This window comes from Thalassophryne amazonica, chromosome 7 (assembly GCF_902500255.1).
Source record: "Thalassophryne amazonica chromosome 7, fThaAma1.1, whole genome shotgun sequence".
NCBI lineage: Eukaryota > Metazoa > Chordata > Actinopteri > Batrachoidiformes > Batrachoididae > Thalassophryne > Thalassophryne amazonica.
This window is the reverse complement of record NC_047109.1, coordinates 10,220,582-10,508,939: the sequence shown is the minus strand read 5'-3', so window position 1 is coordinate 10,508,939 and position 288,358 is coordinate 10,220,582. Positions and strand designations below refer to the sequence as shown.

General features: G+C 42.3%; 2 protein-coding genes across 2 annotated transcripts; one reads left to right on the top strand and one right to left on the bottom strand.

Moving 5' to 3' along the window:
- Positions 1–18,606: 18,606 nt before the first annotated feature.
- Positions 18,607–19,950, bottom strand: LOC117513223 (potassium voltage-gated channel subfamily S member 2-like). Its single transcript, XM_034173513.1, has one exon. The coding sequence runs from the start codon at positions 19,948–19,950 to the stop codon at positions 18,607–18,609; it is 1,344 nt and encodes a 447-aa protein (XP_034029404.1).
- A 97,736-nt stretch (positions 19,951–117,686) lies between these two features.
- Positions 117,687–287,948, top strand: LOC117513620 (NIPA-like protein 2). The gene is made up of 11 exons (XM_034173842.1): positions 117,687–117,886; positions 193,909–193,977; positions 213,778–213,946; positions 260,763–260,822; positions 261,130–261,251; positions 269,450–269,546; positions 269,816–269,951; positions 285,001–285,089; positions 286,888–286,951; positions 287,194–287,291; positions 287,487–287,948. Exons 1-11 carry the CDS (start codon positions 117,818–117,820, stop codon positions 287,591–287,593), a joined length of 1,080 nt encoding a protein of 359 aa, XP_034029733.1. The 5' UTR covers positions 117,687–117,817; the 3' UTR covers positions 287,594–287,948.
- Positions 287,949–288,358: the final 410 nt, after the last annotated feature.

Genomic DNA, 288,358 nt, shown 5'->3' with positions numbered 1-288,358 from the left:
AGATATTTAGGTGTACCTTAGTATACACTAGTAGAGTTCCACCTTAGATTTGGAATGTATAATAGAAGATATACCTTACTGAATTTTCATGCAACAGCATACAATGTCTGTCATCATTTAATACAAAAAGAAAAACACCAATTGTTTCACTGGATTTTTAAACATGTTTGAATTGTTGCGATGTGGACTCAACTTATTCATGTTACTCCAAACATGCTGCAATTTCATGGACATTTTTCTGCAAATGAGCCATAACACAGATTTATATTGTTGGGAAAGTGTAAGACACGGACCCACACAGGGGGCGTAAATGAACGTACAATAGAGATGCCAAGAAATACAATTTAATATTGCAAATGTGCACTACAGGTCAAATACTGCTTTAGTCTGTCAATCAAAAGTTCAATAAGAAGGTGACGTGTGGGCAGGCCCGAGGATAGGAGACCCCTTATCCAGAGAAGAGCCAGGACCCACAAGGTTCCACCGCCAACGGAGACCTGCAACACCCCGGAGCCGCCAAATCCCAAGGTGGCCACTGCTCCCAGCTGTCAGATCTGGTACTGCTGGCAGGAACAGACACATGTTAGAGGTGGGTGTGTGTGTACACCCAGTAACAGTCACCAAACAGTTCAGTTCCTCTCCTGAGGGAAACCTCCACCACTCCCAGAAAACAGGAACGCTGAAAACGTGCAGTACCAACAGTATACTTAAAGATAAGAGAAGTGAGGAGTGGAAACGCCAACTCCCTCCAACTTCCACAAACCCAGCTCCAAGCTGTGAGTATACCAAAGGTTACGACTGCAAAAATCAGAAGCAATAAATGTGCAAATGGCACAAAGCGGCTGAGTAGGTTACCTGACGGGTAAGCTGATAACTCGGCAGGGTTCTGATGATTCTCCCAGGCTTTTATGGTGATGATGTGATGATGGCTGATGACTGACGGCTGTCAGCTCAGGTGCTCCTGGTGCTCCTGCGAGGCGACTGCGCCCTCTGGTGCCTGAAGCCCGACATCAGGCAGGGCACCCTCTGGTGTTGGGCCAGCAGTACCAACTCTTCGGGCGGCCCACACAACACATATCTTGTCATCGTGTCGTGCATGAGTGCCTGTCCAACTCTACTTTGTTATTTACAATATGATTTTTTTTTTTCTCAATGCATCATCTGAACTGAGAAACGCATGTGATCTGCGGGCCATGCACACTGCAGAATGGTGCAGTGAAAACAAAATCCTACTGTACAATGACTGCTTCCACAGGTTATGAGGCACCTGTGGACTTCCATGGACTTCTATGATGAAGTCCTTATTTTGCTGTTATGACCTTTATCATTTCTGCTGTCCATAGCTGCACACAAACATAATGAAATATCCCAGGTGTGACAAATCATGTGGTAAAAAGGAATACACACAGAATGTGCCTCTTTACCTGACTGAGATGTGTCCACTCATTATTCACACTGGACACTCTTCCTCTGTATCCGCATGTGAGTCACTCAGGGGCTGTGGTGCCTGCAGTTCAATCAACAGTCCTGCTGCAAACAAAACAAAGCATCCGTTAGCTTGTGATGGCTGAGAGCGAGAGAGCATCTCTGTATGAAGCAGAGGAGATAAAAGAGGATTTGATCAAACACGGGGTGAGAACCTTCACCTTCATTATTCCAAAAAGGAGTTTTTGAATTTGCAGCGTCTGCTCGTTTAATATCAGGATTACAAACATGTTCTCCTTCAGAGGCCTTCGGGTGAGGGCAGCGGTTGTTACTGTTAGAGTCCCTTGATTGAAGAGAGTAATGTCAGCTGAGAACATGATGCCATTTTGCATCAAGTTAGCAGCTATTACACCAATTCTCAAAAAACCTGGTCTTGACTCCGACAACCTGGCAAACCTCCGGCCCATATCCAACCTTCCTTTTCTGTCCAAAATCCTTGAGCGTGTCATAGTCTCACAACTTCAAACACATCTACTCTCAAATAGCTTATTTGAACCATTCCAATCCGGTTTCCGTCAAAAACACAGTACAGAAACTCACAGCATGCCTATCTCAGCTTTCAATGCTTACCAGCCCAGTGAGTATAATTGTGGAGAGCTGGGCATGTCCCAACTTGTCCCCTGGCACTCCGAAACGGAGGTGTTCCTTTGTCACGCTCGATCAGCGAATCGGTCCTGACGCGCGAAGCCTCCACGCAGCTTTCCATGACAAAATCTCTTGTTAAAAGTGAAATCTGCTGGAAAATGGCTGATGTCCAGCTCTTGTGATAACCAGAGAAATTGCTCACGATGGTCCCAGCTCCACACAGTGATCCGTTTAGAAATGATGTGGTGTTTTCTGCCTCTCGATGGCGGCTCGGAGTGCGGCGCGCCGTGCGCCATTGTGGGGCGCCCTTAAAGCTGTAGTAACACTCCTTATTCTCTGTGAAGCCCGTAAAATTTTCACCGAAAGCCAGATAAATTTTTCGAATGGTTTCCAGCTGCTTGTCTCTAACAGTTTCTGAAAAAATTCTGATGGAAAAAAAGCCCAAATCATTCCGCCATTTCCTGACAATGAAAATCCCGATGAGGGGGCTGGACCACTCCTCCCACAAGGCGTGCTCACAGGTGAATGACGCAACCGACAGGCGTGGAAAAACTCACGCATGCGCAAGAAGGTTCAAGCTTGGCTGACGTAAAAACATATGAATCAAATCCATATAGTTTTTGAAAAAAATTAAAAGGTCCGTTACTTTTCTCACAGACCTCGTAAAAACTATTAAAATATGATGGCAGAGGAAGAAGTGTAGGCAGAAACGTGTCAAATCACAGCTTTTTGTGTTTGATTTAACAGCTGCACGTCAGGCTGCAGCTCTGAGTCTGAGCATGATGTCAATCAGTTGGGCTTTTAATCACAGAAATGACTCCGGTCTCACTTTCCTCAAATCAGTGAGTGTCAGAGCTGCACTTTAATTTGTACCTCTGTTACTTTGCACACACAGACTGCTCAGGGTTTTAAATGGAAATACATTGCGATCGGACGGGGACATTTTATCCATTGTGAGTGAAAATCCGTTGTACAAAATCTGTTATATACAGTGTTTATTACATGGAAAACAATACAAAAACATTGAGACTTTTTTGTCCGGTGATAGATAATAGATAACATTTGGTCCCAGTCCAAATAGAGTTAAATATACTCTATCACAGTGCTAAATCATAGGGTAAAATCAACTCTATCATGCTGTGAATGACTCTTATTGGAGTTGAAAAATGTGATTTGACACTCTATTTTGGAGTGAAATCAGCTGTACCGTCTTGGACTCCTACCCCCAGCCCTAACTTTAACCATAATCTAATCCTACTCCTTCCCTCCACCCTAACCATAACCACCCCCGACCCCCCGCTTCATTCTTAATTTTGGGCAGCCATCACGGAATGACTTAGAATGAATTTGTGCTGCTGTGACGAAAATGAGGCGCTTTTTGTCAATATCACGAACCAATAGATTCATGCATATTTCGTGCTGCTGAATTATGACTTGCCGTGAGACCAGGTTGCAAACAGAGACGGTGGTGGAAGACATCAAACGTACTACACTTCTCTCTCATGGTAACGGCAACATGACACTTAACTAAACTGACTAAACCAACTGAACTACAAAAACACAATAAATCAATAACACAAACAACACTGTTAAACTAACATGAACCAGTAACAGTAACACCCCTAACTCCCATCGTGCATTGCAGTCCATTGTTCACTGTTAGTCGCTAATATCGCTAATTTCTCCAACACTATTTGTCCTATCAACCTTCTGTTTTCGCAGGGTTCATCTTTGACCCAAAATACATAAGCTGTCCCCGGTTTCTCCATGATCAAAGCCATACATATGCATGCATGCACGCACATGGCTATTATAATATAGGATATTTCAGGTGAACAACAGACGACCTTATGGGGATATGCCACAGCAAAAAAGTATGTTTGTAAATTGCATTCTATATCACTTGATTAAAAAACATAAGTGTATGAATCGGGATCTGACGTGACTGACACTGATGATGTGCATTATTGGAACAGGAAGCTGAAGCTTCAATTTGTGGTCTGAAATATAAGGTGAGGTTGACATTTGTTTGTAATAGATGGTTTTATACACTTCCTCCACTCTTAAGGCCCCTTCACCCATAACATGATTGAAGCCATGCAGTGCACGAAGGAGGAATTCCATGCCACTAATGAAAAATCGGAGCCACCTCAAATGCCTCATACAGATGTCGCCACAACCATTCGCACACATCAGCGGCCAAAACAGTGAGTGCCCATTTGGCCGCCCTTTCGGCAGGTGTCAGACAAATTCCAGGTGTCACACGTGAACATCCGACACCTCTTGCTGGACACTTAGAAAAGGCGGGGCTATCCACACTCCCCGCACGATAGTAGAGAGCACCTGACCATATTCGAGCTTATAAAGCTTATCATAAACCTATTGCTACATGTTTTATTAAGTAACTGTTCAATTGGTGACATTTCCAAAGTGAATGTACACGCAGTGTGATTCTGAATGAAACTTCTAACTTGCAGGAACCTAAAAAAATTGTGTTCGAGGTAGGTTATATTTTAATCTTAACTGATCAGACAACATCATTCTGTCACCTTCAAATAGATGTTTCAAGGTTTTGATACATACGTTCTCCCACAAAGAAAACCCATTATCGATCAACCCTGGAGGAATTCGTATTGGAGTAATTGGCAAAAGCACATTACTTCTCTTTTCACATTTTTAAATCATATCCCAAGCCTTTAAAGTCGATTTAACAATCAAATTACCATCTGAAACCTCTGAATCTTTCTGATTCAGAATGAAAGGGAGACTAGCCAATGCTAAAGGCTTACCCAGATTAAATGCTTCAGTATATAGCCAGACAGAGTCCGGGTCATTCCGTATCCAGTCTACCAGATACCACAACTGAAAAGCTATCTGATAAAATTTAATATTAGGGACTGCCATCCCTCCCTGATGTAATGGTAATTGCAATTTTACAAATTTAAGTCGCGGTCTCTTATGATTTCAGAAAAATGTTCGTAACCAATTATTTACAGTCTTAATAGTATTATTACTTAGTAGGATTAGAATCATTTGAAATTTGTAAAGTAATCTAGGAAAAATATTAATATTAAATGAACCTAATAGTAATATTAGGTTAGGAGAAGGGGTTAGGGTTAGAATTGTAAAATTTTAAAAACTGCATCACGGAATTCTCATTTCGTGACGGGAGCATGAAAAAAATGGGTGAGACTGGGCTGTCCCAACCATGCTGTTAGTCAGGATGAATGAGTCATGCATTGATCCAGGCCACCTGACCACAATGTTAATTAGATGCATTTGCACTTCATATATGGCTTGAAAATTGCTGGAATGAAATTGTTCCCTATTAACAAAAGCAAATTTGATTACATTAGGGAAACTGGCTCTCACTGCAAATTGCGCTTTAATATTGGAATGTGATGTACCTGGATGACATTCGGATGATTGCATCCTACACAGCTGGCACGGCTCGGCTCAAGGTTGACTGGCACACTCCTGACCGATCAGCCAGCTGCCGCTGTAATGCCCCTGTTGCCAGAAATCGCAGCATGGTCAGCACCTGTGTGGATGCAGACAACCCCTGGCTCCGCACTGAGTTGCAGTCTAGGGTTGGCTGCAGTTCTGCACACAACTCCAGTAACAGTGGACTTGGTAAACGAAATTGGGTTATGAGCCAGTTATCGTCATTTGCAAGTAAATCCTCACGTTCTCTGAATACACGCTCACGTCAGATTTCACCATTTGCAAGGTCCTCTAACAACGCTAACACAGACATTGTTAATGCCACTGAAAACACATGGTTGTGTTAATTGGTCATAAGTATGTCTCTGATGTGAGTTTCCTCCGCAGGGTGGCTGGGCGCTCCCTTAGAGATAGGGTGAGGAGCTCTGTCATGCGGGAGGAGCTCGGAGTCGAGCCACTGCTCCTCCACATCGAAAGGAGCCAGCTGAAGTGGCTCGGGCATCTTTTCCGGATGCCCCCTGGACGCCTCGCTGGAGAGGTGTTCCGGGCACGTCCCATTGGGAGGAGGCCCCGGAGAAGACCCAGATCACGCTGGAGGGACTACGTCTCTCAGCTGGCTTGGGAACGCCTCGGGGTTCCCCCGGAGGAGCTTGGGAGGTGTGTGTGGATCGGGAGGTCTGGGTGGCTTTGCTTGAGCTGCTGCCCCCATGACCCGACCTAGGATAAGTGGAAGAAAATGGATGGATGGATGGATGGATGGAATAGATACGGATTATGTCTGGCCGAGGCATGGGGCTGGGAGTCCTGGTCACCCCTGTTAGTCCTCTCCAGTGAAGATGAACCCTAGACACCCACACCAGGGCAGCCGTCTGACGACTTGAGTGTTTAGAGACCATATTTTAGCAGTATTTAGCTTTGTTTTTCCGGTAGTATGCTATTATACTGTTTTGTGCCTTTTTCCTCCTTGGTTTCCATCTCTCTAACCTTCCGGAGGTTTTTGCTCACGTTAACGCAAAAGATGGCAGGTAGTTACATTTCTGTTGTGCTTATTTTTGATTAAGACCATAAATAAAGGTGGCATTTGTCATTGGTATGTTACGTCTGTTATGGAACGATTGTCATGCAACCTTTCAAAAGCTGCACAGTGCACAAAAAGCTGCAGGGAGTCATTGGTGTGTGTCATGTATGGGGCCATTATTGTAGCAAAAGTATTTGCAAATGTGTACTTTGATCTGTGTGTGTAAACAGATCCACAAATGCATATAGCAATCTGTGTGTGCGCATTTTGATATGTGTGTGTAAACAGATCCACAAATGCATATAGCAATCTGTGTGTGCGCATTTTGATATGTGTGTGTAAACAGATCCACAAATGCATATAGCAATCTGTGTGTGCGCATTTTGATCTGTGTGTGTTTGTAAACAGATCCACAAATGCATATAGCAATCTGTGTGTGCGTATTTTGATCTGTGTGTGTAAACGTGTGTGCGCATTTTGATCTGTGTGTGTAAACAAATCCACAAATATGTATAGCAATCTGTGTGTGCGTATTTTGATCTGTGTGTGTGTGTGTGTGTGTGTGTGTGTGTGTGTGTGTGTGTGTGTGTGTGTGTGTGTGTGTGTGTGTGTGTGTGTGTGTGTGTGTGTGTGTGTGTGTAAACACATCCACAAATGCGTAAAAAAATCTGTGCGTGTGTATCCGTGTGTCTGTGAAAATTGGGCCACTCGATTGGATGTGTTCTTACACGTGACTTTTGCTACAGTTCTGCTGCGTTAGACCTGTAAATGCATGCCTTGATTTGTGTGTGTGTGGAGACTTGTCTGTGTGCCTCCACCAGAGGGCGCAAGCACCAATGACATCAGTCATCGCTGTCGTTTTAAGCCGGGCTGGTCCCTAGAAGAATTAAAAAATACACATTTGCAAATACTTTTCCTACAATAATGGCCCTTTAAATGTCCAAAAGACAAATGTCGGGCTGGAAAAGACGAGACAATTTTCTAAGTCAACGATGCAACAGTGTGTCGTTTATGCTGGACACACAGCATAAAAAACACACTGCTTTGTTTCCGCCCCTGAGCCTATCCACCAATCACAGACGGGGACTCACACAGTTTAATTTGCATGCTCTATCTATAAGTGAACGGTTATCGGAGCCAAAATCTCATTTGTTGCATTAAATGCAGATTGCATTAAATCTGCAAATACTTTTGCTACAATAATGGCCCCATAGCCATGCGTCAATTAAATATCATTGATTGATTGAGTTTATTTTGTAAAGACAGACAGACAGACAGATTAACACTGACTGTACATATATGCAATCTGCATTTAACGAAACAAATTAGGTTTTGGTTCCATTACCACTGGTTTACAGCCAAAATGCTTCTGAAATAAAGATGGTCAAGCTTTACTCATTTTGGGCCACGGAGAATGAAAATGTTGTTTGAAATTATTGACTGGCTGTAGTTTTAAGAAATGCTATGACTGTGCTACTAAGGATTAATGTAAAGCCTTGTACATCTTGGAAACAGTAGCCATTTAGCCATTGTCATTGTCATATTTGAATTCACCACGCCAAAATCCATAATAAATAGCACATTTTATTTCTGAAGCAGACAACTTCTAAATATTTGTATACCAGGGTAACCACGTATTTATAGATAATGGCCCCATAGTTATGCCCTTAAATGGAATGTCCACACCACATCAATAAGAAAACAGACTATTTCAAGGACAGGATGTGATGAGCTAAGCTATTTTCCTCAAAACGTCAGAGAAAAGTTTTCTTTCTCTGAGCATGTGTCCGAGTTTGAAGACAAGAAATCTTAAAAGAGACTTTAGTGGACTCTACTAAGTCAGGAGTTTGGAATTTGCTGCAGCAGGGTGAAGAGTGCTAAATAACTCTGTATTCATCAGTGGTGGGCACAGTTCCGCTAATCCACTAACCACTAATTACCGAAGATATCGGATTAGCTTTTCAGATAACTTTGAAAACCATTATAAGACTAATTATCTTCCGATAAGATTTGGTCCAATAATTTTTAAATCACAAAAGTATTTTTGTAGACGTGGTAAATAAAGCTGAATAGTTGCAAACGTATGAAATCTAAAATCAGTTGAGTGCCTACCTGTTAAATGTTTTGTAGTAGGTACGCAGTTCTATCGTCCGTAAACAGAGGAGGGTTCTTTAAAAAAACACTATATCCTCTGCAGGCAAAAGAGAACTGGTCATAGAAAAGAAAAAAAAAGTTTCTTTCTTTTGACTCCATACTGACGCTGGCAATATCACCCAAGTCATCCAGAGGCATGCAGTTTTAACTTATGGTTAAAATTATAACTAAACTATTTTTGGACAAGTTATTTAAATTAACGTCATGTCTGAAGTTTTATAAAGTAAAAATATCAGATATATGTTTTAGTTTTAAAGTAATGCCCTAATTTTGAAGGTTTTAGTGTGGACATGCTGTGCCCAGCAGTGCATTATGGGTACCCTCAGTACATTCACGACAGAAGAAATGCATTTGAGACGCTCTGATCAGGCTCCATATGGATAACAGCATTAAACTCTTTGTATATTGTGCCTAAAACTCTCGTGAATATATTCTCTGGGTTTAAAGGCATTATTATTGTGTTTGTTTTATGTAAAAATGGCAGAAGAAGCTCAGGTTGCTTCTCCATTATTTTCAATTGGGATCACTGCAATCGATTCCTGTTTGCTCTTTAGAATCCTGCTTATGCCAAACACTGTCTGTCGTCTTTGTTCCAGAATAATATATATAGGATGTCTGAAATTCAGTTTGCGTTTATTAAATTCCATGCATTTTAACCCTCTGGGGCCGACGCCGTCGTATACGACAGCTAAGACCAAGCTTTACTAAATTATAAATAACTTTTTAATGATATGAGATAGAGACTTACTCTTTTTTGTTGAAAAGTTAACTCTGTGGACTTTCGAGACAGCCATCGGCCATCTTTGTACTCCTCATAGAAGCTGGCATGATGATGTGCGCAATGTGAGTGTCCAATCGGAATTGGTTCACTGTCACATGGTTTTCCAAAATCCAATCGGAGGGCAGATTTACCTCACGTGAAAAGCCAGAAATCGTTTTCAGTAGCGATATGTTACTAGTTGGCCCGTTTGAATAGATAAATAACCCCCTGGGTGTTCCATTGAGTACATACTATTAGTACATACTCAGTGTGCCCTGCGCCATTATGCACAGCGAAGGTGAAAGCAGACTTTGCAGACGGAGAGCCTCTGATGACAGATGATTGATCTCATGTGCTCAAACAAAGAGTGTGTAACTATCAGGATTGCTCCACCAGTTTGCAGGTGAATGTTACTGGATAACTCTGTTGCTTTCTCTGCGTAAAGTGTTGTGTGGGCCGCTGAAGAGGAGGTACTGCTGGCCCACCACCACCAGAGGGCGCCCTGCCTGGAGTGCGGGCTCCAGGCACCAGAGGGCGCTGCCGCCGACGAAGGCTGCCAGGGTGACAGCTGTCACCCATTACTGGACACAGCTGACTGCACTCAGGACGGAGGTATATCAGCAGGACAGCGTCTCCACCTCAGTGCCGAGATATCGCCTTGAGATTAAGGTAACCTTCTCTGCAAGCTCATATTGAAGACTCTGATAAACCTTGGTAAACCTTTTCAGGACAGCTGACTACAGAAAGCTACTTGCTTGGATAAGTACTCACCTTTCCTGCTTCATTGTAACAAGAGGTGGAGGCGGCTTCTCCCCTCTCTGTCTACTGGGTGCTGTCGCACCCATACCTGTGTGTTTGTGCTCTTTCCCGCCAGCAGTACCGGATCCGACGAGCGGAGACAGTGGCCACCTGGGAATTCGGGACTTGGCGGTTCCAGTACTTCTGGGGTTCGGTGGCAGAGGAAATCTGGGTGGTTCCGGTTCGACTAGGACGGACGCCTCCTACCTTCGAGCCTGCCCACACGACACCAGCAGATTTCGGCTTCAAACTCCAAATTATTAATTGTTGTATTGGTTGTGCTCTTTTCACAACAGTAAAACTTGTTATTCACCTTTCTCCATTGTCCGTTCATTGCGCCCCCTGTTGTGGGTCCGTGTACCTACACTTTCACAACAGTAAAGCACTGTTTACCATATCAAAATAACAAAAACCATGGACCATTTTGTATATATTGTTCAAAATGTGCATTTGTGTTTATTGTTTGAACCTTTTTGTTGTACAGTTTTTCACACAAGACCTCAAATTACCTTTATAAAGTGTCAAAACAGTTGTTTATTATAGATTGCTGTGTGTTTTGAATAAATGTGTGTGGAAAATTATTTTTCGCTTTATTTTTTCCTTGCCTATTTTTGTAAACCTTTATTACACTTATAAAACACAACAAAAACATATATATTCTGAAAGCACAGGTTGTCCTGAAAAAAAGAGACATAAAACTTGATCGTGGGATGCAGGGAGAGCCGTTAACAGCAATAATAAAACATTTATGCCAGGCGAGTGAACTGTCCAAAAAAATGCCCTCGGACCCCAGAGAGTTAAATGTAGCAGGCAAGGATTATCTGGAATTTTGTTTTGGCAGGTTTTTACAGTCTCTACTGCCATCTACTGGCCAGTAGTGTTCATGGTAGTATTTGCCCTAAGTACTGAGCATCTGGGCACCAATTGATGGCAGTGTTCTATTTATTTTGACAGGTTATATCAGAAGGTTATCTAATTACAACTTGGCTTTTTTTTTTTTTTTTTTTTTTTTTTTGCAAATGCCTTTTTTTTACAAATAAAAAAATGGCATATTTTACAAAAGCACATTTATATGTAAACACCAACACACACCTCACATTAACGTGTTGGTTTTTACATAGAATGAATGAGTTAACCAATCACTGTTAGCGGAGGCACATTTTACCCATAATCCCTTTGGCATCTGTCTGTGTTTGTTACAAAACTTCAGAATTAGTGCATTATTTAACATTAAAAGATATATGTTATATTTTAACTTTGTACAAATCACAGAAGTGACATTAATGGAGTTATTCTATCTGTATTAATTTTATTTATAAACCAAACCATAAGTCAGCACTGCTTTATTTTCCAAGACCACCGCCTCACAGTGACATTGTTATTGGGTTGAGAGTTGAGCTTTGTGGTTGCATGTTATGTAGTAAACTGAAGCTTCCAGCAGTGGGCAGGGTGCGCAAAGACAGACGTGCTGACTCATTGTTTGTGTCTGTGATTGCCTTTGATGCTACCAGCAGCAATTGTAGTGCTAAAACTCAAAATGAGCTTGATAGTAGTTGCATGTGTACTGGACACAATACTAGAAGTTATCGGTTAGCTGTAGCTTCTGAGAAATTTTTGGGTGGTTTATTGGTTTAGCTTTATGAAAGATAACTTTTCAGTTAGCTGATTATCTGTTATCAAAGCTAACTTTTTGGTTAGCTGTGCCCACCACTGATAAGAGATAACCAGATGATAGGACAAACCAAGACTAAATAATTAACAGAAAACAAAGCATGATACAACTGCCTAAATGAGATCATAACCGAGAAGAACAAAATAAACAATTTTATTTTATTTAATAGACACATACACTTCCAAAAACACTTTCAAGTGTGGGAAGGCCTTAAAGGGACATAAACTTCGCTATCCTCTTCAAATACAGCACTGCATAAATTCCCCCAACAGAAAGTAAATACGTACAACAAAATAACCATAAAAGTCCACAAACAGAAGTTTAAAAAAATATAACACAAAGTTACAAGTCTACCTCTGAAGTAATTCAGTATCAAGCAGCAGGAACATGGTATTGATGGAGATCACAGTGATTCTAGTGTATGAAAACAGTTTACCACAGAAAATTCTGAAAACATTTTAAGATCTAAAGCCTTATACATGAATGATTTAAATTAGTTTATTTGCAAATGCAAATTATTCATGTTCTTTCACATGTAAAATTTCATTAAAAGTGGTTACTTATATAAATTTTAAATATAAGTATATTAAAAAGTGCCAAATACCAGTAAAGTGTATTACAATATGTGTTGAATGCAACAGCTGTATTTCTCATCTGTAACAAGAAAGTTGCTTTACTCAGTTAAAACACAGTCTCATGTACAATTACAAAAAAACACTCACTGAACCCTCATTACTACCACTTACAAAAGTATGCAAAAGTTTGGGCACCCCTGATAATTTTCATGATTTTCCTTTATAAATCATTGGTTGTTTGGATCAGTAATTTCAGTTAAATATACTGTATCATATAGCAGACAAACACAGTGATATTTGAGAAGTGAAATGAAGCTTCTAGTATTTACAGAAAGTGTGCAATAATTTTTTAAACAAAATTAGGCAGGTGCATAAATTTAGGCACCCTTGTCATTGTATTGATTTGAATACATTTAGCACTGGGTATTTAAGATGGCCATTTGCAAATGTTTCCCCTCGTTGCATCTCTTCTAATGAGTGGCAACATGAGAGCCTCTAAACAACTCTTAAATGACCTGAAAACAAAGATTGTTCAACATCATGCTTTAGAGGAAGGGTACAAAAAGCTATCTCAGAGATTTCAGCTTACAGTTTCCGCTGTGAGGAACATAGTAAGGAAATGGAAGACAGTAGGCACAGCACTAGTTAAGGCCCGAAGTGGCAGGCCAAGAAAAATCTCAGGTAAGCTGAAGCAAAGGATGGTGAGAACAGTCATATTCAACACACAGACCTAAAACATGATCTTGCTGCAGATAGTGTCTGTGTGCATCATTCAACTATACAGTGCACTTTGCACAAAGAGATGCTGTATGATGCTGTAATGCAGAGGAAGCCTTTTCTGTGTACATGCCACAAACGGAGTCACTTGAGGTATGCTAAAGCACATCTGGACAAGCCAGCCTCATTTTGGAATAAGGTGCTGTGGACTGATGAAACTAAAATTGAGTTATCTGGACATAACAAGGGGCGGTATGCATGTCTGAAAAAGAACACATTCCAAGAAAAATGCTTGCTACCTACAGTAAAATTTGGAGGTGGTTCCATCATGCTGTGTGGCCAGTGCAGGTACTGGGAATCTTGTTGAAGTTGAGGGTCACATGGATTCCAGTCAATATCAGCAGATTCTTCAGAACCATGTTCATGAATCAGTGACAAAGTTGAAGTTGTGCCAGGGCTGGATCCTTCAACAAGACAACAACCCTAAACACTGCTCAAAATCTACTAAGGCATTCAACGTTCTGGAATGGCCATCTCAGTCTCCACACCTGAATATTATTGAAAATCTGTGGCGTGATTTTAAGCAGGCTGTCCATGCTCAGAAACCAACAAACCTGAGATGTTTTGTAAAGATGAATGGTCCAAAATACCTTCAACCAGAATCCAGACTCTCATTGGAAGCTATAAGAAGCATTTAGAGGCTGTTATTTCTGCAAAAGGAGGATCTACAAAAATATTGATGTATTTTTTCTGTTGGGGTGCCCAAATTTCTGCACCTGCTTATTTTTGTTTAAAGAATTATTCCACACTTTCTGTAAATGCTATAAACTTCATTTCACTTCTCAAATATCAAATCAAAATCAAATCAAATTTATTTATATAGCGCCAAATCACAACAAACATCCGCCCCAAGGCGCTTTATATTGTAAGGCAAAAGCCATACAATAATTACAGAAAAACCCCAACGGTCAAAACAACCCCCTATGAGCAAGCACTTGGAGATAGTGGGAAGGAAAACTCCCTTTTAACAGGAAGAAACCTCCAGCAGAACCAGGCTTAGGGAGGGGCAGTCTTCTGCTGGGACTGGTTGGGGCTGAGGGAGAGAATCAGGAAAAAGACATGCTGTGGAAGAGAGCAGAGATCAATCACCAATGATTAAAAGCAGAGTGGTGCATACAGAGCAAAAAGAGGTGAATAAAAAGAAACACTGGGTGCATCATGGGAACCCCCCAGCAGTCTAAGTCTATAGCAGCATAACTAAGGGATGGTTCAGGGTCACCTGATCCAACCCTAACTATAAGCTTTTTCAAAAAAGAAAGTTTTAAGCGTAATCTTAAAAGTAGAGAGGGTGTCTGTCTCCCTAATCCGAATTGGGAGCTGGTTCCACAGGAGAGGAGCCTGAAAGCTGAAGGCTCTGCCTCCCATTCTACTCTTACAAACCCTAGGAACTACAAGTAAGCCTGCAGTCTGAGAGCGAAACACTTTATTGGGGTGATATGGTACTATGAGGTCCCTAAGATAAGATGGGACCTGATTATTCAAAACCTTATAAGTAAGAAGAAGAATTTTAAATTCTATTCTAGAATTAACAGGAAGCCAATGAAGAGAGGCCAATATGGGTGAGATATGCTCTCTCCTTCTAGTCCACGTAAGTGCTCTAGCTGCAGCATTTTGAATTAACTGAAGGCTTTTCAGGGAACTTTTAGGACAACCTGATAATAATGAATTACAATAGTCCAGCCTAGAAGAAATAAATGCATGAATTAGCTTTTCAGCATCACTCTGAGACAAGACCTTTCTAATTTTAGAGATATTGCGCAAATGCAAAAAAGCAGTCCTACATATTTAGTTAATATGCGCATTGAAGGACATATCCTGATCAAAAATGACTCCAAGATTTCTCACAGTATTACTGGAGGTCAGGGTAATGCCATCCAGAGTAAGGATCTGGTTAGACACCATGTTTCTAAGATTTGTGGGGCCAAGTACAATAACTTCAGTTTGATCTGAAGTTAAAAGCAGGAAATTAGAGGTCATCCATGTCTTTATGTCTGAAAGACATTCCTGCAGTTTAACTAATTGTGTGTGTCCTCTGGCTTCATGGATAGATAAAGCTGGGTATCATCTGCGTAACAATGAAAATTTAAGCAATGCTTTCTAATAATACTGCCTAAGGGAAGCATGTATAAAGTGAATAAAATCGGTCCTAGCACAGAACCTTGTGGAACTCCATAATTAACCTTAGTCTGTGAAGAAGACTCCCCATTTACATGAACAAATTGTAATCTATTAGATAAATATGATTCAAACCACCGCAGCGCAGTGCCTTTAATACCTATGGCATGCTCTAATCTCTGTAATAAAATTTTATGGTCAACAGTATCAAAAGCTGCACTGAGGTCTAACAGGACGAGCACAGAGATGAGTCCACTGTCTGAGGCCATAAGAAGATCATTTGTAACCTTCATTAATGCTGTTTCTGTACTATGATGAATTCTGAAACCTGACTGAAACTCTTCAAATAGACCATTCCTCTGCAGATGATCAGTTAGCTGTTTTATCAGTGTTTGTCTGCTATATGATATATTTAACTGAAATTGCTGATCAAAACAACCAATGAATGGAAAATCATGAAAACTATCAGGGGTGCCCAAACATTTGCATACAACTGTAAGTACCCATGAGAAGAAGCTCTTAATCCCCCATTGCTGCAGTGGAGCTGACAAGGACCCCAACGGAGCAGACTATGGTTCTAGTGTCAGTTTATAATTTGTGAATGTGAACATTTGATAAAATGTGCATAAAAAATCAAAAATCTGGCTCATAAATCCAAAGGTTATTAGAGTTTAAACTGAACTGCAGTGAACCTCAAAATGAGATTATCACATGAAAGAGCACTGCACATGTGATGCTTGCTCTCAGAATGCTGTTGGACTATCACTTTCTTTGTGTTTGTGAAATTACAGAAAGTTTATGATAGGGTGCTAAGAAAGGACTTCTGGTGTTTTGTGAGGAAGTCAAAAGTGGCAGAGAATTTTGTGAGGGTGGTTCAAGTCATGTATAACTCAGCCACATGGGGTGTGCAACCAGTCCATTCTGAGTGTTGGTCCCAAGCCCAGATAAATGAGCAGGGTTGCATGAGGAAGGGCATCCGGTGTAAAACATGCCAAAAAAATTGAAGATGCAGAATACAAATTGAATTTCCATACGAGATCAGTCGAGGCAATGACTGCCTCCGGTGCCATGCCCAACACGGTGCCAGCGGAAATTGAGCTACTGCTGTGCAAAGAAGAAGAAGACGAAGAAAATGTGTCCAGAGACAGCTGGGGACGAGGAAAACTAGAAGGGTGGAAGTGAGAGTAGGGACTTTGAATGTTGGCAGTATGACTGGTAAACAGATAGAGCTGGCTGATATCAAATCAATTCAAATCAAATCAATTTTATTTATATAACGTCAAATCACAACAAACAGTTGCCCCAAGGCGCTTTATATTGTAAGGCAAGGCCATACAATAATTACGGAAAAATCCCAACGGTCAAAACGACACCCTGTGAGCAAGCACATGGCAACAGTGGGAAGGAAAAACTCCCTTTTAACAGGAAGAAACCTCCAGCAGCAACCTTCTGCTGAGACTGGTTGGGGCTGAGGGAACCAGGAAAAAGACATGCTGTGGAGGGGAGCAGAGATCAATCACTAATGATTAAATGCAGAGTGGTGCATACAGAGCAAAAAGAGAAAGAAACACTCAGTGCATCATGGGAACCCCCCAGCAGTCTAAGTCTATAGCAGCACAACTAAGGGATGGTTCAGGGTCACCTGATCCAGCCCTAATGATATGATGGAGAGGAGAAACATAGACATATTGTGTGTGCAAGAGACCAAGTGGAAGAAAAGTAAGAGCAGAAGCATAGGCAGTGGGTTCAAGTTGTTGTATCATGGTGAGGATAGGAAGAGAAATGGTGTTGGGGTAATTTTAAAGGAAGAATATGTTAAGAGTGTGTTGGAAGTTAAGCGAGTGTCTGACAGGGTGATGAGTGTGAAGTTGGAAATTGAAGGGGTGATGAGCAGTATCATCAGTGCATATGCCCTGCAGGTAGGTTACGAGATGAAGGAGAAAGAAGATTTCTGAAGTGAGTTAGATGAGGTTTTGAAGAGTGTGCCCAAGCATGAAAGAGGGGTGATAGGAGCGGACTTCAGTGGGCATGTTGGCGAAGGGAACAGAGGTGACGAGGAAGTAATAGGTAGACATAGTATCACTGATAGGAATGTGGAAGAGCAGATGGTGATTTTGCAAAAAGGATGGAAGGGGCTGTGGTGAACATGTATTTTAAGAAACAGGAGGAGCACAGGGTGACATATAAGAGTGGAGGAAGGTGCACACAGAAGGACTACATTCTGTGTAGGAGAAGCAAGCTAAAAGAAATTGGAGACTGTAAGGTGGTGACAGGAGAGAGTATAGCTAGGCAGCACAGGATGGTGGTCTGTAGGATGACTTTAGAGGTAAAGGAAAAGAAGAGAGTGAGTGAGAGCTCAACAAAGGATCAGATGGTGGAAGCTGAAGGAGGAAGACTGTTGTGTGAAGTTTAGTGAGCAGGTGAGAGAGGAACTGGATGGAAGTGAAGCAAATCTGGACAACTGGAAAAGTACTGCAGATGTGGTGAGGAAGACACCTAGGAAGGTACTGGACGGTGGAAGGAAGACAAGGAGACTTGGTGGGGGAATGAAGATGTCCAGTAAAGCATAAGGAGAAAGAGTTTGGCAAAAAAATAATTGGGATAGTCATAGAGATGAAGAAAGTAAACAGGAGTACAAGGAGATGCAGTGTAAGGTGAAAAAAGAAGTGGGAAAAACTAAGGAAAACGCATTTAGCAAGCTGTAAAAGAAGTTGAACAGTAAGGAAGGAGAAAAGGATTTGTACCAATTGGCCAGACAAAGGGACAGACTGGAAAGGATGTGCAGCAATTTATGGTGGTAAATGATGCAGATGGTAATGTACTGACAAGCAGGGAGAGTGTGTTGTGTACGTGGAGGGAATATTTTGAGGAGCTAATGAATGAAGAAAATGAGAGAGATGGATGATGTGGAGAGAGTAAATCAGGAAGTGAAAGAGATTCGTAAGGATGAAGTGAGGGCAGCTATGAAGAGGATGAAGAGTGGAAAGGCAGTTGATCCAGATGACATTCCAGTGGAGGCAGCCAAAGAGGAGGTTTATGGATGTGGTGAGGGAGGACATGCAGGTGGTTGGTGTGATAGAGGAAGTTACAGAGGACAGGGTGAGATGGAAACGACTGATCTCCTGTGGTGACCCCTAACGGGAGCAGCTAATAGAAGAAGGTAGGACCACAACTGAGATCCTTTTGTTAGACGGTGTTCACAGGGTGAACCCTGGCTCATGTCTCACAAGTGCTGCATAAGGGTTTTTACTTTGTATGTGTAATAAATTCTCATACTAACTGCCGGCAGCTGACTTATCCCATCATCAAACTCACAGCTCCTCATTGCCCGTTCTAGCTGTTTTTGCTGTTTGTAGAAGAAATAAAATTTATTGAAAATGAGCGTAATCGGAATCACAACTACTAAGATCCCAGCCAGGATGCATGCTGATGCAGTCAGCCTTCCCGGTATGGATATCGGCACCACGTCTCCGTACCCAACAGTAGTCATGCTGACAGTAGTCCACCACCAGCATGCTGGGATGGTGGAGAGATCTTCACTTTCCTCTTGCTCCACAGTGTAAACTATGATGGAGAAAAATGAAATGCCAACAGCCAGGTAGAGGAGCAGCAGGCCCACTTCTCTGTAGCTGTTTCTTAGGGTGGCCCCCAGGGCCCGCAACCCCGTGGAGTGACGGGCAAGCTTCAGGACACGGAAAATCCTCATCAGCCTCAGAACCTGTGCAACATGTCCCAGGTTGGCCAGCCGTGGCCTACTCTCCACCACCAGATTTACCAGGAGTGTCAAATAAAAGGGAAGTATGGACACCAGGTCTATCACATTCAATGGGTGGAAGAAAAAGTGCACTAGATCCGGTGCCACTGCTAATCTGGCAACTAGCTCCAAAGTGAACCAACCGATGCCAAAGTGTTCCACGGTCTCAAAACGAGGGTCCTCCATGGGTTGACCCTCACTGTCCAACAGGCTGAACTCACTCATGCTGTTCATGCACATGGCAGAGATGGAGCCAATCACCACGAGCACAGAGAGGAGGCTGATGACGCGGCTGGTGATGGAGTATCCAGGGTTATCCAGCATCAACCAGATCCTCCTCCGTGCACTTCCACACGGCTGCTTGTCAAACTTTGTGCCTTCTGTGTAAAACTCCAACAACTCCTTAAAAGATGAAGTGGTGGTTCCTTTATCACTGTGGTCATCCCACTCCTCCTGACCCTGGTCCATTTTCTTGCAGTGGTAGGCACTGCTGCAGCAGGAGTTGATGAAGAACTCATTGATGCCCCAGTACTCGATCTCCTGGCTGAAGGAGAAGACGCACAGCTCAGCCATGACATGCAGTCGCCCCGTCTTGTAGAAATTCAGCACATAGGGGAAAAGCAAAGGGTTTCTGTCAAAGTAAAACTCTTTCTCTGTGTCGTCATAGTCGTCACACAGCTCCAGGATGGACTCTTTGGACTGACAGTGGAGGAGACGCGCCAGTCTTGTCTCTGGAAACCGGGAGAGAGTGTTGGAGTGGAGCCTGTTTTTGAAGCCCCCCACATTGATCCGGATGGCGCTGCTGTCGTCCATGTGTGACCCAATGCAACCTGTCATATCTACAGACATGAAGCGCATTAGAGAGCAAGAGCTTTCATATTAGATTGGACAAAGACACTTTTTAATCTCATTCAATAGATCTTCTCTTTCTATTCGATGATTAAACCAGCACTCACTCATTACAACCACATCATAAATTACAGACTAAAGCACAAGTTGAATTATTACTGAAAGAAGAACACACGCACACTTTAAGAACTTACTTTAAAGCACAGCCAGATGACTTATCCAAAAATACGATGTGTTGATCTCCTCCACTAACAGCACACTGCAGTCTGTAGGCACGTTGTGGCACAGATCCACTGGTCCCCGGGGGCCTAGACAGATGTGGCTCAATCAGCAGTGGTGGAAGATGAACAATTTTCTCAGCAGGGTCGCATAATATCCAGTAACACATTCAAGTATGGCTCAGTGCAAACTGCAAAGCAAAGTTCAAGGTATGGAGCTGCAACTTATAAGCACTTTTTCTGTAATACTCTGCATCTGGGAAGAATTCACAGCGCTTCACTTTGTCCACATTTTGTTACACATGACAAAAGAGGACAGCCTGATTCCAAAATGGATGAAATGCATTTTTTTTCCCTCAAAATTCTACACACAATACCCCATAATGACAATGTGAAACAGTTCTGATATTTTTGTAAATTTGTTTTAAAAATTAAAAAATGAAGAAATCACATGAAATCACACCATTTACCAAGAAGTTCAAAATTGAGCTCAGGTGCATCCTGTTTCCCCTGATCATGCTTGAGATGTTTCTACAGCTTACCTGGAGTAAATTCAGTTGACTGGACATGAGCTGAAAAGGCACACACCTATCTACATATAAGGTCCCACAGTTGACAGTGTATGTCAGAGCACAAACCAAGCATGAAGTCAAACGAATTGTCTGTAGACCTCCAAGACAGGATTGTCTCGAGGCACAAATCAGGGCAATTTTTCACCATGCATTTGCACATATGGAGTCAGAAAATGTATAATGCAGGGAAATTGTTAGTTCTACATTAAGGATTTTATTGTATTGTAATGTTATTGTTATTGTATTTTTAATGATTTTCAAAGGTGGTGCAGCTCATGCTGTGACAGCCTCACCCAACACTGCTGCTATGGCTGGCAGTTACAGAGACCATGGTGGTGAATGCTCATGATGGAGGGCAAATAGCCATTGGCCCACTGTCTCAGTGGGGTTTCAGGACCTATCTGATGTTGGACTGGGGTTTTTTGTGCTATATTATATAATTATAATATGTAATATGTGATAGATAATTGGCAAAGCTTCTGGAGAAAACCTGGTCTTGTTAGGAGAGATGGCATCCATCCCACTTTGGATGGAGCAGCTCTCATTTCTAGAAATCTGGCCAATTTTCTTAAATCTTCCAAACCGTGACTATCCAGGGTTGGGACCAGGAAGCAGAGTTGTAGTCTTACACACCTCTCTGCAGCTTCTCTCCCCCTGCCATCCCCTCATTACCCCATCCCCGTAGAGACAGTGCCTGCTCCCAGACCACCAATAACCAGCAAAAATCTATTTAAGCATAAAAATTCAAAAAGAAAAAATAATATAGCACCTTCAACTGCACCACAGACTAAAACAGTTAAATGTGGTCTATTAAACATTAGGTCTCTCTCTTCTAAGTCCCTGTTAGTAAATGATATAATAATTGATCAACATATTGATTTATTCTGCCTTACAGAAACCTGGTTACAGCAGGATGAATATGTTAGTTTAAATGAGTCAACACCCACGAGTCACACTAACTGCCAGAATGCTCGTAGCACGGGCCGAGGCGGAGGATTAGCAGCAATCTTCCATTCTAGCTTATTAATTAATCAAAAACCCAGACAGAGCTTTAATTCATTTGAAAGCTTGACTCTTAGTCTTGTCCATCCAAATTGGAAATCCCAAAAACCAGTTTTATTTGTTATTATCTATCGTCCACCTGGTCGTTACTGTGAGTTTCTCTGTGAATTTTCAGACCTTTTGTCTGACTTAGTGCTTAGCTCAGATAAGATAATTATAGTGGGCGATTTTAACATCCACACAGATGCTGAGAATGACAGCCTCAACACTGCATTTAATCTATTATTAGACTCAATTGGCTTTGCTCAAAATGTAAATGAGTCCACCCACCACATGATCTTGAGGCAAAAATCTCGGGAAGGGTACAAAACATTTCTGCTGCTTTGTAGGTCTCAGTGAGCACAGTGGCCTCCATCATCTGCACATGGAAGAATCCTGGATCCACCATAATTCTTCCTAGAGCTGGCCGCCTATCTAGACTGAGCAATCAGGAGAGAAGAGCCTAAGCCACGGAGCTAACCAAAACCCCGATGGTCACTCTGTCAGAGTTCAAGCATTCCTCTGTGGAGAGAGGAGAACCTTCCAGAAGGACAACCATTTCAGCAGCAATTGACCAATCAGGTAGAGTGGTAGTGGTAGAGTGGTCAGACGGAAGCCACTCCTAGTAAAAGGTACATGGCAGCCCACCTGGAGTTTGTCAAAGGCACCTGAAGGACTCACAAACCATGAGAAACAAAATGTCTAGACTAGTCAGGATTGAGGGAAAGATGAATGCGACAATGTACAGAGACATCCTGGATGAAAACCTGCTTCAGAGCACTCTGGACCTCAGACTGGGGTGACAGTTCATCTTTCAGCAGGACAGTGATCCTAAACACACAGCCAAGATATCAAAGGAGTGACTTTAGGACAACTCTGTGAATGCAGGCCCGGCGCCAGAAAAACAATATTAAGGGGGCGATGAGTTTATCACAGGGGGCGGGGTCGCCCCCCCAAAAAAGTGCGCACTGGAGGGGACGTGCCTCTGAGTGTGCGTAATGAATTGGGTGCGCTCCTAGAAAGCTCGTGTATTTAGGCTACACCGTTGTAAGAGACTGACTGAGTAAGAGTAAAGACTGATGACAGTATTTTTTTAACTATTATTTGAACGTATAGACCCTCGGTCAAGTGATCTCCTGCATATCAAAAAACCAAACCAACAACTGATCTGAGAAACGACACGAGACAGTAGATTAACCCCACATACAGCCCTCCATCACAATCGCAAACACATTGCAATTGGGCATGACAGTCACACAACGGGTCAAAGATAATCCTTTCATGTAGATATACAGTGGTCCCTCGTTTATTGCGGGAGTTATGTTCTAAAAATAGCCCGCAATAGGCGAAATCCGCGAAGTAGACAGCGCTATTTTTTACAATTATTATAGACATTTTAAGGCTGTAAAACCCCTCACTACACACTTTATACACTTTTCTCAAACAGGCATTAACATTTTCTCACTTTTATCTCATGTGTAAACACTCTCAAAGTTCAAACCTTAGTAGAAAAATAAGTCCAACCTGTTTTCAGGCCCAAACATTTGTTTGAGAAATAAAAATAGAATGTTTTCCTATAAATAATTATGATGGCTTTTAGAACTAACAAATTTAATTTTAATGATCAACCTACGAGGTTGGACACATAAGAAATTATTAATAGTGACTGACCAGTATTTCACAGTTCCTCTGATCGCGCCTCTGAGTCTTCGTCGTGGCGCCACTCCACTGTTGCGCCTTTTTCCACTGAGTCACACCTCGGTACAGGTGTCTTTTTCCGAGTGAAGAACACAGTTATGGGTAGTTGTTGGCGCTCTTTTTTCTTCTGGGCGAGAAGATTCTTATAAACAGACACGCAGAACACAATGTGCATACTCTCCCTTCGCGGTGCCGCAACAGGTGTCCCGTCATCTCGACAGAACACCGGCCTACTTGATGAGGACGCAGAGCACAATGCACTGTAAAAAAAAATAAAAAAGCATGCAAAATTGGACTAAAAAAATCCGCGAAACTGCGAGGCGCTATATTTTCAAGTATTTCTTTTTCTTTCTTTTTTATTTTTATTTTTGATAACTCTCACATCCGAGGGGGCGAGGTTGATGATGTGAGGAGGCGTCGCCCCCTCGTGGCGCCGGGTCCGTGTGAATGTCCTTGAGTGGCCCAGCCAGAGCGCAGACCTGAATCTGATTTAACATCTCTGGAGAGATCTGAAAATGTCTGCGCACCGACGCTCCCCACCCAACAAATTGACAAGTTGGCATACAACTGAAGACTAAAAAGCCCAAAGACAACTTCTGGTTATGTAGCTTTGTTAATATCAAGTTGTCATATTCAAGACAACCCAAAAATTATCAACTTGTCATTAGAAAAACCAAATGACACTTAATGATACCAGTCATAAACATTTATGACATTGACATAATGTTTATGACAAGTTCATGACTGTCATAAAACTGGGAAAAACCTGGTCTTGTTAGGAGAGACAGCATCCATCCCACTTTGGATGGAGCAGCTCTCATTTCTAGAAATCTGGCCAATTTTCTTAAATCCTCCAAACCGTGACTATCCAGGGTTGGGACCAGGAAGCAGAGTTGTAGTCTTACACACCTCTCTGCAGCTTCTCTCCCCCTGCCATCCCCTCATTACCCCATCCCCGTAGAGACGGTGCCTGCTCCCAGACCACCAATAACCAGCAAAAATCTATTTAAGCATAAAAATTCAAAAAGAAAAAATAATATAGCACCTTCAACTGCACCACAGACTAAAACAGTTAAATGTGGTCTATTAAACATTAGATCACTCTCTTCTAAGTCCCTGTTAGTAAATGATATAATAAATGATCAACATATTGATTTATTCTGCCTTACAGAAACCTGGTTACAGCAGGATGAATATGTTAGTTTAAATGAGTCAACACCCACGAGTCACACTAACTGCCAGAACGCTCGTAGCACGGGCCGAGGCGGACTCGATTGGCTTTGCTCAAAATGTAAATGAGTCCACCCACCACTTTAATCATACCTTAGATCTTGTTCTGACTTATGGTATGGAAATTGAAGACTTAACAGTATTCCCTGAAAACCCCCTTCTGTCTGATCATTTCTTAATAACATTTACATGTACTCTGATGGACTGCCCAGCAGTGGGGAATAAGTTTCATTACAGTAGAAGTCTTTCAGAAAGCGCTGTAACTAGGTTTAAGGATATGATTCCTTCTTTATGTTCTCCAATGCCATATACCAACACAGGGCAGAGTAGCTTCCTAAACTCTGTGAGTGAGATAGATTATCTCGTCAATAGTTTTATATCCTCATTGAGGACAACTTTGGATGCTGTAGCTCCTCTGAAAAAGAGAGCCTTAAATCAGAAGTGCCTGACTCCGTGGTATAACTCACAAACTCGCAGCTTAAGCAGATAACCCGTAAGTTGGAGAGGAAATGGCGTCTCACTAATTTAGAAGATCTTCACTTAGCCTGGAAAAAGAGTCTGTTGCTCTATAAAAAAAAAGCCCTCCGTAAAGCTAGGACATCTTACTACTCATCACTAATTGAAGAAAATAAGAATAGCCCCAGGTTTCTTTTCAGGACTGTAGCCAGGCTGACAAAGAGTCAGAGCTCTATTGAGCCGAGTATTCCTTTAACTTTAACTAGTAATGACTTCATGACTTTCTTTGCTAATAAAATTTTAACTATTAGAGAAAAAATTACTCATAACCATCCCAAAGACATATCGTTCTCTTTGGCTGCTTTCAGTGATGCCGGTATTTGGTTAGACTCTTTCTCTCCGATTGTTCTGTCTGAGTTATTTTCATTAGTTACTTCCTCCAAACCATCAACATGTCTATTAGACCCCATTCCTACCAGGTTGCTCAAGGAAGCCCTACCATTAATTAATGCTTCGATCTTAAATATGATCAATCTGTCTTTATTAGTTGGCTATGTACCACAGGCTTTTAAGGTGGCAGTAATTAAACCATTACTTAAAAAGCCATCACTTGAGCCAGCTATCTTAGCTAATTATAGGCCAATCTCCAACCTTCCTTTTCTCTCAAAAATTCTTGAAAGAGTAGTTGTAAAACAGCTAACTGATCATCTGCAGAGGAATGGTCTATTTGAAGAGTTTCAGTCAAGGTTTAGAATTCATCATAGTACAGAAACAGCATTAGTGAAGGTTACAAATGATCTTCTTATGGCCTCAGACAGTGGACTCATCTCTGTGCTTGTTCTGTTAGACCTCAGTGCTGCTTTTGATACTGTTGACCATAAAATTTTATTACAGAGATTAGAGCATGCCATAGGTATTAAAGGCACTGCGCTGCGGTGGTTTGAATCATATTTGTCTAATAGATTACAATTTGTTCATGTAAATGGGGAATCTTCTTCACAGACTAAGGTTAATTATGGAGTTCCACAAGGTTCTGTGCTAGGACCAATTTTATTCACTTTATACATGCTTCCCTTAGGCCGCACAAATCTTAGAAACATGGTGTCTAACCAGATCCTTACTCTGGATGGCATTACCCTGACCTCTAGTAATACTGTGAGAAATCTTGGAGTCATTTTTGATCAGGATATGTCATTCAATGCGCATATTAAACAAATATGTAGGACTGCTTTTTTGCATTTGCGCAATATCTCTAAAATTAGAAAGGTCTTGTATCAGAGTGATGCTGAAAAACTAATTCATGCATTTATTTCCTCTAGGCTGGACTATTGTAATTCATTATCAGGTTGTCCTAAAAGTTCCCTGAAAAGCCTTCAGTTAATTCAAAATGCTGCAGCTAGAGTACTGACAGGGACTAGAAGGAGAGAGCATATCTCACCCATATTGGCCTCTCTTCATTGGCTTCCTGTTAATTCCAGAATAGAATTTAAAATTCTTCTTCTTACTTATAAGGTTTTGAATAATCAGGTCCCATCTTATCTTAAGGACCTCATAGTACCATATCACCCCAATAGAGCGCTTCGCTCTCAGACTGCAGGCTTACTTGTAGTTCCTAGGGTTTGTAAGAGTAGAATGGGAGGCAGAGCCTTCAGCTTTCAGGCTCCTCTCCTCTGGAACCAGCTCCCAATTCGGATCAGGGAGACAGACACCCTCTCTACTTTTAAGATTAGGCTTAAAACTTTCCTTTTTGCTAAAGCTTATAGTTAGGGCTGGATCAGGCGACCCTGAACCATCCCTTAGTTAAGCTGCTATAGACTTAGACTGCTGGGGGGTTCCCATGATGCACTGAGTGGTTCTTTCTCTTTTTGCTCTGTATGCACCACTCTGCATTTAATCATTAGTGATTGATCTCTGCTCCCCTCCACAGCATGTCTTTTTCCTGATTCTCTGCCCTCAGCCCCAACCAGTCCCAGCAGAAGACTGCCCCTCCCTGAGCCTGGTTCTGCTGGAGGTTTCTTCCTGTTAAAAGGGAGTTTTCCTTCCCACTGTCGCCAAGTGCTTGCTCACAGGGGGTCGTTTTGACCGTTGGGGTTTTTCCGTAATTATTGTATGGCTTTGCCTTACAATATAAAGTGCCTTGGGGCAACTGTTTGTTGTGATTTGGCTCTATATTAATAAAATTGATTTGATTTGATTTGTCATGTAACACATATGACAGTGTCATGTCACTATTATGATAATATTTTCAAGTAAAGTGTTACCTTTAATTTTTCAGGTCCACTTCGTGTAGCCCTCAGCTATGTCTGAGAGCAATAACTTGGCGTAGAGCCGCTTAACTCGGCATAGGTAGTACGCAGCAATACGCAACCCTACGTTGGGTGTAAACGGGGTATAGGTGAATTGGAAACTTTATAATTGCGCAGGTCTCCCTTGCAAAAGAGATCTCAAGCTCAATCTTAACCTTGTTCTTAACCTGTTTAAATAAAGGTTAAATTAAAATTACATCATTTTAAAGGTTGTTGCTGATTGGTGACTATATTATCTTCAATCAAATATTGTCAAATAAATAAAAATCTCTTGTGACTGTTCAGTTTGTTGTTTAATCCCAACTGCAGGGATTAATATGTGGGAAGGCGAATTCTTGTCTCTACCACTTGAATATCTTCTTGTTTTCGTTCATGCAGCGGTGACATCATCCGTGGCCTTGTGTGTTGAGCATAAACCCTCAGTTAAAGCTGAAGCTGAGCAGAATAGCCTTGTTTATTTATTTATTTATTTATTTATTTATCTAAGTGTTGAAGGTTTTTTCTGTGTATAATGAAACTGCGAGCAGCTGCAGGAACAACTCTATTTTATAGATTCCTCCTGACTGTATTCTTATTAGTTTACCTCCCAGTGACACGGCTCCAATTTTTCACCATGCATTTGCACATATGGAGTCAGAAAATGTATAATGCGGGGAAATTGTTAGTGTTGTGTGGGCCGCCAGAAGAGGAGGTACTGCTGGCTCACCGCCAGAGGGCGCCCTGCCTGAAGTGCGGGCTTCAGGCACGAGAGGGCACTGCCACCTCCCAAGAGCGGCCGGGTTGACAGCTGTCACTCATCAGCTATGACAGCTGTCACCAATCCTCTGCACTTCACCCCGGATAAAAGCAGGATGACACCTCCACCACGTCGCCGAGATATCGTTCTTCTAAGGAGGTAACACTCTCAGCCTGAGCATTCCTACATTGAGTCCAGTAGCTACATTGTTGCAGCTGTCTTTCCGAAGGACCGGCATATGCTGCGACTGCTTCGCTCTGCTTTCCGCCAGATAAGTAATCAGACAGGAGCTGCACAAGCGTGTGATTAGAGGTGGAGGTGGAATTACCACCATCCTTGTTACTGGGTGTACACACACCCACACTTGACTGTTTTTGCTCTTCGCCAGCAGTACCAGATCCGACACGCGGAGACGGTGGCCACCTGGGGAACTCGGGACCTGGCGGCTCCAGCATCCTTCTGGTTCGGTGGCGGAGGAAATCGTGTGGTTCCGGTTCTTCTCTAGACGGACGTCTCCTATCGTCGAGCCTGCCCACACGACACATTTATCCATTGACTTTGTATTTATTCTATAATCTGCTGTGTGTGGTTGTGGTATTCACAACAGTAAAGTGTTCAAATTTAACTTCTTCTATTGTCCGTTCATTTGCGCCCCCTGTTGTGGGTCCGTGTCACTACACTTTCACAACAGTTAGTTCTACATTAAGGATTTTATTGTATTGTAATATGTAATATGTAATAATGTAATTGTATTGCTCATTTTGCTGATGGAGGACAAATAGCCATTGGCCCACTGTCTCAGTGGGGTTTCAGGACCTATCTGATGTTGGACTGGGGGTTTTTGTGCTATATTGCATGCTCACAGGGCCTCTTTGCTCAAATTCCTTCATTCCCTCTGCTGTCAGGTTGCTGAATGTGAACAGTAGTAATTAGGTTTGTGGTTCCTTGCATCATATGTGGCAACCAGTGAGTGTGAAACTTTATATGTTAATGTACGAGGTCTGTTAGAAAAGTATCCGACCTTTTTATTTTTTCAAAAACCATATGGATTTGAATCACGTGTGATTGCATCAGCCAAGCTTGAACCTTCGTGCGCATGCATGAGTTTTTTCACACCTGTCGGTTGCGTCATTCGCCTGTGAGCATGCTTTGTGTGAGCAGTGGTCCACCCCTCTCGTAGGATTTTTATTGCGAATAAATGTCTGAACGATTTTGAGATTTGCTGCATCAATTTTTTCCAGAAACTGTGAGAGACCTCCAGGTGGACACCATTTGGAAAATTCAAATGGCTTTGAGGGACAATTTTATGGGGATTACACAGATTAAGGAGTGCTCCAGCCGGTTTAAAGACCGCCCACAGCTGCTGAGAGCGCGCAGTGCTCCGAGCGCCGATCGACAGGCTGACACCCCGCTGAAACAACCAGATCATTTCCAACGTGAAGGCTTTGTTGATCCGGGATGTCGTCTGACTTACACAAAAATGGCAGGAGATGTGGACATCAGTACTTTTTCGGCACATTCCACTGTTACAGGAGTTTTTTTTTCATGTCTTTCCATGACAAAAACTCCTGTAACAGTGGAATGTGGCGTTCATTTCCAAACTGGACGCTGTTGGATACTTTTCTAACAGACCTCGTATGTATTTTTATTTCGATTATTTTGGACGTCAAACTGAATTGCCCATTTTGAGATAACTAAAGTTGTCTAAATCTGAAGAGAGCGATATATACAACCCCTGGCAATAATTATGGAATCACCGGCCTCGGAGGATGTTCATTCAGGTGTTTAATTTTGTAGAAAAAAGCAGATCACAGACATGACACAAAACTAAAGTCCTTTCAAATGGCAACTTTCTGGCTTTAAGAAACACTATAAGAAATCAGGAAAAAAAATTGTGGCAGTCAGTAACGGTTACTTTTTTAGACCAAGCAGAGGGAAAAAATATGGACTCACTCAATTCTGAAGAATAAATTATGGAATCACCCTGTAAATTTTCATCCCCAAAACTAACACCTGCATCAAATCAGATCTGCTCGTTAGTCTGCATCTAAAAAGGAGTGATCACACCTTGGAGAGCTATTGCACCAAGTGGACTGACATGAGTCATGGCTCCAATACGAGAGATGTCAATTGAAACAAAGGAGAGGATGATCAAACTCTTAAATGAGAGTAAATCATCACGCAATGTTGCAAAAGATGTTGGTTGTTCACAGTCAGCTGTGTCTAAACTCTGGACCAAATACAAACAACATGGGAAGGTTGTTAAAGGCAAACATACTGGTAGACCAAGGAAGACATCAAAGCGTCAAGACAGAAAACTTAAAGCAATATGTCTCAAAAATTGAAAATGCACAACAAAACAAATGAGGAACGAATGGGAGGAAACTGGAGTCAACGTCTGTGACCGAACTGTAAGAAACCGCCTAAAGGAAATGGGATTTACATACAGAAAAGCTAAACGAAAGCCATCATTAACACCTAAACAGAAAAAACAAGGTTACAATGGGCTAAGGAAAAGCAATCATGGACTGTGGATGACTGGATGAAAATCATATTCAGTGATGAATCTCAAATCTGCATTGGGCAAGGTGATGATGCTGGAACTTTTGTTTGGTGCCGTTCCAGTGAGATTTATAAAGATGACTGCCTGAAGAGAACATGTAAATTTCCACAGTCATTGATGATATGGGGCTGCATGTCAGGTAAAGGCACTGGGGAGATGGCTGTCATTACATCATCAATAAATGCACAAGTTTATGTTGATATTTTGGACACTTTTCTTATCCCATCAATTGAAAGGATGTTTGGGGATGATGAAATCATTTTTCAAGATGATAATGCATCTTGCCATAGAGCAAAAACTGTGAAAACATTCCTTGCAAAAAGACACATAGGGTCAGTGTCATGGCCTGCAAATAGTCCGGATCTTAATCCAATTGAAAATCTTTGGTGGAAGTTGAAGAAAATGGTCCATGACAAGGCTCCAACCTGCAAAGCTGATCTGGCAACAGCAATCAGAGAAAGTTGGAGCCAGATTGATGAACAGTACTGTTTGTCACTCATTAAGTCCATGCCTCAGAGACTGCAAGCTGTTATAAAAGCCAGAGGTGGTGCAACAAAATACTAGTGATGTGTTGGAGCGTTGTTTTGTTTTTCATGATTCCATAATTTTTTCCTCAGAATTGAGTGATTCCATATTTTTTCCCTCTGCTTGGTCTAAAAAAGTAACCGTTACTGACTGCCACAATTTTTTTCCTGATTTCTTATAGTGTTTCTTAAAGCCAGAAAGTTGCCATTTGAAATGACTTTAGTTTTGTGTCATGTCTGTGATCTGCTATTTTTCTACAACATTAAACAACTGAATGAACATCCTCCGAGGCTGGTGATTCCATAATTTTTGCCAGGGGTTGTAGAAAGACAAGGAGGTCATGGGTGGGGGGCGAGGAGGGGAAGGGGTGTCAGGGGGTGATGGGGATGGCAACAGGCATGGGAGGAAATCACTCTTCTCCCAGTTCTTCTGAGCCTGTTAGACTATTAATTACGGTGCATTCAGAAAGTATTCACAGCGCTTCACATTTTCCACATTTTGTTATGGTACTGCCTGATCCCAAAATGGGTGAAATTCATGTTTTCCCCTTAAAATTCTACACACAATACCCCATAATGACAATGTGAAAAAAAAATTGTTCTTTTTTTTTTAGGTTTTTGCAAATTTATTTAAAAAAAATAACAATAATAAAAAAGAAAACAACTAAGAAATCACGTGTACATAAGTATTCACAGCTTTTGCCATGGAGCTCAGAATTGAGGTCAGGTGCATCCTGTAACCACTGATCATCCTTGAGATGTTTCTACACCTTAACTGCAGTCTACCTAGGGTTAATTCAGTTGACTGGACATGATTTTGAAAGGCACACACCTGTCTGCATATAAGGTCCCACAGTTGACAGTGCATGTCAGAGTACAAACCAAGCATGAAGTCAAAGGAATTGTCTGTAGACCTCTGAGACAGGATTATCTTGAGGCAAAAATCTCGGGAAGGGTGTAGGAACATTTCTGCTGCATTGAAGGTCTCAGTGAGGACAGTGGCCTCCATCATCTGTAAATGGAAGAAGTCCTCGAGCTGCCCACACATCTAAACTCAGCGATCGGGGGAAGAAGGGCCTTAGTCAGGGAGGTGACCAAGAACCCGATGGTCACTCTGTCAGAGCTCCAGCATTCCTCTGTGGAGAGACGAGAGCCTTCCAGAAGGACAACTGTCTCTGCAACAATCCACCAATCATGTCTGTATGATAGAGTGGCCAGATGGAAGCCATTCCTTAGTTAAAGGCACATGGCAGCCCACCTGGGGTTTGCCAAAAGGCATCTGAAGGACTCTCAGATCATGAGAACAAAATTCTCTGGTCTGATGAGACAAAGACTGAACTCTTTGGCTGAATGCCAAGTGTCATGTTTGTAGGAAACCAAGCATCATCCCTGCAGTGAAGCATGGTGGTGGCAGCATCATGCTGTGGGGATGATATTCAGTGGCAGGCATTGGGAGACTAGTCAGGATTGAAGAAAGATGACATCCTGTATGAAAACCTGCTCCAGAGCACTCTTTACCTCAGACTGGGGCAATGGTTCATCTTTCAGCAGGAAAATAACCCTAAGCATACAGCGAAGATATCAAAGGAGTGGCTTCAGGACAACTCTGTGAATGTCCTTGAGTGATCCAGCCAGAGCCCAGACCTGATTCTGAATGAACATCTCTGGAGAGATCTGAAAATAGCTGTGCACAGACGCTCCCCATCCAACCTGATGGAGCTTGAGAGGTGATGCAAAGAGGAATGGACAAAACTGCCCAAAGATAGGTGCACCAAGCTTGTGGCATCATATCCAAGAAGACTTGAGGCTTTAATTGCTGCCAAAGTGAATCAACAAAGTATTGAGCAAAGGGTGCGAATACTTATATACTTGAGATTTCTTAGTTTTTATTTTTAATAAATTGGGAAAAATCTCAAAAAACATTTTTCATGTTGTCATTATGGGGTGTTGTGAGTAGAATTTTGAGGGGAAAAATTAATTTACTCCATTCTGGAATAAGGCTGTAACAAAATGTGGAAAAAGAGAAGCACTGTGAATACTTTCCAGATGCACCTTATTTTCCAAAAGAGGACATACAAGTTACATAGTCACAGTTGCAGACAAAAATTTTACATAGACCTTTGTTAAAAAATAAGCCAATATCTCCAACTACGCACATTTCAGTGTGTTTTGTCAGGGCCTGATGGTTTATCTGGTCAGTTACAGGGTTTTTGGTTTGTTTTTATTCTTACCTTGCTTTTGTATTATTTTTCTGTGCTTGTAGGATTTTGGTGTTGGGGTCTGTCTGTGGTGCTCTCTCTCTCTCTCTCTCTCTCTCTCTCTCTCTCTCTCTCTCTCTCTCTCTCTCTCTCTCTCTCTCTGGCTACACCCCACTTCTGGATCTTACTATGCACACCTGTCTGTAATCTGCTGATTGCCACCTGGGGCTTTATTAGCTCACAGGTTGTGTTGAAGGTTTGCCAGTTTGTTGCGCCTTGTGCCATCATTCCAGCTCCTGTTCTTGTATTTTCCAGTTTTGCCTGCTGCTGTGTGTTCTTGACCTCCTACCTGTATCTACCGACTCCGACGAGCCTGATGATCCTGGTACTTCTGCTGTGTTTATTGGACTGCTTCTCTGTGTACCGACCATTGCTTGCCCCCTCATTAAAGCCTGTTTGCAACCAGAGCTTTGATTTTGAGCCTTGCATTTGTCTCCAACCTCACCTGCCTGTCAGTTTTTATCTCAGATTAACATATAAAGTTATTTAAAATTATTTTACCTTTAATTCATCATGTCAGTTGATCCGCACGTTAGCAGTTTTCACACACCACAGTGAAAGCATCTGAACATAGATGACGCCACATTAAAAAAAATAAAAATGTATTTCAACTGTAAAGAATACTTTTATCCATTTGGATTTTAACTTAAATGGAAAAAAAACAAGCTGGCATATTTATCAAGTAAAATATACATGTAATAAGTAAGAATGAGACGTGTCTAGCTGTGTGAATTATGAGAGGTTGGCAGGAAACAGACTCAAATACAAAACAACAGACAGGTGATGAAATTTAAACTGATTCTTTTATTGGAAATTAATCAGCATAGAGTGTGACTCCAAGGCAACATATAACAAAGTGCAGACAGCATCCAGGAACAGATAATATCATGATTCTCCAGGAGGTCCTCATAAAGAAGGAAATTAGCTGCAGGTGCACAGAGACACAGGTGAGATTAATTTAGCTGAGTGATACGGAGGAAAGCCAGAGGAAAAAAGAATGAAAGCTCATGACAACAAATAAATAAACCACTTTGAAAGGCATTACCCAGGAAAATCATGTACAAATAAAGTTATTATTAGTTATTTAATTTTTTAATAAATTTAATACAGATTCAGTACAAATTCAATACAAAATTTAAGTTTGACAAATGTGTTACATTGTTTGTTAGTTTATTTTATAACTGTGTAATCCAAATGATTTGTAATTTAACATGAAGGAATATTATGCCTTTATTTTATTTTTTTATTATTATTATTATTATTTTTATTTTATTTTTTTTGAGTGCAGAATTTGTGGATAACTTTTAAAAGCTTTTCATTTTGTTTGTTTTTAATTGGCATAATTAAGAGTTAATGGTGTATGTTTGGAAGTACCTATAAATCAAACAGGCACAGGAGGAATTTAAACAATTAAGCTGAGGGATGCAGAGAAATATTTTGTATAGCCACACACCATTTTCTTCCTGAAGAGCTGTCTGTGAAAGATTCAAGGTACTGCATGCAACTGTACGGTATATTATACTAAAAATATAAGAAACTCAGTGGCTTGGTGGTTAGCACTGATATCTCACAGCAAGAACGTTGTGGGATCACTTCCCATCCTTTCTGTGTCTGTGTGGGTTTCTTCCCACAATCAAAAACATGCATATTTAGGGTCTGTTCCTTCTCTGCCGCCAACCAAGGCAGCGTCTCTACATCTGGAGTTGGTCCATGGGCGCCGGACTGTGGCTGTCCACTGCTCCGAGTGGTTGCATTGTGTAGAACTGTAATTAGGACAAATTTCATTGTATGTATACTGACAATAAAGGCTATTTGTTATTGTTATACAGATTTTACATCATTGAGGAGGGAGACCCAACTTAACACCCAGGAATTAATTAAATTTTGTTGCAAAGGTCCAACAGAACATCAGGATCATGATTAAGGAACTGGCCAAGAAGTTGGAGGCATTTGATGACATCATCAGATGGCATCATTCACCTGTGCGTCAGCCGTGAACGGTGGCGTTGTATCCATTTTCAAAGCTGCAGCTTTGATAATTAATGTAGCGCCATCACTTCATTCTGCAAAAGCCTGAAGACCATCAGCTCCTCCTGAGGCCACTCAACTGATCTTTTGTCGTTCACTTGTTTCTAAATCTCAGCCAACTGCAGACTTTAACTGCATTTGACAAATCTATTTGGCAGCACTTGAAGCAATTTTGTACCAACTAAACTGGATCGAAATTCGAACAACCTAGGCTGCAGGCGGATGGTAATGGTTTACCTCTGAATCACATCTGCCAATAAAAAGCTTGGACTGCCCTGCAGTCTGTGCATTAATATTTCATCACATTTTATCCCAAACACTGGAGTTCAGCATAAGAATGTGAGAACATGATGATACAGATTCAATATCAACAGGTGTGTCCAAGTTCATTCTGTGCGTTTATACATTAAATGATCTCTGTGTACAACAACTATGATATTACAGCTCATCATTTACAGATCTGTGTGTCTACACCCTCATAAATTGGAAGCTTCGAGAAGCTTAAGTCTTTAAAACCCACAGCTCCTCCCCGCTGACTATGATATTGTGAATATATTATTTACTTGTTAATTCTTTGCTCTTGTGGGGTTTTGTGGTGGGATTTCTGCTGTGATTACAATCTTATTAATCATCAGTTGTGAGACATATTATTCATTTATTCAACATATTTCTTCTTTCAGGGGAGGATTGTCTTCTCATGTTTGGCGACACCGCTTGTTTGGCTGGGAGCTTATGCAGGACTGAAGGTGCTTCTACTCTCATGGAGATGTTGTGTCATTGTCCTGACAAGTATTGTGGCCTACAAACCCACAACTTACCCACTTGAGACAATGGCTACCTCTGGATCATGTGGATTTACACAAGAAAAGTGATCTTTCTGCATCCAGAACTGCTAGAACATGGCCTGAAGGTGCCCTTCAGCAGCTGCAGGAAAAACTCATCGAACGGAGATGTTTTGGAACATCAGGAGTGAGAGCAGTGGACAACAGCTGTCCTGGGCTACATCGTGCACGGCACAGACACTGTCAGTGTGGACAAGAGAATTTGAGCCTATCCTAAAAAAAAAAGCCCTGGATGACCAGAGAGGTGCAGTACTTGTTCCAGGACAGGAGTATCCCCTTCAGGTCTGGAGATGGGGCGCAATACAGTGCTGCCAGCAATGACACAAGGCAGGTGTGGTAACGGGTCCAGCATACTAACAACTACAGATCCAGCAACCTCCTGGTGGTGATGCCTCTCTGGCATAGGAACTGAACAGCTTCTTTGCTCACTTTGAGGTGAAGTCAACATTGTCAGTCACACCAGATCCACCGGCCCCCAGCAGCTGCATCTTCATGGTGATGGATCATGAGATGAGGTGCACGCTGAGGGCTGTGAACCCAAGGAAAGCTGCAGGACCTGATGGTGTAGAAAGGGCTGGACTCTTTACCAAGATGTTTAACCAGTCCCTTTCTCAGTCCACCATCCTACCCTGCCTGAAGTCCTCCAGGATTGTACCTCTCCCAAAGAAGTCCACCATGAGCCATCTGAACGACTACCATCCAGTGGCATTTACAGCAGTCAGCACGAAGGGCTTTGAAAACCGGTCCACACACACACATCATTTCAAGTCTCCCAGCTGGATTTGACAATACCGGTTTGCCTGCAGAGCAAACAGTTCAACAGAAGCTTTCCACACTGCTCTAACCCACCTGGAGTGGCAGGGCAGCTATGCAAGGCTACGTTTTGTGTATCTTAGCTCTGCTTTTAACATCATCCTCGCTCACAGACTGGTGTCCAAACTGTCAGACCTGGAACTGTCTCAGTCCATCTGCTCATGGGTCAAGGATTGCTCCAAGCAGCCCTTGGAGCAACCCTTGGAAGTCCGATTGCTCCAAGAGGGTGAAAGTCAGGCACGATATCTCCTCAGTCGTCAGCCTCAGCACTGGAGCCCCCGGGGCCTCCTGCGCTACACCCTGCACACTCATGACTGCACACCCGCTCACTCCAGCAACAGCATCATCAAGTTTGCTGATGACATCACTGTGGTGGGACGGATGGTTTTGCACACCAGGGTGAGGTGGAATGACTGTGTGGTGCACAGAAAATGACATGCTGCTGAACACACAACCATGTGTTGTTGTTGTTTTGTTTTGTTTTTCTGAGTCTTTTTCCAGTGTCGCAGACCGAACAGCCCGCCCCCCCTAAAAATTGGTCCACCCTGCGCATGTGTCATTTCTGAGCATCTGCAGTGATTCACTGATTATCACCTCATTTCTGCTTCAAATTGGACTCTAGTCATCATCTGTCTTAGCGATATCTGAAGCTTTTGTACAACAATCATTTCCACATAAATTCAGCATTATTTCATAATAAAACATGGGGGAGCGACCAGAGCGCTGACGTGCTGCTGCTGCTCCTATATGTCATTTCAGAGTGTCAGCAGCAATTCACCGATTATTGCCTGGTTTCTGTTTTAAACTGACTTTAGAATGATTTAAGAGGTTTTACTTTGTCATCTGATGGTTAATAATCACATTATTCCCTTTGATCACTTTGGGTGTAGAGAGTCACACTTACCCCTCGCTCACACTCTGTTACCGTTGCAGGGTACGGATGCAGGACCCGCAGAGAATCCAAGTCATTAAAAAGATACAAACCTCTCTCAGTGGCCACGGAGCTCTGCGGCTGCGGTTACCAAAACCCTGCAGCGCTAAGAAGTCTATTCTTGCAGGCTCCCGGAGCGCTCCACATCAAAACAGCAAGCAGGTCTCTGGACCTGTTGCCTTTTCAGCACAGGATTTCTTGGATTATTTTGAGAAGAAAATAGAAGATATTAGTCTGAGCATATCTCAGTCAGCCATTAAAACCTGCTATGGAGGTAGGCACTACCATTGAGGTGTTACCTAGATTGACAGAATTTAATAGTATTTCATTGGGTGTGCTTCCAAAATGTTTTAAATCAGCACTGATTAAACCATTACTTAAGAAATCTAATCTTGACCCTAGTGTATTGAAAAATTACAGGCTGATATCAAATCTATCGTTCTGTTCCAAAATTTTAGAAAAGGTGGTTTCACGGCAGCTGATAGACCACCTTACTGAGAATGATCTTTTTGAGCCGCTGCAGTCTGCTTTTAGGAAATATCACTCCACAGACACAGCGCTCACTAAAGTTGTAAATGATCTTCGGCGAGCAATGGACTCAGACACCACTACGGTTTGGGTGTTGTTAGATCTCAGTGCTGCGTTTGATACCGTGGATCATCATATTTTGCTCAATAGGTTGGAGAATTTTTTGGAGATTACTGGAAGTGCCCTTGCCTGGTTAACGTCATATCTGTCCAGTCTTTCTCAATGTGTCCTGTTGTGAAAGTGTAGGAACACGGACCCACAACAGGGGGCGCAAATGAACGGACAATGGAGGAAGTCAAATGACAACACTTTACTGTTGTGAATAAGCACAACAAACACAACAGATTACAACAATAGACAAAGAAGTCAATTCACAAAATGTGTCACGTGGGCAGGCTCAAAGATAAGAGACGTCTGTCCAAAGCAGAACCGGAACCACACGATTTCCTCCGCCACCGAACCCTGGGAATACTGGAGCCGCCAAGTCGAACTCCCAGGTGGCCACTGCCTCCGCGTGTCGGATCTGGTACTGCTGGTGAGGAACAAAAACAGTTAAATGTGGGTGCGTTTGCACCCAGCAACCCGTATGGCGGGAAAACCACCTCCACCTCTCGTCGGAAGAATGTCTGCTATTTAACGCACAAAAGTAACAAAGTGTTAATGTCCAAAAAGACAACACAGTCGGCTGAGTACGGTACCTCCTAGGTAGAGCGATATCTCGGCAAAGAGGTGGAGATGTCGTCCTGCTGATATACCACTGCTGATCAGATGATTGGTGACAGCTGTCGTAGGCGATAAGTGACAGCTGTCACCCCGGCTGCTCCTGTGAGGCGGCAGCGCCCTCTGGTGCCTGGAGCCCACACTCCAGACAAGGCGCCCTCTGGTGGTGGTGGGCCAGCAGTACCTCCTCTTCAGCGGCCCACACAACAGGACCCCCCCCCCCCTCAACGGGCGCCTCCTGCCCGGGTGGCGGCGGTAGAAATCGGCCAGGAGGGCCGGGTCCAGGATGAAGCTCCTCTTCACCCAGGAACGTTCTTCGGGTCCGTACCCCTCCCAGTCCACCAAATACTGGAAGCCCCGGCCCATCCTATGGACATCCAAGAGCCGGCGCACAGTCCAAGCCGGCTCGCCATCGATGATCCGGGCAGGAGGCGGCACCGGACCCGGAGCACAGAGGGGTGAGGTGTGATGCGGCTTTATACGGGACACATGGAAAACAGGATGGATCCGCAGTGAGGCCGGAAGCTGAAGCCTCACTGCGGCTGGACTGATGACCTTAAGGATTCTGAAGGGACCGATGTAACGGTCCTGTAGTTTGGGGGAGTCCACTTTCAGGGGAATGTCCTTTGTGGACAACCACACCTCCTGCCCTGGCCGATACGGAGGGGCCGGGGTCTGCCGACGGTCTGCATGGGGTTTTGCCCTCGTCCAGGCCTTTAGCAAAGCAGAACGGGCGGCGCGCCACACCCGACGGCACTTCCGCAGGTGGGCCTGGACCGAGGGCACACCGACCTCTCCCTCAACCACCGGAAACCCTAGACACACCTCAAAAGGGGAGAGGCCGGTGGCTGAAGACACCTGGCTGTTATGGGCATACTCAATCCAGGCCAAATGGGTACTCCAGGCCGCTGGGTGCGCGGCAGTCACGCAGCGCAGGGCCTGTTCCACCTCCTGATTGACCCGTTCTGCTTGCCCGTTGGTCTGAGGATGATACCCGGACGAGAGACTCACTGTGGCCCCCAGTTCCCGGCAGAAGCTCCTCCAGACTTGCGAGGAGAACTGGGGACCACGATCGGAGACGATGTCTGTTGGAATCCCATGCAGCCGGACGACGTGGTGGACCAGGAGGTCCGCTGTCTCCTGGGGAGTCGGGAGCTTCAGGAGGGCCACGAAGTGGGCCGCCTTGGAGAATCGGTCCACTATCGTGAGGATGGTGGTGTTGCCCTGGGACGGCGGGAGGCCCGTGACAAAATCCAGGCCGATGTGGGACCAGGGGTGATGAGGCATAGGCAGCGGCTGGAGCAGTCCCGATGCCCTGCGGTGGTCAGCCTTGCCCCTGGCGCAGGTGGTGCAGGCCTGGATATAATCCCGGACGTCGGCCTCCAGGGACACCCACCAGAAGTGCTGCCGGACAACTGCCACGGTCCTACGCACCCCTGGATGACAGGAGAACTTGGAGCCGTGACAGAAGTCCAGGACTGCAGCCCTGGCCTCTGGTGGGACATAAAGTTTGTTCTTCGGCCCAGTTCCGGGATCCGGGCTCCGTGCCAGGGCCTCCCGGACGGTTTTCTCTACGTCCCAGGTGAGGGTGGCCACGATAGAGGACTCCGGGATGATAGGTTCCGGTGGATCCGACAACTCCGTTTTGACTTTGTCTTCATGCACCCGGGACAAGGCATCCGATCTCTGGTTTTTGGTCCCGGGACGGTAGGTGATCCGGAAGTCAAAACGGCCGAAGAACAGTGACCAGCGGGCTTGCCTGGGGTTCAGCCGCTTGGCGGTCCTGATATACTCCAGGTTCCGGTGGTCAGTGAAAACCGTGAATGGCACGGACGTTCCCTCCAACAGATGTCTCCACTCTTCAAGAGCCTCTTTCACCGCAAGGAGTTCTCGATTGCCGACGTCATAGTTCCGTTCGGCCGGGGTCAACCTGCGGGAAAAATAGGCACACGGGTGAAGGACCTTATCGGCCTTTCCGCTCTGGGATAGCACAGCTCCTATCCCTGAGTCCAAGGCGTCCACTTCAACCACAAACTGGCGACTAGGATCGGGCTGCACCAGAACAGGTGCAGACGAGAAGCGCCGTTTCAACTCCTTGAACGCGGCATCGCACCGATCCGACCAGGTGAAGGGGACTTTTGGAGAGGTCAGGGCTGTCAGGGGGCTACCTACCTGACTGTAGCCCTTAATGAACCTCCTGTAGAAATTTGCAAAGCTGAGGAACTGTTGCAGCTTCCTACGGCTGGTGGGTTGGGGCCAGTCTCTCACCGCCGCAACCTTGGCCGGATCAGGAGCGACGGAGTTGGGGGAGATGATAAACCCCAGGAAGGACAAAGAGGTGCGGTGAAACTCACACTTCTCGCCCTTCACAAACAGCCGGTTCTCCAACAACCGCTGCAGGACATGACGTACATGCCGGACATGAGTCTCAGGATCCGGAGAAAAGATGAGTATATCGTCTAGATATACGAAGACGAATCGGTGCAGGAAATCAATCAATCAATCAATTTTTTTTTTATATAGCGCCAAATCACAACAAACAGTTGCCCCAAGGCGCTTTATATTGTAAGGCAAGGCCATACAATAATGATGTAAAACCCCAACGGTCAAAACGACCCCCTGTGAGCAAGCACTTGGCTACAGTGGGAAGGAAAAACTCCCTTTTAAATGTGAAATCCCGCAAGACATCATTAACTAATGCTTGGAACGTCGCGGGGGCGTTTGTGAGGCCGAATGGCATGACCAGGTACTCAAAGTGACCTAAGGGGGTGTTAAATGCCGTCTTCCACTCATCTCCCTTCCGGATCCGAACCAGGTGATACGCATTTCTAAGATCTAGCTTAGTGAATATCTGGGCTCCATGCAGGGGCGTGAACACTGAATCCAACAAGGGCAACGGGTATCGATTACGAACCGTGATTTCGTTCAGCCCCCTATAATCAATGCATGGACGAAGTCCGCCATCTTTTTTACCCACAAAAAAGAAACCTGCACCCATCGGGGAGGTGGAATTCCGGATCAACCCGGCGGCTAAAGAGTCCCGGATGTAGGTCTCCATTGATTCGCGCTCAGGTCGTGAGAGGTTGTACAGCCTGGTGGACGGGAACTCAACGCCTGGAACCAAATCAATGGCACAATCGTACGGACGGTGGGGGGGGAGGGTGAGCGCCAGATCCTTACTGAACACATCCACAAGGTCATGGTACTCATGGACAAGGCGCCCACTGGTGGTGGTGGGCCAGCAGTACCTCCTCTTCAGCGGCCCACACAACAGTGTTTTGTATAATGGCACTACCTCTGACCTTGCTGACATGAGATTTGGGGTTCCACAGGGATCTGTTTTAGGCCCCTTGCTTTTCTCCCTGTATGTGGCACCCCTTGGGCGTATAATGCAGAGTTTTGGGATTGCCTTTCATTGTTATGCTGATGATACTCAGTTGTACATGCCGATAACTGCGGGAAATCTCACTCCCATAAAATCCCTGGAGGACTGTCTTCTATCAGTGAGAAGTTGGATGTCTAGTAACTTCCTACTTTTAAGCTTTGATAAGACTGAAATGATGGTTCGTGGTCCAGCGAGACATCGGCATCAGTTTGACCAGCTGGAGCTCAGCCTGGGTTCCTGTGTCATACATCATACGGACAAAATAAGGAACCTTGGGGTAATTTTTGATCCCACGTTGTCTTTTGACCTCTACATCAGGGATGTTACTAGGACTGCTTTTTTCCATCTGAGAAATATAGCGAGGATCCGCCCCATCCTGTCCATGGCTGATGCTGAGACCCTGATTCATGCTTTTATTTCTTCTAGACTAGATCAATCAATCAATCAATTTTTTATATAGCGCCAAATCACAACAAACAGTTGCCCCAAGGCGCTTTATATTGTAAGGCAAGGCCATACAATAATTATGTAAAACCCCAATGGTCAAAACGACCCCCTGTGAGCAAGCACTTGGCTACAGTGGGAAGGAAAAACTCCCTTTTAACAGGAAGAAACCTCCAGCAGAACCAGGCTCAGGGAGGGGCAGTCTTCTGCTGGGACTGGTTGGGGCTGAGGGAGAGAACCAGGAAAAAGACATGCTGTGGAGGGGAGCAGAGATCGATCACTAATGATTAAATGCAGAGTGGTGCATACAGAGCAAAAAGAGAAAGAAACAGTGCATCATGGGAACCCCCCAGCAGTCTACGTCTATAGCAGCATAACTAAGGGATGGTTCAGGGTCACCTGATCCAGCCCTAACTATAAGCTTTAGCAAAAAGGAAAGTTTTAAGCCTAATCTTAAAAGTAGAGAGGGTGTCTGTCTCCCTGATCTGAATTGGGAGCTGGTTTCACAGGAGAGGAGCCTGAAAGCTGAAGGCTCTGCCTGCCATTCTACTCTTACAAACCCTAGGAACTACAAGTAAGCCTGCAGTCTGAGAGCGAAGCGCTCTATTGGGGTGATATGGTACTACGAGGTCCCTAAGATAAGATGGGACCTGATTATTCAAAACCTTATAAGTAAGAAGAAGAATTTTAAATTCTATTCTAGAATTAACAGGAAGCCAATGAAGAGAGGCCAATATGGGTGAGATATGCTCTCTCCTTCTAGTCCCCGTCAGTACTCTAGCTGCAGCATTTTGAATTAACTGAAGGCTTTTTAGGGAACTTTTAGGACAACCTGATAATAATGAATTACAATAGTCCAGCCTAGAGGAAATAAATGCATGAATTAGTTTTTCAGCATCACTCTGAGACAAGACCTTTCTGATTTTAGAGATATTGCGTAAATGCAAAAAAGCAGTCCTACATATTTGTTTAATATGCGCTTTGAATGACATATCCTGATCAAAAATGACTCCAAGATTTCTCACAGTATTACTAGAGGTCAGGGAAATGCCATCCAGAGTAACGATCTGGTTAGACACCATGTTTCTAAGATTTGTGGGGCCAAGTACAATAACTTCAGTTTTATCTGAGTTTAAAAGCAGGAAATTAGAGGTCATCCATGTCTTTATGTCTGTAAGACAATCCTGCAGTTTAGCTAATTGGTGTGTGTCCTCTGGCTTCATGGATAGATAAAGCTGGGTATCATCTGCATAACAATGAAAATTTAAGCAATGCTGTCTAATAATACTGCCTAAGGGAAGCATGTATAAAGTAAATAAAATTGGTCCTAGCACAGAACTTTGTGGAACGCCATAATTAACTTTAGTCTGTGAAGAAGATTCCCCATTTACATGAACAAATTGTAATCTATTAGACAAATATGATTCAAACCACCGCAGCGCAGTGCCTTTAATACCTATGGCATGCTCTAATCTCTGTAATAAAATTTTATGGTCAACAGTATCAAAAGCAGCACTGAGGTCTAACAGAACAAGCACAGAGATGAGTCCACTGTCCGAGGCCATAAGAAGATCAATTGTAACCTTCACTAATGCTGTTTCTGTACTATGATGAATTCTGTAATGTTCTATTTTCAGGGTTACCACAGTCCAGCATTAGGGGTCTTCAGCTGGTTCAGAACGCTGCTGCCAGACTTCTGACACATAGCAGAAGGTCTGAACATATCACACCCATTTTGGCATCTTTGCACTGGCTCCCTGTCTCTGTGGGAGCAGATTTTAAGGTTTTGTTATTGACTTATAAGGTTGTTCATGGACTGGCGCCATCTTATCTGGCTGATCTGGTGGAATTCTACGTGCCGGCCCGGGCATTGCGGTCGCAGGATGCGTGACTTCTCTGTGTTCCCAGGGTGAAGAAGTCAGCAGGTCAAAGAGCCTTTTTGTATCGTGCATTCACCCTGTGGAACAGTCTTCCGGCGACCGTGAGGCAGTCTGAGTCTGTGGACATTTTTAAGTCAAGACTCAAAACCTATTTTTATTCTCTTTCTTATGGATAGTTTTTATTTTTATTTGTTTTATTCTTTTACTTCTGTTTTTATGTAACCATTTATTGAATTTTTTATTCATTTTTAATTATTTATTCAATTTTATGTTGACTTGTTTTATGTAAGGCGCCTTGAGACGGCTTTTGCTGTGATTTGGCGCATTATAAGCTAATTAAATTAAATTAAATTAAATTAATTGTAATGTCCATCCTTTGCTTTGTGCTCCAAGACTCCACAAAGTTTAATGAAAATTTGATTCATAGTGTTATGACTCATCCTGCTGATAAAGTGTCCCTGAACACATTAAAATCTTGGCAGACACTTTAAATAAAAGCTTTGTTGGCAGCAGTGTGTTTCGGCGCTGCACTTGGTGGATGGATATGTGATTTCACCTAGTGATAATAATGATCTTACTCTGGACTTTTTCTTACTCTGCAGGCTCCAAACGTTCCGAACACTACACCAACATCCGTGGCTCTGATTACACCGGTGTGGGCGGAGACACTTGATGTTTGTAATATCAAAAGATATCAGGAGTACCACAGGGCACCACTTTAACTTCTGTACAGATCATACACATTGTGCTTTGTACAGACGAACCTTTAATTCTTTCTTCTCCTACAGAGTTGTGTTGAATGTGCTGCTGTGTGTATTACTCCTCAACAAGTCTCAGATCTGCTTTTTACTGAAACCAGTTATTTGATTTCAGTGGTGCAGCACCTCCTCATTTCATCACATCAAATGGAAAGTGTTCAGCTACTCAGGCATCAGTAATATTTTCACTGTAGTTGCAAAAAAGTAATATCTCTGCATTTCTATTAACCTTGAAATACTGGGCCAGTTTTTGGCGTATTCATGGAATTTTGTTGGGCACATATATGGGGTTGTCCGTGAGCAGGTGTGTGTGTGTGTGTGTGTGTGTGTGTGTGTGTGTGTGTGTGTGTGTGTGTGTGTGTGTGTGTGTGTGTGTGTGTGTGTGTGTGTGTGTGTGTGTGTGTGTGTGTGTGTGTGTATACAGTGAGGAATAAATAAGTATTTGAACACCCTGTGATTTTGCAAGTTCTCCCACTTAGAAATCATGGAGGGGTCTGAAATTTTTATCTTAGGTGCACATCCACTGTGAGAGACATAATCTAAAAAAAAAAAACAGAAATTACAATGTATGATTTTTTTAATAATTTATTTGTATGTTACTGCTGCAAATCCCCTGCCAACCAGCAAGAATTCTGGCTCACACAGACCTGTTAATTTTTCTTTAAGAAGCCCTCTTATTCTGCACTCTTTACCTGTATTAATTGCACCTGTTTGAACTTGTTACCTGTATAAAAGACACCTGTTCACACACTCAATCAATCACACTCCAACCTGTCCACCATAGCCAAGACCAAAGAGCTGTCTAAGGACACCAGGGACAAAACTGTAGACCTGCACAGGCACGCAGCTTGGTAGAAGACAACAATTGTTATGATTCCAATCCAATCCACTTTATTTATATAGCACATTTAAACAACAGAACAGTTTCCAAAGTGCTGCACATAAAAATGATTATACAACTATACAAAATAATAAACCCACTCAGATACTAATAAATAAATAAACATAAAAACAATAAATAAATAAAACACTAGACCAAAGACAACAGAGGACCATACAACTCATGCACAGCTAAAAGCCAGAGAATAAAAGTGGGTCTTCAGACGAGACTTAAAACACTCCATTGTGGGGGCTGTTCGAACGTGGAGAGGCAGAGCGTTCCAGAGTCTGGGCCCAGCCACAGAGAAGGCCCTGTCCCCCCTGGTCTTAAGTCTCGTCCTAGGCACCACAAGCTGGAACTGGCCCTCAGACCTCAGAGCACGTGCTGGGGAGTAAATTTGGAGGAGGTCTACAATATATTGTGGGGCCAGTCCATTTGATTTTTTATTTGATTTTTATTTTATTTGATTGATTATTTATTAGAAAGTGGAAGAAACACAAGATGACTGTCAATCTCCCTCGGTCTGGGATTCCATGCAAGATCTCACTTTGTGAGGTAAGGATGATTCTGAGAAAGCTCAGAACTACACAGGAGGACCTGGTCAATGACCTGAAGAGAGCTGGGACCACAGTCACAAAGATTACATTAGTAACACATGATGCTGTCATTGTTGAAAATCCTGCAGGGCAGCAAGGTCCCCCTGCTCAAGCCAGCACATGTCCAGGCCCGTTTGAAGTTCACCAGTGACCATCTGGATGATCCAGAGGAGGCATGGGAGAAGGTCATGTGGTCAGATGAGACCAAAATAGAGCTTTTTGGAATCAACTCCACTTAACATGTTTAGAGGATGAGAACAACCCCAAGAAAACCATCCCAACCGTGAAGCATGGGGGTGGAAACATCATACTCTGGGGGTGCTCTTCTGCAAAGGGGACAGGACGACTGCATCGTATTGAAGGGAGGATGGATGGGGTCATGTATTGCGAGATTTTGGCAAACAACCTCCTTTCCTTAGTAAGAGCATTGAAGATGGGTCATGGCTAGGTCTTCCAGCATGACAATGACCCCAAACACACAGCCAGGGCAACTAAGGAGGGGCTCCGTAAGAAGCATTTCAAGGTCCTGGAGTGGTCTGGCCAGTCTCCAGACCTGAACTCAATAGAATATCTTTGGAGGGAGCTAAAACTCCAAACCTGAAAGATTTGGAGAAGATCTGTATGGAGGAATGGACCAAAATCCCTGCTGCAGTGTGTGAAAACCTGGTGAAAAACTACAGGAAAACATTTGACCTCTGTAATTGCAAACAAAGGCTCCTGTACCAAATATTAACACTGATTTTCACAGGTGTTCAAATACTTATTTGCAGCAGTAACATACAAATAAATTATTAAAAAATCATACATTGTGATTTACGGATTTTTTTTTTTTAGATTATGTCTCTCACAGTGGACATGCACCTAAGATGAAAATTTCAGACCCCTCCATTTCTAAGTGGGAGAACTTGCAAAATCGCAGGGTGTTCAAATACTTATTTTCCTCTCTGTATATGCACACACACGGGTGTATGTGTGTACATGCATATGTACAAGTAATGTGTGTATTTTAACTTATTATCTGTCTTAATCTGGTTTTTAGCTGTTTTATTATGTTGTTTTAATTGTATGTTATATCATGAGAAATGTGTAATATGCTGAAGAATTTTCCATAGGCATGCAAGCGGTGTATTGTTTGTTGTTGTATTTATTGATTTTTGAGACAGAAATGTTTGCAGAGCACTTGAAGTCCAAGACAAATTTCCCCTTTCATATTGTATATGCTGGAATTCACAATCTCATTTTCTGCAGACTTTTCTGAGAACCCAGTGTAAATTTTTACCAGAAAATAAGACAGCTTTACTGTTCTGTCTCTGAGGTACAGGCTGTCCCCAACATAATCTGTGGCTCATGTTTATCTGATTTATAAAACATCACACAGTATCCCACAATTCCTCATTTCATACAAACAGTATATTTAGAATAAAAACTGAGACTGAATAATTTGGTGCCAATAATTTCAGCTAACTCTGGATGCTGTTGTATGGTTGGGGGGCCTGGCTGCCTTTTTGTTTCTGTCTTTTGTATTTCCTTCCAGGTGGCTTGCATTTGGGACTGAGTGGCTGTGTTGCTGAGGTTATCAGGACCTCACCCTGATCACCTGCGGCTCGTCAGGACTCACAGCTGTGGTGCATCTATATGGATTGGAACATGGTGGCATTTAAGACTGGAGTATACAGTGTGTATTTGCCAGAGACTCGACCTTGTGACCAGACGGGTGAGATCGTCGTCTCGGGAGCCATCTCATCATCAGTGGATGCAGAGAACGTCCAGGGTTTGATGCACGGTCTGTGAAAGAGGAGGGGGTGAGGTCTCACGCTCGTCAGCACACTTCCTGAGGTACGTTAGATTTTGTGACTAACGTTTATACAGTCAGTAAATGTGGTGTCCCTCACACCTTATTATATTGAGCTGTACGTTAGTCATGTATCGGCTTCCACTGCAGTGGAATTTTGTGAACTGGATGTTCCATGCCTGCAGGTTGGGAAGCTGATTAGTAATTAAGCCAGGAAGTGTTTGCTGTTTATGTACACCTTTGAGTGGTCTCTCTGTGTGTAAAGCGTGGACTCACATAATGGTTCCTTCTTTCACAGACTCGGTTTGTTGCGGCCACCTGGGGGGTGTCGGCGGGGTCCTTGGGTCCGAACGGCTTCTGGCTCCGGACCGTTAGCGCTGCTGGGAGCGCACCGTATCACCACGCCAGACCGCACACTCTTTTGTTGTTTTGTATCACATCACTGTTATGTATTAAATTCAGTTAGCCTTTGTACCGTGCTCTGCTTATTTCATACTGGGTCCTTCAAACGCTGGTCGGTTCTCCGAGCTGCGTCCGACACATAACAGATGCTGCGGGACACGACCCCTGAACATTCACTGGTCACCACTTACACCACCCAAAACGTCTTGCAATCATTTTTTGTATTTAAAGTTTGCATCCCACATAAACACAACTATTTGTTTCATCTCAGGAGTGTTGACAGGTTCTAGTTATTCCTGATAAAATTCTGAAATGTGTGGTTATTTTAACCCCATCGCTTACACTAAAAAATGTGAATACATTACAAATGGATCCTCATCAGATATTAAGGCCACTTAAAAAAATGAATGTGACCCACACAAGCAGTAAGTGGGTAGAGAGAAAAAAACTAAAAACACACTTGGCAAAAAACAAAGAAAAATATTTGAGTAATGCTGCATTCCATCTCAAAAGTCGCAACTGGGAGTGATGTCACAGTCGAGATAAATGTGTTTTATTTTTCATAACATGAGTTAAAATGACCTAGATGCCTCCAATATTTTGGAGCGCTACAAAATCAGTTCAGTCCACATTTATGGAAGAGAACAGATGGTGCAGAAGTTACATTAGTGTTTTACTTTTCTGCCAGGTTTGTAGTTCAGTGTAGATAGTCACTGATGTTTGCAACTTATACCAGGTTAACCAATATTTCACGAGTTGATAAGCACATTATGTGGCATTTCATGCATAAAAATACCAACCCAGTTTCACGGCAGTTCGAAAAGTACCTTAATATGTTTGTGATGGGGGACGAAAATGGGGCGCTTTTCTTAACGGGGCACGAATTCATTTTGTGACAGGGGCACAAAATGTGGGGAGCCGGGGGGGGGGGTTCTGAAGGAATTATTGTTAGGGTTTGGGAGGGTAGACACTGATGTTATGGTTATAGTTAGGAGAAGGGGAGGATTATAAAGAGCAAACTAAAAAAAACTGTCATGAAAATCAGGCACTTTTCATGATGGGGCATAAAAAAATACATAAGACTAGGCTGAAAAATACTGCAATATGTCGACAGACAGCAGTAAGACAGTACCATGTATACATTTTTCTTCAATTGGACACAGAAAAGACAGAAGTGCTTAAAAAACTGTTAAAAATGACCATTTTGACTACAGTTGCTGGAGGCAGCTCTGTTGAATTGTGCTCTCAGCATTACTTCATCCAGTAATGTGAATAATGTCTAGCAATGGTGAGTAATTCCACTCCTAACACTTTTTTTAATGGGGGTATTTATGTTTTTGAGAACTCTGCTGTACACAAGTGCTTCCTGCATTTTTGTATCCTAGTGCATAGCTCTAATAAATTAAATGTAGCACACCTATTTGTTCAGAAATAGTTGCTTTGAATTGTTTGTGCATATTATGCACTGAATACGAAACTGTTTTCAAATGCAAAATGAATCTGGCTCTGAGATGCCTCCAGTAGAAAATGCGACCATTAGGTAGTGAACGACAACTAATCCACGGCTCCACGTCTGCTCTGTGGAGCTGTGGATTGTGAAGCTGATGATGATGATGATGATGACTTAAGTCTTCTGTTCACAACAAACATGACATAGACAATCCCCCCAAAAAATATTTCAGATACTTTGAGAGGTGGTCTTGAGACTCAAGGATCCACTGCTGTCTGCCAGACAGGAAAGTCACTTATGGGGTAAAATATGATCAAAGGGGGATACATCTGTTGCACCTCTGTGGCATAATAATAATGCAATAAACAAAAGAGTGGCAGTCATAAGACTGTGCTTCAATAGTTGCAAAGGGACTGTCGCACATTTTGCAGCAGACATGTCTGGGAGTTGTCTTCTTTCCAAGACAGGCAAAAAGACCTACAACAGGCATGCAAATTTCCTGGAAAAAGGAAGGAATTCTTCTAAATTGCTGCAACATATGCAACTGTGCACTAGTGATGGTGCCACCATCATGCATATGTTGTGCGACAGTCCCTTTGCAACTATTGAAGCACAGTCTTATGACTGCCACTCTTTTGTTTATTGCATTATTTATTTATTTAGGCCCCGTAAGTTGGAGAGGAAATGGCGTCTCACTAATTTAGAAGATCTTCACTTAGCTGGAAAAAGAGTTTGTTGCTCTATAAAAAATCCCTCCATAAAGCTAGGACATCTTTCTACTCATCACTAATTGAAGAAAATAAGAACAACCCCAGGTTTCTTTTCAGCACTGTAGCCAGGCTGACAAAGAGTCAGAGCTCTATTGAGCTGAGTATTCCATTAACTTTAACTAGTAATGACTTCATGACTTTCTTTCTTTGAGAGGGTAGTTGTAAAACAGCTAACTGATCACCTGCAGAGGAATGGTCTATTTGAAGAGTTTCAGTCAGGTTTTAGAATTCATCATAGTACAGAAACAGCATTAGTGAAGGTTACAAATGATCTGCTTATGGCTTCGGACAGTGGACTTATCTCTGTGCTTGTTCTGTTGGACCTCAGTGCTGCTTTTGATACTGTTGACCATAAAATTTTATTACAGAGATTAGAGCATGTCATAGGTATTAAAGGCACTGCGCTGCGGTGGTTTGAATCATATTTGTCTAATAGATTACAGTTTGTTCATGTAAATGGGGAATCTTCTTCACAGACTAAAGTTAATTATGGAGTTCCACAAGGTTCTGTGCTAGGACCAATTTTATTCACTTTATACATGCTTCCCTTAGGCAGTATTATTAGACGGTATTGCTTAAATTTTCATTGTTACGCAGATGATACCCAGCTTTATCTATCCATGAAGCCAGAGGATACACACCAATTAGCTAAACTGCAGGATTGTCTTACAGACATAAAGACATGGATGACCTCTAATTTCCTGCTTTTAAACTCAGATAAAACTGAAGTTATTGTACTTGGCCCCACAAATCTTAGAAGCATGGTGTCTAACCAGATCGTTACTCTGGATGGCATTTCCCTGATCTCTAGTAATACTGTGAGAAATCTTGGAGTCATTTTTGATCAGGATATGTCATTCAAAGCGCATATTAAACAAATATGTAGGACTGCCTTTTTGCATTTACGCAATATCTCTAAAATCAGAAAGGTCTTGTCTCAGAGTGATGCTGAAAAACTAATTCATGCACTTATTTCCTCTAGGCTGGACTATTGTAATTCATTATTATCAGGTTGTCCTAAAGTTCCCTAAAAAGCCTTCAGTTGGTTCAGAATGCTGCAGCTAGAGTACTGACGGGGACTAGCAGCAGAGAGCATATCTCACCCATGTTGGCCTCTCTTCATTGGCTTCCTGTTAATTCTAGAATAGAATTTAAAATTCTTCTTCTTACTTATAAGGTTTTGAATAATCAGGTCCTATCTTATCTTAGGGACCTCGTAGTACCATATTACCCCATTAGAGCGCTTCGCTCTCAGACTGCGGGCTTACTTGTAGTTCCTAGGGTTTGTAAGAGTAGAATGGGAGGCAGAGCCTTCAGCTTTCAGGCTCCTCTCCTGTGGAACCAGCTCCCAATTCAGATCAGGGAGACAGATACCTCTCTACTTTTAAGATTAGGCTTAAAACTTTCCTTTTCGCTAAGGCTTATAGTTAGGGCTGGATCGGGTGACCCTGGACCATCCCTTGGTTATGCTGCTTTAGACGTAGACTGTGGGGGGGTTCCCATGATGCACTGTTTCTTTCTCTTTTTGCTCCGTATGCATCACTCTGCATTTAATCATTAGTGATCGATCTCTGCCCCCCTTCACGGCATGTCTTTTTCCTGGTTCTTTCCCTCAGCCCCAACCAGTCTCAGCAGAAGACTGCCCCTCCCTGAGCCTGGTTCTGCTGGAGGTTTCTTCCTGTTAAAAGGGAGTTTTTCCTTCCCACTGTGGCCAAGTGCTTGCTCATAGGGGGTCGTTTTGACCATTGGGGTTTTTTCATAATTATTGTATGGCCTTGCCTTACAATATGGAGCGCCTTGCGGCAACTGTTTGTTGTGATTTGGCGCTATATAAGAAAAAGTTGATTGATTGATTGAAAATCTTCACAATGCCCTGTGATTCTGTCATCAGCAGTCTCTTCTCTGTGTGTTGCCCCTAAGCGAGGTACTTCAAGCTAGAGTTGGTAGTCCTGGAGAGCTAGCAAGAGAATTAGGAAGATTGCAGTCTCTCGGTTCCACCCCCTCCGCGAGTGGTTACGTCAGCAGATCGCATCAGAGCGCAGCTCGTCTGAAGGATTATAACAAGAAGTTAAATCTGTTATAAACATACTTTAACAGCTGCACACAAGAAGAAAAGAACACACAACTGTTTTACCAAGCCATGACAATGTAAACATGACAAATAATTACCTTTTTAGACTGCTCAAAATGCTTTCTGCAGCTTGTTAGGCACGTGCACGTGTGCAAACGACTGAAGCTGGAGCGGTCCTGTGTGATTCAGGAAGTGATTACAGCCATTTTCAACGGCCAATTTGCAGAGAAAATGATTAATCCGACATGGCACAATCCGGTGAAGTGGTAGTTTCGGCTGTATTTCCTCTGCCATTGTACCGAAGTGAACCTCTTCGGTGAAACAAGATGAGTGTGCACGCGCGGAGGAGGGAGGGACAGAGGGGGGCTTGAGCCTAGTGACATGAGCAGGAGAACTAGACATGAAGGCATCTGATTGTTGTTTTTTTTTTTTGAGAGAGAGAGAGAGAGAGAGAGAGAGAGCGGACCGCGGCGCTTATACTGGTTGGAGTTTTATCAGTCCTACAGCTGGAACAGACATCTGATTTTTTTTTCCTTTTTCTGAATACGTAATGTATTGATGACTGTTAGGATAGATGGACCATTTCACTCAATATAACAAAAAGTGTTTCTGAACAGAGTTACCTACCCTAGCTTTAATGTCCAATTTGCTCCTGGAGTGCAGTTGAGTTTCTTGCACAGCAACACCCTGACCTCTGTGTGTGTGTGTGTGTGTGTGTGTGTGTGTGTGTGTGTGTGTGTGTGTGTGTGTGTGTGTGTGTGTGTGTGTGTGTGTGTGTGTGTGTGTGTGTGTGTGTGTGTGTGTGTGTGTGTGTGTGGTGGGGGGGTGCATATGTAGATGGATTGATCTTTGTTATTGCAGCTTATTCAACAAAACTGTTGGAGTAATCAAGTTTGCAGTGGCATGTGCGACAAAAAATCAGGAACGCATAATGCCACCTATGTTACTACGCACCTTTGCGTACTTGACCAATCATCTCATCTAACCTTCTGCCAGCATGAAAGGAGCACACAAATGTGGCGTAATCTGTTGCTAATAAACAAGCTAGCCAAGAAGTCACCCAGTTACCAGATGGCGAGACAAGCTGAATGAAGATCAGCGGCAAGTTTGGTTTAATATTTTTCTCCTCACCTTCCATAAAGCTAAACATGTACGTCCCATGTCTTCCTATTCTGAGGATGTTCCTTTACTGAAGCGGCTGGGAGTAAATGTCGGTGGTGTGTATCTTTCACGTGAAGGCAGCACACGGATCAGGCAGCGCGTCACTCACACCATCAGTGGGGAGTTACGAGCCAAGCTGCAGTCTGTTGAATTTTGGGAGCTGCTTTTTGGTGGATCTGAGGACATCACAAAAACTTAGCAGTTTAAATTGTGTCTGTGTCCAGCAACTGAGAGTTTACCTCTGACTTTGTTGGACTGATTGAACTGGGTGCTGACTGAACCACACAGGCCATAAGAGACGAACTTGTGAGACTTTTCCAGAACTTGGATGACTGGACAACAAACTCAGTCACTGTGTGCACAGACGGGGCTGCTGTCAACGTTGGTATGTACAACTGTATTGTACCAAAACTCCAGCAACTTGCTGCAGTTGGAGACTTCCTTGTGCACATCTGTGCACTGCACACACACTGGAGAAATGTGCAAAATCAGTTGATCAACGTTCCTTGCTGTGAGATATTTAATCACTCTGTGGTCAAGCTGCTGCAGTTTTATTTACAACTGGCAGCACCGCGCTCATAGAGCACAAACCTGCGCCAACTGTTGGGAAAGTGTAGTGACACGGACTCACAACAGGGGTCGTAAATGATCGGACAATGAAAGAGCACAACAAAAACACAGAGGATTACAGAATTTGAGCAAACAGTCAATCCACAAAGGTGACGTGTGGGCAGGCTCGAGGATAGAAGACATCTGCCCTGAGAAGAACCGGAACCACACGATTTCCTCCGCCACTGAACCTGGAGAATACTGGAGCCGCCAAGTTCCGAGTCCCCAGGTGGCCACCGTCTCCGAGTGTCGGATCTGGTACTGCTGGTGAGGAGCAAAACAGTCAGATGTGGGTGCGTGCACACCCAGTAACAACAATGGTGGGAATTCCACCTCCACCTCTAACACACACTTGTGCAGCTCCTGTCTAACCACTTATCTGGTTGGGGTGTGAAGCGAAGCCGTCGCTGATCACACCAAACGCCAATCTCTCAGATAAGGAACACCACAGGAAAGCGGCTGCAAAAAGAGTTCAGACTAAGACACAGTTTAGTGTTACGGCTGAGAATATTACCTTCACAGGTAGATGATTTCTCGGCAACGAGGTGGAGATGACGTCCGGTTTTTATGGAGTGGAATGATGAAGTGTAGATGGATGACAGCTGTCATGAGATAATGAGTGACAGCTGTCACCCCCGGCTGTGTCCGTGGCGGCAGCGCCCTCTCGTGCCTGAAGCCCGCACTTCAGGGAGGGCGCCCTCTGGTGGTGGGCCAGCAGTACCTCCTCTTCTGGCAGCCCACACAACACCAACACTAGTTTCCAATTCCACAAATTTACCTTAGAAAAATTTTTCAAGGTCAAAGTCCTGTTCAAAGAGGCTTTTCATAAGCTAAATTATTAATTAGTAATCAAATGGCTTTGTCAGGTTTTTTTCATCTTTTTTGGTTTCTGAATTCTTTTTCAGATAAATTTCACAGAACATTGGTTATGGCCCCTTCACACATAACACAAATGAGGCCGAAACCGTCTGAAAATGGCTGAATTGGTGAACCCCAAAAAAATCCAGCCGCTGTCGGGACAGACGGTCGGACAGCCATGTATGGATGCTGTATGATCCCACAGCGGTTTCGTGTGCGCTTGTGTGAGAGGTGTGATACCACATCATGCTCACACAGCAGCAGAAGCAATTAAATGTTGTACAAATGTACATAGAAGAAAATGTGTAAGGACCAAATGATGAGAGAGAACAGAACAATATAAGAACAATGAGTGTACTGTTTAAATGTAAGACAACCATGTTACTGGTAATGATGTTTAATTGATGCTTGATGACTTACGTTCTGTGTTGGAATTGAGGAAAGAAATGGATTCCATTTTGTCTGTTAAAATATTTAATTCCTGTTATAAAGAATTGACAATACAAGAATTATCATCCTTCTGTTTCTTTTTGTTCATGAACCATGGCCATAGACATAAACAAGGACTTAATGAACTGACATGAATGAATTGACGTGCTCACATCATGCAACCATGCGCGTCCAGCTGTCTCTGCCCAATCGGTGTGCGGCAGATGACAGTACAACTTCATCTTGAAGCTGTTCAATTGGGGTTCCTGCATGAGTGCCACGCGAATGTGGGGTGCATGTGCTGTGGCCAAATGGTTTTGCCGACTGCTGATTGAGGCACTTTTGATTGAGATATAATGCAAAATGTACACCCAATTGGCTTTTCAATATTAAATTCAGATGTCCACAAAATCCACATTCCAGATCAGATCTAGATCAAATTTCGTGAAGGCGATAGTGAGTGCCAGTCTGAACCTCACTTTCAGGCTCGGACTGATAATCTGTGATTTTGGGCATTTGCTCGGAGGGCCGCTGCACGTTTAGACGTGCGTGGGCCGGCCTTCCCATATTTATGGAGGTTATGGAAATATACCGTGTTCTCGAACCGCGCGCTGCTGTCAACACTAGGAAAGTCCGTGATCAGTGAAGCTACAGCATTTAATCGGCGCAGCTGCAGAGCCACTTCCTGAATTTGTGTCAAAATAAAAGTTCTGTAGTGTTTCATACACGGCGCAGTCTTATTCTAGGTTTCAGTTTTGTTTCCGTTTGATCACACAACGGAGACTTACATCGAGCACAATGATTGACATGACCAACAGCCAATGACAATGGAGAAGCATACAGGGTGGCCATCAGATTGCAGGAAGAGCAGGCGGCCGCTCCCCGCCCCTGTGAATGGATTGAGTCCTCGGCGCCTGGACTTCTCTCCGCTCTTCTACTGATACAAGGTTGGAATCGTTTCTTTTATCTTAATTAACTGTGCTTTACTTTTGTTCATCTTTAAATGCAACAGCTACGGACTTCAGCTCCTTAATTTGCTGCTGTGTGAATCCTAGCAGTGGTTACACATTACCTCTCTCTCTCTCTCTCTCTCTCTCTCTCTCTCTCTCATTCACTCACTCACTCACTCACTTACTCACTCACTCACACAGACACTTTGGAGACACAAAATCTTTTTCCGCTTGTGTGCATTTGCTTCCGTTTTGTCAGACCCAGCGCCAGAAAAAAAAAATATTAAGGGGTGATGAGTTTATCACAGGGGGCGGGGTCGCCCCCCCCCCCCCAAAAAAAATAGTGGCCACGGAGGAGACGTGCGCTCCTGGAAAGCTCGTGTATTTACGCTGCACCGTTGTAAGAGAACTGACCAGAGTGAAGAGATGACAATATTTTTTAAATTATTATTTGAACGTATAGAAGCTCGATCAAGTGATCTCCTGCATACCACAGAGCCGGTGTTCTGTCAAGATGAGGTGCGCCAACTTTCGACACTCTGAGCTGTGATGTACCTTCGTGTGTGTCCAGTAGGACGACACGTCGGGCCCAAAACACGGAAGACTCGTGGCAGAAACCACTGATCTGTACAAAATGGATCGGACCAATCCGATTGGTGCAGAAACCACTGATCTGTACAAAATGGATCGGACCAATCCGATTGGTGCAGAAACCACTGATCTGTACAAAACACTTAATGTGTGACAGGGCTGCTCATTTATGGAGCAGTTTTCTGAAGAAAAATCATTGGAAATGGTTTTTTGTTGTTGTTGTTGTTGTTGTTTGTTACCTCAAAATTTCTGATTACAGTTAACAAAAAAGATTTTGAACACTTGTAATTAAAATAGCTAAATAAATCAAATGGTTCTTTAGAAACCTTTCATCTGTAAATTAAACCACCTGTTATTTCATATTATATAATTTCCTGTTTAACATAAGGAACCTCAGACATTTATTTTTAGACAAAATAACATGGATGTTGTGTGGGCCGCCAGAAGAGGAGGTACTGCTGGCCCACCACCAGAGGGCGCCCTGCCTGAAGTGCGGGCTTCAGGCACGAGAGGGCGCTGCCGCCCACGGACACAGCCAGGAGTGACAAGCTGTTACTCATTATGTCCTGACAGCTGTCACTCATTCTTCATCATCCCACTCCATAAAACCCAGACATCATCTCCACCTCATCGCCGAGATATCGTACTTCAATGGAGGTAATATCCTCAGCCATTTGTGGTAACTAATAATCTGTCTATTGTGAGTGTTTGCAGGAGTACCGGTCCTTAGTTTGTGGGGGCTGAGTGAGTGCAGGACGGCACTCTTTTCCCCTGAGGAATCACTGCGGTACTCATTCAGCATATTGAGTGAGAGGTGGAGGTGGCATTCCCACAGTTATTGTTACTGGTGTACACACCCACACTTGACTGTCTTTGTTCTTCGCCAGCAGTACCAGATCCGACAGTCGGGGACGGTGATCACCTGGGAATTCGGGACTTGGCGGCTCCAGTATTCACCAGGTTCGGTGGCGGCGGAAATCGTGTGGTTCCGGCTCTTCTCAGGACAGACGTCTTCTATCCTCGAGCCTGCCCACACGTCACCTTTGTGGATTGACTGTAATCATATTCTGAGATTGTCTGTGTATTCGTTGCGCACCTTCACAACATTAAATTGTTATTTTTTGGCTCATCTATTGACCATTCATTTGCACCCCCTGTTGTGGGTCCGTGTCACTACACTTTCACAACAGGATATCTCGGCCATCGTCATGGATCCCGAGGGGCGTCATCCATCTGTTGGACAGCCAATGGAAGAGCAGGGTGCACAGGCGTCTGCAGGAGGCGTGCTCGGTGAGTTGCAGCAAATCCTCACCGCCTTTACCGCTCGGCTGGATTTGATGTCCGAGCAAAACATCATCCTTAATCGCAGGATGGAGGCTCTCACCGCACAGGTGGAAGCGCGCGATCAGAGCGCTGCTGCGGCTCCTCCTCCTGCCGACCCGGTGCCTGGTATTAACATTCCACTGGTCGTTCAACAAACCCCCCCTCCATCCCCTGAAGCATACTAAGTCCCCCTGAGCCGTACGGGGGTTGTGTGGAGACGTGCGCGGACTTTCTGATGCAGTGTTCGCTCGTCTTTGCACAACAACCAGTGATGTACGCGTCTGACGCCAGCAAGGTGGCTTATGTTATTGCTTTGCTTCGGGGTAAGGCACGCGCCTGGGCTACGGCGCTCTGGGAACAGAACTCACGGTTGTTATCAGCATACACTGGGTTTGTGGGGGAGTTCAGAACAGTGTTTGATCACCCTAACAGAGGAGAGACCGCTTCAACAATGCTGCTGTCAATGCGACAGGGGCGCCGGTGCGCAGCCGAATATGCAGTCGACTTCCGCATCGCGGCTGCGAGGTCCGGCTGGATAACGTTGCGCTCCGCGCCGCCTCATAAACGGACTGTCATTGGTCCTGAAGGAGCATCTGGTAGCTAAGGAGGAACCGCGGGATTTAGATGGGCTTATCGATCTCGTTATATGGTTAGACAATCGGTTGGAGGAACGCCGTCGGGAGCGAGGCGAAGGACGTGGCCGGATACGCGTCGTCCCTCTCCGAAAATTTAAGCAATGCTGTCTAATATACTGCCTAAGGGAAGCATGTATAAAGTAAATAAAATTGGTCCTAGCACAGAACTTTGTGGAACGCCATAATTAACTTTAGTCTGTGAAGAAGATTCCCCTTTACATGAACAAATTGTAATCTATTAGACAAATATGATTCAAACCACCGCAGCGCAGTGCCTTTATACCTATGGCATGCTCTAATCTCTGTAATAAAATTTTATGGTCAACAGTATCAAAAGCAGCACTGAGGTCTAACAGAACAAGCACAGAGATGAGTCCACTGTCCGAGGCCATAAGAAGATCAATTGTAACCTTCACTAATGCTGTTCTGTACTATGATGAATTCTGTAATGTTCTATTTTCAGGGTTACCACAGTCCAGCATTAGGGGTCTTCAGCTGGTTCAGAACGCTGCTGCCAGACTTCTGACACATAGCAGAAGGTCTGAACATATCACACCATTTTGGCATCTTGCACTGGCTCCCTGTCTCGTGGGAGCAGATTTTAAGGTTTTGTTATTGACTTATAAGGTTGTTCATGGACTGGCGCCATTTATCTGGCTGATCTGGTGGAATTCTACGTGCCGGCCCGGGCATTGCGGTCGCAGGATGCGTGATTCTCTGTGTTCCCAGGGTGAAGAAGTCAGCAGGTCAAAGAGCCTTTTTGTATCGTGCATTCACCCTGTGGAACAGTCTTCCGGCGACCGTGAGGCAGTCTGAGTCTGTGGACATTTTAAGTCAAGACTCAAAACCTATTTTTATTCTCTTTCTTATGGATAGTTTTTTTTTATTGTTTTATTCTTTTACTTCTTTTATGTAACCATTTATTGAATTTTTTATTCATTTTAATTATTTATTCAATTTATGTTGACTTGTTTTATGTAAGGCGCCCTTGAGACGGCTTTTGCTGTGATTTGGCGCATTATAAGCTAATTAAATTAAATTAAATTAAATTAATTGTAATGTCCATCCTTTGCTTTGTGCTCCAAGACTCCACAAAGTTTAATGAAAATTTGATTCATAGTGTTATGACTCATCTGCTGATAAAGTGTCCCTGAACACATTAAAATCTTGGCAGACACTTTAAATAAAAGCTTGTTGGCAGCAGTGTGTTTTCGGCGCTGCACTGGTGGATGGATATGTGATTTCACCTAGTGATAATAATGATCTTACTCTGGACTTTTTCTTACTCTGCAGGCTCCAAACGTTCCGAACACTACACCAACATCCGTGGCTCTGATTACACCGGTGTGGGCGGAGACACTTGATGTTTGTAATATCAAAAGATATCAGGAGTACCACAGGGCACCACTTTAACTTCTGTACAGATCATACACATTGTGCTTTGTACAGACGAACCTTTATTCTTTCTTCTCCTACAGAGTTGTGTTGAATGTGCTGCTGTGTGTATTACTCCTCAACAAGTCTCAGATCTGCTTTTTACTGAAACCAGTTATTGATTTCAGTGGTGCAGCACCTCCTCATTTCATCACATCAAATGGAAAGTGTTCAGCTACTCAGGCATCAGTAATATTTTCACTGTAGTTGCAAAAAAGTAATATCTCTGCATTCTATTAACCTTGAAATACTGGGCCAGTTTTTGGCGTATTCATGGAATTTTGTTGGGCACATATATGGGGTTGTCCGTGAGCAGGTGTGTGTGTGTGTGTGTGTGTGGTGTGTGTGTGTGTGTGTGTGTGTGTGTGTGGTGTGTGTGTGTGTGTGTGTGTGTGGGTGTGTGTGTGTGTGTGTGTGTGTGTGTGTGTGTGTATATAGTGAGGAAATAAATAAGTATGTGAACACCCTGTGTTTTTGCAAGTTCTCCCACTTAGAAATCATGGAGGGGTCTGAAATTTTTATCTTAGGTGCACATCCACTGTGAGAGACATAATCTAAAAAAAAAAAACAGAAATTACAATGTATGATTTTTTTAATAATTTATTTGTATGTTACTGCTGCAAATCCCCTGCCAACCAGCAAGAATTCTGGCTCACACAGACCTGTTAATTTTTCTTTAAGAAGCCCTCTTATTCTGCACTCTTTACCTGTATTAATTGCACCTGTTTGAACTTGTTACCTGTATAAAAGACACCTGTTCACACACTCAATCAATCACACTCCAACCTGTCCACCATAGCCAAGACCAAAGAGCTGTCTAAGGACACCAGGGACAAAACTGTAGACCTGCACAGGCACGCAGCTTGGTAGAAGACAACAATTGTTATGATTCCAATCCAATCCACTTTATTTATATAGCACATTTAAACAACAGAACAGTTTCCAAAGTGCTGCACATAAAAATGATTATACAACTATACAAAATAATAAACCCACTCAGATACTAATAATAAATAAACATAAAACAATAAATAAATAAAACACTAGACCAAAGACAACAGAGGACCATACACTCATGCACAGCTAAAAGCCAGAGAATAAAAGTGGGTCTTCAGACGAGACTTAAAAACACTCCATTGTGGGGGCTGTTCGAACGTGGAGAGGCAGAGCGTTCCAGAGTCTGGGCCCAGCCACAGAGAAGGCCCTGTCCCCCCTGGTCTTAAGTCTCGTCCTAGGCACCACAAGCTGGAACTGGCCCTCAGACCTCAGAGCACGTGCTGGGGAGTAAATTTGGAGGAGGTCTACAATATATTGTGGGGCCAGTCCATTTGATTTTTATTTGATTTTTATTTTATTTGATTGATTATTTATTAGAAAGTGGAAGAAACACAAGATGACTGTCAATCTCCCTCGGTCTGGGATTCCATGCAAGATCTCACTTTGTGAGGTAAGGATGATTCTGAGAAAGCTCAGAACTACACAGGAGGACCTGGTCAATGACCTGAAGAGAGCTGGGACCACAGTCACAAAGATTACATTAGTAACACATGATGCTGTCATTGTTGAAAATCCTGCAGGGCAGCAAGGTCCCCCTGCTCAAGCCAGCACATGTCCAGGCCCGTTTGAAGTTCACCAGTGACCATCTGGATGATCCAGAGGAGGCATGGGAGAAGGTCATGTGGTCAGATGAGACCAAATAGAGCTTTTTGGAATCAACTCACTTAACATGTTTAGAGGATGAGAACAACCCCAAGAAAACCATCCCAACCGTGAAGCATGGGGGTGGAAACATCATACTCTGGGGGTGCTCTTCTGCAAAGGGGACAGGACGACTGCATCGTATTGAAGGGAGGATGGATGGGGTCATGTATTGCGAGATTTTGGCAAACAACCTCCTTTCCTTAGTAAGAGCATTGAAGATGGGTCATGGCTAGGTCTTCCAGCATGACAATGACCCCAAACACACAGCCAGGGGCAACTAAGGAGGGGCTCCGTAAGAAGCATTTCAAGGTCCTGGAGTGGTCTGGCCAGTCTCCAGACCTGAACTCAATAGAATATCTTTGGAGGGAGCTAAAACTCCAAACCTGAAAGATTTGGAGAAGATCTGTATGGAGGAATGGACCAAAATCCCTGCTGCAGTGTGTGAAAACCTGGTGAAAAACTACAGGAAAACATTTGACCTCTGTAATTGCAAACAAAGGCTCCTGTACCAAATATTAACACTGATTTTCACAGGTGTTCAAATACTTATTTGCAGCAGTAACATACAAATAAATTATTAAAAAATCATACATTGTGATTTACGGATTTTTTTTTTTTAGATTATGTCTCTCACAGTGGACATGCACCTAAGATGAAAATTTCAGACCCCTCCATTTCTAAGTGGGAGAACTTGCAAAATCGCAGGGTGTTCAAATACTTATTTTCCTCTCTGTATATGCACACACACGGGTGTATGTGTGTACATGCATATGTACAAGTAATGTGTGTATTTTAACTTATTATCTGTCTTAATCTGGTTTTTAGCTGTTTTATTATGTTGTTTTAATTGTATGTTATATCATGAGAAATGTGTAATATGCTGAAGAATTTTCCATAGGCATGCAAGCGGTGTATTGTTTGTTGTTGTATTTATTGATTTTTGAGACAGAAATGTTTGCAGAGCACTTGAAGTCCAAGACAAATTTCCCCTTTCATATTGTATATGCTGGAATTCACAATCTCATTTTCTGCAGACTTTTCTGAGAACCCAGTGTAATTTTTACCAGAAAATAAGACAGCTTTACTGTTCTGTCTCTGAGGTACAGGCTGTCCCCAACATAATCTGTGGCTCATGTTTATCTGATTTATAAAACATCACACAGTATCCCACAATTCCTCATTTCATACAAACAGTATATTTAGAATAAAAACTGAGACTGAATAATTTGGTGCCAATAATTTCAGCTAACTCTGGATGCTGTTGTATGGTTGGGGGGCCTGGCTGCCTTTTTGTTTCTGTCTTTTGTATTTCCTTCCAGGTGGCTTGCATTTGGGACTGAGTGGCTGTGTTGCTGAGGTTATCAGGACCTCACCCTGATCACCTGCGGCTCGTCAGGACTCACAGCTGTGGTGCATCTATATGGATTGGAACATGGTGGCATTTAAGACTGGAGTATACAGTGTGTATTTGCCAGAGACTCGACCTTGTGACCAGACGGGTGAGATCGTCGTCTCGGGAGCCATCTCATCATCAGTGGATGCAGAGAACGTCCAGGGTTTGATGCACGGTCTGTGAAAGAGGAGGGGGTGAGGTCTCACGCTCGTCAGCACACTTCCTGAGGTACGTTAGATTTTGTGACTAACGTTTATACAGTCAGTAAATGTGGTGTCCCTCACACCTTATTATATTGAGCTGTACGTTAGTCATGTATCGGCTTCCACTGCAGTGGAATTTTGTGAACTGGATGTTCCATGCCTGCAGGTTGGGAAGCTGATTAGTAATTAAGCCAGGAAGTGTTTGCTGTTTATGTACACCTTTGAGTGGTCTCTCTGTGTGTAAAGCGTGGACTCACATAATGGTTCCTTCTTTCACAGACTCGGTTTGTTGCGGCCACCTGGGGGGTGTCGGCGGGGTCCTTGGGTCCGAACGGCTTCTGGCTCCGGACCGTTAGCGCTGCTGGGAGCGCACCGTATCACCACGCCAGACCGCACACTCTTTTGTTGTTTTGTATCACATCACTGTTATGTATTAAATTCAGTTAGCCTTTGTACCGTGCTCTGCTTATTTCATACTGGGTCCTTCAAACGCTGGTCGGTTCTCCGAGCTGCGTCCGACACATAACAGATGCTGCGGGACACGACCCCTGAACATTCACTGGTCACCACTTACACCACCCAAAACGTCTTGCAATCATTTTTGTATTTAAAGTTTGCATCCCACATAAACACAACTATTTGTTTCATCTCAGGAGTGTTGACAGGTTCTAGTTATTCCTGATAAAATTCTGAAATGTGTGGTTATTTTAACCCCATCGCTTACACTAAAAAATGTGAATACATTACAAATGGATCCTCATCAGATATTAAGGCCACTTAAAAAAATGAATGTGACCCACACAAGCAGTAAGTGGGTAGAGAGAAAAAAACTAAAAACACACTTGGCAAAAAACAAAGAAAAATATTTGAGTAATGCTGCATTCCATCTCAAAAGTCGCAACTGGGAGTGATGTCACAGTCGAGATAAATGTGTTTTATTTTTCATAACATGAGTTAAAATGACCTAGATGCCTCCAATATTTTGGAGCGCTACAAAATCAGTTCAGTCCACATTTATGGAAGAGAACAGATGGTGCAGAAGTTACATTAGTGTTTTTACTTTTCTGCCAGGTTTGTAGTTCAGTGTAGATAGTCACTGATGTTTGCAACTTATACCAGGTTAACCAATATTTCACGAGTTGATAAGCACATTATGTGGCATTTCATGCATAAAAATACCAACCCAGTTTCACGGCAGTTCGAAAAGTACCTTAATATGTTTGTGATGGGGGACGAAAATGGGGCGCTTTTCTTAACGGGGCACGAATTCATTTTGTGACAGGGGCACAAAATGTGGGGAGCCGGGGGGGGGGGTTCTGAAGGAATTATTGTTAGGGTTTGGGAGGGTAGACACTGATGTTATGGTTATAGTTAGGAGAAGGGGAGGATTATAAGAGCAAACTAAAAAAAACTGTCATGAAAATCAGGCACTTTTCATGATGGGGCATAAAAAAATACATAAGACTAGGCTGAAAAATACTGCAATATGTCGACAGACAGCAGTAAGACAGTACCATGTATACATTTTTCTTCAATTGGACACAGAAAAGACAGAAGTGCTTAAAAAACTGTTAAAAATGACCATTTTGACTACAGTTGCTGGAGGCAGCTCTGTTGAATTGTGCTCTCAGCATTACTTCATCCAGTAATGTGAATAATGTCTAGCAATGGTGAGTAATTCCACTCCTAACACTTTTTTTAATGGGGGTATTTATGTTTTGAGAACTCTGCTGTACACAAGTGCTTCCTGCATTTTGTATCCTAGTGCATAGCTCTAATAAATTAAATGTAGCACACCTATTTGTTCAGAAATAGTTGCTTTGAATTGTTTGTGCATATTATGCACTGAATACGAAACTGTTTTCAAATGCAAAATGAATCTGGCTCTGAGATGCCTCCAGTAGAAAATGCGACCATTAGGTAGTGAACGACAACTAATCCACGGCTCCACGTCTGCTCTGTGGAGCTGTGGATTGTGAAGCTGATGATGATGATGATGATGACTTAAGTCTTCTGTTCACAACAAACATGACATAGACAATCCCCCCAAAAAATATTTCAGATACTTTGAGAGGTGGTCTTGAGACTCAAGGATCCACTGCTGTCTGCCAGACAGGAAAGTCACTTATGGGGTAAAATATGATCAAAGGGGGATACATCTGTTGCACCTCTGTGGCATAATAATAATGCAATAAACAAAAGAGTGGCAGTCATAGACTGTGCTTCAATAGTTGCAAAGGGACTGTCGCACATTTTGCAGCAGACATGTCTGGGAGTTGTCTTCTTTCCAAGACAGGCAAAAAGACCTACAACAGGCATGCAAATTTCCTGGAAAAAGGAAGGAATTCTTCTAAATTGCTGCAACATATGCAACTGTGCACTAGTGATGGTGCCACCATCATGCATATGTTGTGCGACAGTCCCTTTGCAACTATTGAAGCACAGTCTTATGACTGCCACTCTTTTGTTTATTGCATTATTTATTTATTTAGGCCCCGTAAGTTGGAGAGGAAATGGCGTCTCACTAATTTAGAAGATCTTCACTTAGCCTGGAAAAAGAGTTTGTTGCTCTATAAAAAATCCCTCCATAAAGCTAGGACATCTTTCTACTCATCACTAATTGAAGAAAATAAGAACAACCCCAGGTTTCTTTTCAGCACTGTAGCCAGGCTGACAAAGAGTCAGAGCTCTATTGAGCTGAGTATTCCATTAACTTTAACTAGTAATGACTTCATGACTTTCTTTCTTTGAGAGGGTAGTTGTAAAACAGCTAACTGATCACCTGCAGAGGAATGGTCTATTTGAAGAGTTTCAGTCAGGTTTTAGAATTCATCATAGTACAGAAACAGCATTAGTGAAGGTTACAAATGATCTGCTTATGGCTTCGGACAATGGACTTATCTCTGTGCTTGTTCTGTTGGACCTCAGTGCTGCTTTTGATACTGTTGACCATAAAATTTTATTACAGAGATTAGAGCATGTCATAGGTATTAAAGGCACTGCGCTGCGGTGGTTTGAATCATATTTGTCTAATAGATTACAGTTTGTTCATGTAAATGGGGAATCTTCTTCACAGACTAAAGTTAATTATGGAGTTCCACAAGGTTCTGTGCTAGGACCAATTTTATTCACTTTATACATGCTTCCCTTAGGCAGTATTATTAGACGGTATTGCTTAAATTTTCATTGTTACGCAGATGATACCCAGCTTTATCTATCCATGAAGCCAGAGGATACACACCAATTAGCTAAACTGCAGGATTGTCTTACAGACATAAAGACATGGATGACCTCTAATTTCCTGCTTTTAAACTCAGATAAACTGAAGTTATTGTACTTGGCCCCACAAATCTTAGAAGCATGGTGTCTAACCAGATCGTTACTCTGGATGGCATTTCCCTGATCTCTAGTAATACTGTGAGAAATCTTGGAGTCATTTTTGATCAGGATATGTCATTCAAAGCGCATATTAAACAAATATGTAGGACTGCCTTTTTGCATTTACGCAATATCTCTAAAATCAGAAAGGTCTTGTCTCAGAGTGATGCTGAAAAACTAATTCATGCACTTATTTCCTCTAGGCTGGACTATTGTAATTCATTATTATCAGGTTGTCCTAAAAGTTCCCTAAAAAGCCTTCAGTTGGTTCAGAATGCTGCAGCTAGAGTACTGACGGGGACTAGCAGCAGAGAGCATATCTCACCCATGTTGGCCTCTCTTCATTGGCTTCCTGTTAATTCTAGAATAGAATTTAAAATTCTTCTTCTTACTTATAAGGTTTTGAATAATCAGGTCCTATCTTATCTTAGGGACCTCGTAGTACCATATTACCCCATTAGAGCGCTTCGCTCTCAGACTGCGGGCTTACTTGTAGTTCCTAGGGTTTGTAAGAGTAGAATGGGAGGCAGAGCCTTCAGCTTTCAGGCTCCTCTCCTGTGGAACCAGCTCCCAATTCAGATCAGGGAGACAGATACCCTCTCTACTTTTAAGATTAGGCTTAAAACTTTCCTTTTCGCTAAGGCTTATAGTTAGGGCTGGATCGGGTGACCCTGGACCATCCCTTGGTTATGCTGCTTTAGACGTAGACTGTGGGGGGGTTCCCATGATGCACTGTTTCTTTCTCTTTTTGCTCCGTATGCATCACTCTGCATTTAATCATTAGTGATCGATCTCTGCCCCCCTTCACGGCATGTCTTTTTCCTGGTTCTTTCCCTCAGCCCCAACCAGTCTCAGCAGAAGACTGCCCCTCCCTGAGCCTGGTTCTGCTGGAGGTTTCTTCCTGTTAAAAGGGAGTTTTTCCTTCCCACTGTGGCCAAGTGCTTGCTCATAGGGGGTCGTTTTGACCATTGGGGTTTTTTCATAATTATTGTATGGCCTTGCCTTACAATATGGAGCGCCTTGCGGCAACTGTTTGTTGTGATTTGGCGCTATATAAGAAAAAAGTTGATTGATTGATTGAAAATCTTCACAATGCCCTGTGATTCTGTCATCAGCAGTCTCTTCTCTGTGTGTTGCCCCTAAGCGAGGTACTTCAAGCTAGAGTTGGTAGTCCTGGAGAGCTAGCAAGAGAATTAGGAAGATTGCAGTCTCTCGGTTCCACCCCCTCCGCGAGTGGTTACGTCAGCAGATCGCATCAGAGCGCAGCTCGTCTGAAGGATTATAACAAGAAGTTAAATCTGTTATAAACATACTTTAACAGCTGCACACAAGAAGAAAAGAACACACAACTGTTTTACCAAGCCATGACAATGTAAACATGACAAATAATTACCTTTTTAGACTGCTCAAAATGCTTTCTGCAGCTTGTTAGGCACGTGCACGTGTGCAAACGACTGAAGCTGGAGCGGTCCTGTGTGATTCAGGAAGTGATTACAGCCATTTTCAACGGCCAATTTGCAGAGAAAATGATTAATCCGACATGGCACAATCCGGTGGAAGTGGTAGTTTCGGCTGTATTTCCTCTGCCATTGTACCGAAGTGAACCTCTTCGGTGAAACAAGATGAGTGTGCACGCGCGGAGGAGGGAGGGACAGAGGGGGGCTTGAGCCTAGTGACATGAGCAGGAGAACTAGACATGAAGGCATCTGATTGTTGTTTTTTTTTTTTTGAGAGAGAGAGAGAGAGAGAGAGAGAGAGCGGACCGCGGCGCTTATACTGGTTGGAGTTTTATCAGTCCTACAGCTGGAACAGACATCTGATTTTTTTTTTTCCTTTTTCTGAATACGTAATGTATTGATGACTGTTAGGATAGATGGACCATTTCACTCAATATAACAAAAAGTGTTTCTGAACAGAGTTACCTACCCTAGCTTTAATGTCCAATTTGCTCCTGGAGTGCAGTTGAGTTTCTTGCACAGCAACACCCTGACCTCTGTGTGTGTGTGTGTGTGTGTGTGTGTGTGTGTGTGTGTGTGTGTGTGTGTGTGTGTGTGTGTGTGTGTGTGTGTGTGTGTGTGTGTGTGTGTGTGTGTGTGTGTGTGTGTGTGTGTGTGTGGTGGGGGGGTGCATATGTAGATGGATTGATCTTTGTTATTGCAGCTTATTCAACAAAACTGTTGGAGTAATCAAGTTTGCAGTGGCATGTGCGACAAAAAATCAGGAACGCATAATGCCACCTATGTTACTACGCACCTTTGCGTACTTGACCAATCATCTCATCTAACCTTCTGCCAGCATGAAAGGAGCACACAAATGTGGCGTAATCTGTTGCTAATAAACAAGCTAGCCAAGAAGTCACCCAGTTACCAGATGGCGAGACAAGCTGAATGAAGATCAGCGGCAAGTTTGGTTTAATATTTTTCTCCTCACCTTCCATAAAGCTAAACATGTACGTCCCATGTCTTCCTATTCTGAGGATGTTCCTTTACTGAAGCGGCTGGGAGTAAATGTCGGTGGTGTGTATCTTTCACGTGAAGGCAGCACACGGATCAGGCAGCGCGTCACTCACACCATCAGTGGGGAGTTACGAGCCAAGCTGCAGTCTGTTGAATTTTGGGAGCTGCTTTTTGGTGGATCTGAGGACATCACAAAAACTTAGCAGTTTAAATTGTGTCTGTGTCCAGCAACTGAGAGTTTACCTCTGACTTTGTTGGACTGATTGAACTGGGTGCTGACTGAACCACACAGGCCATAAGAGACGAACTTGTGAGACTTTTCCAGAACTTGGATGACTGGACAACAAACTCAGTCACTGTGTGCACAGACGGGGCTGCTGTCAACGTTGGTATGTACAACTGTATTGTACCAAAACTCCAGCAACTTGCTGCAGTTGGAGACTTCCTTGTGCACATCTGTGCACTGCACACACACTGGAGAAATGTGCAAAATCAGTTGATCAACGTTCCTTGCTGTGAGATATTTAATCACTCTGTGGTCAAGCTGCTGCAGTTTTATTTACAACTGGAGCACCGCGCTCATAGAGCACAAACCTGCGCCAACTGTTGGGAAAGTGTAGTGACACGGACTCACAACAGGGGTCGTAAATGATCGGACAATGAAAGAGCACAACAAAAACACAGAGGATTACAGAATTTGAGCAAACAGTCAATCCACAAAGGTGACGTGTGGGCAGGCTCGAGGATAGAAGACATCTGCCCTGAGAAGAACCGGAACCACACGATTTCCTCCGCCACTGAACCTGGAGAATACTGGAGCCGCCAAGTTCCGAGTCCCCAGGTGGCCACCGTCTCCGAGTGTCGGATCTGGTACTGCTGGTGAGGAGCAAAAACAGTCAGATGTGGGTGCGTGCACACCCAGTAACAACAATGGTGGGAATTCCACCTCCACCTCTAACACACACTTGTGCAGCTCCTGTCTAACCACTTATCTGGTTGGGGTGTGAAGCGAAGCCGTCGCTGATCACACCAAACGCCAATCTCTCAGATAAGGAACACCACAGGAAAGCGGCTGCAAAAAGAGTTCAGACTAAGACACAGTTTAGTGTTACGGCTGAGAATATTACCTTCACAGGTAGATGATTTCTCGGCAACGAGGTGGAGATGACGTCCGGTTTTTATGGAGTGGAATGATGAAGTGTAGATGGATGACAGCTGTCATGAGATAATGAGTGACAGCTGTCACCCCCGGCTGTGTCCGTGGCGGCAGCGCCCTCTCGTGCCTGAAGCCCGCACTTCAGGGAGGGCGCCCTCTGGTGGTGGGCCAGCAGTACCTCCTCTTCTGGCAGCCCACACAACACCAACACTAGTTTCCAATTCCACAAAATTTTACCTTAGAAAAATTTTTCAAGGTCAAAGTCCTGTTCAAAGAGGCTTTTCATAAGCTAAATTATTAATTAGTAATCAAATGGCTTTGTCAGGTTTTTTTCATCTTTTTTGGTTTCTGAATTCTTTTTCAGATAAATTTCACAGAACATTGGTTATGGCCCCTTCACACATAACACAAATGAGGCCGAAACCGTCTGAAAATGGCTGAATTGGTGAACCCCAAAAAAATCCAGCCGCTGTCGGGACAGACGGTCGGACAGCCATGTATGGATGCTGTATGATCCCACAGCGGTTTCGTGTGCGCTTGTGTGAGAGGTGTGATACCACATCATGCTCACACAGCAGCAGAAGCAATTAAATGTTGTACAAATGTACATAGAAGAAAATGTGTAAGGACCAAATGATGAGAGAGAACAGAACAATATAAGAACAATGAGTGTACTGTTTAAATGTAAGACAACCATGTTACTGGTAATGATGTTTAATTGATGCTTGATGACTTTACGTTCTGTGTTGGAATTGAGGAAAGAAATGGATTCCATTTTGTCTGTTAAAATATTTAATTCCTGTTATAAAGAATTTACAATACAAGAATTATCATCCTTCTGTTTCTTTTTGTTCATGAACCATGGCCATAGACATAAACAAGGACTTAATGAACTGACATGAATGAATTGACGTGCTCACATCATGCAACCATGCGCGTCCAGCTGTCTCTGCCCAATCGGTGTGCGGCAGATGACAGTACAACTTCATCTTGAAGCTGTTCAATTGGGGTTCCTGCATGAGTGCCACGCGAATGTGGGGTGCATGTGCTGTGGCCAAATGGTTTTGCCGACTGCTGATTGAGGCACTTTTGATTGAGATATAATGCAAAATGTACACCCAATTGGCTTTTCAATATTAAATTCAGATGTCCACAAAATCCACATTCCAGATCAGATCTAGATCAAATTTCGTGAAGGCGATAGTGAGTGCCAGTCTGAACCTCACTTTCAGGCTCGGACTGATAATCTGTGATTTTGGGCATTTGCTCGGAGGGCCGCTGCACGTTTAGACGTGCGTGGGCCGGCCTTCCCATATTTATGGAGGTTATGGAAATATACCGTGTTCTCGAACCGCGCGCTGCTGTCAACACTAGGAAAGTCCGTGATCAGTGAAGCTACAGCATTTAATCGGCGCAGCTGCAGAGCCACTTCCTGAATTTGTGTCAAAATAAAAGTTCTGTAGTGTTTCATACACGGCGCAGTCTTATTCTAGGTTTCAGTTTTGTTTCCGTTTGATCACACAACGGAGACTTACATCGAGCACAATGATTGACATGACCAACAGCCAATGACAATGGAGAAGCATACAGGGTGGCCAATCAGATTGCAGGAAGAGCAGGCGGCCGCTCCCGCCCCTGTGAATGGATTGAGTCCTCGGCGCCTGGACTTCTCTCCGCTCTTCTACTGATACAAGGTTGGAATCGTTTCTTTTATCTTAATTAACTGTGCTTTACTTTTGTTCATCTTTAAATGCAACAGCTACGGACTTCAGCTCCTTAATTTGCTGCTGTGTGAATCCTAGCAGTGGTTACACATTACCTCTCTCTCTCTCTCTCTCTCTCTCTCTCTCTCTCTCATTCACTCACTCACTCACTCACTTACTCACTCACTCACACAGACACTTTGGAGACACAAAATCTTTTTCCGCTTGTGTGCATTTGCTTCCGTTTTGTCAGACCCAGCGCCAGAAAAAAAAAATATTAAGGGGGTGATGAGTTTATCACAGGGGGCGGGGTCGCCCCCCCCCCAAAAAAAAATAGTGCGCACCGGAGGAGACGTGCGCTCCTGGAAAGCTCGTGTATTTACGCTGCACCGTTGTAAGAGAACTGACCAAGAGTGAAGAGATGACAATATTTTTTTAAATTATTATTTGAACGTATAGAAGCTCGATCAAGTGATCTCCTGCATACCACAGAGCCGGTGTTCTGTCAAGATGAGGTGCGCCAACTTTCGACACTCTGAGCTGTGATGTACCTTCGTGTTGTCCAGTAGGAACGACACGTCGGGCCAAAACACGGAAGACTCGTGGCAGAAACCACTGATCTGTACAAAATGGATCGGACCAATCCGATTGGTGCAGAAACCACTGATCTGTACAAAATGGATCGGACCAATCCGATTGGTGCAGAAACCACTGATCTGTACAAAACATTAATGTGTGACAGGACTGCTCATTTATGGAGCAGTTTTCTGAAGAAAAATCATTGGAAATGGTTTTTTGTTGTTGTTGTTGTTGTTGTTTGTTACCTCAAAATTTCTGATTACAGTTAAAAAAAAAGATTTGAACACTTGTAATTAAAATAGCTAAATAAATCAAATGGTTCTTTAGAAACCTTTCATCTGTAAATTAAAACCACCTGTTATTTCATATTATATAATTTCCTGTTTAACATAAGGAACCTCAGACATTTATTTTTAGACAAAATAACATGGATGTTGTGTGGGCCGCCAGAAGAGGAGGTACTGCTGGCCCACCACCAGAGGGCGCCCTGCCTGAAGTGCGGGCTTCAGGCACGAGAGGGCGCTGCCGCCACGGACACAGCCAGGAGTGACAGCTGTTACTCATTATGTCCTGACAGCTGTCACTCATTCTTCATCATCCCACTCCATAAAACCCAGACATCATCTCCACCTCATCGCCGAGATATCGTACTTCAATGGAGGTAATATCCTCAGCCATTTGTGGTAACTAATAATCTGTCTATTGTGAGTGTTTGCAGGAGTACCGGTCCTTAGTTTGTGGGGGCTGAGTGAGTGCAGGACGGCACTCTTTTCCCCTGAGGAATCACTGCGGTACTCATCAGCATATTGAGTGAGAGGTGGAGGTGGCATTCCCACCGTTATTGTTACTGGGTGTACACACACCCACACTTGACTGTCTTTGTTCTTCGCCAGCAGTACCAGATCCGACAGTCGGGGACGGTGATCACCTGGGAATTCGGGACTTGGCGGCTCCAGTATTCACCAGGTTCGGTGGCGGCGGAAATCGTGTGGTTCCGGCTCTTCTCAGGACAGACGTCTTCTATCCTCGAGCCTGCCCACACGTCACCTTTGTGGATTGACTGTAATCATATTCTGAGATTGTCTGTGTATTCGTTGCGCACCTTCACAACATTAAATTGTTATTTTTTGGCTCATCTATTGACCATTCATTTGCACCCCCTGTTGTGGGTCCGTGTCACTACACTTTCACAACAGGATATCTCGGCCATCGTCATGGATCCCGAGGGGCGTCATCCATCTGTTGGACAGCCAATGGAAGAGCAGGGTGCACAGGCGTCTGCAGGAGGCGTGCTCGGTGAGTTGCAGCAAATCCTCACCGCCTTTACCGCTCGGCTGGATTTGATGTCCGAGCAAAACATCATCCTTAATCGCAGGATGGAGGCTCTCACCGCACAGGTGGAAGCGCGCGATCAGAGCGCTGCTGCGGCTCCTCCTCCTGCCGACCCGGTGCCTGGTATTAACATTCCACTGGTCGTTCAACAAACCCCCCCTCCATCCCCTGAAGCATACATAAGTCCCCCTGAGCCGTACGGGGGTTGTGTGGAGACGTGCGCGGACTTTCTGATGCAGTGTTCGCTCGTCTTTGCACAACAACCAGTGATGTACGCGTCTGACGCCAGCAAGGTGGCTTATGTTATTGCTTTGCTTCGGGGTAAGGCACGCGCCTGGGCTACGGCGCTCTGGGAACAGAACTCACGGTTGTTATCAGCATACACTGGGTTTGTGGGGGAGTTCAGAACAGTGTTTGATCACCCTAACAGAGGAGAGACCGCTTCAACAATGCTGCTGTCAATGCGACAGGGGCGCCGGTGCGCAGCCGAATATGCAGTCGACTTCCGCATCGCGGCTGCGAGGTCCGGCTGGAATAACGTTGCGCTCCGCGCCGCCTTCATAAACGGACTGTCATTGGTCCTGAAGGAGCATCTGGTAGCTAAGGAGGAACCGCGGGATTTAGATGGGCTTATCGATCTCGTTATATGGTTAGACAATCGGTTGGAGGAACGCCGTCGGGAGCGAGGCGAAGGACGTGGCCGGATACGCGTCGTCCCTCTCCCTTCCGGGTTCGAAAAGGGGCCGCCCTCCCCACGCTCCACAGCCGCAGCGCTCCGTGGGGCAACAGCTCCCCCTGTTGACGTTGTTAGGGAAACGCACAGGGCCAAATTGAGGAGGCTGGTCCGCGGGGAGTGTTTTCTCTGCAGCTCAAAGGAGCACATACAGAAAAACTGCCCCAAACGGCCACAACAACAACCGCCCTCAGAGACTGGGCTAAGGGGGGGTCAAAACATTCACGTGGGACACACACAGATTGCCACACGACTCCCAGTTACAATCCTGAGCGGGGATTTAACCCTTCAAGCCCCAGCACTGGTGTCTAACATGGTGTCTAACCAGATCCTTACTCTGGATGGCATTACCCTGACCTCTAGTAATACTGTGAGAAATCTTGGAGTCATTTTTGATCAGGATATGTCATTCAAAGCGCATATTAAACAAATATGTAGGACTGCTTTTTTGCATTTACGCAATATCTCTAAAATCAGAAAGGTCTTGTCTCAGAGTGATGCTGAAAAACTAATTCATGCATTTATTTCCTCTAGGCTGGACTATTGTAATTCATTATTATCAGGTTGTCCTAAAAGTTCCCTAAAAAGCCTTCAGTTAATTCAAAATGCTGCAGCTAGAGTACTGACGGGGACTAGAAGGAGAGAGCATATCTCACCCATATTGGCCTCTATTCATTGGCTTCCTGTTAATTCTAGAATAGAATTTAAAATTCTTCTTCTTACTTATAAGGTTTTGAATAATCAGGTCCCATCTTATCTTAGGGACCTCGTAGTACCATATCACCCCAATAGAGCGCTTCGCTCTCAGACTGCAGGCTTACTTGTAGTTCCTAGGGTTTGTAAGAGTAGAATGGGAGGCAGAGCCTTCAGCTTTCAGGCTCCTCTCCTGTGGAACCAGCTCCCAATTCAGATCAGGGAGACAGACACCCTCTCTACTTTTAAGATTAGGCTTAAAACTTTCCTTTTTGCTAAGCTTATAGTTAGGGCTGGATCAGGTGACCCTAAACCATCCCTTAGTTATGCTGCTATAGACGTAGACTGCTGGGGGGTTCCCATGATGCACTGTTTCTTTCTCTTTTTGCTCTGTATGCACCACTCTGCATTTAATCATTAGTGATCGATCTCTGCTCCCCTCCACAGCATGTCTTTTTCCTGGTTCTCTCCCTCAGCCCCAACCAGTCCCAGCAGAAGACTGCCCCTCCCTGAGCCTGGTTCTGCTGGAGGTTTCTTCCTGTTATAAGGGAGTTTTTCCTTCCCACTGTAGCCAAGTGCTTGCTCACAGAGGGTCGTTTTGACCGTTGGGGTTTTACATAATTATTGTATGGCCTTGCCTTACAATATAAAGTGCCTTGGGGCAACTGTTTGTTGTGATTTGGCGCTATATAAAAAAATAGATAAGATAAGACATGGGGTCAGAAGGGAATTTGCTAGACAGCAGATGGGCAAGGGAGGTAGGGCTCCCTCTGTTGGCGCTTCCTTCGCCATTGCAGGTGCGGGCACTAGATGGCACCCTCCTCCCTTTAATCACACACAAGACACAACCAGTAACTCTGGTGGTGTCTGGAAACCATCGGGAGGAGATTGAGTTTTTTGTAACTCCTTCTACCTCCCACGTGATTTTGGGCTTCCCATGGATGTTGAAGCACAATCCCCGGATTGATTGGCCGTCTGGGGTGGTGGTTCAGTGGAGCGAAACCTGCCATCGGGTGTGTTTAGGATCCTCGGTTCCTCCCGGTTTACAGGCTAAGGAGGAGGTCAAAGTCCCTCCCAGTGCCGGTTGAGTACCACGATCTTGCTGACGTCTTCAGCAAGGATCTGGCACTCACCCTTCCCCCGCACCGTCCGTACGATTGTGCCATTGATTTGGTTCCAGGCGTTGAGTTCCCGTCCAGCAGGCTGTACAACCTCTCACGACCTGAGCGCGAATCAATGGAGACCTACATCCAGGACTCATTAGCTGCCGGGCTGATCCGGAACTCCACCTCCCCGATGGGGGCAGGTTTCTTTTTTGTGGGCAAGAAAGATGGCGGACTCCGTCCATGCATTGATTACAGGGGGCTGAATGAGATTACGGTTCGCAACCGATACCCGTTTCCATTGTTGGATTCCGTGTTCACCCCCCTGCATGGAGCCAAAATCTTTACTAAGCTGGATCTTAGAAATGCGTATCACCTGGTTCGGATCCGGAAGGGAGACGAATGGAAGACGGCATTTAATACCCCGTTAGGTCACTTTGAGTACCTGGTCATGCCATTCGGCCTCACCAACGCCCCCGCGACGTTCCAAGCCTTGGTTAACGATGTCTTGCGGGACTTCTTGCACCGATTCATCTTCGTATATCTGGACGATATTCTCATCTTTTCTCCGGATCCTGAGACCCATGTCCAGCATGTACGTCAGGTCCTGCAGCGGTTGTTAGAGAACCGACTGTTTGTGAAGGGCGAGAAGTGCGAGTTTCACCGCACGTCTTTGTCCTTCCTGGGGTTTATCATCTCCTCTAACTCCGTCGCCCCTGATCTGGCCAAGGTTGCAGCGGTGAGAGATTGGCCCCAACCAACAAGCCGTAGGAAGCTGCAACAGTTCCTCGGCTTCGCAAATTTCTATAGGAGGTTCATTAAGGGCTACAGTCAGGTAGTTAGCCCCCTGACAGCCCTGACCTCTCCAAAAGTCCCCTTCACCTGGTCGGATCGTGCGAAGCCGCATTCAAGGAGTTGAAACGACGGTTCTCTACTGCGCCAGTTTTGGTGCAGCCCGACCCTAGCCGCCAGTTCGTGGTTGAAGTGGACGCCTCTGACTCAGGGATAGGAGCCATGCTATCCCAGAGCGGAGAGACTGATAAGGTTCTTCACCCGTGTGCCTACTTTTCACGCAGGATGACCCCGGCTGAACGGAACTATGACGTCGGCAATCGAGAACTCCTTGCGGTGAAAGAGGCTCTTGAGGAGTGGAGACACTGTTGGAGGGAGCGTCTGTGCCGTTGACGGTTTTCACTGACCATCGGAACCTGGAGTATATCAGGACCGCCAAGCGGCTGAACCCCAGGCAAGCCCGCTGGTCACTGTTCTTCGGGCCTTTTGACTTCCGGATCACCTATCGCCCCGGGACCAAGAACCAGAGGTCGGATGCCTTGTCCCGGGTACACGAAGAGGAGGTCAAAACTGCACTGTCGGATCCACCGGAGCCCATCCTGCCTGAGTCCACTATCATGGCCACCCTCACCTGGGACGTGGAGAAGATCATCCGGGAGGCCCTGGCACGAAGCCCGGACCCGGGAACTGGACCAAAAGACAAGCTATACATCCCACCAGAGGCCAGGGCTGCAGTCTTGGACTTCTGTCACGGTTCCAAGCTCTCCTGTCATCCAGGGGTGCGAAGGACCGTGGCAGTTGTCTGGCAGCGCTTCTGGTGGGCGTCTATGGAGGCCGACATCCGGGAGTACATCCAGGCCTGTACCACCTGTGCCAGGGGCAAGGCTGACCACAGGAAGTCCCAAGGTCAGCTCCAACCGCTTCCTGTGCTTCATCGCCCCTGGTCTCACATCGGCCTAGATTTTGTCACGGGTCTCCCACCGTCCCAGGGCAACACCACCATCCTCACGATAGTGGACCGATTCTCCAAGGCGGCCCACTTCGTGGCCCTCCCGAAGCTCCCTACGGCCCAGGAGACAGCGGACCTCCTGGTCCACCACGTCGTCCGTCTGCATGGGATACCCACTGACATAGTCTCGGATCATGGTCCCCAGTTTTCCTCTCACGTCTGGAGGAGTTTCTGCAGGGAACTGGGGGCCACCGTGAGCCTCTCGTCCGGGTACCATCCACAGACGAACGGACAGGCAGAGCGGGCCACCCAGGAGCTGGAACAGACCCTCCGCTGTGTAACATCCGCGCACCCGACGGCCTGGAGTAACCATCTGGCCTGGATCGAGTATGCGCATAACAGCCAGGTGTCTTCTGCCACCGGCCTCTCCCCATTTGAGGTGTGTTTGGGGTACCAGCCCCCATTATTCCCGTGGTGGAGGGAGAGGTCGGTGTGCCCTCGGTCCGGGCCCACCTTCGGAGGTGCCGTCGGGTGTGGCGCACCGCCCGTTCTGCCTTGTTGAAGGCCCGGACGAGGGCCAAGACCCATGCAGACCGCCGGCGGTCCCCGGCCCCTGCATACCAGCCCGGGCAGGAGGTGTGGTTGTCGACGAAGGACATCCCACTACAAGTACAGTCACCGAAACTGATGGACAAGTTCATCGGCCCATTTCGCATCCTCAAGGTCCTCAGCCCTGCCGCAGTGAAGCTCCAGCTCCCAGCTTCACTGCGGATCCACCCGGTGTTCCACGTCTCCAAACTCAAACCGTACCACACCTCACCCCTCTGTGCTCCCGGTCCGGCGCCGCCTCCTGCCCGGATCATTAACGGGGAGCCGGCTTGGACAGTGCGCCGGCTCCTGGATGTCCGTCGAATGGGCCGGGGGTTCCAATATCTGGTGGACTGGGAGGGGTATGGACCCGAAGAACGCTCCTGGGTGAAGAGGAGCTTCATCCTGGATCCGGTCCTCCTGGCCGATTTCTACCGCCGACACCCCGATAAACCTGGTCGGGCGCCAGGAGGCGCCTGTTGAGGGGGGGGTCCTGTTGTGTGGGCCGCCAGAAGAGGAGGTACTGCTGGCCCACCACCAGAGGGCGCCCTGCCTGAAGTGCGGGCTTCAGGCACGAGAGGGCGCTGCCGCCACGGACACAGCCGGGAGTGACAGCTGTTACTCATTATGTCCTGACAGCTGTCACTCATTCTTCATCATCCCAATCCATAAAACCCAGACGTCATCTCCACCTCATTGCCGAGATATCGTACTTCAATGGAGGTAATATCCTCAGCCATTTGTGGTAACTAATAATCTGTCTATTGTGAGTTTTTGCAGGAGTACCGGTCCTTAGTTTGTGGGGGCTGAGTGAGTGCAGGACGGCACTCTTTTCCTCTGAGGAATCACTGCAGTACTCATCAGCATATTGAGTGAGAGGTGGAGGTGGCATTCCCACCGTTGTTGTACACACACCCACACTTGACTGTCTTTGTTCTTCGCCAGCAGTACCAGATCCGACAGTCGGGGACGGTGATCACCTGGGAATTCGGGACTTGGCGGCTCCAGTATTCACCAGGTTCGGTGGCGGCGGAAATCGTGTGGTTCCGGCTCTTCTCAGGACAGACGTCTTCTATCCTCGAGCCTGCCCACACGTCACCTTTGTGGATTGACTGTAATCATATTCTGAGATTGTCTGTGTATTCGTTGTGCACCTTCACAACATTAAATTGTTATTTTTGGCTCATCTATTGACCGTTCATTTGCACCCCCTGTTGTGGGTCTGTGTCACTACACTTTCACAACAATGGAAACTTGTATATTTTTTAAGTTTGGTAGATTATTTATATCTCATTTCAACCAGAAAATCAAACACTAAATAAATACAAATGTTTATTATAAATGCAAAAGGAAATAATTTAACAGTGACTGCAGTGTGATTGTAAAGTAGGATTTCTGTGACATAAACCTCATGATGAATTTTCTTATGGTCATTTCAACTTGTAATTTTGCCAAAATATGTAATTGCCTTTAATGTTGTTATCAGGACAGAGTCATTTCTAAAATATGAATTTGAGCACAATAAGTGGAGAGCTTCTACTTGTGCAAATGTCTTTTGACTTTGATTCGTGGACATTTTTAATGATCCGTTCATTTATTGTTAAAATATAAAATGAAACAGCTTTTTTAAAAATAATAAAATAGTTGCTGTTCAAAGAGCCTTTTATTTTTACACTAGTTGTTGTGGTGAGGTTGTTAACCCTCTGGGGCCGACGCCGTCGTATACGATGGCTGAGACCAAGCGTTATTAAATTATAAATAACTTTTTAATAATATGAGATAGAAACATACTTTTTTTTTTTTGCTGAGACGTTAACTTCGCGGACTTTCAAGCCACCGTCCACCATCTTTGTACTCCCGATAGAAGCTGTGTGATGATGTGAGCAATGTGAGTGTCCAATCAGAATTGGTTCACCATCACATGGTTTTCCAAAATCCAATCATAGGACAGATTCACCTCATGTGACACACCAGAGATTGTTTTTAGGAGTGATGTGTTACTAGTTGGCCCGTTTGAATAGCCCCCTGGCTGCTTCAATGCACCCTGTGCCATTACGGACAGTGAAAGTGAAAGTGAGCAGACGGAGAGCCTCTCATACAATCTCACATGCTCAAACAGTGTGTGAGTATCAGGATTGCTTGACTAGTTTTCCTGTGAATGTTACTGGTTAAGCCTGTGGCAAGCTCTCTCACTCCGGCGTAAAGCACTGTTTACCATATCAATGGAACAAGGGGGGAGGGGCCGCTTCTCAAACTGAATGGGCCTCGAAGTGTGAATGTTGCTTTCAGAGAAGGAGAGAACAAAAACACAGTCAACTTCATAGTAGAAGTTTGTGATGTGACCTTTGTGTAATAGCAGAAAGAAATTGCTTTGAGATGAAGACAAACAAAACGCATAGACCATTTTGTATATATAGTTCAAAATGTGCATTTTTGTTTATTGTTTGAACCTTTTTGTTGTACAGTCTTTCACACAAGAGCCCAAATTAGCTTTGTAAAGTGTCAAAACAGTTGTTTCTTATAGTTTGCTGTGTGTTTTGAATAAATGTGTGTGGAAAATTATTTCCGTTTTACTTTTTCCTTTCTTATTACTGATTGTAAACCTTTATTACACTTATAAAACACAACTATAGCATATATATTTTGAAAGTACAGGTTGTCCTGAAAAAAAAGAGATAAAACTTGATTGTGGGATGCAGGGAGAGCTGTTAACAGCAATAATAATACATTTATGCCAGGTGACTGAACTGTCCAAAACATGCCCTCGGACCCCAGAGGGTTAAAGCTTGTTAAAATCATGTACAGGTGGCGTCTAAATTAAGACATGACATAATGAGTGAATGATCGTAACCAGTGTTGGGGATCAAAATTACTGGTGGGCAGCTTGTTGCCACCAAGTGGTGCATTTATTATATATATATATGACTGCACACAAACACCTTGATCTCTAGTTCACAGATGCTGGTTTTCTTGGGTCTCCTGGCAGTTAGTCCAGTGAGGAACACAAGCAACAAAATGCTGTTTTGTTACCATATATGGTGAAATGAGAGTGTTTGTGAATGCAAATGATGATGAACGCGCCGCAGCATGGTGGTTCAGAATGTGGAATTTATTACCAGCTGATATTGATAAGTACAGATTTTTTGTACTTCCACACATACTAAGTTTGTTCATATGACAACATTAAGAACCTTTTCTATGCACAGGCTGATACATCTGGATCCTAGTCTACATGGAGAAACATGTACAGCTCCTGGTGTTCTGAAGCGGTTCAGCAACACCTCGTGGCCAATGGGACTGTCCCCACTCAAAATAAATTCTTGGCTCCACCTCTGCCGGCAAGTGTTCTTTCCAGAGTAAAGCTTATGGTTTTGACACTGTGGTTCAGATCTTGTCCTTGGCAGCCTGTTACCCGCCTCTTTTCTCCAAATTTCTTTGACACGGTTATCTGACAGGGTGGTTGCCATCTGGTTGCCATCACAGATAAGTTAGTATCTTTTATTTCAGTGACATATTACAAAATTACAGCTAATTTCATTGTTGGTAAAGTATTTGGGGGGGGGGGGTGTCTGTGATGGGTTTTGTGAGTTTCTTTTGTGAAATCTTACATGACGTTAAAGACGAAGTGCGTGTTTAGGGTTCACAGTTCTTACTGTGTTCAGTGGAAAGTGGGGAACGTAGACAGGTAATTAAGGTACACAAAATGAAGAAAGGTCAAAGTAAAACAGGCAGAACATATTTACCAGGAGATCATTAGTCAGGTAACGTGGGGAACAACAACAACAACAACAACAAGAATAATGTGGAGTTCAAAACTAAAATGCCAAAAAGTGACCTATGACAGTCACAACTTTGAAATTCTATTTAATCACCGTTTAGAGGAGTCGCTTGTCCCCAGATTGTACAGATTCATCCTGCTCTCTTGTGTTATATTTATATACTGCTTGTTTTTGAATAAACCTCTGTTGCTCCTTTAATAAAACTGTGTTGGCAGTTGGACTGAGTCCCCGTGTGTCTGACTGCTGCCTGTTTGTGAACAGGCCTGTTGACAGCCATTATACTGTGTGTTATTTCTGTAGACAATAAACCATTTTTTTAAACCCTGCCTTCTGTTGTGGTTCTCTGCTTTGGGGTCCTCAGCCAAAACCATTACATTACCTAGGAGAAATACCGGGTGAGCACAAAAACTCTCCTTGATTTCAAGTAGCTAAAATATCAGAACTTATTGGAATATGTTCATAAATATGATGACCACAGATACATTAATGCAAAACTTTCTTTTCTCACCGGCAGAATTTCTGTGCACCCCTGGATCACTCCTGGATATGCTGCAGAGAGTCTGGACAGTCTGCAACAGTCACTAATGACATACAGATTGACCAAAATCACACACACAAACCAAGGCTACTCTTCAGTACAAATATTCACAGACCTACACATGTAGCCTATGGCCTCAGGAGAAAAATGCTAAAAGCAGGCAGAGAGAAAATCTTTTCCTCCCATTGATGTCTTCATAACAGCACAATGCACATGTTGTGCTTAAAAGCAAAAGCATCAATGATTTGGTTGCTGTCCAGAGTCTGTGTTCTCTGAGGGTTAATTGCCAGGAGTCACTGGTTTGTCTGTGCCTACTGCTGTTCCTCAGGTAGTTCTTTGGGCCACACAGACTTCACTTCTTTCCAATTCCACTCATGGATATTTGGGCACCATTTCAACAACTTGAAACTACACTCACTGCAGTACGACGTCATCATTGATGCTGGAAAAACTGGTCCATGCCTTTCTCTCCTCTAGGCTTGACTACTGTAACTCCCTGCTCTTTGGGATCTCTGGAAAAAACCTTCAAAGGCTTCAATACATTTGAAACAGTGCAGCTAGAATTCTGATGAGGGTACATAAACAGGAGCACATTACACTTATACTCCATAACCTTCACTGGCTCCCCATCACCTACAGAATCCATTTTAAGATTGCTCTCATCACTCACCAATGCATCCATGGCAATGCCCCCTGCTCACCTCAAACACCTCCTCACTCCTCACACATCCTCCTGTTCCCTCCATTCATACAACACTAATCTTCTCCGTCCCCCTCGCACCAAGTTACACACCCTGGGAGACAGGGCCTTCTCTTCAGCTGCCCCTCATATTTGGAACTCCCTCCCTGGCCATCAGAGGGCTCCACAAACTGTGGAAGCTTTTAAAAAAGCCTCAAGACATACCTGTTTAAACAGGCTTATCACAGGTCTCAATAATTTGAACCTGTTGCATCTTAGTCTTTTTATTCTATTTTATTATTTTATTTTGGATTTATTATATTCTGGTGACTGTTTTTATCTTAAGATTTTATTTTTTTATCTCTTATTTATCCTTGGTTTTATTTTTTCCCTGTAGCACTTTAAGATTTTTTTATTTATCATGACATTGTTGAACATGATGTCATTGAACGTCACATTACACTCATTTTGTGTAAAATAATCAGTTCTGTTGATGAATGTTTATTTTCTGAGTGGAATATTTATCTAATCTCAGAAGTTTGAAAATGCCAGAAGTGTCTTACTGTGGAAAACTGAAAGGATGATGTCATCGCCCTGCCTCTGTAACCTGTTGTTCACAGTGTAATTTAACAGTCTAATTTAGTTTTTTTTTCTTCTTCTTCTTCTTGGTGGTGGGACAAAGTGGTGGTGTCCTCCAACTGGAAAAACTCACCCAGGGCAGACAGACACTGAGGGGCTTCTTAAAAACTCTTCAAAAAAAACAAACAAAAAAAAAAACCTTAAAAAAAACAGCTAACTTCCATCATAACGAATTAACGCATTTCCAGATGTCATCTTCCAAAACAAGGGTGCCATGTTCCTTTCTCTCAAAAATTCTTGAAAGAGTAGTTGTAAAACAGCTAACTGATCATCTGCAGAGGAATGGTCTATTTGAAGAGTTTCAGTCAGGTTTTAGAATTCATCATAGTACAGAAACAGCATTAGTGAAGGTTACAAATGATCTTCTTATGGCCTCAGACAGTGGACTCATCTCTGTGCTTGTTCTGTTAGACCTCAGTGCTGCTTTTGATACTGTTGACCATAAAATTTTATTACAGAGATTAGAGCATGCCATAGGTATTAAAGGCACTGGCATATGGTTTGAATCATATTTATCTAATAGATAAATATGATTCTTCACAGACTAAGGTTAATTATGGAATTCCACAAGGTTCTGTGCTAGGACCAATTTTATTCACTTTATACATGTTTCCCTTAGGCAGTATAATTAGAAAGCACCGCTTAAATTTTCATTGTTACGCAGATGATACCCAGCTTTATCTATCCATGAAGCCAGAGGACACATACTAATTAGTTAAACTGCAGGATTGTCTTACAGACATAAAGACATGGATGACCTCTAATTTCCTGCTTTTAAATTCAGATAAAACTGAAGTTATTGTACTTGGCCCCACAAATCTTAGAAACATGGTGTCTAACCAGAGCCTTACTCTGGATGGCATTACCCTGACCTCTAGTAATACTGTGAGAAATCTTGGAGTCATTTTTGATCAGGATATGTCCTTCAAATGCACATATTAAGCAAATATGTAGGACTGCTTTTTTTGCATTTGCGCAATATCTCTAAAATTAGTAAGGTCTTGTCTCAGAGTGATGCTGAAAAACTAATTCATGCATTTATCTCCTCTAGGCTGGACTATTGTAATTCATTATTATCAGGTTGTCCTAAAAGTTCCCTGAAAAGCCTTCAGTTAATTCAAAATGCTGCAGCTAGAGTACTGACAGGGACTAGAAGGAGAGAGCATATTTCACCCATATTGGCCTCTCTTCATTGGCTTCCTGTTAATTCTAGAATAGAATTTAAAATTCTTCTTCTTACTTATAAGGTTTTGAATAATCAGGTCCCATCTTATCTTAGGGACCTCATAGTACCATATCACCCCAATAGAGCGCTTCGCTCCTCAGACTGCAGGCTTACTTGTAGTGCCTAGGGTTTGTAAAGTAGAATGGGAGGCAGAGCCTTCAGCTTTCAGGCTCCTCTCCTGTGGAACCAGGCTCCCATTTTAGGATCAGGGGAGACAGACAACCCTCTGTACTTTTAAGATTAGGCTTAAAAACGTTCCTTTTTTGCTAAAGCTTAGATGTTAGGGCTGGATCAGGTGACCCTGAACCATCCCTTAGTTATGCTGCTATAGACTTAGGACTGCTGGGGGGTTCCCATGATGCCTGTTTCTTTCTCTTTTTGCTCTGTATGCACCACTCTGCATTTAATCATTAGTGAGTGATCTCTGCTCCCCTCCACAGCATGTCTTTTTCCTGGTTCTGCCTCCCTCAGCCTCAACCAGTCCCAGCAAAAGACTGCCCCTCCCTGAGCCTGGTTCGGCTGGAGGTTTCTTCCTGTTAAAAGGGAGTTTTTCCTTCCCCTGTACGCCAAGTGCTTGCTCACAGGGGGTCGTTTTGACCGTTGGGATTTTCTGTAAATTATTGTATGGCTTTTGCCTTACAATAGAAAGCGCCTTGGGACAACTGTTTGTTGTGATTTGGCACTATATAATAAAATTGATTTGATTTTGATTTGATGTGGAGAGGTTTTCATCTGTGATGAAGAATCCTCGCAACAGGTCAGATTAAAAAGACTTTATTTAATCCGTGAGCTGGGCTTCTAAACTTTTAGCTTTTGGTTGTTAGCCCCACGTCTTCTTCTCCCATTTTTTGTAGAAGCAGATTACAGCGCCACATACAGGCCTGGCATAGGTACTACAGCTTTTTCATGGAGTTCACTGGATCTGGGGAGAAGGGAGACATTTCTTGAATGAAACACTTTTGAAAATGACAAAGAAAAAGATTGTATAGCAGAAGTTTAGTTTCAGTGTAAACAAGGCCTTAAAAACATGGGATGGAATTAAATTTAAATAATAAATGGGGAATTATTTCTTGGGGGGTGCTATGACAAATCAAAGGGGGAGCTCTAGCACCCCCTAGCGCCACCTTGGTGCTGCCCATGTTTGGAATATTCTTACACACTGTGGCTACAGTTGCATGATCTCAGAGTTTCATGTGGTATCAGATGGTATCACAGACACTCGATGTACCTGTTACAATCCTCAATGTAATAATCTAGCTCGGTCCAGACTCTCTGCAGCATATCCGCTGTGATCCAGGGGTGCACAGAGATTCTATAGGTGAGAAACGAGCATTTTTGAGTTAATGTATCTGCAGTCACCACAGATAAACATATTCCAGTACGATATATAGTTCTTGAAATCAAGGAGTGTTTTGTGCTCATCCTGTATAGCTGACTCATTTTTACTTCCACCAAGGACGTTATGTTTTCAGTCGCGTTTGTTTGTTTGTCTGTCTGTTTGTCAGCAGGATAACTCAAAAAGCTTTGAACAGATTTTGATGAAATTTTGTGGAGTGGTTGGAAATGACAAGAGGAACAAGTGATTAAATTTAGTGGTGATCCGGATCACGATCCGGATCCAGGAATTTTTTAAAGGATTCTTCACCATTGCGGGATAGGGGGAATTGTGACATTCTAGTTTCTAACTCCACAAAAACAAGGCAGAAAGGCTTGAAAAAAAATTAGGGTGTAACATAGTCAAATGTTCTATCAAACAACAAAGTTTGGTGATGATCGGATCCGGATTCCGGATCTGGTGATCCAGAATATGCAATAATATAGGGAAAATAGAAAATGTGTCAGTGTGAGGTGACAATGAAGTTAGAAGATGCACAACTAACACCAAACTGTAGCTGAATCTGTACTGATTCAGTAAGGTGTCATTAGATTTGATGTAGCTTCAAATGTTATGGAGCTAGATCCAGAAGAAAACCGCCATTACCGAAAAATCATTTTTATACAATACCTTTTGAACTAATCAAATCAAATCAATTTTATTTATATAGCGCCAAATCACAACAAACAGTTGCCCCAAGGCTCTTTATATTGTAAGGCAAAGCCATACAATAATTACGGAAAAACCCCAACGGTCAAAACGACCCCCTGTGAGCAAGCACTTGGCGACAGTGGGAAGGAAAAACTCCCTTTTAACAGGAAGAAACCTCCAGCAGAACCAGGCTCAGGGAGGGGCAGTCTTCTGCTGGGACTGTTGGGGCTGAGGGGAGAGAACCAGGAAAAAAGACATGCTGTGGAGGGGAGCAGAGATCAAGCTCTGCCTCCCATTCTACTCTTACAAACCGTAGGAACTACAGTAAGCCTGCAGTCTGAGAGCGAAGCGCTCTATTGGGCTGATATGGTACTATGAGGTCCCCAAGATAAGATGGGACCTGATTATTCAAAACCTTATCAGGAAGAAGAATTTTAAATTCTATTCTATAATTACAGGAAGCCAATGAAGAGAGGCCAATATGGGTGAGATATGCTCTCTCCTTCTAGTCCCCGTCAGTACTCTAGCTGCAGCATTTTGAATTAGCTGAAGGCTTTTCAGGGAACTTTTAGGACAACCTGATAATATGAATTAGACAATAGTCCAGCCTAGAGGAAATAATGCATGAATTAGTTTTCACCATCAATCATCAAATGAAACAAAAATGTATTTTATTTAACACTCATACAACTTAGGGGGTGGTGGCCAGTGGTTAGTGCACTTTGTTTCAATGCTGAAGGTTCCTGGTTCAAACCCCATCCCTGCCACGTTTCTCCATGTAATGTGGAGTTGCGTCAGGAAGGGCATCCGGTGTAAAATTTGTGCCAATTCAACATGCGACACCAAGTGCAAACAAGAGAGCAGCTGAAGGGGACTTAGACTTGAAGGGGACTTCATAACAGCTGACAAAGCAGATCTGCGAGTTTTGTCTGACGTGTTCGGCGGATGTCCAGCAAAACCTTTGTATTGTTAGATATATTTCTGTGTTCAGTTATGATTTTATTTACTAGTTTTCTGTACTTGTTTTGGCATTAAGGTAGTTACTTCATTTAGGGTTATACTTTTAGGTTCATTCTTATTCTCATTTTCCTTTGTTCTCTCTTGGTATGTGCATGTAGAACTGGATTTAACCGGTTTGTACCACTTACGATAAAGAGAGTTAGGTTACACTCATAAATCATATGTCTCCCGTTATTGTGCGGGCCTCGGGCAGGGGGATGGACCTCCCTTGAATGCCCACAGGGGGCCAAAGAGAAGGATTTGTGAAATAAGGTCCACTCTGTTAGGCATACTGTATGTAATCCTGTATAAAAACTGCTTGTATCCATTGTTCTGGGTTCTGTAAGAGTGGATCTTGTTGGGAAAGTGTCGGTACACGGACCCACAACAGGGGGCGCAAAGGAACGGACAATGGAATAGGTCAAATAACAACACTTTACTGTTGTGAATGTGCACAACAAATACACAGATACAACAATAGATCAAATCAATTCACAAAGGTGTCATGTGGGCAGGCTCGAAGATAGGAGACACCTGTCCAAAGCAGAACCGGAACCACACGATTTCCTCCGCCACCAGACCCCGGGAATACTGGAGCCGCCAAGTCCCGAACTCCCAGGTGGCCACTGCCTCCGCGTGTCGGACCTGGTACTGCTGGCGAGGAACAAAAACACAATTAAAGGTGGGCGCATTTGCCACCCAGTAATCCGCACGGCAGCAAAAGCTACCTCCACCTCTCGTTGGAAAAAAGGTCTGTTATCACTCACAAAAATCACAAAAGGTTACTGTCAAGCAGTCAGCTGAGAATATTACCTTCCAGGTAGAACGATATCTCGGCAAAGAGGTGGAGACGTCGTCCTGCTGATGTACCCCTGCTGATTGGTAACAGCTGTTGCAGGAGATGCGTGACAGCTGTCACCCTAGCTGCTCCTGTGAGGCGGCTGCGCCCTCTGGTGCCTGGAGCCCGCACTCCAGGCAGGGCGCCCTCTGGTGGTGGGCCAGCAGTACCTCCTCTTCTGGCGGCCCACACAACAGATCTTGTCTGTAAGAGAAGTTCTTGCAAGGTCCAGGCCTGATTATTTTTGCTGTGACTTTGATTAAATTTAAAAGTGCAGAATAGTTCGAGTTTGTACTTTGTGAGGGGCAGTATTACAGATAGAACTGGGGGAAGAAATAACAGTATGATCTGTCCCAGTTCTTATCCAGAGTTGTTCGAGGTGGGATCCCGGCTGTCCTATTTATTAGCTGTGTCTGTGGATGTTTCCATTTACATTTTTGATACTTTCAGTTGATACTTTCAGTTTGAGTTCGAGAGGTGCCGGGGAAGACTGATGAGTCATGAGGTTTGCGGACAGCAATGTTTGGTGTTGCTGATATTTCTGCAGGTAAATGAAGGCCCATATCTTTAGGGTCCTGGTGCTGCCTGTCTTGCTGTGTGTTGAGATTTGGATGCTAATCAGTGACCTAAGGTGATGGCTGGATGTTTTTGGTACTAGGTGTTTTGAAGGATCCTTGGGTACTGCTTGAATGAAATAACATTTTGGCCATGTGGCTTGTTTCTCTGTGCATGATCCAGCACGTAGGTGCCTGAGTGCTGAGTACCCCAGTAGCTGGAGAAGGCCAAGGGGACACCCATTTCACTTGTTGTGGCAGATAGATGATTATTTTAATCATAATATATCTGCTTTCCTCATCTTTTACTTCTTTTATACATTCAAATTTGATATTATTAAGATATCAAGATTGTGATTAAGATTGTGACTCCCCTTTTACTACTTCCTTTAACCCCCTGGGGCCGAAGCCGTTGTATACGATAGCTAAGACCAAGTTTTACTAAATTATAAATATCTTTTTAATGAGATAGAAACTTACTTTTTTGGTGAAAAGTTAACTCCGCGGACTTTGGAGCCAGCCATCAGCCATCTTTGTACTCCTCATAGAAGCTGGCATGATGACGTGCGCAATGTGTGTGTCCAATCGGAATTGGTTCACCGTCACAATAGTTTTCCAAAATCCAATCATAGGGCAGATTTACCTCACATGAAAAGCCAAAGATCGTTTTCAGGAGTGATATGTTACTAGTTGGCCCGTTTGAATAGCCCCCTGGGTGCTCCAGTGAGTCAATCAATCAATCAATCAATCAATCAATCAGTTTTTTTATATAGCGCCAAATCACAACAAACAGTTGCCCCAAGGCGCTTTATATTGTAAGGCAAGGCCATACAATAATTATGTAAACCCCAACGGTCAAAACGACCCCCTGTGAGCAAGCACTTGGCTACAGTGGGAAGGAAAAACTCCCTTTTAACAGGAAGAAACCTCCAGCAGAACCAGGCTCAGGGAGGGGCAGTCTTCTGCTGGGACTGGTTGGGCTGAGGGAGAGAACCAGGAAAAAGACATGCTGTGGAGGGGAGCAGAGATCGATCACTAATGATTAAATGCAGAGTGGTGCATACAGAGCAAAAAGAGAAAGAAACAGTGCATCATGGGAACCCCCCAGCAGTCTACGTCTATAGCAGCATAACTAAGGATGGTTCAGGGTCACCTGATCCAGCCCTAACTATAAGCTTTAGCAAAAAGGAAAGTTTTAAGCCTAATCTTAAAAGTAGAGAGGGTGTCTGTCTCCCTGATCTGAATTGGGAGCTGGTTCCACAGGAGAGGAGCCTGAAAGCTGAAGGCTCTGCCTCCCATTCTACTCTTACAAACCCTAGGAACTACAAGTAAGCCTGCAGTCTGAGAGCGAAGCGCTCTATTGGGGTGATATGGTACTACGAGGTCCCTAAGATAAGATGGGACCTGATTATTCAAAACCTTATAAGTAAGAAGAAGAATTTTAAATTCTATTCTAGAATTAACAGGAAGCCAATGAAGAGAGGCCAATATGGGTGAGATATGCTCTCTCCTTCTAGTCCCCGTCAGTACTCTAGCTGCAGCATTTTGAATTAACTGAAGGCTTTTTAGTGAACTTTTAGGACAACCTGAAAATAATGAATTACAATAGTCCAGCCTAGAGGAAATAAATGCATGAATTAGTTTTTCAGCATCACTCTGAGACAAGACCTTTCTGATTTTAGAGATATTGCGTAAATGCAAAAAAGCAGTCTTACATATTTGTTTAATATGCGCTTTAAATGACATATCCTGATCAAAAATGACTCCAAGATTTCTCACAGTATTACTAGAGGTCAGGGTAATGCCATCCACAGTAAGGATCTGGTTAGACACCATGTTTCTAAGATTTGTGGGGCCAAGTACAATAACTTCAGTTTTATCTGAGTTTAAAAGCAGGAAATTAGAGGTCATCCATGTCTTTATGTCTGTAAGACAATCCTGCAGTTTAGCTAATTGGTGTGTGTCCTCTGGCTTCATGGATAGATAAAGCTGGGTATCATCTGCGTAACAATGAAAATTTAAGCAATACCGTCTAATAATACTGCCTAAGGGAAGCATGTATAAAGTGAATAAAATTGGTCCTAGCACAGAACCTTGTGGAACTCCATAATTAACTTTAGTCTGTGAAGAAGATTCCCCATTTACATGAACAAATTGTAATCTATTAGACAAATATGATTCAAACCACCGCAGCGCAGTGCCTTTAATACCTATGGCATGCTCTAATCTCTGTAATAAAATTTATGGTCAACAGTATCAAAAGCAGCACTGAGGTCTAACAGAACAAGCACAGAGATGAGTCCACTGTCCGAGGCCATAAGAAGATCATTTGTACCCTTCACTATGCTGTTTCTGTACTATGATGAATTCTAAAACCTGACTGAAACTCTTCAAATAGACCATTCCTCGGCAGATGATCAGTTAGCTGTTTTACAACTACCCTTTCAAGAATTTTTGAGAGAAAAGGAAGGTTGGAGATTGGCCTATAATTAGCTAAGATAGCTGGGTCAAGTGATGGCTTTTTAAGTAATGGTTTAATTACTGCCACCTTAAAAGCCTGTGGTACATAGCCAACTAACAAAGATAGATTGATCATATTAAGATCGAGGCATTAAATAATGGTAGGGCTTCCTTGAGCAGCCTGGTAGGAATGGGGTCTAATAAACATGTTGATGGTTTGGATGACGTAACTAATGAAAATAACTCAGACAGAACAATCGGAGAGAAAGAGTCTAACCAAATACCGGCATCACTGAAAGCAGCCAAAGATAACGATACGTCTTTGGGATGGTTATGAGTAATTTTTTCTCTAATAGTTAAAATTTTGTTAGCAAAGAAAGTCATGAAGTCATTACTAGTTAAAGTTAATGGAATACTCAGCTCAATAGAGCTCTGACTCTTTGTCAGCCTGGCTACAGTGCTGAAAAGAAACCTGGGGTTGTTCTTATTTTCTTCAATTAGTGATGAGTAGAAAGATGTCCTAGCTTTACAGAGGGCTTTTTTTATAGAGCAACAGACTCTTTTTCCAGGCTAAGTGAAGATCTTCTAAATTAGTGAGACGCCATTTCCTCTCCAACTTACGGGTTATCTGCTTTAAGCTACGAGTTTGTGAGTTATACCACGGAGTCAGGCACTTCTGATTTAAAGCTCTCTTTTTAGAGGAGCTACAGCATCCAAAGTTGTCTTCAAAGAGGATGTAAAACTATTGACGAGATACTCTATCTCACTTACAGAGTTAGGTAGCTACTCTGCACTGTGTTGAGTATATGGCATTAGAGAACATAAAGAAGGAATCATATCCTTAAACCTAGTTACAGCGCTTTCTGAAAGACTTCTAGTGTATGAACTTATTCCCCACTGCTGGGTAGTCCATCAGAGTAAATGTAAATGTTATTAAGAAATGATCAGACAGAAGGGAGTTTTCAGGGAATACTGTTAAGGTCTTCTATTCCATGACATAAGTCAGAACAAGATCTAAGATAGATTAAAGTGGTGGGTGGACTCATTTACTTTTTGAGCAAAGCCAATAGAGTCTAATAATAGATTAAATGCAGTGTTGAGGCTGTCATTCTCAGCATCTGTGTGGATGTTAAAATCGCCCACTATAATTATCTTATCTGAGCTTAAGCACTAAGTCAGAACAAAAGGTCTGAAAAGTCACAGAGAAACTCACAGTAACGACCAGGTGGACGATAGATAATAACAAATAAAACTGGTTTTTGGGACTTCCAATTTGGATGGACAAGACTAAGAGTCAAGCTTTCAAATGAATTAAAGCTCTGTCTGGGTTTTGATTAATTAATAAGCTGGAATGGAAGATTGCTGCTAATCCTCCGCCCCGGCCCGTGCTACGAGCATTCTGACAGTTAGTGTGACTCGGGGGTGTTGACTCATTTAAACTAACATATTCATCCTGCTGTAACCAGGTTTCTGTAAGGCAGAATAATCAATATGTTGATCAATTATTATATCATTTACCAACAGGGACTTAGAAGAGAGAGACCTAATGTTTAATAGACCACATTTAACTGTTTTAGTCTGTGGGCAGTTGAAGGTGCTATATTATTTTTTCTTTTTGAATTTTTATGCTTAAATAGATTTTTACTGGTTATTGGTGGTCTGGGAGCAGGCACCGTCTCTACGGGGATGGGGTAATGAGGGGATGGCAGGGGGAGAGAAGCTGCAGAGAGGTGTGTAAGACTACAACTCTGCTTCCTGGTCCCAACCCTGGATAGTCACGGTTTGGAGGATTTAAGAAAATTGGCCAGATTTCTAGAAATGAGAGCTGCTCCATCCAAAGTGGGATGGATGCCATCTCTCCTAACAAGACCAGGTTTTCCCCAGAAGCTTTGCCAATTATCTATGAAGCCCACCTCATTTTTTGGACACCACTCAGACAGCCAGCAATTCAAGGAGAACATGCGGCTAAACATGTCACTCCCGGTCTGATTGGGGAGGGGCCCAGAGAAAAGACATTGTTTTTGCAAAGTTACACACCGATTTAATGTTAATTTTAGTGACCTCCGATTGGCGTAACCGGGTGTCATTACTGCCGACGTGAATTACAATCTTACCAAATTTACGCTTAGCCTTAGCCAGCAGTTTCAAATTTCCTTCAATGTCGCCTGCTCTGGCCCCCGGAAGACAATTGACTATGGTTGCTGGTGTCGCTAACTTCACATTTCGCAAAACAGAGTCGCCAATAACCAGAGTTTGATCCTCGGCGGGTGTGTCATCGAGTGGGGAAAAACGGTTAGAGATGTGAACGGGTTGGCGGTGTACACGGGGCTTCTGTTTAGGGCTACGCTTCCTCCTCACAGTCACCCAGTCAGCCTGCTTTCCCGGCTGCTCGGGATCTGCCAGGGGGTAACTAACGGCGGCTAAGCTACCTTGGTCCGCACCGACTACAGGGGCCTGGCTAGCTGTAGAATTTTCCACGGTGCGGAGCCGAGTCTCCAATTTGCCCAGCCTGGCCTCCAAAGCTACGAATAAGCTACACTTATTACAAGTACCGTTACTGCTAAAGGAGGCCGAGGAATAACTAAACATTTCACACCCAGAGCAGAAAAGTGCGGGAGAGACAGGAGAAGCCGCCATGCTAAATCGGCTAAGAGCTAGTAGCTACGCTAAGCTAGCGGATTCCTAAAAACACGCAAAGTGAATAATGTGTAAATAATTTAGAGGTGATTCAGCAGAAGGAGTGCTTTAGTTAAGGCACGTAAAGATTACACTGGGAAACAAATCGTAATCTAGATAACTAGATCAATCTAACTGCGCAGATTAAACAGCTAACAGATACAGAAAAACACCGCTGTGCTCCGGAACAGGAAGTGATACAATACCGCAGTGAGAGCCAACCACCAGTGAGTGCATACTATTAGTACATACTCAGTGTGCCCTGCGCCATTATGCACAGCGATCAGTGAAAACAGGAGCACACAGAGAGCCTCTGATGACAATCTCACGTGCTTAAACAAAGAGTGTGTAACTATCAGGAATGCTCCACTAGTTTTCATGTGAATGTTACTGGATAACTCTGTTGCTTTCTCTGCGTAAAGCACTGTTTTCCATATCAATGGACAACAAAACGCATAGACCATTTTGTATATATTGTTCAAAGTGTGCATTTGTGTTTATTGTTTGAACCTTTTTGTTGTACAGACTTTCACACAAGACCTCAAATTACCTTTATAAAGTGTCAATACAGTTGTTTATTATATTTTGTTGTGTGTTTTGAATAAATGTGTGTGGAAAATTATTTTTCGCTTTATTTTTTCCTTGCCTATTTTTGATTGTAAACCTTTATTACACTTATACCCAAGAAAAACATATATCTTCTGAAAGCACAGGTTGTCCTGAAAAAAAGAGATGTAAAACTTGATTGTGGGATGCAGGGGAGCTGTTAACAGCAATAATAAAACATTTATGCCAGGCAAGTGAACTGTCCAGGGTTAAATGAACTAAAAAAATGTATTTTTATAGCCCATAGTTTTTCATTTTTCATGTTCTTTGTCTATGAGTTGTCTTTCTTGCAAGTAGATTACTTCAGATTTTTCTTTTTTAAACTTACTGAGAGCCTTTTTTCTTTTTATTGGATTATTCAACCCATTTATGTTAAGTGATATTATATTCAAAGGATTAAGTTGCATCTTTAACAAAAATTCTTATTTGTCACATTGCGACGAAGAACACATTTAACAATAAGAACGATAACCTGAAAAGAACAGCTGTGAACCTGTATCCGGTAAATCCGAAGACCTTTAACTGGTCCCAGTGTCCTGTTGGTGGTGGAGGGGTAAAGCCTCCCGGAGAAGGAGGGCCTCTCAGTAGTGGTGGAGATGGACTCACGAATGAATCTCCCCTTCATTCTACACTAGTCCAACAGTTTTCGATTGTCTCGCCAAAATTGTGCTTTAAAGACGACAATTTAGCTAGGGAGGTAGGTTGTAGCTAGTCCAACATATCTATGACACGTTGAAACTGAGTCTTCGTGTGTCGCAAGGTCTTCTCACTGTGTTTTATCCTACATGGGTCAAAATCCTGGGTCTCCATGAGGCAAACTTTCAGCATATTGGTGACATAAGATGGAATCCATTTTAGTACATCAGAAGACACTATAGCGAAGAAAGATGAAGAACAACCTTCATGACTAAAATCTCCATTTAAAAAAAAAAACCCAAAGGGACTGCAGCTTTACGAGAAATCAGAGATTACAGAGCCTCACCTACACTCATCAGTTTCCTGCTTCTTCACAGAAATGACTGTGTCAAGCTGAAGCTTTTTATCATCACAGCACAGAAGCACACACACCCACTGAATGACAGCGACAGCATCCCCCTGCAGATTAAGAAATACGAGACAGGTTCTTCCTCTTTTTGCATTTCAAGATTCGTCAAATCACAGACCGCTCTCTGTCTCAGAGTTACTCAAGTAAAATAACTGATTTATTCAGCAGAAAAATACAAAAACATCTGCTTTCATTATAACATATGCCACCCTCTGATGTCGGGGCTTTCACATCAGATCATTGTGTGATGTTGGGAACAAATGTTAATCTGGACCAAAAGCTGGATCAATGAGATTTAACAAATAATTATTATCATTATTATAATTCATGTCTTTGTCCCTCAGATGGACTGCATGGAGAGCAGATGCTGTCCTCCTGATGAGATGGCCTCATTTACATTGGGATGTGTTTGGTTCCTCCCCTCATCATCTTGCTGATATTTAATTCACAGAACACCTAATCCACTGTAATCTATGGTCCTACAAAGCAAAGATGTTGGGTACCTCTGTCCTAAAGCATCAAGAAGATCTGATGGGGATAAAGGATAAAATTTAAAATTGTGACTGTCTTCTTCTGTCAGTTTGCAGATGTAATAATGGCTAATCAGCAAATGTATGTGCTTTGAAAGTGCACCTTCTAGTTTTGTGCATGTATATTACATACAGGTCATACTTATTATTAGTCACTGAGACAATCTCCCTGTTTTGAACAGATAATGTACATTCTGTTTTATTTTACCTCAAGCTGTACTGCTTGAGAAAAACAACTTATTTCTGCAGTAAAGACAAAATGTCACAAAGTCTGTGTGATTATGAATAAGTAAAGAAACCAGGGGGACAAAGCTTCCCAGCTATCTTAATGAAAGAACAACTTACAGTGCATCCCAAAAGTATTCACAGCACTGCACTTTTTCCACATTTTATGTTACAGCCTTATTACAAAACTGAGTACATTCATTTTCCCCCCAAGAAATCTACTCACAACACCCCATAATGACAACATGATTTTTTTTTTATGAAAAAACTAATACCCCCATCACACAGAGGCAGAATCACACAGAATGGCGTCAGAATGATGAATCGGCGCACATCCGAAAAGTGTTGGATTTCAGTTCCTAAACACTCTGACAGCCATCTGTGGAAGTCCACACAGTTGGTCAAAATCAGCCAGTGGCCCCAAGTGTGATACACATGTTCCAAACCCTCTGGGCACCGTCAAGATAGGACACCTATCTGACAGCAGTCCATGTGCAATCTGAGGACCATCTGACCGCAATTACATATTCCGATGGTAGCAAAACAGGATCCGAAATGATTTGAGCACATACAAGGGAACCTTGTGATGGATCTGGCATGGCAAAGCCTGCCGGTATGACCTGTACGTGCCATGTATAATAATGGCAGCCTGTGGTTAAAATCCTCTCACCCAAAATAAAAAATAAGTCCCATGTCACAATCCAACCATCGCAGTGTCCAGAGCTGTGTTGTGCTGCTGAAGTGAGCAAAAAAGAAAAAATAAATCAAAGTTCCCTGCAAAGGTTCCTTCTGATGCATGGAACAGCATGGCACACTACCAGCAAACGCACGCGTACATTCACCCCCCACGCGCATTTAGTAGCTCATGTAGCGTTATGCATACGCATACACACACACACACACACACACACACACACACACACACACACACACACACACACACACACACACACACACACACACACACACACACACACACACACAGACACATGGCTGAGTGATAACTGCAGCCCCACATGTATGCAGAGCACACATGCGCGCGAGGAACACAGTGCTGCCTCCTGTGGTTGCCATCCAGACATTTGGATATCGGCAGTCTTCAGCCACTTTTATGGCTGTCTGACAGCAGTTTGTGTCATCTACCTGTTGTCTACATGCGCTTTGGATGCCATGGTGCAAGTGATGTACATTGTATTTTTCACGTAATTGTTATCTGTGTGTGCCTTTTGTGAAGCACTTTTTGACTTCCCTTGTCTGTGAAAGGTGCTATATAAATAAACATTACTTACTTACTTTCTTACTTACCCTAATATAGCATCTAATGACAGACATTTTGCACGTGAGGGCGTGTTTATTCAAATTTACAGTTGTGGATGTTTTGTATAAGTGTTATATTGGAGCCTGCAGTGTTTTGATGTCAATTGCAATTTCAGGGACACTTCTAAAATATTAAAAAATAATAATAAAATAAGAAAAACTGGCTGTTTGTGCAACATTTTGACCGTTTTTTTGGGGGGGGGGTGCTCGGAGGGGGTCTCACCGGGGAGTAATTCAGTGTAGAACCACCACTGTCAATGAAGTTTCGTTGTTTATTACAATGACAATAAAGTCTCTCTTATCTCACACCTTATCTTTGGGCAGTTTTGTCCATTCCTCTTTGCAGCTCCTCTCAAGCTCCATCAGGTTGGATGGGGAGCATCGGTGCACAGACATTTTCAGATCTCTCCAGAGATGTTCAATCAGTTTCAGGTCTGGGCTCTGGTTGGGCCACTCACGGACATTCACCGAGTTGTCCTGAAGCCACTCCTTTGATATCTTGCCTGTGTGTTTAGGGTCATTGTCCTGCTGAAAGATGAACCGTTGCCCCAGTTTGAGGTCCAGAGCACTCTGGAGCAGGTTTTCATCCAGGATGTCTCTGTACATTACTGCATTCATCTTTCCCTCAATCCTGACTAGTCTCCCAGTTCCTGCTGCTGAAAAACATCCCCACAGCATGATGATGTCACCACCATGCTTCACTGTAGGGATGGTGCCTGGTTTCCTCCAAACATGACGCCTGGCATTCACACCAAAGAACTCAATCTTTGTCTTATCAGACCAGAGAATTTTGTTTCTCCTGCTCTGAGAGTCCTTCAGGTGTCTTTTGGCAAACTCCAGGTGGGCTGCCGTGTGCCTTTTACTAAGGGGTGGCTTCTGTCTGGCCCATCACTTTGAGCAGATGAAATCACCTGGTGGAGTCAGTGACTGCAAAGAAAACCTGCACCCTCTTGGCCCTTTCTGGAACAAGTTGCCCACCCCTTGTTTGGCCTCTACCATACAGGCCTGATTGGTGGATTGCTGCAGAGATGGTTGTTCTTCTGGAAGGGTCTCCTCTCTCCACAGAGGAATGCTGGGGCTCCCCCGATCCCCCCAAATCTCCCCTGATTGCTCAGTTTAGATGGGCGGCCAGCTCTAGGAAGAGTCCTGCTAGATCTGAACTTCTTCCATTTATGGATGATGGAGGCCACTGTGCTCATTGGAACCTTCAAAGCAGCAGAAAAGTTGCTGTACCCTTCCCCAGATTTGTGCCTCGAGACAATCTTATTTTGGAGGTCTACAGTCAATTCCTTTGACTTCATGTTTGGTTTGTGCTCTGACATGCACTGTCAACTGTGGGACTTTATACGTAAACAGGCGTGAGTCTTTCCAAATCATGTCCAGTCAAACATCTCAAGGATGATCAGTGGAAACTGGATGCACCTGAGTTAAATTTTGAGCTTAATGGCAAAAGCTGTGGATGCTTATATACACATGATGTCTTAGTTTTTATGTTGAATAAATTTGCAAAAATCTCAAAACTTTTTCATATTGTCATTATGGGGTGTTGTTTTGAGGAAAAAACTGAATTTGATCCATGTTGGAAACATAAAAAACTGTGGAAAATGTGAAGTGCTGTGATGACACACTCTATCTGTTGTCAGATACTTTCTGTTTTAAACAGTTTTCTCTAATTGCCAAAACTGTGACCAGCTTCATAACAAGAAAACTTCAGCCGCTCCTTTGTTTTGCACTTGGTCCAATCGACGATTCAAGCTTCTCTACTATGGAAACCACCTGGACAACTGAGAGCCTTCACAGAAACCAAACACCTTGTGGAAAAATGTCTTCCTGCAAACATAAATCTGCCAGTAATAAAAGAAAGGACAGAAAATGAAGAGAAGAGAAGAGAAGAGAAGAGAAGAGAAGAGAAGAGAAGAGAAGAGAAGAGAGCAAAGCTGACTAAATTAGACAGTTTTGGATTTTCCAGCATGGCCAACAGCCCACCGACGAGTCCGGGCCCGGGCCGCTCCTCTTGTTTCTGGCGTTGCCGGTGTCAGCGGCGTCAGCTGAGAGATCGTTTTCCAATTTAAAAATGATCAAGACATACCTGAGGAGCTCCATGGGACAAGAGCCAGAGAGCCTGGGAGTTGGACACTGGGGATGTTATAAAGGATTTTGCCCAGACAAGGCTCACAAGACGCCCTCCCACTGAGCCAAATATTTTTCAGGGCTGGGCTGTTAAATCGAGATTCTCGACCTCTTACAAAATTCTAATACAATAACCCAAGTCATTTATTTGATTGTAAAATCCAACACACTGTTGGTAGCACAATGTGCGGCACGGTAGTTTAGTGGTTAGTGCTGTTGCCTCACAGCAAGAACGTCGTGGGATCCCTTCCCGCCCTTTCTATGTGGCGTTAGCATGTTCTCCCTGTGTCTGTGTGGGTTTGCTCCAGGCACTCCGATGCTTGTTTAGGGTCTTATTTAGGGTCTGCTCCTTTCTCTGCCCCTGACCAGTGCAGCGTCTATGCATCTGGAGTTGGTCCCCGGGCGCTGGACTGTGGCTGCCCGCTGGTCCTAGTGGTTGGATTGTGTCTAACTGTAATGGTTAAATACAGAAAACCCATTCCATTGTACCGTATATACAATAACAATAAAGGCTCTATTTTATTCTATTCTAAAAATCTATATCGACCTCCATAGTGTGGGTGGGTGTGTGCATGCATCGAGCCCGTCAATATATCTTGCACTGGGGCACATGCTGACAGTAGGAGTTTGTGGTACGGGCAAACTGGGCAGCCATCCGGGATGACATTTTTTGATGACACATGGGGCGGGGGACAGAACAAGCACTCAAAAAAAAAAAAAAGGTCATCTGCACCACAAAGCAGTTATCATATCACTGTGTGCGGAATTGCCAAATTAGCGCCCCTGCCTGCTGAGGTGCACAGAACAGAAGTAGTGTGTGAGAGGTTCAGCAGTTGTCTCCTGCGTTGTCCCAGGGCTCAGGCGCTCTGCTCCGATTTTGCTCCAGACAGAGCATCCTGGGGTCTGTACTATGAAGCGGGGTTAACTTACTCAGATGTAACCCAGGGTCAACCTCTTAAACCAGGGTTGACAAAACCTGGTTTTCTCAAGTGGTGTTAATCGGTACTACGACGCTGAATAAGATGTTGATTTGTTGAACCTGTGTTAACCTAAGTGGAGTTTGTGCGCGTTCACATAAAAGGGGCGGGTTGCAGCACACGTCACCATTTTTCAATGATGGCGTGGTCACCTTACTTTACCGAAGAAGAATGCACAATTATTATGCGGAGCTATGAGGAATTTAAATTAACGTTAAGGGGGAAATCAATCAATCAATCAATCAATTTTTTTTATATAGCGCCAAATCACAACAAACAGTTGCCCCAAGGCGCTTTATATTGTAAGGCAAGGCCATACAATAATTATGTAAAACCCCAATGGTCAAAACGACCCCCTGTGAGCAAGCACTTGGCTACAGTGGGAAGGAAAAACTCCCTTTTAACAGGAAGAAACCTCCAGCAGAACCAGGCTCAGGGAGGGGCAGACCTCTGCTGGGACTGGTTGGGGCTGAGGGAGAGAACCAGGAAAAAGACATGCTGTGGAGGGGAGCAGAGATTGATCACTAATGATTAAATGCAGAGTGGTGCATACAGAGCAAAAAGAGAAAGAAACAGTGCATCATGGGAACCCCCAGGCAGTCTACATCTATAGCAGCATAACTAAGGGATGGTTCAGGGTCACCTGATCCAGCCCTAACTATAAGCTTTAGCAAAAAGGAAAGTTTTAAGCCTAATCTTAAAAGTAGAGAGGGTGTCTGTCTCCCTGATCTGAATTGGGAGCTGGTTCCACAGGAGAGGAGCCTGAAAGCTGAAGGCTCTGCCTCCCATTCTACTCTTACAAACCCTAGGAACTACAAGTAAGCCTGCAGTCTGAGAGCGAAGAGCTCTATTGGGGTGATATGGTACTACGAGGTCCCTAAGATAAGATGGGACCTGATTATTCAAAACCTTATAAGTAAGAAGAAGAATTTTAAATTCTATTCTAGAATTAACAGGAAGCCAATGAAGAGAGGCCAATATGGGTGAGATATGCTCTCTCCTTCTAGTCCCCGTCAGTACTCTAGCTGCAGCATTTTGAATTAACTGAAGGCTTTTTAGGGAACTTTTAGGACAACCTGATAATAATGAATTACAATAGTCCAGCCTAGAGGAAATAAATGCATGAATTAGTTTTTCAGCATCACTCTGAGACAAGACCTTTCTGATTTTAGAGATATTGCGTAAATGCAAAAAAAGCAGTCCTACATATTTGTTTAATATGCGCTTTGAATGACATATCCTGATCAAAAATGACTCCAAGATTTCTCACAGTATTACTAGAGGTCAGGGTAATGCCATCCAGAGTAAGGATCTGGTTAGACACCATGTTTCTAAGATTTGTGGGGCCAAGTACAATAACTTCAGTTTTATCTGAGTTTAAAAGCAGGAAATTAGAGGTCATCCATGTCTTTATGTCTGTAAGACAATCCTACAGTTTAGCTCATTGTTGTGTGTCCTCTGGCTTCATGGATAGATAAAGCTGGGTATCATCTGCGTAACAATGAAAATTTAAGCAATACCATCTAATAATACTGCCTAAGGGAAGCATGTATAAAGTGAATAAAATTGGTCCTAGCACAGAACCTTGTGGAACTCCATAATTAACTTTAGTCTGTGAAGAAGATTCCCCATTTACATGAACAATGTTGAGTGGGCCGCTGAAGAGGAGGTACTGCTGGCCCACCACCACCAGAGGGCGCCCTGCCTGGAGTGCGGGCTCCAGGCACCAGAGGGCGCTGCCGCCTTACGAGAGCAGTCAGGGTGACAGCTGTCACCCATTACTGGACACAGCTGACTCCACTCAGCACGGAGGTATATCATCAGGACGGCGTCTCCACCTCAGTGCCGAGATATCGCCTTAAGATTGAGGTAACATTCTCTGCACGCATATTCTGCATAACCAGATAAAACTTGTTAAACCTTTTCAGGACAGCGGACTACTGAGAGCTAATTACTTGGATAAGTACTCACCTTCCTGCTGTATAGTGACAAGAGGTGGAGGCGGCTTCTCCCCTCTCCGTTTACTGGGTGCTGTCGCATCCACACCTGTGTGTTTGTTGCTCTCCGGGCGCCGCTGCGGCTCTCCCTCCCGAGGACCCTGCGCGTGATAGCGACGTTCCACTGGTCGTTCAACGGTCCCTTCCTCCGTCCCCAGAAGCTTACATAAGCCCTCCAGAACCGTACGGAGGCTGTGTGGAGACGTGCGCGGATTTTTTGATGCAGTGTTCGCTCGTCTTCGCACAGCGTCCCGTGATGTACGCGACTGACGCTAGCAAAGTAGCTTATGTAATAAACCTGCTTCGCGGGAAGGCACGCGCTTGGGCTACAGCGCTCTGGGAGCAGAACTCACGGCTCCTTCATACATACGATGGGTTTGTGCGGGAGCTCAGAACGGTGTTCGATCATCCCAACAGAGGAGAGACCGCTTCTACCGCGCTACTGTCAATAAGACAGGGGCGTCGGAGCGCAGCTGCCTATGCAGTCGCCTTCCGCATCGCGGCGGCGAGATCCGGCTGGAATAGCACTGCCCTCCGCGCCGCCTTTGTAAATGGACTGTCACTGGTCCTAAAAGAGCACCTGGTGGCGAAGGACGAACCGCGGGATTTAGATGGGCTCATCGATCTAGTCATACGACTCGACAACCGGCTAGAGGAACGCCGTCGGGAACGAGGCGAAGGGCATGGCCAGGCACGCGTCGTCCCTCTCCCTTCCGGTTCCGACCGAGCTCCGCCCTCCCCACGCTCCTCTGTTCCTGCGCTCCGTGCGCCTACGGCTCCCCCTGCTGACGAAGCTATGGACACGAGCAGGGCAACATTTAGGGCACCTGGAGCACAAAGGAGGCGGGCCTACGGAGCTTGTTATGTTTGTAGCTCGAGTGAGCATCTCGCAAGCGACTGCCCCGAGCGGTTAAACTCCAACGCCCGCCCCTAGAGACTGGGCCAGGGGTGGGCCGAAACATTCAAGTGGGACACACCCACATTGCTACACGACTCCCAGTCACGATCCTGTTTGAGGATTCAACCCTGAAGGCCCCAGCACTGGTGGACACGGGCTCTGAGGGGAATCTGCTAGACAGTAGATGGGCCAGGGAGATAGGGCTCCCTCTGGTGGCTCTTACCTCGCCTGTGCAGGTTCGGGCACTAGATGGCTCCCTACTCCCACCAATCACGCATAAGACACCACCTGTAACTCTGGTGGTGTCAGGTAACCACCGGGAGGTGATCGAGTTCTTTGTGACTCAGGCCACCTCCCGTGTGGTTTTGGGTTTTCCCTGGATGCTAAAGCACAATCCCCGGATCGATTGGCCGTCCGGGGTAGTGGTTCAGTGGAGCGAAAGCTGCCATCGGGAGTGTCTAGGTTCCTCGGTTCCTCCCGGCTCCCAAGCTAAGGAGGAGGTCCGAGTCCCGCCCAATCTGAAGGCGGTGCCGGCGGAGTACCATGACCTCGCTGACGTGTTCAGCAAGGATCTGGCTCTCACGCTTCCTCCCCACCGCCCGTATGATTGTGCCATTGATTTGGTTCCAAGCAGTGAGTTCCCGTCCAGTAGGCTGTACAACCTCTCACGGCCGGAGCGTGAATCAATGGAGACCTACATCCGGGACTCATTAGCTGCCGGGTTGATCCGGAATTCCACCTCTCCGATGGGTGCTGGTTTCTTTTTTGTGGGTAAAAAGGATGGCGGGCTTCGTCCATGCATTGATTATAGGGGGTTGAACGAAATCACGGTTCGCAATCGATACCCGTTGCCCTTGTTGGATTCAGTGTTCACCCCCTTGCATGGAGCCAAAATCTTCACCAAGCTTGATCTTAGGAATGCGTATCATTTGGTTCGGATCCGGAAGGGAGACGAATGGAAGACGGCATTTAACACCCCGTTAGGTCATTTTGAGTACCTGGTCATGCCGTTCGGTCTCACTAATGCTCCCGCGACTTTCTAAGCGTTGGTAAACGATGTCTTGCGGGACTTCCTGCACCGGTTCGTCTTCGTGTATCTGGACGATATACTCATCTTTTCCCCGGATCCTGAGACTCATGTCCAGCATGTCCGTCAGGTCCTGCAGCGGTTGTTGGAGAACCGTCTGTTTGTGAAGGGCGAGAAGTGTGAATTCCACCGCACTTCTTTGTCCTTCCTGGGGTTTATCATCTCCTCCAACTCCGTCGCCCCTGATCCGGCCAAGGTTGCGGCGGTGAGAGATTGGCCCCAACCCACAAGCCGTAGGAAGCTGCAACAGTTCCTCGGCTTTGCTAATTTCTACAGGAGGTTCATTAAGGGCTACAGTCAGGTAGTTAGCCCCCTGACAGCCCTGACCTCTCCAAAAGTCCCCTTCACCTGGTCGGATCGGTGCGAAGCCGCGTTCAAGGAGTTGAAACGGCGCTTTTCGTCTGCACCAGTTCTGGTGCAGCCCGATCCTAGCCGCCAGTTAGTGGTTGAAGTGGATGCCTCGGACTCAGGGATAGGAGCGGTGCTCTCCCAGAGCGGGAAGACCGATAAGGTCCTTCACCCGTGTGCCTATTTTTCCCGCAGGTTGACCCCCGCTGAACGGAACTATGACGTCGGCAATCGGGAACTCCTTGCTGTGAAAGAGGCCCTCGAAGAGTGGAGACATCTGTTGGAGGGAACAGCCGTGCCATTCACGGTTTTCACTGACCATCGGAACCTGGAGTACATCAGGACCGCCAAGCGGCTGAACCCCAGGCAAGCCCGCTGGTCACTGTTCTTTGGCCGTTTTGACTTCCGGATTACCTACCGTCCCGGGACCAAGAATCAAAGATCGGATGCATTGTCCCGGGTGCACGAAGATGAAGTCAAAACAGAACCGTCGGATCCCCCGGATCCCATCATCCCGGAGTCCGCTATCGTGGCCGCCCTCACCTGGGACGTGGAGAAGACCGTCCGGGAGGCCCTGACCCGTGACCCGGAACCCAGAAACGGACCAAAGAACAGACTATACGTCCCACCAGAAGCTAGGGCTGCAGTCCTGGACTTCTGTCACGGTTCTAAGCTCTCCTGTCACCCTGGGGTGCGAAGGACCGTGACAGTCGTCCGGCAACACTTCTGGTGGGCATCCCTGGAGGCCGATGTCCGGGACTACGTCCAGGCCTGTACCACCTGCGCCAGGGGCAAGGCCGACCACAGAAAGACCTCAGGGCTGCTACAGCCACTGCCCGTGCCTCATCGCCCCTGGTCCCACATCGGCCTGGACTTTGTCACGGGTCTCCCGCCGTCCCAGGGAAACACCGTCGTCTTCACGATAGTGGACCGTTTCTCCAAGGCGGCCCACTTCGTGGCCCTCCCAAAGCTCCCAACGGCCCAGGAGACAGCGGACCTCCTGGTCCACCACGTCGTCCGTCTGCATGGAATACCATCAGACATCGTCTCCGATCGCGGTCCCCAGTTTACCTCACACGTTTGGAGGAGCTTCTGCCGGGAACTGGGGGCCACGGTCAGCCTTTCGTCCGGGTATCACCCCCAGACCAACGGGCAAGCAGAGCGGGCCAACCAAGAATTGGAGCAGACACTACGCTGTGTGACAGCCGCGCACCCGACGGCCTGGAGTACCCACCTGGCCTGGATCGAGTACGCCCACAACAGCCAAGTGTCATCAGCGGCCTCTCCCCGTTTGAGGTGTGCTTGGGGTATCAGCCCCCCTTGTTTCCGGTGGTCGAGGGAGAGGTCGGTGTGCCCTCGGTCCAGGCCCACCTACGGAAGTGCCGTCGGGTGTGGCGTGCCGCCCGCTCTGCTTTGTTGAAGGCCCGGACGAGGGCGAAGAAACATGCAGACCGGCGGCGGGCCCCGGCCCCCAAGTATCGTCCTGGGCAGGAAGTGTGGTTGTCCACCAAGGACATTCCCCTTCAAGTGGACTCCCCCAAACTCCAAGAACGATACATCAGTCCCTTCAAAGTCCTCAAAGTCATCAATCCCGCCGCAGTGAGGTTCCAGCTTCCGGCCTCGCTGCGGATTCATCCAGTGTTTCATGTCTCCCGGATAAAACCCCATCACACCTCACCCCTCTGCACCCCGGGTCCGGCACCACCTCCTGCCCGGATCATCGACGGGGAACCGGCTTGAACCGTGCGCCGGCTCCTCGACGTCCGTCGAATGGGCCGGGGTTTTCAGTACCTGGTGGACTGGGAGGGGTACGGCCCCGAAGAACGCTCCTGGGTGAAGAAGGGCTTCATCCTGGACCCGGCCCTCCTGGCCGACTTCTACCGTCGCCATCCGGACAAGCCCGGTCGTGCGCCAGGAGGCGCCCGTTGAGGGGGGGTCCTGTTGTGTGGGCCGCTGAAGAGGAGGTACTGCTGGCCCACCACCACCAGAGGGCGCCCTGCCTGGAGTGCGGGCTCCAGGCACCAGAGGGCGCTGCCGCCTTACGAGAGCAGTCAGGGTGACAGCTGTCACCCATTACTGGACACAGCTGACTCCACTCAGCACGGAGGTATATCATCAGGACGGCGTCTCCACCTCAGTGCCGAGATATTGCCTTAAGATTGAGGTAACGTTCTCTGCACGCATATTCTGCATAACCAGATAAAACTTGTTAAACCTTTTCAGGACAGCGGACTACTGAAAGCTAATTACTTGGATAAGTACTCACCTTCCTGCTGTATAGTGACAAGAGGTGGAGGCGGCTTCTCCCCTCTCCGTTTACTGGGTGCTGTCGCATCCACACCTGTGTGTTTGTTGCTCTCTCCCGCCAGCAGTACCGGATCCGACGAGCGGAGGCAGTGGCCACCTGGGAATTCGGGACTTGGCGGTTCCAGTACTCCCAGGGTTCGGTGGCAGAGGAGATCTGGGTGGTTCCGGTTCGACTGGGACGGACGTCTCCTACCTTCGAGCCTGCCCACACGACACCAGCGGATTTCGACCTAAACCCCAAATTATTGATTGTTGTATTAGTTGTGCTCGTTTCACAACAGTAAAACTTGTTATTCACCTTCCTCCATTGTCTGTTCATTACGCCCCCTGTTGTGGGTCCGTGTACCTACACTTTCACAACAAACAAATTGTAATCTATTAGACAAATATGATTCAAACCACCGCAGCGCAGTGCCTTTAATACCTATGGCATGCTCTAATCTCTGTAATAAAATTTTATGGTCAACAGTATCAAAAGCAGCACTGAGGTCTAACAGAACAAGCACAGAGATGAGTCCACTGTCCGAGGCTATAAGAAGTTCATTTGTAACCTTCACTAATGCTGTTTCTGTACTATGATGAATTCTAAAACCTGACTGAAACTCTTCAAATAGACCATTCCTCTGCAGATGATCAGTTAGCTGTTTTACAACTACCCTTTCAAGAATGTTTGCGAGAAAAGGAAGGTTGGAGATTGGCCTATAATTAGCTAAGATAGCTGGGTCAAGTGATGGCTTTTTAAGTAATGGTTTAATTACTGCCACCTTAAAAGCCTGTGGTACATAGCCAACTAACAAAGATAGATTGATCATATTTAAGATCAAAGCATTAAATAATGGTAGGGCTTCCTTGAGCAGCCTGGCAGGAATGGGGTCTAATAAACATGTTGATGGTTTGGATGAAGTAACTAATGAAAATAACTCAGACAGAACAATCGGAGAGAAAGAGTCTAACCAAATACCGGCATCACTGAGAGCAGCCAAAGATAACGATACGTCTTTGGGATGGTTATGAGTAATTTTTTCTCTAATGGTTAAAATTTTGTTAGCAAAGAAAGTCATGAAGTCATTACTAGTTAAAGTTAATGGAATACTCAGCTCAATAGAGCTCTGACTCTGTCAGCCTGGCTACAGTGCTGAAAAGAAACCTGGGGTTGTTCTTATTTTCTTCAATTAGTGATGAGTAGAAAGATGTCCTAGCTTTACGGAGGGCTTTTTTATAGAGCAACAGACTCTTTTTCCAGGCTAAGTGAAGATCTTCTAAATTAGTGAGACGCCATTTCCTCTCCAACTTACGGGTTATCTGCTTTAAGCTACGAGTTTGTGAGTTATACCACGGAGTCAGGCACTTCTGATTTAAAGCTCTCTTTTTTAGAGGAGCTACAGCATCCAAAGTTGTCTTCAATGAGGATGTAAAACTATTGACGAGATACTCTATCTCACTTACAGAGTTTAGGTAGCTACTCTGCACTGTGTTGGTATATGGCATTAGAGAACATAAAGAAGGAATCATATCCTTAAACCTAGTTACAGCGCTTTCTGAAAGACTTCTAGTGTAATGAAACTTATTCCCCACTGCTGGGTAGTCCATCAGAGTAAATGTAAATGTTATTAAGAAATGATCAGACAGAAGGGAGTTTTCAGGGAATACTGTTAAGTCTTCTATTTCCATACCATAAGTCAGAACAAGATCTAAGATATGATTAAAGTGGTGGGTGGACTCATTTACTTTTTGAGCAAAGCCAATAGAGTCTAATAATAGATTAAATGCAGTGTTGAGGCTGTCATTCTCAGCATCTGTGTGGATGTTAAAATCGCCCACTATAATTATCTTAACTGAGCTAAGCACCAAGTCAGACAAAAGGTCTGAAAATTCACAGAGAAACTCACAGTAACGACCAGGTGGACGATAGATAATAACAAATAAAACTGGTTTTTGGGACTTCCAATTTGGATGGACAAGACTAAGAGTCAAGCTTTCAAATGAATTAAAGCTCTGTCTGGGTTTTTGATTAATTAATAAGCTGGAATGGAAGATTGCTGCTAATCCTCCGCCCCGGCCCGTGCTACGAGCATTCTGACAGTTAGTGTGACTCGGGGGTGTTGACTCATTTAAACTAACATATTCATCCTGCTGTAACCAGGTTTCTGTAAGGCAGAATAAATCAATATGTTGATCAATTATTATATCATTTACCAACAGGGACTTAGAAGAGAGAGACCTAATGTTTAATAGACCACATTTAACTGTTTTAGTCTGTGGTGCAGTTGAAGGTGCTATATTATTTTTTCTTTTTGAATTTTTATGCTTAAATAGATTTTTGCTGGTTATTGGTAGTCTGGGAGCAGGCACCATCTCTACGGGGATGGGGTAATGAGGGGATGGCAGGGGGAGAGAAGCTGCAGAGAGGTGTGTAAGACTACAACTTTGCTTCCTGGTCCCAACCCTGGATAGTCACGGTTTGGAGGATTTAAGAAAATTGGCCAGATTTCTAGAAATGAGAGCTGCTCCATCCAAAGTGGGATGGATGCCGTCTCTCCTAACAAGACCAGGTTTTCCCCAGAAGCTTTGCCAATTATCTATGAAGCCCACCTCATTTTTTGGACACCACTCAGACAGCCAGCAATTCAAGGAGAACATGCGGCTAAACATGTCACTCCCGGTCTGATTGGGGAGGGGCCCAGAGAAAACTACAGAGTCCGACATTGTTTTTGCAAAGTTACACACCGATTTAATGTTAATTTTAGTGACCTCCGATTGGCGTAACCGGGTGTCATTACTGCCGACGTGAATTACAATCTTACCAAATTTACGCTTAGCCTTAGCCAGCAGTTTCAAATTTCCTTCAATGTCGCCTGCTCTGGCCCCCGGAAGACAATAGACTATGGTTGCTGGTGTCGCTAACTTCACATTTCTCAAAACAGAGTCGCCAATAACCAGAGTTTGGTCCTCGGCGGGTGTGTCGTCGAGTGGGGAAAAACGGTTAGAGATGTGAACAAGTTGGCGGTGTACACGGGGCTTCTGTTTAGGGCTACGCTTCCTCCTCACAGTCACCCAGTCGGCCTGCTTTCCCGGCTGCTCGGGATCTGCCAGGGGGTAACTAACGGCAGCTAAGCTACCTTGGTCCGCACCGACTACAGGGGCCTGGCTAGCTGTAGAATTTTCCACGGTGCGGAGCCGAGTCTCCAATTCGCCCAGCCTGGCCTCCAAAGCTACGAATAAGCTACACTTATTACAAGTACCGTTACTGCTAAAGGAGGCCGAGGAATAACTAAACATTTCACACCCAGAGCAGAAAAGTGCGGGAGAGACAGGAGAAGCCGCAATGCTAAATCGGCTAAGAGCTAGTAGCTACGCTAAGCTAGCGGATTCCTAAAAACACGCAAAGTGAATAATGTGTAAATAATTTAGAGGTGATTCAGCAGAAGGAGTGCTTTAGTTAAGGCACGTGAAGATTATACTGGGAAACAAATCGTAATCTAGATAACTAGATCAATCTAACTGCGCAGATTAAACAGCTAACAGATACAGAAAAACACCGCTGTGCTCCGGAACAGGAAGTGATACAATACTGCAGTGAGAGCCAACCATCATCATCCAAAAAAGTGAATAATCAGATTTTACTCAATTTATATCGATTCTATATCGATTATATCGATTCTTGCCAATAAAGCAAGACATGCTTATTGGCAATGTATTGCTGATTGGGTAAATGCGTAAATACAATTCAATTGTTCTCCAAATCTGTTACAGATGATTAACCTGTGGAACGTCTAATATGTGTAAAAAAAATGACCTTCTTTCATTAATTACACCCAGATGCAACACGATTCAGAAGTGGGCATAGGCCTACTAATAAATGTTAGGTTAATTTAATGATTCCTAAATAGGCTACCTTGACTGTATGATTGCTATTCCTTATCCTGTCAATATTTCAGATGCAATAGCAGTGCCAAATGCACCTGGCAGCAGGTGAAGATGAAATATAAAAACATCCTTCAGAATGGTAGGTTTATATTCATAGCTTGATAAGCCCCACTTCGCCTAATTAATGGACATGCATTAGACCTATTTTGATATTAGTAATTACCCGCGATTGCATAAAACCCTTCTTTGATTTGCATTGCAGATAAATGGCCAGGGAAAACGACAAATGCATCCAACAGTTTAGATAGAGCAAGTACTACCTTGCGAATCATACGACATACAGTATTCTTGCTCAGATGTTCAGCATCACCAATGGAATACATAAATTGTCCACTGACAAAACAGGCACAAGGCACATTATCTGCCTGATCGTCGGGGCATTGCTACACTGTAAAAAATAACGTGTTTTTACAGGAAAACGCTGGCAGCTGTGGTTACCAGGGAATTCCTGTAAAACATACAGCAGCACAGTAGATAACATTACAGACATAATATGTATATGGATTTACAGTGAATGAACAACGGCTGACTCACATTAAAGGAACTGATAAATCTACATACAAGAGCTCTCTTTTTTTGTACATTTAACTGCTGTATTTTTTACAAGAATTCCCCGGTAACCACAGCTGCCAGTGTTTTCCTGTAAAAACAACAGTCTTTTTTTACAGTGTATGATGGGTGATGTTACAGACGTCTGGCCCGATCAGCTGACAAAGATAACGAATTCCCTCGGCTGAGAATCTATATCTTTCATAGAGAATATCGTCCGGGTATGTCAGCGGATTCTGGCGGTCTTTAACAACCCTCGCCCTGTGAAGAGAGCCCCTCACAATTTGTGCCCCAATATCAAACGGATTATCCAGGTAGGCCGGCATTGTCTTCGGAGTGATTGAAGGTGGATGGACGGTACTTATAAAGGGAGTGGTTAAGCGAAAACCTCAAGCTAACCAAGAACATAACCTGCTCGGAGCAGGTTTGGCGCACAGCATAAATTGCCATGGCAGCATACCTCGATCAAAACCTATCCACCTTTCGTAGTACGGGTTAACCGGGAAGTTACTCCACACGTCATCAACTTACTCCCGAAGTTACCCTGATAAGCCAGTAACCCCGCTTCGTAGTACAGGCCCCTGCTCCGCTCAGTGGGATCCTGCTGTCCGGCCCCAAAGCATCTCCTCTGGCAGGACAAAGTCCACTTAGGACGCAGTACAGAACCAGAACTATGTCCTACATTTCTCTGTGGATCATCCATCGCCAAAACGAAGGAAGAACAAGGCAGGCATCTGCAGGAGGCTTTGCATGTGTATACATGAGCTTTTGACAAGAGCGGAAGTTGTCTAAGTCAAGGAATATTTGTTGATCACCCTCTGTGCATTTACACATATTAATGAGACAAATTTAACTCCATAGGAAGTTAGCTAACGTCCGCTAAATGTCTTATGAAACACTTCAGAGGTGTTATTAGGCTCCAAAAACAGCAAGGTGGAAACCCGACGCGGTTGGTGGTTTTGAAGAGACCAGCCACTGATGTCACGGTGCAACTCTGACATCACCAGTGTTGCCACAGTTACTTTGAAAAGGTAATCCAATTACTGATTACTGATTACTCCTTGAAAAAGTAACTTAGTTACTTTACTGATTACTCAATTGTAAAAGTAACTAAGTTAGATTACTAGTTAATTTTTTAGTTACTTTCCCCATCTGCTGACAACAACCCTCTGCCACCTCAACATGACAATGATACCTGTTCTGCCAAAACTCACTTTATAGTCACCCTTTCTTGACTTCAATGAAAATAAATACTTGTTTTATAAAAAGTAAAATAAAGACCTCTTTCTTGACCTCATATTTAACTCTTGACAGCACTGTAACAGTAAAACATTTAAATTAACTAACATTTAAATTCTCTCTAAACATTTTATTTGTCGAAATTATTATTATTTTAAGTAGTATTAATAGTTGTAGTAAAAAAAACGCCTTCAAAACTGGACCTTTAATCTAGGGGTGTTGTGGGGGGGCACATCCCTCCCCCACACCCCCAATCCATCTGGATTCGCTTTGGCGTTTGAGCACAAAGAATGGATAACATTTATTTATGCAGAAAACATGACCAGATTTACAGGTAAGAAAGTTTTATTGTGTTTTCACATCATGTGGTTCTCAGAAAGAGAGTTTAGGTGCATTTGAGTGGAAAATAGTGTTAGTTGTTGACACGTCGCGGAGGATCAGCTGCTTTTAACGAGATATGGAGCGGCTCAACTCAGAATTCTAAATAAAGGAGAAAAAAAGCATAAACATGTTTTTGTAAAGCTCAGTGCAGGTGTGCTGTTGTCACCACGCTTTAAGAGGTGAGGACGAGTCATAACTGCTGCAGAAAACCTCGGGTGAAAAGTTCACAGCTCGCAGTTCAGTTGAACCCCGACCCCCTGCCCACGGACCAAGTTTAATTTCAGGGACACTTTTAAAATATACAAATAATAATAAAATAATTTTGAAAAAGGCTGTTTTTGCAAAATGTTGTGTTGAGGGGGGGTCTCGCCCAGGGAGTAACACAGTATAGAACCGCCACTGTGTGCCGATGTTGCTATGCCACTGCTTCTGGTCATAATTCTGGTCATAACTTTGCACCTGTGGTGCTCAACACTACTTCCAAAAAGAAAATGAAATTTGCCATCTGCTTCAAGTGAGATATTTAGACCCTGCGGAAATTTATTCCCCTCTCTCGCGCACTGCAAATACGCCGTTTGATGCGCAACCGCACCTGTTGACTTGTGCTGCATTCAAATGCATCTTGAAGATTCGACCTCTCTTGTAGTAAGTATTTGTTGAAGTTCTTTTTAAGGTTTAAACTGGAATGTTTACATGAGACATATATATATATATATATATATATATATATATATATATATATATATATATATATATATATATATATATATATATATATATATATATATATATATTAATACTGATTCAACATTTGCACGGAATTTGCAGTTTTATTTATGCATAAATTGCATAAATTCCAGATTCTGCCTGAAAAAAAAATCAAAAATCAATTTATGATGAGTTGCATTCCTGAAACTGCACTTGACTGTGACAACAACCAAACATATGTATAAATTGTTGATATGGAGAATAACCAGTGTATATAGGCTGCTTTATTATTATTATTATTATTATTATTATTGTTAAATTTGTCAATAATATGAGAATTTCCGACAGCACTTGAACTCATCATAGACTGGTGATTCGCTCCGTGACACTGGGGAACTTTTCCGTGAGAAGGACGTGGACATGATAGAGGTGGGAACCGGCGAACAAACATGTGAAGACAGTTGTGATCGATAAGAAATTCGTTTATTTATTGCGATCAGGAGAAGATGAAGAATTTAAGTTCTACACACGTGACACCGTCTCACCTGACTGAGGTTCGGGACAATCCGGTACAAGTAAGTTTGTTTTTAGCATTTAAATGTGTATAGTGGCGTGATCGTGGTGTGTCCTCTGACTTAACACGTTTTTTTTTTTTAATTCTTGTTTCATTTTCTCATTTATTATGTATTTATTTTTTGCGCGGCTCATCATAGCTTCATGTTGGGTTCGTAGGGGAGACCGGGACATGCGTTACAAGCTTGATTCAAACATTTTAATTTCATTTTAGCTCATTAAAATTGTATCAGATCTATTGTGTCCGAACCAGATTTGCTTTCCATGTTGTTCCTAAATTTAATTAAATAAATAAATAAATCCAAAATGGTTTAATCTGACCTTACACAAGAAATTAATATTTTACTCAAAGCTACAAATCTAGGCCATTTAACACATTTGTTTCCAAACATAAGGGATGCAAACAAAGGTTGAACAGCTTCTAAAATCCGAGGCTTACATTTGCAGTTGCACGCAAAAGTTTACATACCCTGCCAGAGGTTTAGGTTTTTTTGGCCATTTTTCAGAGAATATGAATGATAACATGAAACTTTTTTTTCACTCGTGGTTAGTGGTTGGGTGAAGCCAGGGTATGTAAATGTTTGAGCACTAGAGGTGGGCGGATTGATCCTAATATCGATAATATACCAACACTGGTATTGATATTGAACGCTCCTCATGTAAAAAGATTATTACTCAAGCTTTTTTCTCTCCCGCACGCACTGACTGCTGCGCATGCAGATTCATCAAAGTCTTCTCTCTGTCTGTAAGAGCAGTGCTGCGCTGTCACACAACACGGAGCAGCGCACCCTTGTATTGTGCTTTGTCAGCCCTCTACCTCAGGAGATTTTGTTTTGTGTTGAGTGATATTTTTTTAAACAAAAATGTTGATTGTGATAATAAAGTATTTTGTTGTCACGTACAATGTTTGGCGAAATTCTATCCTAGGTCTTTTGGATCCTTTGGATCTATGAAGCTTCAATATGAAAAAGTATCGGTATCAATATCGGCGATACTAGGCCTGTATTTACTTGGTATCAGATCAATACCAAAATTCCCGGTATCGCCCAGCTCTATTGAGCACAACTGTATCAAGCATTTGTGTGCACATACGTGTGCTTAAACGTTGTGCATGAACATTCCTATGCAAAGTGCAGAATTTACCAACTTGTATTTAGAAGTGTGTGTAGATATACACACACAGCTATGACCGTGCATACACACACCATCGTGTGGTAGAATATGAAAACTGCTATGAGAAAGCATCACAGCATGCAACCTATATTTCTCCAAATTAATAATTACACAATTAGTAATAATATTGTGTTAGACACAGACGTGTAGCCTCATTAGTGTCAAAACCTACAAAAGACTATAAATAACACTATGATGTTCCCACTGCCAAATGTCACCATTGGTCTGGTGTTTTTGGGGTGCTGAATAGTGCCATTTCATCTCCAAACATGGTGTGTAATTATGACATCAAGGGTTTTACTTGTTTCACTGTTAATTGGACAGTTTTATGCTGGTTCTTGTGGTGAACTTCTTAAAGCTGGTTCAAGTTCTGTCCATAAGAAACTCACTCATCTTCAACGGCTCACTCCAACTCAGGGTCCATAAGCAACATCAGGATCGAACTCTCTGCTGTGGTCACACACAACAAGTACCTCTTTTTACCAAAGAGATTAATCTCTTTGATAAAAAGTTTCCTTTCTTCGTGGTCTTAGCTGTTATTCCAGTGAGGAACACGAGCAACAAATGGATGTTTTGTTTTCATATATGGTTAACTGAGGGCGTTTCTGAATGCAAATGACCTTAAATATGAACAAATGGTTTGGACTGTGTGGGATTTATCCACAGCAGATTCTGATGTTTGTGTGAATAATGTGCACCTGTTTGATAAATACACGTGTTATTTGTATTTTACGTATTTTGCACAAACTATTTATTTCTTTATTTATTTTTTGGACGGCACCATTTAGAACCTTTTCTATGCACAGTTTGATGATGGCCCTAGATTTATTTTTTTTTTTTCCTCAGTGCACAAATGTGAGAAAGCAGAATTTTGAACTGGTTTCCCAGTTTAAAAAGTTGGGATAGTGTAAAATGTAAATAAATACAGAATGTGGTAATTTGCAAATCATTTACATCTCATATTCCATTGAAAAAGAAAATAACATGTCAAAAGTTGAAACGGCCTTCTTTTTTTTTAATATATGTGTTTTTGATGCAAGCAACAAGATTCAAAAAATTACCAGCCCGACAAATCAATATTTGAAATGCTTGTCATGAGCGTGCGGTTCAAAAGCCAGCGTCTGAGATGGTCCTGGGGTGTGTCAGCGCCATGGTGCAGGTAACACACACACAACGCCGTGTGACACTCAACCCTGTGACACGCCTTTGTCAGGGGTGTCTCTGCACCGTCCACAGGACCAGGGCCGCTGCTAAGGTTTTGGAGGCCCTAAGCATAACTGGTCAGGGAGGCTCCCACACCCCCATACAACTCCCCAACACACACACACACACACACACACACACACACACACACACACACACACACACACACACACACACACACACACACACACACACACACACACACACACACAAAAGTTCTACTCAAACCGTTACTATTTATTAAAATTCACATTAAATACCCATATTAGCAATGAACATTTACAATGTTATAATAAGTAAGGCCAATAACAGTAAAGAACAGCAGCACCATTTATAATGTATAAATAATAAATAACTTTCTTAACAGCAGCAAACGTGCCACATGCTTTGTAATATCCAGATTAGTTTAGCGTTTAAAGCTACATCAAATCAGCAAATCCAACGCAACCTAGCTTAAGCAGCACCACTGAACATTAAGTAATCAAAACAGTTTAAACCTTTAACACGTACTTACCAGCAAGGGATGCACGGGCATCATCTTTTTGTTTCTTTTTCCTCCGTTTTTCAGCTCCAGACTCCTGCTGTCACTTCATTGTTTAATTGTGGCATAGTGGCAACTTGTCGTCTCGTGTCAGAATCAAATGTGGGCTAGCAGTGCTACTTCAGTTAGGAGCAGGGTTGCCAGATTGGGTATTTTCCCATCCAATTGGTTTGTTTAGGGTAAAAATATGGTACTGGATGAGTTTTTTTGTATAGAATTGCCACACATTTTAAAAATCAGTTCAAATTGCGCAGGATTTCGTGCCTCCATGCATTTTTGAGCATTTATTGGACTGGAAATCGTCACATCTGGCAACCCTGGTTAGGCGACACAGCGAACAGAGAAAGACGCAAACAGGACTGTACCATTTCAGGGAATCGTGGCGGGGGTGGATGGGGGCAAAAAAACTGTTAATTTGCCCCAATTAAGTAATGGGGTAGGGGCCTACACAATGTTTAAAGACAAAAACGATGGGCCTATTCATAAATAATTCATATTGATTTTGAAATGTAATAATGTAATAATTTCAACACATTTTTCAGTCAATTGGAGGCCCTGCAAACTAGTGCAACATGGTTGGTACCCCACGCAGGCTGCGTAGTCTGCTTATGCCGAATGGCGGCGCTGCACAGGACAGAACCCCAGTCTGTGTGGACAGAGTGCTGGGACTAGAACTACAGTCCTGACGGTCTCTGAGTGCCTGTGCGGCACATTACAAAGTGCAAAGAAAGCAGCGGTGCACAACTCTAGACCTGCATAGAGGACAAATACAGGAATATTTCACTTTGTAAACTTGACTCTGTCTTCTGTGCCCAAAGGTGTTTTTGAGGACAGAAGGTTCTGCAGTACAGCGGTGAACACATGACTATGTCAGCTTCTTTGGATGAAAATCCAAAAAGCAAACATGTTGTGGAGGAGCTGTCAGAGTGTATATTGACTTTGTAAAGCAGTGTGTGTGTGTGTGTGTGTGTGTGTGTGTGTGTGTGTGTGTGTGTGTGTGTGTGTGTCAGACATGGGGTCAAATACTTTGCATTGTATTTTTTCAAATACAAATACTTTATATTTTGATAGCCCAGCAGATTACCCTAAAAATCTTTCAGTAGGTGATGCGAGCATGAAATTTGGCATGAAACATCCTTAGGCACTATTTTATCAAAAAAGCATGTTAGCCACTCAAAATCTAGAAATGGTATTCTTGAATTAGAAAAACTGATGGTGCAACTGAAAATCGCACATGAAATGTGTAAAAATGCATACAAATGGACACCAAAACAGGGTCAAAACAACAAAAAGGTAATATTAATTACAGTATGTACAATTATATCCTAATCACCTTTCAAAGCAATTCAATTATCACAATTACATGAGCATAGTGCGGTGCAGGGCAGTGTCAGCCGAAAGCATTTGCACCTGCCATGACACTCAGTTTTACATCCACATTTTATCAATTGTTGGCAGCTTTCAGCAATTGGTGGCAATTTTGTCCAAATAATCATCCACGTTTCACCATTTTTCTTCCAGCCCCAATCGCCAGGACTTTCTCTTTCCATATTGCAGATCGCGGCTTGACCCCAGATACATCCTGCTTGATAAACTGCACGCTTTGTATGCTCAATCAGTGCTCCGCGGGTTGGAGGAATAGACTCATAGGACCTCTGCTTCCGAGCAAACAAATCGAATGTTGCATCATCAATACTTACAGTCGGACTTGATCTATCATACATCATAATCACAAACCTTTCCATTACGTTCTGATCGTGTTCGCTTATCACTAGTGGATACTTGCTAAGCTTTGAGAATACATCTGTAACATCGGACAAACATCCCATGTCTGCCATGCAGTTTTCTTTCCCTTACCTCGAAAGGCGGAGACATCACATCCCGTGAACGCATGGAAGAACAACAAACCGTTCGAATTATCAGCGCCAATTTTCTCATGGATATCGTTGACTGGAATCCATCTTAAACTCTTTCCTTGACCAAACTCTATCCAAAGTGATTGTAGTTCTATGTTGATAAGATCAGGCAAGACATTCACGCCGAAAACCAAAACATCTGTGTCATTAGCTTTAATCAAGATGGATTTTCTTCCTTCTGCTGCAGCATGTCTGGCATGTACAAAAAGTCGTGTATCTGCTTCCTCGTGATTACATTTTGAGAGACCTTCAAGATTTACTGGCCTTGCAAACAACACTGTCTTCTCTTGTAACATAAACAACATTTGTTGTGCAAAGTTCACTCACTTTCGTAGCTAGAAAGTTGAACAGTTCTGTTTTGTTCGTATTGTCTCTCATGAAATTCTGCCAATTTTTTGAATGTTACCTTTTTGCTGGATCTCCAGCCCCTGGTTCGTGGTGCGGTGTGGTTATCGGCGGGTGGAGAGAACTTTCCGCCCACATTTTTATCGGAGGTGCCGGCTTTTCTGTGCCGTGCTCCTGCGCTGCCTTTTGGCTGAAAGCGCTATCATCACCGCAGGAGACGAAGTGGACGTCTGGTGAAGCTGAAGCTCTGTTTGGCCTGCTGTTTGGCTTCCAGACGAGCTGTGCACAGAATTTTGGCAGGATCTGTGCTGCCCTGGCGCCTTGTGGATCCGGTTAGAGCCTATGTGGTGCCGCTGGTCGGCTCTGAGGACTGTCCACCCGGCCGTCCACGTCTTCGCCAGAACCTGGGCTTGCTTCGCCGGGTTCCGAACAGTGAGACTGTCATCCCCACTGAGGTCCTTACCCTGGGTCTCCTGAACATCAGATCACTGTCCTCGAAATCATTGTTGATTAATGATTTAATCATGGATCATCATTTAGATATGATTGGCTTGTGTGAAACCTGGCTCAAACCCACAACTCTCCTTCCTTTGAATGAGGCCTGTCCACCAGCGTACACATTTAGTCACGTGTCTCATGGTGTGAAGCAAGGCAGGGGTGTGGCTTTTATTTACAAATCTAGGTTTTCTTTATTAGCTGTTGGGGGTCACAAATATAATTCCTTTGAGCATCTGACTCCCCGTTACGCCCATGATGCTAAGTACTGTCAGGGTCATAAAACTGGAGCTCAGCTATGTTATTTTGTCACTGTTTATAGGCCCCCTGGCCCATATTCTGACTTCTTAGATGAACTTGGTGCGTTCATCTCTAGTTTGTCAACTAGTGCAGATAACATTTTGATTATTGGTGACTTTAACATTCATATAAATAAGTCCTCTGATCCCCTTAGCAAATCATTTATGCAAATTGTGGATGCTTTAGGATTCCAGCAATGCATTCAGGACCCGACACACATTAGTGGAAATACCCTGGATCTGGTTCTTGCACATGGGTTTGCTGTCACAAATATTGACATTTTGCTCTCGCATCTATAGTCTCTGACCATTCACTTATCAGGTTTACATTTACGCTGCCACGTTTAGTGGAACAACAACCTTGTCTACTACTGCAGCGTCGTATTAAACCTTCAACTATGACTAAACTTGAGGCCAGACTACCTGATATTTTAGCTTTGAATCTGGAGAATGCTAAATCAGTGGACAGTCTCGCGGATGGTGTAAATTTAAAGCTTAAAACTACACTTGATAAGATTGCGTCTCCTCTTTTAAGGTCACGCCCTCCTAAGGCACAGTCACCTTGGTTCAATGATTATTTGCGTGACCTCAGGCAGAAGGCTAGAGGTTTGGAAAGGAAATGGCATTATTCCAAATTAGAGGTGTTCCGCCTTGTGTGGCGGGATGCTATTTTAGATTATAAGCACGCACTACTGGCCATGAAGCGGACCTATTACTCTGATTTGTTCAGTAAAAACAAACATAACTCAAAGTTTTTGTTTGACACGGTTGCATTTCTTATTCACGGGCAGCCACCTGTTAGTCGTTCTCCCTTTTCTGCACAGGATTTCTTGAATTATTTTGAGAAGAAAGTAGAAGATATTAGGCTAAGCATATCTCAGCACGCCTCGGCCCAGCCATTAAAACCTGCTATGGAGGTGGGCACTACCATTGAGGTGTTACCTAAATTGACAGAATTTAATAGTATTTCATTTGGTGTGCTGACAGAACTTGTGGCGTCTACAAAAAACACAACCTGTTTATTTGATCCCATACCAACAAAATTGTTTAAGGACCTGTGGCCCACTCTTGGGCCGACTGTGCTGGAAATGATTAATCTCTCATTAACCTCTGGATCTGTTCCGAAATGTTTTAAATCAGCAGTGATTAAACATTACTTAAGAAATCTAATCTTGACCCTAGTGTATTGAAAAATTACAGGCCGATATCAAATCTATCATTCTGTTCCAAAATTTTAGAAAAGGTGGTTTCACGGCAGCTCATAGACCACCTCACTGAGAATGATCTTTTTGAGCCGCTGCAGTCTGCTTTTAGGAAATATCACTCCACAGAGACAGCGCTCACTAAAGTTGTGAATGATCTTCTGCGAGCAGTGGACTCAGACACCACTACGGTTTTGGTGTTGTTAGATCTCAGTGCTGCGTTTGATACCATGGATCATCATATTTTGCTCAATAGGTTGGAGAATTTTTTTGGGATTACTGGAAGTGCCCTTGCCTGGGTGACGTCATATCTGTCCAGTCATTCTCAATGTGTCTTGTATAATGGCACTACCTCTGACCTTGCTGACATGAGATTTGGGGTTCCACAGGGATCTGTTTTAGGCCCCTTGCTTTTCTCCCTGTATGTGGCACCTCTTGGGCGTATACTGTGGAGTTTTGGGATTGCCTTTCATTGTTATGCTGATGATACTCAGTTGTACATGCCAATAACTGCGGGAAATCTCACTCCCATAAAATCCCTGGAGGACTGTCTTCTATCAGTGAGAAGTTGGATGTCTAGTAACTTCCTACTTTTAAACTTTGATAAGACTGAAATGATGGTTCTTGGTCCAGCGAGACATTGGCATCAGTTTGACCAGCTGGAGCTCAGCCTGGGTTCCTGTGTCATACATCATACGGACAAAATGAGGAACCTTGGGGTAATTGTTGATCCCACGTTGTCTTTTGACCTCCACATCAGGGATGTTACTAGGACTGCTTTTTTTCCATCTGAGAAGTATAGCGAGGATCCGCCCCATCCTGTCCATGGCTGATGCTGAGACCCTGATTCATGCTTTTGTTTCTTCTAGACTAGATTATTGTAATGTTCTATTTTCAGGGTTACCACAGTCCAGCATTAGGGGTCTTCAGCTGGTTCAGAACGCTGCTGCCAGACTTCTGACACATAGCAGAAGGTCTGAACATATCACACCCATTTTGGTATCTTTGCACTGGCTCCCTGTCTCTGTGAGAGCAGATTTTAAGGTTTTGTTATTTACTTATAAGGTTGTTCATGGACTGGCGCCATCTTATCTGGCTGATCTGGTGGAACTCTACGTGCCGGCCCGGGCTTTGCGGTCGCAGGATGCGGGACTTCTCCGTGTTCCCAGGGTGAAGAAGAAGTCAGCAGGTCAAAGAGCCTTTTTGTATTGTGCACCCACCCTGTGGAACAGTCTTCCTGCGACCGTTAGGCAGTCTGAGTCTGTGGACTTTTTAAGTCAAGACTCAAAACCTATTTTTATTCTCTTTCTTATGGATAGTTTATATTTTTATTTGTTTTATTCTTTTACTTCTGTTTTTATTTATGTATTTGAATTTTTAATTCATTTTTAATTATTTATTCAATTTTGTGTTGACTTGTTTTATGTAAGGCGCCTTGAGATGGCTTTTGCTGTGATTTGGCGCATTATAAGCTAATTAAATTAAATTAATTAATACCCTTCGCCTTCCTCCAAACCCTCGTTTTGTCCTCGTCTCAGCCTTTAAACTGCTTGATTTGTAGACATCAAACACCAGATTGATTCTAGAACATTTTGAGCATTTTGCTGTCAAATTAAACCAAGCACCTGTAGTACTGTAGTACAGTCATTAAAATCAACATAGAAAAGTATGGCTATGCCAACGCAAATGAAACTAGACTAGCACCATTCTATATCATTTGTTATATTTCGACTGACTTACCACGATCTTGCTTTTTTTCTCTCCTCTTCCTCTTTTTTTCTTCTTCCTTTTCTCACTCCTGGAAGGATAGTTCCTCTTCATTTTCTTATAGCTGTCATTATCTTGTTTTGATAGTTTGATAATTTGCAGGTGCAGAGACAATTTGCAGACACACGGACGTGCAAGTGAATGACTTTTCAAAACGCAAGTGTCTACTTTCGACTCGCAACTCGCAAATCTCGACTCCCAAGCAGCTGCCTGCCTTGTCTGGTGACAAGATGCGCCTTTGCCGGTGAAGATTGATTTTCATGCTTGAAAAAATTGTTTAAATCATACTCTCGTGACTGGCATGAAATAAACAATTTAGAAAACAACTGACAGTCATCTTTAATATTCTTTAGTTTCAGATCTTTTGAGGATGCTTCTGGCTTTTGACGAAAGAAATCAGTATTGTTCCTCTTTATTGGATGATAAAACTTACAGTCTTGTCCATCTTCAAGACCTTTTAGAAGCTCGTCAAAACTTGCTTTGCCTCTCTGGTAATGTTCAGCAACCAAGGCTTCAGCACTGGCATGAGCTACACTTTTGGTGTCCAGGGTAAGAAGTTCACCAGTCTCCTCCATAAATGGATTTCCCATCTCCTTCATAACAGAGTGACGCTTCTGTACTCTTTCTGTGAACGTTTTCTGGGCATGTACGTTCTGCTCATGGTGGTGAACCTCTTCGTTGGCGTCTTTCACCCCACACAATGTTTCATATTGTCCTACGAGAAAGCTGACCTCTGGACTTGACCCAGCTATCTTAGCTAATTATAGGCCAATCTCCAACCTTCCTTTTCTCTCAAAAATTCTTGAAAGGGTAGTTGTAAAACAGCTAAATGATCATCTGCAGAGGAATGGTCTATTTGAAGAGTTTCAGTCAGGGTTTAGAATTCATCATAGTACAGAAACAGCATTATAGAAGGTTACAAATGATCTTCTTATGGCCTCAGACAGTGGACTCATCTCTGTGCTTGTTCTGTTAGACCTCAGTGCTGCTTTTGATACTGTTGACCATAAAATTTTATTACAGAGATTAGAGCATGCCATAGGTATTAAAGGCACTGCGCTGCGGTGGTTTGAATCATATTTATCTAATAGATTAGAATTTGTTCATGTAAATGGGGAATCTTCTTCACAGACTAAGGTTAATTATGGAGTTCCACAAGGTTCTGTGGTAGGACCAATTTTATTCACTTTATACATGCTTCCCTTAGGCAGTATTATTAGACGGCATTGCTTAAATTTTCATTGTTACGCAGATGATACCCAGCTTTATCTATCCATGAAGCCAGAGGACACACACCAATTAGCTAAACTGCAGGATTGTCTTACAGACATAAAGACATGGATGACCTCTAATTTCCTGCTTTTAAACTCAGATAAAACTGAAGTTATTGTACTTGGCCCCACAAATCTTAGAAACATGGTGTCTAACCAGATCCTTACTCTGGATGGCATTACCCTGACCTCTAGTAATACTGTGAGAAATCTTGGAGTCATTTTTGATCAGGATATGTCATTCAAAGCGCATACGTATTAAACAAATATGTAGGACTGCTTTTTTGCATTTGCGCAGTATCTCTAAAATTAGAAAGATCTTGTCTCAGTGATGCTGAAAAACTAATTCATGCATTTATTTCCTCTAGGCTGGACTATTGTAATTCATTATTATCAGGTTGTCCTAAAAGTTCCCTGAAAAGCCTTCAGTTAATTCAATCAATCAATCAATCAATTTTATTTATATAGCACCAAATCACAACAAACATTTGCCCCAAGGTGCTTTATATTGTAAGGCAAGGCCATACAATAATTACGTAAAAACCCCAATGGTCAAAACGACCCCCTGTGAGCAAGCACTTGGCGACAGTGGGAAGGAAAAAACTCCCTTTTAACAGGAAGAAACCTCCAGCAGAACCAGGCTCAGGGAGGGGCAGTCTTCTGCTGGGACTGGTTGGGGCTGAGGGAGAGAACCAGGAAAAAGACATGCTGTGGAAGAGAGCAGAGATCAATCACTAATGATTAAATGCAGAGTGGTGCATACAGAGCAAAAAGAGAAAGAAACACTCAGTGCATCATGGGAACCCCCCAGCAGTCTAAGTCTATAGCAGCATAACTAAGGGATGGTTCAGGGTCACCTGATCCAGCCCTAACTATAAGCTTTAGCAAAAAGGAAAGTTTTAAGCCTAATCTTAAAAGTAGAGAGGGTGTCTGTCTCCCTGATCTGAATTGAGAGCTGGTTCCACAGGAGAGGAGCCTGAAAGCTGAAGGCTCTGCCTCCCATTCTACTCTTACAAACCCTAGGAACTACAAGTAAGCCTGCAGTCTGAGAGCGAAGTGCTCTATTGGGGTGATATGGTACTATGAGGTCCCTAAGATAAGATGGGACCTGATTATTCAAAACCTTATAAGTAAGAAGAAGAATTTTAAATTCTATTCTAGAATTAACAGGAAGCCAATGAAGAGAGGCCAATATGGGTGAGATATGCTCTCTCCCTCTAGTCCCTGTCAGTACTCTAGCTGCAGCATTTTGAATTAACTGAAGGCTTTTCAGGGAACTTTTAGGACAAGCTGATAATAATGAATTACAATAGTCCAGCCTAGAGGAAATAAATGCATGAATTAGTTTTTCAGCATCACTCTGAGACAAGACCTTTCTAATTTTAGCGATATTGCGTAAATGCAAAAAAGCAGTCCTACATATTTGTTTAATATGCGCATTGAATGACATATCCTGATCAAAAATGACTCCAAGATTTCTCACAGTATTACTAGAGGTCAGGGTAATGCCATCCAGAGTAAGGATCTGGTTAGACACCATGTTTCTAAGATTTGTGGGGCCAAGTACAATAACTTCAGTTTTATGTGATTTTAAAAGCAGGAAATTAGAGATCATCCATGTCTTTATGTCTGTAAGACAATCCTGCAGTTTAGCTAATTGGTATGTGTCCTCTGGCTTCATGGATAGATAAAGCTGGGTATCATCTGCGTAACAATGAAAATTTAAGCAATGCCGTCTAATAATACTGCCTAAGGGAAGCATGTATAAAGTGAATAAAATTGGTCCTAGCACAGAACCTTGTGGAACTCCATAATTAACCTTAGTCTGTGAAGAAGATTCCCCATTTACATGAACAAATTGTAATCTATTAGACAAATATGATTCAACCCACCGCAGCGCAGTGCCTTTAATACCTATGGCATACTCTAATCTCTGTAATAAAATTTTATGGTCAACAGTATCAAAAGCAGCACTGAGGTCTAACAGAACAAGCACAGAGATGAGTACACTGAGGCCATAAGAAGATCATTTGTAACCTTCACTAATGCTGTTTCTGTACTATGATGAATTCTAAAACCTGACTGAAACTCTTCAAATAGACCATTCCTCTGCAGATGATCAGTTAGCTGTTTTACAACTACCCTTTCAAGAATTTTTGAGAGAAAAGGAAGGTTGGAGATTGGCCTATAATTAGCTAAGATAGCTGGGTCAAGTGATGGCTTTTTAAGTAATGGTTTAATTACTGCCACCTTAAAAGCCTGTGGTACATAGCCAACTAATAAAGATAGATTGATCATATTTAAGATCGAAGCATTAAATAATGGTAGGGCTTCCTTGAGCAGCCTGGTAGGAATGGGGTCTAATAGACATGTTGATGGTTTGGATGAAGTAACTAATGAAATTAACTCAGACAGAACAATTGGAGAAAAAGAGTCTAACCAAATACTGGCATCACTGAAAGCAGCCAAAGATAACGATACGTCTTTGGGATGGTTATGAGTAATTTTTTCTCTAATAGTTAAAATTTTATTAGCAAAGAAAGTCATGAAGTCATTACTAATTGAAGTTAAAGGAATACTTGGCTCAATAGAGCTCTGACTCTTTGTCAGCCTGGCTACAGTGCTGAAAAGAAACCTGGGGTTGTTCTTATTTTCTTCAATTAGTGATGAGTAGTAAGATGTCCTAGCTTTACGGAGGGCTTTTTTATAGAGCAACAGACTCTTTTTCCAGGCTAAGTGAAGATCTTCTAAATTAGTGAGACGCCATTTCCTCTCCAACTTACGGGTTATCTGCTTTAAGCTGCGAGTTTGTGAGTTATACCACGGAGTCAGGCACTTCTGATTTAAAGCTCTCTTTTTCAGAGGAGCTACAGCATCCAAAGTTGTCTTCAATGAGGATGTAAAACTATTGACGAGATACTCTATCTCACTTACAGAGTTTAGGTAGCTTCTCTGCACTGTGTTGGTATATGGCATTAGAGAACATAAAGAAGGAATCATATCCTTAAATCTAGTTACAGCGCTTTCTGAAAGACTTCTAGTGTAATGAAACTTATTCCCCACTGCTGGGTAGTCCATCAGAGTAAATGTAAATGTTATTAAGAAATGATCAGACAGAAGGGAGTTTCAGGGAATACTGTTAAGTCTTCAATTTCCATACCATAAGTCAGAACAAGATCTAAGCTATGATTAAAGTGGTGGGTGGACTCATTTACATTTTGAGCAAAGCCAATTGAGTCTAATAATAGATTAAATGCAGTGTTGAGGCTGTCATTCTCAGCATCTGTGTGGATGTTAAAATCACCCACTATAATTATCTTATCTGAGCTAAGCACTAAGTCAGACAAAAGGTCTGAAAATTCACAGAGAAACTCACAGTAACGACCAGGTGGACGATAGATAATAAATAAAACTGGTTTTTGGGACTTCCAATTTGGATGGACAAGACTAAGAGTCAAGCTTTCAAATGAATTAAAGCTCTGTCTGGGTTTTTGATTAATTAATAAACTGGAATGGAAGATTGCTGCTAATCCTCGGTCCGTGCTACGAGCATTCTGACAGTTAGTGTGACTCGGGGGTGTTGACTCATTTAAACTAACATATTCATCCTGCTGTAACCAGGTTTCTGTAAGGCAGAATAAATCAATATGTTGATCAATTATTTACTAACAGGGACTTAGAAGAGAGAGACCTAATGTTTAATAGACCACATTTAACTGTTTTAGTCTGTTGTGCAGTTGAAGGTGCTATATTATTTTTTCTTTTTGAATTTGTATGCTTAAATAGATTTTTGCTGGTTATTGGTGGTGTGGGAGCAGACACCGTCTGTACGGGGATGGGGTAATGAGGGGATGGCAGGGGGAGAGAAGCTGCAGAGAGGTGTGTAAGACTACAACTCTGCTTCCTGGTCCCAACCCTGGATAGTCACGGTTTGGAGGATTTTAGAAAATTGGCCAGATTTCTGGAAATGAGAGCTGCTCCATCCAAAGTGGGATGGATGCCGTCTCTCCTAACAAGACCAGGTTTTCCCCAGAAGCTTTGCCAATTACCTATGAAGCCCACCTCATTTTTTGGACACCACTCAGACAGCCAGCAATTCAAGGAGAACATGCGGCTAAACATGTCACTCCCGGTCCGATGGGGAGGGGCCCAGAGAAAACTACAGAGTCCGACATTGTTTTTGCAAAGTTACACACCGATTCAATGTTAATTTTAGTGACCTCCGATTGGCGTAACCGGGTGTCATTACTGCCGACGTGAATTACAATCTTACCAAATTTACGCTTAGCCTTAGCCAGCAGTTTCAAATTTCCTTCAATGTCGCCTGCTCTGGCCCCCGGAAGACAATTGACTATTGTTGCTGGTGTCGCTAACTTCACATTTCTAAAAACAGAGTCGCCAATAACCAGAGTTTGATCCTCGGTGGGTGTGTCGTCGAGTGGGGAAAAACGGTTAGAAATGTGAACGGGTTGGCTGTGTACACAGGGCTTCTGTTTAGAACTACGCTTCCTCCTCACAGTCACCCAGTCGGCCTGCTTTCCCGGCTGCTCGGGATCTGCCAGAGGGAACTAACGGAGGCTAAGCTACCTTGGGCCGCACCGACTACAGGGGCCTGGCTAGCTGTAGAATTTTCCACGGTGCGGAGCCGAGTCTCCAATTCACCCAGCCTGGCCTCCAAGCTACGAATAAGCTACACTTATTACAAGTACCATTACTACTAAGGAGGCTGAGGAATAACTAAACATTTCACACCCAGAGCAGAAAAGTGCAGGAGAGACAGGAGACGCCGCCATGCTAAACCGGCTAAGAGCTAGTAGCTGCGCTAAGCTAGCGGATTCCTAAAAACACACAAAGTGAATAATGTATAAATAATTAGAGGTGATTCAGCAGAGGGAGTGCTTTAGTTAAGGCACGTGAAGATTACACTGTGAAACAATCATTATCTAGTTAACTAGATCAATCTAACTGCGCAGATTAAACAGCTAACAGATACAGCAAAACACCGCTGTGCTCCGGAACAGGAAGTGATACAATACCGCAGTGAGGGCCAACCACCAGTAGAGGCAAGCCTGATAGTGATAGATAATTCATAATGCTGCAGCTAGAGTACTGACAGGGACTAGAAGGAGAGAGCATATCTCCCCATATTGGCCTCTCTTCATTGGCTTCCTGTAATTCTAGAATAGAATTTAAATTCTTCTTCTTACTTATAAGGTTTTGAATAATCAGGTCCCATCTTAGCTTAAGGACCTCATAGTACCATATCACCCCAATAGTGCGCTTCGCTCTCAGACTGCAGGCTTACTTGTAGTTCCTAGGGTTTGTAAGAGTAGAATGGGAGGCAGAGCCTTCAGCTTCAGGCTCCTCTCCGCTGGAAACCAGCTCCCAATTCGGATCAGGGAGACAGACACCCTCTCTACTTTTAAGATTAGGCTTAAACTTTCCTTTTTGCTAAAGCTTATAGTTAGGGCTGGATCAGGTGACCCTGAACCATCCCTTAGTTATGCTGGCTATAGACTTAGACTGCTGGGGGGTTCCCATGATGCACTGAGTGTTTTTTTCTCTTTTTGCTCTGTATGCACCACTCTGCATGTTAATCATTAGTGATTGATCTCTGCTCCCCTCCACAGCAGGTCCTTTTTCCTGGTTCTCTCCCTCAGCCCAACCAGTCCCAGCAGAAGACTGCCCCTCCTGAGCCTGGTTCTGCTGGAGGTTTCTTCCTGTTAAAAAGGAGTTTTTCCTTCCCACTGTCTCCTAGTGCTTGCTCACAGTGGGGTCGTTTTGACCGTTGGGGTTTTTTCCGTAATTATTGTATGGGTTTGGCCTTACAATATATAGCGCCTTGGGGCAACTGTTTGTTGTGATTTGGCGCTATATAATAAAATTGATTTGATTTTGGACCTGCGACCACCCATCTTCTCAGAGCAGACGGTTCCTCTGTTATTCCTATTGCACCCCCGTCACCTTTGATCACAGCATTGGATTGCTCATGCGCCTGATCTATTGGCAAAGCAGAGAATGCACGACTTGGTTTGTGAACCACGAATTTTCCGCTTCAGCTGCCATTCAAGGGTTTATTTCCTCCAAACAAATCATATCTTTCAAGTGGATTGGAATCCATCTCGCGTAATTAACATTGCTGTTGGCAAAGAAATATGGTATCAACTCTTGCAGAGACTGTCGGTAAAGCATAAAGTCTGCCTCTCGAAAAGAACGAATCAGCAAAAATATGACCAACTCCATACGCTGGATCAAATTCCAAAACTGAAACTGTGGACTCTCCGCTTCACGTTTCTTTACCCAGTCTTCTTTGGAAAGACTGCTCTCATTTCCCTCTGTTAGACGTTTATATAAACAGCAAGACGTTACCTGGTGTATTTGGCGTGTTCGAGTAACACTGGAAGCAGATAAAAAGATTTGGCTGTACCAGGCGTTGTTACCCCAGATTCTACAAGAGCACCAGTCCAACCACTTCCTGCAATAGTGATCCGATTGATTTAAATACTGCCATCTCAATATGCACCCTCCAAACATAATGATGAACTTGTCTTCACCATAACGTCTGGCCAGTGCCTTTGAATTTGTTTGGCAGTTGCATAGATAGGTTGATCAGCAGCAATCACAGGAATCTGACTAGGGTTCAACACAGACACAGTATCACTAATTTTATCCATTACATGTCTGATTGTGGCAACGGCGTGTGCTTGGTCCCTAATGGTAACAAAGATGTTATGCTAACTTCAAAAGGTGGACTTTCAGATGCATGATGCGATGGCCATGTTACATTGACTTCATGCTCGTTTACGGATTCAGTGAGACTGACCTTTTGTAACCATTCATATTCTGGCTGAAGCTGTAAAGTTGGAACTGAAAGAGGACTATCAACTATTGAAGGCTTGGGCTGTTTTTCAGTGAAATAAGTCGGTTGTATGTTGGTAAATGAGTCCGGCAGTTCAGGAACTTTTTTAGCTTTCGAATTTACTGGTAATCTCTCCCGCACCTCACCTTTGTTATCTGATGTTGGATGCTGAAAAATGGAAATACTAGTTCCATGAAATGATGTTGATGCAGACGTAGAAGATGGATTGTGGTCATTGTTATCCATAGCAGCAGTAGTAAAAATACCCTTTCTAAGAATTGATGGACAAACAATACCTTCCATATTGAATTGGGAGGCCGCTGCATCGCCTAGTTGAGCAGATATTTCAAGCACCCTATCATAAGAGATGCTAATACTGTGATCATGAAACATTTCAACTAATACCCTTTTCTTGTTTTTGAATAAGTTGACATTCCGATAAATACAGGAAATGGAGTCTCACGGTCTTTAGAATGCCTGAAGGTTTTGGCCTCTTCTCTGTATTTTGCGTAACAGTTGTACTGAAGCAGCTGTACCATTGCTAAGTCTGTTTTCGAAGCACCAAATCTTAGCTGAGATTTTATATCAGCACCATGCTCAATCATGCAGACAAACTGTACAAGAAGAGATGGCATTGAATCTTCAATACAATTGTCATGGAAAGATCCTTGAAAAGGCATTTTATGTTCCACCATATGTTTATGCAAAATCTTTGCTGCTTTTGCCACAATTAGTGCCTCGGAATAGTCCATCGCCTGTGATAATGCTTCGCCAATGTCTTCCTTATAGGCTAATAAAATATCCCTACCTTTCTTGTGAGCTTCTAGTCCAGGGATCTCTTCCAACAACTTGTCTTTAAGTCTCTTGGAATTAACACTTGGTGCCTCTATTCCCAGTTGTACTAAACGTTGATTATAGAGACTCACAAGATCAGCCAGACGAAAAACCACTGGACCGTCAGTACCTATTCTCAACTCAACAATATAGACAAGAAGCTCTGAAAAGACGATAGGATGTGCCTCTTTCTCTCTGGTTGCCATTTTTTCCTGATTACTTTGACTTGAAAAATAAGCCCTCTCCCTGTTGTAAAGGGCTGTGAGACAAGAACAATGATATTTTAGTTCCTGTGCAACAATATCACCACCACTTAGTCTGGTCATCAATCTAACGTCATTCAAATTTCTAGCGCATTCGTTTAATCGCTTATCTAAATCCATCGTCATAGCATGCCGAAGTTCAGATTTTGGAGCCTCTTTTTCACACAAGAAACATACTTTGTCTTCAAGAGAGCTCCGTCTACTTGTTGTAGGTACACTATGGGCATCATTGGAAATATTTGTAGCAGCAGATCGTTTGCGTGCCATTTCAAGCTTATTATTGCTAAATGAAAGTCTACAGCTTTGGTGATATTTAGCATTGTTTTTCCTTAGAGTTTCTTCTATGCCACTACCTTGATCTAGCCGATTGGGGTCTAGTTTGATTGGCATCTGATGAATCGCATTAAAAAGAGGAATATTTCTTGCAAGCATAACATACCCATCATTATCTCTGTCCGTTTGATAACGGGTTGGTGGAGATTTAAGATCAACATCTTTATCAATCTGACAAAGGCAACATTTACTCCAGTCTGTCTCTAAGTTTGATGACAATGGTATCACATTTGCCATTTTTAAAAACTAAAGGTCATAAATGTATCAATGTATATATATTGACTCTTTGTAATCTTGAAACTGACAATATTTAAGGCCGAGGGTTTATCCTTTTACCACCTTAAAATTATCTTAAGCACATTGAAATATGGGATACAACTAGGTTCATGGTAAATTTACCCCTACACCTAGCCCGATCGTTCATCCAACATTATTTAAGTCCTGTGTGATCTGTACACCATCCGGTTTACAATTGCCCCATTACCCTTGGCTCGGCTCTCCCGCGCTAGCACATCCTGTCTATTCAGGTGCGGCTACCTTACTTATATAAAAGGATAATCAATAGTAGGGGCTCATAAGGTAGCATTTGGGACACTTTACATTACAAAAGTAGTACAGCTAATGTTGGACCCCATGCTGAGTTTCACAGCAGTGACATCACCAGAGTGCGCTGGTTGTGCTTTGACTGTCACTCTTTTAAATAAATATCTCTTGAAGATTAAAACAGTACAAAACACTCCCTCAATAATGAATAAGTAGTGTTTTATTCAATTCAGAACGAAAGCACGTAACAAATTATTGGGTACTGAAAACTTACACTATATTTTTGGGTGCCATTTTGAAAAAAATGGCCAGGATTTCATAATGTAACTATTCACAAATATCTCTCATCATGTTTGGAAGACAAAAAAAGGGATAAATTCCACAATATAAACCACAGATCAGTTTTTACAAGCATTCAAGGTAGGAATATGCAATATTTTGGTGTAGGTCACCGCCATCTTGAAAAATGGGCGCCATGTTGATTTGTTTGGTTGGCTAACATGTTTTATTTATTCAACTATGTTTGGAAAATATATGTACCAAGTTTGATGCTTGCATCACCAACTGAAAGATTTTTCCATATATAGACTTAATCTGCTGGGCTATGAGTATTTCAAATACAAATACTTTCTATGAACTGTAAACAACAAATCAACACAAAAACTGATAAACCGGTGACAATTTATTGTGACAATAGCATGACCAAATACTATTGATAAGTAAAGGGTTGAATGTTTTATCACAAATTCATTATTATAATATCACAGGCAATAATCAAACTATTACAATATATATCCTGTTTCCAACAATATTGCATCCTTTTGTATCCACCATATCGCAAAACAATAATAAAATGTCATATCTGGTGTGTCTCAACACGGTGTCACAGAGATTCCCAAGTTTGAAAAGTATTTGGAAAAGTATTTGGAAATACTTGGGATGGGCGATGTATTTGAAATACAAATACTTTGAATTCAAAATCAGAAAATACAAATACTCCGAAAAATGTATTTAAGTATTTTCAAATACGGGGGGGGCGGGGGGGGGGGGGGCTAGTAAGATGGCTGCCGACATGAACCACTTTTATACTTAAAACGTATTTTTTGTCAACATTAGAGCCTCCATCTATCACTTGAATACAGCACAAGTCGTCTGACAGTATTTTTTATCAATTGAATCACGTCAGTGGCCGGTAAACGTAACGGAAAGGGTCACCATGCAAGTGGAGCTATGGCTAAAGCTAGCCATGCTGCTACCACAAGCCCATGTGAGATGGTTAGCGATGACGAGGACGAGATACCACTTGTTTGGCAGAAAATCTCTAAATCCATCACCAACTCTTTCAACGAAAGATTTGACAAGTTCGAGGAGAAGATTCAAAGTCTCATGACCGACCAACAAGTGCTGATTGAGAGGGTGACGGATGTGGAAAATCAGGCCACAGACCACGAGCAGCGAATTAGCGAATTAAGTGTTTGGAGACATCGCTGACGGCTATACAGCAAGAAAACAGAGTGCTTCGCTCCAAGCTTACGGATTTAGAGGGCAGATCTAGACGCAACAACATTAAAATAGTGGGCATCCCAGAGGACGAGGAGAAGGGAAGGCCTTCCGACTTTGTCTCCCATCTGATTCCTAAGTTACTTGGGGCGGAAAACTTTAACAAGCCTGTAGTCATCGACAGGGCGCACCACGTACTTCAACCCAAACCAGCGGAGGGCTCGAAGCCGCGTACCATCATCGCACGAGTGCACTTTGCTCAAGATAAGGAGAAGATTATGTGGCTTGTGAGACAGCGCACGTTGGATTACGGTGGGAAACAGATCTACATTTTTCCTGACTACACGATGGAAGTTATGGAACAACGACGGAGCTTTAAGGAAGTGTTGAGAGTATTGCGGGAGAAAAACATCCGGCACTCTCTGCGCTTCCCAGCGCGACTTCACGTTCATCATCGCGGGCAGGTAAAAGTGTTCAGTAGCCCTGCTGATGCTAAGAATTTTGTAGACAAAGATCTCTGTCAGATAGATGGTGGCTGCGATGCGAATGACCAATCTGAATTCTAATGGTTGGCATTTTGTTTTATTTTAAATGTTTCTGAGGGGCTACGTAGGACAGTAGCCAGCCTATTTTCTTCTTTTTTCTCTCTTTTTTGGCCTGTGGCCCCAAATGGCAATGTGGGTAGCCCAGCTTCGTTTGGGGAAGCAATGGGTGGAGTTGTTTATGCATAGGTTCTGTGTGAGTGTATTTTTTTGTTGTTGTTGTTGATGTGTCTTCCTCACTGCCAGACAAACACTAGAATGTGTTTTTTGTTTTGTTGCAGTTGTACTTTGTTTGATATTTCGGTCTGTTTTTTGGTTAATAATGAGCAATATTGTTGATACTTTGTCTGTGGTCTCTTGGAACGTTCATGGTCTTGGTCACCCTATTAAACGTGGTAAAGTTTTTGCACATCTGAAGTCATTAAAAGCTGACATCATGTTTCTTCAAGAAACACATGTAAAGGCCACACAACATAATAAACTTAGGGCCAATTGGATCTCTCAGTCATACCATTCTCCATTTACGTCTAAGGCTAGAGGTGTGGCAATTCTCTTTCGTAAATCTGTGCCTTTTAGTTTTTAATCATGCACGACAGATCCCAATGGTCGATTCATTGTTGTAAAAGGGCTTATCAGTCTCTTCCCAGTGACTTTTGTTAATTTATATGGACCAAATTCGGATGACCCGGTATTTTTTCGAAAAGTGTTTGATTTGATTCCAGATGATGATTCAGGTTACATTTTTGTTGGAGGGGATTTTAATTGTTATCTTGATCCATACTTGGATAGGTTCTCCATGGCTCCACCTCCGAACATTCTCTCTGTACAGACCCTTAACAATTTATCTAGTTCAAAAAGTATTGTGGACATTTGGAGACTGCAGCATCCGGTTGACCGTGATTATTCATTTTATTCCCATGTTCAAAATCTTATACACGTATCGATTATTTTTTGGTTGAGTACAGATTAATTTCCAACGTAGTTGGCAGTAAGTATCACAACATATTAATATCGGACCATAGTCCTGTTAGTGTTACTCTCAAACTCTTTCTTCCAAGCAAACCTACAGTTGGCGCTTTAACCCTATGCTACTCTCTGACCCAGCTTTTGGGAAGCACATCAATGAGCAAATTTCTGTATTTTTTGAGACCAATGACAATGGCGAGGTTAATGATTCAATACTGTGGGAAACCCTTAAAGTGTATATCAGGGGGCAAATTATTTCCTATGAGGCTAGGCAAAACAAACGTAGACGAGGTCGATTAGAGGAAATTGAGGGGGAATTACAAACTGCTGACTGGGTCTATAAAAGCACTCAGCTTCAGTCTGACTATAATAACATTCTCAAGCTACAATATGAATACAATTCTGTATTGGCAGAACAAGTTGGCAAAATCTTAATAAAATTGAAACAGAAACATTTTGAACTTGGCGAAAAACCTCACAAGCTACTGGCACGGCAATTAAAGGGAGAGCAAACAAAGAGAGCCATCTATAAAATTAAGGATAAAACAGGGCAAATGCTGACAGATTTGCAGGATGTAAATGAGTGTTTTAGAGAGTTTTACTCTGACATCTACTCCTCCAAAGTATCTGCCACTCAAGCTGATTTCGACAATTTTTTCAAATCACTGTCATTCCCACAATTAGATCCATCTACTAAACGATACTTGGATTCAGATTTTACTGCACTGGAAATACAAGAGGCCATTAAAGCATTTCCGACCGGAAAGGCCCCCGGCCCTGATGGCTATGGTCCTGAATTTTATAAGGCCTTTAGAGATTTGATAACACCTATACTGTTGAGAATGATTTGCCATACTTTTAAGAGTAAAGAACTTCCATCTTCTCTACGCGATGCCAACGTTTGTGTCCTGAAAAAAAGACAAGGATGGCACAGATCTGGGTAACTATAGGCGCATTGCTTTATTAAATTCTGACCTCAAAATAATAACAAAAGTCTTGGCTACAAGGTTGGGCAAGAGTATAGCTAGCATCATACATCCCGATCAAACGGGGTTCATTCCGGGTAGACATTCTTTTTGTAATGTCCGCAAAATCCTCAACATTTTATACGCAGATCATAAATATGCTGACGGTGCATCTGTATTGTCTCTGGATGCTCATAAAGCCTTTGACACAATAGAGTGGCTATACCTTTTCTCGACACTTAAAAAATTTGGTTTCAACAACATCTTTATTGAATGGGTCCAGATTTTATATTCAAACCCCAAGTCTTCCATCCTCACAAATGGGAATAAATCCAAACCAGTCACTTTACAGAGAGGTGTGCGTCAGGGGGATCCACTTTCACCCCTGTTGTTTGACATTGCACTGGAACCTCTTGCAATAGGAATTCGGGCTCATCCAGTTATTAGGGGCATCACATTAGGCAAAGCGGAGACATGTGTGACTCTGTATGCTGACGATCTATTGATCTGCGTGACAGACCCCAGGACTTCCATTCCTACTCTCTTGGAGTATGTTAATTCATTTTGCAACATGTCGGGTTATACAATAAACTGGGGAAAGAGTGAGTTTATGCCTCTAGTTGATGGCCTGCCTCAAGAATTTCTGGACACCTTGCCTTTTAGAGTAGTAAGCAATCATTTTACCTATCTAGGACTGAAATTGACAAAGAATCCTAAGCATCTTTTTAAAGCTAATTACGCAGAGCTAGTTGAGAGACTCAAAACCAATATTGAGGCATGGAGGATATTACCCTTAATCATGATCAGGAAGGTCAATGCGATTAAAATGGTTAGTCTACCCAGATTTTTATATCTGTTTCAGAATTTACCCATTTACCTAAGTGCCTCATTCTTCAACAAATTAGATTCACTAATATTGCCCTTTGTGTGGGGATACAAAGCTCACAGGATATCTAAAGCCCATGTGCATAAATCAACGAAAGAAGGTGGCCTCGGCCTTCCAATTTTTAAGCACTATTACTGGGCAGCTAACTCCAGAGCTCTCACCTTTTGGAAAAACAGTACCACCGGTGAGGAGGTGCAGGATGGCATCCCCTCCTGGTTACAGCTTGAAACTCCCATTGATGGTAACATGTCACTTTGTTCATGGTTGTTCTCTGACCACAAGTTGGATAAATTGTCTAAGAACACTTTTGTCTTAAAGAACTCGTTGCGTATACTGAAACAGATTAAGATGGCCAATCGGCTTCCTAAAGACTCTATATATGCTCCAATCTGTCAGAACCCCTTTTTCATGCCTGGGCAGTTAGACGGCACAATTGCCGCCTGGAAAAAGAAAGGTATCACGACTATAGCCAATTTGTATATTGATGGTTACTTTGCCTCATTTGCCCAACTGAGTAATAAATATGACCTTCCCAATTCACATTTTTTCTGCTACCTCCAGATAAGGCACTATGTGAAGCAGAGGTTTGAGAATTTTGAGTCTATTCCAACTTCCCATCTATTTTATGACAGTCTGTGACTGGCTCCGGATTCCAAACATTTGATTTCTAAATTTGTGGATTGCTTCACTTCTTCTGTGCCCTCAGCTTATTTGCAGGATGCTTGGTCTGGGGATCTGCATTCAGATATACCGGTAGAGCTATGGGATGTAGTCATGTCACGGGTTCATTCCTGTTCCATAAATGCTTGTTACCGGCTAATACAATATAAGGTCATCCATAGACTACATTACTCAAAGGCTAAGTCGAACAAAGTTTTTCCATCAGTGTCCTCTCAGTGTGATAAATGTAGTTCCGCTGAGGGGTTGTTGGCTCATCTTTTCTGGTTCTGTCCTCAGCTGCTCAGCTATTGGTCTGCAATATTTAGATGGTTTTCTGATTGTTACTCTAAGGACATTCAACCAGATCACAATATTGCAATATTTGGATGCTCCACAAACAGCCTGAAATTTTCCCCGGACTTGCAGCTGGCTTTACAGCTTGGGTAGGTGGTTGCCAAAAAGCTTATCTGTTATCGTGGAAATCCACCACTCCTCCGAGTTTTGAGCATTGGCTTAGGGAAATGGTATCTGTGATACAACTGGAACGCATCCGCTTGGACTGGCCGGACAAATGTCACAGACATGAGAAGACGTGGGGACCCTTCTTGGCTCACTGTCAAATTACCACATTATCTGGATGACTGAGACATTGTGGAAGCATACATGGACAAATATTGCTTTACTCTGTATTATAAATGTAAGTCAGTTGCACATGCTGTTCTTGTAATACTAAAATTTCAATAAATATAATAATAATAAAAAAAAGTATTTTCAAATACAAATACTTTTGTATTTGGCCCCATGTCTGGTGTGTGTGTGTTACAAAATTACAAAAACATTTTCTGTCTGCATGACACTGCTGCAAATTCAAAGCTATTCAGCAGTGATCCTTAACACTGTTAAATTTATCTCTTATATAGGAAAATAACATGTATTTGTTAATACCGTTATTGTAGGGTTAAACTATACTATTGTACTTATACGCTAGTTACCGGTTTCGTCTAACCTTGTTGGCTAGCAAGGTACAGTTGGCTTATTAGCAGCTAATTTAAAGGTAGCTCATCTAGCTATAGTTAGCTTATTTTCATTATTTACATTTTTATTTTACATGGTGTAGATTTTTAATTATTCTTCAGTTTATGGGTTCTTTAATAGATATCAACATATAATATCTAAGTTTGAGGTTTACATTAGATGGCATATAGAATATGTATTTTGTCTTCCTATAGAGGGTTTTCATGTGACGTATCGGTCACGTCATTTTGTGTTCCCGTGGCATTCTGGATACCACGCGGTGGCCGCTGTGTTACGCTACGTGCATTTGGCAAACAATTGCAGGAAGCTTCAACGTCGGTGTGAAGAAGCCTCACGGCACCGTGGCGCTGAGAGAGATCCGCGCTACCAGAAATCCACTGCCTCCCATAATTTTATTTTATTTATTCGGCCATAAAATTATATAAGAATACATAAAATACTGCGAGGATAACACAAGAACGCTTCCAATACGGATGCTTATTCGAATTGTGGTCCTCGAGCACCAAGCTGCTGATCCGCAAGATGCCCTTCTAGCGCCTGGTGAGAGAAATCGCTCAGGACTTCAAGACGACCTCCGCTTTCAGAGCGCCGCTGTGATGTTCTGCAGGAGGCTGGCGAGGCTGACCTGGTCGGCAGCTCCTAGTTCACAATATCGCAGTGTGACACTGTCGGCCAGTTCGTTACATCACCACTAAATTCACTATCTGGTATAAGATACGGATCCACTGAACCAACTGCTACACATCTATCACAATAAATAGCTTTATCTCGAGGATTTAAAGCATCGTAATAACCGGACATTCTCTCCATTTTTCTATCACGCGCCAGCCTCCTTGTAATCCAGAATGGAGACGGCACCTGTCCTGCAGCAAATCGGTCACGTGATTGAAAACCATCTATAGTAAGCTAGCAGGCTGAACTTTAGATAGATACCTAAAACATATTACATCATAGCTTCTGTTTCTCTAATAACATAACCATATTTATAGCTTAGCTTGCTAGCTATAATTTAATTTTACTACTAGTGTACAGACTAGGTATACGTTTAATATAGTCTTCTCCTGTAGGAAATTTAGGTTTTAGAAGCTAACGCCTATAACTTTATGTAGTAACTATATTTCTTGTATATGTTGTTTATTACCTGATTGTGTAAATATCACTTATATACCATGCTGTCCATTTTCCTTGAGCCGCTTGGGTGGGTAGGGAGAGTTCCCATCGGATAAAAGAGCTTGGTTCTCAAGACCAGGCACCTAAGTGGCTCTACTGTACTGTGTTCTACTCTTCTATTCTACTCTTCCTTTTTTTAGATATTCAGATATACCTTAGTATACACGAGTAGAGTTCTACCTTAGAATTGAAATGTATTATAGAAGACATACCTTACTGAATTTTCATGTATCGGTTAACTGAAATACAGAAACAGTCATTTCAGGGGTCAAAGGTTAAAACAGGTGTTTCTAGCTGTTGTCAGACAAAGTCCTTTGATCGATCAGATAGAAACTTTGGCAGTACGGTGCTGCAAACAGTTAGATGCTTGCTTTCCAATAAGAAGGTCCCCGGTTCAAGTGCCTAATCCTCCCCATATGAGATCAACACGTGGATCCATACCGGATCCGCTGTGACGACCGAGAGCAAAAACATGATTTAAACCCAAGATCTGCTTTTACCTCACTCATTAAACACGATATGAGTCTTGGGTAAATTTTGATTTTGGCTGTTGCCATGGTGATGCTTCACCTTTTGACAGTCTTACATTGGAGCCAATAAAATCTTCTAATCTGACACCAACATTCAGTGTCATGGTGGTCAGTTGGTGCTGCAAAAGATGTTGTGGCAACACGCTAGTGCTGAAATTCATCTGCATCTGTTGATGGGATGTAAAAAAATAAATAAAATAAAAAATCAATCTTATTGATTCTCCATTATTTTGATACAGTTCAGTATTGAATGGGGTGCTTGTCAATGCATTTAAAATCCTCGGTCATTTGATTACCCATAAATTCTGTGGTGTTTGGATGCTTTAACACATCCACAACACCACAGAACCATCTTGAGTCCTGGATTGCAACCACCTCAGCATAACTGGTCGATCCCCACATTTCTAAAATATCAAATCAAATCAATTTTATTTATATAGCACCAAATTACAACAAACAGTCGCCCCAAGGCGCTTTATATTGTAAGGCAAAAGCCATACAATAATTACAGAAAAACCCCAACGGTCAAAACGACCCCCTATGAGCAAGCACTTGGTGACAGTGGGAAGGAAAACTCCCTTTTAACAGGAAGAAACCTCCAGCAGAACCAGGCTCAGGGTTTTGAGCATTGGCTTAGGGAAATGGTATCTGTGATACAACTGGAACGCATCCGCTTGGACTCAAAATAACCATCTATCTACAAGCACCTTCCCTGGCACAGGGAACAATGTGATAACCTATGGACTGTTACAACCCACATGATGAACCTTTCCTTTCCGTACTGGGATAAGTCCTTTTTTCCATTCATCAACTGTTAAACAGACTTTCCTGCTGTGAATAGGTATATTTAGAAAATTTGACCTGAAATTTAAATTTCGAACTGTAGTGCTCACTCACACTCATCTTCAACCACTTAAATTAAGGGTTATGGGGCGCTGGACCCTATTCCAGCAGTCAGAGTGTGAAGCAAGTTACAACCTGGACAGAACGCCAGTCTGTCACAGGGCCACATATAGACAAACAAACACATTCACACCCACACGCACGCAGACCTACAGATAATTTAAAGTTTCCAGTCCACCTGACCTGCATGTCTTTGGATGTGGGAGGAAGCTGGAGCACCCGGAGGGAACCCACACAAACACGGGGAGAACATGCAAACTTTACACACAAAGGCCATTGGTGGGAATCAAACCCATGACCTTCTTGTTGTGAGGCAATAGTGCTAACCACTAAGTCACCGTGCTGCCCCTGTAGTGCTCAATTCAATTTAATTTCAGTGTATTTTATTTCTACAGCACCAAATCACAACAAGGCTGCCTCAAAAAGCTTCACATGAGTAAGTCTAACCTTACCAACCCCCTGAACAAGCCACAGACGACAGTGGTAAAGGAAAACTCCCTCAGACCTCTAAAAGTCATCACCAATATTTTAAATTGCAGTTTGAATCGAATTGGGAGCCAATGCAAAGAGGACAGAATAGGTGTTACATGAGACCACTGAAATGACCTTGTATAGAGCCTTGCAGCCACATTCTAGACCATTTGTAGGCAGTCCAGCGAAGACTTACTGAGGCTAGGGAACAGTGAATTACAGTAATCAAGGCGTGAAGAAATAAAGGCATGAATGATCTGTTCCAGCTCAGCTTGAGACACAATGTTTTTAAGACGGGCAATGTTCCATAAATGAAAGAAGCATGATCGCACCAGACGGGTAATGTGTGTGTCAAATTTGAGAGCCTGGTCAAATGTAACACCCAAATTTCTGACTGATAAGTGAACAAAAGAGGATAGAGAGCCAAGGTTTTTAATTACTGAGGGAACAAACTCCTCAGGGGCATAAACAAGGACTTCAGTTTTTGCTGTATTAAGTGACAAATAGTTAGCAGCCATCCAGCTTTTATGACATTAATAAAGATTTGAATAGCAGATACCCTAGAAACATTTTGTGGAGTAAAGGACATGTACAGCTGTATGTCATCTGCATAACAATGATATGAGACACCGTTAAAAGAACTCAAAATATGTCCAAGTGGGAGCAAGTACAATGCAAATAGAATAGGTCCCAGGATGGAACCTTGGGGTACATCACAGGACAGAATGGCAGAAGAGGATGTATATTTAGCTGCAGCAACTGAGAAACTACTGTTAGAGAGACAGGATAAAAACCAATCTAGGGCTGACCCAGAAATGCCTACCCATGTCCTTAATCTCTCAATTTAACAGGTCTTGAACAGGTAGGGCTTCCTGGGGTCTCTCCGACGCCTGGGATGTAGGGCCAGCATCCGTTAAAGGTCTCATCAGTACCTCAGACAGAGGGAAAAAGAGCAGAATCAGTCAGCCAAAAATAGCTGCAACTAAGGCATTAGTGCATCAACAGTAAATTAACAGGGAGACAATAGTGGGCACAGTTCAGCTAATCCAATAACCGATAATTATCAAAGCTAATGTTTTTGCTAGTGGATTAGCTTTTCAGGTAAGTTTTAAAACCATCATCGTTTATCTTCCGATAAATTTAGTTCCAATAACTTTCAGTCCGATAACATTTTTTGCTGGTAAAGTGAGCAAAGTTTAATGGTCAAAAAACATTTGTAAACCCTAAAATCAAATATTTTAGTACTGCTGCTGTGTGTTTGTGGCAGACTGGCTGCCTGTCGCTTGCTGATGATATCGTCATTAAGCGCAAAATGTGATTGGCCGGTCGATGCAGGGAGCATTGTGGTAGTGTAGTTCAGATTCATTTGGATGTTACAGTGAGTGTTATCATCTGCTCGACACAAAACAAAACAGGTTAATTTTAACATTATTGATTTTATTTTTTTTGTGGCTGACGGTATAATTTAATCACCAAGACGGAGGGAGGGACCTTTCTTCACTGATTAGACACTGTTTTGGATTTTAAAAAAAGGACACTTTATGTGGATTATTTCTTTAGATGAATCCCACTGAAACTAACAGGTAAGAATTTATATTTGCTACGTGCCTTTTACTTTGCCAATCAATGCATTAATGGATGTATTTCAGTTGTTTAAGCCGCAAGGTTCAAAGTGTGTGAAAAAGCAGCAACTTTTTAGTTGGTAAATGACGGTGTATCTAATACTAAATAAACTGTGACTTCTAATACTGTGTTTTACTGCTTTTGAAAGATGATGACAGTGTTTAGGGTTTTATTTTTTTTCTAATTCATTCATTTTTCGTGCGTCTTATGTGTTTGTGATCCTTGAATTTTACCCAGCAGCCCCTGTGGCGCTTTTAAAGTGAACTGGTTTATCAGAAGCTGATAGTGTAATCTGATGTGGCCGCGTCCAAATCAATACTAATAGTTATCGGATATATGTAATAAAGATACATTTTTTAGCAGTTTATCGGTTTAACGTCATAAAAGATAACTTTTCAGTTATCGGATTAATGGTTATCAAAGCTAACCTTTTGGTTACCTGCGCCCACTACTGCAGGGAGACGAAGAGATTACCGAAGTGGTCGCCGGCCCTGTAGCCCTGTGCTTCACTAACAGACCCATTTAGACCCAATTTAGATGTAGTGAGGCTGAGACCTGTTCCATTGTAAATAATATGAATTAAAAGGAGAGGAAGCATAATTCTATGCTACACCGGTATGCTAGTCATACGAGAGGGAGAATATGTGTGTCTTCATTCTGGCCTTGAATGTCTCTGTGGAATCTGACTGTTTTATCTCTGTAAGGAGATCCTTCCACAGCGCAGCCACATGATAAGAGAAGGCTCTGTGGCCTGTTGATTTTTTTTTTTTTTAACCTTTAGGACACAAGGTAGTCCTGCACCCTGAGAACGGGCTGGTACATAGGGTGTAATTTCTTCTAAGTCCCTGTTGGTAAATGATATAATAATTGATCAACGTATTGATTTATTCTGCCTAACAGAAACTTGGTTACAGCAGGATGAATCTGTTAGTTTAAATGAGTCAACACCCACGGTCACACTAACTGTCAGGAATGCTCGTAGCACGGGCCGGGGCGGAGGGATTAGCAGCAATCTTCCATTCCAGCTTATTAATTAATCAAAACACCTAGACAGAGCTTTATCATTTGAAGCTTGTCTCTTAGTCTTGTCCATCCAAATTGGAAGTCCCCAAAACCAGTTTTATTGTTTTATCTATCGTCCACATGGTCGTTACTGTGAGTTTCTCTGTGAATTTTCAGCCTTGTCTGACTTAGTGCTTAGCTCAGATAAGATAACTCTAGTGGGCGAATTTTAACATCCCCCCAAACGATGCTGAGAATGGACAGCCTCAACACTGCATTTAATCTATTATTAGAGCTCTATCGGCTTTGCTCAAAAAGTAAATGAGGTCCACCCACCACTTTAATCATATTTTAGATCTTGTCTGACTTATGGTATGGAAATAGAAGACTTAACCGTATTCCCTGAAAACTCCCTTTTGTCTGATCATTTTTTAATAACATTTACATTTACCCTGATGGACTACCCTGCAGTGGGATAAGTTTCATTACACTAGAAGTCTTTCAGAAAGCGCTGTAACTAGGTTTAAGGATATGATTCCTTCTTTATGTTCTCTAATGTCATATACCAACACAGAGCAGAGTAGCTACCTAACTCTGTAAGGGAGTTAGAGTATCTTGTCAATAGTTTTACATCCTCATTGAAGACAACTTTGGATGCTGTAGCTCCTCTGAAAAAGAGAGCTTTAAATCAGAAGTGTCTGACTCCGTGGTATAACTCACAAACTCGTAGCTTAAAGCAGATAACCCGTAGTTGGAGAGGAAATGGCGTCTCACTAATTTAGAAGATCTTCACTTAGCCTGGAAAAAGAGTTTGTTGCTCTATAAGAAAGCCCTTCGTGAAGCTAGGACATCTTTCTACTCATCACTAATTGAAGAAAATAAGAACAACCCCAGGTTTCTTTTCAGCACTGTAGCCAGGCTGACAAAGAGTCAGAGCTCTATTGAGCTGAGTATTCCATTAACTTTAACTAGTAATGACTTCATGACTTTCTTTGCTAACAAAATTTTGACTATTAGAGAAAAATTACTCATAACCATCCCAAAGATGTATCGTTATCTTTGGCTGCTTTCAGTGATGCCGGTATTTGGTTAGACTCTTTCTCTCCGATTGTTCTGTCCTGAGTTATTTTCATTAGTTACTTCATCCAAACCATCACATGCTTATTAGACCCCATTCCTGCCAGGCTGCTCAAGGAAGTCCTACCATTATTTAATGCTCAATCTTAAATATGATCAATCTGTCTTTGTCAGTTGGTTATGTACCACAGGCCTTTAAGGTGGCAGTAATTAAACCATTACTTAAAAGCCATCACTGGACCCAGCTATCTTAGCTAATTATAGGCCAATCTCCAACCTTCCTTTTCTCTCAAAGATTCTTGAGAGGGTAGTTGTAAAACAGCTAACTGATCACCTGCAGAGGAATGGTCTATTTGAAGAGTTTCAGTCAGGTTTTAGAATTCATCATAGTACAGAAACAGCATTAGTGAAGGTTACAAATGATCTTCTTATGGCTTCGGACAGTGGACTTATCTCTGTGCTTGTTCTGTTGGACCTCAGTGCTGCTTTGATACTGTTGACCCATAAAATTTTATTACAGAGATTAGAGCATGTCATAGGTATTAAAGGCATTGCGCTGCGGTGGTTTGAATCATATTTGTCTAATAGATTACAGTTTGTTCATGTAAATGGGGAATCTTCTTCACAGACTAAAGTTAATTATGGAGTTCCACAAGGTTCTGTGCTAGGACCAATTTTATTCACTTTATACATGCTTCCCTTGGGCAGTATTATTAGACGGTATTGCTTAAATTTTCATTGTTACGCAGATGATACCCAGCTTTATCTATCCATGAAGCCAGAGGATACGCACCAATTAGCTAAACTGCAGGATTGTCTTACAGACATAAAGACATGGATGACCTCTAATTTCCTGCTTTTTAAACTCAGATAAAACTGAAGTTATTGTACTTGGCCCCACAAATCTTAGAAGCATGGTGTCTAACCAGATCGTTACTCTGGATGGCATTTCCCTGATCTCTAGTAATACTGTGAGAAATCTTGGAGTTATTTTTGATCAGGATATGTCATTCAAAGCGCATATTAAACAAATATGTAGGACTGCCTTTTTGCATTTACGCAATATCTCTAAAATCAGAAAGGTCTTGTCTCAGAGTGATGCTGAAAAACTAATTCATGCATTTGTTTCCTCTAGGCTGGACTATTGTAATTCATTATTATCAGGTTGTCCTAAAAGTTCCCTAAAAAGCCTTCAGTTGGTTCAGAATGCTGCAGCTAGAGTACTGACGGGGACTAGCAGGAGAGAGCATATCTCACCCGTGTTGGCCTCCCTTCATTGGCTTCCTGTTAATGCTAGAATAGAATTTAAAATTCTTCTTCTTACTTATAAGGTTTTGAATAATCAGGTCCCATCTTATCTTAGGGACCTCGTAGTACCATATTACCCCATTAGAGCGCTTCGCTCTCAGACTGCGGGCTTACTTGTAGTTCCTAGGGTTTGTAAGAGTAGAATGGGAGGCAGAGCCTTCAGCTTTCAGGCTCCTCTCCTGTGGAACCAGCTCCCAATTCAGATCAGGGAGACAGATACCCTCTCTACTTTTAAGATTAGGCTTAAAACTTTCCTTTTCGCTAAGGCTTATAGTTAGGGCTGGATCGGGTGACCCTGGACCATCCCTTGGTTATGTTGCTTTAGATGTAGACTGTGTTTCATAATTATTGTATGGCCTTGCCTTGCAATGTGGAGCGCCTTGGGGCAACTGTTTGTTGTGATTTGGCGCTATACAAGAAAAAAGTTGATTGATTGATTGATTAGGTCGGCCAGATAGCGAGGCACTAGCCCATGAATAATTTCATAAGTTCGTAACAGAACCTTAAAATCAGACCTCACAGAGACACAGATATATACATATACATATATAATGTAAGACATTTTGAGCTGTAAATGGAGAGTGACCTGCAGGTGGTTGTCCTTGAATAAGTCTTGCCACCGTGTCAAACAGAAACTTTGAATCTCTTATTCTTCTCTTCCAACAAGATGGTCCAGTGTGCAAAGTCTCCTTGGACATCTAGAGTTGCATCAGGAAAGCTATAAAACGTATCAAATCAATGTACGGATTCCCGCTGGATTCACTGGAGAACAGAAGCAAAAACAGAAGCAGCCGAAAGAATCGTCCAGTTCTTGTCTAATCCTGGACGTTCTTTACTTCAGCCTTTAAGATGAGTTGGGCTCTGATCTCTGTGACCCAGTTTGATGGCTCTTTCATTCAGAAAACATGCTTTTTTTTCTCCTTACTTGGGTTTTCATGTCATACTGTATAAATGGTGAGACGATGGGAAACTTTTTGTTCTCCAATTTTCACAAAGTCCATTTGCAGCAGGAAGTTGCACATTAAAACTGTGAGAGCAGATGAAGTCGATGTCTGAACTGAAAACATAACCTCAGCCCTGAAGCTTTCTGCGTAATGACGATGAAGCCCGACAGAGCAGAGATCTATTGCTGTTGGCATCTATCAGAACTTTTTTTCTAAAGTGCTTCTGACAAATCACTGCCTCCAAAAGGGTTTTTTTTTAATGAATGTGTTATTGCTTTTTATCAGCAGTAATGTTTTCCTTATGAATATTTTTATGATTTTTTTTAATAATTAGTTAATTTTGCTGTCATTTGAGAAAATAAATTTAAGGTGTAGTAACTTTTTTAAAAAAAAATGTCAAAACTTGACATTCATTTCATATGGGAAATATAGTTATAAATCAAGTAAAGGAGGAAGTGCATATTTGCAAAGTTCATGATGCATTTAATGGAAACTGGGAACTTGGAATATCTGGCTTACAACTCGGAAATATAGTATCCACATGGTCAGAATAAATGAATGAATAAATACATTTAAAAAATATTTTCACAAATATGGAAAATTATGATGTTGCGAATCCTTTACATGCATACTAAGAAATAAAATTATAGTGATACCGAATAAAATCATTTCCACAATTTAAGTTGTTCAAAGAACGATCCAAAGGCCCTATAGTTAGAATCTGTTGTTGTTAAAGATGAATTACAGCTCTTCAAATGTGAGCTTCTCCAACCTTTCTCAGTTTTATATTATTCCTTTTATAATTTACCCTAATGGCTGAAATGTCTAGGGTTGGTCTGATGAGTAATAATGCCAATTTATTATTTTAGACCAAACGATTAATGCTGAAAACAACTGAGAGACTAATCACTCATTTGTAAACTGCAGCCCAGTCCAAATAAAATTTGAACAATTTGCATTTAGTCTTGCCCTCGATTGACCTCTTTTTGCAGATTAAACTTTTAAAATGACTTCCTGACTGTTCATGTATACAGTGAAGGATTTGATGTCATCATTTCAAATAGTTTTTATAATTTTGCCTAAATACTGTGACTCTACCACAGACACACATTCTCCTCGTGCTCATCTTCCTCTCTGCGTGAGCTGCTGTCCTTTCATCCATGTGACGTCACTGACGGGGGACAGATGAGGAACGCGAGCCGGGAGCGATGAGTTCCGGCCTCCGGGTGGGCTGACGGAGAATAGACCTACTGTAAGAGGAACAGCTGGCACTGTCCCACTGAACGTCCCAACACAATCTCTGTCTGTGTCCTCAAACTGTTAAACATGTTTGTCTTTATCCAAATTTGAATCCAGTATAGTGTCCCGTTTGGCTGAGCCATGCCCACTGTAGGCTCACATTCCTGTTCTGAGCTGACGCGGAGTGGCGCGGGTTGTGGTCCTCCGCTGCCATAGAACCTGTCTGACTGTTCTTCTCTGACCTCTGTCATCAACAAGATGATGGCAGAGTTCGAGGGTGGGAAAATCTCCAAACTTTATCTATGATGTCACCACTTAAATTAAGTCGAACGTTCGTTATATCGGAGATAAAAGATTGTGACTCCTTTTTGTCTAATTCGAAGGAATAATCAATCAATCAGTCAATCAATTTTATTTATATAGCGCCAAATCACAACAAACTTTTGCCCCAAGGCGCTTTATATTGTAAGGCAAGGCCATACAATAATTACGTAAAAACCCCAACGGTCAAAACGACCCCCTGTGAGCAAGCACTTGGCGACAGTGGGAAGGAAAAACTCCCTTTTAACAGGAAGAAACCTCCAGCAGAACCAGGCTCAGGGAGGGGCAGTCTTCTGCTGGGACTGGTTGGGGCTGAGGGAGAGAACCAGGAAAAAGACATGCTGTGGAGGGGAGCAGAGATCAATCACTAATGATTAAATGCAGAGTGGTGCATACAGAGCAAAAAGAGAAAGAAACACTCAGTGCATCATGGGAACCCCCCAGCAGTCTAAGTCTATAGCAGCATAACTAAGGGATGGTTCAGGGTCACCTGATCCAGCCCTAACTATAAGCTTTAGCAAAAAGGAAAGTTTTAAGCCTAATCTTAAAAGTAGAGAGGGTGTCTGTCTCCCTGATCTGAACTGGGAGCTGGTTCCACAGGAGAGGAGCCTGAAAGCTGAAGGCTCTGCCTCCCATTCTACTCTTACAAACCCTAGGAACTACAAGTAAGCCTGCAGTCTGAGAGCGAAGCACTCTATTGGGGTGATATGGTACTACAAGGTCCCTAAGATAAGATGGGACCTGACTATTTAAAACCTTATAAGTAAGAAGAAGAATTTTAAATTCTATTCTGGAATTAACAGGAAGCCAATGAAGAGAGGCCAATATGGGTGAGATATGCTCTCTCCTTCTAGTCCCCATTAGTACTCTAGCTGCAGCATTTTTAATTAACTGAAGGCTTTTCAGGGAACTTTTAGGACAACCTGATAATAATGAATTACAATAGTCCAGCCTAGAGGAAATAAATGCATGAATTAGTTTTTCAGCATCACTCTGAGACAAGACCTTTCTGATTTTAGAGATATTGCGTAAATGCAAAAAAGCAGTCCTACATATTTGTTTAATATGCGCTTTGAATGACATATCCTGATCAAAAATGACTCCAAGATTTCTCACAGTATTACTAGAGGTCAGGGTAATGCCATCCAGAGTAAGGATCTGGTTAGACACCATGTTTCTAAGACTTGTGGGGCCAAGTACAATAACTTCAGTTTTATCTGAGTTTAAAAGCAGGAAATTAGAGGTCATCCATGTCTTTATGTCTGTAAGACAATCCTGCAGTTTAGCTAATTGGTGTGTGTCCTCTGGCTTCATGGATAGATAAAGCTGGGTATCATCTGCGTAACAATTAAAAATTTAAGCAATGCCGTCTATACATGCTTCCCTTAGGCAGTATTATTAAAGTGAATAAAATTGGTCCTAGCACAGAACCTTGTGGAACTCCATAATTAACCTTAGTCTGTGAATTTTAACTATAAGTTAAAACTATCTGCCTGTGCATGACTTGGGTGATATGCCGTCGAGTCTGTATGGTGTGAAGAAAAATTTGCTTTTTTTAATCCCTTCTTTTCATCCTTTCTCTTGGGTAGTCAGCTCTATCCTCTGCCTGTGCCAGCTATGAGCTGTACCTCGCAAAGCTGTCTGTCTGGTACGAAGTGTGTAACAGACAGGCACTAAAAACGTTTATTTCAGACTTCACAAATGTTTTTAACTGTTAAGCTTTATTCTCTATGTCCGCAAAAATATATTTAGTGGTCTACAAATTATCGGACCTAAATTTATTGTAAGCTAATTGGCCTGCTGATGGTTTTCAAAGTTACCTGGAAAGCTAATCCACTAATGAAAACATTAGGTTTGATAATTAGCAGTTAGCGAATTAGAGGAACTGTGCCCACCACTGTGTACATTTGATTTCTTAGTTTTTCATTTTTAATAAATTTGCAAAAAATTAAAAAAAGCTTTTTTTCATGTTGTCATTATGGGGTGTTGTGAGTAAAATTTTGAAGGAAAAAAATGAATTTACTCCATTTTGGAATGAGGCTGTAACATAATAAAATATGGAAAAAGTGAAGTACTGTGAATACTTCCTGGAAGTACCATACGTCTTATTAGTGTTTGCTGTGTCACGATTCACCCATGTCCTCACAGAACATATTTAGAACAGGTTTGTCCACATCCTCCACGTCGTTCACTGTATCTACTGGGTTCCTAATATATTGTGCAGGTTCTGGGTTCTCCTGGTTTTTGCGGACACATGACTGACAGGGGTTTAAGGCCCCATGACTTACAAGAGCCCTAAAAACAAACTGAAGCATTATTTTATATTTTATTTTATTTTTTTTATAAAAAAATTTTTAACCTGGTCTAATGTAAAACTTTAACCCTTTTAAGTCTGGACTAAATGAGAGACCTTGAATACACATTAACATCTATTACAGCTGTAAACTTGTGTTCTACTTGAACCTTCATATCCTCAGCTTGATTTGAACTCTTACTCTAACACTTATCCCACACTGCAGATTCAAACCCTGCAAGGACATTCTTCATGCTGATTTAAAAAGAAAAAAGAAAAAGCAGCAGAACAGCTTGAATAAGCTGCAGTCCCTCTACAGCAAACCCCAGAATGATGTCATCTACTGTAAAACTCAGGAACAAGTCTGAACCTCCTTTCTGAAGCCGACGGGACCTGAAACTAGTTGAAGCTACTGACAGCCCCGCTCGGACGCTGACTGACGCACAGCGCAGCCCTTTGTGTGCACAGACAATAGGGGATGTGTCTGTCGCTGGGATGGGCTGATGTTGAGATGAAGCCATTGAGTTTGTGGTCAGAGACGGTCGGTACAGACGATATGTGGGCGAGATAAGTGTCAGCTCAAACGGAGACAAAAATATAAAGACTGACGCTGACAACCTGAGATTATCCACTGATGTTGATGTGACGTGAGTGGAGCCGCCGCATCTGGATCAAAATACAGAAAAAAAAAAGGTTTTTGGAAAAATAACTTGTGAGCTATAAAGGATGTCAGTCATGCGTGATGCCATTAATTCAATTTCAATTTTCAATTTATTTTCCTTTATATAGCACCAAATCACAACAGAGCTGCCTCAAGGAACTTCACACAGGTAAGGTCTAACCTTACCAACCCCCAGAGCAACAGTGGTAAAGAAAAACTCCCTCTGAGGAAGAAACCTCAAGCAGACCAGACTCAAAGGGGTGACCCTCTGCTTGGGCCATGCTACAAACAAAAATTACAGAACAATTCACAGAAAAATTCACGGACGAATATACAAGAATTGCTGTTGGTGCACAGGACAGGAGGATCGCCAACACAAATACAACTCCCATCTCTGGATGGAGCTGCACCTTAAACAGAGAAAAACAGAATCAGGCATCAGAAAGACAAAAAATACTATATAATTTGCCAGCATTAAACAACAAGAAAAACAGAAGAAATACTAAGGTGATCGTAAATATAATGTTTACAACAATTAATGTTGTAAACATTATATTTGAAAGCTGTAGTAACGTTTTACATCATTTTAAGTCAGAAACGGGATGTTCTTTGGCACCGCTATAATGTTATTATGCCATCCCCTCATTACCCCATCCCCGTAGAGACGGTGCCTGCTCCCAGACCACCAATAACCAGCAAAAATCTATTTAAGCATAAAAATTCAAAAACAAAAAATAATATAGCACCTTCAACTGCACCACAGACTAAAACAGTTAAATGTGGTCTATTAAACATTAGGTCTCTCTCTTCTAAGTCCCTGTTAGTAAATGATATAATAATTGATCAACATATTGATTTATTCTGCCTTACAGAAACCTGGTTACAGCAGGATGAATATGTTAGTTTAAATGAGTCAACACCCCTGAGTCACACTAACTGTCAGAATGCTCGTAGCACGGGCCGGGGCGGAGGATTAGCAGCAATCTTCCATTCCAGCTTATTAATTAATCAAAAACCCAGACAGAGCTTTAATTCATTTGAAAGCTTGACTCTTAGTCTTGTCCATCCAAATTGGAAGTCCCAAAAACCAGTTTTATTTGTTATTATCTATCGTCCACCTGGTTGTTACTGTGAGATTCTCTGTGAATTTTCAGACCTTTTGTCTGACTTAGTGCTTAGCTCAGATAAGATAATTATAGTGGGCGATTTTAACATCCACACAGATGCTGAGAATGACAGCCTCAACACTGCATTTAATCTATTATTAGACTCAATTGGCTTTGCTCAAAATGTAAATGAGTCCACCCACCACTTTAATCATATCTTAGATCTTGTTCTGACTTATGGTATGGAAATTGAAGACTTAACAGTATTCCCTGAAAACTCCCTTCTGTCTGATCATTTCTTAATAACATTTACGCTGATGGACTACCCAGCAGTGGGGAATAAGTTTCATTACACTAGAAGTCTTTCAGAAAGCGCTGTAACTAGGTTTAAGGATATTATTCCTTCTTTATGTTCTCTAATGCCATATATCAACACAGTGCAGAGTAGCTACCTAAACTCTGTAAGTGAGATAGAGTATCTCGTCAATAGTTTTACATCCTCATTGAAGACAACTTTGGATGCTGTAGCTCCTCTGAAAAAGAGAGCTTTAAATCAGAAGTGCCTGACTCCGTGGTATAACTCACAAACTCGCATCTTAAAGCAGATAACCCGTAAGTTGGAGAGGAAATGGCGTCTCACAAATTTAGAAGATCTTCACTTAGCCTGGAAAAAGAGTCTGTTGCTCTATAAAAAAGTCAATCACTAATTGAAGAAAATAAGAAAATAAGTCTGTAAGACAACCCTGCAGTTTAGCTAATTGGTGTGTGTCCTCTGGCTTCATGGATAGATAAAGCTGAGTATCATCTGCGTAACAATGAAAATTTAAGCAATGCTGTCTAATAACACTGCCTAAGGGAAGCATGTATAAAGTGAATAAAATTGGTCCTAGCACAGAACCTTGTGGAACTCCATAATTAACCTTAGTCTGTGAAGAAGATTACCCATTTACATGAACAAATTGTAATCTATTAGATAAATATGATTCAAACCACCGCAATGCAGTGCCTTTAATACCTATGGCATGCTCTAATCTCTGTAATAAAATTTTATGGTCAACAGTATCAAAAGCAGCACTGAGGTCTAACAGAACAAGCACAGGGATGAGTCCACTGTCTGAGGCCATAAGAAGATCATTTGTAACCTTCACTAATGCTGTTTCTGTACTATGATGAATTCTAAACCCTGACTGAAACTCTTCAAATAGACCATTCCTCTGCAGATGGTCAGTTAGCTGTTTTACAACTACCCTTTCAAGAATTTTTGAGAGAAAAGGAAGGTTGGAGATTGGCCTATAATTAGCTAAGATAGCTGGGTCAAGTGATGGCTTTTTAAGTAATGGTTTAATTACTGCCACCTTAAAAGCCCGTGGTACATAGCCAACTAATAAAGACAGATTGATCATATTTAAGATCGAAGCATTAATTAATGGTAGGGCTTCCTTGAGCAGCCTGGTAGGAATGGGGTCTAATAGACATGTTGATGGTTTGGAGGAAGTAACTAATGAAAATAACTCAGACAGAACAATCTGAGAGAAAGAGTCTAACAAAATACCGGCATCACTGAAAGCAGCCAAAGAGAACGATATGTCTTTGGGATGGTAATGAGTAATTTTTTCTCTAATAGTTAAAATTTTATTAGCAAAGAAAGTCATGAAGTCATTACTAGTTAAAGTTAAAGGAATACTCGGCTCAATAGAGCTCTGACTCTTTGTCAGCCTGGCTACAGTGCTGAAAAGAAACCTGGGGTTGTTCTTATTTTCTTCAATTAGTGATGAGTAGTAAGATGTCCTAGCTTTACGGAGGGCTTTTTTATAGAGCAACAGACTCTTTTTCCAGGCTAAGTGAAGATCTTCTAAATTTGTGAGACGCCATTTCCTCTCCAACTTACGGGTTGTCTGCTTTAAGCTGCGAGTTTGAGTTATACCACGGAGTCAGGCACTTCTGATTTAAGGCTCTCTTTTTCAGAGGAGCTACAGCATCCAAAGTTGTCCCCAATGAGGATATAAAACTATTGACGAGATAATCTATCTAACTCACAGAGTTTAGGTAGCTACTCTGCCCTGTGTTGGTATATGGCATTGGAGAACATAAAGAAGGAATCATATCCTTAAACCTAGTTACAGCGCTTTCTGAAAGACTTCTACTGTAATGAAACTTATTCCCCACTACTGGGTAGTCCATCAGAGTAAATGTAAATGTTATTAAGAAATGATCAGACAGAAGGGGGTTTTCAGGGAATACTGTTAAGTCTTCAATTTCCATACCATAAGTCAGAACAAGATCTAAGCTATGATTAAAGTGGTGGGTGGACTCATTTACATTTTGAGCAAAGCCAATCGAGTCTAACAATAGATTAAATGCAGTGTTGAGGCTGTCATTCTCAGCATCTGTGTGGATGTTAAAATCGCCCACTATAATTATCTTATCTGAGCTAAGCACTAAGTCAGACAAAAGTTCTGAAAATTCACAGAGAAACTCACAGTAATGACCAGGAGGACAATAGATAACAACAAATAAAACTGGTTTTTGGGACTTCCAATTTGGATGGACAAGACTAAGAGACAAGCTTTCAAATGAATTAAAGCTCTGTCTGGGTTTTTGATTAATTAATAAGCTGGAGCGGAAGATTGCTGCTAATCCTCCGCCTCGGCCCGTGCTACGAGCATTCTGACAGTTAGTGTGACTCGGGGGTGTTGACTCATTTAAACTAACATATTCATCCTGCTGTAACCAGGTTTCTGTAAGGCAGAATAAATCAATATGTTGATCCTTTATTATATCATTTACTAACAGGGACTTAGAAGAGAGAGATCTAATGTTTAATAGACCACATTTAACTGTTTTAGTCTGTGGTGCAGTTGAAGGTGCTATATTATTTTTTCTTTTTGAATTTTTATGCTTAAATAGATTTTTACTGGTTGTTGGTGGTCTGGGAGCAGGCACCGTCTCTACGGGGATGGGGTAATGAGGGGATGGCAGGGGGAGAGAAGCTGCAGAGAGGTGTGTAAGACTACAACTCTGCTTCCTGGTCCCAACCCTGGATAGTCACGGTTTCGAGGATTTAAGAAAATTGGCCAGATTTCTAGAAATGAGAGCTGCTCCATCCAAAGTGGGATGGATGCCGTCTCTCCTAACAAGACCAGGTTTTCCCCAGAAGCTTTGCCAGTTATCTATGAAGCCCACCTTATTTTTTGGACACCACTCAGACAGCCAGCAATTCAAGGAGAACATGCGGCTAAACATGTCGCTCCCGGTCCGATTGGGGAGGGGCCCAGAGAAAACTACAGAGTCCGGCATTGTTTTTGCGAAGTTACACACCGATTCAATATTAATTTTAGTGACCTCCGATTGGCGTAACCGGGTGTCATTACTGCCGACGTGAATTACAATCTTACCAAATTTACGCTTAGCTTTAGCCAGCAGTTTCAAATTTCCTTCAATATCACCTGCTCTGGCCCCCGGAAGACAATTGATCATGGTTGCTGGTGTCGCTAACTTCACATTTCTCAAAACAGAGTCGCCAATAACCAGAGTTTGATCCTCGGTGGGTGTGTCGCTGAGTGGGGAAAAACGGTTAGAGATGTGAACGGGTTGGCGGTGTACACGGGGCTTCTGTTTAGGACTACACTTCCTCCTTACAGTCACCCAGTTGGCCTGCTTTCCCGGCTGCTCGGGATCTGCCGGGAGGGAACTAACGGTGGCTAAGCTACCTTGGTCCGCACCGACTACAGGGGCCTGGCTAGCTGTAGGATTTTCCAAGGTGCGGAGCCGAGTCTCCAATTCGCCCAGCCTGGCCTCCAAAGCTACGAATAAGCTACACTTATTACAAGTACCATTACTGCTAAAGGAGGCCGAGGAATAACTAAACATTTCACACCCAGAGCAGAAAAGTGCAGGAGAGACAGGAGAAGCTGCCATGCTAAACCGGCTAAGAGCTAGTAGCTGCGCTAAGCTAGCGGATTCCTATAAACACGCAAAGTGAATAATGTATAAATAATTTAGAGGTGATTCAGCAGAGGGAGTGCTTTAGTTAAGGCACGTGAACATTACACTGGGAAACAAATCGTTATCTAGTTAACTAGATCAATCTAACTGCGCAGATTAAACAGCTAACAGATACTCCGGAACAGGAGCACAGCGGATTTAGACATACATGCCGCAGTGCATTGTGGGTAAATTAGTTTCCTGACAGACATGAGTGGTTTGTATAACACACACAACTTATTGAAATGTGGTTGTAAATATGTAATTTTTTTTTTTTTATTTGTAAAAAAAAAAAAGCCAATTTGAAAACTGAAAATTCTGTTTGTGAAGTGGATTCAGCACTTTTCATGAATTCGCCTTATTGAGATATCCCATAATCCTTTGCACGCCAGAGAGTTTGCTGCGGTCTAAACAGCATAGAGAATCCACATGACCATCGTGCAGACAGGACAAATGGCACTGAGCTCTCACTGGGTTGTCCTTGTTCTGGCAATGGGTCGTCACTGGGTCCATGCTTCAGTCATGTGACACAGTTTATGTATAAACTGGGTTCATCACAATGCCTCGGGCGTGGTACGTGCGTGATAATGCATGTGCACACAGAGTAGAAGCTTGGGGAGGGATGCAATCAGGACAAAGTATGAACCAGAAAATGGCACATTCTCCCTGTCAGATGCAGTGCAGTAGTCATGGACTAACCCCGCCCACACACACACACACACACACACACACAAACCCTTGTGCTGAAGTTGTTTTTTCCAAGTATTTAAATTTTAGACTGAAAATTACATCATCAAGTGGAGGAAGTGTTAAAACAGTTACATCAAAATAATCAGATCCCTCCCCCCATAAAGGGGTGTATCTTTGTTTTTGTTGCACCGACTTTCTTGACAGTTGAGTGAAACATGAGTGACCTTGTGAAGTATCTTGCTTTTCTTGGGTAAAGTGTTTGTTTGCTCTGTAAGCCGGCGGCCACAGGCACTCCCAGTGCGCCGCCTCGCCTCTTCAGGCTGAGCTTTGTTTGCTTTTCCTGGAACAGGAAAACTCTCTACTGTTTCCACTGAATCACATGCCTAAGAGTCGTCTCTCACACTGAGCGGCATTTTATCCTAAATAATGCTGGCTGTGTGGGGGCGCTCTATTCCACTGTGACTGATTGCACTGCAGAAATGACCAACAAACTGAAAAAGTGCATATTTTGTGTCAGGCCCTGAGGTCCATTGGTGCCAGTGCTTACGTCTGGATTCTTTAGTGTGAAGTGGATCAGCGTTTGCAGCCTCCCCTGGATGGGATGCCAGTCCATCACGGGTTACTTCCCCAGCCAAGGCCAATGCCCATTTTAAGATGGGCGGACTGGGACACTGCAGATGAAGTGTCTTTCTTTGTGATATGGGAATTGAACTCAGCTCTACATACTGGTAGCCTTACTTCTTATTCCCCAACGTACTTGCAGATTTTCTGTAAGTAATATTGAATCTTAGTCTAGCTTGATCTGGAGTGAGTCACAAAAGCAGTGTTGGTGGTCTTAAGTAGAGCCCGACCGATATATCGGCCAGCTGATATTATCGGCCAATATGAGTCCTTTTCAAAGTACTCACTATCGGCCGAAATTTTGCCGATAGAACGCTGATAATTTCTCATAAACAGAAGAGTTATTGAAATAATGTAAAATGTCCTTGCACCGTTTGTCCCATAGATGGAGCTCTGACTCCATTCAACTGAGAGCTGCTTACACCCCTGCTTAAATGTGTTCATCACCGGCCCCCGTAGTTCGCTGTCACACTGCACTGATCAGCTGACAAAAGCATACAAGTAAGTTTATAAGGATCTATATCCTTATTCTGAACCTATATCTAAGTTGCAGCAACAAGAGGTACAAGATCAGATGTATTTCACAACTTTTTTTAAGGATATGTATTTGCTAATTTCACAAAGGTTTAATTCTTGATTGCATTTTTTGAACTTGAAAATTCCTCTCTGTTATAAAGTTAATCAATATGAGGACAAAGCTTCAGCTTTTAGCTCATACCTTTTTTGTTAATGTTGGGTATTTTCTCCTCCAAACATTTTTAAAACCTTTAACAAGACAAACAGAGTCAAGAAACACCAGTGAGACAGAAAGTCAAATTTTACGCGCGGAGTGCAGTCAGGCTGTACACCAAGGCTACACTAAAGTCTGGCCTGCGCTTCGCTCTTTTTATTCCTAGGGTTTGTAAGAGTAGAATGGGAGGCAGAGCCTTCAGCTTTCAGGCTCCTCTCCTGTGGAACCAGCTCCCAATTCAGATCAGGGAGACAGACACCCTCTCTACTTTTAAGATTAGGCTTAAAACTTTCCTTTTTGCTAAAGCTTATAGTTAGGGCTGGATCAGGTGACCCTGAACCATCCCTTAGTTATGCTGCTATAGACGTAGACTGCTGGGGGGTTCCCATGATGCACTGTTTCTTTTTCTTTTTGCTCTGTATGCACCACTCTGCATTTAATCATTAGTGATCGATCTCTGCTCCCCTCCACAGCATGTCTTTTTCCTGGTTCTCTCCCTCAGCCCCAACCAGTCCCAGCAGAAGACTGCCCCTCCCTGAGCCTGGTTCTGCTGGAGGTTTCTTCCTGTTAAAAGGGAGTTTTTTCCTTCCCACTGTAGCCAAGTGCTTGCTCACAGGGGGTCGTTTTGACCGTTGGGGTTTTACATAATTATTGTATGGCCTTGCCTTGCAATATGGAGCGCCTTGGGGCAACTGTTTGTTGTGATTTGGCGCTATATAAAAAAAAATTGATTGATTGATTGATTAGTGAATCCCTCATCACATAAACAAAAACTTGTCCTAAGGGTGGGGGAATGACGCAAGACAAGTTTCTTCCCGTAACATAAACACACACGTCAATAAGTGCAGCTGTAAGCAAAAACAGTTTCTTTTCTTTTACTCTTATCGTCGAAGGTCAGCACATCTTGTTCGCAGTTATCAGCTGTTCTGCATCTGCCTGGAACACTAAGCATCACATCACAATCAGAATAATAATAAGTACATCCAGCTTCTCATTCCCAGTTCAGATTGACCCCAGCATGCTAAAACAAGGTTGAATAACACGTACATTCTCGGGTTTAAGTGCAAACAGCACAACACCGTTCTCATCAGAAAGAAGACAAAAGGTACAAATGTTTAACGGTGATAACATATATATATATATATATATATATATATATATATATATATATATATATATATATAAAATCCTTAACATTTCCCACCTGTTTATCACCTGTTAAACATACAGTAGGCATCACCCAGCTTAGTTAGTTAGTTTATTAACTTAGTTTATTCTGTCCACGTTTTTATTAATTGAACACCACCAACAGATGGAAGATTTGAATCCAGCTGCTATTTGATCAACCAGTTTATACTCGTCAGGCACTCCTCTGGGGACTCCTATTGCGTCAATATATGTTGGATTTCCTACTCCTTTCCAATCTCTTTTTACTCTATGTCTGGCTATGCCTTTCTACCAATCCTCAGGGATAAGAGAGGCTGCATATGTCGTAACGTCTTCAGGGGTCATGGGTAACAATAATGATATTAATGCACAATAACCTGACACATTTCGTGGCAGTCTGTCAAAGATTCTGTTATCACCACACCACCACCATACATCACTCCTACCGACTGGTATAAATGAACCGTTTTTCTGTATTATTCGACTACACCACTTGTCTTATTACTTTTTCAGCTAAAGCTTCATAGGCTAAGAGTGTGTTAACTCATCACGTCAACAGTTCAAGCTTGAACTGGAGTTGTGAGCTTTTCAATATCATCATAATTCTCAGTACAGTCATTACAGTTTTCTCCACTAAGGTCTGACTGTTTCAATGCTTGATATTTTGGCATAGTTTGTTGGAAGGCCAGATTACACTGTACAAATGTATTTGACACCATTTTGCCAACCATTGTTTTGATATAAGGGATCACACAACACATGCAAAGTCCAATCAGAATTAGGACTATAATAACTGGTGTCACCATTTTCAATAGTAACTGCCAACATGGTCCTGAAGTCAACCAGGACCAGGGATTCCACCGGTTCACGGCTAGGGTGTCTTTATGCATTGCATCACGAAGTTTATTCAGCTCTTCCAATGCGTCCTGCATATCCACTGAATGAATGGAGTCTGGGATGAAAGTACAGCATGTTGTGTTCAGCAGAACACAAACTCCTCCCTGTGAACCAGTAAGCAAGTCTAAAACCATGCGATTTTGCATCACCATGGTACGTAAAGCATCTATTTCAGTGTTTTGAGCTGCTACTATTTTTTTAGTTACATACATGAACAGACCCAATCGATAATTCAGAGTTTTAATCATTAATGATTTTTTTTTTTCCCACTCCTATCCAGGGGAACAATGAATGTGCTATTTTATCTCCTACGGACCACAATTTTTTGGTCCTTTAGTACATCCGAGCCCCACATGTGATTATGTGGTAACACATCTGGGTATATCAATCTCCTCCGTCTGGTGCTGCCATTCTTCTCTGTGGAGGTCCTACCACATATGTATGGTCAGTCACCTGGGTAGGTGCACACACACCACCCCAATTTGGTGGGAGACTCATGTACAGTCTGGAACCATAAAGCCAATAGATGTCATCATACACCGGAGTACCATTTACAGGTGGTAGCAAAAACTTACTAACATAAGCACATGATTCATCCGTTCCCCATGGACAGGAGCCTGTATAATTACATCCCCGTCCAATGTGATGAAGATAAGTACCATCCACATATTATGTTTTGGTTAGGCTTAAATTATTTGATAAAACATACGTTTGGGTACACAGACGTTTCTTAATTTTACCTACATTTTTATTCCCTGTCCCGTAAAAGCAAATTGGGAATGGCCGTTGTGATGACAATTTAACGTGATGATATTTTGCGTTTCCCTTCAGTCTAGTCAATGGAGCAGCACTTGGGCACGCTTGTACGTCCTCTGTTGAAATCCCTATCATATAAGTGGTTGCACTGAGGCAAGTGGTGTTACATCTTATCAGATTTGCTGAGAACTGCTGCCCCCAAAATACAGTTTGATTATGCATCCGTATGATAAGACATTCTGTCACCCTAGCAGGGTACGGTTTAGCCGTCAGAGCTGGGTGTGTTGAGGATATAGGTATTTGCGAACAAACATAACAATTAGTAACGTAATTCCATAGCCAATAAATGAACATATCTGTACCACATATTAGTATGGTATATATGAGGGTGTCCATCTGTCTCATTCACATTATGAATAAACCTCTTCTGACGTTGCTTGCGTTGTTCTCTGGCTCGGTCCACAGTGAGCTGCAATTCTTGGGTCAACCACCAGGCCAGGAATCCGAGGAGCACGAAACACACTAAGATCACAACGCAACCGGCTGCCCTACCAACAGTCCGGCAGCGGCGGCGCTGAGCACGCCGCTCCGGGGTCTGCTGTAGTTCAGTCATGATTGCTAGGATACAGTGTTGTTAACCACCTCACCTAATAGTGCAAGGATCTCCCTGCTTCACTGGCATTGAGACAATCTATTGCTAATTAAATAGACTCCCTTTGTAGCCAGACTTCCCCTTACACTGTGGAGGCCGCCAACACACGCTGTATCTTACAGTGATGTATCCACGTTGATCTCTCCGCTATCTTTACTGCAGTTGGTGTTGTTAACAGCACTTGGTATAGACCTTCCCAACGAGGACTGGACCAGTTCTTCCTCTTAATCACTCTGATGAACACCCAGTCTCCTGGCTAGACTACTGGAAGGCCGTCCTGTGGAAGATCAAAATTATTCGGCAGTAAATGTGTTTAAGTTATCTCTTTCTGTGTTAATGTCTTTTTCATAAAATTTGCTAATGTTTGTTCCTCATCTGCTGTTTTAGTATCCATGTCAAAATTGGTAGACGATATGGTCGTCCATAAAGTATCTCAAATGGTGTTAACCCTGATGGTGTTGGTGTTATTCTCATATACAATTTTACTAGGTCCAACATTCAATCCAGGTTCGTTTTGTCTCTTCTATACATTTCCTTAATCTTATTTTTATTGTGCCCTTTGTCCTTTCCACTAATCCGGCACTTTGTGGATGATAAGCACAATGATTTTTGAGATTGACCTGTAGCGCTTCTCCTACGTATTGCACTATTGTATTAACAAAATGTGCTCCATTATCTGAATAGACTGTTTCTGGTATTCCAAATCGTGGAATGATGTCTTTGCACAATGCCTTAGCCACTGTAAGTGCATCTGCATGTTTTGTAGGGAACAATTCTACCCATTTTGAGAAGGCATCAATTATGACTAAACAAAATTCCTTCCCTTCATGTTTACTCAGCTGTATATAATCCATATGAATCACTTGAAAGGGATATTGTGGTGTTGGAAATTTGCCTCTTTGGGGTCTCAAATTGCCTTGTGAGTTGTGTTTTGCACATGTCATGCATGCTCTACAATGCTGTTTTGCATATGCATCGAACCCATAAAGACAAAAAATAGATTGCAATTGCGATATCATACCCCCTGATGAGACATGCGTCACGCCATGGCTCATAATAGCTGCCCATTTAAACATATTTTTTGGCAATATGGGTTTCTTTTGTGGTCATACGTACAAATCATTTGCATACGTAGCTCCTTTAGCTATCCACATTTGTTTTTCTCTGTCAGTTGCCTGCTGTTGCATGTCAGCAAGCAGTGTATGACCTAAATGCAAATCTGGAGTAGTTTCCTGTACAACAAAAATAGAAGAAGCTGCTGCTGCCTCTTTTGCTGCTCTGTCAGCAAAATCATTTCCTTTTGAAATACTGTCAGAGCCTTTGGTGTGAGCCGCACATTTGCATATAGCAATTTGTTTAGGCAATTTCACAGCTTTCAGTAGTGCAGTTAGGAGAGTGGCATGAGTCACTGGCTTTCCAGATGATGTCACCATTCCACGCTCTTCCCACAGTTTTGCAAACACATGCACTGTGCTGAAAGCGTACTGGCTGTCTGTATAAATTGTTACAGCCGTACCTTTAAACAGATAGCAAGCTGCAGTTAAAGCAACTAATTCAGCTGCTTGTGCTGAAAATGAGGATGGCAATGAAGCAGAATCCAATACTTCTGAATTTGTGACAACAGCATATCCAGATTGTGTTTGTCCATAAGCGTTTTTAGTGGAAGAACCATCCACATACACAATTGTACTGTTTGGGATGGGTGTGTCCCGGAGGTCTGGGCGTGCTTTTGTACAGACCGTAGCTACATCAAGACAATTGTGCGGCTCACCATCCTCAGGTAAAGGTATCAATGTGGATGGATTCAATGTTGTACAGCACTCTACCGTAAGATATGGTTGTGATAATAGCAAGGACATACACGAAAGATGTCTTGCTGGGGACAAGAGGCTCATGTTTGTCTGCAACAGAAGTGCAGAGACTGCATGTGGAACTTTCAGTGTCAACTGATGGAATAGAACAACATTACTGCTACTTTGAACAGCCATAGAGGCTGCAACAACAGCCTGTACGCATGGTGGTAAAGCACTTGCTACTGCATCCAATTTAGATGAGTAGTAGGCAACTGGCCTCAATTTTGAGCCATACACTTGAACCAAAACACTAGTCATGAACTTATTCTTACAATCAACTGTTTGAATGAATGGTTTACTATAATCTGGTAGTGCCAAAACTGTGGATGACACTAATGTTTGTTTTACTTTTACAAAGGCTTCCTCAGCATCTTTGTTCCATTCCAACACGGTTGACATTGAAATATCATCCTTGTACATCAAATCAGAAAGTGGACTAGTCAATTCTGCATAGGAGGGAATCCATGCCCTGCAGTAATTAGTCAGTCCAAAAAATGACATCATCTGCTTTTTGGTTTGTGGTTTTGGAGCGTGCAAAATTGCTTCCTTCCTGTCAGACAGGATCGTGCGCCCTGTGGCTGATAATTCATGTCCTAAATATTTTACTTTATCCCTACACAACTGAACTTTGTTTTTACTCACTTTGTGGCCATTATCAAATAAGAAACATAATAATGCTACTGTGTCAGTTATGCAGTTTTCTCGTGTGTCAGAGGCAATCAAATGTCATCGACATACACTAATAGTTGGCTATCTGCCGGTGGAACGAAATTGGCTAAACATGCTGACATGACTTGAGAATAAATAGTTGGACTCTCTGCGTAACCCTGCGGTAATCTGGTGAATGTATATCGTTGTCCTTTAAAGGTAAAAGCAAACCAGAATTGACTATCTGGGTGTACTGGCACAGAGAAAAATGCATTACTTATGTCAATTACTGAGAAACTATTAGAATTTGGTCTCAGCGAATTTAACAAGGTGTGTGGATCTGGGACACATGGTGCTCTTTTAATCACAGCAGCATTTACTGCCTGCAGATCTTGAATCATTCTCCACCCCACTGAGGGCGGAGCCTTTTTTACAGGAAATATGGGTGTGTTACATGGTGAATCTGGACATGGCACTATTACTCCTGCTGTTAATAAATTCTCTATTACTGGCCTGATTCCTTCAATTGCATCAGGTTTCAATGGATACTGTCTTACACATGGTCTGTATTCTGTTTTTGGTCTTATAACTACAGGTTGTGCATTTTTTATCAGTCCTACGTCTGAAGGACCTGTTGTCCACAATCCTGATGGTACAGAAGAGAGAAGATCATCCTCTTCAGGACTCAACTGAAACACTCAGGATTGTGAAGTGGACACATCAATGTGTGTTCCAGCTGTCAGCACCAATGAGACATTAACTGGCACTTTATACAATTTAGTTGATGGACTGAACTCCGTTCGTGGTCCAACTCTGCTCCAATCAGTGGCTGACAAAGCTGTTATGACTGTCAGTCCCAAATCTTGCCATTCTGTCAAATATGGTTTACAAAGTGACACATGTAATGGCATACCTGTGAATCTCAACTTTAAAATGTCCTCAGTGGCACCTGTTACTGTTATGACAGCTGTTGAGTTGCCATCATGAATCAAATTGGTCATTGTCAGCTTCACAGGTGAAATATTTTTCAATTTGTTTTCATACACTGGTGTTCCTGGCAATATGCCACTATGGACCCTAAATACACTCTCAAATCTGCATCTAAACTCTGTCCATGGTTCTCCTTCTTTCTGAGTTGTCCTGGTAATTTCAGTATAATTTATCTTTGGTCCTAACACACCTTTTGCACGTGTAATCATAGCTTCCACTCTTGTTTTCAAGACTGGATCATCATGTGGCAATGGTACGCCATCCTGGTCTGCAGGATTCCAGTCTCCGCGTATCTGATTCCATTTAGGGCCGCATGCTTTCATCCACACCTGTTGGACTTCAGGTCCACTAAGGTGGTAAGAACTTCTAATGTTTTCTATATCCTGCATAAATCCCTCAATATCGACATGTGGCGATGGTATCATGTCGACTGCTGCTTTGATATCATCAGCATTCCATGTTCGATATACGAGCATGGTTGATCGATGTCCTGCTGTTCCTGCACGAGGATTTGGTACTTCTATCATAGGATAGGCACCTCCCTGGTCACTGTGTTCCACCATGGGAGGGGCTGTAGGCACTTTCGCTTGACTGCGTGTTTGTGGTTTTTCTGGTTTTTCTGGTTTTTCACTTTTTACCTTAGGTTTTACTGCCAAATCATACTGTGGTGGCGGTACATCGTCATCCTCTGGTAGAGGAGATAAGGGTGTTGTTGTCACCGACGATCCAGCCGGCGGTGGTTGCTGAGGCTGTTCTGGTTCTCTGTGCTGAATTATCACATCTTCTTCTGCCTTACCTACAGCTTTCTTTTTCCTTGCTTTCTCTAATCGTCGCTTCTCTGCTCCCTTCCGTCTGTTCTCTGCTTCCTCCTCCCAAAATGCCACTAAATCTGCCCCTACTTTCTGCATCTTTTTCTCATCACCTTTATGTTTCTGTTCTAACTCCTTCTTCAGCTTCTGTATACTGATCAGGTTCAGTCGTCCGTCAAAGTCATGTTTATTTATCCAGGTCTCCAATTTCTTTGTTGCTTTTGGATTTTTTGCTTCCATAAATTTCCAGTCGTCAGTTGATAAATTTTCCTTCTTTTTAGACGTCTTACCCCCCATTTTTATTATCCCTTGTTATAATTTGGACTTCAGACGGGGGCACACCTAGGGTGTTCTAAATCTGAAGTTTTCACACTTTCTTTGGACGTGACAATTAATTTGCCGTCGTGTGGTTGATTCCTTTCACCTCCCCATAGGAAGCGGAATCACTTGCCTGCTGCTTCCACACGCACGGTTGTCACTAACGTTGTCCAAAGTATTACACTTTCACACAGTTATTTACACTTACACAAAACACTATTTACACATAGAAACACTTTTAATAATCGTACGCGTATTCTTATGCCAGGGGAGCTCGCCCTCTCGTGAAATTTAACTAATGTCCTGCATTAGGGGACTCCGCCGTCCCTGCCAAATTTAACTGCTTTTTTACAGTGCACGTATTTCTACCCGGGATTTCCTTTACGTATTAAAACAGAGGAGTCCGTATCCTCCTTCCGGAATTTAACTACGTGCGTCCCTCGCAACCGTAGAGGAGTCCGCCCTCCTTACAGAGTTTAACTGCTTTGCATTAACAGACGATTCTGTATCATCGCTTGCGGAATTTAACCGTTTATGTGATCTGATCACCACTCACTCAGTACTATTTACAAAGAAATTTTACTCACTGACTCGACTTCCTGTCTGTCTTCTTCGGGAAAATCTCGTCAACCAGACGATGCCAACGGTGGTCGACAATTGCAGACACGATCAATCGATCGGACCTTGGCCAAGGATTTACGTCTGGACTTGACGACCTCCGCTGGACACCTCCGGTATTGTTGAGATCCCGGACGTAGCCCCCAGTCAATGTTGGGTATTTTCTCCTCCAAACATTTTTAAAACCTTTAACAAGACAAACAGAGTCAAGAAACACCAGTGAGACAGAAAGTCAAATTTTACGCGCGGAGTGCAGTCAGGCTGTACACCAAGGCTACACTAAAGTCTGGCCTGCGCTTCACTCTTTTTATTAGTGAATCCCTCATCACATAAACAAAAACTTGTCCTAAGGGTGGGGGAATGACGCAAGACAAGTTTCTTCCCGTAACATAAACACACACGTCAATAAGTGCAGCTGTAAGCAAAAACAGTTTCTTTTCTTTTACTCTTATCGTCGAAGGTCAGCACATCTTGTTCGCAGTTATCAGCTGTTCTGCATCTGCCTGGAACACTAAGCATCACATCACAATCAGAATAATAATAAGTACATCCAGCTTCTCATTCCCAGTTCAGATTGACCCCAGCATGCTAAAACAAGGTTGAATAACACGTACATTCTCGGGTTGAAGTGCAAACAGCACAACACCGTTCTCATCAGAAAGAAGACAAAAGGTACAAATGTTTAACGGTGATAACATATATATATATATATATATATATATATATATATATATATATATATATATATATATAAAATCCTTAACAGTCCAAAAAAGAACATTTTATTCATTTAAAAAAATAAATAAATAATATCGGATGATTTATCGGCTATCAGCAAATCAGCCGATTTATCGATTATCAGCATTTTTTTTCATCCAAATATCGTTATCGGCATCGACCTCAAAAAATCCATATCAGTTGGGCTCTAGTCTTGAGGCCGATTTGTATTATAATTTTTAATGACTCTGCCTTGCTGCATGTGGACTCTGCTGAGGCTGGTTCAGGACCCTTCATTTTTACCTGTCTTTGGCATTGTTCACATTCCACCAAATACAAAAGCGCCTGTCACAGTGACGTAATGCATTCAAGTATTGTGTGCATAGACCATCGTATGCGTAGTTTTCTGGTCACCGCAGTACCACACACACACACACAGATGAATGCTACGCTACATCTATAGCGACTAATGGAAAAATCTTCAGAAACAGCCTGGTCACTGCCAGAGTGGTATTATATTTCTTTGTAACTTATGCATGATCTCGACCCATTAAGTCATGAAAGTATACTAAAGATTATATAAGGCCACATCCGACTCACTTGGCTGTTCCCACGGCAACTACGATAGACTCTTTATAATCCTCTGCCTCGGATTCTGTGACTCCATCTTGACCTTTCCATCAGAGACCCAGGGCTCTGTCTCTGGGGAGGTTGGCTCTACTGCAACACTGCACAAAACTGTTGGTGGCACTATGCTTTTTGCTGTGCACCTATTTCCAAACATTGCTAGCATTGTGCATGCAATCAGCTTGACAGTATTAGCGGCACTTAATTTAAATTATAGGCATTTTTTGTGTCTTAAATTAGTTCTTGAACAGTTTTGGAAATTCTGACACGTATGTTGTAAGTCATAATTAGCCTCTTGTCCACTGTGACCTCAGTCAGTACCAGACTCTGCACTTACTGGATGCACTTACTTCACTCTCAGGATGCAAAACGGATGCACATACTGATTGCAACAAACGTTTAACAAAACCAAGCACTAGAACACTCTTTGATCTTTGCCCATATACACATAATTGCACCTCAGCTATTCAATTATAGCAATAATGAAAAGTGCCTTTGAGGAATGACATCCAACCTCATTGACCTGAAATGTAATGAAATGAAAAAGGTAATAATCATTTGCTTGTAGGAGCAGCACGGCTCATTTTACCCTTGCAAAGCTTTGCTGCAGTGTGTCCATGTGTACTTTAGTGACAGTGATTAAATTAGCAGCAGCAAATGGCTTCTCTTTGTTTCTCTTCCTTGCAGGTTTTAAGTCCACCTCAGGTCAGTTCCACCTTTCTTGACACTTATCAAGTTCATCTAAAGCAGGCGTCACCAACCCTGGTCCTGGAAAGCACCTGCCCTGCATGTTTTCCACGTCCACCTACTCAAGTCAGAGTTGATTTTTTTCTTTTTTTCTTTTTTTTTAAAGTGGTGTTTTCCAGCTCTGGATTGGCTGAGCACACCTGATAGTTAATTGCTTGGGAGTGAAACAGGGAGAGTTAGAAAACATGCAGGGCAGGTGCCCTCCAGGAACAGGGTTGGTGACCCCTGGACTAAAGTCTCTCAGTAGGTGGAGTTTCTTAAGCACATTTTAACTCCAGAGTTTTTATGCCCTTTTCGGGGGGCTTTGTTTTCAAACCATCCTTCCGTAAACCTCTCATCAATGCACAGTAACATAAGAATACCTTGTCTAATTGAAACCATTTACTGCTGGTGTATTGGGGGAGGGTAGAGTAACATTCCTTTTGGAAATGGGGGTCGTCTGTCATCCATTGTGGTTACCATGAGCACATCTTGATTGTCATTTCTGCACAATAACTAAAAAAAAAAAAAAATCTAATTGAAACTATTTTTTGGCGACAAATTGGACGAGGCTACTGGATGGATTCCATTCAAAAATGGCCATCATCCATATAGCCAACATGAGTTTTGTTTCCATGCAATGAGTACAGAACCTCTTGTCTGATTGAAACCATTTCTTGGTGGTGGATTAGGGAAGGCTAAAAGAAGTAAGTCCCTTTTGGTACCACAGCAGATCCCAGGTGGATCTGCGTGTTGATTTCTGCAAGATCCCCTTCCTGACGCAACGCCATATTACATGAAGAATAGGCAGGGCCTTGAACGGGGAACCTTCTGCTCTGGAAACAAATACACTTAACCACTTGGACAACACTAAATAATTCCTGTTCTAAGAAATGTGAACATGCAGCAGACCGAAGGCCCCAAGTGTGTTTTGTGACAGTATTGAAAACAAATCTCGGAGTATTCATATTCCTGTTGAAGTGGAGTAATATGTCATGCATGTGCATCATTCACCCAGCTACAAATGTACGAGGTCTGTGAGAAAACTATCCAACCTTTTTATTTTTTTCAAACGCTATATGGATTTGAATCATGTGCGCTTGCATCAGACAAGCTTGAACCTTCGTGCGCATGCGTGAGTTTTTTCACGCCTGTCGGTTGCATCATTCGCCTGTGGGCAGGCTTTGAGTGAGCACTGGTCCACCCCCCTCGTCGGATTTTTATTGTCAGTGAAATGGCTGAGAGGCTGCCGCTTTGCTGCATGAATTTTTTTTCAGAAACTGTTAGAGACAGCCAGTTGGAAACCATTCGAAAGATTCAGATGGATTTCAGTGAAGATTCTGTCAGTATCACACGGATTAAGGACCATTAAAACTGGATTAAAAACAGCCCACGGCGGCAGAGGGCGCACCGCGCCCCGAGCGGCCATCGACAGGCTGGAACGAGCAGATCACTTCCAAATTTAAGGCTCTGTTGATGCAGGACGTCGTGTGAGTAGCAGAGAAGTTTCAGAAGAGGTCGGGATCAGCACTTTATCGGCACATTCCACTGTTAAAGGAGATTTTGTAATGAAAGACGTGCGGACGGATTTCATGCGTCGGGACGGAGCCGCTCATGGCGCGGGACAAACAACACCTCCGTGTTGGAAGTCTCACAGGACAAGTTGGAACATGCCCAGCTGTTAAACAATTTCTCAGATACTCACTCGACTGAAAAGCCATCAATAGCTGTCTGAATCTTCTGAATGGTTTCCAACACGGAGGTGTTTTTTTTTTGTTGCGCACAATAAGTCACAGTCAGTCAGAGCTGCGTGTCGTCAGAGTGAGCTACAAAAAGTTTGTACCTGAGTTTTCAGAGGTGGTGTTTGTAGTTGCCATCTGCCACGCCGGTGTTTGCCAACCCGGACAGTGGGAATACCACCTCAACCGGCAACTTAGCCCCGCGACTGGACAGCAACAACGTCCGAGGCCCGCTCAACGTGGTGAATTCACTGAGGCCGCGCGCTGCGTCATTAGAGCCGCGCGTCACGAGTGCCGCTTCCCCGAGGCCTCGTGCAGCCACCGCGGATCCATCAGCGCGGAAACACCGAGGCCGCGCGGCACCAGCGCAGTGCAGATCCATCCCGGTGATAAACAACACAGGCTGTTAACATCGGCGATCGACAAGCTGCTCATAAACCGACCATGGGGCCTAAGAAGGTTCTGACAGCGGAGGAAGGTGACGATATTAAAAAATCTCTGGACTTTTTATCAGAGGAGATTTCTGTTGTGAAGCAGCAACAGAAATCAATCATGGATCTGGTGGAGGAGGTGAAGGCATTACGGCTCCAGAATGCCGAGAAAGACCGGCATCTGGTGCAGCTGGAAAATAGAGTGGCTGAATTGGAGCAGTACACCAGAATTAATGACGTCATCATCACAGGTCTTCATATCAAACCACGGTCCTACGCACGGGCGGTAACAGATGAGAGCTGAGGGGAGCCCAGTGAACAGGAGGTCAGCTCTGTGGAAAAACAGGTTGCTGATTTCCTCCTATCTAAAGGTATAGAAATGGATTTAAATAACATTGAAGCGTGCCACCCTCTGCCCCGGAGAAATGACGGTGATAAACGAACCGTCATCATGAGATTCATCAACAGAAAACACAAAACAGCACTGTTAAAACAAGGAAGAAAACTGAAAGGGACAAACGTATTCATCAATGAACATCTCACCAACGGAATGCCGACATCGCCAGGAAAGCACGCTTCTTGAAGAAACAGGGAAAAATCCAGCACACATGGACTTCAAACTGTAAAATATTCATCAAACTGAACGGATCACCAGAACAAGCAAAAGTCATGGCAATAAGGAACATCGAGGAGCTGGACAAATATGAACAATAGTGTTTCTTAAAGCTAGGATCTGGACAAATATGACCAATAAGGTATGAGGACACAAACACATCACAACACCATGACACAGACCAGAGGAACCTATTCATCTACTACCTATTCATCTACATCTGGAGACAAGAAGGATATAACTCAAAGGATTGCTGATCATGGAAAAGTAGAACTGAGAACATTTAAATACACAGACCACAATGTACTGGACTTGGAGCACGATATAGACCCGGACAATAATTTCTTCTCAAATATCAATGACAGTTGTTGCTATTATACAGATGAACAGTTTAATCGGATCATTAAAACGGATAACAAATTATCAATAATCCATTTCAACAGCAGAAGTCTATATGCAAACTTTAACAACATTAAAGAATATTTAAGTCAGTTTAAAAAAATATTTAACATAATTGCTATATCAGAAACATGGATCAATGAAGATAAAGGAATGGATTTTGAACTGGATGGATATGAATTTAATTGTGTAAACAGAAAGAATAAGAGTGGAGGAGGAGTGGCTGTGTATGTGGATAAGAACATGGATTATAAAATAGTAGACAATATGACAACTGTGATTGATAACTTATTAGAATGTATAACTATTGAAATATGTGAAGAAAAAAGCAAAAATGTATTAGTCAGCTGTATATATAGAGCACCAGGATCTAGTATTGAAACATTCACTGACTGTATGGGAAAAATGTTCTCAAAAACTAATCAAAAAACTGTGTTCATTTGTGGTGACTTAAATATTGATCTGCTCAATCCAAATAAGCATAAAATAACAGATGAATTTATCAGTATAATGTACAGTATGAGTTTATATCCAAAAATCACCAGGCCAAGCAGAATTACATCCCATAGTGCCACCTTAATTGATAATATATTCAGCAATGATATTGAGAATAACACTGTGAGTGGATTATTAATCAATGACATTAGTGATCATCTACCAGTTTTCATCGTTTATAATAGAAACCATTGGCGGAATCAGCCAGAGGAGAAAATAAAATACAGGCGAGTGCGGACAGAGGAAAACATGAACACACTAAAGAAGGATTTACAGGAGCAAAACTGGGAAAAGGTATACAGTGAAAGTGATGTTGATAGTGCATATGAAACTTTTTACAAATATTTACATCATTATATGATAAAAATTGTCCAATTAAACAAGACTACAGAAAACAAAAAATCCAAGCTCGACCATGGATGACGAAAGGGTTACGAAATGCATGTAATAAGAAAAATACACTGTATAGAGAATTCATAAAACTAAAGACTAAAGAGGCAGAAAATAGATATAAGAAATACAAAAATAGATTAACTAATATTATACGGGTATGTAGGAAGGAATATTATAGTAACATATTATATAATAACAAAAACAATATTAAAGGAATATGGGATATATTAAATAGCATTATCAAAAATGGTAATAAAAAACAGAGTTACCCTCAGTATTTCATTGATAATAATGTCAAGAAGGAAAATAAGGATGAGGTAGCCAACGGTTTTAATAATTTTTTTGTAAATATTGGACCAAGCTTGGCAGAAAAAATTCCCGATTCCCAACCTGAGGATTGGGATAATAATCTCATAGAAAGAAATCCCTGTTCAATGTTCCTCACAGCAGTGGATGGAAATGAAATTATAGACATTGTGAATAATTGTAAATATAAAACATCTACCGATTTAAATGAAATTGATATGGTGGTGGTAAAACAGGTCATTGAATGGATTGTAGAACCATTAACATACATCTGTAACTTATCATTTCAAACCGGTAAATTTCCCAATCAAATGAAAATAGCTAAGGTTGTGCCGCTGTATAAGACTGGGGATAGACACCACTTCACAAATTATAGACCTGTTTCTTTGCTTCCACAATTTTCCAAATTATTAGAAAAGTTATTCAATAATAGATTAGACAAATTCATAAATAAACATAAATTACTTACTGATAGTCAATATGGATTCAGAGCACATAGTTCAACATCACTTGCATTAATAGAATCAGTTGAGGAGATTACAAACGCCATAGACCACAAATTACATTCAGTTGGAATATTTATAGATCTTAAAAAGGCTTTTGATACAATTAATCATGACATATTAATCAATAAACTTGAACAGTATGGGATTAGGGGGTTGGTGTTGCACTGGGTGAGAAGCTACTTAAGTAACAGAAAACAGTTTGTGAAGTTGGGGGAATATACATCATCATGCTTGGACAATGCTTGTGGCGTCCCACAGGGGTCAGTATTGGGTCCAAAACTGTTTCTAATTTATATAAATGATATTGTCAATGTTTCCAAAATATTAAAATTAGTATTATTTGCAGATGACACAAGCATTTTTTGTTCAGGGGGGGATTTGCAGGAGTTACTGAGGAGGATCAGTATAGAAATGGGAAAATTGAAAATATGGTTTGACAGAAATAAATTATCATTAAACTTAAGTAAAACAAAATACATGTTATTTGGCTATTGTAATACAGATATACAGGTTCAGTTACAAGTCGAGGGGGTAGATATTGAAAGGGTACATGAAAATAAGTTTCTGGGGGTGATAATAGATGATAAGATAAACTGGAAGACTCATATAAAACATATTCAAAGTAAACTGTCAAGAAGCATTTCAGTTCTAAACAAAGCGAAACATATTCTGGACCACAACTCACTCCGCATTCTTTACTGCTCACTGGTTTTACCATATTTACAGTACTGTACAGAGGTATGGGGTAATACTTATAAAGGTACAACACAATCACTGTCAGTAATGCAGAAAAGAGCTATAAGAATTATTCATAATACTGGCTATAGAGATCATACAAATCCACTATTTTTACAATCCAAATTCTTAAAATTCACAGACTTGGTTCATTTTCAAACAGTACAAATTGTGTATAAAGCAATAAACAATTTACTTCCAGCAAATATTAAAAATATGTTTTTTAACAGATCAGGGGATTACAGTCTGAGGGGGAAATTTAATTTAAAGCATCAGTGGGCACGAACAACATTAAAAGGTTTCTGTATTTCTGTCTGTGGGGTGAGGATGTGGAACAGATTGGGAGTGGGGCTCAAGCAATGTCCAAGCATGAACCAGTTCAAACAGCGGTACAAAATATGTTTTTTTCTGGGTATAGGGAGGAGGAAGGGTAATGAGGGTTAGGGTGTTTTTGTTGTTTGCTTCGGCTTGTAAATATATAGTATTTTGTATGTAAGTAGGTATGTGTAGGTGTATATTTATGTTTGTGTATATGTATATGTGTATGTTGATGTGTATATGTATGTGTGTGTATATATATGTATATATATATATATTGATATCGGTTTAGGTGTGTAGGAATTTGTGTATATGTGGCAAAGGGTATTACTGGTTGTGGGGAAGAAGGGGTAGGGATAAATAAGCTGATGCTTCACCCTACCCCTTTTCGGACATGTTGGGTACACAGTAGGAACTTTTTTGTTGTTGTCTTTACTGATCTATCTTGTAATTGTTGTTGTATCAAATGTTCGAAATAAACAGTTTTCATTCATTCATTCATTCATTCATTCATTCATTCATTCATTCAATCTCATTAACAAGCTACTCCCACTCAAAGAAGTGTGTGCTGCCGATTCACTGCAATAATCACGCACACATGATGATTTTGAAATTACCCATAAATCCACTTACCTTAAACTCTTTATCAGGCTGGTGAGGAGATGACTTGTACTGAGCGACAAAGACACGGCCCCACTTTAAAGCTGATGACTGTGTTTTGTGCAATGAAAGCAATAATTCCAAATTAATTGAAACTGTGATGTGGTTTTAAATGAAAGCAGAGTCCTTCCTCACTTGATCATCATCATCTTCTGCTGTTACTGCAGCAGATAACAGAAACAATCCTTCAAATGGTGATACAAGCACCAAATTCGGCACAAATTCTCCTTAGACATTACTCTTTTGAAAAAGCTGACTGACCACTTGAATGTTCGATAGGCTGCCAGGTAGGTGCCTATTGAACAATTACACAGGGCCAAAATTTAAAAAATGCTCCAATCATATTGAAAACTATACCACATTATTTGTCTGAGCATAATGCTGCGTTTACACATAGGCAGGACGCATTACGAATGTCATATTTGCATCATTCTTGACACATTCCTGACATTCTTAACATGAGTTAATGCATCTGAATAGGTTTCTTAATAGTGTGTGTTAGTGCATCTTTTTCCTGGAGCATGTTTTTGGCTGTCAAAAAATCATGCACGAATCTCACGCACCACCCTCACTTCACCTCATGATGTGGAGGTCGCAACTGAGCGTGTTGCTCCGTCTTGAATAGTGGTGATCCTTAATAGAGCGTGACAGCATTCTTCTCTGACATGCACACAATTAAACCCTGCTGCACCGCATTCAGTTTCATTGCTGCAGTATGCTGAAGAAGGACAGTGACGCCAAGTCGGCTAAAAGTCTCATTCCAATGCTCATCAGCGCGCTCCTGCAGGTGTTCCACCTGCTGCTGTGCCCGATGTTTGGGAAAACGCGCGAGACGAGAGCCGCGTGGAGCCACACATCTGGCTCTCTCCATCTCCTCCACTGCATGGCACAGAGTTCAACTAAGCATGCAGTCACAAAGTTCTTCTGCTGTGGATTAATCTAGATTTTGAGGAGCAAACTGGAGTGATCTGAATTGTCCAGTAGCTGATGGTAGGATATGTGTGTGTGTGTGTGTGTGTGTGTGTGTGTGTGTGTGTGTGTGTGTGTGTGTGTGTGTGTGTGTGTGTGTGTGTGTGTGTGTGTGTGTGTGTGTGTGTGGACAATTTGCCTCATTCACAACGTGACAGAACGTAATGATTCGCTGTTACGTGCAATAGCACACAACAGCTCGGAACATTATTCTTGACCGTGCGTAATGGTTCCTGATAATTTGCCAGCAAAACATGCCATTAATCATAACACGTGGTAACAGGTTGCAGCAGGTCCTGAGGACATCTGACGCCTCTGCCCCAAATCATCACATTCATGATCAGCGGCCAACAATGTATATTTCATGGCATTCATGACTTGCCGTCGTTATGTGTAAACGCAGCATAAAGATTTCAATAAGGTATAGTTTGGACTATCTGTGACTGAATGTTATGGAGTTATGGGGTAAAAAAAGCAAGAATGGTGACAAAGGTCAATTTCAGTTTGTACAGGGGTCAGAAGTTAAAGTTACTCCAATTTTGGTTTTAAAAAAGTGGTGCAACTTATTGGTTGAGCTCATAGGACTAATAAATGAAATAGTTCTGACTGTGTTGAATGTTTGGTCTCTCAAGTAAAGATCAAACACTGTCGATGTCCATCGATACTATGACATGTGACATATGTTACCCCGTAAAGTGACAACTAAGCATGACAGATGATGCAAAGTATTCCTTTTTAAAGTCCGGAGTAACAATGGAACCTTGCCCAAGAGTCCTTAGTGATTTTCCGACATGATGTGGGTTTGAATCGAGGATCCTCTGGTCTCAAGCCCACAGCTTTGCTAATTATAGAAAGATTCAGTTAAAATTTGTCTGGATTAAACTGGTGTCAAATTGTATTTAGGTCACTTGCAGAGTTTAGACCAGGGGTGGCCAAGTTTGGTCCTCGAGAGCCACCTTCCCGACACTCTTAGTTGTCTCCCTGCTCCAACACACCTGAATCCAATGAAAGGCTCATTAAAAGTCTGCTAACGAGTCTTTCATTGGATTCAGGTGTGTTGGAGCAGGGAGACAACTGAACTTGGCCACCCCTGGTTTAGACCTTTGCCAAGGGCGACAGTCCTTTCTTCTTTGTATGTTTGTGGCCCTATTTATCATAAAGTAACTGAGTTTGGATCTCCCCAAACTACAAAAAGTATTTTATTCTAATAGATCTGAACTCTTACTCAGATCTGCACTAAATCCAATGTTTGTTAGATATTAAGACTATAAATATTTCTGAATTGTTTCATAAATTCAGTGCATATATTTCCTGAGAAATTCATGGAAATGTCAAAATATGTTAAAGAAAGTACAAAGAACTTCCGGGATCTTTGTCATTCAGATCTTCAGAATTGACTGGGTTCTTTGCTGACCCATGTTCTACTGCTCCACCAAGATACATTACCAAATTGGAGTGCAGTCTGACTGCAGTCTGACTGCATTCTAAATATTCATACAGCATGAAAACAGCATTTGAAGCATTGTGATCGCGTTCAGCGGACAGTTTGAAATGATCTGCAATTTTGGATGCTGACCGAATGTCCCGACTGTACCTGAATGCACCACGAGCGCACCTGGAGTGCTGCTGGATTATATTTCCTCGACCTGCAATCGGACCTCACTTGTACGGCAATGTAAGAGCATTCGTCATATTCTCACTGCATTCTGCCAGCTGTCTGGGTGATCCTAATGTGTTCTACCAACATTTGTACCGCGTTCAAGGGCTTAATGCGCACAGCGTTTGCACGAATCATTCAGGGCGGGTCGCAGCGCAGTCTGGGTAGTTGGACGGCTGTCTGCCATAATTCTTATTCCCTTCCAGTTATGGCACAAATTATGTGTCTTTTGACATTGCGCCTGGGTCGACTTGAGTCTTGCTAAGTGTGATGGAGCCTCACCTGGTTTTAAATGTGATACATGCTAATGACTAAAGTCACAGAATCGAATTTTTCAAAAACTGCACATCCCACATCTTGTTAATCTGCTTGAAATGATCCAGATCAAATTAAAAACGAAAGTGTTTCTGAAGAAAGTGAGCAGTAATTTTCCTTTTCTCCACACAGTCAGCATGTGGAGTACCGCCTTTGAAAACACTCCCTAAAATGTGTTTCCTGTAATCTGCTCAGGGTCTTTGCAAATTTTTCATACCTACCTTCCTTCCAAACAAAACTTTAGATTATATAGGGTCACCTTATATGCTCCACCAAGTGACATGGGTAATGTGGGTGGGGTGCTCAGGTGATGGATGCGATTCTTGGGTAGTTCACTTTGGAAGCTGATCAGATAGTTTGACCAGAGAGATGTGTCCCGTCGCCTTTACTGTTCATCCTGTACACCGATGGCTGCAGACGTCACAGCCAGAGCAGCTGTCTTGTGAAATTTACTGATGATAAAGCTGCTGTCAGACCGTGCCAATGCTCTTACCAATTTAATTCAGTGGTATAACGATAATTTCATAGACTTAATTGTTTCTAAAAGTAAAAAATTAACAATTGACTTTGGACGTAATGGAGACATAGTCAAAGACTGCGTCAGTCACGGTGAGTGTGGAAACTGTCAAAGCATGCTAATATCTGGAAACAGTTTGTGATGATCAGCAGAGGTGGGACTTGAATACACATGCTCCTGTAAGGTGTGGTCAGCAGACAATTCCCCTCCTTCGCAAAATGAATTGCCCTTTCCCTCTTGTTAAGAATCTTCTGACTCTCTTATCTGCTGGTTTCCCAACTTGACATTAAAGACAGAAACACTTTGAACAGTATTGTTAAGACCTGTTCAAACATTACTTGGAGTAAAACAAGGATCTGTCTACTCTTTGCAACCAACAAGTTACTCATAAGTGGCAGGAGTCATGACCAAGTGTTTAAGTGTGCTTGTTTCCAGTGTGGAAGGTTCCTGGTTTAAACCCACCCCTGCCTGTTCTCCATCCAATGTGGAGTTGTCAGGAAGGGCATCTGGCATAAAATCGGTGCCAAATCAACATGCAGCTCCACCTTGGGTATGCTGTGACGACCCCGAGTGCAAGCAAGGGAGCAGCTGAAGTTATTTACTTTTTAGTGTTTGAATTTCAGCTGGACATAAGTCTTTAAAGTTTGTGAACTGCTTTAATGCATTAATTTCCTTTGATGATTCCATTCTTATTGCTTAGTGTGAATGTTGGCTGTTGTTTGCAAAACCATATTGATGAGATACTCTGAACAAATTACCCCTAGTGGGATAAAGATCAGTTCATTTATATAGTCCCACATCACAACATAAGTCACCCCAATGTGCTTCACAAGGATGAGCTGAGCTGGGTGACCCTGTCTGTAAGTGTCGTACGTGCTAGTCCTCATAAAACAGTAAAACCTCACATATGGTAGCACACTGTCATGATGTGATCATTCCAGTCCGGGGTCATCAAGGGCATCATATGAATTGACTTTATCAGTGCAACGTCTCCAAAACCAGTTTATGGATTTAATTATAATAACTAAATGAAAGGCATCAGAGGGCTGATGTAAACCCTGCACACTGGGATATATTCATGTCCAGTAGTTCATGTTAACAGTCAAATAGGTGGGCTCTTCAGACCTAGTGGTTGCAGAAATATAGCATAAAATGTTTTTCGTGACATGTTTTTTTGACCCTCTGAGTCTCTCCAAAATTATTCATCTTGAGATATCTGCACTAGGGATGTGGAGATTAATCGACATGAATCGGTATCTAGATGCAAACTTGCACGATGCGAGTGTATTGATTCATTCAGTGTGCATCGATTCAGTTGTCATCTGAAATCACGCTGCATCGGTGAATCATTGAACGCACCGTCACTGCTTTGACCATCGACGGAAGCCTGAAAACACATTTCTACCACAACTAATCTATTTCAAAATGAAGGCCCACAAGAACAGCAGTAAGTAGTAGAAGATGTTTTTGACACACCTAAAACATTTAAATCAGCCGTTTGGAGAAATTTTGGTTTTTTTTTTTTTTTGGTTTTTTTTTAAGATGGGAAAGTTGACAAGATGCAGGTTGTTTGGAAAGAATCCCGTGGCCACTGCTGCGTCACTCGGCAAGACTGGTAAGAAAGTACCTCAAATGACTTTTGCCGAGGCGGTACTCTCTCAGTGAGTGACTCACTTTAAGTCACTCATTGAGAGCGACGTTGTTTTACTGTTTACTCTAGTGTTTCACTTCTGACAGTGTGATCAAACAGCTTCCACATATGAGGGAACTGATTCTTGTTCCTTAATGTTGCATCTGGTAAATCTGCTGTTATAAGGAGTAAAACAAATCCTCTGCCTCTAGAAGAAGAAGAAGATGATGAAGATACTCTCATACTGAATTGCAGCTTCTTATTTTCTATTTACATTTTTGGTATAATTTCTTTGCATCATGTTAAATTGCATCGTATCGCACCAAATTGAAAAAAAATTGTATTGTCATCAAATACATATCAAATCGCATTGAATCGGGAACAGGGGTGAATCATATCGCATCGTATCATCATGTATCACAAGATGTAGTGTATCAAGATGTGTATCAAATAGTTGTCAGTGATGAGATTCACATTACTAATCTGCACAAGTAATATTCCCACCAGGTTTGGTTAAAACCTGTCTAGCAATTTTTTTTGTTGAGAGACACACACACACACACACACATAGGATCAGTTACAACATACAGCTTTGCTGTTTTGCTGGAGCACAGGATAAAATCATTTTTATTTATATCATGCTTTCATAATGCAAATACAAAGTGCTTAACAATATTACTTTCACTTAAAAATCAAAAATTAATCAAACATTAAGCACAGTTGAAAAAATATATAACAAGCGGTCGAGAACCTGAGTCTTGAGTCTCACCTTAAATAGCTTTTTGCACAGTTGAACATGATGCCTCATCTCAGGCTCTTCCACAACAACGCCAACCACCTACCTGTTTGAGTGAAATCACACAACGGTACCTTGAAATCACACAATGGTACCTCGCCTCTCCATATACTCTGCCAGGATAACATTTGGCCCCAGTCCAAATAGAGTTAAATATACTCTATCACAGTGCTAAATTAGTTCTTTCACAGTGTAAAATCACCTCCATCATGCTGTGAATGACTCTTATTGGAGTTGATGTGATTTGACAAGACATTAGAGCTGATTTCACTCTATAACAGAGTGTATTGAACTCTATTAATGGTATATTTTACTCTGCAAAATTTACTGTGCACTCCGTCTTTCATACATCATATTGATCATGTAGATAAACAGGCCCGCTGGGCTCGTCAGTAATGGTTGATCAGTTTAATACAGGTATTTCATCCAAAAAATTTGGTACCACTGATATACATGCAAGTAACTAGTTAGTCAGCTTGCTCACTGACCACTATAGTTACCGTTGGCTGTAGTTCAACAGAATAACCTTATTTTACTGTAGTTCTTTTGCTGCTGCCTTTCTGTCTTTCACTCCTACTAACCGTCATTCTCTCCTCTCTCATTCAGCCTCTTCACCCATTTTAATGTTTCATTATTTAAATGATGCACTCCTCCCTCCATCTCTCTTAGTGCCCTTTCAGAGCATTAAATAACTCTGCGTTTGGCTGCTTTTACATATTCTACAGTGATAGTTTCTTTCTTTAGTTTTTCACTGTGTATTTTTATGTAAACTTTGCCCACCCACAGGCACCAGTGTGTTTCTAACCTAGAATTAAATTTCCTCTTGGCAACAATGTTCCAAACATATGGCAGAAAGTGGCCCAGGACCCGTATCTGTGGAACACTTGATGAGAGTAGATCCTGCTTCCATCATTTATGGATAATCATTTGGTTATGGAAAGATGTTTGTCGTGTCTGTGTGTGCAAATGCATCCTGGTGAACACAGTAACTCAAGAGTGATGCATGTTAGACACTTGATAGTAAAACTCCACCAACATGGATTTTTTGGGGCCTGGTACTGATACCAGTATTATCAATTCAAATCAAATCAGTTTTATTTATATAGCGCCAAATCACAACAACAGTTGCCCCAAGGCGCTTTATATTGTAAAGCAAAAGCCATACAATAATTACAGAAAAACCCCAACGGTCAAAACGACCCCCTATGAGCAAGCACTTGGCAACAGTGGGAAGGAAAAACTCCCTTTTAACAGGAAGAAACCTCCAGCAGAACCAGGCTCAGGGAGGGGCAGTCTTCTGCTGGGACTGGTTGGGGCTGAGGGAGAGAACCAGGAAAAAGACATGCTGTGGAGGGGAGCAGAGATCAATCACTAATGATTAAATGCAGAGTGGTGCATACAGAGCAAAAAGAGAAAGAAACACTCAGTGCATCATGGGAACCCCCCAGCAGTCTAAGTCTATAGCAGCATAACTAAGGGATGGTTCAGGGTCACCTGATCCAGCCCTAACTATAGGCTTTAGCAAAAAGGAAAGTTTTAAGCCTAATCTTAAAAGTAGAGAGGGTGTCTGTCTCCCTGATCTGAATTGGGAGCTGGTTCCACAGGAGAGGAGCCTGAAAGCTGAAGGCTCTGCCTCCCATTCTACTCTTACAAACCCTAGGAACTACAAGTAAGCCTGCAGTCTGAGAGCGAAGCGCTCTATTGGGGTGATATGGTACTATGAGGTCCCTAAGATAAGATGGAACCTGATTATTCAAAACCTTATAAGTAAGAAGAAGAATTTTAAATTCTATTCTAGAATTAACAGGAAGCCAATGAAGAGAGGCCAATATGGGTGAAATATGCTCTCTCCTTCTAGTCCCCGTCAGTACTCTAGCTGCAGCATTTTGAATTAACTGAAGGCTTTTCAGGGAACTTTTAGGACAACCTGATAATAATGAATTACAATAGTCCAGCCTAGAGGAAATAAATGTATGAATTAGTGTACGAGGTCTGTCAATAAAGTAACGGTCCTTTTTATTTTTTTTCAAAAGCTATATGGATTTCATTCATATGTTTTTACGTCAGACATGCTTGAACCCTCGTGCGCATGCGTGAGTTTTTCCACGCCTGTCGGTGACGTCATTCGCCTGTGAGCACGCCTTGGGAAGGAGTGGTCCCGCCCCCTCGTCGGATTTTCATTGTCTGGAAATGGCGGAATGAAAAGGACTTTTTTTCCCATCAGAATTTTTTCAGAAGCTGTTTTCATGTCTATCTCAGCTTTCAATGCTTACCAGTCCAGTAAGTATCAGTGAAATTGTGGAGAGCTGAACATGTCCAAACTTGTCCTCTGACACGCCGAAACGGAGGTGTTCCTTTGTCTCGCTTCCAAAGCGAATCGGTCTTTACGGTTGAAGCCTCTGCGCGGCTTTCCATGACAAAATCTCTTGTTAAAAGTGAAATCTGCCGGAAAATGGCTGATGTCCAGCTCTTGTGATAACCAGAGAAAGAGCACACGATGGTCTCGTATCCACAGAGCCATCCATTTAGAAATGGGCTGGTGGCTTGTGCCGCGTCGTCGCAGCTCGGAGCGCGGCGCGCCGAGCGTCGTTAAAGGGGTCCTTAAAGCTGTAGTAACAGACCTTATTCTCTGTGAAGCCCAATCTTCACCGAAAGCCAGATAAATTTTTCGAATGGTTTCCAGGTGCCAGTCTCTAACAGCTTCTGAAAAAATTCTGATGAAAAGAAGTCCTTTTCATTCCACCATTTCCAGACAATGAAAATCCGACGAGAGGGCGGGACCACTCCTTCCCAAGGCATGCTCACAGGCGAATCAAGTCACCGACAGGCGTGGAAAAACTCACGCATACGCACGAGGGTTCAAGCATGTCTGACGTAAAAACATATGAATGAAATCCATATAGTTTTTGAAAAAAATAAAAAGGACCGTTACTTTATTGACAGACCTCGTATATACTCACATATATATATATATATATATATATATATATATATATATATATATATATATACACATATATATCACATATATACGCCTCAGGAACGAGGCCGTTCCCAGGCCAGTGTGGAGATATAATCTGTCCACCTAGTCCTGGGTCTTCCCCGGGGTCTCCTCCCAGATGGACAGGCCTGGAACACCTCTGTTGGAAAGCGCCCAGGAGGCATCCTTACCAGATGCCCGAACCACCTCAGGTGGCTCCTTTTAACGCGAAGGAGCAGCAACTCTACTCCAAGCTCCTTTTTTATCTATCTATCCATTTATATATATATATATATATATATATATATATATATATATATATATATATATATATATATATATATACACACACACACACACACACACACACACACACACACACACACACACACACACACACACACACACACACAGGGATAATAAGTATTTGATCCACTGTCGAGTTTGCAAGTTTTCCAACCTGCAAAGTATGATGAGGTCTGTAATTTCAACTGTGAGAGACTTAACTGTGAGAATCTTAAAAAAAAAAACCTTTGCAGTTACATTGGTCAGATGTTTCCTGTAACAGGATTGTCTTACAGACATAAAGACATGGATGACCTCTAATTTCCTGCTTTTAAACTCAGATAAAACTGAAGTTATTGTACTTGGCCCCACAAATCTTAGAAACATGGTGTCTAACCAGATCCTTACTCTGGATGGCATTACCCTGACCTCTAGTAATACTGTGAGAAATCTTGGAGTCATTTTTGATCAGGATATGTCATTCAATGCGCATGTTAAACAAATATGTAGGACTGCTTTTTTGCATTTGCGCAATATCTCTAAAATTAGAAAGGTCTTGTCTCAGAGTGATGCTGTAAAACTAATTCATGCATTTATTTCCTCTAGGCTGGACTATTGTAATTCATTATTATCAGGTTGTCCTAAAAGTTCCCTGAAAAGCCTTCAGTTAATTCAAAATGCTGCAGCTAGAGTACTGACGGGGACTAGAAGGAGAGAGCATATCTCACCCATATTGGCCTCTCTTCATTGGCTTCCTGTTAATTCTAGAATAGAATTTAAAATTCTTCTTCTTACTTATAAGGTTTTGAATAATCAGGTCCCATCTTATCTTAGGGACCTCATAGTACCATATCACCCCAATAGAGCGCTTCGCTCTCAGACTGCAGGCTTACTTGTAGTTCCTAGGGTTTGTAAGAGTAGAATGGGAGGCAGAGCCTTCAGCTTTCAGGCTCCTCTTCTCTGGAACCAGCTCCCAATTCAGATCAGTCTCTACTTTTAAGATTAGGCTTAAAACTTTCCTTTTTGCTAAAGCTTATAGTTAGGGCTGGATCAGGTGACCCTGAACCATCCCTTAGTTATTGTTGTGTGTTGGGGGGTTTGGCTGGACATTTTGGTGTTGTTTTCTTTTCTTTGCTCTCCAAGTGGTATGCAAACTGTTTTTTTGTCTGTGGAGAAGGTGCTGGCAGAAGAGTCCTTCACCCTCATCAGCATTATTGGCTGCACTTGTGGAGGATGTTCACATGCAGGCCTAATGACTTGCAGCACCTGTGGATGATGCTCACGTGCAAACTTAAAGACTTTCAGCTGAAGCAGATAATGAGATGGCGTTCTGCATTTAAGCCATGAGTGATTCGAGCAGAATTGCCGGGAACTCGACCTTGTGACGTTCGTTTGTGAGACGCTGAGGACCGCGCCTGAGTTTGACACATCGTGTCTGTGAAGGAGGACGGGTGAGGGACACATGCTGTCAGCACACATCAGAGGTGATGATTGTCTGAATAAGTGTTAACAGTAATTTGGTATTTTGTTACGCAGTATATTTGAACATTGATGCAGCTCGCTTCTCACTGCCGTGGCGTACGGAATGATGATCCTCCACCCGTTGTGAGAAGCTGCTCATTTACATAAAGCTTAAATTCAGACCTGAATGTGTTGCTGATAGTGTGTGCCTTTGAAGGATATTTGTTGTAGCTGTTGACTTACCTCACCTTTTCCATCCTTCACAGAGTCAGTTTGTCGTGTCCACCTGGGGGGTGTTCGGCGGTGAGTCTGGGTCCAGAAGCGTCGGGCTTCGATCCATTTGGGTGCTGGAGAGCGCGCCGTCCTTCACCTCGCCAGACAACCGCACATTTATGTTGTACACAATTATTGCACAGAAGGAAAATAAATTTGTTTTGTTTTTGGAACCGCTTTCTGGTTATTTTAGCGCTGGGTTCAGTCAGACGCTGGTCGCGCTCCTCAACTCGCGTCTGCACATAACAGTTATGCTGCTATAGACTTAGACTGCTGGGGCTTCCCATGATGCACTGAGTGTTTCTTTCTCTTTTTGCTCTGTATGCACCACTCTGCATTTAATCATTAGTGATTGATCTCTGCTGTCTTCCACAGCATGTCTTTTTCCTGGTTCTCTCCCTCAGCCCCAACCAGTCCCAGCAGCAGACTGCCCCTTCCTGAGCCTGGTTCTGCTGGAGGTTTCTTCCTGTTAAAAGGGAGTTTTTCCTTCCCACTGTCGCCAAATGCTTGCTCACAGGGGGTCGTTTTGACCGTTTTTCTGTAATTATTGTATGGCTTTGCCTTACAATATAAAGCACCTTGGGGCAACTGTTTGTTGTGATTTGGCACTATATAAATAAAATTGATTTGATTTAGTTCTTGACCAAGTTTGCACACTGCAGCAGGGTTTTTGGTTCATTTCTCCACACAGATCTTCTCCAAATCTTTCAGGTTTCAAGTTTCAGCTCTCTCCAAAGATTTTCTATTGAGTTCAGGTCTGGAGACTGGCCAGGCCACTCCAGGACCTTGAAATGCTTCTTACAGAGCCCCTCCTTAGTTGCCCTGGCTGTGTGTTTTGGGTCATTGTCATGCTGAAGACCCAGCCATGACCACATGACTTTCTCCCATGCCTCCTCTGGATCATCCAGATGGTCACTGGTGAACTTCAAACGGGCTGGACATGTGCTGGCGTGAGCAGGTCATCAACTTGAAAATACAGCCCTGATCAGACAACTGACACTCCTGACTTTTAAATATTAATTAAAATGTGATCAGAAATACAAGCAAATGACATAATTTTATATAATCAGAATATTTCAAAGAAGGTCCAAAGTTACTGAACCGGCCAATTAAAGACTTTTTATTGCTGCTTTAGAGCTGTTTAAAATCTCCTCTGAAGAACAAAAAACAAAACAACAAAAAAAAACTTGACAGTTTAACCTTTCAAAATGTGTTTGAAGTATAGTTTAAAAAAATATCAAATCTCATTTCTGAACCTGGAAGAAGTGAATATTTGGCTGTTTTTCCATGATGAATGAATTGATGAATTGCTTGTTAAAGTTTGTGGATGTTGGTGCCTTTGAACAGTGATGCAGCGATGCGCCGTTTGGTTGTCATTAGTGCACAGATGTGCCAGTTGGCAGCAAGCCGTGCAGCTGGCACAATGAGCTTTTTGGAGATGTGTGACAAGTAGAACATCACCTAATCTTCTTCTTGTTTACTGTTTTTCCTTGGCAGGCCTATCTCCTGGGAATCATCATCTCCATATGTGGGAATGTGCTCATCAGCATTTCACTCAACATACAGGTACAGCTGACACGCAGCACGCACTCAACGCTCCAAAACAACCTTTTTTGGTTTTATTCCCCTCACTCTGTAAGTGGTGCTTTCACTTTGCTCTCCATTCAATAAAGTCTGTATGTGATCAGCAGGATTTACTGAACATGAACTGTTAATGTTCTATTTCAGGCCACTTTGAACTCACAGCAAAAACTGGAGTGTTTAAAAGAGTTGGTTTTAACTCCAAAAAGTGTTACTTGGTGCTTGAGAAAGAATTCCAAAACTTTCCAAGGTCAGAGTTAATCATATCAGTTTAGATTCAGCTCTGTACAGGTGTGCTTTAAGTCTAAAGGTGTTGTTTTAACTCTGTCCAGGAGTTAACTAGAAGGTTGAGGGTTCAAATCAGACCTGATGACTTTGAGTGTGGTGTTCTTTATAGTAAATACTCAAACAAATACAATTTTAAATCCTAACGGTGTTAATCTCTGTAGTGACAGAAATTGTGCTGTTGCAAGTTTAATTTAACTCTGGAAAATGTGTCACGATATCAACACTGTACAAGTGTATAAATCACCTCTGAGTTAGTTTAGCTCTGGCCTTTCTGCTGGATAAATATTTAAAGTTTCACTCTTCATATGTGTTGTTTTTGTTTTATCTACAGGATTGTTTCATTTTCATTTTAATTTTTTTTTTTTTTTTACGTTGCAACACTTGTCCAGTTTGTTTGCTATAGCACTTTTCACAGTCCTCTCCTGTAGGGGGCAGTCTTCGTTACAGTTAGGTGAAATCTGAGAGTCTCACTGTCTTTTTTGCTCCAAATTTCTTTCAATGACTAGATTATTACTTTTGGTGACATTACCAGAATGTTCTGGAAACGTGTGGATGAAACATATCTTTAGATGACTTTATGTAACATTACCAGAATGTTCTGGGAACCAAAAAGAAACTTTCCTTAAAAAACCTTCGCAGAACATTAAGTCTAGTGTTCTCAAAACCTTTTTGCTAACGTTACTATCAAGCGTTTTGGGAATCAAAAAAAAAAAAACTTTCCTCTGAAACATTCCGAGAACTTTACAGGTAACATTCTGATAACATTTGACAAATGTTCTTGTAACGTTTTGGGAACTTTATTTTGTTAGCTGGGTAGGGACCTTATTTTGTGTCATGTTCTGGGGAAGTTTCTGAGACTTTTGCATCACATGAACACTTAAATTGTTATAATCATTGCTTTGGAATTTTAATAATTGTTGTAATAATTACAATTTTAAAGTTATAGCATATATAGGAAGATGCCACTAAACAATAAGCTAAATTTATTACTTGATTATGTTAGGTGATGATATAATAAACTTTGTGACAGAATTCAGAGAATTATATATATATTGATAGATAGACAGACAGACAGATAGATAGAGGCAGTGGTGGTGGCCAAGTGGTTAGTGCACTTGGTTTCAGTGCAGAAGGTTCCGGGTTCTAGCCTCACTCCTGCCACATGTCTCCATGTAATGTGGAGCAACGTCAGGAAGCGCATCTGGTATAAAACTTGTGGCAAATCAACATGCAGACCCACCTTGGATCTACTTGGTGACCCCTCATGAAAACAATGGAGCAGCTGAAGGGACTTAATTTAGCTTTATATAATCAAAGCGCAAACGTTCTGAGAATGTTTGGCCTTATGTTCTCAAAATGTGTGTGCAAACATTCTGAGAACCAAAAAAAGTTCCAGCAACTTTACAGCTAACATTCTGATACCATTTGCAGGGCTGGATCCAGAGTGAAAATCTGACAGATGCATTTTGGCCCAATGATGAAATAAAAATCATACGCGTCTTGTTATTCAATAATCTTCATTCTTTTATTTGTGTGCAGCATACACTGTTACACTTCTTTTAATATATTTATTATACTTCATGGGCCATAGTGAACACTTCTTATTTGTATAAATACGAGGTCTCTTAGATAATAAACCGACCCTTTTATTTTTTTTTTTTAACTATATGGATTTGAATGACATGCGATTACACCAATCATGCTTGAACCCTCGTGCGCATGCGTGAGTTTTTTCACGCGTGTCGGTGACGTCATTTCCCTGTGGGCAGGCCTTGAGTGAGATGTGGTCCCGCCCTCTCGGCTGAATTCCTTTGTTTCACACGCTGCTCGAGATGGCGCGCGTTGCTTTATCAAAATTTTTTCTGGACCTGTGAGGAATATCCGAGTGGACACTATTCGAGAAATTAAGCTGGTTTTCTGTGAAAAGTTTAATGGCTGATGAGAGATTATGGGGTGTTTCTGTCGGTGTAAGGACTTCCCACGGAGCGGGACGTCCTGCAGCGCTTCCAGGCGCTGTCGTCGGCCTGTTTCGACCTGAAAACATCCTAATTTAAGGCTTAATTCACCCAGGACATCGTGAGAGAACAGAGAAGATTCAGAAGAGGCCGGCATGAGGAATTTATGCGGACATTCCACTGTTTAAGGACATTTTTTTAATGAAAGACGTACGCGCAAATTCACCGAGTCGTTTCCGTGACGACTCGGCAAATCTGTGTGCGCCGCGACAGGAAAAACACCTCCGTGTTGAAAACCATTTGTAGAATTCAGGCGGCTTTTAATGGCTTTCAACAAGTGAGTAACTGAGAAATTGTTTAACAGCTTGGGCATGTTCCAACTTGCCCATTAAGATTTCCAACGGAGGTGTTTTTCCTGCCGTGACCCCCCGCGGTCGGGTCCAGCCCGACATGCGACTCTGCCCGCACGTTCTTTCATTACAAAATGACCGTTAACAATGGAATGTCAATCAATCAATCAATCAATTTTTTATATAGCGCCAAATCACAACAAACAGTTGCCCCAAGGCGCTTTATATTGTAAGGCAAGGCCATACAATAATTATGTAAAACCCCAACGGTCAAAACGACCCCCTGTGAGCAAGCACTTGGCTACAGTGGGAAGGAAAAACTCCCTTTTAACAGGAAGAAACCTCCAGCAGAACCAGGCTCAGGGAGGGGCAGTCTTCTGCTGGGACTGGTTGGGGCTGAGGGAGAATGTCCGAATAAACTCCTCATGCCGACTTCTTCTGAAAGTTCTCTGTTCTCTGACGACTTACTGCGTCAACAGAGCCTGAAATGTGGAAGTTTTCAACTTGAAACGGCGAGACGCTGCCGCCTCGAAGCGCAGATCGCCGTCAGGCGCCGTGGACCGTCCTTAAAGCGACACTACCAGACCAAAATCTCTCATCAGCCGTTAAAATTTTTACCGAAAACCAGCTGAATTTATTGAATGGTGTCCACTCAGTTGTGCCTTACAGTTTTGAAAAATTTTTTATCAAACAAAGCAACAGTCTCTGAGCCATTCCTAAACAATGAAAAAAATCGACGAGCGGGTGGACGACTCCTCACTCAAAGACTGCCCACAGGCGAATGACGTAACCGACAGGCGTGAAAAAACTCTTGCATGCCCACGAGGGTTCAAGCATGTCTGATGTAATCACACGTGATTCAAATCCATATGGTTTTTGAAAAAAATAAGGTCGGATACTTTTCTAATAGACCTCGTATGATGTCCTAAAAAAACACTATAACAAAAATTGATTGTAAACAGGATCAAATTTATTGCCAAAATCTTTCAATTATACCTGAATCTATATATGATTTTTTTCAGTTGATAAAATCAATAAAAGTATGACTGCATATATTCTTAATAATAATATATTGAAATACAGACAGTTCACAGAAGACATTTTCCATTGATACCAATCAAAATTAGAAACAGTCCAGCAGGTAACAATATTCATCATGTCCATGACTAAATATACTAAAACAAATACATCACAATTGTACACATATTGTACAATTGTGATGTATTTGTTTTAGTATATTTAGATTTTGTTGTGATTTGGCACTTTATAAGCCTTTATGAGTCTTAAAGTAAATAAATATGAAATTGGTCACTGGATTCTTAAACTCTGGACATAATAAACTCTACATGTGGATCCTTGATCTCTGGACATAAATATGAATAAACAAAATCTGTAGTTTTTGCAAAAGCATTTCCTATCAGACATTATTGGCATGAATATCTTTCCATATATCTGAGCTGAGCTCTTAGCTGCTGTGCTTCACGTCAGGAATTTGTAAAGAAATACAGCACGTTTCATTTTGGGAGGAAAAAAAAATGTTTTAGTCGATTGTAGTTTCTTGTCTCTATTACAACGTTTGGAAAGAGGTGTCATTTTATTTAAAGTGGCAATTAGTTTTGAAGTTATTCCGACTGGACTTTGTCTTGGCAGAGAGCCGCGCAGCGTTTGGAGCTGTGTGAACGGAACGGAGGACGATTGTCGTTTCTTGACGGCAACAAGACAAGAGTCCCAGTTAGTGACTTTAATACACACAAAAGTGACTCACAGTATTTTAATGGCTTTGAGAGGGGTTAAGAGGCGGACTTACCGCTTCTGAAGAGCAGCAAATCAAAGAACCAACGAGCTAGTGGATCGAAGCATTGCTTCAGTGGTTCACGGCTTCAGAGTGGAGTTGCGCTGCAGAAACGGTTGATTACAGACCTGCTGCAGACCAAACCCTGAATATCCAACTTTATTTGTACGTCCGTATGACTCTGTAACTCGGAAAAATCCGTATAATTTACGGACAATAGGTTGACATTAAAACCACCGAAAAGCTGTGTTTATGTTCACCGCGGGGACACGTTCGGCACTATTCAGGATTATTCAAGATTTTTTTTTTTTTACCGATGATGAACGATGCATAAAAAAATTTGACTGATGTGACTGCATCGGTCCAAACCGGTCTGGATCCGGGCCTGATTTGGCAAACGTTCTCATAACATTTTGGGAAGCTGCAACTTTTTGAGAAGCTTATTTTGTTCGCTGGGTAGCTGTGAATACTAGATATGCTAATATTCTACAAAAAAACATTCATCTCCATTGCCATGACTACGACACTGTTCATGAAATCATCTCTTAAACCCTCATCAAACTCGACCACGAATTGCATGAATGCCATACAAATTGACATTCGAACGACATTCATGCAACTCGTACTGCACTTGAACGCCTCGTACAGCCTTCCTACAGCAGTTGGCACATTCGTGTGTGGCCCGTGCTGGTACACATACAAATGGCGGTGGAGTTAGTCATACCGCATTTGTACTGCTGTAGGAATGGACAGTTGAACATCATTCATGGAAGTCGTACTGCATTCGACCTGCAGCACAAATTGCAAGAGTGCCGTTCAAAGTTACATTCATGCATGTCATGCTGCAGTCCAGCTGCATTTGAATTCCCCGCACAGCATTTTTGTGGCACTTAGGGAAGTATGCCAAATTAGCAGGCCAGCATGACTGTAGAGCGCATGCACACTACTGTTGTGCTGCATTCGAACTGGGAAATATTCGTACGTGGTCATACTGCTGTGTGACTGCTAGCCTGAATGGCATTCGAACTGGTACACAACTGGCATCTGAAATGGCAACTCACCACCATTCAGAGAAGTGTGATTGCACTGGCATGTCCTGATTGTGCCCCCGATGAGCCCCCCTCCCCCCCGCATCCTGTTCAATGCACAAAGGAAATATTGTAATGTGCAAAGTCGCAATCATCGCGCGAGAGACATGAACATTGCACAATCACACCGAATACACCGTGTGTCACAGCTACTCGGCGCATCTTCGTGACATGCTGACACTGCGGCCATGTGGACGGGGTCTAACAGCCATGATGACATGCCAATGGGTGTGTGATTACATGCACAATCTGGACGTTCTAATGCAATCACAAACGCTGTGTCAGTGAGTCTCAGAGCCGTGCGAGTTGCCGAGTGCTTCTGAGATGCTCAGACTCACCCACCTGACTGTTTTTATTTTTATATATCCTTATTTGTTTTTGAGAGAACTAAAAAGAAAAGAGAAAGCATGCCAGTCAGGTGGCTGAGTCTGTGCATCTCAGAGCCTTGCGAGGCACCACCACCGCTTTGTACCAACACCAGCAAACTCGTGGACTCCTGCTCTTTTCAATCCGAACGGGACAACAGCTGATTGCTGCAGTGCACATGCATGTGCCTGCTTCATCCACACATCTCACATGTTTGCCTAACAGCTCATGCGTGCACCCGTCTGTTCAGCACGCACAAGTGCTATGGGCGTGGATCATTTCACCACACACTCACAGACAGGTCTTGTTCTGAGCACGCACATGTCCGCCAGTTCGAGCAGGCATAGACGATGTGGGCTGTGTGGATCATGCAGTCACACGCACGCGCGCCAATTCGATTAGGAATTAACCTGGACTGGAATTGTCCTCCTGCTGGCGATCGGGCCGTGAGGAGTTAATGAACTTATTTAATTGGTCACAATCTTGACACTGGAGAAGGTGAATCCATCCATGAGGAGTGATGTCCTCTGAACGTGGATGCTTGGCCCGCCTCTTCTTCTTCTGCGGTTTTGAAGCTTCACTGCCAGCAAAGTCCAGCAGGATGAATACAATCTATCAATCCAGGTTTGTGCTGATAAAAGAATTTTTCGCCCTGGCGTGTAGAATTGCAGAGGCTTGGTGTACATTAGCACAGTGTTGTGTAGATTTACAAACAGTTATGATGTGTTGTGTAGACTTGCTTAAAAACTGTGTACTTTCTGCGTCCAGTGCACTACACTGAAAAAAAATTAAACATGTTTAATTTCTTGCGTTCTCCTTGCGTATCCCTCAGAATACTGCTGCATAGAGAGCAACAACTCGTCATAGAGCTGCTTAAACTCAGTGTAGGCGGTACACCGCAATACGCAATTCTACATTGGCCCCGGTGTGAAAGTGGCTTTAACAAAATATTTACTGTTTTAATAATGAACAGATCTTTCCGATTCTCACTCCAACAATCTGAGTGGAGCCAAATAAAGGGTTGGAGCCAGGAAATTGTGAGAAGGAATTTTGACAATGAGCAATCAAAAGCTTGGGACCATTACCTGGAATCCAATCCAAAAATTGCAGTAAATTCCACAGAAAAGGTCAATGGCAGGACGTTTTTTAGCATCGTTTTTGAAACAGATGGAGTCTTTTGGGTCTTGACAGAGGAACCATTGTTCTGAGTGCCCTCTAGATCATTTGTAAGATTGTTTAGAGAGCTGTTCATAAAGTCATGAATTGTTCATAAACTCATGAATCCATTTAAGCAAATGTAGGAAGTTCTGTTTTGGTATAAACCATTAACTGTTGACTCACATTATTTTAAGTTTCATGTTGCATATGGATGAGAACACATGCCCGTCGATGGTAGGGTGGATGTGGGTAAAAAGATTTTCACTCAACAAAAATATAAACACAACACTTTTGCTTTTGCTCCCATTTTGTATGAAATGAACTCAAAGATCTAAAACTTTTTCCACATACACAATATCACCATTTCCCTCAAATATTGTTCACAAACCAGTCTAAATCTGTGATAGTGAGCACTTCTCCTTTGCTGAGATAATCCATCCCACCTCACAGGTGTGCCATATCAAGATGCTGATTAGACACCATGATTAGTGCACAGGTGTGCCTTAGACTGCCCACAATAAAAGGCCACTCTGAAAGGTGCAGTTTTGTTTTATTGGGGGGGATACCAGTCAGTATCTGGGGTGACCACCATTTGCCTCATGCAGTGCAACACATCTCCTTCGCATAGAGTTGATCAGGTTGTCAATTGTGGCCTGTGGAATGTTGGTCTACTCCTCTTCAATGGCTGTGCGAAGTTGCTGGATATTGGCAGGAACTGGTACACGCTGTCATATACGCCGGTCCAGAGCATCCCAAACATGCTCAATGGGTGACATGTCCGGTGAGTATGCCGGCCATGCAAGAACTGGGACATTTTCAGCTTCCAAGAATTGTGTACAGATCCTTGCAACATGGGGCCGTGCATTATCCTGCTGCAACATGAGGTGATGTTCTTGGATGTATGGCACAACAATGGGCCTCAGGATCTCATCACGGTATCTCTGTGCATTCAAAATGCCATCAATAAAATGCACCTGTGTTCTTCGTCCATAACAGACGCCTGCCCATACCATAACCCCACCACCACCATGGGCCACTCGATCCACAACACTGACATCAGAAAACCGCTCACCCACACGACGTCACATACGCTGTCTGCCATCTGCCCTGAACAGTGTGAACCGGGGAGGACGGCGAGCATGCAGATGAGCTTCCCTGAGACGGTTTCTGACAGTTTGTGCAGAAATTCTTTGGTTATGCAAACCGATTGTTTCAACAGCTGTCCGAGTGGCTGGTCTCAGACGATCTTGGAGGTGAACATGCTGGATGTGGAGGTCCTGGGCTGGTGTGGTTACACATGGTCTGCGGTTGTGAGGCTGGTTGGATGTACTGCCAAATTCTCTGAAACGCCTTTGGAGACGGCTTATGGTAGAGAAATGAACATTCAATACACAAGCAACAGCTCTGGTTGACATTCCTGCTGTCAGCATGCCAATTGCACGCTCCCTCAAATCTTGCAACATCTGTGGCATTGTGCTTTGTGATAAAACTGCACCTTTTAGAGTGGCCTTTTATTGTGGGCAGTCTAAGGCACACCTGTGCACTAATCGTGGTGTCTAATCAGCATCTTGATATGGCACACCTGTGAGGTGGGATGGATTATCTCAGCAAAGGAGAAGTGCTCACTATCACAGATTTAAACTGGTTTGTGAACAATATTTGAGGGAAATGGTGATATTGTGTATGTGGAAAAAGTTTTAGATCTTTGAGTTCATCTCATGCAAAATGGGAGCAAAACCAAAAGTGTTGCGTTTATATTTTTGTTGCGTGTACATGTGATTTCTTTACATATATACAACCCCAATTCCAATGAAGTTGGGACATTGTGTAAAATGTAAATAAAACAGAATACAATGATTTGCAAATCCTCTTCAACCTATATTCAGTTGAATACACTACAAAGACAAGATATTTAATGTTGAAAGTGACAAACTTTATTGTTTTTGTGCAAATATTTGCTCATTTTGAAATGGATGCCTGCAACACGTTTCAAAAAAGTTGGGCCAGTGGTATGTTTATCACTGTGTTACATCACCTTTCCTTCTAACAACACTCAATAAGCGTTTGAGAACTGAGGACACTAATTGTTGAAGCTTTGTCGGTGGAATTCTTTCCCATTCTTGCTTGATGTATGACTTCAGTTGTTCAACAGTCCAGGGTCTCCATTGTCGTATTTTGCACATCATAATGTGCCACACATTTTCAGTGGGCGACAAATCTGGACTACAGGCAGGCCAGTCTAGTACCCGCACTCTTTTACTACGAATCCATGCTGTTGTAACACGTGTAGAATGTGGCTTGGCATTGTCTTGCTAAAATAAGCAGGGAATTCCCTGAAAAAGACATTGCTTGGATGGCAGCATGTGTTGCTCCAAAACCTGGATGGACCTTTCAGCATTGATGGCGCCATCACAGATGTGTAAGTTGCCCATGCCATGGGCACTAACACACCCCCATACCATCACAGATGCTGGCTTTTGAACTTTGTGCTGGTTACAATCTGGATGGTCTTTTTCCTCTTTTGCTCGGAGGGCACAACGTCCATGATTTCCAAAAACAATTTGAAATGTGGACTCATCAGACCCCAGCACACTTTTCCACTTTGTGTGTGTCCATTTTAAATGTGCTCAGGCCCAGAGAAGGTGGCGGCATTTCTGGATGTTGTTGATGTACGGCTTTTGCTTTGCATGGTAGAGTTTTAACTTGCACTTGTAGATGTAGCGATGAACTGTGTTAACTGACAATGGTTTTCTGAAGTGTTCCTGATCCCACGCGGTAAGATCCTTTACACAATGATGTCGGTTTTTAATGCGGTGCTGCCTGGGGGATCAAAGGTCACTGGCATTCAGTGTTGGTCTTCGGCCTTGTGACTTTACATGTAGAAAGTTCTCCAGATTCTCTGAATCTTCTGATTATATTTTGGACTGTAGATGATGGAATCCCTAAATTCCTTGCAATTGAACGTTGAGAAACATTGTTCTTAAACTGTAGGACTATTTTTTTTTCATGCAGCTGCTCACAAAGTGGTGATCCTCGCCCCATCTTTGCTTGTGAATGGCTGAGCCTTTTGGGGATGCTCCTTTTATACCCAATCATGACACTGACAATTAGTGTCCTCAGTTCTCAAACTCTTATTGAGTGTTGTTAGAGGGAAAGGTGATGTAACATTGTGGTAAACATACCACTGTCATAGCTTTTTTTTGAAACGTGTTGCAGGCATCCATTTCTAAATGAGCAAATATTTGCACAAAAACAAAGTTTATCAGTTTGAACATTAAATATCTTGTCTTTGTGGTGTATTCAATTGAATATAAGTTGAAGAGGATTTGTGAATCCTTGTATTCATTTTTTATTTACATTTTACACAATGTCCCAACTTCATTGGAATTGGGGTTTTTATATATATATATATATATATATATAATCACACACATCTCAAACATTTTTACATTGTCATTATAGGGTATTGTGTGTAGAATTTTGAGGAAAAAAAATTTAAAATTAATTTCATCCATTTTGGAATAAGGCTGTATGTAACATAACAAAATGTAGAAAAACTGTAGCGCTGCGAATACTTTCCAGGAGTGCTGAGTTGCATTCTGTAAATGTGTAGACAAATATTTAAATGTGTACATAAATATTAATAGCTGATAAGCTTTTTTTCTTCCAGATCATCACTTACAACTCATGCGTAATTCTCAGCTGGCAATCATTTTACATGTGACTTTTGCTTCACTTCTGTTGTGGTCGATCTACAAATGTGTACAGAGATTTGTCCCTAATATCTTTTTACGTCCACCAACAGCATTTATTTATTTGTCTGTCTGTCTGTCTGTCTGTCAGCAGTATTATGTTAAAACGACTTCACAGATTTTCACCAAGTTTGCACCACAGATAGATATTTGGGCATGGAAGACGGCATTAAATTTTGGAGGTGATCTGGATCCGGATTCTGGATCAAGATTTCACTTTATATAGGCTTTGGAGGATTACTTCAAAAGTATTTTACAGATTCTCACCAAATTTGTAGATATTGGGGCATCGAAGACTCCATTAAATTTTGGAGGTGATCCTGATTGGTGGACGTTAGAAATCCTTATTTGCTCTTGGCAAGCCAAAGAACCCATTCTTGGAGTACAACTCCTTGTACCCCAAACTAATTATTAATTATTCTTAGGTCATTACTTTTCCTTATAAAATATGACTTTGTGTTTTTTTAAATACATTCCTTTTAAAATACATTCATTAGTAATTATTCATCCTTCTATTTTTTATCTGCTTTATATGATCATTAAAAGTAGTTTTGCTGTTTTTCTTAATATATTTTGGATTTAAACTGTTCCTGTTAGGTACTAGGATGTATTTCTTTTTCAGTGTATTTCCCAGAAAATGATGAAGAACCAAGAATGGATGCTTCAGCTTTTCATACCTGATATTGATTGTTTGAAAAAAAGATTTTTATAGAAAATTCTCTGAATTCTCATTTGCAGATTAACCACAACAGCAAAAGTCACGTGCAATACAAGTCCCAGCTGAGAATTTTGCGTGAGTTGTAAAGGATGACTTGTCCATATTTTGTGATCCGGAAGAGAAATATTTAGTCTTTTCAAATTTTAATGCAAGCGAAGTGACGCGAAGCTCCTTCTGTGTTACAGGGAGTCCCAAACAGGAAGCGCCAAATTTTGAGTCCACAGTGAAACAGGAAATGTCAAACACTTCCTGGATCGACACTTCCTGGATTGACAGACGAGGTCTCATGGAATCTTGTTGGAACTCGGTGGCAAATTCACACTGAAACAGAAAGTGCCAAATTTTGTATCCACAGTGAAACAGGAAATGTCAAACACTTCCTTGCATGGGTGGAGCTAGAGCAGAGGCAAGGGTTGCGCTGGACTCCCCTGAAATCTGATTGGATACAGATGATTGACATTTCATGATGCAGCATGTCTTGTTGAAAAGAGCTGCATTTTGAAATCAGTGAGTCATATTGACTGCTTGGTTCCAGTAGTTGGTGCTGTGTACCACAAAAAGTTCTAATTCACCTTAGCAGAAGAAGAAAAATGTTTGCCTCAGATTTGAACTTAACACAGTTATATTGGTGAGTAAATAACCATATTTTATGGCAGAAATTAGGTCCAGGTTGTTAAAAGCAGCATTTATCCTTTAATTCAGGTTGTCTTATATATACATGTGTTTTTCCAGTGATTTTTAAATGAGCAGGCAGATCACCAGTGACACACCAGTGACAACTTTAGATGAATAAATCTAAAGTTATCTTCCTTAAACTCTTACTGAAGGCAAATCTCTACAGCTAGATATAAATTAATTAAAAATATAAAATCCAGCTTCCTGATGAAGTGGTGTAGAGGAGGATTTTCTTCAAAAGAAGACCCGATGGTTCAGCTACAATTTGCCAGAAAGTACATTTGATATGAAAGCCTAGATTTGATGTTTTGGTGATAATTTATTTTTATTTTATTTACATAATTTATGTAAATAAAGTCCAAGACATATTCAGTGACTTGGAAATGTTCATGTTTCCATCCCCTGACTTGTCTGAAGGAAACTGATTATTATTTACAGGTATTATCAAGTTTTAGAGATTTGCTTTCAGTTTGAGTTTGAGGAAGATAATTTTAGAAATTTTTATTCTTTGTTTGTTGTATTTCTTGTATTTGAAGTGGCATAAACAAATTAAAATGTGTGAAATTCCAAGTGTTCCAATACTTTTGGAGGGCACAGTGTCCCAACCTTATGATGAGTGTAAAATGAGTGTGTGTGTGATGAATGGTTTGTTTAATAATGTTTAATTTTCACTGTTGCTGCACTTTGTGTGAAATCATAGTCATATCATTTATCATATTGATATGACAAAAATGAGATACGATAATTTGGCCATATTGTACAGCCCTACTGTCAACTAGCTGAAAACTTTGAATATTAATTCACATCTACATGTGGCACGGGGTTAAGAGGGCTGTAATAGGGGGGTCTGTGGGGTGGAGCCCCCCAGAAGCTGAAAGGCAAAAAAAAGAAAAATGCATAAAAAAGGCGGGGGGTCGGGGCACGGAGCTCACCCCAGAAGCTGAAAGGTTTTAGCCATGCTAATGCTCCCCTGAAGCATTTGCTCAAAAAGCAGTCTGAAGGACCTCAATGACATGGTGAGATGCTAAAGAGCTTCGCTCGTTCATGTCTGTGACATATACATGTTATTTATGTGCTTATTTAAAGATTTGTCAACAGATTTACAAATTGCAATACACATGCAAATCCCAGTCCACATGAAAATTCAGTGAGGTGTGTCTTCTAAAATACATTCCAATTCTAAGGTAGAACTCTACTAGTGTATACTAAGGTATATCTAAAAAAAGAAGAGTCGAATAAGAAGAGTAGAATAGAGCAGAGTAGAGCCACTTAGGTGCCTGGTCTTGAGAACCAGGGATGGTAAAATAAATAAATAAAACATGTATAGTTTTATTTCTCTTACAAATCTGATTATGCATACACAGATTCTGAATACACATTTGCACATTTTTTGTGCGTACTTGTAGAACTCTGTACACATTTGCACATTTCTTTACACGCTAACAAGTCTGCACACACAGACTGATGCACAAACACACAAGTCTGTTTATGCACACACGGACTGACACACATCTCCACTTGCATTTGCAAATATTACTGCTACATTAATGGTCCCGTAGTGCAAACTGAAGCAGCACAGAGGGGTCTTGCAGCTGACATTTTAAAGAATGTTTCCTATTGGTCCTGCATTGAAGGGTGACCAGCCACTTCCTATTAGACAGTACGGCTGTCATTGATTAGCTGATACTACATGAATACTTTGAAATCTGAGTCTTTCTAGCAGAACTTGTGCTATGCTGCATTTGTTGATGGTTGTATAGAATTCTTTCTACCAGGTGTAGTCACATTTGGGCCACCGTAGGAGGCCCGGATGGTAAGTAAGCATAAACAAGACTGGACAAACTACGTAAGTAACAAATAATGAATACATACCCTGCAGCACGACTGCATCCCGTTGATTTTACTTCTTAAACTACAGACATTAAACACAAAGAATATTGTTGTGCTGTCCGACACTGTTTCCTGCTTCAGAGGGTTTTGTAATCTTACATAATTCAAAGTTCCACATGGGCAGCACGGTGCCTTAGTGGTTAGCACTGTTGCCTCACAGCAAGAAAATCATGAGCTCGCTTCCCGCCTGTGACCTTTCTGTGTGGAGTTTGCGTGTTCTCCCCGTGTTTGTGTGGGTTCTCTCCTGGTGCTCCGGCTTCTTCCCACATCCAAAGACCCACAGGTTGAATTGAAAAAATCAGCTGGTCCTGATGCTTTCGATCCATGTTTGTTAATGTTGACAGCAGATCTGATTGCTGAGCCTCTATTATTTTTAATTTGAACCTAAGCACGAACAAACTCCCTAAAGTTTGGAAATCTGCTTTTGTTGTCCCACTGCTAAAACGAGGTGAACCTTCAAATGTGAATAATTACAGTCCGATTTCAATGATGCATTTTGGCAAAAGTATTTGAAAAGTTGGTCTGTGATCAAATGAAGAACTTCGTAGAATCAAACAATATTTTAAATCCCTTTCAGTCTGGTTTTAGGAAGCAACATAGCACTGTTACTGCTATTCTAAAAGTTTTAAATGATGTGTTTGAGTCATTGGATTCTAAAATGTTTTGTGTTGCACTGTTTCTTGATCTTTTGAAGGCATTTAATACTGTGGATCACAGTTTCTTGTTAGAAACTCTTTAAATCAAATCAAATCAATTTTATTTATATAGCGCCAAATCACAACAAACAGTTGCCCCAAGGCACTTTATATTGTAAGACAAAGCCATACAATAATTACGGAAAAACCCCAACGGTCAAAACGACCCCCTGTGAGCAAGCACTTGGCGACAGTGGGAAGGAAAAACTCCCTTTTAACAGGAAGAAACCTCCAGCAGAACCAGGCTCAGGGAGGGGCAGTCTTCTGCTGGGACTGGTTGGGGCTGAGGGAGAGAACCAGGAAAAAGACATGCTGTGGAGGGGAGCGGAGATCAATCACTAATGATTAAATGCAGAGTGGTGCATACAGAGCAAAAAGAGAAGGAAACACTCAGTGCATCATGGGAACCCCCCAGCAGTCTAAGTCTATAGCAGCATAACTAAGGGATGGTTCAGGGTCACCCGATCCAGCCCTAACTATAAGCTTTAGCAAAAAGGAAAGTTTTAAGCCTAATCTTAAAAGTAGAGAGGGTGTCTGTCTCCCTGATCCAAATTGGGAGCTGGTTCCACAGGAGAGGAGCCTGAAAGCTGAAGGCTCTGCCTCCCATTCTACTCTTACAAACCCTAGGAACTACAAGTAAGCCTGCAGTCTGAGAGCGAAGCGCTCTATTGGGGTGATATGGTACTATGAGGTCCCTAAGATAAGATGGGACCTGATTATTCAAAACCTTATAAATAAGAAGAAGAATTTTAAATTCTATTCTAGAATTAACAGGAAGCCAATGAAGAGAGGCCAATATGGGTGAGATATGCTCTCTCCTTCTAGTCCCCGTTAGTACTGTAGCTGCAGCATTTTGAATTAACTGAAGGCTTTTCAGGGAACTTTTAGGACAACCTGATAATAATGAATTACAATAGTCCAGCCTAGAGGAAATAAATGCATGAATTAGTTTTTCAGCATCACTCTGAGACAAGACCTTTCTAATTTTAGAGATATTGCGCAAATGCAAAAAAAAAGTCCTACATATTTGTTTAATATGCGCATTGAATGACATATCCTGATCAAAAATGACTCCAAGATTTCTCACAGTATTACTAGAGGTCAGGGTAATGCCATCCAGAGTAAGGATCTGGTTAGACACCATGTTTCTAAGATTTGTGGGGCCAAGTACAATAACTTTGGTTTTATCTGAGTTTAAAAGCAGGAAATTAGAGGTCATCCATGTCTTTATGTCTGTAAGACAATCCTGCAGTTTAGCTAATTGGTGTGTGTCCTCTGGCTTCATGGATAGATAAAGCTGGGTATCATCTGCGTAACAATGAAAATTTAAGCAATGCTGTCTAATAATACTGCCTAAGGGAAGCATGTATAAAGTGAATAAAATTGGTCCTAGCACAGAACCTTGTGGAACTCCATAATTAACCTTAGTCTGTGAAGAAGATTCCCAATTTACATGAACAAATTGTAATCTATTAGATAAATATGATTCAAACCACCGCAGCGCAGTGCCTTTAATACCTATGGCATGCTCTAATCTCTGTAATAAAATTTTATGGTCAACAGTATCAAAAGCAGCACTGAGGTCTAGCAGAACAAGCACAGAGATGAGTCCACTGTGATGAGTCACAGTAACGACCAGGTGGACGATAGATAATAACAAATAAAACTGGTTTTTGGGACTTCCAATTTGGATGGACAAGACTAAGAGTCAAGCTTTCAAATGAATTAAAGCTCTGTCTGGGTTTTTGATTAATTAATAAGCTGGAGTGGAAGATTGCTGCTAATCCTCCACCTCGGCCTGTGCTACGAGCATTCTGGCAGTTAGTGTGACTCGGGGGTGTTGACTCATTTAAACTAACATATTCATCCTGCTGTAACCAGGTTTCTGTAAGGCAGAATAAATCAATATGTTGATCAATTATTATATCATTTACTAACAGGGACTTAGAAGAGAGAGACCTAATGTTTAATAGACCACATTTAACTGTTTTAGTCTGTGGTGCAGTTGAAGGTGCTATATTATTTTTTCTTTTTGAGTTTTTATGCTTAAATAGATTTTTGCTGGTTATTGGTGGTCTGGGAGCAGGCACCGTCTCTACGGGGATGGGGTAATGAGGGGATGGCAGGGGGAGAGAAGCTGCAGAGAGGTGTGTAAGACTACAACTCTGCTTCCTGGTCCCAACCCTGGATAGTCACGGTTTGGAGGATTTAAGAAAATTGGCCAGATTTCTAGAAATGACAGCTGCTCCATCCAAAGTGGGATGGATGCCATCTCTCCTAACAAGACCAGGTTTTCCCCAGAAGCTTTGCCAATTATCTATGAAGCCCACCTCATTTTTTTGGACACCATTCAGACAGCCAGCAATTCAGGGAGAACATGCGGCTCCCGGTCCGGTTGGGGATGGGCCCAGAGAAAACTACAGAGTCCGACATTGTTTTTGCAAAGTCACACACCGATTCAATGTTAATTTTAGTGACCTCCGATTGGCATAACCGGGTGTCATTACTGCTGACGTGAATTACAATCTAATCAAATTTACGCTTAGCCTTAGCCAGCAGTTTCAAATTTCCTTCAATGTCGCCTGCTCTGGCCCCCGGAAGACAATTGACTATGGTTGCTGGTGTCGCTAACTTCACATTTCTCAAGACAGAGTCGCCAATAACCAGAGTTTGTTCCTCGGCGGGTGTGTCGCCGAGTGGGGAAAAACGGTTAGAGATGTGAACGAGTTGGTGGTGTACACGGGGCTTCTGTTTAGAACTACGCTTCCTCCTCACAGTCACCCAGTCGGCCTGCTTTCCCGGCTGCTCGGGATCTGCCGGAGGGGAACTAACGGCGGCTAAGCTACCTTGGTCCGCACCGACTACAGGGGCCTGGCTAGCTGTAGGATTTTCCAAGGTGCGGAGCCGAGTCTCCAATTCGCCCAGCTTGTCCTCCAAAGCTACGAATAAGCTACACTTATTACAAGTACCATTACTGCTAAAGGAGGCTGAGGAATAACTAAACATTTCACACCCAGAGCAGAAAAGTGGGGGAGAGACAGGAGAAGCCGCCGTGCTAAACCGGCTAAGAGCTAGTAGCTGTGCTAAGCTAGCGGATTCCTAAAAACACACAAAGTGAATAATGTGTAAATAATTTAGAGGTGATTCAGCAGAGGGAGTGCTTTAGTTAAGGCACGTGAGGATTACACTGAAACAAATCGTTATCTAGTTAACTAGATCAATCTAACTGCGCAGATTAAACAGATACAGCAAAACACCGCTGTACTCCGGAACAGGAAGTGATACAATACCGCAGTGAGAGCCAACCACCAGTAGAGGTGATTGGCTTTACAAACATGGTGTCTCCACACATGCCGTCTCTTGGTTTGCCAATTATTTGGCAAGTAGGATGAAGTGCATTCAGTCTGAAGGCTTTTGTTAATTCCACCTTCCTTGAGGTCACAGAAGGTGTTACTCAAGATTCAGTTTTAGGTTCAATTTTGTTCACAATTTATAACAGTGATCTGTGTGCAAACCTATGAAACGCCTTCTATCACCTTTATGCACATGACACTGTAATCTGTTGTTGTTCAAACTCAGTGACACAGGCATTTTAATTTTTGCAGTCCACTTTTGACATAGTGCAGTGCCGTCTGGAGAAATTCAAACTGGTCTTGAATGCAGAAAAATCCAAAATAATGTTTGTTTGTTTTTTTTCAAAGTCACCTGCTTCCATGGAGAATATACCATCAATTAAAACTGCTCGAGGTAAAACTGTTGAGCTAGTCAGCAGTTAAAAGTATTTGGGATTGACTGTTGACACGGATCATTCATTTAAAGTTTATCTTAAACACTTGATCTCCAAATTAAGAGTGAAACTAGGGTTCTTGTATAGAAATGTAATGTTTCTCCTTAAGAGCTCAGACGCTCCTGAAAACTACTACCTTCTTGCCTGTACTGGACTACGGTGATGTCGTGTATATGTGTGCTTCAACCAATTGTCTAACATTCCTTAACCCCAGTGTACCATTGTGCTCTGAGATTCATCACTGGTTGTATCCGCCTCACCCACCACTGTGAGTGGTATGCCAATGCTGGCATGCCCACTGTGAATGTAAGGCGATATACACATCATCCAATCAATTGATCTAGTTTACTTCGGAGATCTGAAAGCCGTTATGCTTTGCTCTCGAATGACATGTTGTGCTTTCCTGTACCTCATCTTCGCACTGAGACGGGAAGAAAGCTTTTACTTTTTCTGCTTCCTCTGATTAGAATGTTTCCCAGTCTGAATTGAAACTGTCTGGGTTGATTCCTTTGAACCCCTTCCGCTCTGTTTTAAGAGACCGTGAATGGAATTCTTTTGCACAGTGCCTGTGTTTCTAAATTTTAATTTGTCTTATCTTATATATTGTTACATTGACCAAGCTTGCATTGCTTATGTTTTATTTGTCTTTAACATTCTGTTGATGATGTTAACCTGTCTATTATGACATGTGCTGCTGCCTTTCTTGGCCAGGTCACCCTTGTAAAAGAGGGTTCTATGTCAATGGGCGTTTTATCTGGTTAAATAAAGATTATATATAACAGTTAATAAGCTGGTAAACATAGATGGTGCTAACAGCTAGCAGTGCTAACCACTTTAAATGGTAAATGGACTGCATTCATATAGCGCGTGTAGTTGTTTGTGGCAGCATTACATAAAATGTTCCGGGTAGATTTAGAGGTCGTTTCTGTTGTCTCACTGCATTTCACGCTTCATTTAAACCTAAGAAGTGAGAATGGAAGTAAAAATGTGTTTATTCTTAAAGTTCATGAAGTATTCATTTGCTTCTCACTTTCTTCTGCCTCGTTGCTTTGCTACTTACAGAGGTGGAGTGCTAATCAGCGCCGGGGCTTGTGTGTAACCACCACGGTAATTGTGGAATAGCTCTGATGTTGCACCTTGTGTTTCAGGAATTACTCATATATAAATTATATGAGATTAGATTATATAGATTACTCATAGTGTGCATTTTGCAGCTCTCCTCTCACGGAGTGACTGACGCCTGCGGCTCCTCTTCTGTGTCTGTCTGACAGAAATATGCCCACGTCCGTCAGTCTCAGCGCAGCTCCAAGCCTTACTACACCTCCTGGTTGTGGTGGTGCGGTGTGCTTCTCATGGGTGTTGGGGAACTGGGGAACTTTGCCGCCTACGGCTTTGCTCCAGCGTCGCTCATCGCCCCGCTGGGCTGCGTGTCAGTCATAGGTAAGCATGACCTTTTATCCTCATACATTATCCATGTGTGAAAGCAGGGGGAAAGGTTGCATCCTCGGGGAATGATGAGAAGTGTTACCAGATGCTCTTCTTCACTGATTCCTGTTGTAAACAGGCCTCTTGGTGCCAAGCGTGTGCAGTACGTGCTAATAGGTTTTGCTATTTTGTGTGGAAATTGAAGAATGGTGGAATCATTTTCACTCAAATGCATCATTAATAATAAATAGCAGCTCTGTTCCAGATTGCACAGCAGTCGTGCAGAGGGAAGGTGCTCGATGTTGGGAATGAACACTGTTTGTCTCTTGAATGTGTCATTTTAAGCGCCATGCATCAAAAATTATGCTGTTTGCAGATGCAAGATGGGTTCCATGACAGGTCACTACCATAATCCAGGGTCAGTAGTGATGCAAAACATCTTCCACTGCATGGAGGTCTGCTGGAAACCCTAGGACCTGTAAAATGACCCGTTTCTCTTATACTGAAACCACATGCTGTCAGTACCATTTGATTTTCCACATATTTCGCTGGTTCTAGGGCTCGACCCAGCAGTGTATTTAGCTTCTGTGTCTGTACCTCTGATTGACATGAAAATGTTTAACAAGGTAAGCTGTTGATGGAACAGTCTAGACCTGGATTAGTATTTGGCTCCTAAAATCTGTATACAAATCAGATCATCTGACTCCTTTTGACAATAACTTGCTGAATCCTGAAAAAAATAAAATAAAGAAAGACATACTCATGTATATTCAAGTCAAGTCTGACCTGTGGGAACATGCAGTGGTGTTGCGTCCACCACACCCCAGAACCGACCCTGGTCCTGGATGGCAAACACCCAGGCAGACAACCAACCCATCCCCACCCTCAAACGTAACCATCTATCTGCCACAGAGAGGTGAAACGTAGGTGCCCCATTGGTCTTCACTAGCCACTGGGGTCCTTCACACTGTGGCTCCTGTGTCCTGGATCATACACCGAGAAATGTGCTGCATCGCCAGCGCGTAGCTGACATTCCCTCACAATACAAGGGGTACTCCTCATCTGAAGATCTCTAAGGTACCACTCGATTCATACACAGTCGTTCCAGTGGTACCCAAAAGACAGAGTACCAAAGACAGCCTGTCCATTGAGGCCAGAGGTCACTGCTTAGCGTGCAGATCTCAGAGAGGTCCATTCTAACTACATATGTGCACTAACCTTCATGAAATGTTTGGGAATAAATGATTTATTTGGATCTGCTGGACTGGACCGTAAAGTTTCAAACTAAGACACAGATGAGTGTTTCAAATAGTATTGTAGTATTTGGTATTGTTAATCGTACTACAGCACAGTCATTGAGTTGTCTCAGGCCTGGAACTCCTGACCAGTCAGTTAGAACTAAAGATGCCTGTTGAATGAAAGAAGAAACATCTTCTAGAAAGTCGAGCCATGAAATGTCCCATGAGTGTGTTACTGTTCTACTGTGTACTTACTGAGTTGTGTGTGTATAGTTAATACATGCTTCACCTGTTTTTGTGTGCTGCATATTGAGCGAGCTGTGTACCTTGGAGTATTGTTGTTATGTTCTTCTTGTAACCAAGAGAATGTATTATAGCTTCCAGTGGGATTTGAACTGCAGACTTCACTCACAAACCAGCCAAACTAGTATGAACATATTTCATTCTGGCTGCACGTCTCTCCACCACATTTTGACCTCATCTTGAGGTCAGAGGTACATTTAAGCATGAAGATCCTTTGCATTTGTGGATGTCACATCCTGCCAAAAATGCTCATCTGTAACAGTATATTTTGTGGCTACCAGAGGGATTAGAACAAGATGTTTGCAACATTAACACTAAAGCCACCTTTAGCCTTAAATGATATTAAAATAAACTGACACACTGTTCTGTATTGGGGCTCTCAGTCTTATCGACACTTCTGCCTGCGTTGATGAGGGTGCTAAATTCCACTCCGACCTTCTTAGCTTTTTACTGTTGCTTTGACAAACATGCACAAAATCTTATGATCAAAGCACATCACGTTTTGCACGCTTTTTATTTACTCCTATTTTACCTTCTATTAGTGCTCTTTGCTGCCTCATTTTCACATTATAAATCCAACAACAGCTCCGCCAGTAATAGTTTTTACAGCCCACAGTGTGAACTAAGCTGCCATCAAGGCCCAAGATTCATGAGCCAATCAAAACAAAGTATGCCTGGATGACGCCACTGACAGCTGCTCAGTGCAAACACTCTCAACACAGGTTAAATATTGAAAAGGTTCGTTTATTAACTCCAGCCACCCGTCGCTCACTTCGCCGGAGGTGGCGGTGAGTCATGGATATTAATGACAGCTATTATCCAATGGTTGTAGCGATTTCCTCGTAGTCACATCAAGCAAGTGCATGAATACTTTAAATGAAACGCTGAACAAATCTTAAGAAGGCTTCACACAACTCTTTTGTGCCTGCTTCAGTGGGAATGTCAAAATGCTGTGCACAAGCACTAGAACAGCCCACCAGCTTTGTGTTGTATTCATATATATATATAACATTTCAAGCTCAGTCATAGTTGAGGAGTTGATGTGCCGCTGCAATGATAAATAAGGTGGTTGTTCCACTAAATACAGCAGTGAAACTGTAAACCTAATAAGTGAGTGATCAGAGACCACTGATGCAAGAGACATGATGTCAATATTTGTGACAGCAATACCACATGTGAGAACCAAATCCAGAGTAGTTCCACTAATGTGGGTTGAATCCTGAAGGCATTGCTGGAATCCTAATATATCCATAATGTCCACAAATGATTTGCAGACGGAATCAGAAGGCTTATTTATATGAATGTTGAAGTCACCAATAATCAGAATGTTATATGCACTAGTTGACAAGTTAGAGATAAACTCGCCAAATTCATCTAGGAATTCAGAGTATGGGCCAGGGGGCCTATATACAGTAACAAAGTAGTATTCTTATGACCTTGGCAATACAGAGCATCATGGGCAGAGCGGATAATCAGATGTTCAAATGAATTTGTGACCCCCAGCAGCTAATAAAGTAAACCTAGATTAAATAAGAGCAACACCCCCGCCTTGCTTTGCATCATGAGGACGTGAATAAATGTGTACGCCGGTGGCCAGGCCTCATTTAAGGGGAGGACAGCTGTAGGTTTAGGCCAGGTTTCACATAACCCAATCATATCTAAGTGGTGATCCGTAATTAGATCATTAATCAACAGGGATTTTGAAGACAGTGATCTTATGTTAATGAGACTCAAACTAAGGACCTCAGTGGGGTTGACAGTTGGACTGTTTGGATTTAGGGGTGGTTCCAGAGTAGCATGTATAAGATGACTAGAAGTAGGTTTAGGTTTGAGACATTCCACGCAGGTTGTAGATAGGAAACACAAACTATTTGATATTTCTGGAACAGCCAGCGGGCCATCCTCAGTTTCAACGTAATCCAGTGTAGTAATGGCTATTAAGTTTGCAAAGCATATCTCTCTATGCTTTTTATGGACACCTCTGCAAAAACAGGCCACAGTCTCAGCTGGACAAATTTCTCTCCATGCCACATGAACTGCACTATCACCATAGTTAATTTCCCTGCTAAGCTAATGGATTCCACACACATATTTGTCATAAGCCTTGCAGGGTCTCTAATCACCTGCTCTGTGGCCTGCTGTAAAGTCCTAATGTTACCCTCCCTGTAGAGCTCTATGTTTGACAAGATGGCGGCGCCTTCCCCAGTAGATGAAGGCCGTCTGGCATCAACAAGCCACAGCGGCCCCAAAACGAAGGCCAATTATCAATAAAACTAAGGCCTTGCTGTCTACAAAATTGAGCCAGCCACCTATTTAATGATGTCAGCCTGCTAAACACCTCATCATTACCCCGGGAGGGGAGGGGACCAGAAACTATTAATTGTTGCCGACACATCTTTCTGGCAAGGTCACAAGTCCTCTCTATGTCCATTTTTGTGGCCTCAGAGTGCTTCATTTTGACATCATTGGCGCCAATGTAAATGACTATGTGGCTGTATCTAGTGTCATGTTCCTTTGCCTGTCTATCCTTCTGCAGCTTCAGAACCCTAAGATGAGAGGAAATGTCAGGAGCTCTGGCCCCAGGAATACATTTAATGTCAGCCGGCGTCTGTAACCTGACTCTGCGGGTGATAGAATCCCTTATCACTAAAGCCCAGCGTTTTGGCCTGGAGATAGGAGTGGTAGTCACCTGTGGGCTCAAAGGACTAACAACAGGCATATTTAAAGGAGAAAACCGGTTCACAGTTCGCAGTGGCGAGTGTGATCAGGGTACCGGAACTGGGTACCAAGCCCTACATGACTTCCTCCACCTAGCCACGGTCGAGGAAGCCATCATCCACACCCAGCGTTTCTAGACTAATGCTAATGGGTACGCTAGCCACCCTGTCTGCCTGCATCGTCCAGGATTAAGGTAAAGTGTAAAGTAGTGTACTTTGTGCATCAGCAATTTCACAAATGTAGCCAAGCTAGCATGAGCTAACCACTAGTGAAAATGCTAACCACTCCTCAGGGCCCCTTCACACATAGTACAAATAAGTACAAATCAGGGCAAATCACGGCATAACACCTTGTATGAGCAAACCACGAAAACATCAAGCTGACGGACAGGCCTGTGGATGTGAAGAAAAATAAAATAAGAGCCAGCTATATTATTAGTGAATATCACTGGGTTGATATAAAAGGGGATGCAATACAGAACACAGACACTGAGGCCACAAAAATGGACATAGAGAGGACTTGTGACCTTGCCAGATGTGTCAGCAACAATTAATAGTCTCTGGTCCCCTCCCCTCCCGGGGTAATGATGAGGTGTTTAGCAGGCTGACATCATTAAATACAGATAAATAACCCTGGTTAAATAAAAAATAAATCCCACTCACGGGATTGGAACCTGCAGTTTACAAAAGCTCTGATTACCAGATAGAAACCTTACCACTGCGCTACAGTCACTGTCTTATAAATGACTAAAATCAACCAGGACATAAATGTATTTTTTAGAAAAAGAGAAAAAAGCGCCGTGATAACTGACCAAATAGCGTTTGTTACAGCGTACGTATTTCTGCTGGTACATGACTGAAAGTGGCATATTTGTTGCACTGTTGGCTTGTCATATAGTCCTGCGGAGCACCACTCACTGTCAGCCCAGCCCCGCGCACGTGTCTGGCTCGACACGCGTGTCCTGTCAGATAGACGTGACATTCAGATCATCTGCTGCTTGTGCACATGAACTGACGGTCCGTTTCTGCTGGGACAACTGGTCAGTGTGCGCGCTCTCCAGCCCATTGCAAAATGTGCATGCATATGTCGCAAAAGCAATATATGTTTTTATGTATTTCCACATGAGGACAGCAAGCACACACACACGTGTCCATCAACACAGTACGTGTTTGGCAGCCGTGATTTCCAGGAGCAGAAATGTCAACAGCTGCTGCTGTTGGCAGTCAGCCACCCCCCCCCCCCCACCCCCCCATTTGTCCGTTCAGCGCATAGAACAAGGTGTCACTGTGTGATCATATGAGAGGCACCTCGCCTGCAGGGGGATGCGCAAACCACACGCATGCCATGTGTTGGGGGGAGCTTGCAAAACACACGCACACATATGTTGTGGGGGAAGCTGACACTCTGGCACACATGTGTACTTGGCAACTTCACAGTCGGGGCACTCACACAAATTTCACCACCATTTCAAAAGTGATTGTCTGCTGACTGTTTTCGTGCTAACAGCCCGAATGGCCACACATTTTCTAAGTGCCAAGTGAGCGGTGTTAAATGTTTGTGTGTGTCACCTGGAATTTGGCCGATACCTGCTGTGAGAGGGATCAAATGGGGACTCACAGCGCACACTCTGTCTTTCAGTTGTAGCAACAGGTGTACGAGGCATTGGAGGCAGCTCTGATTTTACACATATTGCATATGATTCCTGCTTCATGCGCAATTTGGCTACATTTGTACGATGTACTGTGTGTGAAGGGGCCCTATGATTCACACAGGGGTAAAATAATGAGCTACAATTCATAGCAGTTACACTGAAAAACTGACAGAACTATTAGACTGGTAACAGTAATAAAAGAAACAATTACAGAGACAAAAAAAAACATGGGATAAAAAAGCTTTTTAACCTACCATCCCTGGTTCTCAAGACCAGGCACCTAAGTGGCTCTACTCTACTCTTTTCTACTCTCCTATTTTACTCTTCCTTTTTAGATATTTAGATATACCTTTGTATACTGGCATAGTTTCACCTTAGAATTGGAATATAATATATAAGATATACCTTACTGAATTTTCATGTAGCCAAGCTAGCGCAAGCTAACCGCTAATGAAAATGCTAACCACTCCTAAGATTCACAACAGGACAAAAAGATGCAATTAAAAAACTAAAAGAAGTGTTCAACAGAAATAGGAGAAATTAATACAACCTTGTAGTGATTAGAAGAGCGTTATTCAGCACGCAGTTCATTGGAAGCAAGTTGCAGACCAAATATGTTCCAACTCCAACCTTAGAACAGGCACAGATGTGGATCAGTTTTTGATGAGAGATGGTTAGAACATAGCATACGAGTATGTACATGGTGATGGTTTAGTGGTTAAAGCGGTGAGCTCAAGACCAGAGGATGCCATGATTGATTCCCCGTCACACCATCAGTAAAGACAGTAAAATAAGACAGAAACATTAAGATGCTCCCCAAAAAGTTGAGTCTTCTACTGCATTTTGAACAAGTCCACTGAGCTCTCAGATCGTAACCTGGTCAAGAGGCTCAGAGGCCAGATTCCATTACTAAGAACTTTTTATGAAGCTCAAATTACGAGTATGTCTGTGAGTACGCACTGGTGCTACATATCGCCTCATACAAAGCACTGTGAAACTGCCTCAGGTCCAGGATAGCAAGAGTCCAGGCAGAACTCGCTCCACCCTCCAAGTCCCAAATGTCTGCAGCCAGTCTTTGGACTGTTCCAGCTTCTTGGGTCTGCAACACTGAGGCACCGGTGTGCTGGTTCATAGTCAGAGATGCACTTCTCACAGCCAAAATATTGCAACCGATGCTCCCTCGCCATGAAAATGATATTCCTGATCTGAGTCTCCCAAACTAACCACTCAACTTCCACAAAGTCTTTCCAGAGGTTTGCAGTTTCCCAGAGAGATTCACTTATCTCAGCAATAATGTTCATGTGTCGGGATCCTTGGGAAGAGCTTATGGAATTTATGATGTCATGGGATATTATTTGGACAGAGGTGTTTGGCAATTATATCCCCCCCCCCCCCCCCCCCCCCATTTTCTGGGTGCCCTGCACCATCTAGCTGCACTCAAGTGCGTTTTTAAAGATCATCTTGAAGAATTAATGAAGCCAAAGATGAAGACGGCAGTGCAGCGGAAGCCGTCTGCAGCAGGCGTGACAGTGAGATGCTGTTTCCTTGTCAGTGCTGGAGAAGTGGGACTGAGACAAAATATGCAGGCTGCTGTTAGTTTTTCATCTCTCAAACATGAGGGTTATCTTTCTTCTGCTCTTTGATGCGACTAAAGCTCCTTTTTAACTTCTCAAAGTCTCAATTTCCCTGAGTAGGAATGACTCAGATGAGACTCACGGGAAGATGCAGGGTTTGAATCAATAATTTTAACATTTGCATTGCTGTTGAAGTGATGGAGATGGAGTCGTAGCGGGGGTTTTTTGTTGTTGTTGTTTTTTTGTTGGTTTTTTTTTGCCATTGTAACAGTTGAGTTTTGCAAGATGAAGCAACATTAGTGGATTAGTGAAGTAGTGAATGTAGTTTATGTACATTGCTTATCTTTCATGTACATGTCCTATCCTGAGACTTATATTTTATTGATATTGCTTTCTTTCTTTTGGCATTCAGTGTAGGGTGACAAAGTAAGAATTTCATTGTGCAGGGAAACATGTTTCTTTAAGGTGCATATGACAATAAAGCTTTAGTTGAGTTGAGTAGTGAAGAATTCACAGCACTTCACTTTTTCAACATTTTATGTTACTGCCTTATTCCAAAATGGATGAAATTCATTTTTTTCCCCTCAAACATCCACACACAATACCCCATAATGACAATGTGAAAAAAACCTTTTTTGACATTTTTGCAAATTTATAAAAAATAACAAATCTAAGAAATCACATGTACATAAGTATTCACAGCCTTTGTCATGAAGCTCAGTATTGAGCTCAGGTGCATCCTGTTTCCACTGATCATCCTTGAGATGTTTCTACAGCTTAATTGGAGTCCATCTGGGGTCAGTTCAGTTGATTGGACACGATTTGGAAAGTCACACCTGACTACATATAAGGTCCCACAGTTGACAGTGCATGTCAGAGCACAAACCAAGCATGAAGTCAAAGGAATTGACTGTAGACCTCCGAGACAGGATTGTCTCAAGGCAAAAATCTGGGGAACGGTACAGAAACATTTCTGCTGCTTTGAAGGTCTCAGTGAGCACAGTGGCCTCCATCAACTGTAAATGGAAAAAGTTCAGATCCAGCAGGACTCTTCCTAGAGCTGGCCACCCGTCTAAACTGAGCAACAGGGGAAGAAGGACCTTAGTCAAGGAGGTGACCAAGAACCCGATGATCACTCTGTCAGAGCACCAGCATTCCTCTGTGGAGAGAAGAGAACCTTCCAGAAGGACAACCATCTCTGCAGCAATCCACCAATCAGCCCTGTATGGTAGCATGGCCAGACAAAAGCCACTCCTTAGTAAAAGGCTCATGGCAGCCCACCTGGAGTTTGACAAAAGGCACCTGAAGGACTCTCAGACCATGAGAAATGAAATTCTCATTAGCATGAGCTGAGTGCCTCCATTGTGAGCAAAAGGATTTAAAATGTGCTAAAAAAAAAAAAAAAACAGACTTAGATTTAAAATGTAGTTTTGACAAATCTCACTGCACCTCTTTTGGTGATTTTATGCTGCCCGAGAAGGTAATGGTGGTTCTTGAGTTTTTTGCCAGACAGACGAACATAACACAGATTTGGACCTCAGAGATTTATGGTATAACTTGCTGCCATCTTCAGTCAACAGCTTGTGTGGTATCAGCTCCATCCTGCACACACCCTGAAGCACCTGCTGATCATGAAGACACATGTGCACGGCTGTGGACATGTGTGAACATGCTGCTTCAGCAAACACACGCATGTGTCACGCAGCTTCTGGTTGTTCAGCGGAGACAGACAGCTGGAGACAGACAGACAGGTGGAGGCAAAAAGAAGAGAGGTGGGATACAGGAAGAGAGCTGGACAAAATGTGAGCCATGAAAGTGCTTCAGGAGACCATGTGGAGGAATACAGCATGGAAGCGGAGGCGGGACTGAAGAGGCTTCTGTCACACACCTGTCCCTGTGTGTCCCAGCAGACTTGAACGTTTTGTGGAGAGCAGTTACCTCTGTCCCTGTCCACAGAGCCCACTCATTTCAATTAGGACTGACAGCGTCACCCACGGTGCTGTTATACAGCACAGACATTCAGCTGTCACTGTCACCTCGGAGGACGGAGGACGGGGGACAGCATGGTGGATATAAGCAGAATTTTCACACACTGTGTCAGCATTGCTCAGGGTCAAACCTGCAGCACGTGACGCTTAATGTGCTGTTTAGCACAATGTCAAGCTGCCAGTTTTTACCACGGAACCCCAGACAGGGCCCAAGTAGTGATGAAATAGTATCTTGAATCTTCTGTCTGCTGAACCGTTTATAAAAATGCTCATATTTAAACAACATTTGATGAACCTCTGCATATCACACAGTTCTGCAAAGTAGAGCAGCATGAGCTTGTGTTGTTTGAAGAGCCTTCATACAGCGCATCCAGAAAGAAGTCACAGCGCTTCACTTCTTTTACATTTTTTTATGTTACAGCCTCATTCCAAAATGGATGTAATACCTTTTTTCCTTCAAAGTTCTACACACAGTACCCCATAATGACAATGTGAAACAAAAGCTTTATATATATATATATATATATATATATATATATATATATATATATATATATATATATATAATATTAGATTTTTGCAAATTTATTAAAAATAAAAAATAACAAATCACATGCACATAAGTATTCACAGTCCTTGCCATGAATCTCAGAATTGAGTTTAGGTGCATCCTGTTTCCACTGACCATCCTTGATATGTTTCTACAACTGAATTGGAGCCCACCTGGGGTAAATTCAGTTGATTGGACATGATTTGGAAAGACACACACCTGTCTGCATATAAAAAAATGAGGTGGGCTTCATAGATAATTGGCAAAGCTTCTGGGGAAAACCTGGTCTTGTTAGGAGAGACGGCATCCATCCCACTTTGGATGGAGCAGCTCTCATTTCTAGAAATCTGGCCAATTTTCTTAAATCCTCCAAACCGTGACTATCCAGGGTTGGGACCAGGAAGCAGAGTTGTAGTCTTACACACCTCTCTGCAGCTTCTCTCCCCCTGCCATCCCCTCATTGCCCCATCCCCGTAGAGACAGTGTCTGCTCCCAGACCACCAATAACCAGCAAAAATCTATTTAAGCATAAAAATTCAAAAAGAAAAAATAATATAGCACCTTCAACTGCACCACAGACTAAAACAGTTAAATGTGGTCTATTAAACATTAGGTCTCTCTCTTCTAAGTCCCTGTTAGTAAATGATATAATAATTGATCAACATATTGATTTATTCTGCCTTACAGAAACCTGGTTACAGCAGGATGAATATGTTAGTTTAAATGCGTCAACACCCCCGAGTCACACTAACTGCCAGAACGCTCGTAGCACGGGCCGAGGCGGAAGGTTAGCAGCAATCTTCCATTCCAGCTTATTAATTAATCAAAAACCCAGACAGAGCTTTAATTCATTTGAAAGCTTGACTCTTAGTCTTGTCCATCCAAATTGGATGTCCCAAAAACCAGTTTTATTCGTTATTATCTATCGTCCACCTGGTCGTTACTGTGAGTTTCTCTGTGAATTTTCAGACCTTTTGTCTGACTTAGTGCTTAGCTCAGATAAGATAATTATAGTGGGTGATTTTAACATCCACACAGATGCTGAGAATGACAGCCTTAACACTGCATTTAATCTATTATTAGACTCAATTGGCTTTGCTCAAAATGTAAGTGAGTCCACCCACCACTTTAATCATATCTTAGATCTTGTTCTGACTTATGGTATGGAAATTGAAGACTTAACAGTATTCCCTGAAAACTCCCTTCTGTCTGATCATTTCTTAATAACATTTACATTTACTCTGATGGACTACCCAGCAGTGGGGAATAAGTTTCATTACACTAGAAGTCTTTCAGAAAGTGCTGTAACTAGGTTTAAGGATATGATTCCTTCTTTATGTTCTCTAATGCCATATACCAACACAGTGCAGAGTAGCTACCTAAACTCTGTAAGTGAGATAGAGTATCTCGTCAATAGTTTTACATCCTCATTGAAGACAACTTTGGATGCTGTAGCTCCTCTGAAAAACAGAGCTTTAAATCAGAAGTGCCTGACTCCGTGGTATAACTCACAAACTCGCAGCTTAAAGCAGATAACCCATAAGTTGGAGAGGAAATGGCGTCTCACTAATTTAGAAGATCTTCACTTAGCCTGGAAAAAGAGTCTGTTGCTCTATAAAAAAGCCCTCCGTAAAGCTAGGACATCTTACTACTCATCACTAATTGAAGAAAATAAGATCAACCCCAGGTTTCTTTTCAGCACTGTAGCCAGGCTGACAAAGAGTCAGAGCTCTATTGAGCCGAGTATTCCTTTAAGTTTAACTAGTAATGACTTCATGACTTTCTTTGCTAATAAAATTTTAACTATTAGAGAAAAAATTACTCATAACCATCCCAAAGATGTATTGTTATCTTTGGCTGCTTTCAGTGATGCCGGTATTTGGTTAGACTCTTTCTCTCAGATTGTTCTGTCTGAGTTATTTTCATTAGTTATTTCATCCAAACCATCAACATGTCTATTAGACCCCATTCCTACCAGGCTGCTCAAGGAAGCCCTACCATTATTTAATGCTTCGATCTTAAATATGATCAATCTATCTTTATTAGTTGGCTATGTACCACAGGCTTTTAAGGTGGCAGTAATTAAACCATTACTTAAAAAGCCATCACTTCAATCAATCAATTTTTTTATATAGCGCCAAATCACAACAAACAGTTGCCCCAAGGCGCTTTATATTGTAAGGCAAGGCCATACAATAATTATGTAAAACCCCAACGGTCAAAACGACCCCCTGTGAGCAAGCACTTGGCTACAGTGGGAAGGAAAAACTCCCTTTTAACAGGAAGAAGCCTCCAGCAGAACCAGGCTCAGGGAGGGGCAGTCTTCTGCTGGGACTGGTTGGGGCTGAGGGAGAGAACCAGGAAAAAGACATGCTGTGGAGGGGAGCAGAGATCGATCACTAATGATTAAATGCAGAGTGGTGCATACAGAGCAAAAAGAGAAAGAAACAGTGCATCATGGGAACCCCCCCAGCAGTCTACGTCTATAGCAGCATAACTAAGGGATGGTTCAGGGTCACCTGATCCAGCCCTAACTATAAGCTTTAGCAAAAAGGAAAGTTTTAAGCCTAATCTTAAAAGTAGAGAGGGTGTCTGTCTCCCTGATCTGAATTGGGAGCTGGTTCCAAAGGAGAGGAGCCTGAAAGCTGAAGGCTCTGCCTCCCATTCTACTCTTACAAACCCTAGGAACTACAAGTAAGCCTGTAGTCTGAGAGCGAAGCGCTCTATTGGGGTGATATGGTACTACGAGGTCCCTAAGATAAGATGGGACCTGATTATTCAAAACCTTATAAGTAAGAAGAAGAATTTTAAATTCTATTCTAGAATTAACAGGAAGCCAATGAAGAGAGGCCAATATGGGTGAGATATGCTCTCTCCTTCTAGTCCCCGTCAGTACTCTAGCTGCAGCATTTTGAATTAACTGAAGGCTTTTTAGGGAACTTTTAGGACAACCTGATAATAATGAATTACAATAGTCCAGCCTAGAGGAAATAAATGCATGAATTAGTTTTTCAGCATCACTCTGAGACAAGACCTTTCTGATTTTAGAGATATTGCGTAAATGCAAAAAAGCAGTCCTACATATTTGTTTAATATGCGCTTTGAATGACATATCCTGATCAAAAATGACTCCAAGATTTCTCACAGTATTACTAGAGGTCAGGGTAATGCCATCCAGAGTAAGGATCTGGTTAGACACCATGTTTCTAAGATTTGTGGGGCCAAGTACAATAACGTCAGTTTTATCTGAGTTTAAAAGCAGGAAATTAGAGGTCATCCATGTCTTTATGTCTGTAAGACAATCCTGCAGTTTAGCTAATTGGTGTGTGTCCTCTGGCTTCATGGATAGATAAAGCTGGGTATCATCTGCGTAACAATGAAAATTTAAGCAATACCGTCTAATAATACTGCCTAAGGGAAGCATGTATAAAGTGAATAAAATTGGTCCTAGCACAGAACCTTGTGGAACTCCATAATTAACTTTAGTCTGTGAAGAAGATTCCCCATTTACATGAAGAAATTGTAATCTATTAGACAAATATGATTCAAACCACCGCAGCGCAGTGCCTTTAATACCTATGGCATGCTCTAATCTCTGTAATAAAATTTTATGGTCAACAGTATCAAAAGCAGCACTGAGGTCTAACAGAACAAGCACAGAGATGAGTCCACTGTCCGAGGCCATAAGAAGATCATTTGTAACCTTCACTAATGCTGTTTCTGTACTATGATTAATTCTAAAACCTGACTGAAACTCTTCAAATAGACCATTCCTCTGCAGATGATCAGTTAGCTGTTTTACAACTACCCTTTCAAGAATTTTTGAGAGAAAAGGAAGGTTGGAGATTGGCCTATAATTAGCTAAGATAGCTGGGTCAAGTGATGGCTTTTTAAGTAATGGTTTACTGCCACCTTAAAAGCCTGTGGTACATAGCCAACTAACAAAGATAGATTGATCATATTTAAGATCGAAGCATTAAATAATGGTAGGGCTTCCTTGAGCAGCCTGGTAGGAATGGGGTCTAATAAACATGTTGATGGTTTGGATGAAGTAACTAATGAAAATAACTCAGACAGAACAATCTGAGAGAAAGAGTCTAACCAAATACCGGCATCACTGAAAGCAGCCAAAGATAACGATACGTCTTTGGGATGGTTATGAGAAATTTTTTCTCTAATAGTTAAAATTTTGTTAGCAAAGAAAGTCATGAAGTCATTACTAGTTAAAGTTAATGGAATACTCAGCTCAATAGAGCTCTGACTCTAAATTCTAAATTAGTGAGACGCCATTTCCTCTCCAACTTACGGGTTATCTGCTTTAAGCTACGAGTTTGTGAGTTATACCACGGAGTCAGGCACTTCTGATTTAAAGCTCTCTTTTTTTTAGAGGAGCTACAGCATCCAAAGTTGTCTTCAATGAGGATGTAAAACTATTGACGAGATACTCTATCTCACTTACAGAGTTTAGGTAGCTGCTCTGCACTGTGTTGGTATATGGCATTAGAGAACATAAAGAAGGAATCATATCCTTAAACCTAGTTACAGCGCTTTCTGAAAGACTTCTAGTGTAATGAAACTTATTCCCCACTGCTGGGTAGTCCATCAGAGTAAATGTAAATGTTAATAAGAAATGATCAGACAGAAGGGAGTTTTCAGGGAATACTGTTAAGTCTTCTATTTCCATACCATAAGTCAGAACAAGATCTAAGATATGATTAAAGTGGTGGGTGGACTCATTTACTTTTTGAGCAAAGCCAATAGAGTCTAATAATAGATTAAATGCAGTGTTGAGGCTGTCATTCTCAGCATCTGTGTGGATGTTAAAATCGCCCACTATAATTATCTTATCTGAGCTAAGCACTAAGTCAGACAAAAGGTCTGAAAATTCACACAGAAACTCACAGTAACGACCAGGTGGACGATAGATAATAACAAATAAAACTGGTTTTTGGGACTTCCAATTTGGATGGACAAGACTAAGAGTCAAGCTTTCAAATGAATTAAAGCTCTGTCTGGGTTTTTGATTAATTAATAAGCTGGAATGGAAGATTGCTGCGAATCCTCCGCCCCGGCCGTGCTACGAGCATTCTGACAGTTAGTGTGACTCGGGGGTGTTGACTCATTTAAACTAACATATTCATCCTGCTGTAACCAGGCTTCTGTAAGGCAGAATAAATCAATATGTTGATCAATTATTATATCATTTACCAACAGGGACTTAGAAGAGAGAGACCTAATGTTTAATAGACCACATTTAACTGTTTTAGTCTGTGGTGCAGTTGAAGGTGCTATATTATTTTTTCTTTTTGAATTTTTATGCTTAAATAGATTTTTGCTGGTTATTGGTAGTCTGGGAGCAGGCACCGTCTCTACGGGGATGGGGTAATGAGGGGATGGCAGGGGGAGAGAAGCTGCAGAGAGGTGTGTAAGACTACAACTCTGCTTCCTGGTCCCAACCCTGGATAGTCACGGTTTGGAGGATTTAAGAAAATTGGCCAGATTTCTAGAAATGAGAGCTGCTCCATCCAAAGTGGGATGGATGCCGTCTCTCCTAACAAGACCAGGTTTTCCCCAGAAGCTTTGCCAATTATCTATGAAGCCCACCTCATTTTTTGGACACCACTCAGACAGCCAGCAATTCAAGGAGAACATGCGGCTAAACATGTCACTCCCGGTCTGATTGGGGAGGGGCCCAGAGAAAACTACAGAGTCCGACATTGTTTTTGCAAAGTTACACACCGATTTAATGTTAATTTTAGTGACCTCCGATTGGCGTAACCGGGTGTCATTACTGCCGTGAATTACAATCTTACCAAATTTACGCTTAGCCTTGGCCAGCAGTTTCAAATTTCCTTCAGTGTCGCCTGCTCTGGCCCCCGGAAGACAATTGACTATAGTTGCTGGTGTCGCTAACTTCACATTTCGCAAAACAGAGTCGCCAATAACCAGAGTTTGATCCTCGGCGGGTGTGTCGTCGAGTGGGGAAAAACGGTTAGAGATGTGAACGGGTTGGCGGTGTACACGGGGCTTCTGTTTAGGGCTACGCTTCCTCCTCACAGTCACCCAGTCAGCCTGCTTTCCCGGCTGCTCGGGATCTGCCAGGGGGTAACTAACGGCGGCTAAGCTACCTTGGTCCGCACCGACTACAGGGGCCTGGCTAGCTGTAGAATTTTCCACGGTGCGGAGCCGAGTCTCCAATTCGCCCAGCTTGGCCTCCAAAGCTACGAATAAGCTACACTTATTACAAGTACCGTTACTGCTAAAGGAGGCCGAGGAATAACTAAACATTTCACACCCAGAGCAGAAAAGTGCGGGAGAGACAGGAGAAGCCGCCATGCTAAATCGGCTAAGAGGTAGTAGCTACGCTAAACTAGCGGATTCCTAAAAACACGCAAAGTGAATAATGTGTAAATAATTTAGAGGTGATTCCGCAGAAGGAGTGCTTTAGTTAAGGCACGTAAAGATTACACTGGGAAACAAATCGTAATCTAGATAACTAGATCAATCTAACTGCGCAGATTAAACAGCTAACAGATACAGCAAAACACCGCTGTGCTCCGGAACAGGAAGTGATACAATACCGCAGTGAGAGCCAACCACCAGTAGAGGCAAGCAAGAGGGGAATTGACCCAGCTATCTTAGCTAATTATAGGCCAATCTCCAACCTTCCTTTTCTCTCAAACATTCTTGAAAGGGTAGTTGTAAAACAGCTAACTGATCATCTGCAGAGGAATGGTCTATTTGAAGAGTTTCAGTCAGGTTTTAGAATTCATCATAGGGTTTGTAAGAGTAGAATGGGAGACAGAGCCTTCAGCTTTCAGGCTCCTCTCCTGTGGAACCAGCTCCCAATTCGGATCAGGGAGACAGACACCCTCTCTACTTTTAAGATTAGGCTTAAAACTTTCCTTTTTGCTAAAGCTTATAGTTAGGGCTGGATCAGGTGACCCTGAACCATCCCTTAGTTATGCTGCTATAGACTTAGATTGCTGGGGGGTTCCCATGATGCACTGTTTCTTTCTCTTTTTGCTCTGTATGCACCACTCTGCATTTAATCATTAGTGATTGATCTCTGCTCCCCTCCACAGCATGTCTTTTTCTTGGTTCTCTCCCTCAGCCCCAACCAGTCCCAGCAGAAGACTGCCCCTCCCTGAGCCTGGTTCTGCTGGAGGTTTCTTCCTGTTAAAGGGAGTTTTTCCTTCCCACTGTCGCCAAGTGCTTGCTCACAGGGGGTCGTTTTGACCGTTGGGGTTTTTACGTAATTATTGTATGGCCTTGCCTTACAATATAAAGCGCCTTGGGGCAACTGTTTGTTGTGATTTGGCGCTATATAAATAAAATTGATGATGAAATTGATGATGAAGGTCCCACAGTTGACAGTGTATGTCAGTTCAAAAAACCAAGAATGAATTCAAATGAATTGTCTGTAGACCTCCGAGACAGGATTGTCTCGAGGTACAAATCTGGGGAAGGATACAGGAACATTTCTGCTGCTTTTAAGGTCCCAGTGAGCACAGTGGCCTCCATCATCTGTAAATAGAAGAGGTTTGGATCCAGCAGGACTCTGGACGCTCTTCGAAACTGAGTGATCAGCGGAGAAGAGCCTTAGTCAGGGAGGTGACCAAGAACCTTATGGTCATTCTGCCAGATCTCCAGTATTCCTCTGTGGAGAGGAGAATGTTCCAGAAGGACAACCATCTCTGCAGCAGTCCACCAAAGAGTGACCAGACTGAAGCCACTCCTTAGTAAAAAGCACACAGCAGCCTGCCTGGAGTTTGCCAAAAGGCACCTGAAGGACTCTCAGACCACAAGAAATAAAATTCTTTGGTTTGATGAGATACAGTTTGAACTCTTTGGCATGAACACCAGGCGTCATGTTTGGTAGAAATCAGGCATCATCCTTACAATGAAGCATTGTGGTGGCAGCATCATGCTGTGTGGATGTTTTTCAGCAGCAGGAACTGGGAGACTAGTCAGGATTGAGCGAAAGATGAATGCAGCAATGTACAGAGACATCCTGGATGAAAACCTGCTCCAGAGCACTCTGGACCTCAGACTGGGGCGACAGTTCATCTTTCAGTAGGACAGTGACCCTAAGCACATTGCCAAGATATCAAAGGAGTGGCTTCAGGACAACAATGTGAATGTCCTTGAGTGGCCCAGCCAGAGCGCAGACCTGAATGCCATTGCACATCTCTGGAAAGATCTGAAAATGTCTGTGCATTGACACTCCCCATCCAACCTGATGGAGCTTGAGAGGTGCTGCGGAGAGGAATGGACAAAACTGCTCAAAGGTAGGTGCACCAAGCTTGTAGCATCATATTCAAGAAGACCTGGTTACAGCAGGATAAATATGTTAGTTTAAATGAGTCAACACCCCCAAGTCACACTAACTGCCAGAACGCTCGTAGCACGGGCCGAGGCGGAGGATTAGCAGCAATCTTCCATTCCAGCTTATTAATTAATCAAAAACCCAGACAGAGCTTTAATTCATTTGAAAGTTTGACTCTTAGTCTTGTCCATCCAAATTGGAAGTCCCAAAAACCAGTTTTATTTGTTGTTATCTATCGTCCTCAGTTTCTTTGTGAATTTTCAGAACTTTTGTCTGACTTAATGCTTAGCTCAGATAAGATAATTATAGTGGACGATTTTAACATCCACACAGATGCTGAGAATGACAGCCTCAACACTGCATTTAATCTATTATTAGACTCAATTGGCTTTGCTCAAAATGTAAATGAGTCCACCCACCACTTTAATCATATCTTAGATCTTGTTCTGACTTATGGTATGGAAATTGAAGACTTAACAGTATTCCCTGAAAACTCCCTTCTGTCTGATCATTTCTTAATAACATTTACATTTACTCTGATGGACTACCCAGCAGTGGGGAATAAGTTTCATTACACTAGAAGTCTTTCAGAAAGCGCTGTAACTAGGTTTAAGGATATGATTCCTTCTTTATGTTCTCTAATGCCATATACCAACACAGTGCAGAGTAGCTACCTAAACTCTGTAAGTGAGATAGAGTATCTCGTCAATAGTTTTACATCCTCATTGAAGACAACTTTGGATGCTGTAGCTCCTCTGAAAAAGAGAGCTTTAAATCAGAAGTGCCTGACTCCGTGGTATAACTCTCAAACTCGCAGCTTAAAGCAGATAACCCGTAAGCTGGAGAGGAAATGGCGTCTAATTTAGAAGATCTTCATTTAGCCTGGAAAAAGAGTCTGTTGCTGTTGAACGCTTTGTTGATCCGGGACGTCGTCTGACTTCCAGAGAAATGGCAAGACAGCTGGACATAGCACTTTTTCGGCACATTCCACTGTTACAGGAGTTTTTGTAATGGAAAGAGGAGCGGAAAAATTCGCCATGGAGCCGCTCATGGCACGGGACGAAAGCACCTCCGTGTTGGTCTCACAGGACAAGCCCTAACATGCCCAGCTCTTGCACCATTCGGAAAATTCAGACGGCTTTCGGTGGCTTTTCAGTCGTGTGACTATCCGAGAAATTGTGGACGAGCTGGACATGCCACAACATGTCCTGTGAGGCTTCATCACGGCGTGGCTTTTTGTTCTGTGCCCTGCGCCTCTGTCCCAACGCGCGAATTCCTCCGCACGTCTTTTCATGACAAAAAAACTCCTGTAACAGTGGAATGTGCCGTTCATTTCCAAAGTAAAGGCTTTGTTGATCCGGGACGTCATCTGACTACCACAGAAATGGCAGAAGAGTTTGACATCAGCACTTTTTCGGCATGAGGCGTGAAAAAACTCACGCATGTGCACGAAGGTTCAAGCTTGGCTGATGCAATCACACATGATTCAAATCCATATAGTTTTTGCAAAAAATAAAAAGGTCCATTACTTTTCTAACAGACCTTGTATTTTCATAATTATTTATAATAGTCAACATTTGACATTTTATTTACTAGTAATATGCATTTTAAGTGATATTTTTAGAATGTTGACAAAGCACAATAGTGAAATGACAGGATTCCCAAGTGTTCCAGTCATCAAAGCAGTGGAAGGTTAAAGTATCACTAAATATTGCGATTTTGTTGTTGTTGTTTTGGTTTTTTGTATGTGGTGTTGCTTTTAATTCAATATTGCAGTTATGTCTTAAGTAACAAGCTCTCTATCCGTTCTGCCGTCCATGTGTACCATCCCATGGACTCTTTCTGTGTGTCATATGATCTGTAATAGTGGAAAAAGTGTTTCCATTGAAGTTTTGAAAAATTCCTTTTTCGAATCACCTGAAAAATTGGAACATCAAAACATTTTTGTGACATTTGAAGGTTTTTCCTTTTTAATACATGTTTTTTCCAATGCATTTTCAGTTCCTTAACTCAAATTGTGCAGTTTGGAGGCTAATGGAAAACCATTTGTAGAATGGACAAACAGTTTAGGTTTGATCCCCAGGCATGTTTGATCCCATCTTTAATTGTGGTTTTCTTTCCTGTTCTGTTGTATATTTCCTCCTGTGTTTGGGCATCATGTTTTTCCCCATGGTTGCTCACTTAACTCATTAGCTGATGTTGACGTGAAGGCGGAGCGCATCAATGAGCAAGCAGCTGATCAACATATAAAATTCAACCACAGGTATTTGTAGTTTTCCATCATCTATCTGCCAAGTACTAACCGTCCAGCAGGTGGCACACAAGTCTACGGGATACTCCAAACATCACCAGATGCAGTGGAGTTTGTCCTCATTTTATTCTTTTAATTTGGTGAGTTATAAGATGAGAGCATGTGTTGTTTTTGAGTTATTATCTCCACAAGCTGGCTGGTATGGACTAGCTCTCTCACCCACCTATTTACATTTGAGCTGTCTAAGCCCTATGCTGTTAGCAGCGTTGGGGATTTTGGAGTCATTGGAACATTTATGTGTGTTGTTGTTCTGACTTTTAATCTCTAATTACATTGTTTTAAATTCTTTTTTTTACCTTTAGGGGTGGTGATAGTCTAGTGGTTAAGGCATCAGGCTTGAGACCAGAAGATCATGGGTTCAAATCCCAGCCTGACTGGAAAATCACTAAGGGCCCTTGGGCAAGGTCTTTAATCTCCTAGTTGCTGCCAGTGTGTAGTGAGCGCCTTGTGTGGCAGCACCCTCACATCGGGGTGAATGTGAGGCATTATTTGTAATCTGATTTTCCATCTGATGCAGATGGAAAAGCGCTATATAAATTTATATAAATGCAGTCCATTTAACCTTTGTACTTTTTGTTTGAACAGCACTGAAAGTACGTTCATAAATAAAATTATTCAACTATTAACACAGCATAAGCTGAAATATATTTCAGTGTAACTCTGCAGCCTTCCCTGTTATTTGCGTCACTTTGAAGATGTTTAAACGTAAACTTGTCACATGACATTCCACTTAAACCTCTGTGGGAGATGACGACTGCACGTCCTCTGCCTTCATGCAATAACGTCAGAGTTGTATGCTGGAAGAATATTCGACATGGTGCTTTTCCCCTCAGGGACTTTTCATGATGGCACATCTGAGGAGGAAAAAAAACCCCACATTCAAGGGCAATCGTGATGTGAAGCATAAATGCACAGGAGCAGCGACACAACTGTTCCCCAGAGGTTGCTGTTGCCACATTTCTCATTTTATCAAACCTTGTAAATCTCACTTTGTGTGGTGTTGCTATGGTTACTTGTTGGCTCCAGCTGGTCCCAGTGGTAGAGGAGTCCTAAATGTGCACGCCAACATGCTCACACAATGAAATATAGAACAACTCTGTGTTTGATCTGAGACTTTTCAAACCTTTTGACGTCATGGCTGTGCTTTGTTTCACACGTGCATGATTTAAATTCTATATATTATTAGACTCAGTTGGCTTTGCTCAAAATGTAAATGAGCCCACCCACCACCTTAGCCACACTTTAGATCTTGTTCTGACATATGGCATAGAAATTGAAGACTTAACAGTATTCCCTGAAAACCCCCTTCTGTCTGATCATTTCTTAATAACATTTACTCTAATGGACTACCCGGCAGTGGGGAATAAGTTTCATTACAGTTAGAAGTCTTTCAGAAAGCGCTGTAACTAGGTTTAAGGATATGATTCCTTCTTCATGTTCTCCAATGCCATATACCAACAGAGTGCAGAGTAGCTACCTAAACTCTGTGAATGAGATAGATTATCTCGTCAGTAGCTTTACATCCTCATTGAGCACAACTTTGGACGCTGTAGCTCCTCTGAAAAAGAGAGCCTTAAATCAGAAGTGCCTGACTCCGTGGTATAACCCACAAACTCGCAGCTTAAAGCAGATAACCCGTAAGCTGGAGAGGAAATGGCGTCTAATTTAGAAGATCTTCATTTAGCCTGGAAAAAGAGTCTGTTGCTCTATAAAAAAGCCCTCCGTAAAGCTAGGACATCTTACTACTCATCACTAATTGAAGAACATAAGAACAACCCCAGGTTTCTTTTCAGCACTGTAGCCAGGCTGACAAAGAGTCAGAGCTCGATTGAGCCGAGTATTCCTTTAACTTTAACTAGTAATGACTTCATGACTTTCTATGCAAATAAAATTTTAACTATTAGAGAAAAAATTATTCATAACCATCCCAAAGACATATCCTTATGTTCGGCTGCTTTCAGTAATGCTGGTATTTGGTTAGACTCTTTCTCTCCGATTGTTCTGTCTGAGTTACTTTCATTAGTCACTTCCCCCAAACCATCAACATGTCTATTAGACCCCATTCCTACCAGGCTGCTCAAGGAAGCCCTACCGTTAATTAATGATTCGATCTTAAATATGACCAGTCTATCTTTATTAGTTGGCTATGTACCACAGGCTTTTAAGGTGGCAGTAATTAAACCTTTACTTAAAAAGCCATCAGTTGACCCAGCTAGCTTAGCTAATTATAAGCCAATCTCCAGCCTTCCTTTTCTCTCAAAAATTCTTGAAAGGGTAGCTGTAAAACAGCTAACTGATCATCTGCAGAGGAATGGTCTATTTGAAGAGTTTCAGTCAGGTTTCAGAATTCATCATAGTACAGAAACAGCATTAGTGAACGTTACAAATGATCTTCTTATGGCCTCAGACAGTGGACTCATCTCTGTGCTCGTCCTGTTAGACCTCAGTGCAGCTTTTGATACTGTTGACCATAAAATTTTATTACAGAGATTAGAGCATGCCATAGGTATTAAAGGCACTGCGCTGCAGTGGTTTGAATCATATTTATCTAATAGATTACAATTTGTTCATGTAAATGGGGAGTCTTCTTCACAGACTAAGGTTAATTATGGAGTTCCACAAGGTTCTGTGCTAGGACCGATTTTATTCACTTTATACATGCTTCCCTTAGGCTTCCCTCATTGCTTAAATTTTCATTGTTACGCAGATGATACCCAGCTTTATCTATCCATGAAGCCAGAGGACACACACCAATTAGTTAAACTGCAGGAATGTCTTTCAGACATAAAGACATGGATTACCTCTAATTTCTTGCTTTTAAATTCAGATAAAACTGAAGTTATTGTACTTGGCCCCACAAATCTTAGAAACATGGTGTCTAACCAGATCCTTACTCTGGATGGCATTACCCTGACCTCCAGTAATACTGTGAGAAATCTTGGAGTCATTTTTGATCAGGATATGTCATTCAATGTGCATATTAAGCAAATATGTAGGACTGCTTTTTTGTATTTGTGCAATATCTCTAAAATTAGAAAGGTCTTGTCTCAGAGTGATGCTGAAAAGCTAATTTGTGCATTTATTTCTTCTAGGCTGGACTATTGTAATTCATTATTATCAGGTTGTCCTAAAAGTTCCCTGAAAAGCCTTCAATTAATTCAAACTGCTGCAGCTAGAGTACTGACAGGGACTAGAAGGAGAGAGCATATTTCACCCATATTGGCTTCTCTTCATTGGCTCCCTGTTAATTCCAGAATAGAATTTAAAATTCTTCTTCTTACTTATAAGGTTTTGAATAATCAGGTCCCATCTTATCTTAGGGACCTCATAGTACCATATCACCCCAATAGAGCGCTTCGCTCTCAGACTGCAGGCTTACTTGTAGTTCCTAGGGTTTGTAAGAGTAGAATGGGAGACAGAGCCTTCAGCTTTCAGGCTCCTCTCCTGTGGAACCAGCTCCCAATTCGGATTAGGGAGACAGACACCCGCTCTACTTTTAAGATTAGGCTTAAAACTTTCCTTTTTGAAAAAGCTTATAGTTAGGGCTGGATCAGGTGACCCTGAACCATCCCTTAGTTATGCTGCTATAGACTTAGACTGCTGGGTGGTTCCCATGATGCACCCAGTGTTTCATTTTATTCACCTCTTTTTGCTCTGTATGCACCACTCTGCTTTTAATCATTGGTGATTGATCTCTGTTCTCTTCCACAGCATGTCTTTTTCCTGATTCTCTCCCCTCAGCCCCAACCAGTCCCAGCAGAAGACTGCCCCTCCCTGAGCCTGGTTCTGCTGGAGGTTTCTTCCTGTTAAAAGGGAGTTTTCCTTCCCACTGTCACCAAGTGCTTGCTCATAGGGGGTCGTTTTGACCATTGGGGTTTTTCTGTAACTATTTTATGGCTTTTGCCTTACAATATAAAGCACCTTGGGGCGACTGTTTGTTGTGATTTGCCGCTATATAAATAAAATTGATTTGATGTGTATATGTATGTATATGTATATATGTATGTATATGTATATGTATGTATGTGTGTATGTATGTGTATGTGTGTATGTATATATACGAGGTCTATAGAAAAGTATCCGACCTTATTATTTTTTTCAAAAACCATATGGATTTGAATCACGTATGATTGCGTCAGACAAGCTTGAACCCTTGTGCGCATGCGTGAGTTTTTCCACGCCTGTCAGTTGCGTCATTCGCCTGTGAGCAGGCTTTGAGTGAGGAGTGGTCCACCCCATCGGCGGATTTTCATTGTCAGGAAATGGCGGAATGATTTGGGCTTTTTTTCCATCAGAATGTTTTCAGAAATTGTTATAGACTGGCAGCTGGAAACCATTAGAAAAATTTATCTGGCTTTTGGTGAAAATGTTACGGGCTTGGTAGAGAATAAGGAGTGTTACTGTCGCTTTAAGGATGGCCCCCAACGGCTGTGGGGCGCGCCGCGCTCCAAAGCCGCCATCGACAGGCTGAACGACAATTTCATTTCTAAACGGATGGCTGTGTGGATCCGTGACCATCGTGTGCCATTTCTCTGGTTATCACAAGAACTGGACATCAACCATTTTCCAGCAGATTTCACTTTTAACAAGAGATTTTGTCATGGAAAGCCGAGCAGAGGCTTCGCTCGTCAAGATGGATTCGCTACTGGAGCGAGACAAAACCACCTCCGTTTTGGTCTCACAGGACAGCTTTGAGATGGTGTTTCAGACAGCTGTCGGTGGTTTTTCCGAGTGATTATCCGAGAAATTGTGGATGTGCCTGGACATGCCACAACATGTCCCGTGAGGCTACATCATGGCGTTGCTGTGTGCCATGCGGCACCAGACCAGAAGATCATGGTTTCAAATCCCAGCCTGACTGGAAAATCACTAAGGGCCCTTGGGCAAGGTCTTTAATCTCCTAGTTGCTCCCAGTGTGTAGTGAGCGCCTTGTGTGGCAGCACCCTCACATCGGGGTGAATGTGAGGCATTATTTGTAAAGCGCTTTGAGCATCTGATGCAGATGGAAAAGCGCTATATAAATTTATACTCAACAAAAATATAAACGCAACACTTTTGGTTTTGCTCCCATTTTGTATGAGACGAACTCAAAGATCTAAAACTTTTTCCACATACACAATATCACCATTTCCCTCAAATATTGTTCACAAACCAGTCGAAATCTGTGATAGTGAGCACTTCTCCTTCGCTGAGATAATCCATCCCACCTCACAGGTGTGCCATATCAAGATGCTGATTAGACACCATGATTAGTGCACAGGTGTGCCTTAGACTGCCCACAATAAAAGGCCACTCTGAAAGGTGCAGTTTTGTTTTATTGGGGGGGGATACCAGTCAGTATCTGGTGTGACCACCATTTGCCTCATGCAGTGCAACACATCTCCTTCGCATCATCCATGAAGAGAACACCTCTCCAACGTGCCAAACGCCAGCGAATGTGAGCATTTCCCCACTCAAGTCGGTTACGACGACGAACTGGAGTCAGGTCGAGACCCCAATGAGGATGACGAGCATGCAGATGAGCTTCCCTGAGACGGTTTCTGACAGTTTGTGCAGAAATTCTTTGGTTATGCAAACCGATTGTTTCAGCAGCTGTCCGAGTGGCTGGTCTCAGACGATCTTGGAGGTGAACATGCTGGATGTGGAGGTCCTGGGCTGGTGTGGTTACATGTGGTCTGTGGTTGTGAGGCTGGTTGGATGTACTGCCAAATTCTCTGAAACGCCTTTGGAGACGGCTTATGGTAGAGAAATGAACATTCAATACACGAGCAACAGCTCTGGTTGACATTCCTGCTGTCAGCATGCCAATTGCACGCTCCCTCAAATCTTGCGACATCTGTGGCATTGTGCTGTGTGATAAAACTGTACCTTTCAGAGTGGCCTTTTATTGTGGGCAGTCTAAGGCACACCTGTGCACTAATCATGGTGTCTAATCAGTATCTTGATATGGCACACCTGTGAGGTGGGATGGATTATCTCAGCAAAGGAGAAGTGCCCACTATCACAGATTTCGACTGGTTTGTGAACAATATTTGAGGGAAATGGTGATATTGTGTATGTGGAAAAAGTTTTAGATCTTTGAGTTCATGTCATACAAAATGGGAGCAAAACCAAAAGTGTTGCATTTATATTTTTGTTGAGTGTATATAAATGCAGTCCATTTAACCTTTGTACTTTTTGTATGAACAGCACTGAAAGTACGTTCATAAATAAAATTATTCAACTATTAACACAGCATAAGCTGAAATATATTTCAGTGTAACTCTGCAGCCTTCCCTGTTATTTGTGTCACTTTGAAGATGTTTAAACGTGCACTTGTCACATGACATTCCACATGCGGTGCCACATGGCGCACATCAACGCCGTGATGAAGCCTCACGGGACATGTTCTGGCATGTCCAGGCACATCCACAATTTCTCGGATAATCACTCGATGGAAAAACCACCGACAGCTGTCTGAACGCCATCTCAAAGCCGTCCTGTGAGACCAAAACGGAGGTGGTTTTGTCTCGCTCCAGTAGCGAATCCATCGTGACGCGCAAAGCCTCCGCTCGGCTTTCCATGACAAAATCTCTTGTTAAAAGTGAAATCTGCCGGAAAATGGTTGATGTCCAGCTCTTGTGACAACCAGTTAAATGGCACACGATGATCACGGATCCAGACAGCCATCCGTTTAGAAATGAAATTGTCATTCAGCCTGTCGATGACGGCTTCGGAGCGCGGTGCCCCACAGCCGCTGGGGGCCGTCCTTAAAGCGACAGTAACACTCCTTATTCTCTACCAAGCCCGTAACATTTTCACCGAAAGCCAGTTAAATTTTTCTAATGGTTTCCAGCTGCCAGTCTCTAACAGTTTCTGAAAAAATTCTGATGGAAAAAAAGCGCAAATCATTCCGCCATTTCCTGACAATGAAAATCCGCCGATGGGGTAGACCACTCTTCACTCAAAACCTGCTCACAGGCGAATGACGCAACCGACAGGCGTGGAAAAACTCACGCATGCGCACAAGGGTTCAAGCTTGTCTGACGCAATCACACATGATTCAAATCTATATGGTTTTTGAAAAAAATAATAAGGTTGGATACTTTTCTAATAGACCTCGTGTGTATGTATATATGTATATGTATATATGTATATGTGTGTGTGTGTGTGTGTGTGTCTTCAGTTAATTCAAAATGCTGCAGCTAGAGTACTAACGGGGACTAGAAGGAGAGAGCATATCTCACCCATATTGGCCTCTCTTCATTGGCTTCCTGTTAATTCTAGAATAGAATTTAAAATTCTTCTTCTTACTTATAAGGTTTTGAATAATCAGGTCCCATCTTATCTTAGGGACCTCATAGTACCATATCACCCCAATAGAGCGCTTCGCTCTCAGACTGCAGGCTTACTTGTAGTTCCTAGGGTTTGTAAGAGTAGAATGGGAGGCAGAGCCTTCAGCTTTCAGGCTCCTCTCCTGTGGAACCAGCTCCCAATTCAGATCAGGGAGACAGACACCCTCTCTACTTTTAAGATTAGGCTTAAAACTTTCCTTTTTGCTAAAGCTTATAGTTAGGGCTGGATCAGGTGACCCTGAACCATCCCCTTAGTTATGCTGCTATAGACTTAGACTGCTGGGGGGTTCCCATGATGCACTGAGTGTTTCTTTCTCTTTTTGCTCTGTATGCACCACTCTGCATTTAATCATTAGTGATTGATCTCTGCTCCCCTCCACAGCATGTCTTTTTCCTGGTTCTCTCCCTCAGCCCCAACCAGTCCCAGCAGAAGACTGCCCCTCCCTGAGCCTGGTTCTGCTGGAGGTTTCTTCCTGTTAAAAGGGAGTTTTTCCTTCCCACTGTCGCCAAGTGCTTGCTCACAGGGGGTCGTTTTGACCGTTGGGGTTTTTACGTAATTATTGTATGGCCTTGCCTTACAATATAAAGCGCCTTGGGGCAAGTTTGTTGTGATTTGGCGCTATATAAATAAAATTGATTGAATTGATTTATTGATTGATTTTTGTGTGTGTGTGTGTGTGTGTGTGTGTGTGTGTGTGTGTGTGTGTGTGTGTGTGTGTGTGTGTGTGTGTGTGTGTGTGTGTGTGTGTGTGTGTGTGTGTGTACACTCAACAAAAATATAAACGCAACACTTTTGGTTTTGCTCCCATTTTGTATGAGATGAACTCAAAGATCTAAAACTTTTTCCACATACACAATATCACCATTTCCTTCAAATATTGTTCACAAACCAGTCTAAATCTGTGATAGTGAGCACTTCTCCTTTGCTGAGATGATCCATCCCACCTTACAGGTGTGCCATATCAAGATGCTGATTAGACACCATGATTAGTGCACAGGTGTGCCTTAGACTGCCCACAATAAAAGGCCACTCTAAAAGGTGCAGTTTTATCACAAAGCACAATGCCACAGATGTCGCAAGATTTGAGGGAGCGTGCAATTGGCATGCTGACAGCAGGAATGTCAACCAGAGCTGTTGCTCGTGTACTGAATGTTCATTTCTCTACCATAAGCCATCTCCAAAGGCGTTTCAGAGAATTTGCCAGTACATCCAACCAGCCTCACAACCGCAGACCACGTGTAACCACACCAGCCCAGGACCTCCACATCCAGCATGTTCACCTCCAAGATCGTCTGAGACCAGCCACTCGGACAGCTGCTGAAACAATCGGTTTGCATAACCAAAGAATTTCTGCACAAACTGTCAGAAACCGTCTCAGGAAAACTCATCTGCATGCTCGTCGTCCTCATCGGGGTCTCGACCTGACTCCAGTTCATCGTCGTAACCGACTCGAGTGGGCAAATGCTCACATTCGCTGGCGTTTGGCACGTTGGAGAGGTGTTCTCTTCACGGATGAATCCCGGTTCACACTGTTCAGGGCAGATGGCAGACAGCGTATGTGGCGTTGTGTGGGTGAGCGGTTTTCTGATGTCAGTGTTGTGGATCGAGTGGCCCATGGTGGCGGTGGGGTTATGGTATGGGCAGGCGTCTGTTATGGACGAAGAACACAGGTGCATTTTATTGATGGCATTTTGAATGCACAGAGATACCGTGACGAGATCCTGAGGCCCATTGTTGTGCCATACATCCAAGAACATCACCTCATGTTGCAGCAGGATAATGCACGGCCCCATGTTGCAAGGATCTGTACACAATTCTTGGAAGCTGAAAATGTCCCAGTTCTTGCATGGCCGGCATACTCACCGGACATGTCACCCATTGAGCATGTTTGGGATGCTCTGGACCGGCGTATACGACAGCGTGTACCAGTTCCTGCCAATATCCAGCAACTTCGCACAGCCATTGAAGAGGAGTGGACCAACATTCCACAGGCCACAATTGACAACCTAATCAACTCTATGCGAAGGAGATGTGTTGCACTGCATGAGGCAAACAGTGGTCACACCAGATACTGACTGGTATCCCCCCCAATAAAACAAAACTGCACCTTTCAGAGTGGCCTTTTATTGTGGACAGTCTAAGGCACACCTGTGCACTAATCATGGTGTCTAATCAGCATCTTGGTATGGCACACCTGTGAGGTGGGATGGATTATCTCAGCAAAGGAGAAGTGCTCACTATCACAGATTTAGACTGGTTTATGAACAATATTTGAGGGAAATGGTGATATTGTGTATGCGGAAAAAGTTTTAGATCTTTGAGTTCATCTCATACAAAATGGGAGCAAAACCAGAAGTGTTGCATTTATATTTTTGTTGAGTATACATAAGTATTCACAGCCTTTGTCATGAAGCTCAGAATTGCGCTCAGGGGCATCATGTTTCCACTGATCACCCTTGAGATGTTTCTACAGCTTAATTGGAGTCGACCTGGAGTAAATTCAGTTGCTTGGGCATGATTTTGAAAGGAACACACCTGTCTACATATAAGGTCCCACAGTTGACAGTGTATGTCAGAGCACAAACCAAGCATCAAGTCAAAGTCATAAACAAGCGAAGCTCTTCAACATCTCACCATGTCATTGAGGTCCTTCAGACTGTGTTGTTGAGACAATCAATCTGAGACAGGATTGTCTTGATGCACAATTCTGGGTAAGGCTACAAAAACATTTCTACTGCCTAAAAGGTCCCAATGAAGACAGTTGTATATATATATATATATATATATATATAAAACAAATGTTAATATATCTTTGTAATGATGTGGATGAAACACCTGCAGCTGTAAACGATTTCTGATTGTGAGCGAATTGTTTCATCGGCCAATAGTTCCGAAAGCAAATGCGTCATCAGCTACAAAATTATTATTTTGTTTTAGTTTAGTGTTGAAATTTTAAACATCTGTTATGTTCCAGCTTTCAAATTCTTCTGACATGAAGGCTCAATATCACACAGTCCAGACGGGCACATAGACTAGTACTGAATAAATTCAGCTTTGAATAAAACTCCATTCAAGGTGGTTTCAAATGCTCAGATTTCATACACAGGCATGACACTTTTCACCAGTTTATCGCCCAAACGTCACGGAAAAAGTAACAAGAATAACCAAAACTGTTTAATTATGGAAGGAAATTTTGTGTCCCTTCTTCCTTGTTTTGTGGCATTGCCAACATGCGCAGCTTTCCAGCATTTTCCACCTGTTTCTTGACGAGACTCAGAGTGTCTATGCCTGCTGAGTTGCCCGGGTCCAAAATGCCAACTACGCCTCCTTGCCGGGACACGTCTCAGTGCGACTGCGGACTCTAGTATTTAAAGGGGAACATTACACAGTGAGAAGTGCAATACTTTCCTATAAGAAACATACCAAAGAACTGATATTCCACTCTTTTTACAGTAGTCCCGCAAGTACATACCTTTATTGGACATTTGAACTTCGCGCTCTCCCAAGCGCCGCCATCTTTGTAGAATATCCACTCAGCGCTGACGTCATTGACGAACGACTGTACATGAGCTGGCGTGACCAAATAAGGAAGTGGGAAACGTCACGGGGCAGAGGGTCGTCTCTCTTGTTTGAGGCACACGACGTGCAGCTCGTCAAGTGGAGTAAACAAGCAGTAAACAAAGCGAGTGAATTTATATGAAAAATCTATATGAATGCTTCTGTTCAAAGTCTGCGTGTTTTGGATTCTGTTTATCATGGTGCCTTAAGGTTTGTCACCAACTTAAAATCTCTTACTCATCATTGTTTGTTGTATTCTCGTGTTGGTTGGCCAGATCTGTCTTCTCGAAGAAAAAGCCACTGGCATCTTTTAATTTACAAATGTATTTTAGGCTTGCTTCCCTCATATCTCCGGGTTTTTATCAGCACAAAAGCCGCAGGTAGTTATAGTCTGCACTCCCAGGATCTGCTGTTGCTGTCTGTTCCTAAGGTCAGAACAGAACGGGGAAAGAAGGCTTTTATATTCGCCGTGCCCTTCACCTGGAACAGTTTACAAAATGATCTGAAACTTCAGGAGCTGGTCTCTTTAAACACTTTTAAAGCACTACTACAAGATTTGGAGGCTGAAACGATGATACCCAGCTTTATCTATCCATGAAGCCAGAGGACACACACCAATTAGCTAAACTGCAGGATTGTCTTACAGACATAAAGACATGGATGACCTCTAATTTCCTGCTTTTAAACTCAGATAAAACTGAAGTTATTGTACTTGGCCCCACAAATCTTAGAAACATGGTATCTAACCAGATCCTTACTCTGGATGGCATTACCCTGACCTCTAGTAATACTGTGAGAAATCTTGGAGTCATTTTTGATCAGGATATGTCATTCAAAGCGCATATTAAACAAATATGTAGGACTGCTTTTTTGCATTTACGCAATATCTCTAAAATCAGAAAGGTCTTGTCTCAGAGTGATGCTGAAAAACTAATTCATGCATTTATTTCCTCTAGGCTGGACTATTGTAATTCATTACCATCAGGTTGTCCTAAAAGGTCCCTAAAAAGCCTTCAGTTAATTCAAAATGCTGCAGCTAGAGTACTGACGGGGACTAGAAGGAGAGAGCATATCTCACCCATATTGGCCTCTCTTCATTGGCTTCCTGTTAATTCTAGAATAGAATTTAAAATTCTTCTTCTTACTTATAAGGTTTGAATAATCAGGTCCCATCTTATCTTAGGGACCTCGTAGTACCATATCACCCCAATAGAGCGCTTCGCTCTCAGACTGCAGGCTTACTTGTAGTTCCTAGGGTTTGTAAGAGTAGAATGGGACGCAGAGCCTTCAGCTTTCAGGCTCCTCTCCTGTGGAACCAGCTCCCAATTCAGATCAGGGAGACAGACACCCTCTCTACTTTTAAGATTAGGCTTAAAACTTTCCTTTTTGCTAAAGCTTATAGTTAGGGCTGGATCAGGTGACCCTGAACCATCCCTTAGTTATGCTGCTATAGACGTAGACTGCTGGGGGGTTCCCATGATGCACTGTTTCTTTCTCTTTTTGCTCTGTATGCACCACTCTGCATTTAATCATTAGTGATTGATCTCTGCTCCCCTCCACAGCATGTCTTTTTCCTGGTTCTCTCCCTCAGCCCCAGCCAGTCCCAGCGGAAGACTGCCCCTCCCTGAGCCTGGTTCTGCTGGAGGTTTCTTCCTGTTGAAAGGGAGTTTTTCCTTCCCACTGTAGCCAGGTGCTTGCTCACAGGGGGTCGTTTTGACCGTTGGGGTTTTACATAATTATTGTATGGCCTTGCCTTGCAATATAAAGTGCCTTGGGGCAACTGTTTGTTGTGATTTGGCGCTATATAAAAAAATTGATTGATTGATTGATTGATAAACATACTTTAACAGCTGCAGACAAGAAACAAAGAACACACAACTGTTTTATCAAGCCCTGACAATGTAAACAAGTCAAAGTTTTTAGATGGCTCAAAATGCTTTCTGCAGCTTGTTAGGCACGCGTCCAAACGGCTCCGGCTGCAGCCTCCTCTGTGATTCAGGAAGTGATTAGAGCCATTTTCAACAGCCAGTTTGCAGAAAAAAAATTATTAATCCGCCATGAAATAATTATTTTATAAACGCAGCGTCCAGTGCAGAGCGCGTGGCAGCCAGTGGAACAAAGAACGCTGTCCAGCTGTGAACACAGCGGGTGGGATGCCACAAACAGGAATGAGCAGATCAAAGAAAGTGGGGACGGGGCGGGACTGCAGTCGCTATAAACGAGTCTCCTCCGGTAGATCCGGAATCTATTCCTGCCAGGAGCATGGACGACTGGATTCAAGTCTGGGACGGCAAAGATGTTGAGACAGAAACCTGGCGCCTGGCACGAACGTGGTGCGAAAACAGACCTTGAATTCAAGGTTCACTCGTTAATTGGCCACAAACACCCCGCGTCATGCCCTGTGTTTTGCAGCACAGCAACGGAGACTTCAATTAATGTACGGAAATACATGGTACATGGCCATGTACAAAATTGTAATTCAAACAGTGGACAATGGCGCGTATGTACAGTCGTTTGTCAGTGAATGGATATTCTACAAAGATGGCGGCCCGCAGGCGCTAGGGAGAGCCCAATAAAGGTATGTACTTGCGGTACCAGTGTAAGTGTGGAATATCAGTTCTTTGGTACGTTTCTTATAAGAAAGTATTGCATTTCTCACTGTGTAATGTTCCCCTTTAAGCTCTGTGAAAGCCGCCTCCTCAGAAAAGCAAGTGTTGAAGCAATCAAAGGGAACCGGGCTTTCCTTGGTTACATGAGAGAACAGGGACCATCTGTGCACAGAATTTAAAATCTGTCTGAAAGATGTTTTTGCAGAAAAATAAAAACCAAACATGGGTACTAACTGGAAAACTAATAAAAAATATAAGTAACAAACACATCCTTTATAAACTGGTCTGTATGTAACATTTTAAACATTAATTGATGTACAGTGCATCTGTAAAATATTCCCATCACTTCACTTTTTCCACATTTTGTCATATTACAGCCTTATTTTTTAATTATTTTTGCAAATTTTTTAAAAATAAAATACTAAGAAATCACTTGTACATAAGTATTCACAGCCTTTGCTCAGTACTTTGTCGATTCACCTTTGGCAGCAAGTACAGCCTCAAGTCTTCTTGAATATGATGCCACAAGCTTGGTGCACCTGTCTTTGGGCAGTTTTGTCCATTCCTCTTTGCAGCACCACTCAAGCTCCATCAGGTTGGATGGGGAGTGTCGATGCACAGACATTTTCAGATCTCTCAAGAGTTGTTCAATCGGATTCAGGTCTGGGCTCTGGCTGGGCCACTCAAGGACATTCACAGAATTGTCCTGAAGCCACTCCTTTGATATCTTGGCTGTGTGCTTAGGGCCATTGTCCTGCTGAAAGATGAACCGTTGCTCCAGTCTGAGGTCAACAGCGCTGTGGAACAGGTTTTCATCCAGGATGTCTCTGTACATTGCTGCTAGGGTTGAGCCGGATACTCGTTTCAGATGAGTATCCGGTACGGATAAAGCATTTTTGACGAGCACAACCATGATCTGAATAAAACTCATCAGTATCTGTGCTCGTGCTGAAGGAAAATCCTGATTGGCTAACTGACTATCTTCACACTCTGTGATTGGCCAGTCACACACAACGCCCGGCCCTCCAAACAACAGACACGTCTCTCTGCAGTTTCTCACGTGCACACACACACACACAGGATCTCTTTCTCTGTGCTTGGCTTGACTCGAGCTCACATTGCTGTATTCCTTAATTTTTCTTCAAATCGCCTTTGATGGTATTTAATGGATGGTATTTAACATTACTTGGTGAACTTGTTTCATAACGTACGTGGTGCATTTCACAAGACAGCTGAAAGCGGCTCATGTTGTGTCGGTCACTGACTCCACTGCAGTCGTTTTTTTTTTGTTTTTTTTTTTAACTGTTAGCTTGTAATATAAGGTCAGTTATAAAACTTTGCTTGTACTGAACGTGGTGTTTTTGAGAAGAATACAGTGAACAAGGCTGACATATTTCTCTGTTTGCTATCACTGGATGTTTGCATGAATCACCAAGTTCACACAGATCATTAAAAAATAAACAGTCTTAGAACAACCTCTCTCTCTCCCCCTCTCACTGAGTCACACACACATGCACACAGACACGCACGCACAAGCACCTTAATGACTCATTACCATGAACAAAAGACTAAAACTGCTTATTTCATGGAAATGAGTCATTCACATCATCAGGAGAGTCGTCAGGAGAGGCGTCAGTCCCATCGTTAGGAGGGACAGCTGCCCTGTCATTAGGAGGGTGTTAACTAGAGCACAATACATGCTAATTAGAGCAATTGTTTAGTTACTAGCCTATAGCAGTCTGCCTCTCGGTAGAAGGGGTCTGGTTAGGTTTAAAACTCCAGCTTTTGTGGCTTCTGTTATTCTTCTCTACAAGAGTCAAGACAGAAGCTTCGGCAATTTGATGCGAAACATCCTCGCGTCAAGCAACCCAGTCTGGTCGAAGATTCAACCTTCTCTACTATAGAAACCACCTGGACAACTGAGAGCCTTCACAGAAACATTCTGGAAGGTTCTCTTCTCTCCACAGACGAATGATGAAGCTCTGACAGAGTGACCATCGGATTCTCGCTCAGTCTAGACAGGACATGGTGGATCCAAACTTCTTCCATTTACAGATGTTGGAGGCCACTGTGCTCATTTGGACCTTCAAAGCAGCAGAAATGTTTCTGTACCCTTCCTCAGATTTGTTCCTTGAGACAGTCCTGTCTCAGAGGTCTTCTTGCTTGGTTTGTGTACTGACATGCACTGTCAACTGTGGGACCTTATACAATGCCAATTCCAATGAAGTTGGGACATTGTGTAAAATGTAAATAAAAACAGAATACAGTGATTTGCAAATCCTCTTCAACCTATATTCAATTGAAGACACCACAAAGACAAGATAATTAATGTTCAAACTGTATTCACAGCCTTTGTCATGAAGCTCAAAATTGAGCTCAGGTGCCTCTTGTTTCCACTGATCATCCTTGAGATGATCAGTGGAAACAGGTCTACAGGTTCATTTGAGTCCACCTGGGGTAAATTTGGTTGATTGGACATAATTTGGAAATACACACACCTATCTACATATAACCCCAATTCCAATGAAGTTGGGATGTTGTGTAAAATGTAAATAAAAACAGAATACAATGATTTGCAAATCCTCTTCAACCTATATTCAATTGAATACACCACAAAGACAAGATATTTAATGTTCAAACTGATAAACTTTAGTTTTTGTGCAAATATTTGCTCATTTTGAAATGGATGCCTGCAACACATTTCAAAAAAAGCTGGGACAGTGGTATGTTTACCACTGTGTTACATCACCTTTCCTTCTAACAACACTCAATAAGCGTTTGGGAACTGAGGACACTAATTGTTGAAGCTTTGTAGGTGGAATTCTTTGCCATTCTTGCTTGATGTACGACTTCAGTTGTTCAACAGTCCGGGGTCTCTGTTGTCGTATTTTGTGCTTCATAATGTGGCACACATTTTTTGAATGGGCGACAGGTCTGGACTGCAGGCAGGCCAGTCCAGAACCTGCACTTTTTTACTATGAAGCCACGCTGTTGTAACACGTGCAGAATGTGTCTTGGCATTTTCTTGGTGAAATAAGCAGGGACATCCCGGAAAGAGATGTTGCTTGGATGGCAGCATGTGTTGCTCTAAAACCTGGATGTACATGTGTAAGTTGCCCATGCCATGGGCACTAACACACCCCCATACCATCACAGATGCTGGCTTTTGAACAGTGCGCTGGTAACAATCTGGATGGTCTTTTTTCTCTTTTGTCTGGAGAACACGATGTGCATGATTTCCAAAAACAATTTGAAATGTGGACTCATCAGACCACAGCACACTTTTCCACTTTGCTTCTCTCCATTTCAAATGAGCGCAGGCCCAGAGAAGGCAGCGATGTTTCTGGATGTTGTTGATGTATGGCTTTCGCTTTGCATGGTAGAGTTTTAACTTGCACTTGTAGATGTAGCGATGAACTGTGTTAACTGACAATGGTTTTCTGAAGTGTTCCTGAGACCACGCAGTAAGATCCTTTACACAATGATGTCGGTTTTTAATGCAGTGCACTTGAGGGATCGAAGGTCACGGGCATTCAGTGTTGGTTTTCGGCCTTGCCACTTACATGTAGAAAGTTCTCCAGATTCTCTGATTCTTCTAATTATATTATGGACTGTAGATGATGGAATCCCTAAATTTCTTGCAATTAAATGTTGAGAAACATTGTTCTTAAACTGTTGGACTATTTTTTTCATGCACTTGTTCACAAAGTGGTGATCCTTGCCCCATCTTTCCTTGTGAACAGCTGAGCCTTTTGGGGATGCTCCTTTTATACCCAATCATGACACTCATACTCAAACTGATAAACTTCATTGTTTTTGTGCAAATATTTGCTCATTTTGAAATGGATGCCTGCAACACGTTTCAAAAGGACACTAATTACACTCAACAAAAATATAAACGCAACACTTTTGGTTTTGCTCCCATTTTGTATGAGATGAACTCAAAGATCTAAAACTTTTTCCACATACACAATATCACCATTTCCCTCAAATATTGTTCACAAACCAGTCTAAATCTGTGATAGTGAGCACTTCTCCTTTGCTGAGATAATCCATCCCACCTCACAGGTGTGCCATATCAAGATGCTGATTAGACACCATGATTAGTGCACAGGTGTGCCTTAGACTGCCCACAATAAAAGGCCACTCTGAAAGGTGCAGTTTTATCACACAGCACAATGCCACAGATGTCGCAAGATTTGAAGGAGCGTGCAATTGGCATGCTGACAGCAGGAATGTCAACCAGAACTGTTGATCGTGTATTGAATGTTCATTCCTCTACCATAAGCCATCTCCAAAGGCGTTTCAGAGAATTTGGCGGTACATCCAACCAGCCTCACAACCGCAGACCACGTGTAACCACACCAGCCCAGGTCCTCCACATCCAGCATGTTCACCTCCAAGATCGTCTGAGACCAGCCACTCGGACAGCTGCTGAAACAATCGGTTTGCATAACCAAAGAATTTCTGCACAAACTGTCAGAAACTGTCTCAGGGAAGCTCATCTGCATGCTCGTCGTCCTCATCGGGGTCTCGACCTGACTCCAGTTTGTCGTCGTAACCGACTTGAGTGGGCAAATGCTCACATTCGCTGGAGTTTGGCACGTTGGAGAGGTGTTCTCTTCACGGATGAATCCCGGTTCACACTGTTCAGGGCAGATGGCAGACAGCGTGTGTGGCGTCGTGTGGGTGAGCGGTTTTCTGATGTCAATGTTGTGGATCGAGTGGCCCATGGTGGCGGTGGGGTTATGGTATGGGCAGGCGTCTGTTATGGACGAAGAATACAGGTGCATTTTATTGATGGCATTTTGAATGCACAGAGATACCGTGACGAGATCCTGAGGCCCATTGTTGTGCCATACATCCAAGAACATCACCTCATGTTGCAGCAGGATAATGCACGGCCCCATGTTGCAAGGATCTGTACACAATTCTTGGAAGCTGAAAATGTCCCAGTTCTTGCATGGCCAGCATACTCACCGGACATGTCACCCATTGAGCTTGTTTTGGATGCTCTGGGCCGGCGTATACGACAACTTGTACCAGTTCCTGCCAATATCCAGCAACTTTGCACAGCCATTGAAGAGGAGTGGACCAACATTCCACAGGCCACAATTGACAACCTGCGAACTCAACTCTATGCGAAGGAGATGTGTTGCACTGCATGAGGCAAATGGTGGTCACACCAGATACTGACTGGTATCACCCCCAATAAAACAAAACTGCACCTTTCAGAGTGGCCTTTTATTGTGGGCAGTCTAAGGCACACCTGTGCACTAATCATGGTGTCTAATCAGCATCTTGATATGGCACACCTGTGAGGTGGGATGGATTATCTCAGCAAAGGAGAAGTGCTCACTATCACAGATTTAGACTGGTTTGTGAACAATATTTGAGGGAAATGGTGATATTGTGTATGTGGAAAAACTTTTAGATCTTTGAGTTCATCTCATACAAAATGGGAGCAAAACCAAAAGTGTTGCATTTATATTTTTGTTGAGTGTAATTAGTGTCCTCAGTTCCCAAAGGCTTATTGAGTGTTGTTATAAGGAAAGGTGATGTAACACAGTGGTAAACATACCACTGTCCCAGCTTTTCTTTTTTGAAACGTGTTGCAGGCATCCATTTCAAAATGAGCAAATATGTGCACAAAAACAATGAAGTTTATCAGTTTGAACATTAAATATCTTGTCTTTGTGGTGTATTCAATTGAATATAGGTTGAAGAGGATTTGCATATCATGGTGTTTTGTTTTTATTTACATTTTACACAACATCCCAACTTCATTGGAATTGGGGTTATATGTATGTCTTTCCAAATTATGTCCAATCAACCAAATTTACCCCAGGTGGACTCAAATTAACCTGTAAAGAATGCCTCATCTGATTGAAATTATTTCTTGGTGGTGTACTGGGGGAGGCCAGAGGAAAGTTCCTTTTCAGTTTCAATTTATTTTCATTTATATAGCGCCAAATCACAACAGAGTTGCCACAAGGCGCTTCACACAAGTAAGGTCTAACCTTATTAACCCCCAGAGCAACAGTGGTAAGGAAAACTCCCTCAGAGGAAGAAACCTCAAGCAGACCAGACTCAAAGGGGTGACCCTCTGCTTGGGCCATGCTACAGACATAAATTACAGAACAATTCACAGAAACAATTGCCTTTTGGCCATCGTCCGTTATCCAGCATGGCTGCTATGGATGCCATCTTGATTTTCATTTCCAAGCAATAACTAAAGAACACCTTGTCTGCCTGAAACCATTTCTTGCTAGTGTATTCAGGGAGGCTAAAGGAAGCCATAATTTGATAATGAGGGTCAAGACACCACATACCAACTCTAAGTGGAAATCTTTGGCTATACAAATAGATTACAGACCATCTTTAACGCAGCAGCATTTCACTGTAGAAATAATTTAGACTTCATTCATCATTTCAACAATAAAACATACACCAGCTTAACTTTAGAGCGGAGGTTTGTGCCACGCTTTGCTTTGCGCTCACTTATTATGTCGTGACACCACAGAAATCCCCATGCGCGACACGCTGTCTCTGCCTTACTGAGCTGTTTATGTTCATCTTATTATAAAGTGAGAGTCTGTACACAGATCCAAAGTGCCCGTCTGTCTGCTGTCTCTTCCACAGTGTTTTCCTTTCATTTATTCTCTGCTGCGTGCCATCACCTGTGTGCCTGTTTTTGTCTGGCAGCAGCTCGCTGCAGTTGTGTAAAATTCCTCTCGAAAACACAGCTGGCTAAAGGTTTGTTACCAGACAAAAATCCACAAAAACCTCACTGTGGTTTGATGAAAACTATCATGAGCTGCTGGTTTGATGAGGAACAAATGATTGTTGTGATTCTAACACACAAATTAGAAATGACATTTTTATTTTTCAGTTTTGTTTGTTTGTTTGTTTGTTTGTTTGTTTGTTTGTTTGTTTGTGCCATGGTCGTCCTCCTGTGTAAACTTCCCACATATCTGTGGCTGTCAGGCTGCCGTTGCAGATCTCTTCGGGTTTTAGTCTTCCTGTGTGGTTGTCGTGTTTATCACGTCTGTTGCTATGGCAACCAAATGCTGAATATTTATTCATCTCCATTTCTTTCCATTTTGCAAGGAAACATTAAGAAGCCTAATCTGCGGTTCAGCTCTTGTGTAACTGATTGCTTTGCTTTTCAGTGTAACAGCTTTTGACTTTGATACAGATGAAAGCCTTCATGAAAATGGGAACGGAACAACATCTTGTTAATGTTTGATGCTGTTCTCATGACGTCTTCATGACTTCCATTTATCTCAGTATGTTGACAGTTATATAACGGCTGACTAGATCCTTGTCATTTGATTGGTGCTTTGTATGTCACATGACATGGATTAATTCATCCCATTTGTGTTGCATTGCATTTAGAGTGCGGCTTGGTTCCATTTAGAGTGCAAATTTGGTTCCATACATTTGGTACTATTGCACTCTACACACGCACCCGCACGCACGTGATTGCGCGTTTAGTCGCGTACCTTGCAGCTGTACAGTAGCAAAGTCACGACTACATAAGGTAAAAGTACTTTGCAGTTTTAACTTTTTTGGCCAGAAATTTGTTTTAAGACTGTTTCACACGACATGGGATCATGTATTTTCAATAATTTTGCAGTTTAATTGCATTTTTGTAGTTAAATCAGTTAACTGTTAAATCAGTGAACTGTCAAAAAGTTAACCCACATGAAAGTTGTTTTACTACCAAGACCTCAGTCTGAAGTGTATTCCCCTGGGCACCGGCAACATAGAGTATCTGTCCTCTGTGTGTGTCAAGATAACTTAAAATTGGCTGCACAGATTTTCACCAAATTTAGTTGGAGTATTACTTGGGCAGATAACTCAAGATGACTCATTTTTGAAAAGGTCAAGGTCAATAAAAACATGGTGCAAAAACCATTTTCTGCTATATCTGCATTAGCAGTAGTGCTGGAGAGATGATCAATCAATCAATCAAGCAACTTTTTTCTTATATAGCGCCAAATCACAACAAACAGTTGCCCCAAGGCGCTCCATATTGTAAGGCAAGGCCATACAATAATTATGAAAAACTCCAACGGTCAAAACGACCCCCTATGAGCAAGCACTTGGCCACAGTGGGAAGGAAAAACTCCCTTTTAACAGGAAGAAACCTCCAGCAGAACCAGGCTCAGGGAGGGGCAGTCTTCTGCTGAGACTGGTTGGGGCTGAGGGAAAGAACCAGGAAAAAGACATGCCGAGAAGGGGGGCAGAGATCGATCACTAATGATTAAATGCAGAGTGATGCATACGGAGCAAAAAGAGAAAGAAACAGTGCATCATGGGAACCCCCCCACAGTCTACGTCTAAAGCAACATAACCAAGGGATGGTCCAGGGTCACCCGATCCAGCCCTAACTATAAGCCTTAGCGAAAAGGAAAGTTTTAAGCCTAATCTTAAAAGTAGAGAGGGTATCTGTCTCCCTGATCTGAATTGGGAGCTGGTTCCACAGGAGAGGAGCCTGAAAGCTGAAGGCTCTGCCTCCCATTCTACTCTTACAAACCCTAGGAACCACAAGTAAGCCCGCAGTCTGAGAGCGAAGCGCTCTAATGGGGTAATATGGTACTACGAGGTCCCTAAGATAAGATGGGACCTGATTATTCAAAACCTTATAAGTAAGAAGAAGAATTTTAAATTCTATTCTAGAATTAACAGGAAGCCAATGAAGAGAGGCCAACACGGGTGAGATATGCTCTCTCCTGCTAGTCCCCGTCAGTACTCTAGCTGCAGCATTCTGAACCAACTGAAGGCTTTTTAGGGAACTTTTAGGACAACCTGATAATAATGAATTACAATAGTCCAGCCTAGAGGAAATAAATGCATGAATTAGTTTTTCAGCATCACTCTGAGACAAGACCTTTCTGATTTTAGAGATATTGCGTAAATGCAAAAAGGCAGTCCTACATATTTGTTTAATATGCGCTTTGAATGACATATCCTGATCAAAAATGACTCCAAGATTTCTCACAGTATTACTAGAGATCAGGGAAATGCCATCCAGAGTAACGATCTGGTTAGACACCATGCTTCTAAGATTTGTGGGGCCAAGTACAATAACTTCAGTTTTATCTGAGTTTAAAAGCAGGAAATTAGAGGTCATCCATGTCTTTATGTCTGTAAGACAATCCTGCAGTTTAGCTAATTGGTGTGTATCCTCTGGCTTCATGGATAGATAAAGCTGGGTATCATCTGCGTAACAATGAAAATTTAAGCAATACCGTCTAATAATACTGCCTAAGGGAAGCATGTATAAAGTGAATAAAATTGGTCCTAGCACAGACCCTTGTGGAAGTCCATAATTAACTTTAGTCTGTGAAGAAGATTCCCCATTTACATGAACAAACTGTAATCTATTAGACAAATATGATTCAAACCACCGCAGCGCAGTGCCCTTAATACCTATGACATGCTCTAATCTCTGTAATAAAATTTTATGGTCAACAGTATCAAAAGCAGCACTGAGGTCCAACAGAACAAGCACAGAGATAAGTCCACTGTCCGAAGCCATAAGAAGATCATTTGTAACCTTCACTAATGCTGTTTCTGTACTATGATGAATTCTAAAACCTGACTGAAACTCTTCAAATAGACCATTCCTCTGCAGGTGATCAGTTAGCTGTTTTACAACTACCCTCTCAAGAATCTTTGAGAGAAAAGGAAGGTTGGAGATTGGCCTATAATTAGCTAAGATAGCTGGGTCAAGTGATGGCTTTTTAAGTAATGGTTTAATTACTGCCACCTTAAAGGCCTGTGGTACATAACCAACTAACAAAGATAGATTGATCATATTTAAGATTGAAGCATTAAATAATGGTAGGACTTCCTTGAGCAGCCTGGCAGGAATGGGGTCTAATAAACATGTTGATGGTTTGGATGAAGTAACTAATGAAAATAACTCAGACAGAACAATCGGAGAGAAAGAGTCTAACCAAATACCGGCATCACTGAAAGCAGCCAAAGATAACGATACATCTTTGGGATGGTTATGAGTAATTTTTTCTCTAATAGTCAAAATTTTGTTAGCAAAGAAAGTCATGAAGTCATTACTAGTTAAAGTTAATGGAATACTCAGCTCAATAGAGCTCTGACTCTTTGTCAGCCTGGCTACAGTGCTGAAAAGAAACCTGGGGTTGTTCTTATTTTCTTCAATTAGTGATGAGTAGAAAGATGTTCTAGCTTTACGGAGGGCTTTTTTATAGAGCAACAAACTCTTTTTCCAGGCTAAGTGAAGATCTTCTAAATTAGTGAGACGCCATTTCCTCTCCAACTTACGGGTTATCTGCTTTAAGCTACGAGTTTGTGAGTTATACCACGGAGTCAGACACTTCTGATTTAAAGCTCTCTCTTTCAGAGGAGCTACAGCATCCAAAGTTGTCTTCAATGAGGATGTAAAACTATTGACGAGATACTCTATCTCACTTACAGAGTTTAGGTAGCTACTCTGCACTGTGTTGGTATATGGCATTAGAGAACATAAAGAAGGAATCATATCCATAAACCTAGTTACAGCGCTTTCTGAAAGACTTCTAGTGTAATGAAACTTATTCCCCACTGCAGGGTAGTCCAACAGGGTAAATGTAAATGTTATTAAAAAATGATCAGACAGAAGGGAGTTTTCAGGGAATACTGTTAAGTCTTCTATTTCCATACCATAAGTCAGAACAAGATCTAAAATATGATTAAAGTGGTGGGTGGACTCATTTACTTTTTGAGCAAAGCCGATAGAGTCTAATAATAGATTAAATGCAGTGTTGAGGCTGTCATTCTCAGCATCTGTGTGGATGTTAAAATCGCCCACTATAATTATCTTATCTGAGCTAAGCACTAAGTCAGACAAAAGGTCTGAAAATTCACAGAGAAACTCACAGTAACGACCAGGTGGACGATAGATAATAACAAATAAAACTGGTTTTTGGGACTTCCAATTTGGATGGACAAGACTAAGAGACAAGCTTTCAAATGAATTAAAGCTCTGTCTAGGTTTTTGATTAATTAATAGGCTGGAATGGAAGATTGCTGCTAATCCTCCGCCCCGGCCCGTGCTACGAGCATTCTGACAGTTAGTGTGACTCGGGGGTGTTGACTCATTTAAACTAACATATTCATCCTGCTGTAACCAGGTTTCTGTTAGGCAGAATAAATCAATACGTTGATCAATTATTATATCATTTACCAACAGGGACTTAGAAGAGAGAGACCTAATGTTTAATAGACCACATTTAACTGTTTTAGTCTGTGGTGCAATTGAAGGTGCTATATTATTTTTTTCTTTTTGAATTTTTATGCTTAAATAGATTTTTGCTGGTTATTGGTGGTCTGGGAGCAGGCACCGTCTCTACGGGGATGGGGTAATGAGGGGATGGCAGGGGGAGAGAAGCTGCAGAGAGGTGTATAAGACCACAGCTCTGCCTCCTGGTCCCAACGCTAGACAGTCACAGTTTGGAGGATCCAAAAAAATTGGCCAGATTTCTAGAAATGAGAGCTGCTCCCTCTAAAGTGGGATGGATGCCGTTATATTGATCAGCAAAACATTTGTGATTTATTGAAAAAAGCTGTGCACTGAAAAGCTTGCATGTACTTTAATAGTACATTCAGCGGTGTCCAATAGCTTTTCATGAGCTATTGGACACCGCTGAAAATCTGCATTTCCGCTGTGGCAGAAATGCAGATTTGTTTCCTGTCACTGTCGCAGACCTTTAAGTCATCGCTGCTTAACCTCCCTAATAACGGGCAGGGACGGTGATTTTGCCCTGACTACAGACTGCATCTCCACCTACTCATCAACCGATGGAAAAATACAAGATTTCATTCTTGTCAAACATTGTGCATATTTAATGAGGGTTTAGCGACTCATAGTTCAGTTCCTGCACACAAAAGTGTCAGTTTTGTTCCACACTGAGGATTCCTGTTTGCAACTTGGATTGTATGCCTGATAATCTGTTATTATTAACTGTTCCTATGGGTGTATGTTCCTATCTTAAGGTCATTTTCACCTGAAGGCAGAAATAAGTGTTATGAAAATAAAATGGTGTAATATTTTGTGAGTCTTAAATGTGAGCAGCTTTATGGTTTTGCGGTGACAGATGGCTGCAAGGAAACATGTACAGCGGCTCATTAACTCATCCGCTGTGCTGTGTGAAACTGTATAAACAAAATTTTCAGATTCGTGCGTCTCAGATTTCATTGCGTTTCTTTAAACATCGAGTAAAACGTTGGTTCACAGCGGTGGCACATTTCTCTGGACGTGCCTCAACGTTCAGCACCCCAGCAAATGGAAAAGGTCCACTGCACACCCATATTTCACCCAGCTGTGGCAGACAGACGGGTTGTTTTGAGAGGTGGGAGTGGACCGGTTGTCTGCCTGTGTGTTTGCCATCCAGGATCCAGGGCAGTTCTTTAGTGTTGATTCTGCAGCATTGATTTTGATGTCGTGATGATAAATGGACATCATGTTTTGTCCATTTAAGTGGTGCCTGTCCCATGTTAAATGTAAGTTCTGTTTGTTAAAAGATGCATATTACACACACACACACACACACACATAACGGTGTTAGCTGTTTGGTTCCAGGTTTCTACAGCAGGTGTTCATTAGAGGTTAAACTAACATGAATACATTTCTACTTCCCAGCCAGTGCAATCATATCGGTGGTTTTCCTCAAGGAAACAGTGCGAGCCGCCGACATTATCGGTAAGCTGACACTCATTGAGAATCATAACGCTGTAGAACATACGAGTCCTCACACTGCTTCACCTCACAAATATCTGACATCACAGACTGAGATCAGACTTAATGAGTAATCTGTCAATCATTTAAGTAGTTGACGCTGTCATTAAATAATGAGATTGAATCATAATCTCATATGCGACTAATATGAATCTCAAGTATCATAATCTGTTCTGCGTTGCTACTAAAAAATAAACTGCAGTTTGCAGAACAGACCAAATATATATTTTTAATGAATTGACACAGTTAACATGTTCTCTCTCTTTTATAGGTGGCACATTGGCAATAACAGGAACATACCTCCTGGTGACCTTTGCCCCCCACACCTCTTCACACATCACGGCCCACTTGGTCCAGTACTATGCCGTCAGCTGGCACTTCCTGCTTTATCTTGTATGTTGTTCAAAAATATGGAATGAAACTTGAACTTGTGGAATGACAGTACAAATCAGGAACTATAGTCTGTGAATATGGGATGGAAGCCTGTGAATAAGGAATAAATGTATGAGAATACAGAGCCTATTCAAGAATAAAGAGTTAAAGTCTGAAAGTTGAAAGAGAAGTCTAAGAATATGGAATGGAAGTCAAAAAGTTACAAATGAAATGATAGTTTAGATGTGGAAGAAAAGGCTGGATTACTGAGAGGAAGTCTGCTTATAGAATGAAAGTTTGAGAATATGGAACAAATTCCTGAGAATACAGAATGAACGGCTGTGAATGGGAAATTAAAAACTGAAAATATGGAATAAGTAATGTGGAAATGTTCCCTAATAAGACTAGGGAACTATATTCTATGAATATGGGATGGAAGCCTGTGAATAAGGAATAAATGTATGAGAATACAGAGCCTATTCAAGAATAAAGAGTTAAAGTCTGAAAGTTGAAAGAAGTCTAAGAATATGGAATGGAAGTCAAAAAGTTACAAATGAAATGATAGTTTAGATGTGGAAGAAAAGGCTGGATTACTGAGAGGAAGTCTGCTTATAGAATGAAAGTTTGAGAATATGGAACAAATGCCTGAGAATACAGAATGAACGGCTGTGAATGGGAAATTAAAAACTGAAAATATGGAATAAGTAATGTGGAAATGTTCCCTAATAAGACTAGGGAACTATATTCTATGAATATGGGATGGAAGCCTGTGAATAAGGAATAAATGTATGAGAATACAGAGTCTATTCAAGAATAAAGAGTTAAAGTCTGAAAGTTGAAAGAGAAGTCTAAGAATATGGAATGGAAGTCAAAAAGTTACAAATGAAATGATAGTTTAAATATGGAATGAAAATCCTGGATTATTGAGAGGAAGTCTGCTTATAGAATGAAACTTTGAGAATATGGAACAAATGCCTGAGAATACAGAATGAACGGCTGTGAATGGGAAATTAAAAACTGAAAATATGTAATAAGTAATATGGAAATGTTCCCTAGTAAGACTTGGGAACTATATTCTATGAATATGAGATGGAAGCCTGTGAATAAGGAATAAATGTATGAGAATGCAGAATGTATTTGAAACTGAGTTAAAATCTGAAAATTAAAACAGAAGTCTAAGAATATGGAATGAAAAATCCTAGAGTATGGAATGGAAGACAAAAAGTTTAATATATTTAGTGATAGTAAGACCCATTGGCTGCTCACTTGTTTTCACTTGGGTCGCCACAGCAAACTCGAGGTGGATCTGCATGTCTTCTTAACAAAACTGTCTATAAAAAGGATCCTGACTAGGCCCCAAAGCCCACTGGTGCCGGTGCTTATGTCTGGATTCTGCAGCTTAATGCGGATGAGAGTGTATGATTCTGCCTGGATGAGATGCCAGTCCAACGCAGGTTACATCCCGAGCCAAGGCTGGTACCCATTTACAGCAGGGTGGACTGGGGCTGCAAAAAGGGATTATTTACAGAACAGCTGGAACCCTTATGGCTGTATCTGTTTATTTCACTTTATGAAAGCATTTTATTGTTTTTAGATAACTTTGGACATTTTATTAAATATTCTAATTATCCACATAGTGTTCATTTATTCTGGAACACATTTTAAATTCTGTCTTTACAGTTCAGGGATGCAAATGATTCTGTAGCTCTCAGCATGCCGTCCCAAACATCTTTATCATTCCTCTCCTGGATCGGGTCTTATTGCTGAAGCATGTAAGAAGAGAAATATGTTGAAAGTGCTGCTGTCAGGAAAATACAGACGGATAGGCTGAACATTTTCAAATGAGGTTGTTTTCCTGCGTGTGGCTGCAGTGATTGGAGTGTGAAATGACAAACTGTCATTTGAGGAAGAAAACAGTCCAACAATGTGGAATTAACTGCTGATTAGAGAATTCATCTGTGAAAAATGAACCTTTTTTTGTCACATTGTTATTAATGGTTTTGAGTGGAAGGACTTGGACTGTAATTAGGGCCCGAGTAAGCAACGTCGTACGAGGACCCTATTGTAATTGCGCTGTTTATTATTATTATTATTATTATTATTATTATTAGGGCCCGAGTAGGCAACATCCTACGAGGACCCTATTGTAATTGCGCTGTTTATTATTATTATTATTATTATTATTATTATTATTAGGGCCCGAGTAGGCAACGTCGTACGAGGACCCTATTGTAATTGCGCTGTTTATTATTATTATTATTATTATTAGGGCCCGAGTAGGCAACGTCGTACGAGGACCCTATTGTAATTGCGCTGTTTATTATTATTATTATTATTATTATTATTAGGGCCCGAGTAGGCAACGTCGTACGAGGACCCTATTGTAATTGCGCTGTTTATTATTATTATTATTATTATTAGGGCCCGAGTAGGCAACGTCGTACGAGGACCCTATTGTAATTGCGCTGTTTATTATTATTATTATTATTATTATTATTATTAGGGCCCGAGTAGGCAACGTCGTACGAGGACCCTATTGTAATTGCGCTGTTTATTATTATTATTATTATTATTATTAGGGCCCGAGTAGGCAACATCCTACGAGGACCCTATTGTAATTGCGCTGTTTATTATTATTATTATTATTATTATTATTATTATTATTATTAGGGCCCGAGTAGGCAACATCCTACAAGGACCCTATTGTAATTGCGCTGTTTATCATTATTATTATTATTATTATTAGGGCCCGAGTAGGCAACGTCGTACGAGGACCCTATTGTAATTGCGCTGTTTATTATTATTATTATTATTATTAGGGCCCGAGTAGGCAACATCCTACGAGGACCCTATTGTAATTGCGCTGTTTATTATTATTATTATTATTCTCACTCTTGAAATCGAAATTTCAGCTTCTTCCCATGCTCAAAAACTCACCAAACGTTCCAAAGTCGTCCGGCCGGATCCGAAATTCGATATTTTGGGGGCGTCACACATGGTCACAGAAAAATCGCGAAATAGCGCCCCCTAGAAATTTTCAAAAACCCCTCCGCATTGGGCTTTTTTTGTCATAGCCTCACGAAATTCAGTACACATATTTACCATGCCAGGACGCACGAAAAAGTCTCTTACTGTCATGGTGAAATATCAACAGGAAGTCGGCCATTTTGATTTTAAGTTTCGATTTTGAGCAAATTTTTGCCATTTTTATCCGATCGTCTTCAAATTTGGTCAAAATCATCACAACACAATGGTGATCAAAAGTTATCAAAAGATTCTAATTAAGTCAAAAGGCGTGGCTGCTAGGGGTCGTCAAACTTTGGCGAGCTTTTCGGAGCACGCCATTTCACTTCGAACGGCTGTCACGCCCACATACATCATCGTAGATCCTTCAAACTTGCTGGACATGATGAGGGCTCCGCCCTGAACGTCTACATATCTTAAGTTCCCACCTGCGCCATAACGCCACCCGGTGGTGGCGGGAAATGTCCTATTTTTACTTTAAGAGGTCCTGATGTCACATACTTAACCCAATCAACTTCATTCCACTTCTAAAACATGCAGAATAAATTGGTGAACGTAGGCGATGAACACCGTGAAGTTACGAGTAACGGCGTCCGTGTGGCGGCGTGCCAAATATTGCCCATTCGCCATGAAATTACCTTCTTCATTTTGACGGCTTTAATTTTGTCACATCATCATGAAAATTGATACACAGGTCGAGCATGACAACCTCTTACAATTCATAGGGGCGTCGCCCATGGGCGTGGCAAAATGCCTCAATAGCGCCCCCTTGAAACTTTCAAAAACCCCTCCACATAGGGGTTTTTTTGGAGTAGGGAGATGAAAATTGGTACACGTGTGACTTTCATAGACGTACAAAAAAGTCTCTTGCACCATGAGTCTACTCCAAACAGGAAGTCAGCCATTTTGAATTTTCTTCTCATTTTGGCGTGATTTCCACATGTTGTATTTGAACGAAATCCTCCCAGGGATTTTGTCCAATGCACTTCAGATTTCTTTGACAGCATCCAAAGATGATACTGAACGAAAGTTATCGAAAGCTTTTCTCTATGTTGAAGGGTGTGGCCGCTATGGTGCCGCCATTTTGACCCTTTGCCATAGAACACCAAGTCATGATAACTCCTTCATGCTTTGCCTGATTGACTTGAAACTTCACATGTATGATGACGGTTGGCCCCTGAACACACCCAGCCCCTCTGTTTGTACACTGAGCGCCCCCTAGTGGATGAACAATCAACATGTCATAACTCCTTGATGCATTGTGTGATTTGTTTAAAATTTTAACTGTGTGATGAGTGGTTACCCCTGCATGCACATGCCCACATGTGGTCCCAAGGGCACCCACTGGCCTGGGTAGGCGGTCGCGCGGAACGAGGGCCCGTATATGACTGCTTGCAGTCCTAGTTATTATTATTATTCTTCTCACTCTTGAAATCGAAATTTCGGCCTCTTCCCATGCTCAAAAACTCACCAAACTTTCCAAAGTCGTCCGGCCGGATCCGAAATTCGATATTTTGGGGGCCTCGCACATGGTCGCAGAAAAACCGCGAAATAGCGCCCCCTAGAAATTTTCAAAAACCCCTCCGCATTGGGCTTTTTTCGTCATAGCCTCATGAAATTCGGTACACATATTTACCATGCCAGGACGCACGAAAAAGTCTCTTACTGTCATGGTGAAATATCGACAGGAAGTCGGCCATTTTGATTTTAAGTTTCGATTTTGAGCAAATTTTTGCCATTTTTGGCCATTTCCACTACTTACATTTGAACGAACTCGTCCTAGGGATTTTATCCGATCGTCTTCAAATTTGGTCAAAATCATCACAACACAATGGTGATCAAAAGTTATCAAAAGATTCTAATTAAGTCAAAAGGCGTGGCTGCTAGGGGTCGTCAAACTTTGGCAAGCTTTTCTGAGCACTCCATTTCACTTCGAACGGCTGTCACGCCCACATACTTCATCGTAGATCCTTCAAACTTGCTGGACATAATGAGGGCTCTGCCCTGAATGTCTTAAGGAGATCTTAAGATTTTGCATTTTCTTCTCATTTTGAAATGATTTCCACATGTTGTATTTGAATGAACTCCTCCTAGGGATTTTGTCCAATGCACTTCAAATTTCTTTGACAGCATCCAAAGATGATACTGAACAAAAGTTATCGAAAGCTTTTCTCTATGTTGAAGGGTGTGGCCGCTATGGTGCCGCCATTTTGACCCTTTGCCATGGAAAATCAAGTCATGATAACTCCTTCATGCTTTGCCTGATTGACTTGAAACTTCACATGTATGATGACGGTTGGCCCCTGAACACACCCAGCCCCTCTGTTTGTACACTGAGCGCCCCCTAGTGGATGAACAATCAACATGTCATAACTCCTTGATGCATTGTGTGATTTGTTTAAAATTTTAACTGTGTGATGAGTGGTTGCCCCTGCATGCACATGCCCACATGTGGTCACAAGGGCACCCACTGGCCTGGGTAGGCGGTTGCGCGGAACAACGGCCGGTATATGACTGCTTGCAGTCCTAGTTACATTTTGTTCTTTGTTTAATTTTTTTTTCTGCAGTGTTTAACAGAACATTATATAAATGCAGTCCATTTATCCTGTCTATGGCTGATGCTGAGACCCTGATTCATGCATTTATCTCTTCTAGATTGGACTGCTGCAATGTTCTATTTTCTTGTTTACCGCAGTCCAGCATTTGGGCTCTCCAATTGGTTCAAAATGCTGCTGCCAGACTTTTGACAGGAAGCAGAAAGTTTGACCACATTACACTCATTTTGGCATCTCTTCACTGGCTTCCAGTCCCAGTGAAATCAGATTTTAAGGTTCTGCTACTAACCTATAAAATTGTTCACAGAGTGGCACCTCCCTACTTAGCTGACCTAATTAAACCCTACGTGCCGACTCGGGCTTTGTGTTCTCAAGGTGCAGGACTACTTTGTGCCCCGAGGGTGAATAAGAAGTCTGCGGGTCATAGAGTTTTCTCTTATTGTGCCCCTGTTCTGTGGAATGATCTCCCTGCATCAATACAACAGTTAGATTCTGTGGAGACTTTCAAGTCCAGACTTAAGATGCACTTATTTCCCACTTTCATATGGCTAGCATACTGGCATAGTATGTTACTATGCTTTTTACCCTTTTAAATTCATTTTATTAGGAAACGGAGCATGCGGTGGCCTCAACTTTATCTAAAGTCTGGGTCTGTTAGTGAAGCTTAGGGCGAGTGGCCGGCGATCACCTTAGTATTTCTTCTGTTTTTTTTTTCTTCTTGCTTAATGCTGACAAATTATACTGTTTGTTGTCCTTCTGATGCCTGATTCTGTTTTTTTTCTCTCTCTGTTTGAGGTGCGGCTCCATCCAGAGATGGGTGTGGTGTCTACTTCTGCAACCCTCCTATCCTGTGCTCCTGCAAAATTTCCTGTATATTTGTTTTGTAACTTGTGTCAGTAGCACTGCCCAAGCAGAGAGTCAATCTTTTGAGTCTGGTCTGCTTGAGGTTTCTTCCTCAAATCATCAGAAGGAGGTTTTCCTTACCACTGTCGCCTGTGTGTTTGCTCTAGGGGTTAGTCCAGGGGTCACCAACCCTGTTCCTGGAGAACACATGTCCTGCATGTTTTCCACGTCTACCGACTCAAGTCACACCAGATTTTTTTAAATGTGCTTTTTTCCAGCTCTTGATTGGCTGAGCACACCTGATAAAGTTAACTGCCTGGGAGTGGAACAGGGAGAGTTAGAAAACATGCAGGGTTGGGGCCCTCCAGGAACAGGGTTGGTGACCCCTGGGTTGGACCTTACTTATGTGACGCACCTTGAGGCAACTTTGTTGTGATTTAGCGCTATATAAATGAAAATAATTTGAAATTGAAAATGTTTCATGACACAGTCAGGTTCAGAGTCGACTAATGCACGCTTCAAACATGATTGTGCAGATTTCAGGCTACAAGCCTGTTTCTGCTGCAGCAGAAGTTTTCCGGTGCATAAAACTGTATCGTTGTGACTGACGATACCATGAACACCGTAGGAAAACTAGTATAATCACATTTTCAGAATTTTGGTATCAACTTGATATTGTATTTTTAGCAGCATTGATTTGTTTACAACACCTGTTTCTTGTTTGTCACATTCGGAATTTTCTGGGACTGCATTTGCCCAGATTTGAAACCAAAAATAGTTGCCTCTAGGTACTAGTGTCTACACATAAGTATCAATGGACCATATGCTAATTTACTACATTCTGAAAGTTAGAAAAGGAAATCAGAAAAGTTATCTTGGACCTCAGAAAGCCCATCAGCAATTATCGCTTGATCTCCAAAATCAGTCTATGCAAGCAAAATTATGTTCAGTATGAGTGTTGTCATTAGTGCCACTTCAAAAATTAAATTCATGATAAGTAATTTATCCTAAATTTATGATCTGTTGTTTTTTCAAACTTATGCAAAAACAATTCTTGAGAAAAAAAATACAGTATGCGATAGTTAATAATTATTAAGAGCCTGTTCTTTCATATTTATTAATACATTTTACTACATTGCAGTTGATTTTTTTAATGAAAACTCAGCCTATCATTCTTTTTGAGTTCTACACATGTGGTGATACCTTATTTACACCAGCATGTTAACAAAATCAGTGCTGGCTATTCTCAGAATAAAGTACTTATATCCACAGTTTCAAATTGTATAAGTCAAATGGTGTCCACTTTATGGTCTCAAAACATTAAAATTACTGTTTTGGATGCTCAGAATGCATCTGAGCTTATCTAGAAGCCGTTGGCTTCTGGGGGCCTAAAGCGCCCCCCAGACCCCTGGCCTATGGGCTTCGGCCCTGCAGACCTCACACTTTGTCCCCCCCCAAATTTCTAGTTCTAAATTGCGCCCTTGGTGTGTGTGTGTGTGTGTGTGTGTGTGTGTGTGTGTGTGTGTGTGTGTGTGTGTGTGTGTGTGTGTGTGTGTGTGTGTGTGTGTGTGTGTGTGTGTGTGTGTGTGTGTGTGTGTGTGTGTGTGTATATGCATGTACTCTCTATCCAGAGAGTTCTTTATATCATACGATACATGTTTGAATAGCTGAGTGCTGTTGGATTTATCAGTACAGCAAACGATCCCGAACATATTTTTGAGCGATTTCTCTCTCTCTCTCTCTCTCTCTCTCTCTCTCTCTCTCTCTCTCTCTCTCTCTCTCTCTCTCTCTCAACAGTTTGTAGAGGTCATCATCTTCTGCATCCTCCTCTACCTCTACAAGATGAAGCACGTGAAGCACATCGTGGTGGTGATGCTGCTCGTGGCCCTGCTCGGTACGAACAAGTGGAAAGTGACTGATTGTGGGCAGCAGTTACGTAGTCAACCATTTTCAGTAGTCAAAGATGATTTGTGTTGCCTGCCTGTGCCGTGTTGGTTCTCACTTGTTTTGAAGGAGATGGGGACAGAGTGAAGGCAGGGACTGAGGTGTGTGTGTGTGTGTGTGTGTGTGTGTGTGTGTGTGTGTGTGTGTGTGTGTGTGTGTGTGTGTGTGTGTGTGTGTGTGTGTGTGTGTGTGTGTGTGTGTGTTTATGTGTTGCTGCAGCCTCTCTGACGGTCATCTCGGTTAAAGCCGTGTCAGGGATGATCACGGAGTCTGTGAAGGGCCACCTGCAGTTCATCTACCCCATCTTTTACGTCATGCTTGTCGTCATGATCTCCTCCTGCGCCTTTCAGATCAAGTTAGTAACATTTTATTTCTCCTCTGTTCTTTTTTTTAGCGTTCGTACCCGTTCTGTTGTTTACACTTTTGGTTGTCTTTCCAAAAGCATCGCTCCTGTTTGAGGAGCTTTTGAAGAAGTTAGGGTGCTGCTGAAGCTCAAGGTCCAGCCTACAAGTAGTTAGGATTCCAAATCCTCACCGCCTTTGAGATCAAGGTTGGAATTTTTACACCGGTGGATGAAACCAGAAAACACACAAATGTTCATGAATATTCCCATTAACATTTACTTCCTGACTTTAGCCCTCTGGCTGCATTAGGTAGAAACGACAGACTTGCTGTTCATTTTCAATCAGAGTGGGCGTTTTGCAGTGGCAAGAGATAACCGTCGCTCTGCCGCCAGCTAGGCACAGCCAAAATAGAGCAGAAGTCAATTTTATGCAAATGCTGAGTGAAGCGATTCAGTGACTGCCAATCAGCAAGAAAAGCAACATGACTTCAGCTGGTTGTTCACTCAAACAAAATAATCCAACATGATGAAAAATGCTCCAAAACAGCTGTTTCTGCATAAATCTGTTTCTCATATATTTTGTAAAGAATTTTTTGTGAGAAATAAACACTGCTAAATCTAAAAACACTGTTTTTGTAACCAGATAACACCTCGGAAGTGATTTACAAGCCATTACAGAGATGTTAGCGCGCACGCCCCGTGGGAATGCACATCAAGTGACAAAGCCAGCTGCTAAATGCCTCAGCTTTACTTTCAGCACTATCATTGTGATCAGTTTCAAATTAAAGGCCCCCTGACACTTGCACAACTTTGATCCGCGCACTTGCACACGCTCTGCTGTGCATGAGAGTAAACTCATAAACTGTGCGCAGCTTTGTGCACGTGCGCAAAGAAAATTTTGAAATGTTCAAAATCGCTCTTGAGCGCAGCAAGGCTGACAAACAATCATACATTAATTACATGAACTTCATGTGAACATTACACAAGCAATTCAAAAACACTGCGTATGAGTGATTGCGTCAGCGCACCGCATCAAAGCGCAGCTCGTCTGAACAATTATAAGGAGATGTTAAATCTTTCATAATGAAGGAATGAACATGCAGCTCTTTAATATAAACTTGACAAATAATTACCCTTTTTAGACAGCTCCAAATACGTTCAACTCCTCTGTGATTACAGAAGCAATTAGAAGTGTTCTCAACAGCCAACTCAGACAGAAAATGATTAATCCACTGCAAAATAATTACTTTATATATGCAGCATCCAGCACACAACACATGGCAGCCAGTGGAACAAAGCACGGTGTCCAGCTGGGAGCACAGCGGGTGGATTCCTCACCCGCAAGTGCGCGGATCAAAGTCGTGCAAGTTTAAGGGTGCCTAAGATTGGTTTGGGAACAATTCACGGGCACGACTAGCTGTGCATGCCTGAGACTCACGCAATAGCACGAACTGTGTCGTGACGATCCCACCCTCTGTGTTCACAGCTGAATGCCATGCTTTGTTCTGCCAGATGCTCTGCGCTGAACGCTGCGTATATAAAATAATTACTTTGTGGTGGATTAATCATTTTTTTCTGCAAATTGGCCGTTGAAGCTTCCTCTTAATCGCAGAGGAGGCTGCAGCCGGAGCTGTTAATAATTGGTCCGATGATGGTTTTAAAACTTATCTGAAAAGCTAATCCAATAGCAAAAACATTAGCTTCGATAATTATCTGTTATTGGATTAGCTGAAGTGTGCCCACCACTGGTTATAATCCTCCAGACGAGCTGCGCACTGTTGTGATCCGTTGACATCACCACTCGCTCTGTTCACGTCTTCTCTACTCCACTTGACGAGCTGCACGTTGTGTTGGAGATGAAATCGCGCCACATAGCACGGCATTTGTGCGTGAAAGATTTTTGGAATATTCCAAATTCTATGTGCGCAGTACCACACTCTCGCCCCTCTCGCGTCCTGTCTGCACCCGTTAAAGATGAGTTTACTCTCCAACATGACACAACATGTGTCGTGTAATGTAATTTAAAACTTACATGCAGAAATGGTAGCAAACCAAAAGTAGCATGAAGAACCAGCTTTGGAGACAGATATCTACAATGTGACAATGGAAAAATGAAAAGTTCTGCCTCCTACACATTTATTTCAATAACAAGCAAGATACTCACATGAATCACATATCTGCTGAAATTTTGGAATGTTCTCTGTCACACAGTCTTACTTTTCCAAGTAGTCACCTTCCCATGTCACATGCTTTATGCCAATGCTGGATGAGTTTTTGTATCCCATAGGTAAAGAACTCTGGTATCTTCTCTCAGCACCAGCGATGCACAGCTGCTTCGTTAGTGTAATGGCATGCTTTTCACTTAGGGAAAAGAAACAAGTCTGAGGACGAGAGATCCGGACTGTACGGTGGGTGTAGTCAGTTCTTGCCAAATATGAGCGGCTGCAATGCATCCTGTGTTTGTTGACTCGTGTTTAGACGAGCACTGTTGAGGAATTGCGTCTTTTCCAGGACGAACCCACTTCAACCATGCACGCAACTTTTGCAAAGTGTTGGAGTTGACAGTGTTGCAGTCTTCCACAAATTTTCTCATTACTATGCCATCGCACCCGCACTTAATGCTGTGTATCTGTGGCTGTTACGGAGCGCCCCCTACGGGCCTGGTCATGCACACTTATTATGGCGAGATATTCCTCCTTCAAATGCCTTGCCCACCTCCTGGCTGTAGTGACATCCACAGACGGCACTCATTTGACAGTGAATGTCCTCAGGTGGACAACTCTCCACTGTGAGGAACTCAATAACAGCACGTCCGTGTACGGCTTTTTTTGTTGTTGTTGTTTTGTATTACTGTGTCCATGTGTTATGTTGAAGGCAATTCTGTGCATGCCTGAAATTGCAACCAAAATGTTGTGGTGGTACCAGGAACTAGAAGTGGACTCAAGATTCTGCAAGGCAGGAGTTCAAGAAAAACAGTTTATTACAGTGATGCTGGACAACCAGATAGTGATACTATGATGGACAGAGACCAGGAGACAGAAACACTGGGTGACGGGCTGCAAGTCCAAGGAAATCAGGCAGGACAGTGGACCTTGTGGTGACTGCGAACTGCAAAAAAAACAAACACAAAATTAGAATTCACTCAAACTACAGGTCAAGAATTCAAAGTCAAGGGATATAAGTGGAGGCTGTTATTGAAATGATCACTGAATGCAGAACTTTTCAGTCGAACCTTGCACAAACCTTAAAATCATTCTATACTCAACTGAAACAGACGCTGAGCCCTGTAACTGGTGGAAACTGAGCTTTAATGAGAAATAAATTACTCAGGCTTGTGGTGAATCAGCAAGGTAAGGGTTCGACTCCCCGTCTACAGGGGCTCCCTCAGCAGTGCTGCCAATTCAGCAAACTGTTTATCTCAAAAATTGACCCAGAATACATTGCATCGTCACCATCTGGGTTTTTTTGTTTTGTTTTTTGTTTGTTTGTTTGTTTGTTTTTTTTGTCAACAAAAACACTTCTGGGATCATCAGACCGCCATCAACGCTCCGTATATATACAGCCTGTGCGACATTGGTTTAGCAGCATCTGGCTAATGTGCTTTACTGTTTAATTAACATTAATGTTTGTTCAGTCTTGTTTACTTTTACATGTGTAAGCTCAAATTCTATCATCAGCGAGGAGTGTGAAAATTCAAGAAGAGAAAAGCTCTCGCTATAAGGGCTGTCCCTTGCAGTGGACAACAGTGCTGGGAGCCGGTGAGGCTCGTGGAGAAGTGTGACCTCTAAGAATCTGAGAGAAAACGATGGCAGGTAGAAACGGCGCATGGTCATGTTTGTGATATCAGGCGGAGAGCTGTGACTTGGTCATGGAACTTGAAAAGGCTAACAACCAGTGTTGGGCACAGATAACCAAAAAATTAACCTCGATAACAGATAATCAGATAACTGAAAAGTTATCTTTGATAAAGATAAAACGATAAACCACCCAAAAATGTATCAGAAGTTGCAGATAACCAATAAATTCCAGTATTGTCTCTGGTACATTTGCAACTACTAACAAACTGAATTTGAGTTTTAACACCACGATCGCTTCTGGTAGCATCAAAAGCAACAACAGACCCAAAGAATGAGCCCGCACTTCTGTCTTTGACCATCTTGCCCCCTGCTGGAAGCTCTTGTTTACTACATGGCTTCCAGCACAGAAGCAAGCTGAGAGGAGCCATGAAGCTCAACTCTCTACTCAATCGCAATGCTCCTGTCAGGCGGAGGTCTTGGAAAATAAAGCAATGCTGAGTTATGGTTTGGTGTATAAATAAAATGAATACTGATAGAATAACTTCATTAATGTCAATCTGTCATTTGTACAAAGTTAAAATATAACGTATATCTTTTAATATTGAGTAATGCACTAATTCTGAAGTTTTGTAACAAACAGACAAATTGCAAAAGATTCTGGGTAAAATGTGCCTCTGCTAAACACTGATTGGTTGAGGCATTCATTATGTAAACCAACACGTTAATGTGATGTGTGTCGTGTGTTGGTGTTTACAGATAAATGTGCTTTTGTAAAACATTCCATTTTTTATTTGTAAAAACAGGCATTTTTTACGGAGCCAAATGCAGAATGCAAAATGTTTTGCATGTGGAGAGAATGTGCGCACGTTTTATTATATTGTGCACTCATTTTAAGCATCATTTGAGTAAAACAAGGGCACGATCTACTTAAACGTGGCCACAATTTGTAAAGCATGCACTCAATATTGTCTTGACACATAAATGTTGGCTATTAGCCAACAAACCAGGAGACTGTGTTATACATTTCCCCATTAGAAATGGATCTGGTCAGAGTGCATCATCATGGTTTGGGGGCACAAGGACATACAGAGAACTCCAGCTGCCCAGCATGGCATCATCTGGAGTTTAAGCACATTAAAAAGGATACTGAGGGCGAAGCGTCTCCCCGTCGTGAGGATGACAATTTAGGTCATATTATGAAGTTAATTTTGAACGAAAGGAAAATGTGCACACATTTTATTAATTCGAGGGCTCAGTGAAAAGAAAAACATGCGCACGAATTATCACGGCCAGGAAGACGTGCACACGTTTTATTAATTTGAGAGCACGTTTTATTATTTTGTGGGCTCAATTAAAGGAAAACGTGCGCACAATTTATCATGGCCAGAAAAAAATATCACTTTAAGTGACCTCTCCCGGGTTCCGTACCTCCCATCGAGAGTTTTTGTAAATTAAGTTTGAAAAAAAGCTTCTGTTTACGTTTTGCTTCTGGAAATACGAGTCTGACGTGTGGTTTTTGAACGTACAATGTGTGTGAGAACATAAATCGTGCGCTCTGAACTTTTACACTGTGCGGTTCTGTGGTACAGTTTGAACTGTCACCCAGTACAGTGATTAAAAATATATCAGCCCAGCCTCAGGACCAATACTGCCGTGAACTGGCCAGTAGATGGCAGTAGAGACCTTGAAAACTTGCCAAAACAAAATTCCAGATAATCCGTGTCTGCTACATTAAAGATGCGAGGAATTTAATAAGCGCAAACACAAGAAGAACGTCAATAAACCCAGAAAATATATTCATGAGAGTTTTAGGCACTAGAGTTTAATGCTGTTGTCTGTAGAGCCTGATCAGAGTGTTTCAACTGCATTTCTCATGTCGTGAACGTACTGAGATTACCCTATCCTACCCATAATGCACTGCTGGGCACAGCATATATCCACACTAAAACCTTAAAAATTAGCGCATTACTTTAAAACTAAAACATATATCTACCATATAAACATATATCTAAAACATATACCAGTTCTCCTTTACCTGCAGAGGATAGAGCAGTTTCTTCTAGAAGCAGCTCTCCTCTATTTTGCAGAGAGTAGAACTGTATATCTGCTACAAAACATTTAACAGGTAGGTGCTCAACTGATTTTAAATTTTATAAATGTTTATAGTTGTTCAACTTTATTTACCACCTTATCGGTCTAAAAATTATCGGACAAAAATTTATCGCAAGATAATTAGTCTGATAATGTTTTTTAAAGTTATCTAAAAAGATAATCCGATAATGAAAACTTATCTTCGATGATTATCGGATTATTGGAACTGTGTCCACCACTGCTAACAACCATTTGTTTGAGTGATGTTGCCTGCTTAATGACTGGACGGACAAATGAAAAATAATCAAGCAACACAAACGTGACGATGGCTATTGGATGTTTACTGACTGACATGTGGAACTCATAGAACGTGGACGTATTAAAGGGGACAACGACTTTATTTGCATACAAAACCACCTGAAACCGAAGTAGCGCCAGACAGCAGGATGATGTTCTACAGGGCTGCTGTCTGTGAACACGGGACGAGTCAAATCAGTGGGATACGGGTGTGTCTTTAGAGTATGTATTTATTATTACTTTGTGCTTATCCAGTTTTATTAAGATGCATTTGATATTTCGTATTTTTAAGAACAGCCAAAAATAAGAAATAGCATTTGTTAAAAAGCATGAAATGTATCTAATTTCTCAGGTTTTCCTCTAGTTTTCTGGCATAAAACATAAATTAATCACGTGACCAGCACGGGGAAGCCTCACAGACGTAAATCATGACGCTAAGTGACACAAAAAGAAGCGTAATATGTTGCATATGTTCGTGAACACAAACCTAAACAAACACAATGTTTTGATTGTTAGCACTAGCTTTCTTTTTTGCACATCGCAGGTAACAGGCAGAGACAGAAATGTGTTTGCCCACAAATCTTGTAAAAGTTGGCCAAAAACATAGAGCCATATATTAGTACAAGGATCCACAGTTGCAATGCTACCTACTTAAAGCAAAAGTTCCTTCATGGAGAGTGAGCTGGCATTTTCACACCGGGCAAAATATTGACAAAGTGCACGGATGTGAAAGGTTCTCGTGTGCATTTTCAATGTGGTCATAAATATGTGAGTGAACACACACGGAAAAATCTTGCAAAATACCTGTTAAAATACCGTTCTTACATGGATATAGAGCCAGTAAAATTAATTTACGTTAAATTATGTAAGGAAAGTATTAAACTTACCCTGACACCCACACTTTTAGGACATAACCCTTTTGTGTCTGATGATTTGTGGACATTAATGCTGGATTTTACGGTTGGAAATTGAGTTTTATTTATGACCATAAGCCAGCATTAATTTCTGTAAATCATCAGACACAAGGGCGTTATTCTCATTGTAATCCAATTCCCACGTTTGCATGGATCCGTGTCCACCACCGAAGGCTACATCCGCATAATAATATAGTTTGGTAAAAATGTTACACAAAGGGTGTGGTCGACTTGTCAAAGCTTACTGTAGCAACAGCATCTTTATGCCAAACTGGAAATTCTGTGAGCAGAATCCACGTCACTACTTTCATATGGTAGTTTAAATTAATCCATTTTGTTGTCGTTGCTCCGCCAGTTGTTGTTTTTTTTTTCTTCTTCCTTCTTCTTCTTCGTGTTTTATGGCGGTTGACAACCTCTCGCTCTCAGCTGACAGCGCCATTATTGACTGCATAGCAACGCGTGTGGACAGGGCGCGGAGTAACACACTAAATGTGACCCGGTTTTAATATTTTGCCACCGTTTACGTGATATTTTATGGTCTGAAATCTCACACGATTAACCAATCAGAGTTGTGGAAAAAATGTAATTGGATTACAATCTGAAATATTAGTATTGAAAGTTTACAAGTGTCCAATCTTTTCTAGCTTCAATCAATTCCTTTGCAGGTGATCATTCATCAGTCACATTTTATTCCAGGCACTGCCAGGCATTGTCAAGGTACAGAAGTTATACTTGAACATGTCATAATCCAAACAAGTTAAGGCACCTTGACACTTGCACAAATTTGATCCCCCACATTGCCGCGCAGTTTGCCGTGCCAATGTGACCTGCTTTTGTCCCAGTTGACACCACACATCATTTTGTAGCCGATGATGTATTTGCTCTCAGAACTTGTCTGATGAAACCATCGCTGCTCTCGGTCCGTACTGTCAACACCTCGGTCTGACCTCACGCTCGATTAATAATCCTTTATTATCACCCAAAAGTCATGGAAAAAGTACCAAGAATAACCAAACTACTTACCTATGGAAGGAAATGTTGTCTCCCTTCTTCGTCCGGTTGTGGCATTGCCAACATGCACAGCTTTCTGGCAGTTTCTGTTTCTTGACAAGATCTACGTATGAGTGTTGGTGCACACTAGCCACTGAGTTGCCCGGGTAGAAAATGGTGACCACGCCTCCTTGCCAGCACGCATCACAGTGCGACCGCAAACTCTAGTGCTCATATATGGCTCTATGGGCAAAAGCAAGTAGTGCGCCCCCTGTGGTGATACGTAGGTACCTATATGCAGTGGGCTGAATTTAGCAACTTAGTTGCCACTAAATCTTATCTCGTGACTAAAAACAAATCTGGCAGCTTTTATTCCAGATAAATAATCAGTTTACTCGTATAAATAGTTGGTTGACTATAATAAAATGATAAGCTCATTGAGGCAGTCCCTTGGTGGTGAGGAAAAGAGTGTCTTGGTCGATTCACAGATGGGATAGTGGATGTCGAGATGACTGAACAAAAAAGACTGAAAAAACCCCTAACAAATTACTGGTTATATAGTCCCCACTGGGCAGCACAGTGGCTTAGTGGTTAGCACTGTTGCCACGCAGCAAGAAGGTCATGGGATTGATTCCCACCTGTGGCCTTTCTGTGTGGAGTTTGTGTGTTCTCCCCGTGTTTGCGTGGGTTCTGACCAGGAGCTCCGGCTTCCTCCCATGTCTTTGGATGTGGGAGGAGGCGGGGCTCATGTCCTATGACTGCTGGGAAAGGCTCCAACCCCCTGTGACCCTTAATTGAAGTAAGCAGTTGATGATCCCCTCATTACCCCATCCCCGTAGAGACGGTGCCTGCTCCCAGACCACCAATAACCAGCAAAAATCTATTTAAGCATAAAAATTCAAAAAGAAAAAATAATATAGCACCTTCAACTGCACCACAGACTAAAACAGTTAAATGTGGTCTATTAAACATTAGATCTCTCTCTTCTAAGTCCCTGTTGGTAAATAATATAATAATTGATCAACATATTGATTTATTCTGCCTAACAGAAACCTGGTTACAGCAGGATGAATATGTTAGTTTAAATGAGTCAACACCCTCGAGTCACACTAACTGTCAGAATGCTCGTAGCACGGGCCGGGGCGGAGGATTAGCAGCAATCTTCCATTCCAGCTTATTAATTAATCAAAAACCCAGACAGAGCTTTAATTCATTTGAAAGCTTGTCTGTTAGTCTTGTCCATCCAAATTGGAAGTCCCAAAAACCAGTTTTATTTGTTATTATCTATCGTCCACCTGGTCGTTACTGTGAGTTTCTCTGTGAATTTTCAGACCTTTTGTCTGACTTAGTGCTTAGCTCAGATAAGATAATTATAGTGGGCGATTTTAACATCCACACAGATGCTGAGAATGACAGCCTCAACACTGCATTTAATCTATTATTAGACTCTATTGGCTTTGCTCAAAAAGTAAATGAGTCCACCCACCACTTTAATCATATCTTAGATCTTGTTCTGACTTATGGTATGGAAATAGAAGACTTAACAGTATTCCCTGAAAACTCCCTTCTGTCTGATCATTTCTTAATAACATTTACATTTACTCTGATGGACTACCCAGCAGTGGGGAATAAGTTTCATTACACTAGAAGTCTTTCAGAAAGCGCTGTAACTAGGTTTAAGGATATGATTCCTTCTTTATGTTCTCTAATGCCATATACCAACACAGTGCAGAGTAGCTACCTAAACTCTGTAAGGGAGATAGAGTATCTCGTCAATAGTTTTACATCCTCATTGAAGACAACTTTGGATGCTGTAGCTCCTCTGAAAAAGAGAGCTTTAAATCAGAAGTGTCTGACTCCGTGGTATAACTCACAAACTCGTAGCTTAAAGCAGATAACCCGTAAGTTGGAGAGGAAATGGCGTCTCACTAATTTAGAAGATCTTCACTTAGCCTGGAAAAAGAGTCTGTTGCTCTATAAAAAAAGCCCTCCGTAAAGCTAGGACATCTTTCTACTCATCACTAATTGAAGAAAATAAGAACAACCCCAGGTTTCTTTTCAGCACTGTAGCCAGGCTGACAAAGAGTCAGAGCTCTATTGAGCTGAGTATTCCATTAACTTTAACTAGTAATGACTTCATGACTTTCTTGCTAACAAAATTTTAACTATTAGAGAAAAAATTACTCATAACCATCCCAAAGACGTATCGTTATCTTTGGCTGCTTTCAGTGATGCCGGTATTTGGTTAGACTCTTTCTCTCCGATTGTTCTGTCTGAGTTATTTTCATTAGTTACTTCATCCAAACCATCAACATGTTTATTAGACCCCATTCCTACCAGGCTGCTCAAGGAAGCCCTACCATTATTTAATGCTTTGATCTTAAATATGATCAATCTATCTTTGTTAGTTGGCTATGTACCACAGGCTTTTAAGGTGGCAGTAATTAAACCATTACTTAAAAAGCCATCACTTGACCCAGCTATCTTAGCTAATTATAGACCAATCTCCAACCTTCCTTTTCTCTCAAAAATTCTTGAAAGGGTAGTTGTAAAACAGCTAACTGATCATCTGCAGAGGAATGGTCTATTTGAAGAGTTTCAGTCAGGTTTTAGAATTCATCATAGTACAGAAACAGCATTAGTGAAGGTTACAAATGATCTTCTTATGGCCTCGGACAGTGGACTCATCTCTGTGCTTGTTCTGTTAGACCTCAGTGCTGCTTTTGATACTGTTGACCATAAAATTTTATTACAGAGATTAGAGCATGCCATAGGTATTAAAGGCACTGCGCTGCGGTGGTTTGAATCATATTTGTCTAATAGATTACAATTTGTTCATGTAAATGGGGAATCTTCTTCACAGACTAAAGTTAATTATGGAGTTTCACAAGGTTCTGTGCTAGGACCAATTTTATTCACTTTATACATGCTTCCCTTAGGCAGTATTATTAGACGGTATTGCTTAAATTTTCATTGTTACGCAGATGATACCCAGCTTTATCTATCCATGAAGCCAGAGGACACACATCAATTAGCTAAACTGCAGGATTGTCTTACAGACATAAAGACATGGATGACCTCTAATTTCCTGCTTTTAAACTCAGATAAAACTGAAGTTATTGTACTTGGCCCCACAAATCTTAGAAACATGGTGTCTAACCAGATCCTTACTCTGGATGGCATTACCCTGACCTCTAGTAATACTGTGAGAAATCTTGGAGTCATTTTTGATCAGGATATGTCATTCAAAGCGCATATTAAACAAATATGTAGGACTGCTTTTTTGCATTTACGCAATATCTCTAAAATCAGAAAGGTCTTGTCTCAGAGTGATGCTGAAAAACTAATTCATGCATTTATTTCCTCTAGGCTGGACTATTGTAATTCATTATTATCAGGTTGTCCTAAAAGTTCCCTAAAAAGCCTTCAGTTAATTCAAAATGCTGCAGCTAGAGTACTGACGGGGACTAGAAGGAGAGAGCATATCTCACCCATATTGGCCTCTCTTCATTGGCTTCCTGTTAATTCTAGAATAGAATTTAAAATTCTTCTTCTTACTTATAAGGTTTTGAATAATCAGGTCCCATCTTATCTTAGGGACCTCGTAGTACCATATCACCCCAATAGAGCGCTTCGCTCTCAGACTGCAGGCTTACTTGTAGTTCCTAGGGTTTGTAAGAGTAGAATGGGAGGCAGAGCCTTCAGCTTTCAGGCTCCTCTCCTGTGGAACCAGCTCCCAATTCAGATCAGGGAGACAGACACCCTCTCTACTTTTAAGATTAGGCTTAAAACTTTCCTTTTTGCTAAAGCTTATAGTTAGGGCTGGATCAGGTGACCCTGAACCATCCCTTAGTTATGCTGCTATAGACTTAGACTGCTGGGGGATTCCCATGATGCACTGAGTGTTTCCTTCTCTTTTTGCTCTGTATGCACCACTCTGCATTTAATCATTAGTGATTGATCTCTGCTCCCCTCCACAGCATGTCTTTTTCCTGGTTCTCTCCCTCAGCCCCAACCAGTTCCAGCAGAAGACTGCCCCTCCCTGAGCCTGGTTCTGCTGGAGGTTTCTTCCTGTTAAAAGGGAGTTTTTCCTTCCCACTGTGGCCAAGTGCTTGCTCACAGGGGGTCGTTTTGACCGTTGGGGTTTTACATAATTATTGTATGGCCTTGCCTTACAATATAAAGCGCCTTGGGGTTGTGATTTGGCGCTATATAAAAAAATTGATTGAATTGAGTGAGTGAGTGAGTGAGTGAGTGAGTGAGTGAGTGAGTGAGTGAGTGAGTGAGTGAGTGAGTGAGTGAGTGAGTGAGTGAGTGAGTGAGTGAGTGAGTGATAGTCCCCACCGACACTACAAATAAATAAAAAATGTGAATAAAATTATTCAGCCTTCAAGAGAGGCTGTTATTCACCTTCTTGTCATAAGCAAATTAGACATGATTATGACACCATGTAATCCAGCATCTTTCAGCGATATTTCATCTAATCGCGAATTCTGGTGAGGGTGTGTTTTTTTTGGGTGGGGGGGGACTGCTTAAAATTCACACAGACACACAAACAAACAGAACAGATTATCATCATGTTAGAGATTAAACTGTGACTTGTTCAAAATGAAAATCGTCATCTCCAGGAACACAGCCAGTGTGGTCTGATTTAAAATTCTTTGGGCTTGATTACACCAAACCTTTGTGTTTGCATCTGGTCAGCGTCTGTGTTGGCATCAGCATTAGTGTCGGCATTTCATTTTGCATTCGAATGTTTACACTAAGATCATGTTTTTGCATGTTTGAGCTTGAAATTTCACATAACTACAACTAAAATTGCAAGATCAACTCTTGAGCACAGCAAGGAACAGAAATCTCGTTGCAAGCATGCTGCTTAACGAAATAGACGAGGACGAGATGGAGGATGAACTACGTTCACATCAAGTTCTGCTTTTATTGATTCCCATAGCTTTACTTTAACATAACGGTCGCTGTGGTCCTGTTCAGTTTTATCATGAACAAACTTTCTGCCACATGCTGAGCACACGGATACTTACAGAAAATGTAAATGCGCTTTTTGACATTATAATTTCGTGCAGGCACATCAGTTGGATGCAATGCCGACTTCCAAGCTGACATGAAAGCTTGGTGGAAACACAGGGGAGGCTCAACAGAGAAGTGATTCAATTACCAACATGTACACTGACGCCTATTGCAAGTGCAAAAGTTTGGTGGAAACGGGGCTTTAAGGTAAACTAGCTAACTTAAAGCAGCATAAACTGAAACACTGAGAGCTGTTTACGTACTGCTGAATTTCCTTGCTTCTTCTTCATTAATTTACATTCCAGGTTCGCCAATTTTCTTAAATTAGTTCATCTGTGGAAAAGCTTCACACAGCAGCAGAACTAACCAACATTTCAGGGGCCGGTGTCGCAGACCGAACTGTCTCCCCTAAAAATCGGTCCATCCTGCCTCCACTGTGCATGCGTCATTTTGGAGCATCAACAGCTCATCTGAGAAAGAGTCTCTTCATCCAAAGCGATCAAATGGATTAATCGGATTATTAACCATCAGATGACAAGGTAAAACCTCTTAAATCATTCTAAAGTCAGTTTTAAGCAGAAACTAGGCCGTTTTAAGCAGAAACGAGGTGATAATCTGTCATGCTTTGAAATGACAGACACACAGTGAGGGCAGCAGTTAGCAGCTCATGTAGCAGGTCTGATCGCTTCCTCCATCTTTTATGATGAAATAATGCTGAATTTATGTGGAAATGATTGTTGTACAAAAGCTTCAGATATCTGTCGCTGAGATAGATGATGATTGGAGTGCAGTTTGAAGCAGAAACGAGGTGATAATCGGTGAACCGCAGCTAATGACGCCTGCGCAGTGAAGACAGGGTGGGCCGATTTTTAGGGGGGGACCATGCGGTTGGCGACACCGGTTTCAAGTCCAGGAACTTAAAGGACATGTCACACAGAAATCATAACAATTTAGGTTTACGAGGCTGATAGGCTCGTAGGCTGATAGTGACCATCCAGTGATACCTTTTTGCACTTCTGTGACCGGTCTCAAAGTATACGCCATTTGCAACAAACAGCTACAGAGACTACGAAAACAAAGTACTCATGAGTACTCATTTTTTCGAGTGTTTCCGACAGCGTTTATGTAGTTTTGAGAAAGCGTCCCAGCACGTGCTTGAATGGAATGTAGCTGCTAACGTTAAGAACGGAGCCACAGATTAATTGCAAAGTTTACATAAGTGTGATGTTGTGTTAATATGTCTTGTTTTTAAGAGTGATATCCGTTCATTTTGATGCAGTCACGGTAAAAGCAGCAGCCACTCTCCACTGTGAGAAGACTTAGTGCGTGTGCACATGCATTAGCCGTAAATACAGCCTGTTATAAACAGTCTGCTAGAGGCTCAGCTTCACGCACTCTCATAAGTGTTGTCATTGATCTAAGAAATACATTTGTGTGATCAGCAGCCTGACAAACAGCCGAGAGTTCCACGTGCACATTCACGGCGGGAGCTACAGTAGTGTTCGGAATAATAGTAGTGCTATGTGACTAAAAAGATTAATCCAGGTTTTGAGTATATTTCTTATTGTTACATGGGAAACAAGGTACCAGTAGATTCAGTAGATTCTCACAAATCCAACAAGACCAAGCATTCATGATATGCACACTCTTAAGGCTATGAAATTGGGCTATTAGTACCGGGGGCAGAGTGACAATGTTCCCTGCAGTGTCTGTGCAAACTGATCAAATAAATGGCCCAAACCCAACAGACGTTGGATGATGTACTGCTTATTTTTCAGATCTTTACTTTGCACCAGGGTTTTGATGCAATTTTGGTTTTCCAGTTCCTGAGCAAAGAAGGTAACATGCTGGAGCCAGGAGGACGGGGGCTGCTGCTGCAGAGTGTGTCCTGAAGCAAAAGCATGGTTTCTCTTCCTGTCACATCACAGCTCGTCTCTCTCCTCACAGGTTTCTCAACCAGGCGATGAAGATGTTTGATGCCACGGAGGTGGTTCCCATCAACTTTGTGTTTTTTACCACAAGTGCTGTTGTTGCAGGTATGGTGACCCAAAAACAGTCACGCTTTCATTATTTTGTTTTCCTGCTCAACAGGATGGCAGATGATGAGTCAGTTCAAACTCAGCCGTTTTCACTGACGACTGGATTTCTTCTGCCAAATAACACAAGCAAAACCCATCGCTGACCCGACACGATGCCACTCGGTGGCACAAATCTACACACGAGCTGAAGTTTGTCTCTAAGAAAAAATGTTTTGATAAAACCATTTGTTTTCAGACTTACTAAATCAAAACGAAGTAATGGATTAGTTTTAATGAAGAAGAACAAACCCATCAAATTTCAGTGATGATCCAGATGTCATTAAGTTTATTTTTGATTCTAATCCAATTACATTTGTTCCGCAAATCTGATTGGTTAATCGTGTGAGATTTCCCACCATAAAATATTGCATTGACGGTGGCAAAATATTCAACCGTTTCGCATTTGATGTATTACTCCGCGCCCTGACCGTGCTGCTAGGCAGATGTCAATAATGGCGCTGTCAGCTGAGACCGAGAGAAACTGTATTGATGTAGATTCTGATACAGAAGTATTCAATGCAGTTGACCAGATGGAGAAATCTGTGGGTCTGCTCACAGAATTTCCAGTTTGCTATGGTAAGCTTCGCCCATCAATGTAAATATTGCAATTACTGCTGTGATAACCAATTAATACAATACTATCGGTGATTATTTGACGCCTCGGGACCAGGAATCTAGCAACATTTCCCTATAGCTAGGGTCTGCATAACAGTTTTATCGAACAATATTTTTATTCGGGTTTAGATGTAGACTTTAGCGGTGAAGCGGTCTTTTGTTGAAAACGGATCCAGATCAAATTACTTACAGAAAAATAACACATTCTAATGATGGAATTGATTAAAATGGGAATAACCCCCTTGTGTCTGATGATTTGCAGTGGTGGGCACAGCTAACCACTAATCCACTAACTGAAAAGTTTACTTTTATAATGCTAAACTCCTAAAAAATTAGCGGACATTATAGCTAACCACTAACTTTTAGTATTGACTTGGCACACTGTTAGATACTTTTACTGCCGCAGAGGCTTCTGAGTAAATTCGATACAGTACTTCTGTCTTTAAACACCCTGTCAGCTGCTGCAAAGACGTCTCACTTGCCTTTCACGGTGGCAGTGTTGATCAAATGCAAGGCACTTTCACTCATGGTTTAATTTATAAACAGATTAATTCCAAACAGTTCATCAGCACATTAACAGCAACTATCATTTTTATAAAGTGAAAATATCACACTTTTAAAGTAATGAAGAAGAAAGAATAAAGAAGGTTTGACTGTTAAACCAACACAAGCGCCAAAAGGCATTATGGGAAATCAGACTTCCGATTTTACAGTCGCAAATATCTGTTTTACCGGCTCTGCTAATGTGTGGTGGGTAAAATTAAATTTGCGACTGTGAAATCCAGCATTAACATCCACAAATCACGAGACACAACAGGGTTATTCCCTAATTATTAATATTTTATTATTATTATTATTATGTTATTGCTATTCTTGTAAACACTATGGTTTTGATGTGACTGTGTACAAAATCAGAAAATCTCTGAAAATGTTATAGTAATCCTAAATATCAACAAGAATCATCAGAATTAAAGCGTCCTCATAGAATGCCCACTACACGCTCGCCCTCTAATCACACTTCTACATGCTGACTCAACCCTTTAGTTAATAATATGACATTAGAGTTCACCATTGCAATGCAATATATCCTGAAAGTGAGCAGGTCAGTGTTTAGATCAGTTAATCTGTGTTTGTTTTGCAGGAATAGTATTTTACCAGGAATTTGAAGGCTTGGCTTTACTGAACATTTTCATGTTCCTTTTTGGGTAAGCTGTCATTCTAATACTGCTTACTGCTGTTGTTTCATTTTTGTTAAAGACTGTAATTGCCATTTTGATGTTGGGGGCGGGGTGAGGAAATGTGGCTGAGGAGAGAAGCTTTGTTTATCTCCCAAAGTGTGGCACAAGTGGGACATCTAGTGGCACAAATATTATACATATTACATTTACAATGCGACAGTTGCCACACTGAATAGATAATCTCAACACTTGATGTAACTCTTCTCCAGATGTTTTCTGTCTTTCCTCGGAGTTTTCCTGATAGCCCGAAACAGGCCGAAGATAAAGCATCAGGATCGCAATTTCATCCCAATGGATATGATCCCCGGTAAGCTTTATATCAGCCCTGTTTGATTTCTTAGTGCCACATGCTGAGTGCTGACCTTTTGCCGTGGTCTAAAGTGCATTGATTAGTCGGCAGGGACAGTGTGAATGTGCAGGCGGTGACCATGGATTTATCTGACTGCTGATGCAGCGCTGGCAGCAGGATCCATCTAATGAGCTGTGTCGTCCGTGTTCACAGGGAGAAGACACACGGACAAAGTGCAGCCCGAGGCAAAGACTCCAACATACGGATCTCTGGCAGCCAAGCTAATGTGCAACAGAGCTGAGCCAACGGACGATTCATAGACTCTGCTCCATCTGTTGGGACTTGATTTTTGTGCCTTTTTCTGTGTATTTCAGTGTCTATTTATAGATGTAAAAGCATCAGTTCAAGCTTGTGCCCTCAGATGGCATTTGACTTTTGTCAAAAAAGAAAAACATTTTTTCCTGAAAAAAAAATTATGAATAACAGTATTCGCAAAAATAAGATAAATGAGAAAGATAATGTGATGAAACACCTCAGGATCAAAGAGCGACATCACATGACATGAAAATAAAAGCAATTAATTTTAACAAAAGACATCAGAGGTCACTGTGTTGAATGCCTTCCTCTATAATATCTGTTATTTTAATGTGCAGGATTAGTTTTCAATAAAAATGATGTTTGGCAGATTTTATGTAGTACAGCAAGATGTGTTGTGTGGGCCGCCAGACGAGGAGGTACTGCTGGCCGACCACCAGAGGGCGCCTTGCCTGAAGTGCGGGCTTCAGGCACGAGAGGGCGCTGCCGCCACGGACACAACCGGGAGTGACAGCTGTCACACATCAACTCATGACAGCTGTCACCCATCATTTCATCACTCCATAAAAGCCGGATGTCATCTCCACCTCGCTGCCGAGATATCATCTACCTGTGAAGGTAATATTCTCTGCTGTATCTGAACTTAACACTGACTTTATAGTCTGAACTTCTTTGCAGCCGTTTTCCTGTGGGTGTTGCCTTATCTGTGGGATTGGCGTTTTGGTGTGATCAGCGACGGCTTCGCTTCACACCCCAACCAGATAAGTGGT

What these genes read in the sequence shown, in the direction of transcription:
- LOC117513223 (XM_034173513.1), bottom strand. Translation starts at nt 19,950, where the DNA reads ATGGACGACAGCAGCGCCATCCGGATCAATGTGGGGGGCTTCAAAAAC.
- LOC117513620 (XM_034173842.1), top strand. Translation starts at nt 117,818, where the DNA reads ATGAAGAATTTAAGTTCTACACACGTGACACCGTCTCACCTGACTGAG. An exon ending in TTCGGGACAATCCGGTACAA is followed by an intron (nt 117,887 to 193,908) that starts GTAAGTTTGTTT and finishes TTTCCTTGGCAG; the next exon opens with GCCTATCTCCTGGGAATCAT. An exon ending in GGGCTGCGTGTCAGTCATAG is followed by an intron (nt 213,947 to 260,762) that starts GTAAGCATGACC and finishes TCTACTTCCCAG; the next exon opens with CCAGTGCAATCATATCGGTG.